The sequence below is a fragment of the Cyprinodon tularosa genome, unplaced genomic scaffold (assembly GCF_016077235.1).
Source record: "Cyprinodon tularosa strain WSP-4 unplaced genomic scaffold, ASM1607723v1 ctg51, whole genome shotgun sequence".
Lineage (NCBI taxonomy): Eukaryota > Metazoa > Chordata > Actinopteri > Cyprinodontiformes > Cyprinodontidae > Cyprinodon > Cyprinodon tularosa.
In genome coordinates, this window is record NW_024039241.1 from 1,622,183 (window position 1) to 1,910,540 (window position 288,358).

Here is a 288,358-nt window from a genome sequence, read left to right on the forward strand (position 1 = left end):
GTTACAATAACAGTTTTTTGCAGTGTGCGTCTATCAGTTCTGCAAACCTATTTGTGTTTAAAAACGTTTGGGGGTAAATGTATTTTTATAATAGTGAGAATTTAGTGAAAAGGCGACGTGAATTATGTAAGATTTGAAATAAAAACAAATAGAAAACATGAAAATATCACTTTGAGTATAGAATTATCACCCCATGTACCTTGTTGCTGAAAATAAAATCTCAGATTTAAAAATCTATGACAGGTTATACATAATTTGAACTCTAAGTTTAATAACAACTACCTGAAAATAATGCTAAATAAATTTTGCCCCCTTCAGAAAAGTGCCAAAGTACTTCTTAGTACCTTCCTACCATAGTTTCTACTGACAGTTTTACACCAAAAATCTTTGGAGCATTGTGAGTTTTCAATTCTAATTTGTTTAACTTTACTGCACGATTACTGCAAGACTATGCACTGCAAAAACAAGTTAGAAATAAGTCGATATTTCTTAAATTAAGTGCATTAACCATCAATTTGAGCAGGCAAATAGAAGTTTTTATACTCTTAAAATAAGATCCTATTAAGACAACATGCACTTGAAATAAGAACATGCATTTTGTTTTTTCTTATTTTAAATGTCAATTGTCTTTTTCCATTGGCTAAGTGTCTCCAATTCAAGAAAAATGCACTTATCTTAAGAAAACATTACTTATTTAGATTTAAATTTTTTCCAGCTTAGAAGTACACATAATACACACAAATACTCAGTGACAACAAACCCTATCAGGAAATGAAACTGAAGACATGCAACTCAAAGTCTGAATTGGTACATCGTACAGATGAAGAAAGAAATGGCATTTTATTGTAGATAAAGCACCAGCCTGGTAAACTCAGCATCTTCTCATGAAACCTTTCAGCCCTAATAAAGTTGTTTTTGTTCTCTCATGCGCTGATTTCCATTCCTTTCAGGGTTACTTTGATTGTTTGTGTTCACATATTAAAACAAACACAAAACCTCAGGCCCCAAGGACCATGGAAATAAAGTTTTGGCAGACGATAATTCAACTGGGAGAACTGGGGGGGGGAACACATTATTTATTTTCCAGACTCATGTATGGATGATATATAAGCATTGACTTTGCTGTTAAAAATGTGGATGGAAAGTCATTCCAGCAGTCAGGGAGCCGGGAGGGGAGAAGAAAGGCTGTTTGCCGCAGGGACAACAAGCTGCTAGAAATTTGTAAATCAAATGAGTTGCTAAAATAGAGAATATTGTTTGTGCACTCACAAGGAATTCTGATTGCACATTATTACTGTGCCTGCTGTAAAACACAAGTTATCAAGGCCTTTTTATTTTAGTGACCCTCTAAAAGTATACATTAAGCACGCCTAATAAGATTTTGTCCCATTTATATTTACGGTCAAACTTTATTGAGGGAAGGGATTTAAAATAATTAGTGTTTTTTGCAAAAGAAAAAAAAACAGGTTTCATTTCAATTCAGTTATTTATATACGTAGTGCCACTTAACAATACATGTCATCTCAACACACTTTACAGAGACAATTCAGTCTGATCAGTTTCTGTCTAAAGAAACCATCTGACTTCATTGAGTCATTAACTTACGGGACACGATCCCCCTGGATGAACATCTAGCCTCAGTAGATACTTGCTTACATTTTGTTGTTGACTTTAAAGCAGTTCCTGACACCCAGCATGCATGCGGCAACAGTGGGGAAGAAAAACTCCCTTTTAATAGGAAGAAACCTACCTATTAGTGTGAGCTGCCATCTGCTGAGGTTGACTAGGGGCTCTAGGAGACAGAAGCATACATACAAAAGGAACACTGAGGCACTGATCTATAAAAAAACTTTCTAAGTTAGAAAAGGTAACAAGTAAGTAGATGAGCTCTGAACCAATTGTCATGTAAACAGGTTGAAAGAGAGCTACACTCACCGGCCACTTTATTAGGTACCCCATGCTAGTAACGGGTTGGACCCCCTTTTGCCTTCAGAACTGCCTCAATTCTTCGTGGCATAGATTCAACAAGGTAGTGGAAGCATTCCTCAGGGAGTTTGGTCCACATTGACATGATGGCATCACACAGTTGCCGAAGATTTGTCGGCTGCAGATCCATGATGCGAATCTCCCGTTCCACCACATCCCAAAGATCCTCTATTGGATTGAGATCTGGTGACTGTGGAGGCCATTTGAGTACAGTGAACTCATTGTCATGTTCGAGAAACCAGTCTGAGATGATTCCAGCTTTATGACATGGCGCATTATCCTGCTGAAAGTAGCCATCAGAAGTTGGGTACATTGTGGTCATAAAGGGATGGACATGGTCAGCAACAATACTCAGGTAGGCTGTGGTGTTACAACGATGCTCAATTGGTACCAAGGGGCCCAAAGAGTGCCAAGAAAATATTCCCCACACCATGACACCACCACCACCAGCCTGAACCGTTGATACAAGGCAGGATGGATCCATGCTTTCATGTTGTAGACGGCAAATTCTGACCCTACCATCCGAATGTCGCAGCAGAAATCGAGACTCATCAGACCAGGCAACGTTTTTCCAATCTTCTATTGTCCAATTTCAATGAGCTTGTGCAAATTGTAGCCTCAGTTTCCTGTTCTTAGCTGAAAGGAGTGGCACCCGGTGTGGTCTTCTGCTGCTGTAGCCCATCTGCCTCAAAGTTCGACGTACTGTGCGTTCAGAGATGCTCTTCTGCCCACCTTGGTTGTAACGGGTGGTTATTTGAGTCACCATTGCCCTTCTATCAGCTCGAACCAGTCTGGCCATTCTCCTCTGACCTCTGGCATCAACAAGGCATTTCCGCCCACAGAACTGCCGCTCACTGGATGTTTTTTCTTTTTCGGACCATTCTCTGTAAACCCTAGAGATGGTTGTGCGTGAAAATCCCAGTAGATCAGCAGTTTCTGAAATACTCCGACCAGCCCTTCTGGCACCAACAAACATGCCACATTCAAAGTCACTCAAATCACCTTTCTTCCCCATACTGATGCTCGGTTTGAACTGCAGGAGATTGTCTTGACCATGTCTACATGCCTAAATGCACTGAGTTGCCGCAATGTGATTGGCTGCTTAGAAATTAAGTGTTAACGAGAAGTTGGACAGGTGTACCTAATAAAGTGGCCGGTGAGTGTATATAATAGCTAATTCTAGTAAAGAAACAGGACTAAACATCTAGAAAGGGGCCAAACTCTATCATATTTGGCCAAAGGTGTTGATGGCAGGAGCCCAGCTGATATTTCTCCCGAGGATCGTGATACAGACAAACAGGAACAGATAAGGTGAACCATTTCAAATCCTTTCTTTGTTATAGTTATTTTATAACTAAGTTGGTACCCATTTTTAACTACCCAACAAATCCTTATATGAAATGAATGGGTGTTTTGAAAATATCATCTTAAAACTTAACAATATTGCCTGCTGCTGTAGCTTTCATACCACATTATCAAAAATAAGCCTTTTTTATATCTTGCTAGACTTTGTCACTACAGCTTAAAACCTAGTTTTAGGGTTGATAGCTCTGATTTCAGAACAAAATGTGACACATGACTGTAAGATTTTCCTCTAAAATTAGTTAAGAGTATATTTCTGTTTCCTCAACAGTCAACCTGATTTACCAGGAGACGTAGGAACATACCCAATCTGACTCAAAAGAAACATCAATGTAAATCACTTAGATAAAACACCTAAGTAGTTTACAGAGTAATTACGCACATCATTTTGTGACTTATAAAAAGCCTCCAATCACAGTTAGGACAGCCTAAATAGCCTACAACCTATTTGTTTTGCACAAATTAATCCATCTTGTTTGTATGTTGTCTGCAAATAAATTTACTTAATTGCTTTTCATTAGCATGTAGCGTTTTAGATGAGCGCTGTCTGAGCCTCAGAGAGCCCACTTCATGTAGTGTTATGTGGATCCCACTGAGGGGAGTAGTTTAGTAAAAGTAGGTTACACAGAGTACCTGCTTTCAGAGGAAACTTTGCTTCATTTGGGTCAGGTTTCGGTCAAGAACGGACAAAGAGAGCTTTCATAAAGCTCAATGGGTTTTAGCTGGATTTCAAATGGTTTGCAGCCCCTAAAAGGTTTTCATTGCCCCATTTATAAATACATCCATCTTCCTTTCACATCTTCCCAAATTCTCCATCACTGCTGAAAAATAATATCCCTATGGGATGATGCTGCATTGTCAGAATTTGTGTTAGCGAGTTTCCCACAAATAGGATTCTGCATGCAGGCTGACAAGTTCACTTGTAGTCTCATCTGACTGGCATCTTCTTGTTTTTGTTGTGTCCTATAGACGGCTAGTATCAAAAATATACATTCTAAAGATTTCTTTTAAATGTGTTTTGTTGCCTTTCTACTGGGCAAAAAAATACAGTATAGGTTTGTGCAGTTTGTGCAGTGCTTAACCAAATATGATCTTAACAAATTCTTTCATCGTGTTTAGTTGGAAGGTCATGTTTTGCACGTTTTCACTAATGCCAGGCTCTTCTTTCAGATGACAGACTCAAAAGAGTTCCACCATGTATTGAAAGATTTAATGTTTATAACCCCAAAGTTACAGGCTTACTAATCTTTAACGAACCTTAGAGACCTTCGCAAAATAGCTTTATTTATAACGCAATTGCTTCCCTGTCTTTAAATCCCTAATGTTGACAGTGCCCACTGGTTTTCAGTATGAGGAAGAAGGCAGGTCATTTTTTGGTCATATTTTGCTTTCTTCCCAATGTGCTGGAGAAATGCCATAGAGCATTGCGTTTGTGAAAATTTGCAACATTGACTCTCATTTTCTAAATTTCCTGATGGAGTGGTTTGCATTTATGACTTCATTACAGGAAATCTGTGACACTAATTTCATGATACAAATAATACAGTGTAATAACTGAATCAGCACAGTTTTATTTACTGTCAGCGCTAAATTAAACTATCTTCATTTTGTTTTACAGCGGAATGTGCCTCATTTGAACTTCTACCACTGTTCTCTTGCAGCGTCATTCCCTATTTTTTTTTCTACAGTTGTTTTCTAAAATAGAAAAATCCATTTTCTGCCCTTCAGTTTTTTCCCCTTGTGGATCCTACACAGCAGGCTCTCTCCTTTAAATTCCCCCACTTAAAACCAGGACACGTCCCTGTTTCTGCTATTTGCTGTGAACTGTTCCGTATTTAGATCCTTTCCTATGATTAAATATGAACTATTCAGGTTGATGTGCACACCTAATAAAAGTAATACAAAGAGCCTCACAATTCAGCTTCTATTGCAGTAGTATAATCTGATACTGAAAAATGCAGAATGCTGTGCCTCAAATTTTAATACATTAATTCAGTGAAGGCAAAAATTTGAAGTTTATACTTTTACAGACCCATTTTTGTCAGAGCATAACACAGTATGATAAAGGCAGAATGCATGACTAATCCTTCTGTTTAACACAATTTCTCTAGATTTTTCACTTTTCTTTTTCTCAGTTCTGTTCAACTCTCTCCACAGCCTTTCTATTGAATCTAGGTCAGGAGACTTAAATGACCATCAGAGCGAGTCATTTTCTGTCCGGTAAATCGTCTTGTGTTAATCTGGACACATATTTGGGACCTTTACCCTGCTGAAAGAGACAGTGCCAGTACATCATCAGATCTACTTTTCTAAAGCAACAGTGGGTTATATATATTTTGCTTGAGTATGCTGAGATTTTTTGATAATTCCTCTTTGTACAGTTTTTGATTCATCTGGAGTCCTACATTTAAGCTTATGCTCACTTCTTTTTAGTTAAAGTCACAGAGTTTCATATGATTGAAGTTTCAGAGGGGATATTACTGTGGAAAATGGCAAATTGTCTGTTGAGCCACTGATTTGTTGAATTTGCCTTGTTTTCTGTTTTCGATCATTTTCTTACTCATCGATCTGTTGACTCAAAAAATAAATATAAATGACTCATATGAGTCATTTATATTTATTTATTTATTTATTTTTTCTGTTTGATTATAGCCAGATTCTGAAAAACAAATAGGGAAGATCAGTCAGTTCTGGTATATGTAAATTTCTTGCATATTGTTATAATATTTAACCCTTAATTAACCCTTAATTGGAAAATTGCCAAAGAGTTTGATTTCAGTCATATTTAAAAATGAAACACCTTTTATCCCTTCATGTCCTGTAACATCTCATGTTGGATCAAAATTACTGCCCAGAAAGAGAGGATGTCAAGAATTTAAATGTTATGTTTCTTATGCTGATGAAGGTTCTCAGTCATCCAGGTCATAGTCATTTCGTAAAAAATTCAAAAAATATCCACTGGACTTGGTTTTCAAGATTTGAAGACGTTTCGCCACCTCTCCAGGAAGCTTTCTCAATTCAAATTATGTTTCTTGATCATTTAATTGAATACAAATCTATCTATCTATCTATCTATCTATCTATCTATCTATCTATCTATCTATCTATCTATCTATCTATCTATCTATCTATCTATCTATCTATCTATCTATCTATCTATCTATCTATCTATCTATCTATCTATCTATCTATCTATCTATCTATCTATCTATCTATCTAAAAATGAATCTTTTTAGTGTTTTTCATTGTGTTGGGGTTGTTTAATATGTATGAAAACTGAAATTATTAGTGTAATAGTGTAAATGAACAAAATCTAATGGCTGTTTTTCAAGGAAGTTTGAGTGGTCCGAAATATTTATTTTGAAAAGGAATAAACTTACTCTAGACGTCAAGTAGAATTTATTTGTACTTTCCCTTTAAGTCTTTTAGGTTTCGATCTTTTTAAACAACTGCCATTGGCTCTGTTCCGTCATGAAACGCTATTTTGACGACGGACAAGCCGTTCGGGTTTGAGGCTCGGTGGATGGTCGTTTGGTGCATGGCGCGTGTTTTGAAGCTGCTTATGGAGAAATGTCTTGGGCCGTGAGTAGTGAGGAAACAGGAAGCGATTCTTGTGGGATGGAAGAGGGAAATAGTGACAATGAAGGTTGGAAAATAGCAACATCAAAAAATGAGAAAAAGCGGAAAAAACAGAGATCAGTTCAAGGGGAATCTAGTTCAGAACAATCCAGTGATGATCATTCCATACATTCCACAGCACAACAAAATGAATTCAAAGTCATATTCAAAGTCGTTAATCAGGCAGACTCTTTTACAAATTGGAATCCGGTTCACTTAACAAAAACCATCAATAAACTTGTCGGAGAAGTCAAAGGTGCCAGAATTCTGTACAGTGGAGACCTGCTAATTAACTGCAGAGACAGCGCCCAGCAAGGCAAAGCAATACGTATCAACAAAATTGACGGGATAAGAGTTCAGTGCAGCCTAATGGAGAACAAAAAGATCAGCAGGGGAGTCATTGGAGGAGTTCCTCTAAAAATTTCTGAAAAAGAGATTCTGGAAAACATAAGCGGTGCAAAAGTAAAAGAAGTAAAACGGTTAAAAACAACAAGAAACGGAGAAAGATCTGACAGTTTATCTGTGCTAATTAAATTCGAAGAAGAGCAATTACCAAGCAAAGTATTCATCGGTTACATAAGCTATAATGTCAAAATCTACAATCCTCCACCATTGAGATGTTTCAAATGCCAAAAATTCGGTCACGTTGCAGCAGTTTGTAAAGGGAAACAGAGGTGTGGAAGGTGTGCAGGAGAACATGAGTACGGAAAATGTGGAAAAGAAGCTAAAATAAAATGCTGTAATTGTGGTGGAGAACATACTGCTGCCTATCGCGGCTGTGAAGCAAGCAAAAGGTCTGAGGAAATTAAAAAAATGAAATTTGAGCTCGGAATAACCTACGCTGAAGCTGCAAAAAGGATCCCATCTCAGTCAGAAAAACCCAAACCTACAGTTCAACACACAGCAAATTCCAAACCTCTAGAGAAATCTCCAAAAATTAATGAAGACTCACTTATTGTTAAAAAGACAAATTTTGTTCTTTTCATGGTAGAAGTAATTAATTGTACTGCACAGACAACAAAAAAAACGGAAAAAATCAAAATAATAGTGAAGGCTGCAGAAAAATATCTGGACATTAAAGATTTGAACTGGGAGATGGTTGGAAGTATGATGGGAGGACCGATGGGACCATCAGAAACTGGCAGAGTTAAGATGACCTAGAGTAAATTAAAATTATATGGGCAAATGTGATTTAGTATTATGTTGGTTTAAGTTACACAGGTTTTTTTTTTTTTTTTTTTTTTTTTTTTTTTTTTTTTTTTTTTTTTGGGGGGGGGTGAATCGTTTCCTGTTATCTTGCTTTACTCCATATCAGTTGGTGGCGGTAATGCACAATTCACAAGTCTGCCAACCGCCATAAAATCCCATAAGAAGAAGAAGAAGAAGACAAGCCGTTCGTCCAATCATCGTTCAATTTCTATGACGCTTTAGTGACGCTACGGAAGTAAATACTTTTTGCTATTTCCTTCCTTTCGAGTGCTGCTGAGTTTTAAGAGGTACAGTGTGTGTATATTCGTGGCATTTTAAGGAAGTTTGAGTAGCTTAACGGATAAATGTGGTTTACTTATAGTGGTGTTTAAAAACAAAGTGGTATTCTTAAGATTTATCAGTGTTGGCTAAGAAGCAAAGCTAACAGATGGTTGTTAGGATAATCTGTTGATGGAAATATGTCTGTTTCTCCTCATTCTCTGAATACCGGGTGTGTTTAATGGAAATCCGTCTGTCGTCAGGTGTCGCCATGTCAAAGCAACCGCTCGGAAAGACGTTGCTGAGGAACGTCATCCGACACACAGATGCTCACAATAAGGTGTGTATGGCTCCTGGGTTTGTTTAAGGAAGAGAGGAAGAAGAAAAACACAGTATAAAATATCTATAAGCAATTCTGCTTTTGCTGACAGTTTTAGGGTAAATCAAATAGAAGCAATTGGATGTTGGATTTATTTAATTTTTATAAAGAAATGTATATTTGCAGTAGTAATCAAACTGGTAGAAAGTCTTTCACCCTCCCATCTGTGTAATGTGCTTTAGCAAAACAATAAACTTTGTCTAGCCCCTTATTTTGCATGAGCATGTTATTAATATCAGGAGATGTTTAAAAATTTAAATCTGAAAAGACTTTGTTTAGAGGAATATTAAAACTTAACTAGTAGGCATGTGACAAAAAACATTCAATATTACTTAAAATGACTAAGACTTACATTATAAGAATAAGGGGCCCAAGAGCTTTAAAATGATACCAAGATTATTGTTTTAAGCTAAATATTAATGCAGTTATCAGAATTTGAAATAACAAAATCGAGGGGCTAATTAGGCCTTTGTCTTAATATTAAAGCTATAGGACTATCCTTAAAAACTTTTCACCAGTTATTGCTTTTAACTTCAGAAATAATGATCATAGCTCATTGAAATTTTCAGGACTTATAAGTTGTATAATTTACTTTCTCAATTCTAAATGAAAAGTAAAAAACATGATTTTTTTAAATAATTCAGCAATTGTAATAACTTATCGCCATCTACCGACATAGTAGAATATGCAAAATATGCAGTATAAGAGATTAAAATCTATTTCCATAACCTTTTGTGAATTAACCTTATTAATTATATATCTGCAAAGTTAATCTGAACTTCTCCAATGAAGTAATTCATGCTAATTAACAATTAAAAGATCAATTTTCAGGGGGTTCAATTTTCTTAGGAAAACATTTGATTTGATTTGTACAGTAAAATAAGCGATGACACTATTTTAGTAATCTGAAATGTTTTTTGCAGAATCAAGGAAACCATGTGCGAATTGTCAAATCATGCTCAAACTTCACATAAATAAACTATAGTAAAATATATGGTCTTAAAGGAGTATATGCTATTAAAGAAGAAGTTACTAACCTTTGATTAGGTTTGAATGGCCAAAGTTGAGGTAAAAGTTGGATGATCGATAACAGTGCTTGTAGCAATCGGACAACAGAATTTTGAAAACGAGGTTGCACAGGGAGATGCTGTCTACGTCACTGAATATCGAGCACTACAATGCATCTGCAAAATAAGCGAGTTAGCGATTTCACAAGTCTGAACACCACTAACCGCGATGTACAGTGTGGCTTCACTAGCAGTGGTCAACAGTGGCTTCAGCGAGAGCCACTGATCTTGTACCTATAACTAGGGCCCAGTGCCCTCTACTGCTAAGTGATACTGTAAGCTAATATGCTAATGCTAATGCACCTTTTTCCTCCCTGTTTGCACCTTCTGCAACTTCTATGCCAATATGTGACGAGTGAATTTCTCCGCTGTGAGATCAATAAAGCTCATCTAATCTAATCTAACGTATTGTAACTGCTTCTAATAGAATAAAAAACATCTCTGCTTCAACACACCTTAATCAAATAATTATGTCATTACTAGTGTTGTGCTAATACCATTTGTTGGCCTCGATACTGATACCCAATACCTGGCTGTGCAGTATCGGCCGTTACCATACCGATACCATCTGTTTGAAATTGATGTGTGTGTTTATATGAAGAATTGCATGCAAGCAAGCTGCTGCCTACCTTTGTGAAGGAGGAAAAAGACTAATACAAAATGAATCCAGTGGAAGTTTTTATTGCCTACCTGGAATTAGTGGCAATAGTTTAATCTTTTGGCTCTCAAAATATCGCCAATACCGATACCACCATTTTAGTGCAATATCGGGGCCCTGCCCGATACTGGTATGGATATCTATACAACACTAGTCATTACTAGGACTTTGTAGAATCTATCTTCATGCTGAGGATGTAATCTATCCAATGTTTTCGGGTTTGACCAATAAGACAAAAGTAAGGACACCAGCACTTGATGGTTAAAGTTTTGCTTTTACACTGCAAACGTGTGGAAGAAGGTGTTAAGCTTAGAAGAGACTAAAACAAAACTCCATGTGTGCCCATCTCACAGCTGATGTGAAAAACATGGTGAAACAAATGAACGCTGTGCTTATTGCGGGAGATCTGACAAAGAAACTTCAACCACTCGACATCGGTGTAAACCGGATGCAGCAGGTGGAGCAGAAGCAGCGAGTTTACATGCAAAGTCAATGGTTGACGCTCGTATAGGCGCAGCAAAAGGTCCCGCAGCGCGTTTTGAGCAGCAGGCGCAGCGCGTCGGGAGCGTTTAAGCATCTGACGCGCTTGACGCGCTGCTGCTGCTGGAGATGGAAAAATTGAAGTTTTGCTGCTGGACCGCAAATATAGCTGCAAGGCAGAGAAAGGATAGTGTAGCTCCGCCCAACGCACGTCAGACACACTTTTGCACCGCGCAGGCAGAGCAGCAAAGCTGCTTCAGCCGCGCATCAGAACTAACTGGTACAATCTAAGGATGATGACTTTGATGGGTTCGATTAATACTTTGTAATAAATACATGAATAAAGCACAATCATACTCAGTTTTGCTCCCGCTCTATTTTTCTACCTGAAAACTTAATTCAACAGCAGCCTCTGGGCCGGGTTGCCTCGGGGTTCACCGCGGCGGCTGGCAGGTGTTTTTCATCTGAATAATCTAAAGGATTATAAAAGGATAATAGGATAATAAAAGCGAACATATTCTGTCGGCAGGTTTCAGGATTTTAAGTTAATTTATGCGAAAATAAACTGTTTCAGAGGAGTGATCACAGCGCTCTGTCATCAGCGATGTGTCTGCCTCACGGCCAGCTCCCAGGTTTGATTAATACTTTGTAATAAATACACCTTGCAGCTATATTTGCTGTGATCAGTGGGAATAAAGTAGTTTTAATATGTTTTTAAGTGAGAAAGTCCACCTGAAAACTTAATCATTGCAGTCAGTTCATCCAGATTATCATCCTGCACTCAGACCCCCACATACCAGCGGTGCGCTGACAGTAGGAATCCCTTCAACAGCAGCCTCTGGCCGGCCGCGAGGAGGCAGGCGCCAGGATAATTAAAGCAAACATATTCTGCCGGCAGATTTCTGCATTTTAAGTTCATTTATGCGCCAATAACCTGTTTCAGAGGAGTGATCACAGCGCACTGTCATCAGAGCAATGTGTCTGTCGCACAGCCAGCTCCCAGGTTTGATTAATACTTTGTAATAAATACATGAATATAGCACAATCATACTCAGTTTTGGGCCCGCTCTTTTTTTAAATATGCAGTAGAGGTATTTAAACGTAGCAGAGGACATGTACCTATATATAAAAAACACACCCTATAGTCCTGTGCGCCTTACTGTATGTGTGTGTTAAATACAAAAATGGCACACATAACTGAGACTGTGCCTTTTAGTACGGTGCGCCTTATGGTCGTGAAAATACGGTACTCTTTTTAAATGTAATGGGACCAACAACAATTAATTACCCAGCCCTACTTCTGAACTATATACCCTTTTTTTCTTTTTCCTATTTTTATCTTTTGAAAGATACATTTATTGATGCTAATGACTGACTCTGAAGATTTTAAAATTGAGATTGAACTGCTGTATGATGCATATTCTTTACGAATGTTAAATACATACAGGTTACGTAAACCTGATGCCATCACCATCATGAGTGGGGGAAAAAAAACAGTCTGTCAAGAATGATCAATGTATTTGATGAATGCTTTTAAAAATGACGTTATTCTTAACAGAGACTCATCACAACCCACTTTATCCATGAGTTTGCCCAGAGCAGTGGAGAGCTCACAGCAGCTTTGCAAAAAGAGAAAACTTCTCAGAAATAATTTGATGCTGGCTGGAAGGTGGATGGCGCTCCTGTGTCACTTGTTCTGACAAGCTCTCATTTCCCAGCATGCAACTGCATATCATAGGAGAAGCTGCTTAGACAACATGCAGCAGCTGTGCCAGTCATTTTCACCTGGCACCAATCCGCACCTTCAGCTGAGCAAAATAACAGCTTACTACACAACAGAGTTATTTTTACTACAGTTCTTCGATGTTCATGTTATTTCAAGGAAAAGGGCTCAAACATTAATTGTATACTATTTGATGAAATTAAGGTCGGGGCAAAATCTGTTCCCAAACCCCTATATGAACATATTTTTTTTTTATCCTCAGTGTCAAAGTGTTGCGCTCGTCTTTAGAGCTCTAGATATGCCGTTATTGAAAAAAGAATCTTGAGGACTTCACCTTATTTATTTTTTATCTGCTGTTGACCTTGAAATCTCTTTTCAGTAGCAAAACAGTCCAAAGAATTGTCCTGTAATTGCAATGCTAAGCAGCTCACAGCAACAGAGGAATATCTTTGTGTTTAAATCTGCCCAAGTTTCTGTTGTCTCTCCACTGGACATAATACTGAATTTAACTTTTCAGTGGATTGAAAACCTCTGACCTCCTTTCAGCTGAGCTGAAATTGATAACATCTACATTAAAATTCTGAAGTGGTTTTATGTCTGAAATGTTTCTAAATGCATTGAATATATACAATTGGCAGCATCAAGGTTGTTAAATTTGATTAAACAAGAAAACAATAATCTGAGCTGGTGCATTCTATATTAAAATATTTAATACTAATACAAAATTAATCCAGTGGAACTTTTTATTGCCTAACTGGAATTGGTGGCAATAGTTTAATCTTTTGGCTCTCAAAATATCACCAATACCGATACCACCATTTTAGTGCAATATTTATATATTGTTTGTTTTAATAAACAGTACAACAAATGAATCCTACTTGTTATTTATACACTATTAATGAGGTTGCTCTTTCATAGGGAAATATTTTGAGCATGCCTGCTGTCATGTGTGATTTTAAATAAATGTTCCATGAATATACATACATATACATATTGTTTTACTCACTGCAGATCCAAGAGGAGACAGAGATGTGGAAGATGCGAGGCTGGGAGATCCAGATGTCAGACCACAAACAAAACACAGACACTGGGAGGTAGGTGTAGGAAATATGCCAGTGCGATTTAGCCATCTAAACAGAAGCTATAGCTTTAGAAGCTATTGTTTTGTTTTTAGTTTTTAAAAGGCCCCTATGCAATTTGATAATTGATTTTAGTATCATCTATCCATCCACCCTGAAAATATGTTTAATTACAGAAGGACTGACAGCTCAAAGTCATAGTTAAGTATGCAATATTGTTCTGAAAAAAGTTTAGAAATTGTATTTGGGAGCTTTTCTTTTTTTATTGTCAGTGCAATTAAATATATCAATAATAACTGCATCCCAGGGGACGTATGCATTGTGATCGAGTGCCGGATCAATCCAGAAACATGAGTGCTGGCAGAGAGCGAGTGTCGGAGCATGACGACAGAGACGCTCGCTACTGGACGCGCAAACTCTATGAATTTGAGGCCACTGATCCTGACAGGTACATGTAGACTTCATGACTAATATGTTTTGCAGCTTTTTGATTTCAAGGTTTCTTTTGATACGGTGTCAGAGTCGCTACAAAGGCACTCATCCTGTAAAGTATTGTGTTCCACTTCACAGATGGGGACATAGTGGCTTCAAGGAGCTTTATCCTGAGGAGTTTGACAGTGACAGGTAAGAAAAAAACATAGCAGCCTGCCAAAATAACTGTAGAAAGAAGATAAAGGGGCAATTATCGCTGTGTATAAAAACTGGTATTGTCAAAATCTTTACTTGGTAGAATATTTGAGAATTAGGTCACAGCTGCAAAGATCAGTTTGTTTGTTTTTTTATGGGCTATATTGACTTCTAGTTTTCTATTAAATCTAACTTGCTAATTCAGATTTTTATCTATTGCATTTTTTCATACATACACTGAGGAAAATACGTTTTTGAACACCCTGCTATTTTCCAAGTTCTCCTACTTAGAAATAATGGAAGGGTCTAAAATTGTCATTGCAGGTGCATGTCCACTGTAAGAGATGGTCTAAAAAAAAAGAAATGACAATGTATGATCCTTGAACTATTTATCATTATATCCCTGATTTCTACGTGGGAAAACTTACAAAATAGCAGGGGGTTCAAATACTTATATATCGATTTGAGCATCTAAGTGTATGTCCCTCTTATCTAATTTTGACACAAAAAAGTTTTTTGCCCAATAGTTTAAGCATGGTTTGCCAAAATCAATAAAAAGTTATCAGTTACGCTCATACTCCCACACAAACATAAAGGTAAACCCTCATGTTGAAGGTAAACCACCCATGGTATACTGTTGTAGTTCTTCACAATTACGCCAGAGAAAGACAAAGATTGATCAGTTTGCTTTGGCTGCATTAAGCTTAAAACGATGCACTTCTAGCCCAGCCTTATAACAGCTTGCTGCACCCAGCTGGTCAGCTTGCAGAAAAGCTTTACTTTGCCAGAAAAAGGTGAACCTGGTTTGCTTGGAGGATATTTATTCTTTTAAAATCTCTACATGTCTCCAGCAGTATTCATTGTAAGAGATCCTGCTGTTATTTTAAGACTTTGTATTTTAATGATCTGTAATTTTACAGTGATTGTATCCAAAAAATACATAACAAAAAACGTAGTTACACTTTCTAAAATATGACAAAGAATGTTTTGCTGTCTTATATTTCAATGTTTTTTAGATTTTCCTGTTTTTTTATATTCGGTCAAACCAAACCATTAAGAATAAAAAAAATAAGCTTCTTACAAGTATGATGACCAGTTTGTTGTGCTATGTTCATAGCAGTTGAGATGATATCTTTTCTAATCCTTTAAAATCAATCATTAAACAAAAGTTGCACTATTTGCACTAATTTTCCAAAGCAACAAATCTGATTTTACAGTAAAAAGTTGTGCAAAAGAATATTTGTTATTCTCTCTTTAAACTAAATATGAGGAATTATTACACAAGAAGATAATGTGAAGATCTCATTAGTTTTGTGTTTTGACAGCTTTAATAAACTTTCCTTTTTTTTAGTGACAGCAGTGCTACCATTAAGAAGACCGGGCACCGCAAAGTGAAGAAGTCCAAGTCTGACACAGAAGCGTGCCTGTCAAAACGATCCAAAAAATCCTCCCGAAAGAAGAAAAAGAAGAAGAAAGCCAAGGATGGAAAGAGAAAAAAAGATAATTCTTCTAGCAGCGACAGTGGTACAGACGACAGAAGTGACACAAAAGACAAGCGGAGAAAAAAAAAAAGAACCAAAAGTCAACGCAAAGACAAAAGTGTGAAAACTCAAAGAGATGAGGACAGAAACTCAGGAGACAGCCGTAGCCATGAAAAAAAGGAGGGAAGGACTAACGGTCGCAAAAAGCGAAAACGGGATTGCCTCAAGGATTCAGATTCAGGATTGGACTCCAAGAAGAAGAGAAGGAAAAACTGGAGGGCAGCAGGCGAGGAAAGCTCAGGTGGAAGTTCTACTGACTGAGATGTACAGCTAATAGCCACAGATGCCGCTGCAGATTATTGGTTCACCTTAGCTTCCGAGAGAGGTCTTCACTGACAGACTGGTGTTGTTGGTCCTTTCTGTGTTTGCTTTTAGAGGAAGTAATGCTTCCCCTCAGCAGCTCACACAGCAGGCTATGTGAAAACTAGTGGAGAGCTTTCCTACAGGAACCCTGGAAGCTGGAGCTGCATTGATCCAGGCTTTCCTCCTCAGACCTCAGTCCTAAAATGACCACTTTTAAATTTTTTTTATATTTAATAGATCCATCAAGTGTGATGGCTTTTGCATGTTTTTCTACCGTTTTCTTTAGGTTTATACATTTATTGTGAAAAGATTGCCATGCCTAGTTTTTAAATGACCTAGTCTGATTTTTGTAAAGAGAACTCCAGATGTGATGTTCCTTTTTAATCATACATTTTTGAAGTATGACAAAAAATTTTTTATTTACAAGTGTTTTAAAGAAACCCACGATAAGTGTAAAGAGACATCACTGTAATAAAAAAGAACAATAATAAAGTTAAAAAAAAAACATAGAAATTCAGTAAAAGCACAGCCTGTATATGTCTAAAACATTAAATGGAGTTGAAGGTGGTTTGGGAAGGTTTTATACCAAAGATGTCCGATTAAAGAGTATTTAGCAGATAAAGGGCAGAATGGCTGATAGCTTTACTGTAGTCTGAGTAATTAGAGCAGCAAAGGAGGTTTTGGTCATAATCGCAGATGTTGAACCAGCTCAGATGTTTGTAGTACGAAAGACAAACTGGAATATTAAATATAAAAGGATAAGAAGCTGACTGAAGTTTATTTTGTACCTATGAGAACTCTGCTTTATTGCTGTTTATTTTGAAGAATGCTAAAGAAGACCCATTGAAACAAAATATTTGGAGGTGGGTGGCATCCACATTGTTAGGGGTCGGTAATTCATTAATGTAAGAGTCCCTAAAGAAAGGAGGTAAATGAACAAAGACAACCTTAAAGAACACTGGTTGTGCTCTCATTTTTTCAGCACTTTTAAAGATGTGCTAAAAGTCTTAAAATAAGAGTATGTGGGGGTCTTGAAGGGAAAGGAATTATTATTCTAGGAGGGCAGTCTGCCTTAACCTGAAAAATTCAACCTTCTCATTTAGTAGATTTATTCAGAGACTGGCAATTAAGCAATTACCTTTACCAAACTAACCTATGCCAGGATTAGTTATTATTAAATGTTTTCATTAACATACATCTCTTCTGGCAGGGAGTCGAAACGTAAATGTACATATACATAAACAATAATTTATTTTCAAAAGCTATTTAAATTCACTTTAGAAAGTTTGTGAAAGCAGTGACATTTTTTTCACGGATGTTAACATGTGAAATAAGTCTATCTTATGCTTCTCAAAAATGGGGAAAATAACATGGTTTGTGGAAAGCACTGTGTGGGTTGGTAGCTTATAGGCCTTTATTTTCCCTTTAAATATCAAAAGGTACTTTGTACCTCTATGATTCGAACTTGTTTATTGTTTAAAAAACTGAATTGCTGCATAAGTGACATAATCATTACTCTTAATTCTAACAATTCCTCCGATTTTTAATTTACTGGAGAACGTTTTTTTTTTTTTTATAATTGCCATTTGAATTATTAGAACTGCACTGCTCTACTTTCATTAAAGAAATAGAAGTATCAGAGTTGGATGAAGGAGAGATGACAAATCAGCTCTTTGTTGATTGTGACCCAAATATAGCAAACTGATACTATCATGTGCAGAAAGGCTGGCTTTACTCAGTATTCAACTATAATTTACTAAAACAAATATTAATTCTTTTGAGAAGCGCCTCCCCCTGTTGAGCTCTTTAGAAAATAACTGGCACGGAACCGATCAGCAGAGATGTATTGACAGCAGATAATGATTAGATAATCAGTACTTCACACTTTAAATGATTTGAAATTACCTTCCGCCATTACCCTGTGACAGGCTCTGATAAGAGGTCTTGTGACTTAGCAATGAGAGGCAGTTTCCATCCAAAAGCCTTCAGGGTTCAAACACATCCTCATAATTTCACCTCAGCCAGAAAATGTATTGTTATTTATGATGCACAGAATAGGCCATAATAACCAGCCTCTGAGATCGAAGTGAATTCATAAATAAAATGTATATCAAGAAGCTCTAAAGAGCTGAAGTGATGAGCAGCCGGTTGTATTGCCTGTGAAGTGTTGCCGTCTAGGTAATATCTGGAAAAAAAGATATCACTATGTACAACCCTGAGAATATAGATTTTTTTTTCCACTTCTCTAACCTTAATAACATCCTCCTCTGTGTGAGCTGGTGCTAGTGGTAACATCCATGGCATTAGGTCATTTTTTTAGATAATCTAATGCCAATGGAAGTGTTTGTGAACCAGACTAAACTTGTGTTCACTGCAAAAGCCTGGGGCAGTTAAACAAAGTCTGTGTCAAAAGGCTAAATGTTCCCTCCAAGCAAAGAAAAGCTGTGAGGTTGGCATAGTTGTAGCTGACTGAATCCCTGAAATGGAAAAACAGCAAATGAGAGCAATCTGAATGAGAGCAAATACACTACAATAGATACTACAAAAGATGTTTTCCTTATAGCCAGAACTCAGAGCTTAGTATGTTTTACAGCTGCACACATAAAAAGGTAATTTACAGAATAAATTGGTCTTTGCTTTCCACATGCATGATTTCAGAAGCTATTGCTATATCAAGAATGCTGCTTTTGTCTATTACTATAATAGTCTCTCTCTTATTTATACTACTGTACAAGCACACTCTTCGCAAAATAGTACATATTCTATAGCTCAGGAAAGACGTTTTTTTACAAATCAAATTCTGAAAGGTGTAACAATCGTATATTTTAGCAATTACCTTGAGACTAATAGATAAAAATCAATCTTTATGTAATTTTATCCAAATTTGAAAATAGGTCTAATAAGGAGAGCAATAGTCATGGAAGCAACAGTCAGGTCCATAGGAACTGGAGAAAAACGACGTGGGGGGAAGACTGAGGGGGAGTAAAGTTCAATAAAATCCACATTCAAATCTTGGCTGTAGAAAATTTCGAAAATAACTCTAGTATGAGGAGAATACTTTGTTTAAACCCTGTACAATATGTTCCCATCAGCGGAATGGACAACTTAGTGTTTGGATTGAGGTCTATCAATTTTTTTCTCTAAATCTTTCAAATAAAAAAAAGGCATGAAACAACTCTGCATGTGTGAAGTGTTGCTCCACCTCATATCAGGCTGTGTTGCAGACAAACATCCCTTGGCTTAACTGTCAGTATTTTAGATATTTTCCGAGGAATACCAAGGTCCAAGATTTTAAATTCTCTAGTGGGCAAATATTTTGACTCTAACCACTAAGGAATTCACTTCCAGATCTATTTCCCAGACAAAAACAGTGGTTTGTGTGTAGAGCAAGAAAAATGACTTTATTTTGAGACATGTGTCTAGTTTTAAATAAAAAGACCTTGAAGAAATATATAAAAAAATAAATGTTTTAGGTCTAATTTTAATGTATGGTTAATAGGATCATGATTCTGCTTTCTAATTGGATTTTAAGAACTTAGCACAATCAGGTATGTAGTTTCCGCATAGCTGTTTGTTGACGGATCATCTTAGACAGATAGACAGAGTGGTTGGCACAGAAAATACTGGGCTTGTCAAACCCACATCAGTATGCATTAGACATTAAATTGGATCTTAAGTGAAAAAAAAAGTGATTGCTTTCTCACTGAGTTCAGGCCATTTTTGTATTTTACAGCCACTCAGAACTGCTGATGAAACACTTAGTTCCAGCCCTATACTGTCTGCTAGTTTGGCTGTCCAGGCCAATTCTTCAGGGCGGGTGAGATCTCTGTGTCCTCTTACCTAAGCAGATTTGGTGTTGAATAATGGTTACAGATCAGAACAGACAGAAATACATCTCCAGCTGGAAGGAACAGTCTGCTGCACAATTTCCAAATATCAGCTGTCAGTAAGTCAATCCTGAGATGGCCTGCAGTTTCAAAGTTTGTTTTAGGAAGTAAAAATTTAGAAATTCCATCCTAGACATTCAGTTGTCTTAAATGCAGAAATGAAAATGTAGGGCTGTTTAATATACAAAGCCTTATTAAAACTGGTTGCATGAGATAAGAAGAATAAAGGACGACCTGTTTCTTTGGCTCAGTCTACTCCTTTACTGTGGATATAAAGAGGACACTCAAAATTGTACACGAAACTTGCTTCAGATTTCTGCAAGACATTTTTTCTCTGCTATGCAAGTGGCCCAGTTTTTGTCTTAATCTGCACCGAGAAGCATCAGCCACACTGTTTTCTGCTGCAGCAAGCAAAAATAAAACTATAATTTCTTGCTGTCATTTTCTGATTTTCATCATTTACCAGTGATTGTAGATAAAAATGTGCAAGTCCTAAAATATGCAAATACAGTTCCAAAGGCTAATATTCATTCATGATGGGCATGAATGGCCTATCTTGTTCTAATATTTTAATGATTTATTTAATCCACTATTTATTTTAAGATTAAATTATCTAACAGAGAAGTGATTTCAAAAAATAATAACTGGATACAGATATTTGAAACTGCAGTTTTTGCTTGATACAATCAAAGTTCAAATAATGCCCCAAAGCTGGTACTAAAAACCACATACTCTTTTATAGCCATAAGCCCTCGTAATTCTGGGTGACAGCTACAAAAAGCTTCTCTTTTTCAAATCCATTTAAATGGGTTGATTTCCTGGCCCTCATATGGATTTTAGACTTTAAATCCTTTTAGTCCTTAAATTCTCAGTATATTGTAGGTCGGAGCTTTCCGGACGCTTAATATAAGTCTGCTTTATCCTTTCTCAAACCTGTTTAAGTGTGCATCCTGTTAAAACAGTCAGTTATGCCGTGATACAACTGTTCTGCTGTTGGTGTAAGAGAATTTGGAGGCATTTTGAGAGGAAATTGGCTCTTAGAAGTAAAAAACGATTAAAATGTCAGCTCTGTACTGTAATAAAAACGAAGCTTTGCTAAACGATTCCAGAGTTATTTTAGCCTTTCATGTGGCAAATTAATCAGATACAACCCTTAAGTGTGTCCACATACTTTAAATAATACTTTGTTGAAGCACATGTAATTTCATTTTCAGCATTCAGTGTTCAGTACCACTTAACAATAGCAATCATTTATAAATGGTAAAGGGGCCATTTATTAATGATTAACAGATAGTTTATTAATGTTTGATATTAATTTATAAACTGCATTTTAAACATTTATTATATGTAAATTCATCACATTGCCCTGTCATGTTAGTTTAGCCCTAACCTTACGACCTGAACCTAGTATTTATTTTTCATCTAGCTTGCCTTGTAATGCTGGAATTACCCTTATCTTAACATCAATGGGCTTAATACCTTAATAAATTATCTATTTGGTTTATTTGCATATTATAAATTAATCAAACTTATTAAACTATTTATAAATCATTAATAAATTCTCTCTTTACCATTTATAAATGATGAATATGATGGTTATTGTAATGTGTAATCCAGTCTTCTTTGTGACTCACATCCAATTGATTTCAGTGAGTTGGACTAACCACCTGATTCATCAACTTTCTAAGGAATATTTTAGTGGAATTTGCTCATTTGAATCCTCTGTCTAGGGTGAATCCTTCCACAGAGGAACTAAATAATATCGCTGTAAAGTCGGGACAAAGAGAGCAATATAATCCAACACATTTTATAGAACACACTGGCATAAATAAGTACAATAGGTAAGGAAAATAGATGTAAATTTTCACATCTGGATAACTTACTTAAATCCATGACCCACTGCGGACTAGCCCCACCTAAGAAATATAAATGCTCAAATGAAAACAAAATTTTCTCCAGCAGATTTTTGCATGTGGGTGTGCAAGCCTATGCAACAGACAGAGATGGCAAAAGTACTCACTTTCCGTACTTGAGTAAAAGTACAGATACTTGTGTTAAAAAATACTCTGGTAAAAATGGGAAGTACTGATTAAACTTCTTTACTCAAGTAAAAGTAACAAAGTACAGGCTTGTAAATTTACTTAAAGTATAAAAGTAAAAGTAGAAACCACTTTCTTCATGCCGTTGCCTACATTTTAAATGGATGTCTGCCAATAGGACTAGATCTCCGTTGTGTTCATTTTCAATCATCTCGTCGTCCATGCTACTATGCTAACGCCACCGCCACCAAGCTGCAATGATTTGCCGCGAATGAATACCGCCGAATCTATAGATTCATCTTGTTGTGGTGCGTCAAATGCAACGTAGATTCCCATCCAATTAGATTGAATTTGGTATTGATGACGTGAAAAATAATAACGGTAACTCCATTGAAATGATTCAAAACTAAAGTAACGAGCCAATTTTTTAAAATGTAAGGAGTAGAAAGTACAGATATTTGTGTAAAAATGTAAGGAGTAGAAGTAAAAAGTCGCCATAAAAATAAGTAGTAAAGTAAAGTAAAAATATCAGAAAAATCTACTTGAGTACAGTAACGAAGTATTTGTACTTCGTTACTCCCAATCTCTGGCAACAGAGTAATTGTACCCTTTGACAATTTTTTCTCTACCTGCAGATTTGTTTACTTATCATTTGACTGGTAACGTTTATAAAGGATTGTTTGGATCTATGCTTGTCTTGGTATATATTCTTTATGTCATAAAAAAAACTATATTTTACAGGATGGTGTAAGCTTCTCAGAGCCATTGGATTGACTTTGTGGGTATCTGAAAATATCACTGGAGTTTGATGGTATTCATTTTGAAGCAGGGAAGTCTTTCTTAGTTGGCACCCACCAGTCGAAAGCAACTTGTTTGTTCATGATCCCTCTTAATATTTTTTTTTCATCCAATACATCTTTTAGTCAGATATTAGAAACTTGAATACACAAGGACTTTCAAGTCTATTTAAATCTTGATTTGGAATTAATAAATCAAAGGGACTATTTGCTTCTGTTTATCTATCTTTACTACGGAAATATAATGAATTCAAGCTTTTTGACTTAATTGTTCCATATAAAAATAATCTAATCTGTCAACATTGGAAAAAGATCATTACAGATATATAATTAAAAGGCTTAAATAAGGATGCAATTCATACCTTTATGAGAGTGTGTAACCCTTTGCCTGGAAAAATGCAACTACTTACTACTTTATAACATTTAGTTTTGTATTTCAGGTTAATTCATTATGTTGTATGATTATATTATAGTCATACCTAAAGTAATGATGATAAAGTCACTAGTTATTTTTAAAATTTATATACTTGCTGACAGGCTGCTTAGTTAACTTTGCTGATTTTAAATGCTTAACCCTTGTATTTAAGGACTTAACTTTAAGCTTTCCTCATAAACCAGACCTTTAGAGTTGTATGGTACTTTCTGCTAATTATTAATCATACTAATGAATTCTATAGGGAAGTGCCTAATTAGAACAAAAATGGAGGCTTTTACTCCCCCCCCTGTGGTGACAATCAGCTCTCACATCATTGTGTAATATCTGGCTTCATTTGGATTCAGCAGCGTCCAGTTGGTTTGTCCCTCGCCGTCACACATCCCACTCCACTCCATTGGTGCTGTGATACTTTCACATAAGCCTTAAAAATAGCACTGAAAAATGAAATATTTATGATTTCCATTTGAATGTCCCTCTCTCGCTACAGTGGACACTGGAGCAGCACAAGATATAAAAAGAAAAAAACCCATCACAAATACAGTTACCCACACAAAAAATTTTTATTCCCTTCTTGAGGGGATAAATGGTTCAAACTTGGACATACTAAATACTGAGTGGTGTAATGACACAGGTTTTTAATGTAAAAACTTGCAGCCAACACCCAAATGCTTTGTAAAAAGTCATGTGACATATGACTTATTTACTTTACATAGTTAGTACACATACATCGATGTTTTAATATACTTATATATGTCTTTTTTTTTTTTGTCGTCTTTTATCTAGACCAGCCAGATACAGTACCAATGAATATACAGTCACATCTGGAACAATACCTATTCAACATAGCACAGTCTGGCTCCCATGGCAGGTTTTAACATCACCCTTTTTATCCACTTACATTAGAAATCAGCTTTCAAAAATTCAGCTTTTTTTGTTATTAATATTGTATAGACTGGTTTTGATACTTGTCCTTGTATCTCGTGTCTTCTGTGCAAAAGTTTTTTTTCTTTGAAAAAAAAAAAATATGATTGACATAACAGGGTACCTGGCTGTTCACTTTACAAGTTACTGCTTGATGAAGATTTTTTTTTTTTTCCTTTTATCTTTTTGTAACAATTAAACAGTCACATCCAAATGCCACACTCCCACCCCCCCCCCTTGGTGTGCCACAGAAAACAGTGAAAACCGAAAAGGAAAAATAACACTTCCCACCGTGATCAGAGTGGGCGACGATGACGGAAAGGAAGGTTTTTGACTACAGTGAGCAGCATCCTCCATTCATACATTTATAGAATAAGGCACCGCTGCAAAACAAACAAACAAAAAACAGAAGAGAAATGGCCCAAATAAACCTCTCTGGGAGCACGATGGGGAAGCAGAATGATGGGAGGCTGTTCTTCTCCAGCAACTCACAGGAAGTCAGCATGAGTATAGAAATGTGCTTGTTTTTATTCATTGTGCTGTATGGCATGTAGACGTTTTGCGTTTTTACATGAACGTTCGTGCCTTTTGAAGCTTTTTTTAATTTTTTGCTACACTGCTTTCCTTAGACGGTGCTCTCTAGCATCCACTCAGTGCTGCTGAATGTAACTCTCCTGTTGGCAAGGGGCGATGATTCCATGTCGAGTTGGTTGGTGGACCTATGCCACCTCGTCCTCGCTCTGCGCGGGTAACTGTGACTCTGAAATATGGAATAATCCCCACCATCAAAAGAGAATCTGTGCCTAGTTCGTGCCAGCTCATTGGGGAGTAACCCTACACTGGCCAGAGCACTTTTCTTGTCCTTAAGCCTGGGAGCCTCTTTAGTGCCCGCATTAGAGCCTATGAGACAGAGGGACATGGTGGAGCCTGTGAGGCTACTGTCTGTCTGCGTCTCCTCAGATGGCGGCCCAGAGCGCTGAGCGTCCATGCTGCTCCTTCTCTTCATCTTATCCACATTTGGAGGCAACTCCACCTCAAGGACAGCAGTAGAGGCAGCCAGATCCTCCTTCTTCTCGCTGTCCACCATGAGCACCAGAGCCATGCACTCTTTTGGGGCTGGATCATCACACTGATCCTCTTCGGATGGCTGCTTGGAAGCTGATCGCTGCAGCCGCTGCTGACTGCCATTTGTTTGCGAGTGCGTGGTGGAGCTTACCATAGCCTTGCCCTCAACAGGGCTACTATAGGCCTTGTAGCGGATCATTAAGATAATAATGAACACCAGAACCGAAGCAACAATGATGCCACCAATAATAATGATCATGGTGCCTCCCAGAAACTGGCTGGGCTCAAACCGGCACTGGCTGACCTCATTGGCTGTGTGGAACTGCACACAGCCAACAACACGAATGGCAGTCAGCGACGTGATGCCGTCGTCATACACGGCCAGGACACAAAGGTCATACTCCCGTCCTGCAGCCAGATCGTTGATGAGGAAGTTTTTGCTGGTAGATGGTATCATTCTGCAGAGAGGAGAAACGGAGCAATGGTTAAAATGTAAAGGTCTAATAAAAAAACAAACCTAAACACCCCCACACACTTTTTTTTTACTAAGTTGCTTTAAAGGAAAAGAACAGATAAGACTAAATGGTTTTTGGTGAACAGTTTTTAGATACTTCTTGGCAAATGGTCTAAGCTGAGTCAGGCAGAAGGAAGCATGCGTGTGAAGAGCTATTATCAAATCTTGCCAATAAATGGATTGATATCTGGACTTTGAGTCATTCTGACCAAATGCTATGTCAACCTTAACTGTATTTCACTGTAACTCTACTGTTCCTGTCACACTAGAAGGAATACCTCTACCCCTTTTGAAGTCTCCAAAACATTTTCCTCTTACTTTGCCATGAATTTATCTCCATCTGACTAGCTTCAGCATTTATGTTTGAGAACAGCGTCACTGACACAAAATGTTGTCATTACAATGTTTTAATGAGCTTATGATTGTTTTTAGGATGAGGTCAGCATTTTGTCTTGGATAGTAGTTTGTATCGACCAAAATAATCGGTTTTCAATATATATGACCACAGTGTTCTTTGAAATGGAGGCTTTCTTGTGAAAATAGCTATCTTCTTTCCACATTTTATTAAGGCCAGATTTGCATTGAAAAAAAAAACTTAGGTTGTTATTCACATCTGGGCTGCATCTCCGATGCTTTCTTTGACCACTCTGTCTGTCAGTTTAGATGGAAACAGGAAGTATTGGACAAAACAGTTTTTATCCAATTGACAAGTTTGGGCAACTTTGGGTTAGTCAATCACAAAAGTATGCGATTGTAACTCAATGAGATGTGAAAAAGTTCAAGGGTAATGAATGTGCTGACATGGTACTTCATAAGACGTTATAACATATATTCCTCTTTTAGACAAATTTATAATATTGAAGCAGAGGTGATAAAACAAAGAATAAAACATCTATTGTCTCCTCGGAACAGCTGCAGGCTGTTGGACAACTGAAGCGTGCTGTGAAGACGGCGTTTCGTTGTGTGATTACCTTCGGTCAAGTGTAAGATTACACCAAATACGCAGGAGAAAGGCATTGTCTCCAGGTCAACACTGGTGTTGATATAATTAGAAGCTTGTTCCTTTTCCCTAAAGGGGGACTTTGATGGTTATCAGAAACTAAATGCTATTAAATTTTTCTGTTTCATCCTATCTTCTAACAAGTTCAACTGTAAATACTTTTTTTTATCTGTGCTTCAACATTAGCGCTGTATCCACATTTACACTACAGAAGAAATAATGATAGTATAATAAAATCCTATTGTTCCATAATGGGGTTGTTCTGCAAAGTGATTTTATTTGTATAAATGTTCATTAACGCTTGTTAATATAGTGCTAAGCAAAAGTATTTACAACCCTTGAACTTTTTTACATTTTGTCATGTTAGAACTTAAAACTTGTTTTACAAGTTTTATTAAGATTTTTTTGCATAGATCCAGAATAAGTAGAGCATAATAGTCCAGTTAAGAGAAAATGTTCCACATTTTTTCCTCTAAAACTATCATTATATTAAAATATTATTCAGTCTTTTTAAATCTAATGCACCTAAATAAAATCTAAGGCAACCAGCTCCCCTCAGAAGTACCTAATAATAAAAACAGTGGTGGCAGCAGCATTCTCTTGGAAGTTCTTTTTTTTTTTTATCAGCAGGAAAAATGAAATCAATAAAAGTTTATTGGAAGATGAATGGAATTTAAAACAGGTCAGTTCTTTTTGGAGGTTAACCTTCAAGCAAGACAAATATCTTTAATATACAGCAGAACTTAATGCTTAATGGTTTCCTGGGGTCTCAAACCCTGGTCCTCAAGATCTACTTTCCTGCAGATTTTATATGTATCCCTGCTCCAAAAAAGCTGCATAAAATGAATGGCTCTTCACCAGGCCTTTGCCAAACTTAATGTAATGCAGAAGAGGAGCAGAAACGCATCTAAAATCTTTTACCAGGGTTGCAGACCCCTGGTTTAGATCAATTCCTGCTCATCTCTTAGAGTCAAAGTCCAGACTGCCATTCAATAGTAAATGTGTGGAAAAACTTGGAAATTGATATTTATAGGGTTTTTCTCACTTAAATAGTCTCAATTTTTAATGGAGAAAAGACAGAGGCACATGTTCTTGGAACTAGTGGAGCACTACTTTCCATTGATCCTGCACACCTAACATTATATTTTAAGTTGGTTTTAAGATGGACAGTTATTTTATATGTGATAGTCACATAAAGGCTAAACTGTCATTGCATAAAGTGTTGTTTTATCAGTTAAAGAAAAGTAGCACAAAAATAAAATCTGTTCTTTCGTGGCAGCAGTTGGAAACAGTAATCTCTGCCTTACTTTCTTCACAGCTGGATTACTGTAACTCCCTTTATCTTGGAGTCAGCTAGTCTTTATTTGGACATATGTAACCGATGCAAAATGCTGCTCCTCTTATAAAGGGCATATGTAAAAGAGAACACACCACCCCAGCACTGGCTTCTCTTGATAGCCTATCCATGTATATTACAGTTCAGTTTAAAATACTTTTGTCTTTAGGGTTTTAAATGGCCTTAAAATGGCCCCCACCACAGCAGAGCTTATTCATTGTTATGTTCCTGCTTTGCAACTCAGGTCCACTGACCAGCTGCTCCTGGTCGTCCCCATTTCTAAGCGGAGACAAGAGGGACATAGTCTTCTCGGCCAGACAGGCCACTACACAGCCTGTTTTTAAAACCCAAAGAAGTACTAATTTAATCCAAATGAGACTGAATGTTATTTTTTATTTTATATTTTCTTTTATCCTCTTTTATGGTAGTTGATTTTATCTGTTTTATTGCCTTGTCTTATTGCTTTTTTTTCTACTGACATTGTTTACTACTTAGTTTTATAATCTTAATATGATGCTTTCTTGTTTTTTGCTTATCTTTGACATACAGCACTTTGTTAATGCTTTGGCAGGTGTTAGTGCGCTTTATATATAAAGTTGTTGATTATGATGTTATAATTCAAGCAATTCAAGTAAAACAGCTGGCAGGGATTTATATTAAATGGCAAATGAGATAAACCTAGAAGTGCCAAATCATATTCATGGTATGAGCAAGTTTATTCATTAATAGAATTGAGATCTAGTGGAAGCTGATTCCAGAGTCGGGCTGTGACCACAGAAAAGGTGAGGTCATCCCGGAGATAATGCTCGTCAGGAACAATGAGTAAGAGCTGAATATTTGATCCCTATGAGCTGCTACTCTGAGGTTGTAATGGGACACACTGTAAACAAGATTAAAGGGTAAAAACATTCATGCACATCACTGTATATGGGGTATCTGTTCTGCTGTTTAAACTCAGAAAGCAAATTATTGTAGTTTTCACAACAATAAGTAACCTTTTGGGCATGAAACAAACTAAAATGCCAAAGTGAAAACACATTTGTCACATTAAACCTTATTGTTCCTCCTAAGGCTAGTTTGTCCATGTATTTGTTTTACCCTGTTCTTATGTTGATTCTGCTTTTAATTTGCAAAAGTCAAAGGTTCTGAATCTTCCAAAACCCAAAAATATATATTACACAGTTTTCTAAGTCCCTTCTGTGCTGCAGCCAATTACTTCCTGCACTTTCTAATAGTACAGTTACATGGAGTGAAATACTGTGTTTTAGTTGCTGTCATATTATATTCTAATGATGTTGATTGAGGCTATTTAGTTCTTTAGGGCACTTGGACTTGTAATGCAATTTATGTTTGCAACAATCTACTAATGCTAATGTGTGCTATAAACTGAAGCAATTTGATACCACTTGAGTTTCCTTTTTTATTACCAGCCTATACAGATTTACTATTTATCAGGAGTTGAGTTGATTTTTGCAGTACTTCTTCTCTGTATATTTGTGTTGAACTTACAGAAATTGTGTTAAATAATCTAGGGGATTCAAACATCATATCTCCCTAATCCTTTATTGTCGCACTATTTTCTCTCATTGTTGATCCCCCCTTCACCTTGGCTTACCTGTACACCAAAGTATCATCTGCTGTGCTGTTGTACTGAATCTGGTACATCCTGATCCCTGGGATGTGGCGTTCGGACGGCCAGCGGATCATGGCCGAGGAAGAGGTCAGCTCTGTCACCAGCACCCTTCTGTCCTGCTTGTCGTAGCCTTTTGTGTCATTGCCGGCTTTAGAGGAGGTGGTGATATCAGAAAGGCCGGGGTCCTCACGCATGTGACCTGTGTTGTTAACAAACAAGGGTAACGGGATCATGCTGATCTCAACAGCAGCTGTGGCAATACCAGCAGCATTAGACGCCACACAGTTAAATGACCCACTGTCCTTCAGCGTGGTGATGAGAATATCAAGGGTGCCATTATCATACAGGATAGTGCGGGAGTTGTTATGCACCAGCTTGCCATCTGGTGACCTCCAGTGAATGTCTGGGTCTGGATCCCCCATGGCTTTGCACTTTAAAGTCACACCTTGCCCTTCCATCACATAGGGCTTAGAGGCATAAGACTTGGTGATTAGCGGGGGCTCACAAATAAACTCCTCCTCTTGTATAGACCAGAAATATTTGTCCATGAGGTGTTCTGGCGAGGCACAGGTCTCTAAATCGTCTTCCCGCGTCAGTCTACGAAGCCACAGCAGCTCGCAGTTGCAATGTAGAGGATTCCCACCAAAGCTCACAGCCAGGGAGGCCGAGCTGGAGCCCTTGGCATCTGAAAGGACCTGAGCATGCTGGAACAAGCTGTCTGGCGGCAGCTTCTGTAGGCGGTTAGAGGTCATGTCCAGGCGGACCAGCTTAGTGAGCAGAGTGAAAGTCCCTGCTTCAATGTGGTCAATCAGGTTGTGGTCCAAGGTGAGTGTGTTAATATTGGTCATTCTGGCTATGGCTTCCCAGGGAAGGCTGCGCAGGTTGTTGTTTGAAAGATCCAGATCCTCAATGGTAAAAACAAATGCATCAAATGAGGTTGGGGCCACTTGGTGGATCTGGTTGTTTCCCAGAATAAGGTGCCGCAGGTTGGAAAGGCCTTTGAAATGATCACTCTTTATGACGCTGAGCCGATTCCCATCCATGTGGAGTGCCCTTAGGGAGCGCAGGCCTAGAAAGGCATGAGGGACGATCTGGCTGATTGTGTTGCGAGATAAGGTGAGATGGACCAAGCTTGTCATATTAAGAAAGTCTTTCTTACGGATGATAGTGATGAAGTTGTCTGTTAGTCGCAGCTCAACGGTCTTGCGGTCAATGGTGGGGGGCACAAATAGCAACCCAGTCTTTGCACAAAGCAGAGTCAGAGTGGGAGAGAGATGCTGGCAGATGCAGCGACCAGGGCAGCTGTAGCCTTTAGCCAGAGCTGCACACAGCAGCACGCACAGAACCAGCCGGTCCATTGGTGATTATCTTCCAGGCGCTGGGTGAGAAGCAGAGACAGAAAAAGTGATGGTGAGTATAAAGAAAAAAAAAGAGATCTTAGAATTAATAAATAGCATCATAGCCTTCACAAGAGCCTGCTGTAAACATCCAGAGTCTGACAAAGATTGCTGAGACTGCCAGGGAACCATCAATCACAAAATGAAATAGAGCTTAGCTGAAATAATGGCACCTGAGATGATGAAAGGCTGTGCCTGAACTGTAAGAAGCCTATGTCTGTGCAAGCCTTTTTAACGGAAATAACAGATTGTTTTTTTAGGCTGCATCACCACCATCTCATATAATAGCTTGAATGATCACAGTGCCTATAATAGGTAACCAAAACATCATCTAACAAAGTGTATTTGTTTCTCCCCCAGTCTGGATTTCACATCAGGGTGAAATTTTTAAATCAAATAGGCACCTGTCAAATGGAGCCGGAGGATTTCTATAATCTTTTCATTTTCAGCTGCTGCAAAAAAATTAGACAGCAACCTGTCATGTAAATCATAGCAACAAAAAGAAATGTTGAAAATAAAGAGAATATTTCTTGATTTGAAACTGTCTCTTGGAAGACTTATTTGATGATTACTGGGTATAAAGAACATTCTAATTCTCTGATTCCAATTTAAAGGTATTGATTGGAGCCTCTGCAAGAACACGCCTCTAGTAACAGGGATAAAAAAGTGATCTTCAGCTGTAACATGGAACATGGAATATAACCAGAAATGTGCCAAAGCCATTTTACAATTTTTTTTAGCCTCTTTGACATCGACCTTTATTGCTAATGGCTTATGGTTGTTATTATGTGAGCCAATTAATATTAATTAAGTGGAGAGATTCAAACTTACTTTTTCTGTCAAGGTTTACAGACTGACATATAGGCCTCTTCAGCCTGCCACTTTATCTAATCTCACAAGGGTTTTTCTTGTCGTCCATGTGTAGAGTGTCAGTCAAAAGCCAGGTTCAGAGTAATTATTCTAATTACATGAAGAATAGTTGGCAATAGGCATGGGGTGGTTAACGGTTTTATGGTATACACTGCCTTGAAAAAGTCAGTTTCAAAACCGATGAAGTTTTCTATCATGTGTTATAAGCATTAGTCTTTTCATAAATTTCAGAGAAATCATCAGAGTGCGCTGAGCTGGTGAGGAGCTGTAGCATCCTGACCACTTCCCCAGCACACCCCTGTGTAGCTTTTAGCTCTATGGATTGGATGATGACTAAAGAAGTCCAGTGTCTGAAACTTTTCTCTCTAAATTGGTCCTTTTAGAGAGGCAACGCTTCACTATAACTTTTATTAAAGTCAGCAATAGGGGAATACCTTGGATAATGAAAGAAGATGGCTCGAAGGATGTAGGCTACCTACGTGCATTCGGCTAGTGGCAGCAAAAAGAAGCATTACAGCTAATATGCATTACCCAGCGCTATTCGCTTACATTTTTGCAGTGTTAAAAAGAAAAAGCTACCTTTACAATCAATCATAATCACATATTTAGCATCCTTAACATTATCACATTATAAACTTTGGAGTTCTGTGTGGGGACATGTTCTGTTAAGTCACACTACTGTAAAGCAGTAGGCCAGGAAGGATGAAAACATTTTATGTTGAAATCTCATCTTTTGCCGAAGGTTCCAAGGACCAGTGCTGGTCATTTATGCCTCTTGTCCTTAATAAATTATCAGGACAGCTTTGTATAAATACATTTTTAACAACAGGTTGGGAAAAAACTAATTTATCTTGACAAAAAGGCTTATGAACAAACATGGCAAAGTATTAAAGAAGAAGACTGACTGGGAGTTGAATTAGCAGTAGATTTGCCATTAATTGACTCATCTCATTTTCATTCTGAGATTCTTTCCTCTTCCAAATAAATATATGCAGGATTTTTCAAAACTATATAGGGTTCAGTTATAATTATTCCTCTTGCACAATAAATTGCACCAGCAACCCTGCAAGAATAACTGTGGGAAGAAAATAGATGTCTGAATAGAAATCCTGCTACTTCCTAAAACAGTACAAACCTTACCCAGTAATGCTAACCCCCGACTCCATATGTCCTGCATAGCAGTCAAAGCAATATTATTAAAAAATCCTACCATCCAATCAGAGCTCTCATTAAAAACTGGATTTCTATGATATCACAATCTGAGACCAGATTGATGCACAAGTTCAGCCTGCTGGGAGAGTTTTATCAAAGACCGTTGATCAGATTTACTCAGATCTGACAGCACTGCTTCAACTTCTTCCCCATCGCTCCTGACCATTAAGCTGTGTTAACAAGAAACAGTGAAACCAGACCTTTGCATTGTCTATGTGTGAACTTTTCTCTTAACCTTTTCTGACTCTGCATATTAAGATGTAACTTTCCTAAAATAGACAGGTTGAGTACAACATGCACACACAGTCATTTTCTGCAATCAGTTACAAATAATGTGAGGTTGAGCCTCCTGCTTGTGCAAAAAAACACACAGTAAGTATCGGATGATTCATGACCTAACCCCCCCAGAACAGATTTATTTGCAATTTAATGCTGGTAGCAGAGTGTGACTGAGCAGGAGAGAGTAAGTGACTGCAGAACACCTCATCCTCTCTGTGCATCAGATTCCCTTTATAAGAGCTAGTTAAAAGCTAGTTATACTCCTGATATTTTAGTGACCTTGCTTCAGTATAGTTCGTATTCTGAGGCTAACTAGGACACAAATCTTGTGATTTCTCTCGGGACCATTTGTGCTTGGGTACTTTCTGCCAGACCATCAGGGATACTTGACTGATCTTAGAATCTGTGGGAGAGGGGGGGAAACTTTGTTGCTACAGCAACTCTCATGCAAAATGTAGGTCTTTGAATTGCATTAGGATGAAAATGAGCACTCAAAAAGCAAAGCTTTAGTTCTAATGGGTGAAAAGCTGTCGTGACTTTGACGTGAATGGATGCATAGATGGCCAAATGAATTAAATGAAAAGGGCAGCTTCACTTCACATTTGGGTTTATTGCTTAATGTTAATGGTTTTCACTTAATCCAATAACTGCAAAAACAGGATATCACGCAAAAGGATCAGGAGTCTGGGTTATTCTTTGTGTCCACCCATGCAGGCGAACACCATCTTATAAATAAATTGGCTGATATGCAGTTTTTATGTTGTATTTCCATTGTTTTAGTGCATTGACATCAATTTATCATTTTCAAAACTGTTATGCTACACCCACCAACTTGTACAATAGGATTTAAGGTGACACAGCTACAGTTAGTAGCATATAACTGTAAAGTATAAGAAAAATATTTATCAACCAAGGATGGGGGAGTTGAGTTTTTTTTTTCTTTGTTTGTTTTAAGAAACTTTTTTAGCTAATTCCTGTAATATTAAGAATGCAACAGTACTTTACTATATATAATTATTCCCAGAAAGGATGTTTTATTCAGGCAGATGTTTAAACCCCAACTAGGTCAACTTACAGCCAAATATCCCACTAACCCAATTATTTGTCTGTTCTTAAAAAAAAGTTTCTGCAAAGCTTAAACTATAAAACTGTTTTGTTTAGTTTGTTGCTTTGCAAACCATATAAACTTTGAATATGCAAGGTATTGATTCATGTTGTGAACCAATTGATAAAGCTAAATACATGGCAACTATGCAAACACATCTCTTAGAGGCTACCAAAGGTTTGAGTCTGGGACGGAGGCTCCCTTTTCTACAGGTGAATGATCAAACATACAGGCAGAAGTAGAATGGTATGATTTTGATCCATGTGTTAGAGTCACACAACCCCATTCAAGACCTAACTTTAGTTAAGAAAAAGTCTTGACCCAACATTTTCTTTAGTCTTTACAAGTGGTAAGGTAGAAGTAACATTTTAAACATCTCAGTCTATTTCTTAGGCCCTTTCTTTGTTATGGTATTATTGAACTGCAGAATCAAATATTCTCAGACATCTGATCAAACCTGTGAAAGCTTGACCTTACTATAACACCATGACCTTAGGGTAAATAACAGTTGCAATGTTAAGCGCTGGAAAAACTCCACCAATGTAAAAATTGGCTTTTTTAAAGTTAACGCTAACTGCTACAGTTACAGGTAGCAGTTAAAATGACCATAACTAGATCAAGTTTTATTTAAATATGTTAATTGAAAGTTATATCCACAATTACAAGTTATATAGCACCATTGATTGACATTGATTTTTAATCCACCCCACCTCTGCTGCCTCAGCCCAGTGTACTGGATACCTCTGCCCTATCATATTCTCTGTGCCTTTGAATTGAGATTAAGCTTTTTGATTTAGAAACTGTCTACAGTATTTGTCATTAAAGCATAGCCTGCCCAATTCAGAGTTACACATGTAATTTCAAAGCAATAATAAAGACAATTTAATGAAATCATACAAACAGATATACGTTTTCTATCAAAGGGCTGTTCCTTTTTTTGTCTAGAGCAAAAGTAATCAAACATGGGAGGAAAGTCATGTTATTTTGATATAAATAAAAACAAAAATGCATGAAAAAAACTTTTTAAACAAGCATTTGTATTTAGGGGGATAGTGTGTTGCTTTATTAGAAAATATGCTGATAAAATATGTTTTGAACAAAGTCTATGAGTATGTAACTTTGCAAAGCACCACACATCAACACCATTAATCATGTTTTAAAAAAAGAAAAAAATTATTTTACATGTAAAGCCATTATGTTTACGTAACTTTGAAATTACAGGATCACGGAATACAGTCATCTGTTAGCTGAGTGATCCTTTGATCTGTCAGAGTAGCAGAGTGCAGAGAACGATGCTGCAGTGGCTTTAGGCTCTGCAAAGTCAGATGACCTCCCGGAGATAATTGATGTTTGCTTCATGGACACCGGTAATGTTCTGAGAAGTTGTAATTACTCGCTGCTGGAGCTTCCTGTCTCAGGCGGCGTACATCGCAAGCATGTTTGTTTTGTTTGCAGTTTGGGTGCTTTGTGTTGCTCTTAGAAGTAAAATGAAACATATGGCAACATAGCGCAACCTTCCTAAGTTTACTGAGAAAGTACAGTCATTTTAACAATTTATATGGTGGCATATGCCAAACACCCACAAGCATACAGTGCAGTAAAATAAACAGCTACAGATTACAGACTTTTGGAAGCAAAAAGGCTTCTCGTACGACATGTAAAATCTGCAAAGTACTAAATGTTATGGGGAGAACATGCATAATTTAGACAAAGCACAGCTAGTGGGCTTTTTATTTATTTTTTGCTTATAAATGTAAACAAATGAACAGTAATATCAAACGAATTTTAAGTTGCATTCTGATTTCTTTTTTTTATTATGTAGTCACAGCCAAGACCTATTTTTAGGAGGAAATCTGTTCCTAGACCTGAAAAATAATGTTCACATGCACTCCTGATGGAATTCCCCTGACCTTGAGCTGTATTCCTTGGGAAAAAAAAAAAACATGTCCCTCTTTAGAGGTAAAAAAAAAAAAAAAAAAAACATTTTAAAGATACCCTAAAGACCCAGCTAAGGGTGTTTCTTCAAAGAAATGCCTCAGTTGGGTTTAGCATTATACTTATGTTAATACAAAGGGCATTTCTATTCTGTTCTATTCTATTCTATCCCATTCTGTTCTACTCAAAAAAGCAGATAGATTTTAGAGGCCAGAAACTTCTTTTGTCCTTCAGTATCCTCAGATCCTCCTTTTTAAGGACGTGCACTGAGGGAAAAGCCAAAGCGAAAACTCTAAAAAAGACCTTCAAAAAGACATGGGAACCATAGACAACTATAAAATATTACAACTAAGTCTGGCTCCTGGGAGCATAAAGACATTAGAGATATTTAGCTTGCACAGTATTATGCACCCATGTGCACAATACTGTCCCAGCCTGAAATAGTTATAGCTTTAGGGCCTTTCTTCTACTAGCCTCATTATGTTCTGATTAGCCTACAGTGGATGGGTTGGAAAACCTTAGGAACTATTTATGAAAATGTTACATGGTACTTTAAAGTATATACAAAAAAAAGTTGAACAGGGAGAACATATGTCCCCTTATATGTATTGCATAAAGACCTTTCAAATTAGTCAAATAAAATAATCCATTCTCCAGAACTTGTATTAAATAAATTTTAATTACAACGTTAGAATTAGAGCTCTATAATAATTCACAAGAATGGTCCTTACTTAAAAATCTTTACTGACACTTCCAAAAAAAAAAAAATGTCAGAAATAAGCAGCCAGTCAGAGCAGGAGGAATTTATTTAAAACTTTATGACCTTTAAAATTCATGCAACTGTGATATGTGAATTTGATCCTAATCTTTCAAGAAAGCGATCCTCTTATAATTCTCTTCAGTACATAAACATTTAACGTCTGTCTGATTTTGTAAAAAATCTCAAGGTTGACTGTGTGGAAGCTAAGCAGGTGTTTTTTTGAACAATGTTGAGTCATAACTCTTCTGTGTGAACAGTTTGTATTAGTGGGTGGAAAAACAAACATATAAAATACCTTCATTAAAATACTGGAGGGAGAATGAAAAAAAACAAAAAAAAACAGGACCCTTGTGCATTTATGATGATGATAATGCCTTTTCTAGTGATCCCTCCAGAGGGAAAGTAATTAAGCTTCAGAAGGTCAGATACGTCTTTTGTTTTTGTTTTCCTCTTTGCTACATAAGTAATTACTTATGCACTACGTTGAGAGTGTGGCCTTGGTACATGTTTTTTTTTTTTTTTTTTTTAAACTATGTAGATAATTAATATATGAGAATTGACTGGAACATAGACTTTTATAAGCCCAAACCACAAAAACATAAAGGTTGACAACTAGAGATTATCTCTTTGTAAAGCTTGGCCCTTTCAATGTTGATTTTAATTCATTTTGATATTTTTTTTAAAAACCATATTATAATAATATGTATGAATAGCATTTAAACAATTTATCTGACTGGGTATTTACTCATTGTATTTTTATTTTATTTGTATTTAACCTTTATTGTACCAGGAAGTCCCTTGAAATAAAATCTCTTTTTCGAGGGAGACCTGGCCAAGAGGCAGCAGTACTGTAAGACATACTGTATATATATATATATATATATATATATATATATATATATATATATATATATATATATATATATATATATATATATATATATATATATATATATATATATATATATATATATATATTGTAAACAGTCTTTAGCATATTATATTAACTCAGCACACTTTTACCAGTTTTAATTAGATAGCAGCATGCTCTTGTGCAGCCTTCTCTAAAAGTATGACGTTTCTTACCTTAACCATAAGATTTCTGAAGGACAGCCGCCATTTGAACTGGCATGTTCAGTGACAGAAGATGAAAACCCAAAAGGATAAGACAGAGAGGCTGTAATGTATTCATTCATCCTTTTATCTTCCTGCATCTTGCTCTCTCCGTATTTCACCTGAATAACCTACAGAGGCGTCTCAGGATATCATAGAATTTAGGTTTCCCTTGAAATAGCTTACAACATCTCCGTTTCTTAAGACTTCACTGTCGAAACATCACTGGACTGAATATAGTTCATTTTTCTCTGCTGTATCTATATACTATATTAATGTGTGTGTGGGGGGATCACATATTTATGAAAAATAGCCAAGAAATGTTGCTGTTAAATATCTACAACTCTAGAAAAAAGCGATATAGATCCACAAACTAATTTGGGAATAATGACTTACTGTAAAAGACCTGCTAAAGCCCTGAGTCAAGTTAGAAATTAAAATGTAATATAATTATGCCATTATTAATTTATTCTCATCATGAAATTATCACTGTGATTTATGCAAACCCACACCTCACAAAGTCCCAGCCTTTCAACCATGCTGTGAGTCACATATAAAGCTACAGCATACACTTTATACTGCTACCATTTCCCATTGACACATGTATATTAACTGAGAATGTATTTTTCTTTGCTCCAACCCATATGGAATATGTATTTTAAAGGGAATTACCTTCTGAGCTTAGATTTTCAGGAGAAAAAGTGTTCATATAAAGCTGGCTTTACTAAAATTTAACTCTCTAATATCAGCTACAGCTAGGTGCTAAAGATTCTATCAAAGAAAAAAGAGATTTTATCTGAGTCAATGTTTTAGGAAAGTTTGGATGTTTTTTTTTAGAAATTTCTCTAAAAAACCTAAACCAGAATGTTAGCTTGTGTGCGATCAATGCATATTTGGTATTTTAGGAAACAAAACTCAATATGGTTCCTGTCAGAAGTTTAAATACTCTCACCATAATGATAATTTAAGGAGATGTTTGAGATGTTTTCTATCATGCTTTTTTTCGTGTAGGGTCCTGAAATATAAGTAAATACCCCCTCAAATACCTTAATGTATTCGATTTACAAAAAAAAAAAAAAAAAAAAAAAAAATCAATTTGGAGGATGCATTGAAACCTTCTTATTTTTCAGCAAGCTGTTTAATTGGCAGCAGTGTTAAGTAACTAAGCTTAGTTACAGGCGCAACAAAAAAAAAAAAAGCTATGCATTTGCATCACATCAGCTGTTATCTAATTGGTTCTAAACTGTTTCCACTGACTGTCTTAGTCCCTCCTTTGAAGTCAGGCTCTACCAGCTCCTTTCCAGACCAATACGCCGTGCTCAGTGTGTAAGTCAGTCTGCATGGCCAGAGCTTAAAGCTTACTTCAAAAGTATATCTGCTCATTCAGGACCTATGTTCAGTTCAATCTATATTATCCTGTCTGAATTTTTTATTTCGAACAAAATGAGTCTGATTCAGTATTCCTTTAAATTATCTCTACCAACACAGTAAGCAAAAGAGGAAAATTCACCACTTGTTTTGAATTAAACAGTTTTTAAGAACAAATTTGTTAAAGTTTGTATATATTTTTAAGTTATTATTTCTTATGCCTGCAAATTTAACTCAATTTTGCGGCCCTTAAGATTTTTGTGAAATACTTCTAATAAAATATAACCATATGTTGCAAACTGCAGAAAGATGTGTAATTTAGATGAAACTGATAAAAGGATATTTACCAAAAATGTATGCAGTGTAATTCATTCATCAAGCTTTTATATTTAATTTGGACCCAGTGTTGATTAACTGCATTATTATTTTAAACTTGTACAACAAAAACCATAGTTCACCACAAAGAGAAAACATAAAAAAAGAACTTATGACAAATTGATATGACACTTATTTCCATATGACTGAATATAAACCTCACTGATGCTGCACTGCTCTAAAGACTAAATTGGCCTTCAAAATGAATTGCATTACATTAAGTTTTATATTCAAGACTGCATTCCATGAGTCTGCATAAAAACAGCTTTTGAAAAGAGTTCATAAAAGTTTCAGTAACACATACAGTATGAAAAGAGGCCTTTTTATTGTATTTCATCAATCCCCAAAACTAGAATATTTATTTTTTCTTTACAAAAATGCTAATTTATCTTTTTCTTATGCAGATCATAAATATGCTAGTACATTAGGCTAGGACAAAAGACACTACCCACGCATATACTCAAGAGAAAACGGCATATGCATGCACACAAACAAACAACATACTACACAACAATAGAGTGAGTTGTCAAGAGGAAAGATAAGAGAGGTGAATAAATTAACATTACACGTGCCTTTTTCAGACATGCTTTCCAAACTTAACTGGTGCTGCAGGATAGCTTCTGTATCTAAAAACATGTTCTTAATGCTTCAGTTAGTCACAACAGGGATTTGTTAGCTAATAAAAGCAGAATAATCTTGAAACATTAAGCTGCTAGAGTACAAATGCCTAAAAATAAGGAAACACAGCAGGAGTCAAACAGGAACTGAAAGTTGCTGTCTCTATTTATCACTTTGAAACTGCTTTTTACCGCTGCTGCCTTCAAAATGGATAGCAGCTAGAGTTACAAATTAGGGAAGACATTCACCTGGAGGCACCACGGCTCATCTTTGAAACTTTAAAAAAAGAAAAACTAAAAAAAATAAAGAAACACAGCAGTTTAGGTGTCAATCTTTACTTCAAAATTCACTGGAGGATGAAATAGTTTTTTTTTACCCTATAAGTTGCATCTTGAGGTATATCCATGTTAAAACTTTGGAAATTTAAATTGGTCATACAAACTAGAAGTCACATATGATCAACAGATCAGGCACTTTCTTTAAGAAAAAAACTCCCCAATAAGACAAGTCCACAATCAAATAAAGGTCAAGTTTAAGCTTGTTTTCTTTTAACTGGTCCAACTGGGATGCTAATTAGATTCTGATTGCACCACCGGTGAAAAAATGTTTTGCTTTGTAAAACAAAAAAGGGAAGCTTCAGAGAAAGTATAGTCATGTTAAAAGGTAGGGTGTCTTTTCTTTTTCTGTTATCATTTTATACGACCATTGTACTATATATATTTAAAACTGCAAGGATAAATGGGCTGTTGTTGTCTTTGTGTTTCTGGTTTTTGCCTTCAGCATTTGTGGTTGACCAGGATGGATGTTGGAAATTGCTGCCATTGCTCAGAAACTCATTATCTGTAGGTGGGCCTATTCATGTATCTACTTTCTATAAGGTACCCCAGCTGTATAAAATCAGGCATACACTGTATGATTTTTGCCCTTTTTGGGCCGATTTTCCAGTCCTGCAAGAATTTTTTGATCAGGGGAACTTTCAGCCTGATCGTGCGTTGTGTTATGTACAGGGGGTTACAAGGGGAGATGAGCCTCTGACGACCACCTCCCAATCCGGAATCATAAGGTAGGGAGAAAGTTAAACGTTTAAAATTCAGTTGGCCGTTGTGGGCAAATCGCTCAGTGGGCATTCGCAAACAAGGATTCTTCTTCCTCACAGATGAAAACACAGAAGCATGGTGGGGTTGCGAGTGAAATGGAGTTCTTTCAGTAAAATTGACAGACCGTGGTACAGTATCATGTTTGCTAAGCCATGTCTTTGTCCAAATATGTTGTTACCTTTTCTTTTCAGGGCTTTCAGCACAAAATTGCACAAATTGCCAAGGCAGTGTGTTTCTCTCTTGTGAGCTTCATATTCCTCTTCTACATGTTGGATAGACGAGTCCGAGTAGCGGCATCTCACTCCGGAGCTGAGTCCGACTGGGTCTTTAGACGTACAGTGTGAGCAGGTAGATTGCGTCAGAGCGTCGGGTCGCACACTGTGAGAACAAATTTTGTGAGCTATAAACTTTTAAACCCTGCAGTTTCGTCATACAGTGTGTGCTGTATCTGCGTGCGACAATTGAAAAAATCGTATAATGTATGCCCGGCTTAAGTGGAGCTGGTTAGGATTAGTTGACTATAACTCTGGGACAAGAACTCGCGACTGGTAAACTGCTCCTCTTCCTCAAGGTTCTGTATGCCTGGCCTGCCCTCAGCACCTCAAAAAAAAACTCTACCTGACCCTATGGATCCAACCTATTCAAGAAACCTCTGCTTTCACAACCTCGGAATCCATTCACGCCTCCCTGGTGATACATCTACACCTACTACAAAAGTCAATTTGAGTTCCTCTTTCCAAAGTTATTTCCTCTCATCCACAAAGCTCCTGGTTTCACAGTTTCTGTGTGCATTTACCGGATCCAGTCATCTTTGTACATTTCTCAACACTGTTCAATAAACTTCCTTCACTGGTTCTGGCTGACTGTGAGTTTGCTGCATGTGGGTCAAAAGCATAAACAAGATCATGGTAAAAAAAAAAAAACACAGAAAGAAAAAAAAAAACATGTTAAGCAGATAGTTTTCCAGGGTGTATACTCACTTTAAAAATGCGGGAAAAAAAATGTATTTCAAGACCCTTTCACCTCTGAATGTGGCATATTTTATCCAGATTAACCAAAATATTTCACCTTCAGAATTTTCTGGTTTATAACTGTTATGTTTTAATAATAAAACAAAACAAAAAACTTTGATAGAAATCCTACTTCCACATAGAGAAAAGTGACCCAAAACTATGAAATTTTGACCTTAAGATTACACTTTAAGAGTATTATTAATTTTGATATAATTAACCCTGTACCGTGCCTACAGGTGACATGTTTACTCCACAAAAATTAACTGAATTGGGGTGATTTATTCCTTTTCCTAACCCATTCACTGAATAATGTACTGCAACCCTTAAAGCAAGTTTGGGAAATTACTAATTTATTTTTTTACATCACAAAAGCTGGAAAGTTTAACAAGGATGTAAACAATTTAGAGACGTGATGTTCATTCAGTAAAGTATATCAGTCTTTATCTAATTCCTCACGTTTTGATGGCTGCTTCATTTTAAAAATGCAAGGACATTGTTGCATATTTTGAAATAAAAAACTGAACGACTCTGACAAACAATGTGTCATATTTTCTCTACCTCAGAAAAACTTCTGCCTATAGCCGACCTACCGCAAGGGCATTTTCTTGACATAACACTGCCACTCAGGAAGCTATAAATGCCAATTAGAACTCGTGGCAGTGAACAACTAGTTGCCCTTGTGTGACTCTTGTCAGGGAGCAGGCATAATTATTGACAGGCGGAGATCATCAGGTGTCAGTTCATCCTCAACCAGTTGATGCCTAAACTGAGGCTGTGTGGCCCTGGGGATTTCTGGTCACATCTCATCAAGGTGAGGTAGGAAGTGTTTCAGCAAACAGGAGGAGTATTTGCATATTATAATTATTTCTGCATGCAAACAGTCTTCTCAATTAGATCCCACAAAGCACCGTGGCTCAATAAACTTTAATTGTTAAATTCTCTTAGAATAAGAAAGACATAATTCATCTCATGTCCATTGTGCACTGTACCTTTACACACTAGATGTTGGTAGAACCTTTAGATAATTTTATTATAGTATATAAATAATACCATCATATAATTTCAGTACATTAACATTACCCATAGTGGTCTACAGGCCTAATGGCATCCTTAAAGATGCAAAGGCAGTTCTGATGATCAATGACTTGGAAAAGCTGTTCCTTCTATTAATCTCTAAAAAGGGAATGAATAAATAATATTTCAGTGGGGAAAAAGTGCAGGACATTCCTGCACCAAGCATCTTAGCTGGTCTTACATTCCCAGCTGTAACATATAGTGAATATATAGGATAGCAAACTTTTCAATTGCATTGCTTAAAAGAATATATATATATATATATATATATATATATATATATATATATATATATATATATATATATATATATATATATATATATATATATATATATATATATATATATATATATATATATATATATATATATATATATATATATATATATATATATATATACATACGGTATATATATTGTCTTTAGCTCAAAGGCAGCTAAAGGTACGGCTCTTGTAAAAATCTTTCACTTCAAATATCTCTTTAAGAAAAGCAAAATATTTTAACAGCATAATCGAGCATTTAAACACAGGCACCCTTTTATCTAGAGACATTTCTGTCCACCAACTGGATTTAGGACAGGTTGTTTGAGGGATCAATGGTTCAAAACCAGGACACAAATAATTTTGTCTAACAGTAAAACATAAGACAGTAAATTATAGCAGGAAATGTTTTTGTGTGCCTAATTCTTAGTTCGGACAATAATAGGAAACTTTAGCTTAGTGTGAATGTAACCGACAAGATGAAAAATAGGGACTGGGGTTTATCCATCAGTTACAGTAGAAAGCATGATGAGGGAGGGAAAATGATCTGAAAGCTGACAGGAAGAAAGCTGCAGCACATTTTCCTGTAAGATTATGTAAATTATAGTCTTTAGGTAATCTTTACGAGAGCTACCAATATCTCTGGAACACTGTGCACTATAATTAATTTAAATAGTTTCTCTAAACAGAGGAGATTACTGCAGTGGAAACAATGGGCTTATAGCATAAGAAATCAAGTAAAAAAAAGAAGCAGAATCTTTAGTAAAAGGTTTAGTATTTCATTATGAAATTACAACTATGTTGAATTGGGGTTGGAATAAAGTTTATTTACATAAAACTCTGCACTAAATATGTTGTTTTGTAATATAAAAGATAGCTAACAAAAGTCTTTCTACGAAGTACAGAGTGTAATGAAGAGATTTAGTCTTATGTGACTGTTAAACTTAACATATGTGTTAGCTTAAAAGCAAAATTCATAAGAGAAATAAAAACTGTTATTGTGCTAATTATTAAGGTTAGATTAAAAAAAGTTCTTTGGTGGTACTTAATAAGAAAGAGTCTATATACACTTTTAAGTTGTTTCTCCACTTTTTTCTGCTTTTTCCCTCCCTTATTCCCTGCTTCTTCCAGAATGTGCCAGCTGACAGGATATATATCCTTGTTCAGTCAGTGGCAGAGGTTGGAAGAAGAAAATCCCTGAGTCGCATTAAACGTATATCCCAGGGTTACAGAAAAACATGAATTATTAATTAGATGCATCAAGAAACTCAGATCAAATTTAATAAGTAGAGATATTTTAACATTTCTCAAAAAACACTTTTTATCTAAATGTTGAGTATTTTTCCCCAGTGAATATAATCACCAAATGTTGTATTTGTCACATTTTAGAAACTGAACTTATAAACAAGCTTCTGATTTGGCAAAAAATAATCCTTGATTTTTTATACAATGTTAAAGCATTTCTTCACAAAAGGCATTTACAAATAATCATTCCATATAATGCTTCCAACAAATGTCAGACCACTTGAATAATCAAAGGTAAAACATTGTTGATTTAGTCCAATGATATGCAAATAATCTGACTTTATGTGAGGTGATTGTTACTTGTTTATTCACATCCCTCTTCTAACATCTCCAGACTGAATGCTGATTACTGTATATCACCTGTATCTTTCATTGAAATACCCACACTAATCACAGGGACTTGTAATTAAATTACCCAATGCGGTTTGTTCCAGTTGATGTGATTTACGCACAACTTGCATCTATAAACAAGGAGACGGGGGGATAAAAAACAAAAAGAAAAACCTTTTCTCTCCTACCACTTGCTGTTGTGATTTGTGGAATAAACTGGACAAAGCTTTGCTCTCTGATTTACAAAGGCCACTTGCCAACATCACATTTGCTTGTTCTTTGTGAGAGGTTTAAGAGTGCTTCATGCTCAAAGAGGAGCCTGTCCTTTTCTGAGATCCACGTGTCAGATTGAAAAACCACTGTAGTGCTGAAGCCAGTCTATGTTGACTGATAACAGCTTAGGTGGAAAGATTTAACTCTGCCTTTCATAAAAAAATTACAATAAATATAAAAATCACATTTAAATAAACGTATTAAAATAACGCAGGTAAAACTGCTAAAGTAAAAGTTATGGCTGCTTGTGTTGTCACATAATATATTTCTGCATTACAACAGAAGTGCCTTCTGGGGATTTTTATGTATTTTCAGAAAACAATAATCATCACCGAAAACATTGTTTTCATGATATCACAGTATTACACCATCATTGCATTATTACCATTTCATGCTTTGTGACATATTTAATCTATTGTTGTTTCAGGTCTGTTATGAATGCTTGCAGCCCGAAGCCAAACACAGATGTATTCATAAATCCTATCTAAAATGGAACAGCGTCATCTGAGCTTTCCTTCAGAGATTGAGGTTGAAAATATTCAGAGGATGGAGGATTTAGACGAGGATTTGGAGGCTGCAATCAACACTGTGTTTCTTTATGTTCTTTTCTATTCATATATTGAACATTGCTAGTGATAGATGTATTGATGGTTAGGCACATCCAACTACAATAAACACATACCGTGTTAATTAATTAATAAAAATGGCTATTTAAAAAATGTTGGTATTATGTAAAAAAAATATGATTTTCCCTAAACATAAAGACTGTTTGTACCCCCGTCTCTAAATGCTTGTTGACAAGAACTTTGTTTAGTGTTCATATTGCTATGGAGTCTTTTTGACAAGTAATCTTTGCATTATTGCTTTAATTTAGCCTCATTGATGGGTTTTAAGCGCAGCTACTTCACAATTTTCTGCAACAGAGCACAGTGTGGTTCCATGAACAATGGAATGAACAATGGAAGTCATCCAGGTCCTGGAGCCATAAATCAGCCACAAGTCTTTTCTCGTGTTAATTTTAAATTGAATACATTTTTTGTTTACCCACCACTACTGAATCAAATTATCATTCAAAAACCAAATAATGTATTTACTCTAGTGATCTTTGTTTTTTGGATATCTGAATCATTTGACAATGTGAAGGGGCCAAAATGTTACCAATGCAATGTTTATTTATAATAAAGTTTACTTATTACAAGTATCAGATGTATTTATTCCATCTGGCCTCCACTGCTATTAACAAGAGTTTATTACCACTCTGAGCTCAAAAGATCTAAGGATTTGGGAAATACATTGCACTTTTATTTGTGTTAATGGCACTAATGCTTAATGGTACTGCGTGATCGCATTAATGCATTCCAGTTTTAACTTTAACAGCTCTACTCAAAACTTAAAGCTTTTAATTATAAACAAAAGCTGTCTAAAGATAACATTCTTAATTTATTTGTTTACTTAAACAGAAAGAAACCGAAGGCTGTTTTCTAAGATGTACTAAATGCATTTCTAATTGGGAGCCATGAATTCGTATACAAGGTGGGACACTAAATGCATCAAGTTTGGTGGCTAATTTCTAATCAGTGGTTTTATCTTTTACTTTAAGATAAAACATTTATCTGTTATATATAATAAATATTTTGAACTTTCCTTTTATAAGCCATGGGTAAATGTTTATCAGGGGGAAAGATAAAGTCAGATGTGTCAAAGAGGTTATAGTAAAACAAAGCTCTGTTAATATTTTTAAAGACAAAATATTTATATTTTAATATCTTTAGCAACTCCTACTAGTTATCAATGTGTAACCTGTTAGGTAAAAGAAGTAAAAGACAGTAAATAAAATTAAAAAGTAAAAAGAGTTTTTTGAAATACTTCCACTATTTTAATATTAATTATTATTAAAAAATGACAGAGGGTTCATTTAAAAACAGGGGATGAAACAAAAAACTTACTTTACAACATTTGGCCTTCCTTTTTTTTTTTTCTGTTTTTTGTTTCATTTTCTGTAATGGTTTGGATGTTAACAGTGAAAATCCAGTATCTCCAAAGAAAATACTTTTTTTAAATTTTTGTATAAATAGCTGGTTGAACTTCATTAAAATACTTTACAAATATGAAAAGGGCTAACTTGAGTTTCTTCTTTCCTTTTTTTTTAATGCCTTCAGTAACACCTTCTACATTCAAATGTCATATTGTTAGCACTGTTAGAGCTACAGTATAAGGTGTTTACTGAGTGGAAGAATATAAAATCTGCTAGTTTTTAACAAAGGGAAAGCTGGTTAGCACCAGCCACGCTCAAATTGGCAAACTCCTGTCCTCACTCCCTGTTTTAGTGGATTTCTACTAGATTCTTCCATGCATGCTTGATACTGTATTTGTTATGGTTGTAGTTTTTTTCTTTTTTTCCAAATAAACCCTTGTCATGATTTAAACAACCATGATAAAACTGAGCAGTAGTTTCATCATGATTAATACATCCGACAATATAGTCCCACAGTCACAGGGTGAGCAATGGAGACCATGGACAGGATGCCACTTTATCACAGAGCTAAAAGGAGTCAATAACAATATGTATGATAGTAAAAATTTTTTTAAATATTTTTTCTGTTAAAGATGCTAGAGGGATTAATTTTTGAAGATTGTTTAACATTACATACTTTCCTGACAACTTGCCATATAGTGTAAACCTAAGCAAATGAATGTTAATATATGTACAAAATCTGGCAATTATGTGGTGTGTTGTAAACTAATAGTCACAAACTGGAGTTATTTTAAGGTGTGACAAATCCAATGTGGAATTTGCAATGGCTTTCTTGATCAGTTTCAAATACAAATGGATCTTACACTGATGTATTTTAAGCTACTGACTGCTTAAAACAGCTTTATACCCCCCCCTACAACAAAAAAGAAAAATGCAGACTAATCTTTTCTTTAAAAGAAACTGCTAAATAATTTCCCACAATATCTAAACAAGCAGAAATAACCTGCTAATACTTTAATAAAGGCAAAAGCTGCAAGCAAACAATAACAGAAGAGCCAATCAATCTGGGGATATCTATCTTGCATAATTCCCATTTTCATGCTCACTAAACTAACAACTCGCAGCAACATTAAAATGGTAATTCACAAACTCAAGTATTTTAGTCTCTTCTATTTTTAGTTTATGCATGATCTGATCACTTTGTTAGATATTGTCCAGTCTTATGTCCTCCTCATTTTACTTACTCACTTGCTACTGTGTTATTTTTGTTCATTTGTTCATTAGCAGAGCTCCCATAGATTTTGTAGACAGTTTGAATGAATATTCTCCAATGCATCAGGGGGTTTTGGTGCCATTATGTGCTTACATGTTACAGAGGACTTTGCACTATTTTCCAATACTTCTTCCAAGGCTCCTACAGCCCTATCCTTGGGTCCTGTGTACCCTGCTGTATATGTTCCTAATGTGATTCAGTGCAAAAGCAAACTCTAGCAATTGGCTGATTTACACATCAGAGAGGACATTTATTTAGTGGATCAACTAAAACATTTTATGCTAAAAAAACAAACAAAATGCACTTTATTAATTTTATAAAAATGCTTTTATAAAAATGTTCTTCAACATAGAGCTATCATTAATATAAACAGTTTTGGTAGTGAAGCTGCTTTCTGACTAGTTTATTTTTTAGCAGCTATTCATAAAATAAATTATGTAGATTGATGACTAACATCTTCAAAAGCTACTGAATTTTACACCAGCAGTCAGGATTTCTGCATGATAATTTCAGTTCCTGGCTTACTCTGGCTGAGTGTTGATATTTGTAGCTTTATAAGAAAAAAAAAAACAGAAATCTAACCACTGAATGGATGACTATTAATCTTATACAAGCAGCACCTACCCTCCATATATTATATATTATTTAATCACCATTGCACTGAAAACCAGAGGGTAGATGGGCTCTGAAGAGTCGTAGGAGATGTTTTCTGTGGAATATCTAGTACACCATGTATACCCAGTTTTGCTTGATTGTGCTTTTTGTACAAAACTTTAGTAATAGTGTGGTATATTGAGATCCTTTTGGTCCCATGGGGAAAACTAGCTTGCTAATCGAGGGCTAATTCGTCAAGTAATTTGATGGAAAGACCAATCATGCCATAGTCCAGGCTGTCAGTAACCTTGCACTGCAAGCTGGATTGTCAAGAGATCTGAGTTTTCATTCCATCTTGAAAGACTCCCGCTAATGCATCCGTCTCATAACAACCAGTGGGTCGGACCAATGACATGCCAGCAGTGTTTTTTGGGGTGGGACATGTCGGAATGACGACAGTCAGAAGGGCATTGCTAGGGTTTTACAAACCCTAGCAATGCCCTTCTGACTACGCGTCAGGACTCACCTGTCAATACCACAATTGACTCGGTTTCAGCTGAAATGGCAACAATTTCTCATTTAAAAAAGGAGCACACACCTCTTTTAAACAACCAAAAATTTCAGTAAACACTCAGTTGTCCCACCTATCATTCCTGGGGCACGTCTGAAATGTCACGATTTGCCGCTAATATGCTACGCATATTATGGAAGGCGGATACTAGCTGGCACCTCACCCAATCAGCTCGAAGTATTGTACTAAACGTCTCTCCTTTTCATGGCCAGACTGAACAGCAGCCATCCCAGATTGATAATGTAAACTTAACTTAGTTCTGCACATATCAATCTGGCTACTGCCAGGTTAGGCTGTCAATGCTTCCATTCAACAAATTTATGATACCCGCTTTGCAATGTTGGGCTGTTTCTGCATTCCTGTCAAACGTTGATTACAGGAGGGGAGAAGCGAACACTTCTATGTAGCTATCACACCATCAAGGAAAAATCCCAAGCCTTGCTGTATTCAACAAAGAGTAGGTATGAAGAACAGGAAAAAACGCATAGACAGCTACTTGTATCATTTTTCCATAGCCACAAAACAACCCTTTAAAACACCTTCAATCTTCAGAGTCTTAGTGTATTTGGCTGAGTGATCAGTCAGAGATATTTATTTTATGTGTTTTTTTTTTTTTTTCTGCCTGCATTCATTCTCTGGCACGCAAGGTTGAAATCATCCTACACTATAGAACATGCAGCAGGGCATTGGGTTCTCAACAGAAAAACCTATCACCTGCACCCTTGTTCTGATAAGTCAAAGGAAATTGCGATGATTGACCTTCCCACAGCAAGACAGAAGCTAATGGAGTGCCTTCAAAGGATGCAGCCCCTGAATCATGACACACTCTTAATCCAGTGAGATGTTTGTTTTATTATATCACTCTCTTTCAATTTAATTAGCCACTATTAAATTGCCAAAGCTGTACGCTATGCCTTAACTAACAGATGGAGAGACTAACATAATTTGATACAACAAAGGAAATATTTTAGTTTGTGAACCTATATGACGCGAAAAATGTCTTGGCATAGGTGGCAAAGCTGAACATCTATTGAAAAAGGTATGACATCACTAAATGGAATTAATAAAACATAAAAAAAACACTTTGTTTTATTTCTCTTCTAAGAAACATAGACCACTTTTAGGTACAGGCTAGCAGAAAAACAAAACAAAAAAACAATTGTTCCATAAAATAAATGAATAAAGTACTTACGATAACTTAAATAACTTTACAGGACTTACTTTTATAGGAACTTAAGGCGGCAATTGTTGTGCTAGGCACCAAAAGTCTTGCAAAGAGAATCAAATATAATATCTCTGGAATAAATTGTAGACTGAGAGAATGCATACCATGTGATCCAGTTAGGTTTGATTCTCTGACTCTGTGGCTTCTTTTTCTCACTCATTCATTTCCTCTGCACCATTTCTTTCTCTCCTACCAATTCTGAAATCTTCCCCTTTTTACCACTTACACCAATATAATTTTTTCCTCATCTTAACTAATTTCTTCAGCAGCTTCACTTTTAATGATATCCTTTGCCTGTGACCCTCCTGGTTTTTCTATAATTTTTCCTTCCTGAGATCTATGTCTTTCCTCAATTCTCATCTCTCACTTTTTGTATCTAAAGAAAATAGAAATGTTTCCACCATTAAAATTCCTTTGCAATGTGACCTCGCTTTCGGAAAAAACGCCTATTTATTATGCCAAAAACTTTATAGAAATATTAACCCTGAAATTTTTTATCATGTTCGAACAGGTCACAGAGGAAGTTATAGTTTTTTTTGTATTTTTTTCATTGTAGCCAATTTATTATTTTATTTATTTTTGTCAAACTGATGCTTAAACTGAAGGCTATAAGGGACTTTTGGGCAGACAAGTTACTATTTTAACAACATAAAAGTAGTGGGTGGAACAGGGGGTGGGGGTAAAGACCTTCACAGTAGGGGGACAGTTGCTCCCCCTAGCCCCCCTGTAGATCCACCCTTGAACTAAAAATATCAAAATCACCATGGAGCTCCATGCATTTCTGTGCTCTTCCAAATCAGACCCTCAAGATTAAATGACCTCATTTATCATTTTCAAATAACACGGGCTTTCTCCTTCCTGACCAGGGTATCATTTAATTAACAAAACAATTGAGATTTATTACTAACAGGTTCCACACGAATAAATCTTCAGTATAAGCTTGATTCAATAATGGGAATTCATACACCTATAATTGATACAGAGGACTGTGTTCCAAAATCTTGAAAGCCCATGCCTTTGGGTGTATATTACAGCCATAGAGAAAGCTACAATATATATAAGTAGACGCAACAAAGCTTTAGGTTCCAATTTTTGTAAAGCTGTTTTAAGCAGAATATCAAATATACAGTAAACTGAAGACATTAGTATAAAGTACATTAAAATCTTTCAGTGACATTTCATAACCGTTCTCATCAAGTTTGAATCTGTGTGCTATTGACTTTTAGAAAAAGGATTGAGTCACATCACTGGCCTTCAGTCATTATAACCCTGCACTTATCTATGCACAGAAAGAGAACCATTAAAAATTCTTTGTTTGCTTTCATTAAGCATGATTACTTGCATCTTTATGTATGTACCAGTATGTTTCAATCTTTGCACCATCCTAACCTTGATATTTCCTTAGACTATTTCGATTTTTTTTTATAATCAACAAAATAAGAGCTGAATGGTTGTACTTCATTGTCTCAAATAAACTCTGCAGAGAAATTAAACTGTGAACCTCTTCATCTTTTGGTTTTGACACTAACTCAATAAAAGAAATATGAGCAGTAGATTGACAGCAACATTTAAAGTAAAAATATGAATCATTTTCAGCCCATTGCTTCCCCAAGCCCTCCTGAAGGTCACTTCAGAGGCCTACATGAGTACTTTTGATATTTTGTGAGTTTTTTCTGTAGATTTTTGTAGAGTACTTTTAAATGTTTGTTTTTTTTTTGTTCCATATGAAAGCTCAATATCATTATATAATTAATATTTATTTTACTCTATTGATTCTCTATTTAGTCATTTATTTTTCTTATACCAATATCATTCTATGTATTTAATAACCCCTCCAACCTTTCTGTAGTCCTTAGAACAACTGTTACTGTGCTCCCTCATGATCAGTTTGACCCCACGAAATTAAGTGGAGCCTCAGATCGAGGGAGATTATCAGTGGTCTTATATGTCTTCAATTTTCTTCTTGGTGTCCTTAGACAGCTCTTTTGTCTTGGTCATGGTTGAGTTTGGCGTGTGAGTGTTTCAGGCTGTGGACAGGAGTCTTTTATACAGATAACGGGTTCAAACAAGTGCCAACAATACAGGTAACGAGTGGAGGACAGAAGAGCTGCTTAAAGAAGAAGTTACAGATCTGTGAGAGCCAGAAATCTCGCTGGTTTGTGGGTGACCAAATACTTATTTTCCACTATAATGTACAAATAAATTCTTTAAAAATCCTACAATGTGATTTCCTGTATTGTTTTTCTAATTTTGTCTCTCATAGTTGAAGTGTACCTATGATGAAAATTACAGACTATTATCATCATATGAAGTAGGAGAACTTGCACAATCAGTGGCTGACTAAATACTTTTTGGCCCCACTGTAACTCCTGCATTTCTTTTTGCCTATTCACCAAGGAGTTGAAAGCAATCCTAACATATTTTAGTTGATACTGACATACTTGATACTGATGGCATAACAAAAATTACTGTATTTTTTATAGTAGTACATTGATGTTAGGGGGTGTTGTTTCAACCATGTTCAACTGATACTAAAGCCTAAATGTAGACTCATACCATCACACCTCCTCTAAAAGCCTGAACCACTCAAATACGTCAGTATGGACCCATAATTTAATTACATTTATGAAAAAGTTTTGGCAAATTTTACCATTAATTTTAGATCTGTTATTTCTGATCATTTTTGTTTTTTTCATATATTATATATCCTCTAAAATATTTTTAAAGTTTTTTTTTTTAACCGCTGTTTGTTTTTGCATTCAGAGATGGTATTCTGCATGTCTTGTTTGTAAAAATCGTTATAAAAGATTATTTGGGCTTCTGTTTTATTTCGGTCCTGAACCTTGACAACAAAAAGACATTTCCTTGCACAAAACTGCCACTCTCTTGACACTTTCTGTTTTTCTGATCATTCTCCGTAAATCTGAGAATTGGTCATGCATGAAAATCCCAGTAGATGAGTACTTTTCTGAAATACACAGATCTGCGTGTCTGGCACAAGCATCCAAAGTCCCTTAAAAGTCCTTTAAATCCCCTTCCTGTTGATTCTGATGATAATTTTAACCTTCAGTAGGCTCTCTTTTCTCATATTAACCAAATACATTTGAAATCACATCTTTATTTGCTCAGTTTGTGCATATCTCAGAGGTGAGAGAACTCCAACACTGTTGGAATCAGAACAGATGAGATGTGTCTTATCATGTGGCCCAGTTAAATCCTAATATGACATTTCTGGCTCCAATTAGATTTCGCAAGAAAATGGGGTCAATTTATCTAATCCATGACGTATCAATATAACTGGCAATTATGGGAATGCAATGTTTGGAGTAACCAAAGATAAGCTTGTGCTACACTTGGCGAGTCCCTAATCACAAACATATCAGTCCTATTATTTGAGAGTGAATGACATATTTAGCTGACTTTCACTCCCTCTCTCGCATCACTCACATAATTATCTTTTATCAATTTTCCTTTTTTCAGTGGCTTTGCTCAAAATTAATATGGATGAATGCTGCATAGGGCAGTTTCCTTCAATAATGAAAAGGCCACAATTACACCACATAAATTAGCTGCTTAGTAGAACTGCTGATGTTTTACTAACTTTATGGTGTAAATGAAATTATATAAAACGTAGCTGGAATTAGAGCTCAGACTTTAGCTACTGTCAGAGATTCAATTTAACTTTACAAGTGTGATCTAATATAAAGGGCTTTTGATGGAAACAATTGTTAAGGATTAAAGGCATTAAATACTGCACATGTAGTGACTTTGCCACCAGCTACAGGAAGTTTATTACATGCCACTGTTGATTTAGCTTTTCTATAAATAATGAGTTCCCAACCTATTTGATTGAGGTTGCTTTATCAGCAGCTGCACTTTATTTTCTGCCTTTAGTTAATTAGTGAATTTGATACATTAGCCGGCAAACAAAATTGGAGTCCAAAAGCTATCAAGCTGGAAACAAATTAAGCCTAAAAAAGGAGGACATTAGAAAGCATTCTGTGGTACACAGCTGAAAGGGTTTTCTGGGGGGGACAGTTCGTGGGAAATGAGACTTTATTTCTAAGTTACATAAGAGGAAGTTTTTTCCCCCTTTCATTATGTTTTTTAATCACACAGTCTTTCTGAGTCAAAAGCTAAAACAAATTCAGTTCAGAAGATGAGGCAAGCAAATCTGCCTCGAATTTTAATGATCTTAATTAGATTTTATGATAATGTTTCAGTTTTGAGCTGCAAGTCTTAAAAAAGGCAGTTCTGAATTTTGGTTCCTCTGCTCTTAAGACCATATTTAAGAAACAGACCAGCCATATGTAAATTCTTCAGAACCTCCTAATGGCCAATCCCTGCATTCAAAAGTTGAATTCTACATAGAGGAATCCTGAGGTTGTGAGTTCCATACCCACTCCCAAAGAATGCCACTATGGGTCTCTGAGCAAGACCATTAAACCCCACAATGGCAGCCCACTGCTCCCCAAGGAGATGGGTTAAATGTAGAGGTGAATTTCTCCAATGTGAGTTCAATAAAGTTCAATTATAACCAAACTCAAAATCAGTCTCTGTCCAGCTTTTGTCAAGTTTTGGGTTGCATGGAAAAAATCTAAAAGTAGATGAGCCACCTGGCATTACTTAGAGAGGCTAATACATTTAATGACATTAACCGTGAACCCACACAACTACAACCTACTTTGACTGGGGGAGCAGAGCGCTCTCTTTGGTAATTAGTAAGAGAAAAACTGAATTTGTGCATTAAAAACAACATGCCTTTAACAGATTGTTATTGCACTGACTCAAAGTTTCACACAAGCAAATTTCTCAGATAAATATTTTGGCAATGCGAGCACTGCAACTTGGCTTTCCATACTACATTGTTAAGTCAAAATCGTTTCAGAGCAACCAGTTGTAAACACACAAGTGAAAAGGCAGTGGGGATGTATTCTAAAGAGGTAGTAAGCACCAGCGCATCATGTAAGAAAGTGCAGACTTACAGAAATGTTGTTTCTTAGTTTTTTGTTATCTGGGACAAAACAGTTTTGAGGAAAGACATTCGTCTAGTAACATTTAGATTTAGGCTGTAACATAACTAAATGTGGAAAAACTGCAGCGCTGTGAATACTTTCTTGATGCACCGCTCTGGGCCACGAAACATGCTTCTTAGTAGGCTGACATTTCCGTATGCTATAAACATTAATGTAAGCAGTATAAAATGCTTGGAATATACAACTATACTTACAATGAACCATACTCTTTTTTTTTTTTTTTACCAACATCCTTAAATGTAATATGTTTTTCGGTTATAGTATCTCTTTTCTTAATAACATCAGTGCATCTATATTTGAGCAAGTAGTGATTGTTATGGTCTGGAAGAAAAATAAAGACTTAGAAAAATCCAATTGTAAAACTTTCAATATCAATACCGAGTGAGGATGATTGTTTCTAATCATACATCTGTATATTTTACTTCATGTACTAACACAAACCATAATCATAGACAGCAGGACAACCTGCATGATCCTATTATTTCACTTTAATACAGCTCTGCCCATGCCACTTGTCCATAATAGTACACCCATGCAGGCTCATTGTGCTGCCAGGACCACTTATAAGATCCCTGCCTCATGTGCAGCTCCTCCACCTCCTCACTCTCTCCTGCCTATGAGCCAATGCAAATTACAGTAACAACTTGGACGTGAGCATAATCTCAAGTGGTGCGAGCTGGGCTCCACTGTGAGGCATGCAGGCAGATGGAGGCAGAGACTTTGCCAGGTCTCTTTAGGGGTTCCCACTCTTTCTACAGGATGGTAGACAATGAGAAACTGTGGCTCAGAACCAGCTATCGTCTGCTACTATCATGTGGTCTGCTTCCATATGCGATATAGGCTTGTAAGTGATATGCATGGAAGAGGGACCCTGTATGGCATTGCACAGAGAAATGCACAGATGGACACAGATACTAGCAGTGTTACATCATGAGCCACTTACTGTGCTGAGCAGAGGGTAGAAACCTGAGGACAGATGTACAGATGTTCAGGATTTTGTTGAAAGTGAGACCATTCCGTTTGCACCTTTATGCAGATATGGTGGGAGATTACAAATAGTTAAAAATAAGCAGATTATTTCCAATTTTAAAGAACTGCAATTGTGTTTTCCAAAAATGTCAAAGTTATTCAAACTGTTGTCATTTCCAGATTTGGCACATATAGCTGCAGAAAAATGTAAAGAATGTTTGTTAAATGCTCCAAAGTAATTTTACTCTTTATTGTAGCAACATATTTCTCAATATTTGTCCAAGATCTAAGCTTCAAATCCAGTTTTTTCATGCAACTAGGAAAGAAACTCCAAATTAAGAAATCGCTGTCTTTTAACAAAATCACAGTGATTACAATTGATGTTTGCATGCTGTCAATGCTCTGTTGAAGCCCCTTTTGCCAAAAACACACATCGCTTAATATTTTATAATATTTCCAAGGTTGGAGAATACAGAGAGATAACTGATGCTTTCTCTTTATATAATATTTCTATCTTGATCAGATCACTGGTCTCAAACTCCACTCCCCGAGGGCGAGTGTGCTGCAACGTTTGGATATGTTTCTGCTTCATCACACCTGACTCAAATAATCAGATCATAAGCAGGGGTCTGGAGAAATGGACTGTATGCTTAATTTATTCAGGGGCATGGATGAATCTTAAGTCACAGAAGATTGGATCATTCGGGGTCAAGGGTCCTTTTCTGTGCTCTTTTAGCTAGTACCATACGAGGATAAGAGGCAGGATGGAGAAGACAAAAAGCAATAACTTTGAAGATTACAAATGTGTATATATGTATGTATGGAAATATGGATGGATAGATGGATGTTTGGGTGGATGGATCTTGCAAATTATATCAAAGCGTTATCTCCTGGTATAGAGTAGAGGTCATGATGCCATGGCTTTGAAAGGCAAAGCCAGCCCTCAGAGCCTCCACCATCTCTTATAGATGATTTATGTTTGTTTAATGCCAAACCCATCATCACTATTCGTATCATTTGAACAAAGTGCATATTTCCAGTTAAAATCTAAGTACTTTACCTTTGAGCAAAGTCTATGTTTAGGTGTGGGATGTAAGAACACACATCCCAAACAACTTATTGGCATAAATATACAAAATAAATGGTATCTAACATTAATTACCTTTGGTCAATTAAAGATGGCATATTTCTCTATGGTTTGTTATCAATATTCATATTTATTCTACCTCCCTTACCATACTTCTCAATTTACACTGTTTAAGAACTAATAAGGATCCACATCCAGCCTATTGGGAAAGGTTCATTTCATATTCAGACCCAAAGGAAACACAAACTGAGGTATGCATAATGAGAAGTTGAAAATAATGTTTTTTTATTCTAAAGAAATTGTTAAGTTGTCTAACACTCTGCCAATGGTACTTTGCTGATAAACATGATTTCTAAAAATCTGATTCAACTTTAGAATAATTATCATATTACATTATAATATTACAGTTAAAGCTGTGATTTTTCAAATGATGTTATTGTGAGAGATTTATAATTTTATTTAATCCATTTTAAATATATTTAAGAGGAATCCCAACATTATTTATCTGAATGTTAGTGAGACTTTTATGCAAAAATACCCAAAATGAACTTTAGCATGCTTCTGTCTCATTTCCTAAATTTCTATTGCTGAGTTCACCTTCTGCAAGGTCTGAGAGACCAGAAATGTTCCTGTTCTGCAGTTTGCTATGACCCTCAGATTTCTGCAGGGGGCTATAAAGAAATATACAAAAGTGAATAAGTACAGAACTATCACTGCTTTTGCCTTTTTAGCTAGAGATCTTTTTTTTTTTTTGTATTTCAGCCCTGCAGTGCAAGTTTAAATCAAACTATTACCTATCTTTTGTTCAGAATGAATAAACCTCTAGGAATCTGGCATGTCTACATGAATCACTTATTTCTTTTTATTCAGTCTTTTTTGTTGTTTTTTGTTCAAGGATGGAGGCCTGTTTATGCTCTCAAACATTTACTGTGCTATTCTTGGCAATGAACATAAATGGATTTTTAAACTCAGTTATGGGGCCTTGTAACTAATGAGGATACTTATGGGATAAAGTTGCACCTCCATGAGTCATTAGGCAGGACTTATGTTTAATGTGCAAACCATAGTTTCCAAAGACAGACACAAGTAAAAAGAGGTACAAACAATGTCCCCTATCTCCCCTGTGTGCCCTCATATTACAAAGATTGTAAAGAAATATGACTTGTGAAATCAATGAACGGTGAATCAGCTCTCTGTCAAGAAATGGATGGTTAAGTGATTCAGTGTTCAATGTGTTTGCCAACCCTGAGAGCATCTGCACAAATAAAAAGATATTTGGCTGAGAGTGAAAAGCGGAGAGTGCTCCAAGACGGTGAGCACAACTCCCCTGGAGCTAGGCGTCTGTTGTATCTGTGCTTTTCGCGCTTGCAGGTGTGTCTCATTTACCAAATTTCCATTTAGATTTCACAAAGATGTTTTTCTAAGAGGCGGAATAACGCCTGGGTGTGTAGCTTAATTTCTTTGGATGATTAGAGGCACGGTAACAAGTATCAGGTGCAGAGATGATATCTTCTTCAAAAGCCTCAAGATATCCCTGAGCTTCTACTCCACACCCACTGTCAGAGATCTAGGTATTTGGTATTCCAGGAAAGACTTGACTGCAAGATTCAGATTGGTTTGACAAGAGACGCAGACCTAAAGTCACGAGACAGAGGTGGGGAGGAGAAGACGGATGTGCACTTGAATTTTAAGATAACACCTTGACCCCAATCCTTGCTCTTATTAAAAATAACATTCAGAGTATGCATACAGAACAGCGTTTTCACAGTTTTTAGGAGCATAAATCTGCATGAGGAAAGATAAGCGGGTGGAGAAGCTGTTCCCTGGCCCTCTTATTGCCCTCAAACTTGACAAGTAGGATTAAGAGACACTTAAAAGAGCAGCTGGGCAAATGCCCAAAGAAAACATATGTGCACGCAAGCAGATATGCTTTTTTTTTCTGGAAAGGCCCAATATAACTTATTTAAAAGAACAGTTAATGATGAGAATGAATGTTTTTGGGACACATAAACAGCAGGACGTCAATATATGCAGAGTTATGCGGCGTGCTGTAGATGCTGCTCGTTAGGCATACAATGAGGAGAAGAAGAGGGGAAGGTAGTTATGTTCAATGCTGTTACACAAAGTGGGTAATTAGCTATGCCCTGGGTTCCCCTTTGAACCAGAAGAGACCTAGTGGCAGCCATGATATATTTGTTTTGTTCTCAGTATTGTGCAAATCCAACCCAGACCACTTATACCCCAGAAGTTCTGACCACAGAGGGTCAGGGGTACACACAACATCACATCCAAACTCCTTTAACCATTTCCCCAGGGGGGGAATCAGGAACTTTTACCAAAACTCTGCACTCAGCAATGCAAAATTAGTGGAAACAAATTGGATATAATAGAACACTGACGCATTGGAAAATTACATTTTCATGTTGCAAAAACCTGGTCTAAGTGTACAACACAGATGACATCAAGATAGTTTTAGTTATTCGCTTACTGTTGTCTGAAGGGACTTTAAAGAACATTAACTCTATTCTATTATGCAACAAAATTTCATTTGTTATTGTTAAGTTAAAGTGCTGCCACATTCCTTTTCTTCTCCAGAACATTATATAGCCTATCTTACTATAGATACAGTACATTCAGTTACACAGCAACTTAAGATGGGAGCCCATTAAAATTACGTATGGGCTGGATGAGCAGAAATACCTAGTTTAGGGTGAATAATGCAATGGAGAAAAGCTTGTCAGTCATTTAACAGGTTGGATGCTGTATTTAGCGGTGCAGGATTATTCTAGGACTGTAACCAGATCTCAGCTAATGTGAAGGCTGTCCCTTTGAAACACTACCTTCCTGTTGTCACAATGTGACTTACCGTATTTTCACGACTATAAGGCGCACTTAAACGTCTTTTTTTTCCCTCAAAATGTGCGGTGCGCCCTATGGTGCGGTGCGCCTTATGTGTGTTGTAACTGCGACTTTTGAGACCACCTCATTGAGGAGATGATGAAAGAGTGGCTGAATGTAAGGAGACCAGGTGTTTTTTTTCCACCCCTCACCATCGCTGTTAATATGTAACTCCATGCGTGCCCATCTCACAGCTGATGTGAAAAACATGGGGAAACAAATTAACGCTGTGCTCGCTGTTCAACCGCTCAACATCGGTGTGAACCGGACCCAGCAGGTGCAGCAGAAGCAGCGAGTTTACATGCAAAGTCAATGGTTGACGCGCATATAGGTGCAGCAAAAGGTCCTGCAGCGCGTTTTGGTGCAGCACGTTTAAGCATCTGACGCACCGCCAACGCGCTGCTGCTGCTCAGATGGAAAAATTTAAGTTTTGCTGCTGGACGCGCCGCATCAACCAATCAGAGAAGCTGATCTGGGAGCTGGCTGGGAGACAGACACAGTGCTCTGATGACATATGATATTAACGCAAATGAAAAAGGCTGGATGAATGAGAAGATGATGAAAGGCAGGTGTATGTGAGGAGACCAGGTGCTTTTTTCCACGCATCACCATCGCTGCGTGCCCATCTCACAGCCGATGTGAAAAAAAGATGAATCAAATGAACGCTGTGCTCGCCGTTATCCCGGGGGTCTGACAAAGGAACTTCAACCGCTTGACATCGGTGTGGAGCGGCCGTTCACAGTAAGGCTGCGAGCGGCGTGGGAGCGATGGATGACAGACTGAGACCACAGTTTCATGATAAATGGAAGGCAGCGCCTTGCAAGTTACGCCACCGTTTGCGGATGGATTGTAGATGGACTGTGTCTGCTGGCTCTGTTGTTCAAGCTTTCGCAAAAGCCGGCATTATTTCTGAGGAGCTGCGCTGCACGGAAAGTGACTCTGACAGCGAAGAAGGGGAAACTGGCATGTCTGATTTAGCGCAGCTGTTTTATTCAGAGGAATGCTGAGGATAACAGAGGATGATGACTTGATGGGTTTGATTAATACTTTGTAATAAATACATGAATAAAGCACAATCATACTCAGGTTTGCTCCCGCTCTATTTTTCAACCTGAAAACTTAATTCAACAGCAGCGGGCGCGTCTCCTCCTCTTCAGCGCGGTGGCTGGCAGGTGTTTTTTCATCTAAATAATCTAAATCTTGCAGCTATATTTGCTGTGATCAGTTGGAATAAAGTAGTTTTAATATGTTTTTAAGTGAGAAAGGCCACCTGAAAACTTAATAATTGCAGTCAGTTCATCCAGATTATCTATTTCTGTCGGAGGCGCTCAGACCCCCACATACCAGCGGTGCACCGACAGTAGAAATCCTTTCGTTCACCGCGGCTGCTGGCAGGTGTTTTTCATCTAAATAATTTTAGCTGCAGGCACCAGGATACCGGTAATAAAAGCGAACATATTCCGTCGGCAGGTTTCAGGATTTTAAGTTAATTTAGGAGTGATCACAGCGCTGTGTCATCTGCGATGTGTCTGACTCACGGCCAGCTGCCAGGTTTGATTAATACTTTGTAATAAATACATGAATAAAGCACAGTCATACTCAGTTTTGGGCCCACTGTATTTTTAAATACGCAGTAGAGGTATTTAAAGGTAGTAGAGGACATGTACCTGTATATAAAAAACGCGCCCTATAGTCCGGTGCGCCTTATGTGTGTGTTAAATACAGAAATGGGACACATAACTGAGAGTGCGCCTTTTAGTCCGGTGCGCCTTATGGTCGTGAAAATACGGTAGTCTAATGAATTAGCTATTACTATGGGCTCCTGATGTGAAGATGCTTGTTTTGTATGTGTTTGGAATTCTTATTTAGATTGAAAAAGAACTAATTGGCTAATAATCCTGGCTGGCAACCCTTAGTCTTTCAAGGAACGTCAAGTCATTTATGTGGTAGAATGATAGGAACAAAATAGAAAGAAGAGAAATGTGACCAGGTAACAGATACGCTTTGCAAGTTCTGGGGAAATACCTTTTCTCTAATCATTAACTGCTTAGGATCAAAATGTACATCTACTTTGGTGTTTCAAATTAAACCTAAGTCAAGGACAATTTCAAAGCTTGGATTGTGTTTCATAAACAGTATTAAAAAAAAACGACCTGCAGTTAATCATCTGTGAAACAGTTTCTCTAAATAAAAAAAGGCCTCTTTTCTCAAAATATGTTGCTAAAAAAATCTTCCAATATCAATCAAAATCATGCATTTTCTAGTGTACGTTTTTTTTTTAAACCTCAGATATTGTAATAATAGCATTTTTAATCTGCAATCTTGAAAGTGATGTAAAGTGTAATAATAATCTTCATAATGTATGAAAGATTGTCATGTTTTTGCCCATTCGGTCTGTATATAGTCTGCTTACAATCACATATTGCTGGAATTTGTTTGTTTACTTGCAAGAAAATCCTTTAGTCTGTACATGTTAAAATCTCTCAGTGAAAATACAAATCTTTTAAAGCCACTATCTATTACTACAAATCAGGTTGCTGGCAAGCTGAGTAGACGTCATTAGCAACTATTATATTGAAAGTCCAAAGATTTAGGGATTGCTTTGTTGCTGTTAAACTGCATGTTTCATGTTTGAGCTTTTGCATTCTTCTTCCTGCTCTTAGGAATACTTAAAAGGGCCAAGCTCTCCAATAAATCTTAAAACAATAGATATAATTTGGACATAATAACTGTTTCAAGGACAAATTATTATATATAATATATATAACTATGACCATGGTTATTAATCTCTAAATTAATAAAATAAATAAGTGCTTCGGCTTTATCTAAACCATTTTCCAGGGATGATCATTAATAAACTAGAGCTGATTTTATAACAATAGTTTTGTTAACAAATTTGATCTAAAATGGATATTTAGTTTGTACTCCACCTCTTATCAAATTCTTTGAGATAGCCACCAACCTAATCACAGCCATTTGGCTATGAGAAAGATCTGACCTGGGCTGAACTGAAAATTTACTGATTGGTAGAAATTTATTTTTTTAGTTCAAGTAGGTATATTAAGCTCTATGTATAATTTTCACATTGTTTGGATTAGAAAATAATTCAACAGTGAATTCATAATTTCTCCACCAATACTTGTTTTCTAAATGTCCTGAAGATATAAATTTAATAATGATTCAATAGAATAGTTAAAATAATTTAATAAAACCCCAAACTAAAAAAATGTAAGTATATGAGAAGCTCTCTGCGGAACTGTATACAAGCAAAAACATACAGAAGATGCCTGTTTTACATAAAAGCACAAATAAAACTATCCTATTTATTCTGTTTTAGAGATGCATATTGTCTAAACAACTGATTGCAGTTTAAGCAAGAAACACTGAAAAATAACAATTACATTTAATTAGCCAGATGTAATCCTCCCACCTCCCTTATGCACATTACTGTACCTTGTTATATTCCAGAATAAACACCTGTTCATTCTGCATATGTTCTTAATCAGCTATTCATATATTATTTTTTTCTATAATGTCTCTCAAAGTAAATATTTTCTGTCTTAAACTGCTGAATATAATTGGACACCTTTGTTAGGTTGCAATAACAATAACTCGATCCATACTTTTTGCAACTGTACTTTTGCTTACTCTCAGTGGTAGGTTCCCATACTGCCCCACAGAACCCTGGGACTAACATCAGCTGACCCACCACTGCTGTCACAGCATTTTCAGGATATTTGTCAGATACTGTGGCTCACTCTGGGTGCAAAACTACTTAGTGATAATATGCCGATATTCAGACAATAACTTACCAAATATCAAGCCCTGGTCTCCATCACACATTCAGCATCAGCCTCCTGATTAAGCAGCTGTCAGGATGAAGCCAAGGACTTGAATTCTTGAAAAAATAAACCTAAAGGACAGCAAAAACAAACAACAGAATGTGATATTAGACCTCTGTGTTCAACACAAATACCTCAGATCTGACCTTTTATTTACAGGAATTACTGTAATCAGTTTCAAGGCCCTTCAAAACTGTTAGATTTAGAGTTAACACAGCAGCTAGTGTCACACAGATGGTGATTATAATATCTATAAAACAAGTATGTCATTCCTTGGCAAAGTTTTTCTTATATGAATGAGCAAACTGTTTAAAATAGCAGTGCGTCATAAATGTAAATACTGAATAATGCTTGAAGCATTTTATGTCACTTTACATGCATTTAGAAAAAAACTGAATCTGAATGGATGGCCTTCTAGGTTTTGAATAACCTCCATGCAGGCAGAGCCACTGTTAGAGCAGAAGAGCCAACATTGTTTCTTCCCCACCTGCCATAAAAAGACAACCTTTCAGAGATTATAAATCGGAGGTGGTTCTGAAACTTAAATTCTTCTATTCTTTTGCCAATCAAATTAACACTATGTTGCAGAATTTAAAAATCTAGGCTATGAAAAACCCTTTTTAAACTCTTGAAGGAGAATGAAATCACTCTTTAGCCTGATTTTTAACACATTTACATAATGCATAGAACATTTAAGTAATTCCTTGGCTTTTGGCCTTTAATAATTAGTGAAGAAGTTAGCATTTTATGATTTCACTAGTTTTTGTTAGGGTTAGTAAATTGACATTAGTGAAACTACAAATAAATAAAATACACCTTTTTATGTAATTATTACCTCCTAGTGCTAATCTTTAATTCTTAGTTAAAACTTGTTTAGAAGTAGCTTTTCTAAATCCATTTATAGACTTGTAGATATTTCTTGTCTTAGGTTGTGATGTATATATTGCTTTTTTTATGCAGTTTTCTTTTTTTAGGACTTGTAATTAGCCAATTATACTTGGTTGATGATTATTGATAGTTATCGATTCCTAAAGTTAATGAAGACTAATGGAAAGCAGCAAGTAAAAGGAAACTACAGCCTCCTTCTGTGATAATCTTCTGTCATTTGTTGCTTATATTGATTAATATTTATTCATTTAATAATCCCCCCTTATCAAGTGTAGCTTTTTAAAATGGCATTAAATTAGTATTACCTGAGAACTGAACAAAAACCTTTCTGCTTACTTATATTTAATAGGAGCATTACATCATAATGATCAATTCATTTCAGATAGTATTTTTAATGCGAGTTTAATTTAATATGAGTATTAACATATTTAATTCAAAACATCAGCATTAAACTTTTAAGTAAGAAGGCATATGTGAACAAACCACCGCTCTTTGTTTTTGATTATTTAGTAGGACTTTCTATATACATTCAAACAGTATTTAGGCAAAGCAGGCAACGTTCCTTAACAAACCAAAAACACTGTCATGCATTCATAATCTCATTGACTGAGCTCGCTCTGTTTTTTTACTTGGCAGCTTGGGGCACGATATGAACGCTGATCGGATTATGAAACAGGAAAAGAAACATAAGCAGCAGCAGAGGCAGCAGAAAAACACAAGCAAAGATACCACAGCTATGAATGTCTGTCGTTAATATTTCACTGCATCATTGTTGCAAAAAGAGAACAAATGATTAATATGTGTATATATATGTATATATATATATGTATATACACTATATTGCCAAAAGTATTTGCTCACCTGCCTTGACTCACATATGAGCTTAAGTGACATCCCGTTCCTAATCCATAGGGTTCAATATGACGTCGGTCCACCCTTTGCAGCTAGAACAGCTTCAACTCTTCTGGGAAGGCTGTCCACAAGGTTTAGGAGTGTGTTTATGGGAATTTTTGACCATTCTTCCAGAAGCGCATTTGTGAGGTCGCACACTGATGTTGGACGAGAAGGCCTGGCTCTCAGTCTCCGCTCTAATTCATCCCAAAGGTGTTCTATCGGGTTGAGGTCAGGACTCTGTGCAGGCCAGTCAAGTTCATCCACACCAGACTCTGTCATCCATGTCTTTATGGACCTTGCTTTGTGCACTGGTGCACAGTCATGTTGGAAGAGGAAGGGGCCAGCTCCAAACTGTTCCCACAAAGTTGGGAGCATGGAATTGTCCAAAATGTCTTGGTATGCTGAAGCATTCAGAGTTCCTTTCACTGGAACTAAGGGGCCAAGCCCAGCTCCTGAAAAACAACCCCACACCATAATCCCCCCTCCACCAAACTTTACACTTGGCACAATGCAGTCAGACAAGTACCGTTCTCCTGGCAACCGCCAAACCCAGACCCGTCCATCAGATTGCCAGATGGAGAAGCGCGATTCGTCACTCCAGAGAACGCGTCTCCACTGCTCTAGAGTCCAGTGGCGGCGTGCTTTACACCACCGCATCCGACGCTTTGCATTGCACTTGGTGATGTATGGCTTGGATGCAGCTGCTCGACCATGGAAACCCATTCCATGAAGCTCTCTGCGCACTGTTCTTGAGCTAATCTGAAGGCCACATGAAGTTTGGAGGTCTGTAGTGATTGACTCTGCAGAAAGTTGGCGACCTCTTCGCACTATGCGCGTCAGCATCCGCTTACCCCGCTCCGTCAGTTTACGTGGCCTACCACTTCGTGGCTGAGTTGCTGTCGTTCCCAAACACTTCCATTTTCTTATAATACAGCTGACAGTTGACTGTGGAATATTTAGGAGCGAGGAAATTTCACGACTGGATTTGTTGCACAGGTGGCATCCTATCACAGTTCCACGCTGGAATTCACTGAGCTCCTGAGAGCGACCCATTCTTTCACAAATGTTTGTAAAAACAGTCTGCATGCCTAGGTGCTTGAATTTATACACCTGTGGCCATGGAAGTGATTGGAACACCTGATTCCAATAATTTGGATGGGTGAGCAAATACTTTTGGCAATATAGTGTATATATATATATATATATATATATATATATATATATATATATATATACATATATATATATATATATATATATATATATATATATATATATATATATATATACATATATATATATATATATATATATATATATATATATACATATATATATATATATATATATATATATATATATATATATATATATATATATATATATATATATATATATATATATATCATCTGTTCTGTGTTCCACTCATGATGAGATTTGTGCCAAAAAAAAAAAAAAAAAAAAAATCTGATTATGTTTCTTGACAATTACTGTATGCTTTAATGTGATAGTATTGCTAGGAGATACAAATACCGATAAAATTGGGGAAAATCTCTCCAGGAGGTTATTTTCAGTGCAGCATTCCTCCTTCCTTTTTTGTCTTTTATCACATCCAGAGGAAGGTGACTGCCAAGGTTGGTTTCTCACTTGTTCCAAAACTACAAAACATTTGGTGTGACGTGTCATAGCTCTACTTGCATCGCAAAAGCATGCAATCCAAGAGAGATTACTATATCACTCATACTTTTCTTCAGTCTTGGGGCATGAAAATACAGAATTCTGCACTCAGGTTAAAGCATTACTATACAGTTCATATTCTGAGTGAGACTTTGTCACTTTCAGTTATTCATATGGTCAATAAAGTATTTATAACATGAACCCTTTGTTTTATTAATACATACTCTCAATCCACTTCCAATTCCACTTCAATTTTGGCTGGACTTATGTCAAAGTTGAGGAAATAAAAGCAATAAAGGAAAATGAGTGGGGGTTTATGGTGTTAAAAAATTTAGAGGTTCAACTTTTTCCTCTGATGTCAGAAGATGCTAGTTCTGTTTTATGAGTTACATTTTTCCAAAAACTGTAAAACAATCCACTCTCTACAGCTCGGCAGCCAAACCATTTGACCTCTCTTTCTTTCTGTCTCCCCGCAGGTTTTGGAGGTACAATGATCCATATTTGTGCAGGACAAAGACAGTTGTTAGGAAAACAGTCATTCTGTCAGCTCTTACTCAATGAGCGAACAGCAGCGACTGAGACTTTGGTGTTTGGCTGCATTCTGTTGCAGAGAAGAACGACTGTGGGAGGCATCGAATAAGAAAGGAAAGAAGTAAATCCAGCATGCCAGCTGGGCTAGAGGAACAATGAGCATATTGCTTCCAAAATAGCCTGAAATCCATCTTAACTATCAATGTGTTTATAAAGAGGATAAGATGTTCAGAAAGTTTTTCTAGTTATATAGAACCCCTTCCTCGAACAATATTTTTTTTTAAACATCTGGGGTAAAGGTGGAAATATATGATAAGGCAATGAAAGAGAGTTGTTTGAATTGGTAGTTTTAATAGAAAAGGTAATGATCTATTTTTCACACACAAAAACATTGCACCTTATAGATTTAAAGAATCAGAAAAAAGTAAAGGACAAACAGAGATGGAGCAAAACCTGTGTATTTTTTTAAAAAAAAAGGTGATTTTCATGTTCTACTTAACGTGAGAGTTAAAGTCATGAAGAAACCACTCGATTCTCTAAGACAGATTTTAACTCACCCTGTTTTTACCATCAAATCTCAGCTGGCTGATTTTTAATGGGTAAATCTTACCTTTTTAGCAGTAGCATATGCAGTATAAAAATATGTAACAAAATATAAAAAAGACTTTGACCGTAGCAATGTGTTCATGTCCCAGTTAGTAACAGCTTTGCTAAACCAGTCAGAGCAAGAGAACCTTGCAACAAGACAATGGAGCAATTATCAAAAATTACTTCCTTTAAATCTAACTTCATATAAACGATGATGATAAAAAATTATTTCTTATTTTTCTGTTCTAAAAATGGCAACAGGCATGGTAACAATATTCGAAAAAGTTAATTAAGTATATAAATATATCTATATACTTGATATATACTTAATAAACTTTGTCAGCTCAATAAAGTTGTATTAAATTTTATTGTATTCTATGTATATATAAATTTAGAACTTGATCCTTAACTGTTTTCTGTTTTGCTGGTTAGGAGGAGGATCCAACTAAGCATGCCGAGTTTTACGGTCATCAGTATAGCAGATTTCTGATTGGAGAAATAAAATTTGTATCTCCAGTCTCCACTACCTGCGGTCCAAGTGGACCTTCACACCTTCTCTATGTCTTTTGGTGTGAGTGTGTCTAAGAATAACAGGAAGGAAGAATTATGAATGAATGGAGTGAGTTTTTGTTTTTCAGTTAAAAATCAAACTTTTGTGTCACGTTGGACTCAGCAGCTGGATGACTGCTGTACAGCTGCAGTCCACAGTCTCCTCTTCTCTAACCTTCTAAATCCTAAATAATAGATCAACCAGTTTTTTTTATGAGAAATAACTAAGAATATACCCATTTTAGGGTGATCGCCATCCACTGAAAATAAGCGCTGACTTTATTCAACCAGAAATAAGCAACAAAATTAGTGTGGTGGTGGAAATAAATTGGAAATGTTTGTAAATCTGTTTGTGATTGTTAAATACACTTTAAAATGTAAGAAAATGTACTCAACCAAAATAATTGCAAATTGCAAATCTTTGCTTTATTGGGTAAAGTATCTTTTTTTTTTTTTTACACTGCACATAGGACAAACCACTTGTTGATACCACTGAAAGATTGAACTGTTTCATAAACATGGGCTTATAGCCATTCTAAGCAGATCCATAATATCTGCTGATAATAATATCCATAACATCCTCCTTTTGGTTTCCTCTTCTTAGTGGCTCTGGTCATTACTGTAACTCCCATGTCAAGAATTTGATAAATGGGCTGCTTTTACATAAGATCAAGGGCACCGTATGGGAAGGTATTAATTATAGCACCGCACATGTTCATGTTTTTTACAGCAGTGTACCTACAACCAAATACTAATTCCATAAATAATAGGGATTCAAGAGAGCAATACCCCAAAACACCGAACTAATGGGATATATGTCACTAGGTGCAGGCTTAATGTGTTAACATAAATTAGATTTATCCCGTTCAGTCTCATCTCTCACAATAATCTGAAGATTTAACCACGAAATTCGGGTAATTATTTCACATGAACAATTGTTTTTACCTGAGCTCCCATTACGACCGAACCATGATAAAATAGTTTGAAGGAAAATGGCTTGTAGAAATAGAATAATTAGTTTTTTATTAGGTCCTACACACATTTACCTTTAGGGGTCAAGCAAAAATGAATTGACCGTATGTGTGTGTTTTTCCCAGATGATCGATACTCATGGATCTGTTGATGGTGGAAGAAAAGGTTACCAGGAAAACAACAGGAGCTAAATGAAGCACATTGAATTGTCATAAGATCCCTTTTTCAGTGCTAATTAGGGCTGGTTGTGTTATGCTCAGAGGCCCACTGAACCACCTGTAATTCTCCTTCAGCTGGAATTTATATTTCACCTTATTTTACTCCAAAAGTTTAAGAAAAGAGACAAGAAAAGTATTGCATATTTCGATAGTAAAATATACATCTCATAAAAAGCATATAAACATGCTCCGTAGCAACTCTATTACAGAAGCATAAATATAGATGGTCTAAAAATCCCTAACCCTCATCTAAATGGTGACAAATCTGGAACAAATCCAGCTTTTTTTGTGGGAAATACAATAATACTACTGTAGCAGTTCCTTTATGTGAGAGGCTATTTCAAAGAATGAATAGCGAGGTCTGCCAGGAATTGCAGTGCTTTATCTGTTTTCAAACTTCACAATTGCATATAACACAACACAAAAAGGGAGTTACAAGTGATATCAGATTGGGGAAAAAGAAAACAAGATTGTGAATCTCTCCAGGGATCCTTTTTCATAATGTTCCTGACATATATAATAACAATTTAAGGCTGACAATAGGAAACACAAACACAACAATTTCTCTCAACTTATACAGTTAGATGTAAACTGCAGCATTTTGGATATATATAACCTAAACAAACATGATTAAAAGGAGAATTTGTTTTTCCGCTTATCTGTTCCCTGCCAGCACTTGTAGTTTTTCTAATCAGATTATGTATAAATTCATTTACTATGTTAACAATTAGCAAATGATTGGGTCCACTGTTATGTGTTTAATTGATTGTTTGAATTGATTGTTTTTGGACTGGATTCTACTTCCTTAATGTGTTACATAGTTGTGATGGATTATGGCTCTGATGTATGTTGACATGCTCAAACAAATCTCATTATTATACGGTAACAACTAATGAGCTAAAGTTAGCACACATAACAGTAATAATCTCATCTGCTTCCTTCACTTTTTAGGCAAAGTTTTTTTTTCTTAAAACACGATTTTAACTAAATTCTAACCTTGCTAAAACTGTTACTTTTTTATTCTTGAATACCTCATTAAGTTTGCTTTAGCCTATATTTACAATCACATTCAAAAACAAATTGATGAGTGGATCTTTCTTCTGTTCATACCTTAGCACTGACAAGTTCTGTGTTTCTGTTTTACCTTGGTTTGTATTTCTATCAGTTAAGTTATTTTATTCTATAAAAAGTTTTTTATTTTTTAGAATTCCATTTTTGGAGTCATTCTGTTGTGTATTTTTCTGCACATATTAATCTAATAAATTATTTTCAACAACTTTTTGAAGTTGTTTCCATCTTTTCAGCGATAGTATAGCATTTTTGAATGTGTAAGACCAAAAATACCTGGAATATCACCTGGAAGAGGCTTTATTATCTTGCTTAGTGAGCAGCAGCCAATAATATATAAGGGTATCTATGGAAGAAGCCCTTGTCTCACCTCCTTGAATTAATTGGATGTGTAGTTTAAATTTATTTATAGTGTGCTTCTGCGCAGGAACATTAAAAAAATTTACCCAAATCACTAAATAATAATATTCTCTTCTTAAAATGAAAAAAAATATATATTTAATTGAGGATATGTAATATATAATGTATTTATTTCCAGTTTTGATAAATTATTGGCACATTCAAATAAGTATTTCATCAATTTTCTATTTATTGTATTGTGGCATCCGTCGCCCTCCATACCAGGCAGCCTCCAAAACACATTTTGTTTCAAAAGAGAGATGGTATAGTTACATGTTTTAAGTATAATTATATCACAGGGTAACACAATAAAAAAAAAAAAAACATTTTTAAATCTTATACATTCAAACAAAAATGAAATTAATGTGCATTTATATGAAAAAAACTCAGTAAATAAAGAAATAAAGAGACGTTTAAGACGTTTCAGAAAATGTCCTTAATTGTTAAAAAAGCCATCTATAAATAGAGTGGCCAATATTTTTATGCTAATTGTGTTCTTTTTAAGCTGAGAAATGGTTTGTAGAGAATAAAATAAGTAGAAAAAAAAATAATGCAAACATGATCCTTGCTTGATTATTAAAGAATATTGAACGTGACTACATGCAGGTTCCACCGAATTAGCGCATGGCCTCATTTCAGTGTCGACACTGATCATTTTGTGAGCTCATAATGAGAAAAGACAGTGCTGTTATACTAAATGAAGGTTTTATGACTACCTCTGCCCCATTGAGCTTTAACCTGAAAATGCAAATGGGTTTCATGAAAACCAAGTGATTTCACGCTTTACTGGATGCTGCTACATATGCATATGGTCTTAAGTTGCAGTAAAATGCATTAAAGTTAGCAAGGGAAAATTACATCAATCTATAGCTTTTCATCTAGCAAGCTTTTATTTATATTTAATGCACTTATATATCTAACTGTCAGTGGTTTCAGGGGGTGTGTGGAACTGTCTATGGAATCTTTAAATAACCAAGAATAGTGGTACTTTTCTCTACATAGCTGTGCAGTATAATTCCATCACTATTTACAGTACACTGAAAAAGACATGGCCTTCTCTTCACAAATTTAAGCATGAAGATTACAAGGGCTTAGTACCTCAATATTAGCATATCCTGCTCAATACAAGCCTTTAAGCAGGGTAAAGAAAAAGTAACAGCTGCCTTCAGCTGTGTGACATTTTGTACAATTAATTGAATACTAAAAGAGAATATCCAAAAATAACACATTTACCTAATAATCTATGTCTTCATGGTAGAAGGATTGATGAAAAGGAGTTAAAACAAAACTCTTGGGATTATCCTAATTGTTCTTATTACATCAAAAAAGAATGAGGGTAAAACCATTTTACACAGCCCTTACAGCAAGTCCAATTTACAAAATGAACGTGACTGTAAACAAGACTTGAGACAAACGAATCATGGCTCGCAAGATATTTTTCCTTATTTACCTTCAGCAAATAATGTCAGTGTTGTGCCAAGGACTGTCAGTGCTGTCATTTTGATAGGTTGTTGGAGGTGGTGGCGCAGCAGTCATCAACAACAGAGTTTTGAAACAAAGAAAAACAGCTTCCTTTACCTTCCATCCCTTCAGAGAGGTGACACATGGTCATCTGTAATTTGTGTTATGTTTTCAGATTCAATGCCAAGGATCAGAATAGCACCAGGATTTATGCAAGTGGACCAAACCACTTCCAATATATTAACAAAGACATGCAAGATGGTCTTGCTTCAGCAGCCATGTACCATCAATGTTCGTATCTTTATTTCACCCTTAAACTGATTAAGTTCTCTTATGTGCAGTTAATTTTGTCACTTAAAGCATGTGAAACAAGCTTTACTCAGAATATTCATCAATTACTAAAGCACTATACATTATGCATCTTGGAAAAAGTCTTGATCTTACAACATATCCTGCAGTTCAGAGACGTAAAAATTTGATATTATTACTCATGTTGCTAAAAGTATTCACTCACTTGCCTTGCCTTACATATTAGCTAAAGTGACAAGCTAATTCTAATCCATAGGGGTTCAATATGTCGTTGCTCTACCATATGGAGCTAGAACAGCTTTAGCTCTTCTGGGAAGCCTGTCCTCATGGTTTAGAAGTGTGTTTATGGAAATTTTTGACCGTTCTAACAACAGTGCATGTGTGAGGTCATACACTCATGCTGGACGAGAAGGCGTCTCTTTGAGTCTCCACTCTTATTCATCCGAAAGGTGTTCTATCAGGTTGAGGTTAGGACCCTGTGCAATGTCTTTATAGGCCTTGCTTTCTGTACTGCTGCACAGTCATTTTGGAAGAGAAAGGGGCCAGCTCCAAACTTTACCTACGAATTTGGGATGATTGAAATGTCCAAAATCTGTTGGTTTGCTGCAGCGTTCTGAGTTCCTTTCATTCTAACTAAGGAGTCAAGCCCAGCTCCTGAAAAACAAACCCCAAACCATAATCCTCCTTCCACCAAACTTTACACTTGGCCCAATGCAGTTCTGTGCTCCTGGAAACACAGACTCGCCCATTAGATTTCCAGATGGAAAAGCAAAATTCTTCATTCAAGACAACACATCTCCACTGCACTACAATACAGTCTAGCAGTGGTATGCTTTACACCACTGCATCTGATGCTTTGCATTACACTTGGTCATGTGTGGCTTGGATGCAGCTGCTGGACCATAGAAACCGAGATAAAACTTTCTGTTCGACAGCTAGGCCACATGAAGTTTGGAGGTCTTTAGTGATTGACTCTACAGAAAGTTGCTGATCTCTTTGCACTATGTGCTTCTGAAGCCACCGACCTCGCTCCATCAGATTACATGGCCTACAACTTCATGGATGAGTTGCTGTAATTCCCAAACACTATTATTTTCTTATGATACAGCTGACTGTGGAATATATAAGACAGAACAATTTCATGGCTGGATTGGTTACACAGGTGGCATCCTATCTGTTGCCATGAAAGTGACTGGAACACATGATTCCAATAATAATGTTGATGGGCAAATAGTTTTGGCAATATAATGTATTAAAGGGAAATTTGGAGAGCGAACAATAAAAAAAAGCCAATGCTGGAGATTAAACGGCAGAGCCAGATATAGAGGTAACTTGAGATTTTTTATTCTGTATCTGAAGAAAAATTAGCTTTCTATTCTATATTGTTCTACATCCATTGTGAACTTGGGCTTTCCTTGTTAAGATGTCAGATAAATAAGTGGAAATAGATTTACCAGCCCTTGCAATTTAAAATAATTAAACAATGTCATCACTATGACATTGTTTAAACACAACAAAATGCAACCCTTGTACCATATTCCTGAAATGATTACTCTAATCATAAATTAATGGGAGTCACTGAAAATGTTGTAGTTAGTGCTCTTACTTTGTGACTTGTACCCGGTCTTTCTAAATTGCCCCTGTGTGAGGGGCACAGCTGTTTAACCTGTGTGTCTCTGTCTTGCCCTATGTCAGACTGTGATCTCTCCACAGTGTTCTCTACCTATTGCCAAATGGTAACTGCAGAAAGGCATCATCCCACCCAGTGACCCTGCATAGATAAATGAGTGTAGACATTGGATTGGATAACTGGAGGGAAATTCAGCTGATATGAGGTCATGAGGGTCTGATATACTTTAATTAATAAAAACATTGTTTTAATGTAATACACTTGCTTTGTTAAAAGTATAAAAAACCAATGTGATAACCGTTGTTCCAGCAGATTAAATGCTATAACTTTAACAAACAACAAAATCAACAAACAGTAGCAAAGGCAGGATTTATACATGCTTATAGTTCAAGTGTTTTCTCTGAAAAATCTAACTTATGACAGTTTGGTTTTTCATACCGTTGCACAGCCCTCTGTTAGCAGGTTAATTAGCTGACCTATCTGCTTTTGCAATTAGCCTGCAATTGCCTGTTTTAATAAGACTTTGCTGATGTGTCTGTAAAGCAACCACCTAACTGCGGTTTTAAAAGTAAAAGTAAAGAGACATTTATATACATGTTGTTAGTCTTTCCTATGAGGTTTGGCTCAAATATTAAGCCTCGGAGCCACCAGTCACAAAACATAAAGTATTGAAAATATGTAATCATGTGTACTTAAAAGTGAGATACTGACAACACCTCAAATAGTCCCCGATTTCAACAGCTAAGTCAAAGGCAGTGTGTGGACCTCGAGCTTTTGCAGAGCCAAGGGAAGACTTTTAAGTACTTCACTGAATCTTGAATTCTCTGTCACCTTTTGCTTCAACTGTATCCTTCAAAAGAAAAGCTGTCAGTCCAAGGTACACTGTCAAGCCTGTACATTCCCTTGCAGATGACAGCCTTTTTATCTCTACTCTCATATGACAGTGTTTCATCAGATGAAATGTTTTGCATGTTTTCATTCCATAAAAAAAACTATTTATAAATGCTAACACCTAAATTTGCCAACAAACAACAACAAACAAATTATTAACTTGAATCTCAGTATGTTTTAACTGGTTTTAACAGCTTCATAGATTTGAACATTGAGACTTATGTACTTAACACACTGGCTAGCAGGAAATGACACCACAGCCAGGGGCAGCAATATCAGCATGTCTATAAATAAGAAGAACCAACCCAGTATGTTTAGCCCGGCTGTCCCACCGCCCCAGGCCTAGCACAAGATATCAGCCGCCACAGCGTAGGAGCAAGACATACCCCACTGGCCCATCCACCCAACTGCTACTGCAGGCCAGCACAGAGCCCTAAAACTGGGCATGTTTGAAAGTTAGGGGCAAACTCGTGTGTAGCAATGTCTGAAGTCATTATGGCAGGAGACATACTGTAGATGCAACAACAAACAGGAGAGAGAGATATTCCATGTCCGTGTCAGCATGTTTGGAATAACAGAAACTGAAACAGTAAAGATACATTTTCAATCAAGTAATGGTAATTTGGGGAAAATTCCCTCCAATGCTCCTCATCTTGCATCACGATGGATTATTCCATTAAACCATTGCAGACAGTGGTGTGTCCCCCAAGTAGTTTTTCAGGTGTGCTGTTTGGTGGCACCAGATTCCTTTTAGAGGTGAAAGGGTAAATAGATGATGTTTTGCCTGTATATAGTGTATATATATATATATATATATATATATATATATATATATATATATATATATATATATATATATATATATATATATATATATATATATATATGTGTGTGTGTGTTACAGAGCTCATACCTGCCATTTGTGTCCAGTGCGGTTGCGTCTAACTCAATTTACTATTTAAATAGAGCAGTTTACTTTGCGGTTGTTATCAGTTCCACATGCTATCTTAGTTGGTCACCAACAATACACCAACAATTACTTGTTATTGTTCAAGTAATTTAGCCCTACCTATTAGAGATGTTAGTGGATCAGGACATATGGCATCTCAAATAGGGTTCAAACATTTACGTTTAATTTTTGGAACTGAACTGCTGACAGTTTAACTTTTTTTGTTACTTTTTTTATGCAAATACTTAATCATTGAGAAATGTTTGAAAATAAATGACTATCATTTTTATTTTCCTTACCATCTCCATTACACTACTATTTTCTACTGGCTGTACATTTGTTTTTGATTTGATGCACTTAGGCACATTTATCCCTATATGTATTATTGATGCAGATGGGGGAGATGGTGTTGGAACAAGGTCTTTGGGATCTATCCAGCTCAGATGGATAGCTGTTTTTCCCCAAGACTTTTAGTGACTCTTTTTGGTGCATTTGCAAGTTGTAAACATATGTATACTGCTGCTGAGGCTGAGCTAGCCATCTATAATGGATTTAATGGAGTAGTGCAGGGTGGAACAAGTCACCTCCAGTGAGGTACTGGGAGTTTATGAAATGTTAAAATGGGACCTCTTAAAATCGACTCTGCTTTAGGATGAATAATATCCAGAGCTTAGTGTGAAAAATGCGATTTCTGTATTTCTGGCTTTTAGACATTTTATAGAGCAACAATCCTTTTAAATGCATGTCGCATTCTGCTCACAATTGCTGTGTCTAACTATCTAATAGCCTGACTGAATAATTCAAATATTTAATGATACCAAAAGCTACAGCTTTGTCTTAATAATATCATTATTATTTTTGCTTACATTGAAAGCTGCTTCCCGAAACTCCTTCTTTCTAACAATCAAAGATGTTTAACTGAATTTCCTTGAGTTGCCCTTATTTATGTTTGTGATTCTGATTTCAGTCTCAGTGAAGCAGTCGACAACACATAACAGGTCATCCAGCAATAAACAAGAGGAAGTGTTGACATTTGTTGTGAAAAGGAACTTAGGCCACAGTTGTTGCTTTTGAAAAGGATGAGAGCACAACTTACTGGTAACTACCTGCTGCAGCAGCAAGAAGTATATCCTTTTGTCTGCATGGTTTAAACAGCTTTTGATCAGCATTTGAAATGTTTACAATACTACCCTGACAGTAATTGAATAATTGTAGTATAACAGTTTGATCAGTGTTTAATATCTTTAATGTACAGGACTTGTTTTTTTACCTAGTAAAATTGAAGGAATGGTATATTCGCTCGACTGCCTCCCTCTTCAATTTTTCAGACCACATTTTCACTGTGCTTCAAGTAAGACTCAGTGTGCAAAGAGCTTTTTTATTTGCTTTTGCTGAAATAGGGTGGCATGAATTTTTGCTGTAATTCCATAATTGTACTTGATACACGCAAACAGATCTATAGTGTCAGTGTCATAGCTGCTGAGGTACTTCACTTTAGAGAAATATATATAAGACAGATCCGTATCTGTAATAAAATCCTACAAGTTTTTCACTACTATTTATGAACTTTTTACCAGAAATTTGGACACTAAACCACCTAAACCCAAATATCCAAGCTTTGCATTAGAACTTTAGGTAAATGGTTGTATTACTAGATAAATAAATAAAAATATGAGTCTTGAATCAATTAGATTTTGATTCATACAGTTCTAAATCGATTAATTTTGATTGGATCTGTTTTTACAATAATGAAAGTGGTTCAACTGTGTTTAAATAAAACACTCATGTATTAAATTTTTCCCTGTCATATTAAACACAAGGTGCAAACTTGTAAATCAGACAGTTTAAACTTGAGATGTGAACAAAACTGTCTCAAAAGTCCAAACTTGTTTGTGAAAAGTGAAAAAGTGAAGCCTCACTCGAGCAGGCAGACGTGACAGCAGGGACACAGCAGACATGCATGAGCTGCATTATCTCCACTGCACAAACCATATGTGCAGCGTTGTCTGTAACAACTACAGGGTGTTTTCTGGTCAGCCCCGCTTTGTTAATGTCTTCAGTCAACTTATTGGTATGTAAGGGCACTTGAGGACAAATAATGTAAGTGTGAATAATTTATTTCAAAACATGCATGTTTTAAAAAGTGCTTTTTGTTTTAAATTTCTTTAAAGAGACATCTGACAAATATCAAAATATTGTTTCAAAGTAAATGGTGATAAAGACACTACTGATGAATAAATCTTCAAATATACCAAGGTAGCTAAAAAAACAGACTATTCACATCTTTCTTGAGACAAATATGCACAGATCATGCAAAAGTAAAACTCATTATACGGTTTTAGCTGCCTTATGGCCCCAAAAATAGACTCAATAATAAATATAGATAAGCTCTACAATGTATCAACTTCACCTAATATCATTAACTTGGTACTTTCTTCGTCCGCTTGGATCTGATCCCCTACCATTTCCGCAGTCTTTAAGGCTTCAGCGTCTGGAACTCTCTGGGCGACGTTCGCCATGTGCTGTTGGCAGCTGTTCGGCTGGATTCTACCCCCTCCTCTGGGCACGGACTGAATTCTAAGACCAGGTTAGTGACTCACACGTTTGTAATCATCCTTTGTCAGATTTACGCTATATATGTACGTTATATATTTAACCTCTGCAGAGGTTCCGGCCTTAGATGTCCCTGCAGTTACTACAGATCCTTTGTTTTTAATAAACGCTTTTGATAAATCAGTCTGTCTGTTTGCCTTGAATTCTGGGTCCTCTGTTCTGAGCCTTGACACAGTTTTATTGTCTCCTGAGGGAAATTTGGTTTGCAGGAGAATAGAAACTTTTAAAAACTAGAAAACTCTAGAAACACTCTGAGAGCGCAGACTTCCGCCTAGCAGCAAATTTCCCCCCATAATGTGACTTAAACCTATAGCTAAAACTCACACATCTGCTTCATTACAACATTTTAATGAATTGTTCCTTGACATGATGCCCGACTCTGGTAAAAAGTTTGTTAAACACTGTTCATAGCTTTTCAAGTAATTCTGTAAACAGATGGACAGACAAATAAACACAAAAACTCTACTAAACTCCTACCATCTTTGACGGAGGTAGAAAAAAATAACATAACATCACATAATTTCAAGAAAACCACATAAACAAGCAGCATTGAATCACGAATAGATGGTTTAAACTTAAATTCCGGTTACGGGTTGAGCTCAAAATAGGTTGACCTAAAATATGAAAACTATGCTTAAGAGCCAGGTCTATCGTCTTGTTAACTCAGTTGGTGCAAAAAGGTTCCATATTTTTTAAATGAACCAGAACTGTCCTGCTAAAGCTGAGAAAATTTTTGGTTGAGGTGCAGCTTATTATTATATTCAGGACATATGAAAATTCTTGGTGATATATGACCTCTTGTCTGATGTGTTTATATAGATAATTCTAAATGAATCATTTGCATTCAACCAAACATAAATGTGATATTCATAGCATGTATGTAAATATCTGACTGATGCTGAGGTCTAAGCTAAGTTCACAGCCTGAGATATTACAGAAGAGACTGTGACTGTAGAGCTTTCTCTACTTGAAAAAAAAGTCAGAGTGTAATGCCTTGGAGTGATGATGAGCAAAATATGTGCACGGTGCAGTGAACCATCTCGTATGTGTCACCTGCTGTTATAGTAGCCGCGATTAATTGAAGTCAACATGTATGGTTCTTGAAGTTTAAACACTCAAGTTTTTTTTGTATACCCGAAGAAAGGTCACCTCTTTCTAATTTATTTGCCAAAAGGAGAGCATGCAGGGGAGCAAGCAGAGGAAAGAGATTTAATCAGTGTTGCTCCGATGCCGACACCTGGTTCTGCCTTGCTGAGCAGCCAGCTTCATAACAGAACGCACAACCAAATGTGGCCAACAGAGCATGTCTAATGATCTATGACGCTGACAAGGAAAACACAAATCATAATACAGCGACAAGTTTCTTTGACAAATATTTCGTTGATTGAGTTACTTTCAAAGAATACAGAAGACTGGGTGGCTTTTTTTTTTTTTTCCAAAAAGAGGCTCATTTGGATTCAGGAAGAAGAATATCAGAGTCGGAGAGGATCAAGTAGTGAAAGCAATAAGGGGAGTTATCGATCAATTTATTTGAACACACTTTCATGGTAACAGGGAGTGAATCTTGCCTCATTTGGTGCTTGTAATTCACATAATGTCTGCAGGAACTTGGCTAAAGACTAAGCTGACAATGCATCTTTCAGATTATTCCCTAGCCCACAGTTAGACATTCCTGCTATTGATGTTAATTAAAGACTCAAAGTACTTCATGACTGACATGTTAACATTTTGAAATATACAGAAAATGCATTTAATACCATTAAAATAGTCTTGATTCTCTTCCCATTTGCTTTTTACTAGCTATTCTTTATAGAGATTTTTCACAACAAATGTCATCTTGAAGAACCCTAAAAGAAAACAAGTCCTATTTAAAATTAGTCTCAGACCAAATCAGTACAATGCACTCCTGTAGCAGATTTGTTTACATTTACACACTTTTCAGGTTGATTCTATTATGAAAAAAAAAATGCATTGCAAGACTATTCTTTAATTTCTAAGTATTATATTTTCCTAGTACCCTCCAAAGAACCAGTTTATTAATACAACAACAACAATGTTTTCCTCCTGTGTATAAACACACCTGTTTGACAGATCTAGAATATTTTTTATCGTATGTCTTCTTTCATAATCTTTTTCTCCTCTTAGTTAGTTGACTTGAATATATAGCACTTTCGGAAAATGTAAAGTTTACTCAACATTTATTTTGACTACTGACATTATTTTGTTGAAGCCTCTATTCACCCACTACTTTCTCCCCACACAGACTTTACCACTTTATAACAATATCACCACACTCTCCATCCTTTGCTACCCTCATAATTAGTACAGCACTTACTATACAAGGGATTTTCTTGCCTAAAAGCAAATCTTTCCCCACGCCATGTGTTACTCTTTGGTTCCTGGTGGTGCATTTCCTATCCAAAAGCATTGGTAATATTAAACCAGAATAGTGATTTTTAAAATAGTTTGCACAAAAGTAGTCACAGGATCAAAATAAAAAGCCTATAAAGACAAAAGCAATTATATCCAACGTGACACAACATATAAAAAATTGTAAAGTCAGCCTTATTTTCTCAGAGAATCTGCTGTCACCCACCATTTTCCCCTGTCATGAACATCCATCTGGCTGGATTGAGTGAGCCCTCAAACAGTATTGGCAGCTAGACGTGCAGATGTGAGCATTAAATCTTAAAATAAAGCCTCACAGAGAAAGCATCAAGCTTCGTCTCTTTTCTTGGCAGTCACTGCAGGCAACCTCACATCAGCATGATTGAAGGAACAAGCGGTGAAGAAAAATGACATGCTGCGCCGCCTGGGTGGGGGAGGGAGATGCCCTTCATGGATTACAGTACGGCAAATCGAGTTATTATCTATGACCACTACATGCTGTTACTCCTCTCTCACCTCAAGCCTTGTTTTGACTTGCACACTGAAGAAGAGGGAGCCATATTTCACATTGCTATTTACAAACAGCTGTAATAATCCTCAATGTTCCTACCCCTTCACATTCGTTTTGATGCTCCTCAGTTTTTACGATAAGGGACTTTGCAGTACCCTGTGCAGGCAGAGGGTAATGAATAAATTAAGAAGTAGAATGATGGTAGAGTCTCACTTAGAGGTCACATGTATCTCGCTGCCATTTAAAAAAAAAAAGACATACTGCCAAGGAACACGGCAGAAGAATGCATCGAGTCTGCTGAAAAGGAGCGGCAGTAAAAGTGGAGCCATTGGGGAGAATCATAATTATTCATGGCTCCCTTTTGCTGTGCAAAGCAACAAACATAAGAAACAAAATGTCAATTATGAATTTCTACTGTGCCAAGTCTTAGTATAACGTTTCAGCGCTAAAAGAATCATTGTTGGTTTTTGATGAATCGGATATGATTGGTCAACGAATTGATCCACTGTTGTAATGCAGCATGCAGTTTGTACTTAAAGGGATAGTTCGGTATTTTTGACATGAATCTGTATGGCATCCCCATCAACAGCGACATGCAATCACACTGACTTACCCCTGGCAGCGTCCTGTGAGCAGAGTTATCGTCCAGTTTTGGTCAAGCCGAAAGTAGTCCTGCAGGTTTTTAGGAACAGCGAAATAAAACTTTTCTCTTCCCAAAACATTATGTGTTCAAAAGAGTGATATTTTCGCATCCCAAAAACTTTGTAGTGGAAAAAGTCACACGTCGTTATCAATTGGTCCTATTTTCTCTCTGTTCGTATCAGTGCGCGCCGTCATTCAGACAGCGAGCCCAACAACAGCCATGTCTCCCTCCGCCGCGCGGACTAATCTTTATTTGTATTTAGGCAGCCAAACCTGATGTTTCAAGCAATGAGGATGGGGGTTATAATGTGATAGGTGATAATTATTAACAGCATAGTAATGACACAACAAAACCATATCTATAATGCACCTCATGGTGCTACAAACCAAAGTAAAAGAAAATAAAACATACCCAAGCTTGGTGTGCAGTTATGTTTAGTTAAATCAAGGGAGAAAAAAAAGTCTTCTCATATTCTATTTTTTATAAATATGCCATTATTTAGGGGCAGTCATTTTTTTTTTGTCTTGCGTTTGGTTCAATTGTATAAAATTTGTCTGTTGTCCCACTGCATTACTTTAAGCTAGCCATCTTCTTTTATTATTATTCTACTATTGTTATCAGAATCAGAAACAAGTTTTTTGCCAAGTAGGTTTGCCCTTACAAGGAATTTGAATTGGTGTAGATGGTGCAGACAAATTAGATATATATACACACAGAATGCAGAATCCATAGCTATATACAATATAAAATCTTTGAAATTTCAAAATGTATTTCCATGTACAAACAGACTGTGTCTATCCTCTAGTTTTATATGAATGCCTCCTTTGTGCCAACAACAACCGCAGATATTTTGCAGCTTTTTGCACCTGACTTTGAAACATCACCAATCTTGTTTCACAAGACAGCAGTTTTCACCCTGCCAGCAAGCAGCACATGTTCATTTCCAGTCCTCTGAATGAGGCTTACAGAAAGTCTTTTAAAATGTAAGTCAAATGATTGGCGGGTTTGATTGGTTTCTGACTTCAGCAGGCACCAACAGGAGCTTAAAAATGTCAGAGGCGGACCCAGTGTCCTAACAGCCGATCCCAGGTGCATTCTGGTCCAGTATATTCTGTATATTTATTTTAAAGGTAAAGCGGAGGATTTTTGCAATTTTTTTAAAAGACCTGCCCTCTCCACTTTAAAGGTATAGTGGAGGATTTTCCTGAATTTTTGAAAAGACCTTCCCTCTCCACTTGATAAAAAATGCACAAGCCTGTACCCGATCCCGAGAGGAAACACCTATTAAACTTGGTCAGGAGCGCATACAAGACCATTTCTCCTCGTTCACCCTCTTCTTAAAAGTTGCTGTTTGGATTGCTCATACAAGCTTACTTAACAAAAGATTTGAAATTTCTTCACTATGTCAGCCTCACCACCGGTAAGTGAAAATGGGAACGAGCACGTAGAATAGCCTTACTTATATCACCAGAATGATTGACAATTAATAGGACCACTTACAGTATTTTGATGATTTTACTGTTTGAGCTATTCTATTTCATTTCATCTCATCCTGTATTAACCTTGTTTATTCTTTCTGTTATTTTTACTAGACTCTTGTGAAAGTATTCCTTTGTAGGTGCCAAGAACCGAATGTTTTTCATGTGTATAACTCGAGGTTGCTGTCTGCATGAAGAAATGTATGTGTATCATTATATCACGCTGCAACTTACTCCCCACACATTTCTTAAGAGTTACAGCGTTTTCTATTGTAACTAGGGACTAACATTTTACATGAAAGAATTAAAAAGACAGCAGAGGTGCTCCAGAGAGCGGAAAGAGATTTCAACTGAGGACTCTCTGCCAGGTCTTTCCCCGCGGTAATAAGAATAACGTCTCTTGTCCTTCTTCCCCATGTTATTTATGAAGTGTTTGGCTGTGGAAACCTAACATCCACCCGCAAAAAGAAAATCTTCCACTACACATTTAAAAAAAATGCACATTCACAACCCTATACCCGCTCCAGAGAGGGTAACGCCTATTAAACACGGACAAGAGCGTGCACAAGCCCATTTCCCATCGTGATCCCTCTGTTTAAAAGTTGATGGTCTCATAGCTCATACAAGCTTACTGCGTCTGAATGTTCGCTTTAACCCCTAAATCCTTCAATCACAATATAGAGCGGGAACTATATAGTGGACTTTATAACAACCTCAGTTATCTTATCGTTCGGACAAATGATTACTAGTTTTTGCTCCCTGTTGGTCACGTAACTCCTCCTCAACTGAGCGGTGCTTGCGCCCTCTCTGTTATGAGTCGCTGCTGTCTATGACGAAAGCGGAGTGCTGTGACAGGCAAGCTCTCTGTGCAAAACATTACTCGATATATTTGCCTCTTCTGAGGCCTCTCTTTTGTTCTCATACACTTTGTAGACATTTTCTATTATGACCCTCAGCCATTTTCAAAGAACCTCGGTGAGAAAAGTGAGCTTCAAGGACTGTCTGAAACTGTGGCTCAACACACATATACGCCTGAAAGTGCGCATGCACAGAAAAAGATAGCTAACTGGGGAAGAGCACGTAGGACGACATAAACATATCATCACATAAACATATCATCAGAATGATTGACGATTAAGGGGGCCACTTATTCAGATGATCCACATAAAAGATCGTCCTCTATACCTTTAACCAAGGGAAAAAGTAAACAATGAAAGTTAAATCAATAATAAAAAAAAGAAGTATTATAAAACATGAGCAAGTTGGCCTTCTCTATTTAGTTTATGTATTATTATTGTTATCAGTGGTGCAGTGGGTAGCACTGCAGCCTTGCAGCAAGAAGATCTGGGTTCAATTCCCAGCCCAGCTCTTTCTGCATGGAGTTTGCATGTTCTCCCTGAGCATGTGTGGGTGGTCTCTGGGTACTTCGGCTTCCTCCCACAGCCCAAAAACATGACTGTTACCTAACAGGAGAATTTTAGAGAAAATTCTTCTTCAGTGGGACAGTGTGCATGAATGGTCCTTTGTCCTGTTTGTCTCTGTGTTACCCTGCGATGGACTGCCGACCTGTCCAGGGTGTACCCCGACTATCGCCTGTAGACAGCTGGAGATAGGCACCAGCACCCCTTGCAACCCCCTTTAGGATAAGCATGACAGAAAATGGATGGATTATTATTATGATTATTAATTATATAATCATTGTGGTTTTAATGTGACCAGGTTAGAGTAATGCCAAAGGTGTGAATAGTTCTGCAAGGCACCTTAGAGATATAAAGTTATTAGAACCATTTAAATTTTTTAGAGCAACTAAACATATTCAGGGAGCAGACAAAATATTATGGGGAGAATTTACTTAACTCAAAAAAATATCTGATATTCATTTAACTTAGCACATTGCCTGAAATTGCCTATAGTGCATGCTGTGAAATGTGAAAGGACCATGGTGCACAGGAATTTCCCAGATGGGATTGGTGAGTCATGTCATGCTGAAGCCCTTTTCACACATCAGTTATTGACTTAAAAGGAACGTCCTTGTGAACCCAATGGGGTTCCTCTTTGGTAATTCACAGAGACCAAACAGGGGCGGGTCAAAGCAATGTCAATGTGGACTTGCCCACAAGAAGACACTGCTAAGGAAAGAGTTTTCACAATGGCAAAATGATTGGTTACAGAGGTTGACTGTGCATGGTGTCACCCCCTGCTAGTCTTGCTACCTTGTAATGTACTTGTATTGGCAATGTATCATACAAAAAAAATCCCTTCTCTTTATTCTTCAAAAGAGCACCAATTCACAAAGAAAAGGTCCTTACAATTTTAGAGGAAATGTATGTCAATTATTAAGATATCCCAGTCATATATAGAGAGCCACTTACTATTACTAATGTGTTATAAATGTTAAGCTGAATCATTTACAGTGAATATAAAATTTGTCATGTTTCCTCGAAGAAGTTTAATATAGTCTTCCTCCATTAAAACTTTATAAAAATGTTTCTTGCGAAATTATGACAATAATACAATTTAATATTTGGCAGCATATAAACATCTGCCAAAGTACCAGGAGAAGTGGATGATACTAGGATTATAATTTGATGCGACGCAAACCATTGAGGTACTCAGATCAAGCCCATTTTGAGGCTCCCTGAAAGAACATTCGAACAAACAAAACTGATAAGTCCTTTGTTTTTTAAACAATCCCCATGCACGTGAGCACTTTATTTTTTTATGAACTAAGATACTTCTAAAAATAAAACATTTTAAAGAACTCATGCTTATTTTTCCATCTGCATAGTTTTTAGGAAAAACTACAGATTTGCTGGAAATCTTATACATACCCTCCCATTAAAGAAAATGATAAATCCACATTAAGGAAAAAAAAAAAATCAAATAACACAAAACTGAAAAAGTAATAATAAATACAATTTTACTAAATGATCATTTAGAAAAATTATAATTTAACAAATTCATTCTAAAAACCTACTCTCACTGAAAAATTAAACTGTTGCTCATAAAGGGTGAACCAGAATACCTGTCAACTGGTGCAGAAGTCTTACTGAACATTTATCAAAAATACCTTCCATAAAATTAATATTTATTGCTTGTCAATTTATTTTTACTGGCAGCTGATTTTTTTAAATGTATTTAATTGAGGGTATGTAAACTTATAACTGTATATAGAAAACATTTTGATCTATGATTAAATCATTGGTTTTATCTAATATATTCAGTGTTTTATAGAATATGCTCATATAGAATATTGGTATTGGTCATATTGAGTATTGATATTGGTGACAAGAATAAAAATGCTCAATACTGGTTAATAACTGTCACTAAAATTACTCAACAACTCTGTTCTTCACACAGTGAATATGACTAGAATAGGTTGAATTGTCTTTTGAATGTTTTCTATAAATGTTTTTTTTTCATAATTGAGATAAAAGATTGTACCAGGAGCAGCCTAGATTGGTTACTCATCATTAAAAACAATCTGAGATTATGAAGTACAAATACTTCATAATCTCAGATTATGAAGGCTTGTAAATATAGCTGCTGAACTATTGAAAACGTATAATCATATTTCTTTTTCCTTTTTAGAAACACACATTTTTTGCAAACAACATTGTAGTCTTATTTTTGCTTAGATATTACTGAAAGTGATGTTTCATTTTTGTATTTACAGGTTCAGTCATGTGATTTCAAGAACCTAACTGCAGAATACCCCAATGAGTGAATTGAAATCAGATCAAATGTGACTTAATATTAACCTCGTCCTCTCTAAAAACTAATGTTTAGTTTTCATTATTATTTCACAAGACAGCAGCTCCCTTCTTTCTGTACATAGCTACATAATAACTTGTATTCTGCTTCGTATAATGCACTGCATTATATGGACCAGAGGTATACATCTCAGCAATCTCAGACTGTTTGTACACTTTTTTAAGCTTTATCTTCTCGGTGATTAGCAGACATCTCACACAGTGCTGAGCTTTTCATTAGCCATTAAAAGCATAAATACCTTTAAGACTTAATACAAACTTTAAATGTCTGAGAGTGAATGTGTTTTTCAGCACTTTAAAGTTTCCCAAGTCTCAGACACTAAGCCTAACACGAACAAGGTGGATTAAATGAAAGACAGTTGCCCATTTAAATGACATTGGGGATGTAAACAACTTCTCCATTTGCGTCAGAGAACAAAAACAAAGAAAGACTTTAGGGAAAGCTACCTAAAAGTTTCTTTACATTAATGTGACTTTGGTAGCTCAATAGTTTGTACACAGTTGAATAATCACACATTGTCGGCAATGACTGAAAGGAGCTCATACCCCTTCAGCTAAGAGCCTTTTCTGTTTGGTAGCGTTTCTCTTTTCCTCATCACTTCCCTCCATCTATGCGTCAGTTGGTGTCATTTGTGATTTCTTCAGAGCTGACCATTTTCTTTATTCTTTACCATGTAAAAGCAGATCCACTGAGTAAAAGCCATAATAACATGCTGCACAACAAAACAATAATAGCCTTATGTCTAGCAGTGTGTAGAGATGGAACAGCCGGGAAACAAAGCTCCTTTTCAACAATTCACATATATATTAGTAAAACTTAACAAAAGCCATAACTTTACATCAAATAATCAACTGCACAAAAATAAACTTGTTTATTTTATGAATTTTCCCATATTTGCTGTATTTTGAGGAAAAAAATGTCTTAGCCACCTTTAAATTATCCATATGCATCCGAAAAAATGTTAAACAGACTTCCAAAATTAAATCTCTTTCCAGAAGACTTACAAGAATGAGTAAAATTTTCTTGGACAACAATCCAAATTATGTTCCTGTGTTAGCTTTTAATGCCGCTGTGGCATTAAAAGGGCAATTTGTTGTCTATCTATATTGATTTAGCTTCTTTACGGAGAACCTCTTGACTGCATACTATCAGTGCAGATTTAATCGTAATCTGTGTTTCAAGCATACAGTTGTGCATAAATGGATATGAGCCATATGTTAAAAGTCCATGGCACAAGATTCAAGAAGCAATGGATGTATTTATCATGTTTGTTTGGCTCTTTAATTCCAAACAATCACAAGGTTTCACTCAAGGAGTAAAAACAATCTCATAGATGTTGTTTATTGATATTGTGGCCCCTGTTGACGTTACAATTCATAAACAGCTAAAAATGCATTTAATTTAGTCCCGCTTATTTAAGTGGGGCATGTAGATTAGGCTGTATTTTCTACTTCTGTGGGTGTAAACCATGTTAGGAGATACTTAGTGCTTCAAGATGTAAATAAGATCAGCAAACATCTTGTTCTCATGGCTTGTAGTTAATCTAATCAATTTAATCTCTGCGAATATTTTTATAACTCACCCTTGTTACAGATGGAAGTATAGATTATTCCTGACTTAGTAAAATTTGGTGCTGTTGGATTAATGTTAAAGCCACAAGCATATTTTAAAATGTGTACCCTGTAAGATATAGGTGAAAAGCTCTAGTTCGACAGTAGTTGTATTTTTTTAGTAAAGAAAATTGTTCCCTAAGTTCTTCGAACATCTATTCCGTTTCACAGAGCAGGTTTAACAAACTCAAATCCTCAATTCTGAATTTAACTAGCTTAAGCTTGGAAACTCTGAGTTATTGGTTTCACAGCAGCTGTTAGTGAGTTAGTTAATCAACTCACTAAGGAGGTCCACTCAGAGGACTGCCTCTTCCAAGGACCCAGTCTACCTGAACTGGGTCTGTGAAAATAAGGAGGCCGGAAGAGTTTTGGCTATGGATTCAAACAGGTCCAGCATTCTCCAGCTTCCAATGCCCATACTCTCTGTCGCCTAGCAACCGTAACAGTTGACACACAAGCAGGCAAAGAATGGATACCAAACTTCTTACGACTGTTCTCATTTCTTTTCTGGCTTCAGCAGCAGTACCATTGTACAGATTTATAGTCCCCACACTGCACAGATATTGGAGTCTGTGGTTAAATGTCAGCCAAACCCATTTGCACAGTAATAGATAAAACCTTTAAAAAAAACAAACATTAACAAACATTAACTGCACATATCTGACCCTAACCCTAACCATTTAAAACAAAAATTTTCTTTCTTAATTTAAGATGGAATTATTTACATACTTGTATTATATTAAACAGCACTTACAATATTCTTCACTGTTATGCACCATTTACCTTTTTCCTCACACACACTCACACGTAAGGAGAATTTAGAGAAGCCGATTAACCTAACAGTCATGTTTTTGGACTGTGGGAGGATGCCAGGCCGGGAATCGAACCTTCTTGCTGTAAGGCAAAAGTGCTACCTATTGCTCCACTGAGCAGCCCAGGAAGTGACTAGGTACATCTATTTGGTTACATTTACCAGAGTAATTTTAAAAATGTAAATTTAAAAAATGACTTTTAAGAAACATTTACACATTGTTGTACTTTTTGCTTTAATTTAAAATATGATAGAATATCACTAATCTTTCTTGGGTAACATTTCTGGATATTTCAATATTATTGTGAGTAACTTTACTTAATGAAAACAGGCTTTTCAAATATGCATCATTCAGAGACACATTTTCTTAGTTTTTGTCAAGGCTTATTGGTTAAATCTTTTTTCCATCTGCCGAGCCCGTTATGCCATTTGGAGGTTGAGTGAAAATACAGTAAACAGTATACAGTTCATTTAACCTGTTATTAATACTGCTAATATTGATTTTTTGTTAGTTTTATAACTCAAAAAATATTAAATCACTTCTAAATATCATGGATAGTAAGTAGATCAATTAGTACCTTAGTAGTCTGATAGCTTTTTTTTTTTTACATCTACTTTTTCACTCATACTTGATTAATTCCTTAAAGGTTACTTTATACTTTTACCTGAGTAAAACAAGGATGAAGTAGCGCTCTGTTTACTTAAGTACCATTTTTGGGTACTCTACCCATCTTTTTTCAGAACTGTAATAATATATTTACATTTATATTACAATTTACATTGTGCAGCAGAAACTAAATTTCAGAACGTAAAAAAAAAAAAATTTACAACTAACAATCAAGTCTTATGTACCTAGAAATGCCTACACATTTTAAGTGGCCATTTTGACATTTATGAGCTTGACTGATTATGTATTTATGTGATTATGTTTCCTTATATTCAATATAATACAAATGATGACCAGAAACAATAGAAATATGGATATATGAAATTCATTTCTAGATATCCATAAAGCTTATTCTAGATGTGAAGAATTTTATTTTGTTTGATATGGTAATTTCTACATGGAAAAAATGCATTTAATTCGGATATCAGAAAAACATACTCAATCAAACTAAAACATATGACAATGGCTTGCCATATATGTTAGAACCCGACAACATTATGGGGGAAACTACTTTACTGGATGAATGGATCAATGTGTAATATTTCAGCGCAATCTACAGGGGAAAAGCACAGCTGTCAGCAGCTGAAGATAAAGTATAAAAACATTGTTCAAAAAGGTAGAACCTGTGCATCATTTCATGGGGTTCCTCCTCATTTTGATCCTGTCTCACATTACACAGTAAATACTAAGTTACTGTTTGAATGTGCAGGTGCTTTGTATAATGTTTTTATGTTCTCTCAATTCATCAAGTTCTGTTAAATCCCTGCTAAAAAAGTCTGTATTACGCTGGAAATGTGAGAATAGATAAGGTTGTGGATGTTCATGATGGATTGTGAGTTGAAATCATAGAATAGTCACTTTTTACTCATGTTTCTGACAGTATATTGATTAGTTTGACCTATACCTTGTACATTTGTTGGGTTAGGGATTTTTGGTAAAGGTACAGAGTGTCAAATTTAACATACAACATACATTAATCAACATCATTTTCCTATGCAGCACCATGGTCGTGGCACAGTATTCAAAACTCCCTGCAATTACAGACTCTTATTCCGCTACAGCATTTTAAATCACTATTGAAAACCGCTTGCACAGAGAATTGTAACTGTTATTCTAAAGTCTAGTTTATGATTGATTTTATTATGTTGTTTTTATGTGTTTTTATATGTCTTATTGTACTGCTGCCTCTTGGCCAGGTCTCCCTCGAAAAAGAGATTTTATCTCAAGGGACTTCCTGGTAAAATAAAGGTAAAATAAAAAATAAATAAATACAAATTTCAGCTAAATGGTTAGTTACTGTATAAGCAATTGTTCTGCCTTTAAAAAAAATCTGTAATCATTTAGGTTTTGAGTTTTTTGTTTTCCCCTTCATAGCCATCTCTCTTTCTTACAAGACAGAACATATTTTTTCGTAGGGGCTCACAAATAGATATAGGTGTCCTTTGGCATCAAAAGAAGTTGGCAGGTGTTGTAGGCTTCTCATACTCTGTTTTCTTCAGATCAAGCATAGGGAACTCATCACAATCTATAAAGTCTGAGAGTCTTCTGCTTGCCTGATTGAGAATCTTCACCACCAAATCTATAAAGACATGAAACAAAGTTTTTTTTTTTTTTTTTAGAGCAGGAGGAAAAATAATCTTCACTTAATTCTTCTGAGCAAAACAGCACATTTTCATGCCTCTTCTGCTTTTACTGTCAGTAAAAGTCTATTGTAGATAGGAAAGGAGCTCGGCTGAACTAAACAGCCTTTAACCTTCTGAACGTCATTACACAACAGTAACGCATGTTAACGGTGCCAGTAAATTTGGGATTACAGCCCTCCTTCCAAAACTTTGTTCTGTTATTGCTAATTTGATTTATTGAGAAAGCAACCTGTAGAGCATTTGACAAGAATTAACATCTGTATTAGACATGGTGTGGCTTTTGTTTTTAAAATAGCTAAATAGACATGAAGTCCAAACTGTGCCTGTAAACCTCACCCTAATAAGGCAGGGGGAGGCTCCATATTTTGCTCAAGGTGCCCCTTTTTTTCATTTGAGCATCAGCCCTCCAAAATGTTGATGCAAGCAGATGCACATTCAAAAGTTAATGTTTTTTGCACTTACATAAACTCTGATTCAAAGAAATGTTGTTATCCTTCAGTATAACTTTATTTAATCAGGTTTGTAAATGTAAAAGCGCAAACATCAGAGCATGTCTAACTCGAACTGAAGGAAAATTGATTGCAGAAGAAGCTTTAGTCTGGGTTTGCTAAACTCCATTTGCATTTATCAGTCAGATATTCACATGAGTAATGCTGTAGGAAGCTCTGGATCCTTTAAATACTCAGACTTATCTTTGCAAAATAATTACGTTTTGGTCGTTAATAAAAATTGGACATCATCTGTTATATGCAAGTTTGATGATATGATAATGAAGTCAAAACTGCTGTGAGGAGGCTGTTCATTTCAAATTTGTTATTTATTGTGAAAACGATTTATCTTTATTGAGCAGAGATCCAAGTGGATTAAAATCCCATTTCCTGCCCGTGTTTGGAATCAAACATTCAGTAGCCTTGGTGTGAGGTAGCAAGTCTAGCTGGATGGAATAAGAGGAATATTTGGTCACCTCTTCATCATAAAAAGGCACTCAGAGGGATCAGTTTTTCACCTTTGTCCCTTTTTCACTGGACTGCTACCTCTGATAAAGTGCCTGAATCCACGCTCTTTAATAATGATATATGAGAGTAAATCCGAGGAGGGTGGCAGGTCAAAGGGGCTGCGGTGAGGGAGGAGAGATGACTCAAAGAGGTGGACAACAAAACTAATTTAAAATCTTGTAATGGAACACTGCTCTAAAAATGTCAGAACAAGTAAAGGAACACTGAGCTGGTAAACCGATCATACAATTGACTTTTGACACCCATTTTCAAACATGTTTACTTGTAATTGAACAAGTCAAAACTCAAACTACTACCAGGACAAAGAATCGAAGAAATTTTAGAGTAGACTGAATTTACAACACATCTGTTTATCTAGAAGTGGACAGTTTTGTCTTTTGGAGGGAGGGGGGTTTTTATAGGTTCTTATATGTATTACAGAATTATTATTTCATTCGTAGATCAGAGGAGGCTGTTCCAGAGGCAAACACAAAAAACTAGAGAGAGCAGGAGCAGTCAGAGCTACATGACTTATGTCATCCCAAGTGTGGCATAATTTTGCTATTATTAAATTTTTCTTTTTGCCTTTTTATGTATTTTTTTATTTCCCTTCTATATGCTAAATAAATATTTAATAACTTCAAGAGATGGTATATCATAGCTAATTAGCAAATGCTAAAATAATGTTTCAAACAATACCTAAATTAACTACTTATAATCCATTGTTTATGCAGTACTTGGCTTAAGGCGGATACAGTCTTTCAGGACAACACCAGATGTTTTCATAACCTTGGAATATTTCCATTAAGCCTTTGTCAAATATAGGGGAAAGCAAACTTGAATGAACAGTTTAATAGCATCCCAGAGCAACCACACTAATTAAATGTCACAGTATTTATTTATTGTTAATTTGTTTTGCTGCAGCCTTAGGTTTTTTCAATTCAAATTTCTGTTTAATGTTTTGGAAAGCCGCTTTATTTATCTGGAAGCCACTAGATACAGTATTAGTTATGAGGATCCCACAAGTGGCTTTTAAGTCGTGAGCAAAATTTCGAGTGTTTTCAAGACAAACCGTGAAACAAGGTTTCCAGTGATTAGATTAATGATTGCATAACACTAAAGGTAAAATTATTAAGATCTTGGTTCAATGGCATGAATCATACAACGGTCAGAAATTAATGCAGACAGAAAATGTGAAGCTAAACACAACTCTGTAATGTTAGACAAGTCTATTTATCATTTTCTTTAGGCATATCTTTAAAGGAACCTGTCTTTTGATAACAGTCTCATAGATAAAATTATTAACATTTTTAACATTTGAATCATAAATAAGTATTAAGGAATGGACCTCTACAGTGTTTAAAGCGGTAAGCTAAATCCCCACTAAGGCTATGTTCACACTGCAGCCTGAAGTGACCAAAATCCAATTTTTTTTTGCCCATATGTGACCTGGATCTGATCTTTTAATGACAGTCTGAACAACACAGATCCGATTTTTTCCAATCCGACCCAGGCCACTTAGCTGTGTGGTCCTGAATCCGATACCAGTCTGATCTTTTCAAATGTGACCTCTGTCTGAACGTCCAGGTCACATTCATCTGACCTGAACACCATTTAGTAACTGACATAGGTCACTATTCTGGGTTTTGCTACATAGAAGCGGCAAGAAAAACAACAACCATGGCGGACGATGATGCAGAGAGCAGTATTTTTTTTAGCCATCTTGAAAAGATTGAAGTTTTAAGGTTTAGATGCGCTCCAGCACTACATCCATGTTTACCTCTGTAAACACCAAGCACGCTGGCTTGTGACGTCATTGCGTCGTCTACTGCTCATGCAGGACACTTAAGCTGTATCGATAGAGTTTACATAGGAGATCAGATACAAGTCGCATATATCTGGAAATGTGGACGTCAACGCAAAAAAAAAAAAAAAAAAAAAAAAATCGTATTTCACAAAAAAATCGGAATTGAGCATCTAGGCCTGTAGTGTAAACGTAGCCTAATCATTTTAAACTTATGAGTTATTTAGAACAGAGTGTTTCCCCATGAAGAGTTGCCCTCATTTCTAAACTTTTCAAACACAGGGATATTTTCAACATTCCCAATAGCTGAACATTTGGTTTTCTTTTTGAAATTTATCAAAAATCAAAGCTTCATATTACGGATTATAATAAGTTAGAAATACAAAAGCAAGTACTAAAGGATTACCTAGGAGGGTATAATTGATTGTAAGTAAATTCATTCTTAGAAAATATGGGGTACTGCTTTATTTCAAATTACTATATAATTACCTTGTAATAAAAACTGCAAGGCAATTATAACCAAATGTTATTACTTTAAGTAAATAGCTTCATTGAAATGTATTTATAGTTCACCAATGAGCTATTTAGTATTTATCAGCAAAGTATTTTACAACTTCTATACTGTATGTCACTGCTAGGTGATGGTAAAAAAGGCACCATAAAAGTAGTATAAGTAGTAGTATAAGCTAAAAGATCTTAAACTCAAAAAATCTAAATAGAATGGATTTGGTCTCTACTTTTCAAAGCTGAACAGGAAGAGCGAAACAAGGTCATGATCAATTGTTGTAACAGACAGAAATCCAAATAGATCATCACAAAGTTATTTTTACACACGAACATTTGAAATATACAGTAGTTGTACCTTTTGAGTGTTGTCTTTGTTTTTGTTTTTTTTTGCAGTTGTCATTTAGACAAGCTCTTCATAGCAGAAGAGTTTGTGGTACAGATGTGCTCTGAAAGCTGGAGACATAAATGAGGTGTTATATGGTAATGGATAGCTTGAGTGCACCGGATACAGGCCGTGATGCAAGACCCATGACAATCAGTGTTTATTTCTTTACACTCCATCAAGAATGGGGTATGAGGCTGACTGATTTCTGTGTGTGTTGATCATCTACAGACAGATGAGAGTACAGTACATCCAAGATAGAAAAAAGTAATTGGAAAGAAAGCAACACAACATTAACTGAACAAATAACGCAAATCACCTTTTTACCAATCTCTGGAATATTTTCAGGATTTAGGCAGTTCATAGAAAATCATTTTAGATAACGGATGCATCAATCCTCAACCCAAAGTTTGCAATATGCTAACTTTTAGGGTGATAAGTGAGTAAAATCCTCACTGTATGAAAAATGGATTTCATTTGGATGATAACAAATAAAACATCACATAAAGATCAGACATAATTTGTTATGTATAAATGGGAATAACATTATGCTCCATCTTTTTGTTAAAACTTCTGCCTCTATTAGAGAAGCTTTAGCATAGTTTACAATTTAGATAAAACCTTACACGGAAACAGCTAGGGAATACTGCGGTAAAAAAGTCTATTATATTAATTAGAAGCTTTTACACCATCATCCTCCAACATAGCTTCTAGTTCTATGTTGATGCTTCCTTTCATTTTATTGCAAATACAGTAAAAAATTTGCACTTGACAGTAATAGGTCAGAAACACTAATTCAAAATGGTGTGTTTGTGCAAATACATTTTTAAGTAAATTGATTGCATGAAATACAGTGCAATAATCAGTTTATATATATAGATATATATATCTATATATATATCTATATATATATATATAGAGGAGCTAGAAAAGATGTGGAAAGTAAGAGCAGAAGTGGTGCCAGTGGTAATTGGAGCACTGGCACCAAGAGCGCAGTCCTAGGAACAGCTAAGATACTGGACCTGAGCTTGAGGGTGACACATACCACCCCACGAGGGGTGAGAAATGTTTATATATATATATATATATATATATATATATATATATATATATATATATATATATATATATATATATATATATATATATATATATATATATATATATATATATTTCTTAAGTTCTATGATGTATTTTTCATTATATAAATATGCATAAGTATCAGCTGTGACAATTATGGCCACCATAGCCCCCCTGACTACTCTGCAGCAATACATCCCCAAACTCACACCAACTTGCTAAACACTGCGTTTTTAACCATCTATCAAAATCAGCATTAACTTCATCTTCAGTTTCATAGTTCCTCTTTGGGATCAGACCATATAGGCTAACCTTGGGTCCCAGCATGCATCAGTGTGCCTGTGCCGCCCACATCCTTGTCATTGTTTAAACCACTGTCCCTTTCTTGGACAGCTTTTTATAGATACTGACCAATGCAGCATGGCAACAGCCCACATAAGCTGCAGCATTGAAAATGCTCTGACCTACTCATCTATCATCACATGTTAACCATTGTAAACGTCTATGGTACTCTTAGATTTGCCTGTTAATACGGCTCCTGGCATATCAACTTTGGTAGTTGTAACATGTAATAGATCTGATAAAATCTATAGTTACTAAAGTAATACGTATTTTAATAAGATCACAGCAAAGAAAACTTAGAATAACCAATTGACCTGAAATGAAGGGGATGCAGGAGAAATTTATAAGCACAACCAGCATTCTTTTACCTTGAGGGAACAGTGTAAACCACAGTAGCTTAATGCAATGTATTTAACACTTAAATTACACAGCAATCTCATTATAAAAATGGTTATTCTTTATTGATGAACAACAAGGATTTAAAAGAAAAAAAATTATAAATCAGAATGTTTAATGATAAAAGTTGAAAAAGCAAGAGAGTTAAAACTCTTAAAAACATATAAGAACAGCAAAACAATGTCTGAATCTCTACTAATTTGATAATGATATCCAAGAAGGTTTTTAAGGTGTCGAATGAAGGTTTCAATGTGGCACAGGGTGGTGCAGGGATTAAGTATATGAACATGTACAGTCATAGAACTGAGTCCCAGCCAGGTGACCTTTGCTGCATGTTTTTCTTCTTTTCAATTTCAATTCCTGCATGCCTGCTATCAAAAATAAAGGTTACAAATGCACAAAAATATAATCTAAAAGAATGAAGGCTTCAAGATTTTTTTTCATGTAAAAAAATTAGATGGGGTATAGAGAGCAGAGTTTGAAAGTGGTTGCTTTTTATGTTATCTTTTACTATCTAACTTTTCTTCTCTTTGACTGAGGTGTGTCCAGCGAGAAGCTGAAGAATGGAATGTCCCTTTGGGATTATTTAAGTCTGTCTGTCCCAACATCCGGTCTGTTCGCCTGCCCACCAGTAATTTTGTGACCTTTACCACAATGATCTGCTAATTCAAATCAGGCTTTTATTTTCTATGTTATGTTAGGGCCTTATTTCGAAAGCTTGGTGTAATGGTGTGTCTGAAAGCTAGACTTGTGTAAATAATTAATCTAGAAACTTTTTCCATTGCCTACATCACACAGTTTATTAACATCATAACCGTTAGTGCTCATAACCGTGAAGTGCTCTGTTAAGAACATAAGGAACAATCAGATCTCTGATACAAGATCGAGCTTGGTTATTTAGGGCTCCTAAATACAGTAACATTAGAGAATTACGCATATCATGCCATTTATGATGATATGGAAAAAGTCCCTGAAAGGCAATTGAATAAATCACAATGGCCAGAATTACAAAAAAACTGCCCCCATTGCCCCTAAGAATGGAAAAGTTACGGAATCTCATGTCAAATCAGGTTTGCCTGTTTGAATAAAAAGTAGAAACATGTCCCATCTTCTGAGATCAACAGTAAAAGGTGTGAAGTAAAATGTGTTGTTTCCTATGCTGCTGGAGAAAGGGGGCTTCTTTTAGGCAGTTGTGAATGGAAATACATACCTTTGCAAGAAAACAAAACAGTTATTTGTTATTTCTAAATCTAATATGGTATTTTATATCACAGAGAATATTCTGGCAATCAGAAAAGAACACAACCCTTCAAAATCTTGTCATACACTTTGGAGCCATCGATAAACGAGAAAAAAATAGATGTACTGAAGGAAGATTTTATTCATCTTCTGTATAAAGAAGGAGATCTTTAGTATATTAAAATGCTTCGAAATGGACTTTTGCCCTTTTTTTTTTTTTTTTTTTGTGGAGATAATACTTGTAATACTAGTAAAACGTTCTTGCCGCTTCACCTGAGCTTATCAATAATGTGCTTTATCATTATAAATGTTTTTGGGCATAAAGGACAACCTTCAAGGAAGATGTTTTTTGTTTTATCAGTTTAATGGGCTTGTTCTGTGAACCATCAACCATCTGCCTTTATCCTAAAGAAAGAACATAGAGGAACAACAACCATGATGCGGCTGCCTCACTCAGTTCCACCTCTGACATAGGTAATAAGAAATTGGCTCAGAGAAGTATTTTAACACAAAAGCCCTCCCTGCCAACTTCTGCAGGAGAAGGGGAAACCCACGATATCATCCTTCACCAAAACCCCAACCCATATCGACCCCCCATTAAACTCATCCCCAAACACACGTACACAGAGAAAGGGTTCCCGCTTAACTCCACAAATATGGACATCTCGGGTCTACCTCCCTCCCAAATCCTAAACTAGATAGATATCTTCATTAAACCGCTGTCACCCATGAACCCAAACTAAACCACACAAAACTCCACCCCTTTCCCACTGAGCCAAGGTTTTTCATTAGCTGATTCTCCTGAATATATGAAAGAAGTGTTTAATATTACAACCCATCCATCTTCTAATCGACCTCCTTCAAACCAAGACCCTCGTACCGATTCTGTTTGATACGTTTTGGACCTCAGTGGTTATCACCTCAGCTTTGCATATCAATATTTGCTTTTTGCCAAAACAGATGGAAACATGGATGACTTTTTAAGAATACAAATAAAGCAGTATTAAAGCATCCACCACATGAAAAGTGGTAGCGAAGGACCCAAGCTAGCTCAGGACTGATTAGGCACTTTATGTGGTTCTGGACAGTGTGATATTATTTATTATAATGGTATGAATCTGGCATAAAAAAAAACACGTCTGCACTACATTTAGTGGCACTGTGAAGGTCGAAATTAGATGTGTGGTAGAAGTTGTGGTAGAAAATGCTGTGTTTGGCCTTTTATGCTGAACTTTCAGGGGTCTTGACATTAGACATGCAAAGGCAACCTAGAAAATACTTTTTATAGATGTGTCTTTGGGCATTGGGTTGTTTCATTTTCTATTTTAAGAATAGGTCAAAGTATGCATTTGATAAAAACTGTTTTGTGTAATAACTGTTTTACTTGTAATGTTTTGGGGCATTTGTTTGGAATTGAAGCATTGAAGCATGAAACATTGTGTGAGTCAAGGCCATTGACCAAGTTCACAATTAATTGCTTCAAACATAAAACTACTTTTTTTTATTGTAGACTTAAGTGTCTTCTCTGAGATTATGCATATGTATAATTTGTCCAAAACTATTCTAAGCTGTAATTTCTGAAGACCCAAATGCAAGCACGAGGCAGGCAATGCTTTGTTCAGGTGAATCTAAATAACCAAAATCCAAATGCACAGAGGAAACAGGATAAAAAGAGCTGTCCTGATGAGTATAGATAGTGTGGAGAGTGACTGGAGGATGAAAAACAGGTGAGTGAATGCACCGATGCTTGACTGCTAGGATGAAACAGAGCAGATGAGGGTGCCTGATATGACAGGAACAAACACGGGGAACAATATATCAACAAAAGAAGAGAGGACTAAGAAACGGCAAAGAGCTAAACCATTGACACAGGAAGGAGGAAAAATCACTTAAGACTAGTACATTGTAAAATAACTGCTAAACCTCTAATTACACATAAACTAGGACCAAAAAGCCGAGAATACCACACTCCTTCATATGCTTATACACTGTTTAAGGTTTTGCAGAGCCTTGAACTATGACTTGTTAATTTTCTTCTTATTATTTAACTTTATTTTACAGGAATAAGATTTGTAATTTTTTTAACTGTGTAAAATCCCAGTCAGCAGACTCATGGCAACCAAAAAGCACTCTTAAATTGGAGGACAAAAGGACTTTCGCTTTTTTTTATTTCTTTTTATATGTTTTGTCACCTATCCAGGAGTCTTTGTCAATTCTGTCAGCTTATTTAAAAACAGTTAAAGAAGCCCTTCTGTAAGTTAAAGTAAGATATTTTTGTTTTGTTTTTTTAGAAATCTTAAAATAAAAATTACCACACTGTTGCTCTTTCAGATATTTACCAGACTGTTGCTATCGGGTGGCGTTTTTGAAAGTCTTACAAATATTCAATGTAAAAGGTCAACATTGAAAGAAAATGAACATTGAAATTTCAGACTAAGAAGACTATGTCCTTATAAAAAGATAATTATGTAAACTTGTCATCAGGAATAACCACTTTTTTTCCTTTTTCTGAGAAGTGATCAAAATCAGAATAGTTGTATTTTCTTACCCGTCCTGGAGTAGCACTCCAGGACAGGTGAGCTAGAGTTTCGGTATACCCCATCTAAGGGGACGCGGTGTCTGTGTCTTACTGCCTTGAAATGTGCTGCCTTAAATTGCTTATGCAGGAATTTTACCAAAAGTAACACAAATGAAATTGCGGTTCAAGCTGAGTTTCTGTCATCTGAGAGTTCATTAGTGTGGTGGAGCAGCTATTATTAAAGTGCAAACAAAGCAACCTGCTGACAACCTGCTATTGTTTTTTTTAGCACATTAAAGATGTTTGCATGTTCTATAGCAACCTAATAAATAATTACTTCAATTAACTTAAACAGAGATTAAATATTCCCTTTCTATTCAGGGAAAAAATGCAATGAATTCCCGTAGTTATCCATGACCCATAACAACATATTCTCATGATTCATTCTCAAGGTGCTATAAACATGAGTGTATTAAGACATCTGTTGAGTGCATGCTTGGTTCATGTTCATGCAGCCCAGGGTCTTTTCTGCTCATGATCAGAGGGTCTGTTTTCCATAGTGAGATAGGGAATTAAATTTGCAGGAACAGAGGATGCTGGGATTGCTGCAGGGTGGCAAAGCAGTGGCTCTGATAATGGCGCTGACTCCCATTCAGCAGCCTATACGGCAACCAGCCATGGCACCAAGCCAAGCCAGCCTCTGTGAGAGGATAGCTAAAAGAGTCTCCATGCATAAACCTTCTCTTTCTCTCCGATGTGTGCAAGTTTAAAGCTGCATGTGACAGCGACGAGGAGAAAAATGAAATGTTGTGCTTCAGAATTGCTCTGCAGCTCCATTAGAGTTAAAACATGGAAGAAAGGGCACTACAAATAGTGGAAAGTGTAGGCATTGCTTTTTTTCAGATTGTGCTTGCATGATGAATAGAATATGCAAACTCTGAGCAATCGATTATGTCAGTGTGATAACATGCTTTCAGCACATTGGGAGTAAAGTCCTTCTGTACTGCTTTGCAAAAAAAAACAAAAAAATGTGCTAGTGTTCATAGTCTAAAAGCAGGTTTTCTTATAAATTTATATACTTTAGAATCAGAAGAACTCACTCAAAACCTCGCCAGTGGTGGATACGCCTCACCCCCTTCACTTCAGGGCAGTCTGTAGAGAGAAATAAGAGGTCAGACTTAATCTGGTAGCACAGATTATATTTGGGGCTACGGCAGCAGTTCTAATAATGTAGGAATCAAATTAGTTTAGTCCGGAATTATATCTATGATTCAATCCCAGACTTTACATATATCATTTCATGCCCTCAAATAAAATTTAAAAGCAGAAAAATATATTTGTCCTTTGTCAATAAAGAGTAAATTTTCTGATTTATATGCATTGCTTATATTTTTGTTCAGTAGCATAATTAACCCTAGATCACTAGATGCTTTATTTAGCTTGGGGCTAGATTATCCCCAAACAAATAGTTTCTGCTAGAAAAAAGAGGTGCAACAAAGAAATGTAATGAAATATTGATATAAACTGAATGTCAATTATGTAAGTTTTGTTTTGAATGAAATATTGTTTAAATTCTGCCAAGTAGTCTAATTACAAACTTTCATCTTTCTTCATAATGTGGACTTAAAGGAAGAAATTACACATACAAAAAATAAATGAATATTTGATAATTGTCGGAACATACAGGCTATAAAGAATGTAATTCATGTGCAATAAACTGCAAACTTGCAATTAACTCATGCTCTGTGTTTTAAGTTAAATACATCAAAACAAGAAAAAAACATTTGAGGTAGAACTAAAAAATAGATATATTGGCTTTGATTCGGTCTCATTTTTCTTACCATATTCACTTTGTAAATAGTTCATTAGATCATTAATAAAGGGAGTAATAGCAACTGCTCTCATTCTGTCAGTCTGTCAAAATTGCAAACCAACCACTCAATCACTCAGTAAAACAGCATGAAACACATCATGCAAACTTCAAAGTAACATTTTTATATCCAGGTTTAGTTTCAATAAAAGAAAAGAAAAGTGGGAAAATAGATCTTTTAAAGAACACCTGCATTTATAGCTCAAAATTAGGCCACATGTACAGCCTCATATGATACTTGTACCTTATCTGTTCACAACGTTATGAAAGATAAGTAAAATACCTTAAAAATCATAATTTGCTGGATTTTCATATTTTCACTGTGAAAAACTGATAAAATATTGATACCTTAATTGAGGAACAACAATCTAGTAAAGAAAATTTTTCCCACATCTGGCTTTAAATACACTGAAATCCAAGAGGCAACAGCACCACATATGAGAGGAGAGGGAAAGGCATCAGGTCTTTCCAAATCGCTGTTCCACCTGAGTGAGGAGCAGGCCCAAGAAAATGAGCGATTAACTGTCTATGGGCCGGATTTATCAAGATCCAATTTTGCGTGCAGTAATTTGCGCTCGCAAAGTGGAATTTTGCGCGAGGGGCTGAACCATGGTTTGAGGGTGATTTAACAAGAGCGATTGCGTAACTGGTGTCAGGTGCAAAACTGTTGGAGACGCCCTATTTAAATGATGGTTTTGCGCGTTTTGTGGTTTGCGGCAAAGTAGTTTGTAGTTTGTGCAAACTAGTGCATTAAGAAATTTTAATCTTACAGTGACACCACCCCCTCCAAAAAAAGAAATATATATATATATATATATATATATATATATATATATATATATATATATATATATATATATATATATATATATATATATATATATATATAAAAAAACTTTGGCAACCTTTATTCCCTAAGGTGGTATGTGGCTGAATTTCTACTTCACCGCAGTAAGAAAAAAACAAACAAACAAACAAAAAAAAAACAGGTGTTTTGTATCGGCCTGTAGAAAAATGCACATACCAAATGGCTCACAAGAAGTGACTGTGGATAAGATGACTGCATTGGCATGTTGCTCCACAGGCGCAGGGTGTCGGGGTTCTCCGGTAGGGCGTCAGGGCTACATGGCATTTAGAACGTCGGACAGCACTTCTGAAAAACGAGATTGGGAGATCCCAGCTCTCGCTGCAACCGTACGCTGGAATGACCCAGATGCAAAAAAGTGCAATGTTGCAAGGAGTTTCGTGATATCTGGTATTGCGTGGGTCCTCCTTGTGGCTGGCTCCAAATCCATTCGGAGTTCCCCCAACAGCTCCAAAATGGCAATGCTGGATAAACGATATGTTTTGATGATCGTTTCCTCGTTCATTCCAAAAATATTCACACGGAGTGAAAAAATGCGTTCTCTGCGTCTCCTTGCTTCATTTCCATGTCTCCTTCTTGCGACAATAACCTCTGCCATGTGTGCGCAATTACGCATTCAGACCATTTGCACCTTCTTTTGAAACATGTTAAATATAGAGTCAGATACCGTTAGCAAAATTGCTTTCAGGTTAGATAAATCACTTTGCGAGTGCTAAATTAATATATTTACATGTTCTCCTCCCACAAGACGCACTTTTGCGTGTAAACGCCCCATATTGCATATTCATTGGAGAAAAAGTACTAAATGGATAAGAGGCGCTATTTAGCACGTTTTAAAGACCAAATCCTTTTAGCACGCTGTTGATAGATCAGTTTGTACATTTTTTAGCGTGCGCAGTGAAATAGCTCACGTTTTTATACACGCAAACCTTTGATAGATCCGGCCCAAAGTGTACAAAATGTGCATGTATGGATTTGCATAAAGAACAGAACCAGTCTATTTATAAAAAAAATAAATAAATCCGAAAACTTACATTAATGGGAAATAATTTGATCTGTGGAAAACAGGCTGCTAGTTGATTTGGCACAGAAACAAAAAAAACCCAAAATGGTCATAATTTGTAAGAATCAAGATTTGTATCAATGTTCCTCTTAACATCGACCTTATTTTATGTAGTCAACTCCTTTTTGCATACCCAAAACGAAAAAGCAAATAAGTCCAAATTACGTGTGATACATCATTTGAAAGCTAACATCCTCTAGTTTCTGAAATTATAAATCAAAACAAGGTGGCTAAAACACAAGCCTAAACTGTATCAGTCCAAACATGAGTCAAACTTGTCTTTTTTCTTCTCGAAAATAATAGGTCTTTTTTGAATACCAGTAACAAAGACATGCTTGAGAACAGGCACATGGCATTGTTTTTCATGTAGTCTGCATTATGTCAACAAGAACTGCAGAATATTTAAGACTTCTAGGTATAACAGTTCTAGAGATTTGGAACTTTTAACTTCATCAGCGTCTCCTAACCTCTTTAAAATATGCCAAATTATTCCAAATTGTGCTTATTGCTTTTACACAACAATTTTACCCTGAAAATCACACTGAGGCATTTTGATGGCCACAAAATATTTGTGAAGCAAATATTCTTTTCATTTTTCTAACCTTCCATCTACTGTAATTATCTAACAGTTTGCAATGATCCAGGATTGGATCTGCCTCTAAGCCTTTATGCATGGCTCTATATCTGGTCTGCATTAATCAAATTAGCAATTTTTAGCCTCATTTTAAAGGAAATTTAATTGGCCAGAGAGCCAAGCATTGTGTGTGGCCATAACACATAGCAGTTGGACTTACTGAGGAATACTATGTGGGGAGTAATGCTTAAAGTCAGCAGCTGAGAGGGAGCGCTTTGACGCTTTGAGGGCGTTAAATCTCAAAATAGGGCAGCCTACAATTTTGTTTTTAGGCTGCAAGGAGAGGAAAAGCATATCCAGATACATCTATGTTTACCTATGGTAATTAGGAAGACGTTAGCCTTACCTTTAAGGATTGAACTTTACTGAAAAAAAACAGACTTTATGTGGCGATTTTTTCATCATGGAATGTTTTTATTAAGAATATGCTGGATTACATCTGTGGTATAAACAACTGATGATTGGATTTATAATATGACTTCTGGACACCGTAAAAGGTATATTGTTGCAGCTCCTTTGATTTACCATGCCTATGTATCTGTGTTAATTGTGCTTTGGTGCTCGCAGTGTCAATAAAATGAACTTGGTGGTTGAATTGTGAAGAATCTAATCTGTCTAGCAATGTGCTAACATGTCTAAATTGGAAACATTTAACAGGTGTTATTTTCAAATGTACTGCTGTGTTTAATGTAAAAACACAAAATGGAGCGCCGGCGACCAGATGGATGTAATGAAAATTATTGACAAAGAATGCTGGATACAAACTAAACCATTCTTTTTTTTTTTAAGGCTGTGCACAAATTTCCTGATAGTATAAATTACTGAAGGTATTAGATACTGTAATGCACAAAGAATGAGGTGGCAGATCACCTTTTTGGGAGTTGCCCAGCTTTTTCATCAAGTAATAGTGAGTCAAGAAACACAGTAGTGCCTGCTACCTTAGTCAGACACAAAAATAAAACTTCACACCTGGGATGCTGTGAAGATGCACCAACGCAGGTGTAGAAGCCAGCCCTCCAGTTTTCTGTCAGCTAGTGTTTCCTTTTGGTATTTTATCTTAATAAAATATTCTGCAATTTGTCATGTGTGAGCTGACAGCCCCCTCACCTCTGCATCACAACAACCCAAGCATGATACAGAGAAAGCTGCCTCTCTGAGCCAGTCTAAATGAATTTGTTTGTATTAGTTTAGTTTTGCATGCAGGAAGCAGAGTGTTGTGCATTCAAGCGCATTTCTGCTCCACCCCTCTGATCCAACATGATAAGTGACAGAGGTGTGAAAAGAGACAAATCATCTTTTTTTTTTGCAAGGCTTTACCTTGACACAAGCTGTTCTACATGCCTTTTTTTGTTTGTCTAGCACAGCAGAGACATGCCTAAAAGCAACAATAAAAATATGGTTCTCCCAAAAACCTTAAATATTTAGATAACTGTAGTAACTCCGATGGGCAAATTATCTTTTTTTATCTATTAATTTATTAAAAAAAAATTTTTACCTCCAGAGAAACAAACACTTTTTGTTAGATATTATAAGTCAATTAAGCACAGGCCAGCTGGATCTAGAGGAATCATTATAAAGTGTTTTAAATATGCATGTGTAGGCTGGTGTTGATTACATTAGTTACTGTTTTCATCACCCAGAAAATATAGCAATCATATACAAACAATCAAAGCAAAAGAATTACTTTCAGTCCAAAACTGGAGCATAAATATGCAGTTTTTTTATTTAATTCAATTTTAAATACACAAAAAAAAAGCAATGTGTGACTCATGTTTTTGGTATGCTAAATAAGTAGAATGCACTTAAAGAATATAAAATTAAACAACCTGACTGGTGTTAAAATGCCAAGCAAATGCTGAGTATCATAACAAACTATGATGTGGAATAATCTGATTTTTTTTTTTCTTCACAATATCTGTCTATATAGTAAAAATGTAATAATGATCCTACATTTTTTTTTAGGACAACTATATCATATATGAAATATCAATATGTTGACCTTTTATATCCATACTGTATTTCACTTTAACACACCAGGAAGCAGGTTTGGGCAAGCTGGTTTTGTTGAGTAATATAGATCAAATCTTTTTTTATCCTTAAACAGATTGCCCTCAAAATCTTGGTGTTCAGCTGATAAGAGGTTATGGATGCAAACTCATACATATCAGCGTTAGAAACAACCCAACTTACAATAATCTAATTAATTGGAAATGAAAGAATTTCTGATTTCTGGCTTGCAGCATTTCTTGTATTCCTGTTGCACTGTTGAGCTAAACAATTTTGCCGAAATCCCAAAGTGTGATTATTTCAAACCAATATTGCAATTGCTATTTTATTTCAATTTTCCTTTGCACTAACCACAAGCTTGTAGATGTTTTATTTAAGGGTTTCAGTTTTTTCATGACCTTAAAAATCTGCTTGTCCAGAGTCCATACTTGCAAGACTGTACTGTAACCTTTGTGTGAAAAAGCGCTAACCTCTACTCACATGCACGGATCTGCATGCTAGCTGCAACTCTCTCTACCTTTCTCTGTGGTGGCAAAACCACTTTGAGTGCATAACCGCCAACTAAGGCACTGCGTTGAAAAATTACATGTATTTCTCTTGTTAAATGTAGCTTGACCAAAATTGAGTGTGATTTGAAAATTACATTTTGTTAAATTACAATTATATTGCAAATCAGATTCATTGCCCAGTCATATTTCATGGATATAAAAAAGTAAATGATAGGGACAAGCCATTATAGCATGTGACCAGAGATTATACATTTCATCAGGCAAAGTTTGTATGCAAATTCAACAACATCAAATACTATCTAGGCCAGTGAACGCAGCTGTTTAACATCATTACCTTATCAGAGACATGAAGTAATCATAAGAAGGGATGGACTTTGAGCTGGAAGGATAGGACTTTAATTATAGAGTGGGCCAGAATGATGGAAGAGTGGCTGTGTATTTGGACAAAAACCTGATATAAAGTAATCAATAAAATGCAAAATGTGAATAATGGCCCGGACAGGAATAAAATTGGTCTGGTTAGCTGTATCTACAGAATGCTAGGTTCCTTACAGTATATGGATTTTGATGTGTGCAAAAACAACACTAAAAAACAACTACTGAGAAATTTCGGTGAGAATGTGAGAAGCAGCATTCTGGATACAGCTGCAGCTGCCTGACTAACTTTTTAGGCATACATTGCTGCAGTAATCAGTTATGCTAAAGATGAATGCATGAATTATTTTTAAGGTTCTGCTGAGACATAAGCCCTTTCATTCTAGAGATTTAGAGGTGATAAAAGCCTGACTTTTTTTTTTTTTTACCATCTTTATATGCCTTTAAAGGTTCAGGTCTGTGTAATCATTAGATAAAGATTACAGTATGAGCATCATTGGTGGTTTCTGACTGTATTATCTGGAGCTCAGTACTAACTTTTGAATGCTTTTCTTTTGTTCCAAAATCTATTATTCCATCTTCATTTTCATTCAGCTGAAGACAATGTTGGTACATCCAGGTGTTGAGTTCTTTCCTTGTCCAAGTGGATCATCAAAATATTTGCCAATCATTCTGGTGAATTGTTTACGTAAGGCAGTCCTACATGCTCATCCCCATCTTCACTTACTGTACTTGTCGAGTCTGATATAGTGGAAAAATTGCATATCTTCTTTTGGAAAGTAAGCTTGTACGAGCAATGCAAACAGCAACTTTTAAACATGCACAAGGAGAAATGGGCTCATGCATGCTCTCACATACGTTTAATAGGCATTCCTTCTCTGGAGCGGGTACAGGGTTGTGCATTTATTTTTAAAAGTGGAGAGGTCTGGTCTGTTCAAAAAAATTGTCAAAATCCCCCACTATACCTTTAACATCTGAGTTAGGGAGAGCTTGAACAGTAGATATTAAATATATAGAGGTCCATAGACTTACCTTTGGGGGATGTACAATGTGATTTTTATGGTCTCTGATGAAAAGTCATCTGGTAACACAAAGAGGGTGTTTAGCTGTTGAAGCACAGCTTTTTCAATTTTATTAATGATGGAAATGTTTTAGATGGGCCTGCAGTTCAGCAGTAGCAGCTTCTCAGAGTTGCAGTTTTTCAACAGTGGTTTGATAATTGGTTTTTTAGAGGAGGAAAAGCTGACAAAAGGGTGGCCTTTTTTATTTGAGTTAAATCATATATCTATGACAGGTAGAGCTTTCTTAAGGAAGAATGTGGGTAAAACATTGAGACACAAGAGGTAAGAGCTTAGTTGATGCACAATATTTTCTGTCTTTTTTGTGGTATAGTTGGTGAAATTGAGAAATTTTGTGAAGATCAGCTCTAGTAAGAAACAACTTTGGTCTTGGACATAATATGGATGTACAGGCTGGCCTAATCATATGGGTTTTCTTGTTGCAGGCCTTGATAGAGTGGAATTCAGATGCTACAGTCACAGTAGGGTTTATTAGTCTACCATGGCTAATAAAAATTTGCATTGTTAATCTTTGCTAATGATCTAAAAGAAAAAGATTCTCTTGCATTTTTCCCTTATGAGTTATATCTGTAAATTCTCTCTTTATAGATGTTATAGTACACTTGGAGTTCAGACTTTTTACATTTCCATTTAGATTTTCTACATACCCTTTTTTTATCTATTTTTTAAGCACAGCATTCACCATTGACACTTTTCCCAGATACAACCTTTACTTTAATTGGAGCAATTCAATCAATGATGTCTGAGATTTTGTAATAAATGTTATCTACCAATTCATTAACTGAGTCATAGGGCAAAGTAGTGAAGGAGAAGTGAATCTAGTTAAGTGTTTCAGTATCATCATCCTCAAAGATTGTCTCTTGGCTGAGTCATTGGAAATCATGCTTTTGTAAATAATAAGTGGTCATATAGGGCAGCATCAGTTACTGAAAGGACTGTTAGGGATAACCAAGTCTAAAATATGTTGCTGTTTGAAATAATTGAACTTTACTGATCTCACATTGGAGAAATTTACCTCTGCATTTAACCCATCCCCTTGGGGAGCAGTGGACTGCCAGCGTGGGGCGCCAGGGGAGCAATGTGGGATCAAGGGTCTTGCTCTGAGACCCAGAGTGGCAGTCTTTTGGAGTGGGGCTCAAACTCAGAACCTCAGGATTCCAAGCTCTATGCCCTAATCTAGTGGTTAGGGCATAGAGCTGTTTAATATTTTAAATATGCTGTTTAATATGTTAAGTGAAGCCAATGTTTCTTAGCAGCTCACATAGTTCTATTGCACTGGCCTGTAAATATTCAAGAACATGGTTCAAACTGGACTCTTTATCTGGAGAGTCACATATTCCAAAGATTAACATGCCTGAAGCTGAACAAGGTCAACAGCTCTCTAGAAGCCTTCATAGCAAATTTCACTGGTCTGTGAAAAACCAAGCAGTCCAGTACACTTGCCCGTTTTTAAATGTATTTACAATCTTAGACGGGTGAGATGACTGATAACTTTAGCAGTTAGCTTGGAGTAGCAAATGCACATTGTGTTAGTTACAAAACACGGACGTTTTGCTTACAACTGACTCCAGCTGACTTTAAACCGATAGTCATATAATTAAGCTTGTTCACACAAATATTCCATTCTTCTCAACGATTTACTATAGTGGCCAATAACTGATATTGTGAATAAGAGGTTGTCTACAAATGTTTTTAAAAATATTCAAGACATATTTTAACTTTTTTCAAGTAACTGTATTTTCCTTGACTTTACTTAGAGTAACGCTGCATTAAAGCAATGAGAAAAGAATACGTAAAGCATTGCTTAAATGATTTCTTGAATCCTCTTTAAATGCAGAACTGTTCTAAGGACCCATGTATTTTCTACCTGCTGGAAAAGTGGGGACAAACACACGGAAATAACAGCTACTGAGCTTTTAGGGGGAAAGAATGAAGCTGCTTTCTACTTCTTTATCCCTGGGTAATAATAACAACTTAAGAGAAACACTGTTTCCCCTCCGTCAAATCTAATTACCAAAACAGCAATCTTGATTAGAATCTCAACAGTCTGTTTTATCAGTAGCAGCCACTGCTTTGCAGTATATTTGTCCAAACAAGCCATATTTACCAACCTCTTTCCTAAGTGCAAACATGGCAAGCCTAAAGAAAGGACCCCGACACTGAGAGCATCCTTCAGAGTTTGTTCTGCAGGCATTGATCAAACGAAATGGGCTTCTTCATTGCCTTTATCGTCTGTGACTCACTGAGTGTTGCCCTAAAACAAAGTAATAGCAACATTTGAAATCAAATCTAACATTTCAAATTTCTTTTCTTCAGCATGCTGGTGCATGGTGCATGATAGCTTGATGTTATGGCTGACCTACAGTAGCGATGTAAGAAACAAAGTTTTATGGATGCTACTCTTCACTGAAATGCCCTTTCTATGTCCTTATCCTCTGAAGAACTCAGCTCTCAGAAATAGATTAATGCACACTAGACCAACTCTCTTACTCCAGAGCTTTTCATGTTGCTTTTGCTACGTATTGTGAATGCATGCTAACTGCTGCTACACCTACCCATCAAGCTCCCACACATGAAGCACTTGCATATACACTCAAAGGGAGGGAAAAGAGGATGATAGTAGGAGGGTTTCTAGTTCGCATTTAGGCTATGGCTGTTTTTTTTCTCCTGTTTTTTTAGGTTACAATCACTGTAATAGGATGTGCACTCAAATACAAAAGCAGTTTTGTTTTAAAACAGCTTTTAAAGATCAAATGTCACAAAAACCCACACACTGTCTCTTGCTAGTTCTTTACAGTACCTCTGCCACAAATGGTGTGCAGCTCTGAATGCATCTTCCATTATAGTTTTATAAAAACAGAACTCTCTAAATATAAATATGAATTTATACCTTATAACTATATTAAACTAATATGGTAGTTTTTTGACTGATAAACATGCACAAATTTTGAAAACATTTGGTATTGGTAATTACAAAAGATTTAAGCTGTAGAATTTTGGTTCAAGACGATAAGCTTGGAGCATCTCAGCCGTCTTCAGCCCACATCATTATAGACACTGCTGGTCTTACAAGATGAAAAATTCCAATGTTTGCACATGTGCCCAGTTGGAAAAAAAACAACAACAGATTAATAGGAAGAATTTTAAACTCAATGATATTATTTTAGGACACTGGAGACTAATTACCAATATTGGTTTCTTTAAACAGTGCTGAAGGAAGATGCTGTTTTACACCTGCACCACCTCTCTCCTTACCATGCAAGCAAGATGAATTGTTACAAAATTTGTGAAATCACAAACTTCCTAAAATAATGTACATCTTGCCATAAGCCAACACATATGTTAGCCTTGATACACAAATGTTTCGGACCAAAGAAATGCAGTGACCTGTATGATGTCAACGTGTCAACCACAGGCAGAAGGAAGAAGCAAAACAAACATGGCTGTGCCAGTTTTAGCTAAAACACCCTCTGTGTCCTTTTGAAAAATAAGCAAAAGGATGCGTTTTTTTGCCTTTATGGATGAGAAGATTATTGCGCATTCCTCCTGACCAAATTTGGTAACAATTTGTTTTATCAGTTAACTTTGCCAGTTGTGAAATCAAGAAAGCTACTAGTGCTGCTGGGACTGGCTAAAAAGTTGACATAGTAGGCAGATACCCAATCAGCTGAAAGAATTTACTGAATGTTCCTCCCTTTTGCAAACACACTATACATGAGGCTTCCCAGATTGGTTCCCTATATAATTAAAATTGAACTACATCAATCTGGTTTATGCAATGTTAGTCCTTTTCAAAACACTCCAAGAAACTCATCCCAGGGACACGTCATACAACTCTGACCATGCTAGGGACAAAATGCTTCTACTGACAGATCCTATCCTCTTTTGCCCGGATTCTTTCTCCCAGTAGATTCCACTGGGGAAATAATCTAAATGGCAAGCCAAAAATATTAATTCCTTGACTCTTGCTCAAGTTAAATGGGCCTACTGGCTATTTCAGAAACATATTCTGCAAAAAGACTTTCTGCAGCTTTTCTGTGGGTAGCAGACTGGAACCATGTAGCATTCAAAAGAAACAAGGTCCCTCGCTATGTCACTTGAACACAGACCCATCCAGCACAGCCTTGGCTAAGTTTTCCTGAACAACAGAGATGCCTCAGCTGTCCTTACCTGTCCGATCACGTCATCATTTTATTGATTATGGTTTTCAATTATTTTATTTTATTCCTATTTGTATAAAAATAAGTTTACTTTAGTCTGACTAGTATTACTTGAGCTAATGTTTGACTTGAAATGAATATTTTTTGTTAACAAATACTTATATTATCAGTAGGAGTTGTTGTGAATTTATTCCATATACTTCCAGAATTAACAGTTTGACCATGATTTAAGATTGATTAATTTGTTTTCCTAACACATAGCCAGCTGTTCACAGAACGACATATGACAGTGGGAAAGTTATTTGATTAAATAAAAAGTTACAGCAGCATTTCATTGCACAACATTCTTTTGCCTTCCTGCAGGAGGGCATTGAAAATAACTTTAACCTATTTACGCATCGTCCTTTCTTTTAAATGGTGAAAGAAGTTGTGACTAATTAAACAAATAAATAACTACTTCATATGAAATTTACCCTGTTGTATATACAAATTTATGTCCAGCTAATCCCAGCCTGCCTCACGTTATTCTGTTGAAAATTCATCAGCACAAATAATCAGGCACTATAAATTTACACAAAAAGAAAAATGTTATGGTACACCTCCTTTAATGAAAGAAACTCCCACAATGATCACATAAATAACTTGAATCTGATAAAAGTAGTAATAAATACAATTCCATGAAAATGAACAAATGAAAGCCAGACACTACTTTTTAACCACGAATTAAAAGAATTTAGAACATAAATTAAGGAAATAAGCATTAATTTAGTCACATTCGTGTCATTTCTGTGACCATTGTAAGAGTAGTAGTAGTAGTAGTCTGCTACCCAGCCAAAGCATACAAAGTGGTTGTGCTGTGTCTGACTTCAATTCAGATGACCCCGATTCAACACACCTCCAGCGCCTTCTTCACCATCGTAGCTAAAGCTTCATTAGAGTGTCATTCCTCCCAGACTCTTACTGCGTTCCCTGTCTCATCTCAACCGGCCTGGCAGAAAACCGTCATGTTGAGCCTGGTTCTGCCAGAGGTGTTAGGTTTTATACGTAAAATATTTCTAGATCTCATATAATCTAGCCAGATTATTATTAGAATAATATGCATATTTATATAGCTGCTGAGTTTCAGTGACAAATATGTTTTTTGCTACAGCATTTACAGAGCCGGCATGGAAACCGGCATTTCTCTTCAACAGCCTTCCTCAAGGACAAACATCTATTTGTTCAGAGTTTCAGGATGACTTCAGAGCACAGGATGGGGCAGCTATTTGGGAAACTGGGAGCTTTTATGTATTTTTTTTTCTACCTCCATGAATAACTGAATAAACAGTTTATTTTGTTCTTTCTATGTGTTTTTATTCATAGTTCCCAAAGAAGGTTGTAGAGGGACATGACAGGTTAAAAATGTCTACTGAACATGTAGAGCTTAAACATGGAGGAAAAGGGAGTTTGTTGGTAATATATTGGATTTATTTCAATGTCAAATCAATACTGATGGTAGAGCCAGTTTCCTACTACAACATTTGTAAAAAAGAAATAGTGAGAGCCAGGAAGTTGCATATCTAAAACTCTATCTTCAGTTAAACGTATGACTTTTCCTTCATTGGTAATTTCTCTAGAGATTTGCAGTGCAGAGACACTGTTTAATTATACAAGTCGGAATATCTGTCTAAGCATCTTTGCAAGCAAATTTCCTGATAACACCAATTTCAACAGTTAACGCTGCCTTAAACAACAAACATTATCTGTGAACACTTTACAATCCCAGCCTACTGATTGCTGATCTGTAACTATATAACCAGACATGAGTATAGGATATATTTGGCCTTACTTACATGATAAAAAAGAGCCACAATGTTTTAGATTCAAGTCGAAAATACTTCTTAAGGATACAGTAGCTTTGATTGCTGCTCCAGTTAGAACATTGAAGAACACTTAACTAGCAAAACAAATATAAAGGTTGCAAGACCATGAACATGTTATTCTTGTGGTCATAAAAATGCTTCTACTCTATGTTAAAATCAGAGGCTTTTAGTCATGCCACTCAAACATTTTGATGTTTGTTGTCTCAGCAGGCTAGCCTCAATCTCCCATTGTAAAACATTTTTTTTCTTTTGATATAGCGGAGAGTTATGCTGAGGCAGTTCCATTTAATGCCAGGGTTACCATTAGGCAAAACTAAACAGTTGGCTGGGACCCAACTTCCTGAGAGACCCATACAAATCTCATACAACTATGGTTGATACATTTGTACTTATTTGTGCACATTAGTAATATTTTTCATTAAAGTCCTTTATTACTGCCTTTTGCCCTTAGACTTCCTGAGATATACACCGGATCCACCGCAACCCTGACAGAATAAGACGGAGGAAATGGGTGAATGGATCCTTTAACTAAAATGCTATCAGAAGGCTTATTGCATTAGGTGGGTCTCAAGACATCCTTCAGTCTCCAAGACATTGGTACAAAACCGCACACTTCCAGAATCCAGGAGGATAGCACCAAAGCATATAACAACAAACAAAATGAAGAAGGCGAAATGTGAAGAGAAAAAAAAAGAAAAGAGGGATGAAAATAAGATACCACACTGGCACTGAAAGTAGGAGAAAAAAAGAAGGAAAGCAGAAAGCTGCCCTCAAAGTTATGAAAAGTGTCCACCTTCATCACTTCAGCAGCAGCAGTAACAACACCCAACTGGAGCATAACAATAATGTTAACACCTGTTGGAGAGGTCTGCGTCATTTGGTGATGCACAAGTAGTGAGTATAATAACTGTTGAATGGGAAGTTTGTTCTTTCATACTAATATGTATTTATTATCCCATTGAAGACAAAAAAGCTCACGGGTAATTTTTGGAAAAAAGCTTAATTTTGTGCTATTGATGATGAAGAATTAACCATTTAGGCTTTTCATGTTGAATTTCCAGGAAAATTTCAGGCTTTAGGGATACCTTCTAGAAATCCCAAATTGGTTTTACAGGTTATTTTGCAATTTTTTCAGTCCTTTATATGTTAGATTGTGCATTATTTTATCAACAACTACTTACTCTGGATTAAAATGATTCTTGTTAGAGTTATAGCTTTGAATTATCATTGTTTAAACATCCTGTGCTATTGTTTACTGCTGTAAATGTTTAAGGTTGATCTAATTTTAAATGATTTTATCTATGTTTTGTGACAATAAATCCTGTTTTTTTTTAGATGTGTCATGGCTTGCCGAAAAACAATTTTTTAAAGCCTTTGGGCTTAAGCTTTTACCCAAAAAAAGAAGGCTTTTTCAGTCAATCATAAATATCGATATTTAATTATTTTGGGCTTCTAGGTGTACTGATGGAATAGTTTGAAAAGTTATTACACAATTCGGTAAATATAGAGCTCCTAAAGATAATACTTTTTTGGGGAGAAAATAAAAAGACTAGAAAAAAAGAAAAAGAGAGAAACCATGGACAAAAAAAACAGACAGAAAGATAAATGGAAAAAAAGAGGAAAATAAGTAAAAAATTATAAAAGAAACAGAAAAAATACAGACTAAGGGAAAGAAAAAAAATAATAATAAAAGAAAAAAGCCAGGAGAAAAGGAAGAAAACAAAAGGTGAAGAAGGAAAGGAGTAAAATGAAAGAAGCAAAAAGGGTAAGGGACATGGTAGATAATGGAATAGAAGACAGGGACGAAATGCATAACAAAGAATGCATGTGTGCCCCCCTAAAATTATTCTGCATGATTCACCTTTTCCTTTGTGTGTTGTCCTCAAGTGGTCTAATGAAATATCTGTCAAATATTTCGATATTTAATTTGACAAAATTGATATTAATTTAAAAATATGCCAAATATATCTTCAATTTAAAAATCTATATTTATAAGCAAGCATTCATTTCATTGTTTTACTATTATACTGTATAACACTTAAACCCCCAGCCAAAAATGTTTGCACTGCATCACTATTAAGATCTAATCTGGTATGTCTACTATCTGTTTTTTTCTTTTTAAGAAGAATTTTGCCTCAGGAAGCCTAGCTACACAAATCAAGTTAAAAAAATAAATGCCCTAACATCACTGCCTTAATAAAAATAATGGTTTAAACAACACATTTTGTTTGTGGGCCTTCGTCATCCCTGTCTGCTGATCTATGATCAATTGGCTACATTCTAGCAAATGTTTGGTATCAGCAAAGCTTAAAAGCAGGAGCTAAACACACTTATTAATCCTAGGCTTATTAACACTACTGTTGTTGGAAATTACTTTTAAGAATTCAGAGAAAACGATTGATTTTAAAATTGGCTCTATACAACTAATTGACCCACTACTCTACAGTATATATCCCTAACAGATGACATATAATCAAAGAGAGACAATTTAAGGGGAAATATAGCTCATGTTATTCCTAATTAATCAAACTTGTAAAAAATTGGTTTCAGTGTTTATATAATGCTTTTAGGAGTAAAAAGAATGAAAACTTCCAAACCCATATGCTGGAGGGATTTTATAAAAAAAACAAAAGTTATAGATTTATAGGTGAAGCTTACAAAAAACAATGACATATGACAATCTCCACACATGTTAAAACTTACTTATTCATAAATAACGGAATTAACACAGAAGTTTGATACTTATTCAGAACACTGGACATCAAACCAGTTGGATAATTATTTTAACCAGAATCTGAGCATATCTTGCATTGTTTTGTTTTAAACACATCAGTGTGTAAAACAGGGAGACATGATTAAGCTTTTAAATTGTGTGTTTTTATTTTATTTTCCACTTTAATATTTATGCTGTCTTTGGGAAGCACTTTCTGTTTTCTATCTGCGAGGACTGCTACATAAATTGTTTACCTAACCTCTGTTTATCTAAACTAAAATTAGCATCTGCTTTAATCCGATGCATGCTCAATTGAGTGCTTGGCTTTTCCTCACATCATCGGTATCTTCCAAATTTCCTCAGACAATCCTGGAACACAGATTCAAAGATAGCATATGGTCCTCTTAGCATGCCCACAGTTGGCACACTGACCATAACATGCCCCCTCAGGGCAGCTAGTGTGACCTCTAGAGATGAGATAGTTTTAGAAAAAAGCGACAACCAAAGGCAAAGCACAAGCTAGTGCTGCAGAGAACTGGAACACTTCAGAACACAGAGATAAAACTGAGGGAGTAAAATAATCTAGAAAAATAATGAGTACATTTTAAATTTTTAAGTCTTTTCCATCAGTAATCAGCTGTGACTCCTTGGTTAACAATGGAAAGATCCGTGAGGTAAAGACAGTGACACTAAGCATTAATACAAGTTGCCTAAGAGCATCACATCAAATAAGGGATGCTCTAATTATTCCTCTGGTTAAGTAGCTATTTTTATTGAGGGAAAAAAGAGCCGAAGCAAGATTTAAAAGTTACTTCTGAGCTAGAGATATAAGTCATTGAACCAAAGAGAGGCAGGCATTGAGACATCTGCTATAAAAAAAAATACAGTATACAGAAAACAAAAAAAATGTGTTAAAGTAGCCAAAGAGGTCAAGCTGGTTATTCATGAAAAAAATACACACAAGGCAAGGATCAGAGTTCCCCTCAATTCTTGATGAGTCAGGGAAGATAGTCTCTGCTGCTAATGATCTGATGCCCTGGTTGTAAGCTCTTTCCCGTGTGCAAACTGCAGTCTCTGATGATGTCCACACAGCTATTTATACACTCAGGCATGCTCAGCACATTTACCAGCACCGCATAAATATCAGAAGGTATGAGTGGTGCTACACAAGAGGAGATGGGTTAGCTTTCCCACATCCTCATCTCGCTTTCTATTGCTCACCCAGGAATGCATCACTTTTGACTTGTGTCGTTTTTGCCTGTACCTCAGTGCCAAAAATTGTCTCTCAAAGTGGTAAAATATGAAAAATGCATTCAATAATGCCGACAATAAATTTGTGAGTAGAATAATAAAGTTGCTGCTTATAGGAGTTGGTGCTTTTATATATATATATATATATATATATATATATATATATATATATATATATATATATATATATATATATATATATATATATATATATATATATATATAGTAGTGAAAGGCAGTAGTGATAGATATGGCAATTACAAGCGACAGCAACATCAAGAAGAAGGAACATAAGCTAGAAAAGATGTGGAAAGTTAGAGCAGCAGTGGTGCCAGTGGTAACTGGAGCAAACCAGAGGTCTCTGTCCAGAAGAGTGCAGTCCTAAGAACAGCTAAGATACTGTGCAGAACCCTCAAATTCCCGAGGACCCGAGCTTGAGGATGACACATACCACCCCACGAGGGGTGAGAAAATAGTTATTTTATATATATATATATATATATATATATATATATATATATATATATATATATATATATATATATATATAGGGTTAGATTTAGGGTTAGGGCATAGAAAGGGTTGAAAATGGTTAAAATTCAATGGAAGTCAATGGGAGTCAACACGTGGTCCTCACTACTTATAGCAGAACAAACGTGTGTGAGGATGAATTTACATTCTCTTTATCCTAAAGACCATTAGCTACACTGAATCCTATTTAGGGATATCAAATTTGTTTAAGAGCCTACCAGTGCATGATTAGTAAATGAACAGACTTTTAAAAGATATTTTATATACTTATGTGCCTCCAAGGCCTACCTTTTGCTGACCAACTTATAGGATCTTAACCAAACAATATCCTCCGCATTACAAGATCAGAGTAGTTTTCTTTTTTGTGTAAGTATAACTGGGGATTACATCATAAATGAAAGCAAATGAAGGTGGAATTTATTATATCACATCATAAGCTATTTGCATTGGCATAAGCTTCTGTAACAGCAGATCATGTCTGTGTTCATCCGGTTTAAAATAATCAGACTGTCTCCTAATTGGCTGCGAGGGCAATCCAGTCTGGCTGCTCACGTGAGTAAACTATTCCTGTGCAAGGGATGCCAAGACCCAAATCACAAATATATTGCACGGCAAATGTAATTATACAGCAACCCTCGCACCCATTCTGTTTAAAATCTGTGTGACAGCCTGAGATTTAGTATTCCTTTCATGTAAATAACCATTCTGGGGATTTTTCACTACATGATTATATTACAAATATAGCATGTTTTGGAGCATTTCCCAACATCCCTCCAGAACATACTAAGCATTTTTTCAGTTTACAAAATATAAATCAATAAAGCAATCGTCTACATGATTTCTGCTTTTGCTCTTAGTGCCATAGTAATGAATTTAAACATGTTTATCAGTTTTATAAAGCCAAAGCTATATGCTTTTTTTTTTTTTTTTTTAGATCTTGGCATATGTAAAGGCCTTTTTTTTTTGCTTTTTAGACTCAAAAGATTTCCAGACAGCTCAGCAGGTTTTCTACTCTTAGCTTGAACCTGCTGCTGTGCTAATTCAATCCAATTCAGTTTATTTATATAGCGCCAATTCACAACACATCTCAAGGCACTTTACAGAGAGAATTCAACCAGATTAGACAGTCAAATTGTTTCAAAGTTTTCTATCTATCTCATTGACTCAAAGGCAATCCAACACACTAAGCATGCTTGTGTCAGTGTATTTAATGTTTCAAGATAGCCACACATGTTTAGTTAATTCTGCATTTTCATTGCGAATGTATATATAAAACATATGCTTAAAATGAAGAGGAAAAGATTCCCCAGATTTTTTCACCTGGCCATCATCTAAAATGTTTTAATTGGTAATACCTGTATAAATACCTGTTGGGGAGCGTCAAGGCAACACTGTACATGAAATCTAAGCCCCCTATTGATAGCTTTTCTTTTTCGTTCTATAGCATGTCATCAAAATGTGGACTTTGCTGTCCTTAAAACATTAGTTTTGTTCTTGAGATAAAGGTATTGCAGCTCTTTGCTGGCTCGTTGTTAACCAGTGCGCTTAATGAAAGATGCACAAATCAAGATTTTCCATTGAATATTTACACTCTAAAGCTCTGACCTGTTTTTTTAAGTTATTCTTGGAGACTTATAAGCATTTAAAGTGTACATTATATTGCTTTTATTAATTACAGTATTTATGGTGATAAAACTAGGCTACTTCTTAACCATTTTATGAGACCAAAGTTTACACTATGTTTTTGTATGGGATCCTTTTAATCTAAATAACAGCTCTGTCCAGTTAAATAATTCCTTCAAAAAGCCTTTGAAGCTTTCCTAATGGAGCATTTGTCACAAGAGATTAAGGGGTATAGAGGGCAAAAGCAACGTAACCTTTTTTTTCAGGAAGTGGTTTAGTCCGAGTAGAAAGTTTTTATCCTGAATAAGCTTATTCAACTTTGTTATATTTTTGTTTTTAAGCAGGTGATATCAACAGACTAATTCAAATCAGAGTGAAGTCAGTTCAGAGTTCAGGGTGAGCGTAAGCATAATAAGAAGCCATTATGAATGGAAAGCAGAAAATATGATCCACCATGACAACAGGGGATATAACAAGCCTTAGAGTGTGCATTTCTTGCTATGACATATATGTGTGTATGTTTAGTTATGGAGAATGAGTCTAGGTGTTACCCAGCAGACACAAAATGACATAGCAGTAAATCAAGATAAAATATAAAAATAATTATTTATCAGGCAAGGTCCAGTAATCACTATTGTTATGTTTAACCTTCCCTAACTTCAATTCAATTCAATTTATTTATATAGCGCCAATTTATAATGCATGTCATCTCAAGGAACTTTACAGACACAATTCAATCAGATGATACAGTCAAATTGATTCAAAGTTGACTCGAAGGTAATCCCTCACACCAAGTATGCTTGTAGCGACAGTGGAGAGAAAAATTCTGTTTTAATAGAAATAAACTTCCAGCAGAACCAGGCTCAGTGTGAGCGGCCATCTGCCAAGGCCGACTGGGGTTCAAGGAGACAAAAGCAGACATAGAAAAGGAAGCAGAGATACGAAAGGCAACTGCCAACCAGCTCCACAGGTGGCCCTGTCCAGGAAGGACACAGCCTGGGAGACAAGCTCCAAGCCAGCTCCCATGTGAGATGATTAATTCAATTAACAGAATTATATGGGCCTCCATTTCCTTTTTAGAAGAAAATTTTCTGACCCTAAGCTTCCTGTGAAAAAACTGCAACAACAAGGGGTGTTCAAAAAATATATAGAAACACAATTCTATCTTTTATGGAGGAACATCAAAAGTGTAAGTTGTTGTGGTTTCTCATGGTGTGTGGTGCTATTTAATTTGTTATGGTGCATTGCTAAAATCAAACTTGGTGGGCGGACACTAAGTGTTGCTTTGCGCGATCTGCTGTTCTGCTGTTCTATGAACAGATTTGATAGGAGCAGTACCAGATTAATAATGAGTAGAACTTAACCTAAGTGCTACACATTATCAATCTGACTTGCCAGGTTACAAATTATTGTCCTCACTGATGCGTTCAGTTCTATGAAAAAAGCTGTGGCAGGGATGGTAATTTAAGCACAGAAAGGTGAACTTCAATGGCTGTCTGAACACGTAGCTCACCACAGATATACGCCCAAAAGTGTGCATGTGCAGAAAGAGATAGCTAACTGCGGACTAGCACATAGGACCGCCATATCACCAGGATGATTGACAATTAGGAGAACCACTTATTTAGATGATCCAACCGGAAATAAAAGATTGTCCTCTATACCTTTAATCTGCAAATGTTTCTGATAACTGAACAAAACTTAAGCTGTTAAATAATTAAGAAATACAAGTGGATTGCTTCACTTCCAATCTGGATTTAAACCATTGATTCCCGCACAAGACATATCCCTAATATTTTGCATTCAGCATAAAAGTGCAGCTCAAAGATCTTCCCTCGTTCTTCACATGGGTGATCCGTGGCTAAAATTTTATTCAGATAAATACTTGACTCTAGTGAATACGTAACGCTATGGATACAGAATAAAACATGCAAATAACCGCATGAAGCATAATGAGGTTTGCTCTCTAATATCTGTTGGCTACTCAAGTACAAGAGACGGCATTTGCTCCTGTCAGATCAGCAACAGACTCAGGATGATTTCAAGAAGTCCTGCTACCAACTAGAGTTGGTTCACTAAGTAACTTGTTAAGTGTTATTTGCAATTTGCTTTTCAGAAACAAAAAATCCTGGGTATCCAGGGTTTTATCCATTAGCTAATTCTGAGCACTCACTCATACCATTTTAGGAACCATTCTCCTGGCATCTGTTTTTTTTCTGACTCTCTCTCTGTTTTGTCATGCAATGGTAAAAAACAAACAAAAAAACAATAACACAAAGATGGGGGTGTGAAGATTAAATCATACTGGCTAATAGAAAGACTTAAAGGAGAAGTTCGGTTTTTAACACTTTTAGCCCATTTTCTGTAGTGTCCAGGATGAAATCGAATGATCGACACCAAAATTTTGACAATTGGTCCTGTCTCTGCTTTTTGGCTCATTTAAAATCCACCCCTGGCTGCTTTAGAATGGCTTTCATAGAGCATGTCCGATAATGTCCTTAAAACAACCTTAAACTTTCTTTTTTTTAAATATGCTACTCACCGTGTCGTCAGCGCTGTTCAATGACGTTCCAAAAAAAGTTTCGTAAAGAAAAAACGTTCCTGTAGTGTTTTATTTAGCATTTTGTAAATCCCATTGAGTTCTGTTGGAATAGTCAATATTCCCCTGCCACCGGAAACGGAAATGGGGCCTGTTTACACAGTTGTAGTCTTTTCGCTTCACTCTGTGTACTCCGACGTCGAGGTGCTAACGTCTCTGTTAAACACTTTAAAAAACTCTGAAAATGGAATACGAAAGGTGGATTCTTGATTCTCGACGTCGGAGTACACAGAGTGAAGCGAAAAGACTACAACTGTGTAAACAGGCCCCATTTCCGTTTCCGGTGGCAGGGGGATATTGACTATTCCAACAGAACTCAATGGGATTTACAAAATGCTAAATAAAACACTACAGGAACGTTTTTTCTTTACGAAACTTTTTTTGGAACGTCATTGAACAGCGCTGACGACCCGGTGAGTAGCATATTTAAAAAAAAGAACGTTTAAGGTTGTTTTAAGGACATTATCGGACATGCTCTATGGAAGCCATTCTAAAGCAGCCAGGGGTGGATTCTAAATGAGCCAAAAAGCAGAGACAGGACCAATTGTCAAAATGTTGGTGTCGATCATTCGATTTCATCCTAGACACTACAGAAAATGGGCTAAAAGTGTTAAAAACCGAACTTCTCCTTTAAGGGGGTATAAGGTCAGCAACAAAAATATAGGATCAGACAGTAATATATCGAGGACCACTTCTGGTATATTCAACTATAAACGCTCAATGAATTGTCATTTCCTGTTATTCTACTGTACTGATAACCTTTTTAAAAGATAACCAGCTTTACAAAAAAGAAAAAACAAAGATTTAATTTACATTTTTTTTATTAAAAACAATATATGGAATATTGAAATTGTAGCAAGCTGGGCTGGGCAAGTGCCCAAGACTATCTTCACATCATGCATATTGAGTAGGATGGTAAAGGAAAAAGAAAAAAAGAAAAAACTCTTAAAAGCTCTGTGTTGCACAAGTGAAGCATATCTGTGCATTAGATTACAAGATTACAAGAAAAATATGTATTTGGATTAAGGCTTTTGAATTAGGTATTTCACAATTCCTTTTTTTAAAGGCAAGATTTTAACAGTCCAAACAGACATCCAATGTACCAGATGGAAAGACGCAGTTTGGCTGTTGGGTGAACAGCAACATAAGTGGTGGGCCATGTTCTCACTCAGTGACTCCACCCTTCTTGCAGGAGAACTTTGTGTTGACTGACAGCAAGTTGGCGTTGTGCCAATCACAAGCTAGGATACGGGTTTGTATCATTTTGCAAAAGCCAGAAGGAGGCAGATGGGACAGCCAGGTAGACGTGGATTTTGTTTCTGTTATGGTTCTTTTACTCTACTGCAGGAATTTGTTCTTTAGTTTTTTTATTAAATAAAAAATATACAATCAGAAAAGAACTGCATAAGACTTCTAACACAAACATTAAATGCAATTGTTTAATTAGAATGCAAAACACTCATATTTGCCAACTGACGCTAAACTGAGAGGACACAGAGGATCAAATAGAGAGGGTGCCAACAGAGCCAGTTCTTTTAGAAGCGAGCCAAAAGAGCCAAACTTTCATTGCCAAGAAACATATAATTGTGATGAACATTCATCAAAATAAACAAAGTAAACTTCACTCAACATGCCTTTAAATAGAGTAACATTTTCCTTATTGTCATTGTCACTATGGAAACTTAACAACATCCCAAGAATAAAAATCAAATGTGAAAGTTTATCACAGAGAATTTACCTTTTTAAGTCTAAAGACACACTCACTTGCTGCATAGTGTACAGTGTGCACTGGATCTTCAGCACCAACATGTCAAATTTGTTTTTGAGAATGAATGCCCTTCCACTTGAATTTCTGAATATATTTGAGCTCAATTCAGTTTATTTATACAGCAGCAATTCATAACAAATGTCACCTCAAATAGTCTTGCATGAAATCAAAAATGTAAAACTCTAAATAGACAAAAAGAACAGGACCGTGCATCACAAGCTCAAGACAAAACAACATTTGTAGCGTCAGAAAATAATCCCCTCAAGCAGCTTCGCTTCCATTTTTTCTTCCAGAGGGGTGTGATTAAAAAGCTAAATCTTTCTGCCAACTTTGGTTGACTCAGGAAGTCATTTCACTGATCACACGTACCATTTAGTGTTAAATGTTCCCATTCCATGAAAAAAAACTCTGGTGAGACTGCCTGCAGCACTGTCTGAGTTCAGAATGAAAAGTCAAAATGTCTCCTTTTATTCCTGCAGCAGAGACAAAGATAACGGCAATATAAAGATGTTTTTCTAAAAAGCTGTTATTGCCCTACAGCTATTTTGCACTTACTGAAAAAAGCAAAGAATACTGGAATGTTTTAATTTTTGAAAAAAATCAAATACAAATATGCAAGTTATCTTTGCAATAATACAGATTTTTCCATTGTATATCTTCATGTTAATAGTCCAGGTAAAACTTCCACCCATCCATTTTCCGTCATGCTTATCCAGAGCGGGGTCGCCAGGGGTGCAGAAAGACCCCGGGGTGGGAATTGACCCGGAACCTTCTTGCTGCAAAGCGCAGTGCTACCCACTGTGCCACTGAGCACAGGTAAAACTTATCTAAAATAAAATGAGCTAATTTTTTTGGTTATCATATTAGGTGTACAGTAATAAAGATGGATAAACAAATTTCTATTTTAAGCTCCTAGAGCTCCATATTCCAATGTTTAAAACATTGGGTTTTAAAACAATATAAGCATCAGGATCTATAAACTGCAGAGTCCAAGCTCCACAATAAAGCAGTTGTAAGATGAGAAACAATGAAACTTTAATGAGCTCCACGAAAGAGCTGGGATGCAGCAGCACCAAATATTGATGCTAGATATAAAAGCAATGTCCTGAAATATGTTGTCTTTTGACTCCTTTTTGTTTATTGCAGCACTTCAAATATTTAATGTTATAAAAGCAACAAGAACACAAAACAAATTTAACCTGTAACACAAGAAATAATGCTAAAAAAAAAACCCTCATAAGCTACTCTTGTAAATTACCCTCATAATTTACAAGAGTAGCTCAGGACTTTGAAGAGAGGTTCTGATAAAAGGTTTTAGATACAACAGATCACTTTTCACGGTGTCTTCATTAATCTACATTAGTAGTACTTGGAAGCTGAAGGTAAGTCAAGAAAATGTCATGACCACTTCTACCATCTTAAAAAAAAACTACAATGAAGAAATAAAAAAGCAAAAAAAATACCAAAAACAAAAAGTTGTTTAATTCAAAGTTGTTTAATGAACCACTAAATCTTTCACCCAAAGTCACATTTCTTTTGAATTGTTATTTATAGAGAAGCCATTGGATATTTGTACAGGAAATTGGGGTGATGATAATCTAAGAGTAAATACTAGAAAGTAATGAAGATAATTTTTCTATGTAAGTGAAATAGCATTCACCTTAACCACTGTTAGAACTTTATATTTATATTAGACCAACTGAAAATGCAGTGAATATTCCATTCTCTTTACATGGGTCACAGAGGAAGGTTTTTGTTAGTGCACCGCCTCCGACCTCCATTTCCTGTGCAAATAATCAATGGCTTCTCTGTGAATAAAGGACCTAAACAAAGCTGACTTTGGTTTTAATGTTCTCATTTGTATTCAGCCCGGGTGAGTATATATTTTGTATTACCATGTTTCACTGGCTATAAGGAGCTGCCAACTCTTTAAGGAAAAATGTGTACGAGCTTTGCTTATAGATATGCTGAATGTATTGGTTATTCTTCTTTGCATATCAGATTAAATTGGGGATCTCTGCAAAAATATTTTTTTTTAGTGATGCCAAAGAAATATTGACGGTTCCTTGTAACCTTTTAATAAGCTTTCATTGCTTCAAATTGTTTTTCCTGCAGGAAGGAGAACCTCCATCCATCCAAAGTTTGGTGTGCCCTCTAGCAGGTTTTCTTCCGGGGCCATTATGAATTTATCTCCATTTTAAACAGCAGCTGAAGAAAACATACCAGCAGTATGCATTATTTCTTGTCTGTCATACAGTGATTTTATGGATATCTTTCAACGCAAGTTTTTTTCTTGCTACTACTTCTGTTTCATAGCACAGCTAAGAGAAGTTCTGTCAAAAGAGTTTATTGACCTCCCCGCTGCCTTTCTTTTTTACCAGACTTTTTAATTAAGATGGATGGATATGTCATGGTGGATTTGAATTTGTGCCATACTCTTCAACATTCTCAGTCACTTTGCTCAAAGAAATATGATTTGCATAAACCATTAATGTTTTGGAGATTAGATTGTGTGTTCAAGATCGTGCTTTCCTTTGGTCTTAGCTCAACCCCAACCCATCAAGATTCATACAAAATCAAGCTAAAATGGGGTCTACTTTGGGTGAGACATTGTCTTGTCACAGTCTTTTAACCGAATCATGTGATATATATCCTAAAATGTGTGTAATTTCTTATATTTTTCTCTCAGACATGGTTAGCAAGACTCCTATAATGTTGCCTAGTCATGCTGACAGAACTGCATATTTAAAATGTTGTTTAATTTGAACGTGGGCACGGAATGTGCACACAGCAGCATTATTTGTTTATCCCTCGAGATTTGCTTGAAGGGCAATCTTTTTTTGTGTATGCCGTCTGCATTCTATATTACCACTTTGGGGTAAATAGAAAAACCCAACCTGACAAAGCATTTTATCACTTTCATTTAAAGAGTGTCTATGATAGCTGTCAAAGCCAAATTGGCTATAATAACTTTAAATTCAGTGATCAACATGAGAAAGCCTAAAATAATACCAAAGCCAATCCATTTATGTCAGCATATTGACATCCTTGCCGATACTGAAAGGGATTATGTCTCTTAAGTCTGCATGTTTTGCATGCCTCAAGAAGTGTTCCACTTGGATGGAGGCAGATTTTGGCATGCCAGTTAGCACCATCTGACTTCTTCTTTTGCAGATAATCCCATGAAAAAGACAACTCTTTAATGTTTAACATCCCTAACACAGCGTTTTTAATTGCTTAGAAAGAGAATTAGCCATCATGGATGTGTGATCCTGTTTGGCACATCACAGAAGAAATATTCTATGTCTACAAAAGAGGGACATGAATCAGATCTATCAAAAATGAAGAAAAATGGTATCTCAGAAGCAATTTGGTTCTTCGATAGACACACAGTGGTGGAGATAAAATAGCTCAGATTAGCTTCAGAGTTGATGTGTTCATTGTATGTAGAGTTAAATAGAGATGCTTCACAGGTTCTTTCTTGGTTTTTGCTTTAAAAAATAGCTTCAGATTTCCATTAAGATAAATAGAACAAGTGCTGACAGAAAGGTCACGAAAGGACCTGCTGTAGAAAACAATGGAAAGAAGCATTTGATTAACAGTACATAAATATAATCCCTAGTAACTCCCTTTAAATGTTGCCATTTATAGATTTTTCGAGAAAGGGTCAATGAAATTTGAGCCTTTAACCTGATCTGAATCTTTCTTGGGATTTATGATGAGAGGAAGGGAGGGCTCAGGTCTTCTTTTATATGCTAAGTCTTCTCATAAAATGTAAAGTCAAGTCCAGTTAGGACATCTGTGCCTAAAGAAAAAAATTAGTGAGGGAGATGGGAACACTATGGGCATGAGTCTGCATGAGAAAATGATATTACAGGCGAAATGCTCTCAGCATGTCCAACAGATTCTTAGGAGGGGGTAGTAAAAAGCAGCAAAATTATACTTCAGCTGATACCAATCAGAATATACTGGTAGAGGGAGTTTGATTTCACATAGAGGTCTTTGAAAAGAGAAAAGGCAAGTTTGTCTGTATAAAGTACCAAATTTCAGAAGTATTTTAAAGTCTATTCTATGGGACACAGGGAGCAGTGTAAAGACAGAATAAAGATGGCAGTTTTCAATGTTTTAGTGAGGACCAGGTCAGTGGCATTCTGGATCAACTGAAACTCTCTGATTGAGAAAGCTTTCAAAAATATTAATTAAGCTTTAACTCTTTGTTTTATCTCAATGTTAATATAAAACAGTATTAACTAATGATTTAATTGGTTAAATGTTTGGAAAATGTGAAAACCAAGAGCCAGTTCAAAGACTTTTTATATTAGTAACTACTAATAATAATAACAATTTAATGTGCATCTAAGTATTTTTTTTATCCCTGTTTTTGTTTATGCCACATTAGTTACTTACAACATTTACTCTGAAGAAAAAAAATGCTATCCTTGTTACAAGGTTGGTTATCTCCAAGTATGATGGTTTCAGTTCATAAAATAACAGCTGTAACACATACAACTTTCTAGAACATTTAGAATATTAAATAAATTTTTTTTTTTTTTTTTTTTTTTTTTTTTTACAAAACTTCAAGTGTAGAACTAAAATAAATAAATAAATATAAAGTGCTGGAACTTTCACAATAATTTCTACGCCATGTGGACTAAAGTTTGTATACTGTAAGAGGTAAGGGATATTTATCAATCCACACAATATCTTTATATTAAGATTTTTATATGCTTTTGTATTACCTCTTGTACTCAAAAATTGAATTTTCCAAGTTCCAAACTGAACTCATAGATAAATGGGAAATCCCACTAAAATTCGTAATGGTTGGTAGTGTTGAGGTACCAGTTTTAATTTGTTACCAACCTTGAAATACAATATATCTCATCGAATCGGCAAAATGCAAACAAGAACGTGGAAAAAAAGGACAGCAAGAACAATAACATCAACTATGGACAATGTCACCCATCCAATGCATGGAGCTATTACAGAACTACAGAGCTCCTTGAGTAAAAGACTATTATAGCCTAGGTGCACATAGGAGAACCATCACAGATTCTTACTCCGAGCAGCTCTTAGGCTGTTAAATCTTTAAGGTTCCCAACAAGCCAATGAAATTTAAACAACTATTTTCTTAGTTGAACAGTTTTATCAGTTTTAAGTGTTTTTGTAAATCATTGTCTACATTTGCACCATTTTATCTGCTGTTTGCAAACTTTTTACCTGCTTCATATGTCTTTTCCTCATACAAGCTGTTATCTACAGTTTTTTCATCATATCTATATGGACTGCTGTTCTCTTTTTATATTGATAAATTTTCATTTAATTTGAAAATGCCATTTCCTTTAAAACTGCAAGGTTTTCTTCTTTAATGGTATGTTTTTTACTACAATTCTTTTTTCATGATTTACTGTACAGGTCTTTTTAGGTTTCAAGGGGGGTCAGTGAATTCTGTGAATAATAAAAGCACTTCTTTGAAATGCATTGCTATTGTTAAAATAACAAGACACTTTAGTTCTTTTGATTTTTTCTTCATAAGTTATAAGAGTGTGTTCAATTATTAATATAAATAGTTAATCTCTCGAACGCACAGATTTAAGGTGAACATTTATAATGCAGTATATTACAAGATAGTAAAATTTTAAAAGACTCTAATTGGAATCCAATCTAATTGAAGTGCTACTGAGCTATAGTCGATCCATTGTATAATAAAAATCAGAGTTGCATTGTCTTTTCTTAAAAATGCAGTTTATATTTAGTGTGGTGCTTTCTATATTGTGAAATTGTCAGGCAATATCTGTTTTAGATAAACAGACTGCTGTCGTTATTTGATGACACATCATTGGCACAAATAGAAAGACAGCTGAAGAGCTCACTAAACAGAATTGGAGACATTATGAGAGCTGAATTTAGAAAAAGGTGCTAAATATGACTGTCATTCAGAATGTAGAAGAAGATGTTTAAAATATCTTAACACATATATGAGACATGCCAATATAAAGACAACCCATTTGCCTAGTGTATGTATATTAAAATGCTGTGTTAAAGCCAGTGGTGTCAAAAGTACAAACATTTGTTACTTAAGTAGAATTATAGATACTGCAGTTTAAAAACACTCTGGTAAAAGTATCAACTTGACCTCTTTACTCAAGTAAAAGTGAAAAAGTATATGCTCCAGCCTAGTGGTAAGGGCCCCACTCCCACAGACTGCAACTCTGGGTCCCTGAGCAAAGACCCATAACCCCATACTGCTCCCCAGGCACGAACACAATGGCAGTCACTGCTCCCCAAGTGGATATGTTAATGGTTTCACTTCGTTGCTCTGTATTGTCACAGTGTAATGACAATAAAAGCTGGAAAAACAAAAAAAATATTAATTTCCTTAGCTTATTTTATTCTTATATCTAATTTGTACTTACAATCTTATTTTTCCCTTTTATGTAAACAGTTGCACTGCAAAAAAAAAAATGTAAGTAATTCTGATTCTGATTCATGAATCCCTCTGGCAGAATTAGAATGGGCCATTTTAATCTAGATTAATTCTAAGATTACAGTGAGATTAATCTAGATAAAAAGAATTATCTATTCCAATCCCTAATAAATATATATATAAATTGTTAGGAATTTTCTTTTAAGTGGGTTATGCTTTCAAACGTCAATTGAATAAATAAAAAACAGATTTTCAAAAAGGCAACCATGTATCATGAAAAGGATCTTTATGGTGACTAAATAAAACCGTTAATGTAAAATAAATTGGTGTCTAATAATTTCGATATTTATAGGTTAAAATATTAATAACTAATGTTAACAAAAGCATGGTATTGGTTTAAAGAAGATTTTAAATGGCACATTAGCATAAGGTTGCACACACTGTTAGTATGTATATAATGTTTTAGTTGGATGCCATTTAAAATCCCTATAGAGCTATCAACAATGAGTGGATTACTCAATACTTGTACTGTAAATGTAAACTACTCTGCAGGTTCACAAAGCAACATGTTTAAATCAGTTGTTTTTTTCTGACATAAAACCTTAAAAGATCACTGCTAGTCTTTTAGTGCAAGTCATTGCTGCTTAGCCAAATGTCGCTCTGTTTTCCTCTATTTTTGAGTGGAGTATAAACTATATCAAATCCAATCCATTTAAGCACTAACATTGTCTGTAATTTAGAGCCAGAGCTTTGCAAAAACATGTAATTATTAAAGCAATAAAACAAACAATCAAAAAACGAATATTGTCTGTGAATCCAATCCGATCTAATAGCAAAATTAGATGAAGTCAGATACAATTATATACAGTCTAATGTACTTTTAATCATTGCATATAATCCAGATCAATGATTTATGTAAATAATGTAATACCAAGAAAACAAGGTTTCAGGAGGCACAGTCAGTTCTATCAATAAAAAAAAGGAACCACTGCCATTAACAAGATGACACCTATAACAAAACTAGACTCCATATGATCTGTTATGCTCACCTGGAGATTTTCCAAGAGCTAAATTTAATTGTTCTATTGGCCCTGTTAGGGAGAGTTGGCCTGGAGGTTAGAGCAGTGCATCTGTGCTCTGAGAAGGTTGCAGGTACCCTATTTGATCCCCACAGCTTGCACTCTGGGTCCCTGAGCAACACCCTTAACCCCATACTTATCCCTGGGTGCTGTACAATGACTAGAGCACATTGTATCTCATTCTAAAAGAAGAGAGCTATTTCTGTAAGTCTGTTAAAAGAGTTATCTACAGTAATGAATAAAGCAACCTTACGGACAATTTTTTTTTTACCAGAAATTGGTCAGCAATACAATCTTATATAGTGTAAAATTCATCATCTCTATTAGTAAGATTTTCTTGATATTTTAAAGATATGTTTTCCTTTTCTTCGAATTAAATACATAGCCTACATGAAAAGTATATAGTCTTAATGGAATATAAACTTTATAAGTCTAAAACATTAAAAGTTATGCACAAGATAAAAAAGACCTTAAAAAGGTTAACAGGATAATTCAGCATTTTTTTTTTTGTAGAGTTATGATTTTACAACCTGATACATTTGACCTTAACCTGGTATAAGAAAATCTTTTGAGAACCTTTAGCCAAATGTTCCTTGGGAATATATTAATTTATCTCAATCTCTTAGATCACATCCCTGCAACTTCTGTAGTCATGGATCAAGGTTCCTCTTTAACACCGAAACCTGATGCAAAAATAAAAACAAATCCCTCCGACTTGCAGTACTTAAAGGGGGTTTTTGCATCCATATATATATATATATATATATATATATATATATATATATATATATATATATATATATATATATATATATATATATATATATATATATATATATATATATATATATATATAGAAAAAAGGCTTCAGGACTATAGTGCAGAAAACAAGTGAATAGTGAATAAACAGATGCATAAAATTGAGGACCATTTATGCATCTGGAAAAAAAGGCAGGAAAGAGACCTACAGTAGCTGTACGCTGAACCAATGAACAAAGGCTGCATTCTATGATGAATAAAACCATAAAGATTTTGTCAAAAGAAAGGTATTCAGGCATATTCTTAACAAATCCATTATAATGACCAACATAAAATGTCTCTTATTTGCCACTGTTTTTACTTGTGTTCTTTCCAGAGTATTTTGGCTAAAATCATCAAAGCCACAAAGCCAATGTGTCACCTTGAACCACAGTGAGACAGGGATCGGGATGCAGAGCTAAACATGTGAATTTTGAGTGTTAATAAATCTGAAAACACAAGGTGACTGAGAAATGAAAAAGCTCACATGTCTTCTTGTTGCTGCACAAAGATGAGAAAGGAATGAGTTTTTGTTTTGCCAAGGTCAGTTTCTCCTGCACTGATTTCATTATGTAGCAGAAAAGAGCAGCGTAACAAGCTTGCTTAATAGCCGTTTTCTCCATCTTGGGTGGGAGCAAAAATAACACCCAAGATTAAATTTCCTCTTCTGTGTAAAAAAAAACATGATAGCAGGATGAACCCTTACAGCATCTATCCCAATTAGGCAATTTGAGCTGTGATTGACAGCATTCATTATTTATGTCAGGATCTTCCACATGTTCAAACACACATTAATTATCATGGTTTGTCACTTGTGCCTTATGTTGCTCAAGGCCTCTTGACCACACTGGCACATTATAAGAAGTGTACGCACCAAACTGCTTGTCACTAATGGGTGGTCTTTAATATTTGAGCTGGAGAGAGGAGGTCTACTATGAAACCAAAGCCTTATTTATCCCCTATGAAAGTAATTGATGAAGAAGACTTCAGCAGATGCCTGCAGAGTCTAAAGCTGAATTTAAGATTGGTGTCACTGGAGTTAATCCCATTACAGGGCCAAATAGAAGCCAGGATGGAAGGAGAGGATATGTATGTCGAGAAAATGGGATCAGGGTCTGAATTTTAGTCAACCAAGCTTACATAGAGGTGAAATTACAGTTTAGAGGATTAAACTCTGGCAAGTCATGGTGATAACCTGGACCATGCCGCTGTAGAGGTTACCCATACAGCCTCAAAGCTTGACAAATACATTGGGGGGTCTCTGTGTTTTCCAAACGAATCATGTGAGGCTTAAGCATAAATCCATTTAGCAATCATGGTCACTAGATAAAGCCCTTGGATACCCAGTAGATCCATCTGGGAATGACAGATGACGGAGGACTTTGACTCGTACAGCCACACCGTGTTTTGACTCACAGATGGGAAAGCCAGCTCAGGCAGGATTTGTCACCATAATGGGAAGGCGTCTGGATACAAGGGGCCCCATGTGTACGCGTGTGCTCCTTCTTCTGTATGCAAAGTCTTCGAGGGTGTGTGCGAGCACGTACGTACATGTGTGGTGAGACCATGGTGTTGACTCTCAGCGGAAAAAGGGTGGGTGGAGGAGAGGTGCTTTGACAAGTGTGTGATGCATGTTACTGTGACGGCAGCAGCCGTGAGAGAGGAATTAGGCTGTCGGAGGCTGATAACTTAGAAAAAAGAATTTCACAGCAACCCTTGTTACCTGACTTTAAAAGCAGTTTGACAAGTTATCCAAGACAGAGATACAATTAGCTCTACAGTAAGACACTGTGATGTTTGTCCTCATCTAATTCTGAAAAGTTCAGACATGTAAAAGGTTATATTTTCGATGAACTAAATTGCCAGGAATAACATGATTTAAACATTTTGCAGGCTCACACAAAACAAAACGATGTAAACCTCTTTCAGGGTTACAGACACATATTCCATTAAATCTAAAAGTACTCCTGCGAACTCCGGGTTTTATCTGCTATACGTCCACTTCTCTCAAATACCTGCACGAATAAATCATTTTTAGTCATTATACTGCATTTTCCCTGTGGTTTAGTATTTATGAGGTAAAATACACCATATAGTACACAGCTGGACACTTTACTGGGTGGTTTGTTTCAGCGCATACAATTACCATCCTACCATGATCCTACCTAATTAGTGAGAAAAACAAGCTTAATGTAATCTGTCAGTTTTATGAATCACCATGAAAATTTACATGAATTTTTTTTTTATAAAGGCAATGCCATGGACACCCAGAAGATTAAAAAAACTGGAAACAAAGATTTATGAGGAAATTACATTGTGTCTGTTTTTCCTTTTTCTTTTGTGCTCTCTAAATCTTTCAAGCAGATTAGAAAAAAATGTCAAAACCTTCTACCTCACTCTTCAATTTCATTACATATGGCAGTACATGTGAGCCATGGTGTGGCTCCGCCAGGCCCTTGCAGCTGATTGCAGCTTTTGAAGTCAATTAGAGTGTCTTTGCCTGGTGCACTATGGTGCATTTTTAAAGATAACTATTATAACTATTTTAACTCACTTACCCCTGATAGATCCATAGAAAATAAAAGTTTGGTGATTATATAATAGTATGCATATAAGATGATATTAATACTGGCCAAATAAACACTTCATTGTTCTATTTAAGCCAACAAGTACACTACTGTAACACAATGGTGCCATCCTGACGTGATGCAAGTCCAACTGTGCAGAGTTGCCCCTCTCTGAAAATGCGTTTGTTTTAATATGGACCAAACAAAAGCTGTAAGTTCCAGTGAAAACAAGGTGCCAATGATGCTGAATCACTAAACTCTACACTCTACTATGCTATTCTGCTTTAAAAAAAAAAGCTTTGAGGTTTCCCGTTGACACTTTTAGTTACTGAGGGCATACGTGGCTGGTTCTTAAGCAAAATAATTCAGTAACATTTTCCTTAGCCCTTTATTTGATTTCTTGATTTCCAGTCAATCTAAAACACTCAGTCATTGTATTTCTGCATATACTGTAACATTGTATCTGAAACACCTCTTATGTAGATTCAACTGTAAATCAACTAAGTGCACTTCCATCAACTCTTGACACATATAAAACGTGTATTTATTTCAGTGACTCCCCTGTTTTGCTACTAGGAATATTGAAAATGTAAATCACGTTTATCAGTCCCTACTGAATGTCTGCAAAACCTAAAAAGACATAGTATTATGCATTAGTATAACATTTTATCGGTGCTCTAGATATCTAGAGAAAAGTCTGACTCCATTGCTCACTTTGTTGTTATCTCTATAGGCTCATATAAGAAAATTTAATGACGGACCTAATCTTACAGGATTCGAAAAAGGAGAGCAATTTTGCATGCACAAAATATATTCTGCACCCATGATAAGGCTTATTTGAGAGGCCTTAAAAGAATTTCAAGCCATGTAGTCCCAATGTTCATAAAGTTTGAAAAACAAACACAATAATACAACATATATTGAATATTGTATTTTAAATTAATAGCCTGTCTCAAAATGCCAGAAACAGAAGATAAAAAAATGCCAAAAGCTATATATAAAAGATTTTCTTTGTTCGTTGAACTAAAATTTTCTATTACTGTTTCTGACATTCCAAATATGTGTACCTCCTCTGTAGCCACAATGACCCCAAAAAATCTCTGTGAATTGGCACCTGGATTTCAAAAATAGTAAATCAAAGCAAAAACTACAACCATGGTGGAGCTTCAAATTTATATTATAACGTTGCGGATAGTAAATATTTAAGAATATATGCCTCCAGGTATCTCAAAAAAATTGTGCACACACACATATTGTCTTCTGAATTGCAAATCCCTCTGCATGGTCTTTATAGATCTACTTTTCAGCTTTGGAGTTTTAAGTCCAAACCTTTAGAACATCAGGCCCTTTATGTTCTTAAATCTTTATTCAAGTATGTTATCTGGTTACCTGCTACACGCTATTGCTGGCAATTATTAAGAAGGTAATCAGATCTTGCAGCAATGTATATATATATATATATATATATATATATATATATATATATATATATATATATATATATATATATATATATATATAAAATACTAAATTACTGCAATGATCTTTAAAAAAAAGGTTGAACGAGGTCTGCAATGTTATTTTTAGTATTTCTAAAATCTGCATCTATGTTACAGTGACTTATTTGGAAGTAATTAAGGAGGTAGCTCTTGAATTGCAGTGTTAATCTTATTTTATATTATTACATTGTGGATACCTAGCAGAAGACAAGAAATGCCTACAGACTGACTAACAAAAAACAAAAATAATGTTGTGTAATCTAGTATTTTAACAGATAATTTGCATCATGGCATTGGTGCTGAGGTAAAGAGCTACTTCATGTAGTAAAACCCTGAAATGGATCATTCTACACTAAATAGAGATTCTTAAAGACAAAGTTTGAGATCTATGAAGCAATTATCCTATTTTAATTATCCTATTGTCATACCTTTTATGTACTGTTGCCACTTTAGGATAAGCTAATAATGATCATGTATCTGACAAAAGTACTGAATATATATACTAGTAAATACTTCACAACATTTTTTTTTACACTAACATCAGATCATTTAAGAATAGATAGTTATTGATTAGGCCTTTTCTCAAATTTTGAAACTAAAAAAGCTGATTGTTAGATCTTCCTAAAATATTGCTAAGAAGCTTATTTAATCTAAAAATTAATTTTGTGCATCATCATGTGTAATGAGCTCCATGTTAAATTACACCCTTGGTCTGAAGTGTCAAATTTTTTGATTAATGGAGTGTAAAATTAAGGTTTAAAACTTCAAAGCATTATTAATTCAGCACCATATAGTCACCAGGAATAATATCTGCATGAACAAAAGGCTTCAGAGTTCACAAGCAAATATAAAATCCAATTGATATACACTAGCCACAAAATAATGAGCATGTAAGGAAGTTATATGTGTGGCTATAATGACATACAGATAATCCATATAGTTGTTATGAATTCCTAATTAATCGGTTCTTGCAATCAGTACAAGTAATCCAGAGTCTTAAGATGGTCTCTAGCTTTAAGGCCTGAAGAATAACGTTAAAAAATTAGACTTTTAAGATCTAAGCTGATCACAGGAGCTTAGTATCTACAGTCAACATGAATGTTTGTAGTTCACCAACTTACAGATGCTTTCAACACCAATTCAAAGCTAAATAAGCTTAGTGGTGTTGATACAAGTCTTTAGAGAGCCACAGCAGGGACTTTCTGAATGCTGGTCTGCACAAAATACTATTAAGTGAGGATAAACAAGAGCTGGTTTCGCTGCATTTTTAATGCACGGCGTTGTAAAGCAGGAATAATGCAATGAGGCAGGTTGTAAAATAAAATGCACACAGGTTGGATCTACTCATACAACTGCATCTTACACCGAAGATTAAAAATAAAAAATAAAAGAACTAATTATAATTAAATGGATCTATCTTGTTTTAAGTGACAAAGTGGTTATGTGCGTATTAAAGAAATCATTTTTCATTTTTCGTACATGTATAACAAGATACGAAATGCAGTAATTGCTCTCTATCTCGCTCCTGTCTAACAGCTCAAATTGAGGCTCGGCAGTTTCATTAAAGAATCTCTTTCATTTAAAAATATCTTAAAGTGGTCCAAGACTTGTAAACCGTTTTCTCTAAACAAACTTAACAAAAAAAAGATGAATCAAAGGTACTCAATTACAATAAAGTGCATTTACAGTACAATGCAGCAAAACATGTTCTGTAGACGCATGTCTAGGATGTCCAGACCAGCATCTACCCTGTAAAAAAACGTTAAGATAAGACACATTGGTTTCCACACTGGATAGTTAATTACATGAAGGGTAATAAAATCTGTGTAATGTCTTGTCTTACACTTTTAATAACCTGTAGTGCATCTTTAAAAGTAATGTCCAAAATTATGCAATGTTTTATTTCCATATTTCTTCTGTTCATTTTGAACAATCAAAAATGTGGCTTATAAACTGTATTAATTTAGTCTATGATAATTGTATGGAGACAAAATGTACAAGAAAAACTGCTCACCTTCTTTGTAAACCTAATGCTTGGTTTTTACCTTATAATGTGTATGACTAACATTACAGCTGCTCCATTTCCAGCTGTACCCCAAACCAAAATTAAATACAAGCACACAACAGAATCAGGTCACAACAGGTCACGTGATGCAAAAGGACAGACAGGGATCTGCAGAGCCAAAACCAGTGTCTGAACATTGTCAAATGTGAAAACAAACCATTCACATTCGAAATATGTATTTGTTACATTAAACAAAAATCACAAAGACCCTAGTGTTTAGCCTCGCAAAACTCAACAATTGAGCAACTGGAGCCCCATTAAATATCCCTTAATTCACAACACATATCATCTCAAGGCACTTTACAGAGACAATGCAACCAGATCATACAGTCAAATTGAGTCAGAGTTTTCTATCTAAGGAAAACTACACTATATTGCCAAAAGTATTTGCTCACCTGCCTTGACTCACATATGAGCTTAAGTGACATCCCGTTCCTAATCCATAGGGTTCAATATGACGTCGGTCCACCCTTTGCAGCTAGAACAGCTTCAACTCTTCTGGGAAGGCTGTCCACAAGGTTTAGGAGTGTGTTTATGGGAATTTTTGACCATTCTTCCAGAAGCGCATTTGTGAGGTCGCACACTGATGTTGGACGAGAAGGCCTGGCTCTCAGTCTCCGCTCTAATTCATCCCAAAGGTGTTCTATCGGGTTGAGGTCAGGACTCTGTGCAGGCCAGTCAAGTTCATCCACACCAGACTCTGTCATCCATGTCTTTATGGACCTTGCTTTGTGCACTGGTGCACAGTCATGTTGGAAGAGGAAGGGGCCAGCTCCAAACTGTTCCCACAAAGTTGGGAGCATGGAATTGTCCAAAATGTCTTGGTATGCTGAAGCATTCAGAGTTCCTTTCACTGGAACTAAGGGGCCAAGCCCAGCTCCTGAAAAACAACCCCACACCATAATCCCCCCTCCACCAAACTTTACACTTGGCACAATGCAGTCAGACAAGTACCGTTCTCCTGGCAACCGCCAAACCCAGACCCGTCCATCAGATTGCCAGATGGAGAAGCGCGATTCGTCACTCCAGAGAACGCGTCTCCACTGCTCTAGAGTCCAGTGGCGGCGTGCTTTACACCACCGCATCCGACGCTTTGCATTGCACTTGGTGATGTATGGCTTGGATGCAGCTGCTCGACCATGGAAACCCATTCCATGAAGCTCTCTGCGCACTGTTCTTGAGCTAATCTGAAGGCCACATGAAGTTTGGAGGTCTGTAGTGATTGACTCTGCAGAAAGTTGGCGACCTCTTCGCACTATGCGCGTCAGCATCCGCTGACCCCGCTCCGTCAGTTTACGTGGCCTACCACTTCGTGGCTGAGTTGCTGTCGTTCCCAAACACTTCCATTTTCTTATAATACAGCTGACAGTTGACTGTGGAATATTTAGGAGCGAGGAAATTTCACGACTGGATTTGTTGCACAGGTGGCATCCTATCACAGTTCCACGCTGGAATTCACTGAGCTCCTGAGAGCGACCCATTCTTTCACAAATGTTTGTAAAAACAGTCTGCATGCCTAGGTGCTTGAATTTATACACCTGTGGCCATGGAAGTGATTGGAACACCTGATTCCAATAATTTGGATGGGTGAGCAAATACTTTTGGCAATATAGTGTATTTGATTGCATCCATTCATTGACTCGAAAGCAATCCCTCACACTGAGCATGCTTGAAGCAACAGTGGAAATGAAAAGCTCCCTTTTAACAGGAAGAAACCTCCAGTAGAACCAGGCTTAATGTGAACGCCCATCTGCTGAGGCAAAAAAAATTACAAGTAACAGCAATTGGTTATTAAAACATTCTCATATTTATGTCATCCCTTATGGCAGTTAACCTGAATTTAAAGAGGAACTAAATGCAAGCTGGGAAATATACTTATTAGGGCTGGGCGATATAGAAAAAAAGCTTATCGATAAAAAAAAATGCATATTGATCGATATCGATAATTATTGAAAACATTTGAAACCATATTTTATGTGCAGCTCTGCCTGGACTTTTTATAATATTGCTAAATGATTTAATTTTAATAAAAAACACAAACACAGACATCGAATTAAATCTTTATTTAACCAACTTTTTTAACCATAACAGAATTGTTTTAAAGAAAAATAACTTAAGATACCTGAGTTATGTTATTAAATACTGACAAAGAATAAACTAAAGTGACCAGAAAAGTGACCAAAATAAATATAACAAATAAATAAATGCCTCCCCACCGCCGCCGCCCCCGTTTCCTGCTTTAACCTGAGTTATTACTTTGAAGTTTCTGGCCCCTCAGCATTTTTATCTCAATTGTTAGAACTACGTGGGAAACTGCCCAGAACTGAAAATATATATATATATTTTCCCGAAATTCCCGAAGATTCCTCGGAGGAGAGCCGCGCCGGGGCCTACACAGCTCGTACTCCTGCGGGTGTGAGCGGCTGAGATGATAAAAAAAAAAAAAGTTGGTTGTGTTATCAGACTTGGTTTTCACTGGTTCCCTACACATTTTACAGATGACTGTGGTTTGTTTTTGGTCCGACTTGCCATGACCGAAATACTGCCAGACTGCCGAACTACAAATACCCTTCTTTGGAACAATTTCCTCCACCTCTCCTTGCTGCGACATCTTCATGTGCTCTGTGTTGTGGTTTGAGAGGGCGGCACTTGGTGACGGCGTGCCTGGGTTCGCGATTGTGATTGGTTGGGAGGAAGCAGTGACTAGCATAAACCTACATGCTAGGTTACAATGAGAAGGAAGGAAAACTGCGTTTCTTTTTTATCGAACTTTTATCGACCCTCTTTTTTCTATTGCGCCACACGGCTATCGATCGATATATATCGTTATTGAATTATCGCCCAGCCCTAATACTTATAAAACAAATAACAGGTCATGTAATAAAAAAACAACACACAGAATCCTTGCAGCTAGGAATATTAAATAATAAGCTAGTTTATCAGTCTAAAGTTTACTGTGCATCTTGATTTCCCCCCCAAAAAATTATCTTTACAAACAGCCAATTTATACTTGTACTCATACTGGTACTCATCATTTTCCACTTATCCAGGACCTGGTCGAGGGGTTTGACACTCAGTAGAGGTAGCCAGACTTCCCACTCCGGAGACACCTCCGCTGGGGAAAGCCGTAGGCATTCCAGGACAGGCCGAGAGACAGTCCCTTCAATGCGTCCTGGACTGTCCTCATAGCCTCTTCTCAGTGGGATGTGTCTAGAATACACATCTAGACCCCTGGATGCCTCATCAAGGAGCCATCCAAGGACCATCCAAGCCGCCCCAGCTGACTTCTCTCGATGACGAGGGAAAGGAGCCTACTTCTCAGTCCTCCCTAAATGACAAAACTCCTCACCCTATCTTAAGGGAGTGCCCGGACTCTCTGGAGGAAGCTAATATCAGCCACTTTTATCCAAGATAAAGGGGAGAAACGTAAACAAAATGGTAACTCGAGAGCTTTACCTTTTGGCCCATTCTAAAATATATGTTGACTGCCCAATAAGTTGGATTAAAAGAGATGCCATTAAAAGCTTTATTTTTAGACAGAATATAAACCATTGCAGATGGTGTGACCTGACTAAATTTTGTCATCCTCTTAGCATGGGGCTTCAAGGAAATGATGACAGCAACACAGAACTATTGGCTTGGATATGTGAGTGTTACAGCCAATGACTCACTTGTTACATTTTTGGATATAAAAATCCTTTCTTTTCCATGTGAGCTCAAGCCAGCAAGAGACATTATGTTCATAAGGTTTTTCACAAACTCACTCTTGCAGGCACATTTTCTATGTCTCTATATCTCTGGCTAAGTATACACAACAGGCAAATGCAACTGAAATCCCATCTTTTTCCTATAATGCGACTCATATCAGACTTTTTCAAGGTGTTCTGAATAGACAATTTCCAATCTTTTCAACCGTAAAAAAAAATCTGGTTTAATCTGGTTCATATTAGTAGTAAATCAGTTACGTATCAGATTAGTTTTCAAAATATTTGCAATGGTCATGCTGCTTTTTATCCGACATTTACGTCATTGCCCTTGAGGCCATTACACAGACTTCTCTGCAACAGTAGCAGTCACTGATTGTTCCTCTAAAGGCCATTGTTAATAGTCAGGCAATGTTTTTTTCTTATCTTTCTTCATTTTGTATGGAGTGGTCATTACTCCCATTAATCAAGAGTTTATTAATAACACAGTGACACCGTCAACTGCTTTTTCCTGCTTTTTCAAGACTCTTTACTTGAACCCACTAGTGAAACTGACATTCATTGTTACTTCAGTAAACCATGAACTGCTGTGTGATGTCCACATACTTTTGGGGATGCAGGACCCTTTTGACGAACAACCACAACATAAAGATCAGATTTCAGAAATTCATAATTGGGCATAAAAACCTGCTATGTGAGCATAAATCAACCTGTTCAGTTTGTGGAGGGACTGTGGCATTTAATGAGCCAACAACTTGTGATAGGGTACAGATATAGCATGCAGAGAGAAGGCAACCTGCTCTGTGCTGAGCTTCCCCCCCTTCACAATTCCCAGGTTGAAAAGAGGACAGCATTAGAGTTGTCTGCTGACATTACTGTGGGTCTTGAAAAGATGGGGAGGCTTAGGAACCTTTCTGATAACTAATGTGAGGGAGGAAGAATTTTTCCTTCTGACTCACCAATGAGGCCCTCTTTTTTGGAAAAGAAACCTTTGTCCAGGCGTTCTTCCTTTGCTTTGCAGAAAACGCAGTTCAGTATTTCCTAAGGACTGGTTTTTAAGGTAGAGGAAGAATTGTTAACCCAGCATACATATATTGGGGCTGTGAGGAAACCAGATCATCAGGAGAAACCTTTAACAACAGGCAATCCTGTTGACCACAATAGAGGGTATGCTGGCCAGAAAATACTTAATTTGGACAAAAAATATTGTAATTACATACTAACCATATAATTAAACTGGATATCACTGATAGTAAATAAAGAAATAAAAAATAAAAAATTGGCAAAGCATTTCTGAATTACAGTATTTATAAGTTACCACCCAAAAACATTACACATTTTTCAGTGTATCAAATACTCTCAGGTCATCTGACTCAAACCTATTCTGCATACCCAAAACCAGAACCTAACATTTAGATAAGTTTTAATTGTCAATACATACAATAGTCTAATCCAAATTATGCATGTATAGATATAAATATAATAAAAAAATACATCCTGATTTGAGCAAAATATGGAGTTTGAAAAATGTTACACTTTTCTAACAGTTGAATTCCTTAATGAAATACAAAGACAAATGCAATAGTGAACAGAGTTGTCTCAGGCAGTGTTGTGCATTGTCCCTACTGGCTTGCAGGTTGAAATATTGCTCTATCCTTTTTTTAATCATTGCAACAAGGACAAATGTATCTTTTTTTAAGTTTTCTAGTTCTATTAATGGTTTTAGCTGAGAAGTCAAAGGACCATCTCCAACTACACTAAACAAAATCTTTGATATATAAGGTAAAAGTCGCATCTCTGAAAAGCTGCATTTTACACCCCCTATAGGAGTATTGCTAAATGAGTTATGCAATCGGTTATCAGTTTGTTATACTTGTGTTGCTGTGTAAGGACAAGAAAGCCCAAAATATAGCTATAGCTGCACAATAACCATGCTTACCTAATAAGTGAAATGTTGCTAGTTTTTTTTATAGATTTTTACAGGTACAAGAAATAATACAGTAGAAAATTCAAAGTGCAATTATGGCAGGAAGACCGCGCAATAAAATTTGTACACATGAGAGTGCCTTTTTGTTAAAAAAACAATGGGACTATGTCTTCAAAGATATATATTATGCTACATTTTTGCAGGGAACACATTTTCTCTCCTCGTTCAAACCGCTTATAAGACTTGATGGCTCAAAAACCACAGCAAATTTACTCACAGGTGAGTTTTGGTTTTATACAAATTATATTTAATATCAGTCATATTCTGTACTATGATGAAAAGACAACATTGTTTGTTTATATGCATCAACACTACTGTGTAAGACTGTCCTTTGAAATGTTAAATGGCAAACCTTATAGATAAGGCTGAAGGAATGGAAAGAAAGCAATTTTCCTTGAAATTCAGTTTATAATTCTTTGTAACATCTGTTAGATAACCTTTGTTTCGTTTGGTGTGCAAACCAAACTGTTCTGAAGAAATTCCCTTGATACTCAAAGCCAGTGCAGGCTATAAACAATTTCTAACATAAATGTCGATGAGAAGGAATTAAGCTAACAAGGAGGGCCTTTTATCTAAAACCATTATAAAGAGGCAAGGATTTGCAAATGTTATTCTGACTGTGCATTTCTAATCTATTATTAACGCTGTAAAATGTATTCCACTGAATGTCAAACACCAAAGGCCCTTGATACGAATTTCCCTGTGAAAATTATCTCTTGTTAAAGTGATTTGCTTTTAAATAAAGGTTATAAAGATTGTGTCAACATTAACGCAAAGTCCTCAGTTTTAAACCAAGTATAAGAAAATACATTTAATAAATAGTCATGAGTTAAAAAAAACATTAACACTCTTTTAGAACTGAATGAGTTGCATCTTTAAAAAGGGTAATGAACATTCAGGACCAATTTTTGCTAGTCCTTAATGTACAACAGACTACCCTCATTTGATGTACACTAAACATAGTTGAAAATTTCTCTTTTGTTTTTTACTTTTTTTTTATTTTCAGCCATTTGTTGTGACAACTTACTTCATATATTACTGCAAAATGCTTAAGGGTTTTTTTTCTTTAGCTTTCATAGTAAAATAATATTTCAAATGAAAGAAAAAATACTTCTGAGCTAATCTAATTTGTAAAACTATATAGAAATTCTCTGCCTGCCTGCTTAACTGTTTGTCTCTGTCTTCATTCATTAATCCTGGCTATGCTTTACAAAATGATGCGCTTTGAAGGAAAAGTCATGCTCCTTAAAATATTCAAGTTTTTCTTCCCCAAACAGATAGATAAAAAAAAAAAATACTATCAAAAAACATCATGAAAACAGAACAACAGTTTAAAAAAAACTATTATAGACCAAGATCAGAGGTTACCTACAGCATCTCTAGGAAATAATTTCCATCTACATTTAGGCACTCCATATGGTGCTTTTAGGAAGAAACTGTTGGGTCAGAGTAGCAAGCAAAGCTTGAAACAGTCTTCTTTGTGAAACATGAAGTGATCTGAGCAGATTACAAAAAATTTGGAGGTAATTACTTTGCTACAGTAAATGGTCATGCCCAGTCAATGATAGTATGATTTGAATGGACCCACTACTAAATAAATCATGATTATTTCCCTAGAAAGCAGTCCATACACATTTTTTACATTGTGACCTTCTAATACATGGAAAACAGCCAGCTTTGAGCATATTGTGCATTTTGGTTGATTTATTCTATTGCTATCCCCAAAGGCATGCATCCCATTTCACGACAATACCTACAGGGTGTCATGATTGGCTCTCTAAGGTGACCCAATAATGCAGAACACCACTAGACGGAAACAGGTTGAAAGGTTTAACAGAGTTTATTCAAATCAAGCACAATGAAACGAGTTCTGGTTCTGGTCCTGGGAGACAGGTACACCGGAGTCTGTGAGGAGGACAGGTTAGTTAGCGGAGCACTTAGAAACTTGTCTTTAGGATTGTTTCTGGCTTGTACCTTGAGGGTCCTTGAAAGAGGCTTGGAGAGGAAGGCTGTTGGAACTGGAGAAGGTTTGGTAGCAGAGTCCGCAAGCTGTTTCAGCGTCTCGCTTCTCAGGAGGGAGCAGACCTTGGGTTAGTGTTTCCAGCTCTTGGTCCAGAGCTTCATAGAAGACCAGAGGGAGTCTTCAGGTTTGGCTCAGAGGGCAGGCTCGGCAGGTTAAGCTCTTCCAGAGCTTCGCGGGAGAAAACTGGTTTCCTGGAAAGACAGAGATAACGTTAGAATCCAGCTTGGATTCAAAAGTCAACAAAGGTTCTCAGAGGTTCTAGGCTTAGGTGCTAACCAACTGGATCAACACTGCGGCGTTGAGGCAAGGTCTGAGGACAGCTTAAGTAGTGGGTCCTCCTGATGATGGTAACGAGCAGCAGCTGTGCAGAGGGCTCTGCTCGGAGGATCCACGGCGGACTCTGCTGGAGAAGAGAGGTACTTCTCCAGCTTCCAACACAGGGTCATAGAAAATACTAATTCTCACAAAATTATTGCCTTAACTCAGCTGTAGATACAATAAAAGTCATTTGAAAAAAATCATAAACCTTCCAAAAAACTGAAATACATTTTTGTTTTGCTTTTCATCGCTAATGCTTAGTTCTGGTTCTATTTGATTTAATAAATGTTGATCATAAAAAAAAAAAATCAAGATGTGGATGAAAATATTCTTTTGAGGCTGTCTTTCAGAATAACTTTGAATGTGTGGTGAATACAGTTCTTCTTTAAAGGAACTAAAGAAGAATGAAAGCTGGCATCTGTCTGACAGGAAATCAGAATTTGGGCCTCGTCCAAAAGTGGGTCTGGGAAAATAAAATATGTGAAGAGGAATGATGCCTCTCTTACTGCTACTGCGACACATTCCAGAGTAGCTGCTGCACATGTAAATAACGCTCTATCCACAATGCACTGTCTGTCTGAGGAAGGGAAAGTGTGGGTGTACAGTAGCTCAAATGGATAGATTCTCTCATTCGAAGCTTTTAGCCACCTTATGAAACTAACCTGTTTTTTTTCTCTCTGCGAAGATGAGTAATGTGCTATTTTTCCAGAAGAACAGATTTAGGATTCTTATTTCCATGTTTTATAAGATTACTGTTCTTGCTTGATTACTGTTCTTGAAATGTATTGCCCCTAAACTTGTTCCCATTTTGTCTCATCAAAGATACATTTTTAATTTGTCCTAATGGTATTTTATTACTAGACCAGTAAAATGTGAACTCAAAGTCGGGTAGGGTTTAGAGCACATCACATTTATCTGTAAGAATGATCCAATCAGTATTGAAATAAAAATCCATTTTAAAATTTGATAGGAAAAACAAATCCCAATAAGGAATGCATTTTGTGCAATCAGATTGATCTTGAGCTATTTTGTAAAGAACAATGCACAAACATTGTAGTTGCCAGCCCTGCAATCTTTCATATCAGTTTCAAATAAAATATATTCAAGGAGATATTTTTAATTTGACCAAATGCAAAAGAGTTGTAGGACTATGAATACTTTAGCAGGGAAGTGTACAAACATATTGTTCTGTCGTTCTCCAACCTTTTTGAAATGTGTAATGAATAATAAATAACAATGCATCTTTGGTAGTTTCTTAAACATTTACTTCTGACAGAGGTATTTTAAAAGATCCATTTTGGTTTTCCTTGAGAAAGATAGCATATTGTCACATATACCACTGATCTCACCATAGTGCTTTCACAGTCCTAATGAACTCATAATTGCATAACTATTGATGACCATGTGTGCCTTGTGTTGCCATAACAAGCACTATGCACAGCAAGAAATCATTTGTTTCTTAACTATTGCTAAATTAACCGATTTCTCTAGTTTAATTACGTTGGTATGGCACACTTACAGTGACAGACTCTTCTTTGATAAAAAGAAACAAGACTAGAAACGACCTAATGGGGGAAAAAATACATTTTCAAAGAGCTGAAGGTTTAAAACCTGCAATGCGCTTTTCATTAGTGACAAACAGGACTAGAAGGGTGCAATAGACAACAAAAGGAAGAGTAGACAATCAACATAAATATCCTACAATGGGGTCTGAAGGGAATGCAGCAGCAGGCACTGGACTGTCAGCTAAGGGTCTGATTAATGACAGCTCCATAGTCCGGAGGTGGTGTTTATTCGCAGTCATACAGCTCTTCACTCGGCCTTAGGCATCACAAAAGTAGATTACTCCTCTGCAGATTCACTCATTATAAATCAAACAGCTGACATTACTTCCAGGAATTATCCCTCCTCTGTCTGCACCTCAGCTGAACATTTTGTGAAATAAATATATTAAACGATCTACAAGACAAATAGGATTAACTTTTTACATTAATAGCTGGAAGAGAGATTATCCTTTTCATTTCAATAACTGACTCTGTCCTACCTTCAAAATGAATGGGAGGAGATGCAAAAGGAAGACAGTACAGGTAAATAGGGTCTTTTTTATGATAATAGCAATATACTTTAATAATACAAATTTTCTGATTATTTTTTCTTTACAGGTAAAGCAAATAGAATTCCCCATCAATACCAATTCACAAACTGAATCTATGCACTGAAAAAAATCATATCACATCAATCAACAAATATATCCTTAATCTTGACAGATTATAGCTGGTTAATTAATACTTGCCTTATGGCAACAGAACCATTAACTGCACCTACATATAAAGCCCATATACTGTATACAGTATCATTGAAGTGGCTGAGTCACATACTGTATGACTTTAAGAATTTCTACATTAGCTCACTCTGGTCGCATACAAAGACTTTGTACCTCAGTTTTGGCACCCTGTTGGCTTACAACATTCTATTTCTTTTTTACGCTTCGTCTTTGCTTAATTTGAACCTAAGGGTTTGCATATATTCACCTCAAAAAGCCAAACTGCACCTGCACATAATGCGTGAAGAATGAAGTAAAGCAGCAAAGCAACCCTCAGCAGAGGTGTCATATATGGAAGGTCCAAGATTGAATGTAAAAAAAAAAGCACAAAAAATATGTGATCCAAACAGGGATAAAAGACGACTAATGCTCATCGATACAATATGAATTTTGCTGTTTACTAAAGCAGAAACCAAACATAGAAAAGCTGCCAGTTTATGGATGTGTAAGAATTTTCAGCAGATGGAAATGGTGTACAACAATGTTTATATCTGATCACGCTTAATACAGAAATTATTTTCAGATTCAAAAACGACTAAGAAAACACCGTCAGAATAAACTATTTGGATATTGCAAGTTTTTTTGTTTTTTAAGGGAAAAAATGGCAAAAAAGATTCATATGAAATACTTGCAAACAGTAAAACTATACAAAGTGTTTTTAGTTTATATGTGATAGAAATGAGCTAAAACAAAACTGCATATGGACAATTCCGGCAGTTATTCAGAATAAATAACACTTTGCAAATTAAACTTTAAACCCTTGGTTTGTATCTGTAGGATAGGTTTGATCAAAGAAACCCAGATTCAATGGCCATGGCTCATTTTTGTTAAATGTTCACAAATGATGCACTCTACATCTCCTTTACAAGTTTAAACTACACACAGGGTGTTTGGTTCCAATGGGCCTGCTGCTAATTAAAGTGTGGTAGTTGTTGGTCCTCTGTCCTCCAGTCTAGCCCTGCTGATAGTTGCCATGTATGTGTGAGCATGTGTGTACAAGGATGTGCTTGTGTGTAAGATAAGTGTGAGTTCGCCTCTCAGCCCCCGCTGTTTCTGCACAAGGTTCCAAAATTACCACACAACTCAAGCACCAAATGTTTTCACATTCCTGCACATTTACCCTCTGTCTTGCAGAAATCATTCCTTATTTTTCTCCTTTTAAGTCTCAGGCACAAATGAGCAGAACTAATAAAAATCACTTAGTTACCGGTAGTTTGGATTCTTATCACAACCAATCATGAGGACTAAATTATTTTCTGCTTAAAAAGGCTTAAAATTTATTTTAGGAGAGGAAAATTTTTGATGATAATGCAGAGGATAACGTTGCTGAATAAAAAATGAAAATCTGAAAGTGAATTTATATAATACAATGACAATGAAGTTCAGCTACATAGCTCCAAACACAGCCCAAGAGAACCAGCCTGTGAGCTTTTAGCCACGAAACATGCCGGTCTATGTGAGTTTTTATACCAGATTTTCTCAATTACACAATGGGTTGCACTTATTTAGAAGGCTGGGGGACCTTTTGAGACGTGAAAGTAGTTGGACTAAAGTCATATAAATCTCCCTCCTCATAGGTTGTTTGACTTTTTACTGAAGAAAACAAAACTCATCAACGGAAATCCAATTTATTAATAACCAATGGAGGCCTGGATTCGTAGTCACACTTAAAATTAAAGTGGAAACACTTACAATAGGCTTTTTCAAATTTGATGTACTGTCCTTAAAATGAAGTCAAAATGAGGTTCAGTACTGTGAACCTCGGTCAGAAAGCATAGGTAGTCAAAAGTGGTTTGTGGTCCCCAGCTGCAGAACCACTCCTTTATTGAATGTGTATTGCTAAATGCCAATAATTTCCACCTATTGTCTATGCCTATTGCACAACAGCATGTGGAATTGATTGTCAATCAGCGTTACTTCCAAAGTGGACACTTTGATTTCACAGAAGTTTTAATCAATTGAAGCTATATTGTGTTTTTTATGTGTTCCATGTATTTTTTTTTTAGCAGTGTACATTTTTATAATCTATATATTTCCCATTTGTAAAATAAATCCTATTTTTAAGACAAACTGAGGTTTAGAAATGTTTAGAGTAACGAGGTATTGCAATTTACAGACAGACAGATAGATAAACGAACATGAGGCGTTAAAGCTGAAGTCCTTAAATAATATTGGTTATGATTTGTAAAGCAACAATAAAAACTAGTGACAGAAACAGCAGATACAAGGGAAAATTAACATGCCGTGTTTTGACAACCAATTTTAAGAAGCAGCCTATCTGTTATCTGTAAGATTTAAAATGTTGTTATTAAACACCCCCCCCCCCCCCCCACCACCCCCACCCCGCCCCAACACACGCAGCCTATACATTAGTATGGCATCTGCAGCATAATCATTTGTTTTTCTGTGCAGCAGTCTATGTTGATACTGACATCTCTAACTGGTTTTATAGAGCGGTCTCAAATTTGCCTGTGACAAACTGAAAGACATCTTAAAAAGAAAAGACTGTCTTTTTAAAATATAGTGCATTTAGATAGCTCAGACCTATTGGTGGGGGTTTTGCTTATTGATTTGAATTTATACTAAAAGTAAATATAATCATTTTCATTTTGAAAGATTAAACTAATTATGCACAAATTCAGATATTACTAGCAGTGCTGAGCTGCAAACAGCAAAGCATAGTATTTGCCTACAGTTGTATAGTACATATCTGTACTTTCTTATTTTTTGTAATAAAAGCTTACGTTGTGTAAATTCTAGTAGCTAAATGTCTTAATTTAACTTTTGAGGCACTGTGAGTCTTTGCTGATATTTAAATCCATGTTGCCTTCTCAAAATTGTCTCATTGTGTTGTTCGACATTAGCAGAGCTCATTGGCATTCTTTCTGAAATGGCCCCACTACAAAGGCTTCCCGCAGCTTTCTAACAAATCTATTGTTAAATGCCTGAAATGTTTGGCTGATGCCAATGAGAGCTTTATGAATGGAAATGAAAGAAAGTATAAGGAGGAAACCCAGGATATTATTAGTTGTGTGATATGATTTTATGCATAAAACAATGGACATAACATTGTAATTTGGTATTTTTGGCAGTGTGGGCTTGTGCAAACTCCTGCTAGAAAATGAAATTAGCCTATCCAGAAAGCGTCTTAAAGACAGGCACATTATGCGCTGTAAATGTTTCTTGCTAGATAGTTGTACTATAGATTTAGAAATAAACACAGTAGAACAAAAGCAACAAATGACATCCATCCATCCATCCATTATCTGACACGCTTGTCACAAGTGGGGTCGCGAGGGGTGCTGGTGCCCATCTCCAGCAGTCAACGGGCAAGAGACGTGGTACACCCTGGACAGGTCGCCAGTCCATCGCAGGGCAACACAGACACACACAGGACAAACAACCATTCATGCACACACTCACACCTAAGGACAATTTAGAGAAGCCAATTAACCTAACAGTCATGTTTTTGGACTGTGGGAGGAAGCCGGAGTACCCGAAGAGAACCCACGCATGCTCAGGGAGAACATTCAAACTCCATGCAGAAAGACCCCAGGCCGGGAATTGAACCCAGAACCTTTTGCTGCAAAGAAGCAGTGCTCAACAAATGACATGTCTTGCAAAATTACAGTGAAAGGTTCCTTTGGAATCTTAAAAAGTTTGGAATTTGTGACACTTGACACTTTTGTTCAGTCTCTGAACAACAGCAAAGCTGTCTTTTCCTTGAAAACAAGAATTTGCGACTGGGCACTAGTTCAAGAAGGATGCAAATAATGATTATATTGCAAATAGATTAATCTGTTGATTATTTTTTTTAATAATCTATTAATAATCAGATAACCAAAGATTCCTGAAAGGAGACTTTTTACTAAATTAAAACAGGTGAAACTCCAACTTTTCTACTGGAGGAGCTCTGAATGGAGCATATTGACAGACAAACCTTTTTTTTTTTATTGTACATACAAAATATTTATATAGATTTTTACAATCTTGGTATAATTGCTGCTCTATGTGGGGTGCTCTTTCAGTTAAAGGCATGTTTTAGAGTCTCTATACTCCAGTTAACGATTAATAGATTACTAAAACAGATGACGATTATTTCAATAATTGATTAATCGCAATTAATCTGATTAATTGTTTCAAACCTACAATAATCTTTAGCTGTCTTAAACCCAGGTAGCATTTTTGAGTCCTGTTCAATCATGGGTTAAATGCAAATAATATAACAGTTGTAGCTTACTGTATGTACTGTCCCAATAACTCAAGGCCAATGGGCATCGTTTTTGAAGTCAGGCTTCAATAAAAATCCAGTTTTATTGAAGCTTCAAGTTTCACAAGATGTCCTAGACCAACTTTGGATTTTTTGCTGGGGCACAACAGACACTCCAGAGCTGGTCTGTAATGTGGCCATCATATAAGCAATTTATCTTTTATTTTTCTCCTGGAACTCCGAATTTCTAATTCAATCCAGTGTGCATACTGTATACTATACAGTGCAACTTCAGAACACATGTCATCTCAAAGTGCTTTACAGAAACAATTTTGTTTTGTGTTAGCTGATAGCTATGGGCATAAAATTTAACACATTTTTGAAACACAGTTCTTTGCTCTGTGTGTGATGAGATTACTTCAGTTTCACTTTCTTATTTTACAGCTAAAATAACTGTTTTTTCTTATTTAATTGTACTTCACCAATATGCACAAGTACAATTAAATGAATGCACCTTGAAGACATATTTAAGACAACTTAAGTCATTCTTCATGTCACCGCCTCCTCCCACTCCCTCAGATCTTCTCCCCAATCCATCTCTCTTTTGATTTTTTTCCCCCCTCAGTACCTTTGGAAGCAGAGCTTTCTCTCACTCTGATCCCAAATTTTGGATCTCTCCCCCATCAGACATCTGTAATATTCACACTGTTTACCGTTTTAAAACCAGACTCAAAACCAACCTCTTCGAAACCATTAATTCTCTTTAATTTACCTTTTATTGGTCATTTGTTATTTGTATATCTTTATCGTTTTCATCTTTGTTTGTATAGTGACATGGAGTGTTTCTGAAAGGAGCTTATAAATAAAATGTACTATTATCATTATATAAAATTTAATATTAAAAATGACTTTTGATTGTGTGCAGAAAATGTCTCTACCCCCTTTATCTGTCAGATTGGCAGAAGCTCAAAACCCAGAACAAAAGCCAAGGTGGTGAATGTATTTTTCATGCAATTCTTCCCGCTCCTGCTTGCCCTCCCTTTGACATGCACCACTCAGACGCACTGACAGTTCTCTTTGCTCTTCTTAACTCATGAAACTTTAAGTGTCTGTTTGTTGTGAGTCAGAGAGATTTAAGGACGTAAATGGTTGTTGTTACTCTTTCCAAACTGTAATCCTTTATCTTTGATTTACCTCATTTGTCTTTCAATCTATCATAGCCTTTAAAAAAAGAGTATCTTCCTCTTTTTAATTAGTTTTTATCAAAAAGTATATTTTCTAAATAAAAATGAAATTAGCATGCACTGCAGTGGTTTGTGGTCTTTCACATATGAAAGTGGAAAGTCAAACAGCCGAACTCCAAGCTCGTACTCCAGCCAATTTTCCAGCAAGCTACAGCTTGGAATTTCTCCCTTTCACCTGGCACTGAAATCTGCCTTTGTGTTCTGACACAAATACATTTTGTTCCCAGTCCAATGTTTTTCATGAGCAGCAGGCCTGTGTAATATTAAATGGAAATTTTTGTCCTCATGTTGGCGCTTTTAAGTTGGCCAACACTTGATGAAGCTGGCCCTAATGTGAGGAACTTAAATCATAAATGCATTAAATAGTTTGAAATTAGTAACTGAGAAAGTAAGCTATCACAGTCTAGCTTTTTGGTATTGATCTGCATGACAAGACATGATACAAATAATCCTCAAACCAAAGAGGCCACAAGAGAGTGTTAAAACAATTGAAGGATCAGGCTTTCCCTTTCGTAGACTGACTGACACAGGAGGAACCATATAGCTTGCAACGTTTATAAAACATTTTATACGATCTATATTAAAAGAACATATGCCCAAAGGCCAAACATAAAGAAAAAGTGTGTGCAGGTACATTACCATTCATTGTTCCTAAAAAATCACATGCTCACCTCAACATTTTGAGGTTCTGAGTTTGAGCCCCACTCCCACAGACTGCCACTCTGGGTGACTAAGCAATATCCTTAACATCAAATTGCTCCCCGGGAGCCACGCGATGGCAGCCCACTGCTCCCATGGGGATGGGTTAAATGCAGAGGTAGATTTCTCCAATGTGAGATCAATAGAGTTCATTTGCTGCTCTCTACAAGCCCATATTCAACCATAATTGGCCAAGGTAAATAAGCCAGGTGAGCAATGTTTTCATGATTAGAATAGGTCAACCATGGAGAAAAAACAAACACAATTTCACCAAAGCATAATTTATTGTGTTATTGAGTGAGGTGGAGAGTTGAAAAAATATCACTTTTGGTAGCCACGACAGAAACATGAAAATGCCATTAACAACGACAGGAATAAATGTCCTTAGAACTAGATATCTCAGACCTATGGATAATTTCACAGAATTGTTTTGGGTCTAAAAATTTTCTTCAGGCAGAGATATTATTTGCTGATTATTTTACATGCATACGTATAGGCTAATTTGGCTTGGCAAGAACAGCTAATTAAGTTAGTGTAAGGGATTGCCTTCGAGTCAGTGAGTCGATGCAATGAACTGGTTTTCCTTAGATAAAAATCTTTGAATCAATTTTACTGTATGATCTGGGTGAATTGTAAAGTGCCTTGAGATCACATGTGTTGTGAATTGGTGCTATATAAATAAATTGAATTGAACTGGATTAACCAGATACCCCAAAGTGGTTAAAACCTGTCACTGAAAAAAAAGGAAAATCTTAATAAGGCATATAGATTTAACATAGGAAAACATTTTGGCAACTCACAAACTTCCATTTAAGCTCTCTCTATCCCTTTAGAGTCTCATTTATAATGGGATCTTTACCTTCTAGGTTTAAAGGGGTTCATTGGAGCTAGGTTTTCTGGTTCACACATATTTTCTAGGAAATACTTAGGACCCTTTCCTTGAAGCAATTTCTGTGGTTTCTTTGGGTGGCTTTGATAGTTAGTGTGCTTGAATGTGTTGTCTGGTTGAAAATCCAAAGGAAATGAATTAATTCAGAATTCTGCCCAAAGGGCACAAAGTTTTACTTAATGTAGACACACATAACTTACTCACCATGTGCATTTTGAAGGTTTTACGCATGTGGATTTATTACCACATAGCCCCAACATAACACACACATTAGTAAATACTTTCTCTCTGTGTGCTTGTGGCTTGCTTTCTACATACTAGTACCTTTGCTTCTACTCTTGTGTTATTTGGGTTAGTCACTGCCTCAGCAATTAATTTTCAGATTACACCACAAAGCATTCAGCATACAGTAAGGTTCAAACAAATGATTGCCAGGGTAAGCATCATCATTTAAATCTACTTCTAATTAACTACCTGACCAGGCACAGTTAAAGTATCAAAATGAAAGGAAAATATGTTTCACTTGTTTTATGTCTTCCTTCAACAACAGAGAAAATAGGTTTGATGGTTTCCAATCAGTTATTTGCAAAGAACACCAAGGTACATGGTATAGTAGTAGCCATTCAACATTTTCTCTCTTTCCTTGATGGCCAGTCCTTGGCTGGTTCCCTACAATTCCTTAATAGACATCAATCTTTGCACAAAAATAATTTTTTCCGTCATAATTTGTGGACATTAAGATCTAAAGAGAAATATTTTCTCCTGGTCTGACCCTGTAATTCAGTGAAAGGGCGGAGTAAGAGTAAAAAAATTAGCACAACCAGGAGAAGGACAGTGGCTGGAAGTTGGATGGGATTTCGTTGGGAGCTGCAGAGAAGTGGGCTGCCGTTCGGCTGGCGTCTGACTGGGAAGGGACATTTTGAATGGCTGCTACTGTAGATTATCAACTCAGGGAAGGGAAGAAGGTACATACAGTATCTGATCAATTCTTACAGATGTGTTAGGCTTGCTCAGGAACATATGTCATGATCTGTGTGTTTCAAAACACTGTGCTTCAGCTGAGCTGGGGTCTCCCTTCAGCAGTGTTGAGTAGGGGTTAATATTGCCATGTGTGTTTTGATACAACACCCCCCACGATATTTGGGTCGCGATACAATATAACCATGATATTTTACCCAGCTACCAAAATGAAATGTGTAGATAAAAAAATCAAGGGCTGTATATGTTCATCAGAATCCAATGTTTGGGGTTTGAGTCAGCCCGCGTCTTCTTCTTTGACTACCTCAACTACAGAAACTGAGCCGCACTACACAGCAAAATGGCTCCCCATTGCTATCTACCAGAGTGGCGTTGCAGATGTAGCCCATATTCCATCAATGCTTTAGATGTTTTATTATTTTTTTTATTGATATTAGGAACTGAAAGATTTAAATTATATTGGGCAGCCGAAAATCACAATCTATCGCTAAAATATTTTTTTCCTACAGCCCTAGTGGTCAGCCAGAAAAATAGACTAAACCGAGCTCTTTGCTTTTGTCACTTATAATATGATGCCAGAGTTGTAAGGCAGGCTGGGGAATTGGCACTGCAGACTGGGAGCTATGGTTACCATTTGTTATGTGGAGTTTATTGGACAATATCTGTCATTCCCTATAGCTATGACTAGGTGTGGGAAACGAAAACTGTTCAGGACCGGTGGATGGATGGATGGATGGATGGATGGATGGATGGATGGATGGATGGATGGATGGATGGATGGATGGATGGATGGATGGATGGATGGATGGATGGATGGATGGTCTATAAAAAAAACTTTAATTTACAGGTTGGTTAAAATTTCAAAAGCATTTAAAAGTTTCTTAACTTTTTTTGTGTATCTTCATTCATGCTAGACATGCATAAATTAAAAACAAAATAATTCAGCAGAAATTTTTCTGTGCAAATGCTGACACCATTAAAGACATCCTTCCATTTGTTCAACATTGCACAACATAAAGATGCAAAATTGAAAACTTATGACTTGGTGTTAATAGACAACCAATGCCAGTTACCTCCTTGACACCCAACTATGAGTATTTTTTTTTGTGCTGCCACTTTTTGGTGATCAGGTAAGGGATTCCTGACATGATGGCAGCTTGAGATGAGTCTTGAGTCTTTCCAGAGATGTTGCCCCACTTTCTTTTTACACCCCTATGGGAATGGTCTTCACTCTTCCCTCTTTGCCTGGCTGAATACAAGAGAGCCGTGTGCAGTGAAACAACTGCACTAAATACAGCCCTGCTGTTACCATAGAAACCAACTCTGGTGCATCCCTGACTAGTCCCACTGTATCTCATTTTGCAATTGACCCAGAAAAACACTAGGAGGTTGATGTTTAGTTTCTTCGCAGTCAAGATTTCAAAAGCAGAGGAGATATAACAGGTAGAAACTAAAAGCTCTCTGGCGGGATAATGGATAAGTGAAAACCAAATGCCTCCTAATGGAGACCAAAGGGAGGGTTGATGCATGGGTGTGAAAAGGATAGAGACGTATACATGTGAGAGCAAGTGATGAAGCCAAAGACGCTTCAGGGAGAGTGGATTTACACTGACAACAAAATCGAATACCGCTGCAAGGCAGGCAATAGTTAAACTGAACCGGACAGCACATGATCACACTTGAAATAAATCAGCTTCAACTCCTGCTGGCACCTTTCGGAAGACACAGAACAAAGTGACAGAGATTTTTTTTTTCTTTTTAAGAAATTGTTTGGCACTGCCATTTTTAAAGTTACATAAGCCAAGGTGCTGCATTGCATCAAATAAGGTTGATCTCAACACAGAGTCAGCCATACCTGCTTTAAAATATGTTAGCAAAAAACATAAAAAAAAAAATATGTTAGCACACTACAAAATGAACTCATCCCTTAACTACTCTATCATACTTTTCTGTGTTTCTGGGATACGGGCCTATAATGTCCAGGGATCTCAAAAAGTTACCTCATTTTTGCAGTGCTCTCTTTCCCACTGAGACATTATTAGTGTATGAGAGGTCATTGAGAACCCGCCAAACTGTAGTCATGATTCATTCTACTAAACACTATTAAGTATCTGTATTCTCACCCCCTGTTTAGAACAAAAATCAGCATTGTTGAAGTACCTTTTTCATAACTTTAACTAAAGGGGATACATTTTGCCAAACCCAATATACATTAACAAATACATATTTTTTAAGTAATTATAATAACCTTCCCATTTCAGGTTATTTTCCATCTTTTTTGACAAATTTTTGTAGATACTTAAAGTTTTGATATTAGACATAGACAGATGATACTAAATCAAGACTCCAAGACTAAGCAATCATTTACATGAATAGCATATTTGAGATCATTCCAGGTAATCTCAATCAGTTTTAGGCAGAGGTTTTGACTGGGCAACTCTAAAAGCTTTATATACCTATTCTTTCTTTTTTTCTGTAAATTAAGTGGCAGACTTAAACTACATTTTGTTTATTGCCCTGCTAAATTACTCTCAGTATGACTGAACATAACATAATGAATCTGAGAGAATTTATGGTTTGCTAAATTAGAGCTTTGTCCTTTTTTTTTTTTTTTTTTTTAGAAAAATGCCTTTACAATAATCCTGCAACAATCATTCTCTGACTGCAGTTATGGTCTTTTGTTAATGCTGTTGTACTTAACACAAAATATAATAGTGGACACACTTTCAGAAAAGTTCCACATTTGTTCTGTTATCAGTCAACATATTTTAATCTTTATTTCCTCTTTTTGGTCAGTGGTGGTTTTCATCTTTGAACATCTATTTCAGGCATCTATTTTCCAGCATTAGCTCTCATGTAATCAATTGGAGTCTCAGAACCTGAGAAATGGCTTTGTAACCCTTTCTTGAGCGATAAATGCCAATAAATGTGTGTCTCATACATACACTATATTGCCAAAAGTATTTGCTCACCCATCCAAATTATTGGAATCAGGTGTTCCAATCACTTCCATGGCCACAGGTGTATAAATTCAAGCACCTAGGCATGCAGACTGTTTTTACAAACATTTGTGAAAGAATGGGTCGCTCTCAGGAGCTCAGTGAATTCCAGCGTGGAACTGTGATAGGATGCCACCTGTGCAACAAATCCAGTCGTGAAATTTCCTCGCTCCTAAATATTCCACAGTCAACTGTCAGCTGTATTATAAGAAAATGGAAGTGTTTGGGAACGACAGCAACTCAGCCACGAAGTGGTAGGCCACGTAAACTGACGGAGCGGGGTCAGCGGATGCTGACGCGCATAGTGCGAAGAGGTCGCCAACTTTCTGCAGAGTCAATCACTACAGACCTCCAAACTTCATGTGGCCTTCAGATTAGCTCAAGAACAGTGCGCAGAGAGCTTCATGGAATGGGTTTCCATGGTCGAGCAGCTGCATCCAAGCCATACATCACCAAGTGCAATGCAAAGCGTCGGATGCGGTGGTGTAAAGCACGCCGCCACTGGACTCTAGAGCAGTGGAGACGCGTTCTCTGGAGTGACGAATCGCGCTTCTCCATCTGGCAATCTGATGGACGGGTCTGGGTTTGGCGGTTGCCAGGAGAACGGTACTTGTCTGACTGCATTGTGCCAAGTGTAAAGTTTGGTGGAGGGGGGATTATGGTGTGGGGTTGTTTTTCAGGAGCTGGGCTTGGCCCCTTAGTTCCAGTGAAAGGAACTCTGAATGCTTCAGCATACCAAGACATTTTGGACAATTCCATGCTCCCAACTTTGTGGGAACAGTTTGGAGCTGGCCCCTTCCTCTTCCAACATGACTGTGCACCAGTGCAAAAAGCAAGGTCCATAAAGACATGGATGACAGAGTCTGGTGTGGATGAACTTGACTGGCCTGCACAGAGTCCTGACCTCAACCCGATAGAACACCTTTGGGATGAATTAGAGCGGAGACTGAGAGCCAGGCCTTCTCGTCCAACATCAGTGTGCGACCTCACAAATGCGCTTCTGGAAGAATGGTCAAAAATTCCCATAAACACACTCCTAAACCTTGTGGACAGCCTTCCCAGAAGAGTTGAAGCTGTTCTAGCTGCAAAGGGTGGACCGACGTCATATTGAACCCTATGGATTAGGAACGGGATGTCACTTAAGCTCATATGTGAGTCAAGGCAGGTGAGCAAATACTTTTGGCAATATAGTGTATTTGAATTTCAGTAGATGTTCTGTCATGATATGTGGCTTTTTCATCTTTTTGCCAACTTCATTTTGTCATACTGGTTATATTTATAGGATACATACTCACTAGTATTCAAACCTGAGTTTTGCTGGTTAAAGTTAAACATGTGATTACATCATTAATTTGTTTATTAACAAGAGGAATGTTTTATATATCAATTTATTTACTCCACAATTGTGTTTAGCACTAGATAAAAGCCTTCAACTGATCCAAAATGCTGCAGCCAGAGAAATCATATCTCTCCTATCCTGTCTTCTCTTCATCGGCTTCCTGTTAAATCCAGAATAGAATTTAAAATCCTCCTTCTCAAATATAAAGTCTTAAATGGCCAAGCTCCATCTTACATCAGAGATATGACTGTTCCTTATGTTCCTAACGGAGCACTTTGCTCTCAATCTCTAGGTTTACTGGTGGTTCCTAGAATTTCTAAAGGAAGAATGGGAGGCAGATCTTTTAGTTAATTTGGCTCCTCTCCTGTGGAACCATCTACCAGTTTTAGCCCATGAGGCAGACACCCTGTCTACTTTTCAGGCAAGGGTTAAAATTTCCTTTTTGATAAAGCTTATACCGGTAGTTAAAAAAGAGTGATGTGTGCTTAGTCGCTGGGTAAGAAGAGAGGGAGGTGGAGGTAGAGCGTTAACAACCAAATCCAGTGGAAGAGAATCTCCTCCTTGTCTGTACCTTGGCCACATTGTGGTTCTACCTTTCTTATACCTCATCCAAAACACTTCTGTTATCCTGAGTTATTTTCTGCATTTGTGCTGCTATAGACTTAGACTGCTGGAGGACATAGGCACCTCTTTTCATGATTCTGTTTCATTCTGTTTCTATTCTTCCATTCTGCAGTATTTGTTAGTTCAATCTCTAATGTTATACTCTCTTCGCTTTTTCTCATCATAGTAGCTTCATCTGGTATGTTCCTGTTTGGCTGTGACACCATCCTGGGGAGAAACATCAGCTGTGCTGCTGCCATCAACACCTTTGGTTATAGATGTTGGACCTTGGCCTGTTTTTCAGTGCAATCAACTAGTTTTCCTTAGATAGAAAACTCATTTTAGCTATAGCTCTCACAAATTTCAATAGTGAAGTCCTCTCGAAATCTTGAATAATTGTTGTTGATTGCAGGGATGTCTAATACTGTAGGTCCCACTGATTTTGCTTGTAAAGTGGGGATACTGGTGCTGGGCTAACCGCACCGTGTCATCACTGCTGGAAGATGTCAGGAGTGAGGTCTTACTATATTTGTGCAAAAATGGCTGATTGTGACGAAAACATTTTTCATTTTTTTACTGATTAAGATTAAATTAATTGAATCAACGCAAACGTATTAGTTTTAGGTATAGATAATGATCCATTGCTCATTCCTTGCTGACCGCACTTTTCCTTTAAACCAGCTTTTCTATGAACAATGGTTAAAATTTTCAGTCTTAAGAATTAAACATACTACAAAAATAAACTACAACCTGCATCTGCTTCTATGTGCAATCTAACAAAGCTCAAATTCCTGCCTCCAGCATGGCAGCGACTCCCAGCTGACCTATAAATACTTTGCATTTCAAGAGAACTGCTGCTGGTACAATACAGATTTTTTGTTTGTGGCTGCAGGTTATTCTGCATCCACAGAACAATGATAGCAAGGGAGGTTTACTATATAAACGGAACTTATAAAGTCAGATGAAATAAAAACAAAATTTCAATAAGGTAGCTTAAAAAGACATATGGGGAAATTCTGGATCCATTTCTCATGATAAATGTTTAGGATGGAAAACAATAACAAGCTGGTATTATTGAGAAAAATAGCTGCACAGTGTTAAAAAAGAGGGTTGGTAAAGCCTTCGTTTTATACAAGTATTCACTGTGTTTGTGATATTGGAAGTTTATATGAATTTTTGGAGTTTGTAAATCTTTTGAGCTGCTTTGAGGATATCATGTCAACACGACAATTTGGGTGAAACTACGCCAAAGGTTAGTTGATTTTTTCCCCTTTTAATTTATAATTTCCAACAAGACAATAAGACATGTTTCATTTTTTGTATAAATGCTCAGCAAGATTAAACATTTTAAAAACTGAAAGTGTAAACATGCACCTTTATAAAGGTCTTGAAAGCATATGGTTGAAAACTGCAAACCATATTGTTAATAGTTTAGTCCCTCTGATTATAATATATATTATTTGGCTGTTGAAAACAATTCTAATGGATAAAAAACACAGACAAACACTTCATTAGCTAAGAGTAGTCCATCTAATGTGAGCTATAGTCTTGCAACTCAAGCTGAAGCTTGAATAATTAGCTGATTATACTTTCCTTAACCTATTAAGAAATGAAACCAAAGGAGGAAACTTAACAGGTGTTTATATTACATTTTTGTTGAAGTCTATCTTCCAAATTCAAAATTAAAATGAATGGAAAATAAAAGTGATTCTATATATTGTTTTTGTCTAAGTAGCATGGCATTCTAAAACCTTCTCATTTTCCATTCAGAGTACTATTATTCTGAGCAAATCTCAAATTGGCTCATTCTGGAAATCAATATTTATTTTTTACTGAGGAACAATTCTGTTATCTCTTCTTAAGCATGCACACCAAAATAATACCTTCTCAACGCTCTCCGCAGTTGATACAATATGAGTATCCTTTCTCTGGGTTTCTTGGGCCATAGTCATTGTTGGGGAAAATAAGACTTCTCATTCACCTACGTTTTCAAAGGCACTAAAGGGATTTAAACCCCTGATGCTCTAACCTTTTGCTGCCCACAATTCTATTATCTCTATTCTGCAAAAAGGAAAATGACTAGCATCATGAACATTGCCAGATTCCTCACTAGCTGTTATACTTTGAATTGGCTACTCCTTTGTTGCTGTAATAGTCAAGCAAACATTTAGCAGCTTTTAAAAGCCACCAAACAAGCTTATAATTAGACAAATGCAATTACAAATTAAGCTAATTTTCTTTCAGTAGTTAGCTTTTTTTTATTGAACAGCAATGCACCACAGTGCTGCACAATTTGTTTTTCTTTAACAGTAGATTGAATGCTGCAGCCATAGATTTTACCCTCCACAATGGGGGCCAGGTCGTTTCTCTGCACTTACGACCTGACAGGATCACATTACACTGCAGGAACTCTTTAGCTAAGTGTGCGTACCATAGCCTGAGACGATCACTGTCTGTGCAAGCAGCACTGTTCAACCGAAAAGCTCACACGTAGGAGAAATGTCATGACTAGAAGAACTAACAACATTAGAGCAGTGCAGAGGGGGAAATAAGATAAAAAAAAAAAAAAAAAAAAAAAAAAAAAAACGAATACAAGCCCAATGTTGAGTGGTTGAAAAACAAAAGGTCTGCATTAAAAATGTGTAGTCAAGCAGAAGGACAACAGTAGGGTATGAAGAGTTTCAACCCACAAAAACAAGGTTTGAATCAGTATGAACAAGTATACATTTGATAGAAATAATGGCTTAAAAAAAATCATTGTGAAATTAACTGCGTTTTGCTTTAATACCATGATTTTTTTTCATTATATTCTCCACAAAAATGGTCACAGACAATTTTCAATTTGTTATTTGCCAAATAATTAGAAAACATTCTGATTCATGGTCTGAAAATCACTAAATTAACCCACAACGGTAACAAATATATTAGTAATATTGATCAGTTTAATTTTTTTTTTGTTTAATCATTTCAAATCCCAACCTATCGAAATCTTGATCACAGAATTATGATGAAAAAAAAACACAAAGAGACCTGTCTATATTAAAAGCCATGGTTAACGCTGACTGCATGAGACTGGTGCTGGCAAAACGAATAAAGCAGAGTGCCATTAACATAAATACATTTATTCATCTCTTTTAATGTAGTGTCGAGTAGGATATATAAGATCCCCTCAGGGCTCCAGAGTAACCTTTCAACTAGAAGGACCTGGTTTCTCTCTGCACAATAAGATAGAATGCAGATAACAGAAGTCTAAGGGACATAGTGCTCTCGATTACAATATCTGGCAGAGTAGCAGAGCGAGAGAAAGATGAAAAAAGATTGATCAATGTGTCATCCTTTACATTAAAATAAAAATGAAAACTTTAAAATGCCCCATTCTCAAATATGGAGCTGTTTTATAACCATATAAATCCTGACTTCTCATCAGCAATTAGTAAAAAATACTGTATAATTAAATTGAAATTTCATTTATTATCTCCTCAATATAACATTTCTTTTTTAGGAATAGAAGCATACTCTTTAAAATTTTCCACCTTGATTCAAGTTTGGAAATAAATGAAAATGCCACTTTTATCTCTCCATCAATGAATTGTGGGGGATCTAATTTGTGGTATTAAATATGTATTTGTGTTGTATTTATTATCACACTAATATATATCCTTACGTGAATAGCTTTCTGAATATAACATGAATAGGAAGTTCTTTTAAGGACTTCTCCAGATCATATCATACACTTAGTTGCTTTATTCAATGAAAAAAACAAAAAACAAATGGATAGTGAATTATGTAAAACTAAAAATATTTGCATGTGATTAAGAGTGGACATTGATTAGGTTCAATTTGTGTGGCTAGTCACTCAATCCTAATATCTGTAAACCTAGTTAATAATGCTGACTTTGATATTTCTAGTTTTCTTTTGTCTGGACTCAAATGTTAGTAATATTGCTCATTTATATCCAGCTGACAAGACAGAAGCAATTTATACAGTTTTACAGTATAAATTATTTATTTTATACCTAAATTCACATCATTTAAAGCAATTAAATCCTCAAAAAATCCTAACTGATAAGAGTAAAACAAAATGCTCGGAAAATGTCGAAAGACTAAAAGCGGACTGAAATCATGAATTACTAATCAATTTAGCAATTCGTAATTTTATCCTTCTTTATTACAGTTAGAGTTTCTGGATTTCTTTGTCACCATTTGCAATTTACCAGCTGACTAAGAAAAACCTGATCTGACAACATGCATATTGTGATTATACAGTACATGTTAATTGAGGATAAGATGAAAGCTGCTCATTGTTGGCTGCTGATATATACCATATGGACTCACAGCAGATATAATTAGCATGGGTGATTAACTGGCCAGGTTAAGCGTCTTGCACCATGAAGGCCCCTGTGAATCTATCTACTTCTTGCTATCAAATGGCCAGTTCAGGAGATAACGTTATCTCCATAACCAGTGGCGCAGCTTTAGTTGTGACACATCCACCGTCTTTGGTGACAATTTGTGGTTATGTGGCTGAACGTGAGAATACAATGAGAGATGAGCCAATGTCACCTTAAAGTTCAGTGCGAGTGTTATGTTCCAACACAACCAAGGCTGGTGCAACAAACAATTATTGGGAAAATCAATCTGTCGATTTAAGTTCTGGACAGACCATATTGACAGATGAGAGCAAGTTTTTTTTTATCTTAAATGCAAAATCTTTACTTTTTTTTTTTTTTACAATTTTGGTATAATTGCTGCTCAAGGTGGGTCCCTCTATGAGCTAAAGACATGTTTTAAAGTCTCTACTCTCCAGCTAATTATCAATTGATTATTAATTTAGTCGACTATTCTTTCATTGTTGCCATTACTGATATCTTCCAGAGGAAGAAAAAAAAAAACACAAAATGCCCTTGCTAAGGAAGTTGGCTATTGAGCCAACTATTAACTATCCAAAGTTTTATTGAAGCGTTTGGTGGAAGGAAAATATGTATTAGTTAATTTCATGCTTCCGTCTATTGGCCAGCCTTATGGAGATGCTGCTTTAATTTCCCACCAGGGCTGGGGATATATCTACAACCAGTACCTGGTTTAATCACCATGGATTGACCCTGTTCGACTGAGTAGGAAACCTATTGAAGTTCACTGTTAAAACAAACTAGCACTTACATTATAAACACTTTATTAGTGATCCAGAATAACCGCTGATCAACTAGTAAGCACATATACTGGTCCCTACCTCAACATAAGTTTTGAGTTGCCCAATATATCCATCTAAAAAAAAATTATTTGCTTCCCATCCATGCTTGAAAAAAAATCACAAAATTCAATAATGAATAAAAAATAAATAAATATGAGATTTAAAAAATTAAATTACTGATAAAATCTGTTTTTTGGTGGCATTTTATTCCTTGAGCTGTACCTTTATAATGAGGCATGTGATGACTGAATAGCTGCTACACTGATTGGCCTTTTATAGCATTTATATTTCAAGTATGATGAAAAATGATTGCTCTATAGAACACTGCTGTCAAACAACAGAGTGGACAGAGTGTACTGCAGGTAAAGCTGAGAGGTCAAAGCACTGCCAGTGGCCCAATTCATTTTCCGAGGACACATTGACAATATTACAGAGTAATTCTGGCCAGAAAAGAAGGAAGCTTTTACCTTTATATTTTGTGAGGGTCCTTAAGGGGAAATTGCTGTTTTTATGTCTCTCTATAAGTTTTAAGGAAGGTGGAGCTCCACAGCAAAGTAAAACTCAAACTCATTCATTTTTAACAGCGTGCTCATTAATTGATTCCTTGTTTTTAACCTAAAAGACAGAGACCATGCTGTCCGTTTTTGCTGTTAAAGAATGCGGTTTTAACCTGCGCTTTTCTCTCTTTTTGTGTACCAACTCTTAGAGTACATTTAAGTGTGTCGGCCTCAGTGATGAATCCTTGAAATGCAACCTGTTCTGAGAAACAGCAGGGTGGTGAATATATAACAGCATGATGATCCATTATCTGAATGTCAGGCAGTAAGTGTGCAATGACAGACATACCTTTTGACTGTGGTACACTGCATGGAGAGGACTCTTTCGACAGACTTGAGTGATCCAAAGCATAATTTAATAAGCTACCATAATAACTCTGTGTTTTCATAAGGGACACTCACTGCAACTCTACCTTTGAACCTTTGCTCTCTCAGAATGATTCGGTGACAAATTATGTTAAAATTTTCTGAGACAAGTGAGAAATGGTTGAAAAAAAGCCAACCTCTTACATCCGCTTATCCAAGACTCCACAGATTCTCCAGGATCATTGCCAGTTTATTATGGACTGCTACCAGTAAAGGGATTTTGTGTACAAAACAGAAAGATATTGAAAAAAAAAAGAATAAAAAAGACCTACAAATTTTCTGCACAAACTCACCATGTGAATGCCGTAGTCGTGGTAGTTAGTGCCAAATATTTACTAATTCTGTGTTGTAAGATAGCTGTAAGGACCATATCTCCACACAGAAGAAAAAAACACTCCTGAGGAATGGTTTGTTTTATAAAGGCATGAACTGACACTCAATTTTAATTTCTATACATCAAAAAATTCAAAGTAAAGTTTCCAATGATGAGAGGTCATGGTACAAAATGGTCTTTTAACTGATTAGATTCTTATGTCAGGGTAAGTATAGCAACATGAAAAAGAAAGAAAAGAAAATGCTAAATTCTATGAAAGACATTCCTTTTTAAGTACAGTAAGCTATTTTTCTTCTTTGCCTTTCTTTTTTTTATGCTGTTGAATTATGAAAATTAGGTGCTGATATTTTGCTGCAAAGATGATTTAAGCAACTGACTTCAGGCACTGGATGATACTGCATGAAATAGCATTTCTGACTGAGAAAAGGCAAGAGTGTGGAGGAGGATCAAGAAGAAAAAAAAGTACATAGGTTCACAGCTGTACACTGTTTCCCCATAATGACTGTCTCTCTGCATGGCAATAAAGCTTGAATAGCACAAAGTAAAAATTGTGAGCTGTTCACTTTCCAAATAGTTAGCCCTTACATTGCAAATAGGCCAAATTAGAATTAATGACCATAGATTGTTGGTAATGATCACCAGCAGATGGAGTTTGCCCAGCTGTCAGGCATCTGTGTGAAGTTATATGTATTCATTTTTTTCTTAAATATTTAGTTCAGTGCAGGATCAGAAAACTCTGCCCACCAACACCCCAACCTACCCCTCCACCCCCCTCAAAGGCATCTATACAGTAGTAAGACCTGCCTGTATCTGTTAATGCAGTTGTAACACACTGAGAAAGTGTTTGCTAAAATAATTAAAAAGGATAAAGAATTTCTGTGCCTCATTGCTATTGTAATATAGTTCAGATGAAAACTTTTGAAAGAGTTTTAGCTCATGTTATTTTTATTTGCATATCCAATTAAGTCTGCATAAAACTGCTTTTTTATATATATATATATATATATATATATATATATATATATATATATATATATATATATATATATATATATATATATATATTTTTTTTTTTTTTTTTTTTTTTTTTTTTTTTTTTCATGTATGGTTCGTGCCTGGCTGATTTTTTTTTTTTTTTTTTTTTCGTTTTTCAGAGAGCTTATGGCTGTTCATTACAGCTTTACAGTTCGGAGATGCCTCTATCCGAATTTGGATATATTTTTTTCCTCTAGAAAGACATTCAAGAAAATAGGGTAAGAAGAGCTGATGAAGTAATAAAGGAAAATCTGAACATCTGCAAAGCCAAGACATCTCAGAATCTCATTTGGTGTAGGTGGTGAAATAAAATCCAAGCTCCGCAAGAGCAAAATTGGTTATTCTGCAATAAAATTACATAGTAAGCCACTGGTTTAAAGCACTCAGTATTCTCTACTTTATATGTTATATACTGCTAGAAGCACAGCAGTTCTTTTTAATCAAGAGAAAAAATTCAACTCTAATGACAATCATTACATTTACCCTGCTCATATATTTTAAATTAAGAGTCTGACTCGGTTTTTCTATATTGCTGAGTCTTGTTTATACAAGATGAGAAGAAGTAATCTTGCAGCAATATTTTACATGTCATGCACATACAGTGTTCCTGCACACACAGGGATGACTGAAATTCTCAACTAAATCCCTGTGGCCTTTTGTGCTGTAAAAAGACACGTCCTTGGCACGGGTAAGACAGAAACAAGAGTTCTGTTTTTAATACTTAATTTTAAAGTCACTGCTGGTGAGTTGACCATTCCTGCATACCAATTTGCACAAATGTCGTCCTTGAGAAGCATTTGATTAATAATGAATACAGTATGACTTTACACCCATGGATAGAGCCAAACTGAAGAATGGTGAACTGCAATAGAGAATTAGAAAATCAGCCGTGCTCATTTTCTACTTTTACAGTATGGAGGATTTGTAATAATTAAGATAACAAATGATGTAGTAAATGAGTACCATTTTCCATACTTAACTGAGTCTGCAAAATCAGTGGCGTCTGACCATGTAGTCAGTGTAGAAGCTACTTTGGACTTCAAGGAAAAATGATGTCACTTACACTAAAATAATTATGAAACTATTGGCTAACACACTGACACCTTATTGTCAATGATTGAAAAAGCCAAATCTTTAGAGATTTTTTGCTGACACGTTATCAGCAGTGTTAGATTTCTCACATGACTTGCTATTCTAACAACATCTGTCATTTGTACGCCTCTGTGGACATTTTTGTAAAGCCTGCTTCGAAGGGTATATAACTGTATATAACTCTGCTCTCAATCCTTATCTGTGCAAAAAAGATTATACATATCTATCATGATATTAATAGATATGCTCTCATTTTGATATGTGAATCAAAGAATCTGCTCTCAGATTTTTTTATTGTTTTGGACACATTAACAACTAGTGTTGTCACTGTTAGATGCACTGCTGCAATGTTTAGCTACATATCTAGTAAGATTTACATTCACCAGATTAATAGCTGCACAAACAGCATTTGAATGATCCTAAATTAAATACACGTAGTATTTTTCACATTCTTTGAAGCTGCTGTCTTTAAACGTTTCTGGCAAAATTTCATTAAAGGAACAAATTTAGCAATGTTTCTGGTATTATTTCAGAGCATTACAGGAGGTCTTGGATAATTGACAAAGAAATTAAAAACACATTTATTTGTCTGTTTATGTTACCACATATGCCAATATTTTAAATGGATCTCCAGGTACAACACACTAGCAGGAATGCTAAAAGTGGTGTTTTATTTCCACAACACCAGACCAGGTGGAATGTTTTTTTTTTCTTAAACTCAATGTGTGCATGCATACAAAATGTCCCTGCTCTGAAAGGCACAGCAAGAAAATCAGCATTTAGAAAGGATAGAAGAAAAGGTTAAAGTGTTGGTGGGTTTAAAATATAAAACCACCACTGTAGGTTTTTTAACTGGTCCACATCTGTTGTGCTGTGTATTTTAATTTTAGAGTCCATTTATTTTCCAAATGTTCCAGGGTGTCCCCAAATAATTAATTTTGTTGGGACCACTTTACAATAAGCCTCCCCTTATAGATTGCTAGTAACTACTTAACAGATATGTTATCAATTAATCTGTAAACACTTTGTAACTCATTAATAAATAGCCATTGTTTAGTTAGATTAGTTGTTTACATACCAATAAACTTTCTTATCCATCTGTGATTTAAGTCTAATTGTAAAGTAGTATAATCTCAGTTTTCTTGCCTACATGACAATGGACACCATGGTGTTTTGAACCATTCCACTCTTTAATTATTTTTGAAATTGGAGGAAACATTTGCTATTGTAGTGTGCACACACAGTAGAACTGCAAGAAAATGTTTCTGCTATAACCAAGAAAGATCATGTACAGAGGGCCTTAAAGACCTTAAAGGCTCTGATATGAAAGCACGTTCTGCTCTTCTGCTTCTTAAAGGGAAACGCCTTTTTTTTTTAACATTGGCTTTTAGTGGCATTGGGAACAACTCACTGACGTGTCTACCCGGGTCAAACGACTCAGCAAGCAGCCCACGTTAAAACCGCCTTGGCTTTGATCGGCATGCTGTGGGAACACCAGACCCAGGTTGACCCAATAATTTACATTATATTATTAGGCGCAACATACAGAAGTCAACACATCGTGCCAGTCATTTCTAACAAAAATAGTGCAGCACTGGAAAGAGGGATACGGACATAGAAAAAGAGCAAGACAATACAGCACACTTACTAAGCCCTGGCTTCCTTACATGTACATCTTTTATCTTCCTGATTTTTGTTGCACTCGTGACATCATCAACGCTAACCCAGAGTGATGGTATCACCAGACACACAGCGAGAGGGGGGCAGACGCATCGCAGTTTGCCAGCCAGGGGTCAGACCCAACTTTTATTGCAAATCGGTTAGGGTGTCAATTGCAGATTGTTACCTGGCCAACCCGTGTTTGAAAAACCTGTGTTAACCTGGTAATTTCAGGGGGGAAGAGGCTTTAGAGTAATCCATACCGGCTTCCATCATGAGTCTTCTGCAAAAAAACTGCACTTGGGCATTCACGATCAATACATTTTTTTAATGAACAGTGAACTTAAACTAAACTAAACAGGAACTTGAAAAAGCAAAATGGAAAAAGTGAAATATCGATCATGTTTGAACTTAAAAAAATACCCAGTATGGAACGACAAGACTATGCATAGTCAGAGTTTCTTCGCAGCCAGTGTGATAGATAAAAAAGGTGAACGTAAGCTTTATGACGCGTCATTTGGAACATTTTTCACTCAACGTCTCTCTGAGTACTTCTGCACTTAAAAAAGTTACATGCAGTTATAAGACAGATTGGGTGTTAATGATATTTAGTGATAACAAAACAGCAAAAAAATATATCAAACAAGCCCTAATGCTGAAACAAAGATAACAGTAAAATACTTGATTATTTTTGTTTTGCTTCTGACTGTTTCAAGTTTATTATGCATTAAAATACCCTTTTTTGTTCTAAATAGTACTTATGGGAAATGTTGGTAGGCCACATTTTTGTCACTTAAAAGAAATGGAGCAATTTTTAGCAACTTTGCATGCTGCTTCTCTACATCACAGAGACAGTGGTGACATGGCCCAATAACTCTAATTGTAGAGAGGTCCTACTTCTCCATCTCTTGGAAATAGAAAGGTTTGCTATGCTTATTCTGTTTAATTGGAGTAGTGAACAAATTAGAAAAGTAATTGTGCTAGAAAACCAAATTGTAACACCACAATTTTAGTAGAGAGAAGTAAGGCTATGAGTAAGCACCTTGCAGGTATTTGACAGGAAACAATGGAAATAGAGCACTATGCAGAGGACAAAGCCAGATCTGAGGAATTGGGCCTGCCAATGATTCCCCCTTGTGTGCAACCAAAAGACTCACAGGTCATGTTGATTTACTGACAAAACAAGGTCCCTTTTCTGTGTGACTCAGTGCTGGCGAAGAACACACAGCTCTAACAGGATATTTCAGTCTTTGCCAGTGCTCATTTCTCAGAGGTAATGGTTTGGAAAATCTGGAAATCTTTAAAAAGTAACTGCAGCTACCAGGCCATTATATATTCTTGACTTTACACTTAACACCATAACAGCTGAGACCAATCTGACACAGAGGGTCACAAACGTACTCTTTTCTTGTTACTGAACAGTCTCCCTAAAAGCAAGTAAAATCATAAATACTTTATATGCTGTAACTATGTTTGCATGTATTATCTGCTCATGGCATGTTTAGAAAATCCTTAGCAGCACCATCAAATGTAGACAGTCAAGAGCAGTGGGTGTTAGTTCATACGCAGGACCATGTCTTTGTACTCTCAGCTACAGAAAACTCCTTGATGTGATGACCAGACTCAAGCAAACCACCTACAGATTCTCAAAATACCTAATATCAGTAAGCCACAAAAACATGTGGTCAAACAGTCAGTGCACAGGACTTACCCCACTAAGCTGGCTTATACTTTAGCTCATAGCACTCCTAAGCTTCTTAAAAAGTAAGCTTAAACTGAGCTAATTATTCACAGAAAATCCCAGGCTCTGGGAATAAAACCAAGAAAGAATATTGGGATTTTTTTTTTACTGGAACATTTAGAAGCATTTTAATTACCTGTTTCATAATTCATGTAGGGAGAGAAAGAGTATGCATGCCTTATTAATTATAACTACCTTCTATTTCCCCAACGGGTGTTCGTCAACCTCGGTTTTCAGTTTCTGCCTTTGCTAACAAAGCATTAATTGTCAAAGCTATGATATCTTGATTTTTCTTTTGTCAGATGGCGTTCCTTTCATGTCTTCTAAGTCAAAGCAGGCATCTATCCCAAAAGATTTGAAAACTGAATCATCCTGCTGATTGTTATCTTAGTGTGTTTTTTATTCACGTTTGGTTCAGTTTTGTTCATTATGACATGTTACGCCTATTTCATTGTACTTTTGAGTTTTAATTTTTGCTGTCACTGTTATATGAATCAGAATAGAGGGAATTTAACAGTTTATATTCTGAATATAATGTTTGAAATAGTGTATTCATAAAAACATCCTAACATTTATAAAACAAATGAAATAAAGGATGCAGAAGAGTGAATTTTGGGCAAAGCATTTGCTACATGGTAGAGCTCAAACAAAGACAAGGATGCAAAGCTGATGCTGACTTGCCATTACTTGTAAGTACCACATGTGCTAACTTCTGTAAGTTTTACTACTGTGCCATTAGAAATGTCATTTTTTTAGCATGCCACTTTAAGACCTGGAAAGGCTAAACCGCATCACTAGAGGCAGACTTATTTGTATAAAAGTAACAGCTTGCAATGAAAATGCTGTTGTACACTTATTTACATTTGATAATGTACAATACTACCTCTTTAGATTGACAGCAGTGTAGGTTTGGGTTAAGCAGTTTGCAGACGGGTGTCAGTGTTATGAGAGTGCTTTTTTTAGAAGGGCCTGTAGGGGGAGCATGACTCGAAAAGTACTTAAGTGCTCCTTTAAGACTGCAGTTAACATTATTGCTAACACAGACTCTTTCCTTTCACTTAACCTTCCATTAACATGTATCAAGTTCAAATCAGAAAATAAGCACCATTAAATTATGCATTGTTAGAGAAAGAACCTCACCACAGTCATATTCAAAATCCTCCTTCAAGCCAAGTCCTCAAACAACCCCACCTCTCTCCCAGTACATGTAGGTTTATATACATTTTATAAACATAAGTAGCATGCTCTCTGAAGCACTTTATCACCCGCAACACTAAGAAACCTTAGAAACCTAAGAAAAATAAGAAACTACAATTGGAGCCCATCCAAAAAAATTACTGTTCCATAAAATAAACCCAATTCTTTAATTAGATTCTACATCAGCCCGATTCAGCTTATTTATATGTAGACTTTCTATCAGTAACAAGACATCATGGAAAAAAAGGAGTTTATAGAGAGTTTTTTTTTTTTTTTTTTAGATAACATGCAAAATTATTCTAAATTGTATGAAAAAGGTGTCATGTACAGTCTAAAAAAGGTTCCGCCTTTCTGTGGCACATGGCTGGGTATAAAAGCAAATATAATTTGAAAAGATTATATTTGTTTCTTGAAAGCAGAGGGAGGGAATGATGTATGAACCAAACATAAATAATTCAGCTTATATGGGGAGAAAAACATTTAAAACATAAAATTTTAAGTTTCATATCATTTCCAAACAATTTACAGCTTTCACTCAGAATTAAACTGTAAGCAGCAGTACTTGTGATAGAGTTTACGCTACATAGCTCTCTGTGTTGAAATATGAGTACCTACAAGAAATGCTTGATGTTCCGGCATGAATATGAAAATGTTATGAATCAAGATAACTTTGAACTGGTTCATTCAGTCATTAGAGGAAACTACATTTAGCAAGAAGAAGTCCTATAGCAGATGGTGAAGGCCTCAAAGCTCATTTAGACAGCCTTAATTCAGATCTATAACAAGCCCTCCAAGACATTCAAAACACCTGTCTGTGAAATAACCTGAATCTGTGAAGTCAAAACTAGTAAGAAAACTTGACACAACTTTATTTCAAACATCCTTTTTTTTATTTTGTCTGCCAAAAGAATACAAAATGGAGGTTTGGTCAACCTGACAGAGCTTTGCCATGTCAAGATCTATAGAATACACATTCAAAAGCAAAAGAAAAAAAAAAGCTTTTAGGTGCCTGTAATGGGGTTCTTTGTTCACCTGTAATCCAGCCGCAGCCGTTTTCAGATGTTGGTGGTTTATTGTGCTTGATGCTCCCGACGGGTGCACAGCAAAATGTGGAAGGATTCCAAGGCCAAACTATACATATTTATATGTGGAAAACAAACAGAGCAAACATTTTTGCAGTGTCTGTAGTTGAATCCTCCCACAGTTGCCAGCAATGCAACAAAATGGCTGGCTTCATTCAAGCGGGCATCCATAAAAAGACAAAGCCCCTCCCCTCAGGCTCAATTTTCCTTGAAAACCACTCATAAATTAGTTTCATCAGTACATCTTTACCTGCACATAATCAGCATAAATATAGAAAAAGCAAACATCACACATTTCCATTCTTTTCCACAGGATTGTCAGATTAATAGAAACACAAACCAAAAGTGAACATTTTTTAAATAATAAAAACAAACATCTTGGCAGATCAGACAGTCAGATGAGGATGACATCACTTCTGCCAGCTGACAAACCAGGCCTTTTAACAGCAGACTGGGTGTTGCCTCAAGTTTTAACTCAACAATGGTGCCAACAAACAGGAGATGTGTTAAGTCACCACAGCACACAAACACAGCAAACCTAGCCGGAATATTAAGTGTACACTAGGTAACCACACAGAACTTTGGTTTCAAAGTCTTTGAATGGCAACTCAGTCCTTACATAACAGTCACAATGCAGTATCTAAGTTTTGGATCCCTTCTAGCTTTGCAGGTTTGCACAATAAAGGGCTGGTTATACTCCAGCAGCAGTGTGTCGCAGTGAGCTTGTTGCAGATATTTTAGATTTATTCTAGTCTGCGCTATGTTATTCCACACCACAACGCAAGAGGGACAATCACGAACTAGCCGTGGGTCTAGAAACTGCAGAGGTAGCGAGGAAGTGGGGACAAGTTTGTCCGAAAACGGAGGGACAATGAGGGCGAAAAAGAGCGGGGATCCAGGTGGAAAAAGTTCTCGCGCACCTCGCTCTTCAAGCTGGTCCAACTTCATGAGTTGTTTTCCTCAATAACGGTCATACAAACAAAACAAGCCGGTAAGGTACCACACAGGAAATACGCATAGTATAAAGCAGATGTAGATTTAACCAATCAGTGCCTCCTGTCTGCTGCACTGTCTGCTGTCGCCTACAATTTTGGAGAGATGCAGGAGAGTGTCTGCAGCAGTGGCAGAGGCACATTTGCATTCACTGCGACACACAGGCAGACAACCTGGTTTCTGAGTATAATTCAGCCTTAACAAATAAAGCTGCTATAAACCTGCTGCACTTTAAGAAATGAAAATGTCATGAAAAATGACATTTCAATGAAAGTTGCCTAAGTCTAAGTTTAAAGGGAGATTGTATACTGCATTATTATAGCCACTGTAAGAGATATATATCCTTTTATTTCATATGCAAATTAAGTCATAATATACAAATAGTTACAATGATTATAAGGTTAAAGTAGTAAAATTCTTAAAATAAGGCTAAAATACTACTAAAATAATGTTGTATTATAAGAATAAAGAATTGGCCCATTTTTATGTAAAAAAGACGAAGCAGTCTTTCCCCAGTGTTAAAATGCTGGGCTCAGACTGAGGCTGCTGTGTGGTTAAGTTGAAACTTGATAATTCTATCAAAGCCCTTTTGTCATCAAATCACTTTTTTTTCTTTATTTATATAACCCCTTTATTCTCACATTATTAAGGTTTTATTCTAGTAATATTATTGCTTATTTTTGTGACATGTCTTTTTTCTTGTAATATAGTTTTTTTCAGTAATTAAAAACAAATGTCTTAATGAGACCCCAATACTCGAATGATAGTTTATTATTTCTGCTATTACAGACAGAATATTAGCCAAAAATCTAGAAAAAATACTGTAAGCAAAACTGCTAACCAGATAATGGTTTTCAGTGTTTTCTAATTTTGCTTAGACTTTCCATTTTATAGAATTTCTCTTAGACATTTAACAAGAATCTATATTTCTAATTTGCAGTATTTCCCAATAGATTCGTGTTTGAAAAGAAATTCGATTTTCTAAAAAAAATAAATAAGCAACATTAAGATGAAACAAAAGAGAATATTTATAGATTATTAAAAGAAAATGTAACTGTCCAGAGACTGGTCAATAATATCTAAGCAAAACAGGTTGTCGTGACCCTGCCTCTGTAGAAAAGGGTAGATAGTATGACAGGAATTCTTCAGAAAAGAAAAAATCTCTACAAGCATGGACTGGCGGTAACTGCCTTTTCCACAACTGAGTGAAGTGATGACAAAAGATGTTCTGCAAATACAAACTATTTTCAAAATTTAAAACAACAAAGTGTTTTAATGCAGAACTATAGCTGCAATAGGTACTCATATCTGGCCTAAATACGCTTTCTTCCTGATAACATTTGAGACGCCATGTACTCCTCTAAAAGTGAGACATTTGTTCTTGCTTCACAAACAAAATGAGTCGTGTACTGACACATGCAAAAATACAATAAAAAACTCAGCCAGTTTTTGGTCAGATTACTTATTTTCTTGACCTGATTGAAATTATAAGATGTAAAGCAAAACTGCTGTAAAGGCTTCAAAATAATCCAATAAGTGTCAAAATACACTGATGCTACAATTTTTATTTCTGTTTATTTATGCTTAAATTTGTGTTACGTTTTTATTTATTTCAGCATTAATTTAAGTTTTGTGGGTTTTTTAAGCATTTAACACATTTCAAGCAGAGGTAAGCAGAGGTAATAATGATTAGAGCTATTAATCTAAAGTAGCCATTTCGTATTATTAACATTGATCATTTCTTGTGAGTCTGGATCTCTGCCTTTTCTATGCTACTTCTTACTATAAACATGAGCTACTGGATCTTTGGTTCTGGAGCCCCTGAGCTAATCTGGTTTTGTTAGAGCCTTTGGCCATTGCTGAACAGCATGTCTAATGCTCTGTCTACAAATCCCCAACACATTACTTTTAATAAAAGAAAGTGAGAAAAGCAGCTCATAGGTTTCTTACTGGCCCCTGTCCTTTATAAACATGTGTCAACATACTGAGCTGTCTGACAAACACTACAGTACAGTGAAGCAGACGTTTGCCCTTGTGTTTTTATACATTGTTTTTAAACTCCTTGGTTTTGAGAAACCTAGTTGACTTTCTATGAGCACAAAGGAAGGGTCGGTCACATTTCTACACATTGCTCAGCCAGCTGCTCTCGTGGGAATACGTCTTTGGTTGGTAATACTGCTCTGTGCTTCCCTACTGCAGAAATGACCTCTAGCTAGAAGATTTCCTCCCTAAGGGGTAGCATTTCCTACGCTGTTTGTTCACCAATGCATTCAGATTTCATGTACGGTGTTTGTTTCACCATATTCTCACGTCAATGCAATTCTATACACTCATGCATCTTAAACACATTTACTTAAATATTTATTTAAAGATAAAGAATTATTTATTTGAGCAATTTCATTCAAGAAGTGAAACTCAGTTGATCAACAGATTTTTTTTTAAGATTTCTTTTAATCTTTTTCTAAAGATCATGATTCTAAGATCTTAGAAAACTTAACAGATTATGAGATTTTGTAGAAACATTTCAAGGTCACCACTTCCATGGGGGAACTACTGAGTTGACAGTTGTCCAACAGACAACTGTCAACTCAGACACATTATAAAAAAGCACAACAATAAAAGCTAATTGCTTAAGAGGCACATGATGCTGCAACAATTTGTATTAATAGGAAGTTAAGTAGAAGGGAAAAGTGTTGAAGACAAACGGGACAACCACAACTTTGAAAGGATCAGACATACACCACAGATCAAAGGTAATTTTTTAATCAAGGAGACAAACATGCTGCAAGCAAACATGCAAATGTACAAAGATCCCTAATCTTATCCTTCAAATGAAGAGCTATGCTGTGCAAAAAAAAGGGTTTAAAATCACTTTTTTTTTTCATTTTATCAAAAATGACAACAGAATATAAAAATTCTCTGCCCTTTCCTGATAGATTTGTTGTCCAAAAGGACAGTTTAAGGTCATGCAGTAAAAACAGCCACTCACCTAGGAATACACAAAAAATCTAAAGATCTAACAAAAGATTGCCACTCTTTCAGCCAGTCTCCCCTCCACTTTTTTTTTTTTTTTCGCCTATACTACCTTTTTTGTGCCCAGAGAACAGCATTAACTTTTTCTTGGTTGCTCCTGGTCTTCTCATAAAAAGAAGAAAAAATCATTAAGCTATTGCTCAATGATAGCAATATAGCTATTGCTATCATTGCTATCTTTTCAGAAGAAATCGGCTGTTTATTTCGAGTCAATTTCCGCTCGATGCCGACTTTACCTGAGCAGTAGACTCTATTTCCCTTTCCTATTTTTATTCATTTATCTTTAAAACAACTACACTACAACCTTGTGACTCTCTATTTTTGTCAAAAATACATCACATGGCTATTATCTTCCATCCAATCATAATTAAAAAGAAAATTTCTATATCATTCTACATTTTAGTATCTACACAGCAACATGTTTTTTATATGAAAAAAAAACTATTTCAATGTTAGATGTGTGATTTGCAGCCCATCAAGGTAATTAGACTTAGACTTATACAATTTTATTGTCATTTTGTATACACAGATTTTATTCAAAATCAAATTTCCTTTTGTACAGCTCTCATGACATTTCTATTTCTTAAAGTGCAGCAGTGATCAAATGTAACAGTGTGGGGGAAAATAAACATGGTGCAAAAATAACACATTGACATGGAAGTTAAGAGCTTTTAATATATATGGTGCAATTGTGGAGTGTTTTGGTTTGCTGTTGTCAGTTTGATGCAGAGTGTGTGACATGATTTAGAGTTTTTTCAACAGTTTAGCTGTCTGATGGCAGTGGGGAAGAAGCTGTTTCTGAATCTGCTGGACCTGCATTGGATGCTGAGAAGTCTCTTACTAGAGGGCAGCAGGGAGAACAGTCCATGGTGGGGGTGTAAGGGGTCATTAATAATGTAATGAGCTTGGGATGCGCAGCGCTGGGATGAAATGTCTTTTATGGAGGGAAGAGGAGCCCCAATGATCTTCTCTGTTGTTCTCACTCCTCCTCTCAACTTCTACCACTCTGCAACGCTGCAGCCTCCACACAACACAGTGAGACAGCTGATCAGAACCCTCTCTATGGTGCTTCTGTAGAAGGTCGTGAGGACGGGTGGATGCAGCTGGGCTCTCCTCATCCTCCACAGGAAGTAAATGCACTTTTATTTTGAGGTGGCATTTACATTCCAGGTGAGGGTGTCTGTAATGTGCACCCCCAGGAATTTGGTGCTACTGACCAGCTCTACAGCTGAGCTGCAGATGAGCAATGAAGCGTGATTATGCCGGTTCTTCCTGAAGTCAACGATTATCTCCTTCATCTTCTCCATGTTCAGAATCAGGCTGTTGTCTCTGCACCAGTCCAGCAGCTGCTCCACCTCCTCTCTGTAGTCCTGGTCGTTGTCGTCTCTGATGAGGCACACCACCGTAGTCTCATCTGTTGTGTGATTATGCGTGAACCTGTGGACGCAGTCATCTGGCATCAGGGTAAACATCAAGACACAGCCCTGAGGAGAGCCTGCACTTATTGTGATGACATCAGAGGTGTTCTGTTTGACCCGGACTGACTGAGGTCTGTTTGTGAGGAAATCTAACAGCCAATGCAGAAGAGTACATTGAAGTTTGTGAGTAGTCTGTGAGGATACCAGCCAGCTGACCTGCACACTCCTTGTACACACGCCCAGGTATGTTATCGGGGCCTGGGGCCTTCCTTGGGTTGACTCTCCTCAGAGTTTTCCTCACTTCAACTATGTTAAGGTTGAGGGCCTCCTCCCCCTGGTGTGGAATGGCTTTCACTGCTGTTTAGTGCTGTTTAGTGCTCCAAACCTTCCAAAAAAGTTGTGTGTTTCATTTAGGAAGTCAGCATTTGATGCATCTACTGGGGGGAGGATGTGTTGTAGTCAGCAATCGTCTGTATACCTTGCCACATCCTCCTGGTATTGCTGGCATAATGGAAGAGATCCTGGACCTTCCAGCTGTGGTTCTTTTCGCTGATCTGATGGCATGGTTCAAGTTGGCATGCGCTGTCCTTAGTGCACCTCAATCACCAGACTTTAAAGCTGAGTTCTGTGCTTTTAGCGATTTCTGAACCTCCCCATTCATTCAGGGTCATTGGTTTGCTCTGGTGGTGATTCTTTGTGATGCTGAAGTCCTCAACACATTGATGGCATACTCATCTATATTTATTCTGTTGTCATAGGTTGCCACAGATTTGAACATACTCCAGTCAGCAAATTCAAAACAATCTTGGATTCTCTCCATGGCCCGATCACATCACTGTCTGACTCCTTTCACTGTCAGTTTAGCCTTGATTAGATGGGGTCTGTATGCAGGAATTAGCATGACATAGAGGTGATCTGATGACCTGCATTGGGGGCGGGGAGCTGCTCTGAATGCATCTTTGATTTTAGAGTAGGCCAAATGTTAGGACACAGATTAGACCAGAGCCATGCTGAGAATGATGTTATCTACCCATGTGGACCATTTTGGTGTTTGTTTTGTACAATACTCATTGTACGCCTTCAAGCCTCTGCAATGCATGTCTAATTTAAACAGACAGTTAGTACCTTGCTAATGTTTCTGAAATTGTCTTTCATTTTTGCAGTAGTTTCTCCTCTGTACTACTCAAAACAAAATCTCTTAAGTTATCATTACAGTAACAATCCAACATAACAGCTGATGCCATAAAGGCTTTTATACAACAGATAACTAGCTGGATTAAATCTTCTTCCTCTCATCGCTAAAATATCCCAGAAGGAACATATTTTTAGCAACAGACTGTTCACCAGCAGTAGGTTATTATAACATTACATCTTTTTTTCATTCTGTAAAATCAAAAAATACATTCATTTATTCATATAAAATGCATTCACATACAATTTATAAGCTAACAATGTATATTTTACTACACAAGTGCAGAACAACTGTGTAACCTTTGATCAATGGATAGGTCGTCCTTAAATTATTACTTTAAATTACCATTTGATTTTAAAAACGACCTTTTTGTCAACTATTACACCCTAAATCTAACTATTGTTTCTTTGTAGAATAGGTGTACCATTTGGTCTGAAAGGCAATAAGGTGATTTCTGCAACCATACCACCTAAACACAAGTTCCAATTTTTTTAATCATCAATACTAACAAACATCGGCTTTAAAACACATTTTGTAGAGTGTAGTGTTTTGATTTTTCAAAATGCTTTTTCCCCACTGCTGTTACAATCAATGTGTTTTCGAGGTTAAACAGAGAAAGACATGATTGTGATATGTAAGAAAGCATTTCTGTTGGATTTAAGCGCAGCATATCACGATTACATGACACACACACTGTATCCAGCTGAGCCACCAGGATGTCACAAAAAGGATTGTAGGATGTGTGCAACCATGGCAACCCAGCAAATAAGAACTATGAGTATTATCACTGAGCACACAATAGAAAGGAAACCAAAATGCTCAAGCCACCAGGCCACACAAGTAAAATGAGAGCAATGCTACAGTAAAAAGACTGAAAAGTAATCAAAAACCCTCAGCTCAAAGTTTATCAATCCAGGTTTTTCGAAGGAAAAAAAATATTTCACAGCTAACCAGCAGTTTTGGGCTGTTGTTAAAGCAAGTTCTAATTAAATGAAGATATAAATTTGCAACTTCTTGGGGCAAATGTTTTGACGGTCACAGGAAAAATCCCCTAAAACCCTTAAATGTGCAGCAGGTTTTAACGTTTAATGTGATGACGCCTCATCCCCAAAGCAATTTGAGTGACAGCCAGCTGTCAGGGGGATGTCGCTTGCTCAGGCTGTGTAATCTTAAAATTACTGACATGTCACAACGCAAACGGGTTTACAGCTGCAGAGATATTTGCTGGGAACTCTTTAATTTCATGTTTGACTGTGATGCTGAAAGGCTACGTTGTCGAGCATGATTTAACATGAGCATACGTCTTACATCTAATGACAGGAGATGTGATTTAATAGGATGAAGCTGTCAGCAAAACGATGGCAGAATGAGATTTCTGCATTTTTATTATGGTTAGCATGTGCAAAAGGATCATGTTTCATACAGCATTTAAATCTTAGTTTCTGAAGTAAAAAAGAAAATTCTTGTCATGCTTTCTTCAACATTTCTCATAGCCTTGGTGTAGAGAAGTCAGAATTGTGTTTGCAGCTCTGATTCAGAACTATATAAATAAAACTGCCCCTTTTAGGTGAAAGGCTCTGAAAAAACAATGAAAATAGCTGTGCTAAAAATCACAAAGATGATGGTAACAATTAAAGAAGCTTAAATAAAACTTAATTTGAATCAGTATCAAGGAGTTCTAAGTGTGTTTTAGCTTTAAAATGTACTAAAAGTATTGAAAAAAAAAGTGGATTACATAGCGACAGAAAAAACAATAACTGTAAATATGATGACATATTAACCTATTTACACCACACTGGGTTTTCAATCTGAAATCCACCTGTACAATCAAGCTGAGGAAGAAATTGTACATGAACCGTAATACCCTTTTGTCTTTTAGACATGAAAAGATCTAAAAAAAAAAAAAAGTATAAATTTTATTTGTCCTTTATGTTTTCCACCATTGTGTTGCTCAAAAAAAAAAAATAAAAGAACGCTTTTTTTTTTTTTAAACCATCTTCCGATTTTCAACTAGATGATAGAGTTCTCATTCTGCTCTCACCATAGCATTTTCAGAATATTTTATTAAGTGTAATTTTAACCCTAAGCAGGGAGGAAAATTTTGGTTTTGAAACATGTACATTTACAGCAAATCTAAATAGAATTTCTATATAATTAGATGAGTAAAAAGGAAAGAAAAACAAACAAAAAACATCTTTTGAAGGTTTTTGCTTTGCCTTGCCTTTTTGCTGCAAAAAAAAATAATAATAATAAAATAAAAAAATCCATGACACTTAAATTGTGAAGTCAAAAGTCAAAAATGAGTGTAGGCCAAAGGGAAGAAAAATGTAAACAGAACAAACTGAAAAACCTTTGCTGAACTGACACCAAGGTTCAGCAGATTATTTGCTTTACAGAACAAAGTTCGTTGAGCACAAATAGAGCCAGGTTCATGTTGGGGGCAAATGTCTCCCTTTTTAATATCAAAATAATTTGTGGTATTTTTAGTACATAAAGAGAAAAACAGAAAAAAAATTCCAATATGTCCATTTGGAATAAAGCATTCTTACAATCAGAAATGAAGCATTAAGAAACACCTCTGTAATATAGAATTTAATATTTAAATTACAACTTTGGGTACATACTGTATAAAAAAATATTTTATTTTTTTTACTGCAGACACTTGACTTGTTTAATAATGGGTTTCATGTTAAAACTGAACAAATGTTAAAATTTACATTTTTTTTAATTTGTATAAAAAAATGTATTGTTCTTTAAAATATAAAAATTAGTAATTTGTGTTATTAAATATATACAACTAACAAAATTTAAACATCACTTTAGGTAGTATGGTGAAAAAGCATGTGTAGTCTAATTATACCGGAGTAAAGATACGAGAGCTTAACTGCTGAATGTCTTATCACAGCTTCTCTATCAACTTCTCCTCCTGAACCACAGGATCAAAGCGGTATCCATCCACTTTTAACAGGCTCATGCAATGTACTCTGCCAGTTAGAGGATTTCCCAGGCATTATCTCCATTTTATCCTGTACAGGGGCTTTATTTTCTCTGAGACTCACATCAAACACAAAGAAGCACCAAATCCTTTAGCAAAACAAGCAATCTTAAAAAGAGAAAGGTATTTAACATTTCTCACTATCAAAACACACAATATTCGAAAAGTTCCATTGGATTTTAGTTCCATTATGACAAATCCTAAGGAAGGGGACAGAGAAAAAGAAAAGCTAGCTGAGGTTTCTAATGGTAATTCCTGTGATAAAGTTTTTGAGAGATATAAGGAAGTGATGCAAACTTAGTGTCACCTTAGATTTTCACACTTTCCTACTTGTGTGACTCCATGATGTTTGTATATCATGAAGTTATATTTAATACCAAAAGGTGAGAACAGATTGCTTGAAAAAAATATTTGAACATATTAGTAATACATGTCACATTGCATGTAATCAGTAAAGAATTTGTGAGGCTGAAAATGTAACTGAATACTTACAACTACCGACACACAATTAAATAATTTTGATATTCTTTGTAAAACTGTACCACATTAATTCCTAAACTAACTTAGACCAATGAAATAAAGGTTAGGAGAATGCAAATTTAATCCCTAATTTCACTAATTTCATCAGTCTCAAAGAGGTAAAATGAAGCGTGTTTCTCTGCTTTAATGCGGGTATTCCAAAAATCTCATCTTACATAAATGCTGCCAGGGAGAAAACAGGTTGAAATATGAGCTCCCTTTTTTAAATGATTGATTTCTTTTTAACTCCATCCATCTAGTCATGAATCCTGACCTGCTTCCCCAGCTCTGTTTTTGGATGTCCTAACATAGCCAATCTTGCTCACCATAAACGAGGCTCTTTAGACAACATCCAACACCCCAACAGAACTCCATTCACTGTTCATTTATCAAGTTTGTCCGCCAAAAAAAAAATTCACTTTGCAGTCCTATCTAATGAGCTCAGATCAGAGGAGCATGTCTAGGAGCATCATCAATAACTTTGAGAGGCTATTCAAAGATAATCACTCTTTAGCAAGGTTATCTCAGCATTGGAGAGTTGATTGCTTACTTGCCCCATACTGATATAAATATCAAACCATAAAGCTTTTAATGAGCTTCACATCTCAGTGCACAAGAGGCAGACAGCTGGCCTTCTGATGTTTCCTCTGACAGGTTTCATTGCATCTTGATATTTGACAGTTGAGGATTGAAACTGTTAATGTCACTGCTGTGACAACGCCAAGAGTTACTTGACCAGTCTGGCCAGTTTACATTCCAAGTAAGTCAATGTCTTCCACATGCTTTCAGTGAAGACTATTAAGGATGGTCCACCACAAGAGATCCGGTCAGGAAAATGACAAAAAAAATTGAAATTATTTTGATATTTCAGTGGTGATTTGTCCTATGAACTCTGGTCTTCCTGAGAGAGAATAAAAAAAACGATTTAAAAAGTTAGTCGTTAAAGTCCAGGGGCAATGCTGAAGGCACTGCAGCCCCCTAGAGAGACATTTTAAAACAGAGACATTCTGACTGGAATATTGCTGATGATTAGAAAAGTCTTTGTCCTACATAGATATTTTGCATTTATTACATTTGGCAGACTAACATAAAACCAAAGGGTTTGTTTTGAGTTAACCTAATTGAACAGAGAGTGAAAGGAGTGTTAAAATAACAAGTTTCAACTGATTTAGGTGATGTGAATCATAAACAGTGGCACTTCATTAGTATGTTATCTTCGGATTAAAAAGAATGGAATAAATTGTTGATTTAGCTTTTTTTTCGGGGGTGGGCGGTTGTCAGATAGATAGAAATTTAATTAATGAAACTGACATAACAAAAACTAGACTATGATGGATAATGACATATTTTTTTATTCAGCGCTACATTTACTTAGAAAGTAACCACAAATGGAGGCACTGCTGCTTTGAAAGCAGCTTTGTTTTATTTTCATTTTAAATACTGTTTGTACCAATGGTTCTTTAGTTCTTAGGGGTTTTTTTAGCTATGGTTTAAGCTGTAATTTTCCTTTTTTTCTATTGGAGTAGTTTCTTTTACCTGCAACCGCTTGACTTGCTCTGGATAACGGATTGCTGTTTCACCAAATGAATCTAAGTAAATGATTCATTATATATAGTCATAATAAAAAAGTCATTATACTTGTTTGAACTGATCTTGCACCAAATATAATTTCATATTGCTAGATAGGAGTAAACTTTTTTTTTCATAGAATACATTTTTTTTTGTGAATAATGCCTTGCACATTCTGACCACCTTAACTTTTTAACACAGTAGGATTTTTAAACCTTTGATTCTGATTTTGGTCTGGCCTTTGGTTGGATCTTTTTAACACAAGAATAATATGCTGCATTTAAAAAGCATAATGCTGATATCACCATGCAATAACATTCGAAGGTTGCATTCAGCTAAGAATTAATCTGACCAGGTGCTCATCTGCAGAGATGGCAAAAGTACTCACTTTCCGTACTTGAGTAAAAGTACAGATACTTGTGTTAAAAAATACTCTGGTAAAAGTGGAAGTACTGATTAAACTTCTTTACTCAAGTAAAAGTAACAAAGTACAGGCTTGTAAATTTACTTAAAGTATAAAAGTAAAAGTAGAAACCACTTTTTTCATGCCGTTGCCTACATTTTAAATGGATGTCTGCCAATAGGACTAGATCTCCGTTGTGTTCATTTTCAATCATCTCGTCGTCCATGCTACTATGCTAACGCCACCGCCACCAAGCTGCAATGATTTGCCGTGAATGAATACCGCCGAATCTGTCGATTCATCTTGTAGTGGTGCGTCAAATGCAACGTAGATTCCCATCCAATTAGATTGAATTTGGTATTTGTGAGATAACGGCTCGACAGCTCCCGTCTCACGTCAGAGGAGGTGTAAGCAGATGACTTGCAAAAAGGTGGTAAGAACCAGCTGACAACAAAATGCGAGTTCAAAAGCGTGTAGCGGTTTATTTACTGGTGCAACGGTGAAGACAAAACCGGCCATTACAGGCAATACAAAACACTGACAGCCTCACAGCAAGCTGACTTTAAATATAGTCTCTCTAAGCAGACCTTCAAAAGCAGTTTCTCCAACCAGTCTCTCCAAGCAGCCCCCCTAAGCCATTGGGAGTGTGCCCCTTAAATAGACCCACCAATAATCAGCCAATTGGGACAGCCCAACTAAACAGGAAGGCAAATCCCCAATAAAGCACAGTTAACATTGTAGAAAAATAAAAACAGACAATAGCATCATTCATACAAAAACATACATATTTATGAAATAATTTAACCATACTAACATTACCATTTCACCAACTTATTACCATGCAAACAATTATTACATACATTGAAATCCTACTTAATACCCCTGCCCCCTCTTTTCCAATGCCCTGGGACAATAGATAAGAGACTGGCTCCGATGCGGTACGTGTTTCCACACGGACCAGTATGCTGACGGGCTAAGGGAAGATTTGACTGGGAAGTTTTATTGCCGACTACGGAATGTATATTAAAGCTGTCGCAGTGGGTACCTTCAGAGTTTGCTACGCTGGTGAGTAAGTAAAGTGTTGAATGAAAGGTGACGTTGTAATTTCAGAACTAGTGAGAATTACCGCCATGACGGCCGGTCTGTGGTGCATGCTGGGAAATGTAGTGAAGGATGTGACGCTGTGTGTGATAGACGGCGGCTACACTTTGGGAACAGAGGGGGAAAACGGCTCCGTTTTAACTCCATTTAAATGATTCAAAACTAAAGTAACGAGCCAATTTTTTAAAATGTAAGGAGTAGAAAGTACAGATATTTGTGTAAAAATGTAAGGAGTAGAAGTAAAAAGTCGCCATAAAAATAAGTAGTAAAGTAAAGTAAAAATATCAGAAAAATCTACTTGAGTACAGTAACGAAGTATTTGTACTTCGTTACTTCCCATCTCTGCTCATCTGACAACAAACCCTCTGCTACATGTTTACAACACATTCATTCGGATATTCTGGGTATATTGGTTTCTTCTCAGTTAAATGTAATTTCCCTGCCTGGCAGACTATTTTGGGTAGATGGCCATGTATAGGCCATAATAAGGTTGCGGTTGTTTTATTATCTTACTGTTTTTAGATGATGGATTGAGCAGTACTCTGAGCAACGTCTGGAGCTTTGAATGTTGTTTGTTTTTAACTAACCCAACTTTAATCTTCCCCATATTTTATCTCTAAGCCTCTCTGATGTGTTTCTTGGTCCTCTTGATGGTGTTTTTCTTTAAACAGCCCTTGAAGCCTTTAAAAACTATAATAACCTTAAATTAAAAGAGGTGAAATATAATCCAAGCCTTTTATTTTGAAAAATGTTAAAAGACATTTATTTTACTTTTCAGATTATTTGTAATTATTAATGATGACAGGGATATACTTTTAAGGGGTTTCAAAAAGGCAGATCCATCTTTTACTTTGTGTTTTATTTATTTTAATTCATAACCATTTGCTACTTTTTGATAATTAATAAAAAATCACATAAATTGAAATACACTGAAATTTGTCTCTTTAACTAGACAAAATGTGGGAAAAATTCAAAGGATAAAAATATCTTCCAACAACACAACAGTGCACCAACTTTTTGCATTTTACACTTAATATTATATATTATTTTCTGTTACAATGTTTTTCTATAAATATTTCCTTTCTAGAGACTCAAAGGTCTCTATCAGACCCCTGAGGTCAGTATAGGGCTATTTTTGGCCAAAGCTGCATTGTTGCTTGCCGGTAGCTGCGCAAGAAATAAAGTGCACTTGATCCACTTCACATGGCTCTACTGGAGGAATACTGAAAAGCCATACATTGTTTTTATATAGTCAGCGCCTTACAGACAGAAAGAATCCTTCTAAAAAAAGGTTTTGACAAAAATCCTCTTTTGAAGCTTTGTTTCAACTTTTCCTATAAAGCAGAAACAGTATTTTTTTTTCTTACAGTTTTGGCCTCAGTCATATAGAAAATATGTCAACAAATGAGTCGAAGTCATAAAACAATGAAGCTTTTAATGCAATTTAACACCTATATATAAGCACACTGACATTTCTTTACTTTTCTACCTTAAAAAGGAAAACTGTTAACCGTTTGTTAACTAATTGGTGTAGAAAATGTGCTAACTTTAAAAATAACTAGCAGACAGTGATATCTGGGACAGAATTTTGAGGGTAAACAAAGCACTAATGCAGGCCTGCTCTGGGATCTGATTGCACTAACAGTAACAAAGCTCAGTAGTTTAACATCACAACAGTTAAAAACTCTTATAAAACTCTTAGGTCTCCACACAGAGCAAATTTATGATAATAGTTGAAAAGATATTTTGTTTTACCCTCACAATGAACCAATCATAACATTTCATAAAACAGCCCCAACAAATATTTAGAAAAATATTAGATTTTTCTAAATATCGCAGTAGCTACAAGGACACAATCAAATTCTTTGGAAATTTCTACTGCAGTTGTTAAGATGATGTTAGGTTCTAAGAAATTATTAAAGGATTAACTTAAAATAATGTTTGCGCTTAACAGGCAGCATGTGAAAATGATATACTGGATGGTATGTAAATAAGCCCCTCATGTAGGGTTCTTGAATTAATATTTACTTTTGTGAGGTCAAAATATTTGCCACAAATACGGTTGGGCATCATATGAGTCTGAATGATTCTGGTTCCGATTCCTTGTTTTTGACTCATGTTCCTATGGATTAATGATTCTGATTCTTTTAAGACACAGGATCATAAAAGTTTAATTACTTGACTAACTGGAGTTCTGTCTAAAACTCTCAATGAAATTTGATTCCTTTAACATCCAACATTGTGTGAATGTTACTGTAGACTATGGCTGTGTTGTAACTAATACAACATCATATCATATCATTTTCTTATTGTTAACCTAGGGCTGGGCGATAATTCAATAACGATATATATCGATCGATAGACGTGTGGCGCAATAGAAAAAAAGAGGGTCGATAAAAGTTCGATAAAAAAGAAACGCATTTTGCCTTCCTTCTCATTGTAGCCTAGCATGTAGGTTTATGCTAGTCACTGCTTCCTCCCAACCAATCACAATCGCGGACCCAGGCACGCCGTCACAAAGCGCCGCCCTCTCAAACCACAACACAGAGCACATGAAGATGCAGCAAGGAGAGGCGGAGGAAATTGTTTCAAAGAAGGGTTTTTGTAGTTCGGCAGTCTGGCAGTATTTCGGTCATGGCAAGTCGGACCAAAAACAAACCACAGTCATCTGGAAAATGTGTCGGGAACCAGTGAAAACGAAGTCTGATAAGACAACCAACTTTTTTTTTTTTTATCACCTCAGCCGCTCACAGCCGCAGGAGTACGAGCTGTGTAGGCCCCGACGCGGCTCTCCTCCGAGGAATCTTCGGGAAATATATATATATTTTCAGTTCTGGGCAGTTTCCCACGTAGTTCTAACAATTGAGATAAAAATGCCGAGGGGCCAGAAACTTCAAAGTAATAACTCAGGTTAAAGCAGGAAACGGGGGCGGCGGCGGCGGTGGGGGGGCATTTATTTATTTGTTATATTTATTTTGGTCACTTTTCTGGTCACTTCAGTTTATTCTTTGTCAGTATTTAATAACATAACTCAGGTCTCTTAAGTTATTTTTCTTTAAAACAATTCTGTTATGGTTAAAAAAGTTGGTTAAATAAAGATTTAATTCGAAGTCTGTGTTTGTGTTTTTTATTAAAATTAAATCATTTAGCAATATTATAAAAAGTCCAGGCAGAGCTGCACATAAAATATGGTTTTAAATCTTTTCAATAATTATCGATATCGATCAATATGCATTTTTTTTTATCGATAAGCTTTTTTTCTATATCGCCCAGCCCTATGTTAACCCCAGTAAAATATTAAAATATACTGGACTATGTTATCAGAGCCGTAATTATAAGATTTGTAGCACAAATGCATGAAAAAACTCCCAATATTTTTTCTTTCCCAGCGTAAGTTTTTCATTAACCCCCTAGATGTTCTTCTATCAGTATATTTGTATCAGTGTTTGCAGGTATCTCTGGCCACCATAAAACTACTAATGATGTAAAATGGCAAAAGAAATAAACTTATCTTCCCTGGAAAGTTACAGAGGTAGATAATTTTTAAGAGCAGTGATGTGAAATGGATGCAACAGAGGCATCAATGGGAAGCCCGACTTGTGCTTTCAGTGTAAGCCATTACTTGAAAGGATCTCCCAAAAACACTCCGGTCTTTTTTCTGTCTTCCCAGGCTTTTCTTTTCATAAACTTCCTATAAACTTTTTCTCTTATAACCCCGGCCCTTTCAAAGAACCGCGGTGAGAAAAAGACTGAGCATGTAGGATGGCCTTATGTAAACAAATCACCAGAATGATTGACAATAAAGAGGACCACTTATTTGGATGATCCACCTGGAAAAAGAAAATCCTCCACCATACCTGTAATTTGAAGTATTATGATTGTGACACACCCACACAAGTAATGCATAAATCTGAAGTAAAAGTAAAATTATTCACAATTCTAATTTTCTAAATAAAAACATAAAAAATAATCCAGGTATAGTTATTAAACAGCTCTATTACAGCTGTGCTGTAGAGAGAAAATTTATAGTTAAGCAGAATTATGAACGACCAACAAAAACACAGTAGAGAAAAGTCAAAAACATGTTTGACTTCATTCATTCATCCATTTATTTTCTCCCGCTTAGTCCTTCTCAGGGTCGCAGTGCCTATCTCCCGCGGTCTGGGCAAGAGGCGGGGTACACCATGGACAGGTCACCAGTCTGTTGCAGGGCAACGCAGAGACGCACAACCTTCCACACACACACTAAGGACAATTTGTAGAAGCCAATTAACCTAACAGTCATGTTTTTGGAACTGTGGGAGGACGCCGGAGTACCCCAAGAGAAGCCACACATGCACAGTTAAATGTGCATGTGCAGGGGCTGCACATGTGCGACTGTGCAGCCCCTGTTTAGCTTATAAAATAATATGCATAAAAAAGTATTGAATTTGTAAACTGGAAGGCTAGCTAAAGAGAGAACTAATCACAAAATCCGACAAGAGGGAGGTGGTAAATCTAAAGGTAAAGATTATCCCCAGCTCAGGTGAAACAATTTGTAAACAAGACAACTTTGATTTATAAACTCAAAAGGTCTGTTCTTAATGCATCAGTGGCAAACAGAAAGCCATGTTAAAAAAAAAGTTAGATGTTTACCATGAATTATGCAGGAGAGACCGCAATCCTGTAGTCATCTAGTCTAACTTCAAAACTTAAGTCTAACCTTAGAATCCAATACATTTTAAAAATTGGTAAACGAACTGTGCACATCACCGTGAAGACAACTATCTCATGGTGTAATGTTACATCCCTTTCCTTCAGAAGACGTAAGAAAGTTGGCCAGAGTTGATGGAAACAGAAATAGAGTTGGGTAAACACTACTACTACTACCACTACTACTTTATTTATTAATAATGCACTTTGGAACAACCATGGCTGTGATAAAGTGCTGCACATATAAAAGATAAAAACACAGCGTAATCTGAGAAAAACAACTGTAAAATACTTGAGACTCAGGAGATTTATGTTCCCTCTGGATAACTTGTGCTGTGAAATATAGCTAAAAAATTGGTAATGATATAAGGCTTTTATATATGTTGATATTAATAATTATCAGTTTGTTAATTGCTCACAAATTTGAAATGAAAAAGGTTATATTTAAATATCAACCCTAACCCTATTTAAACAATATAATTGACCGTTACAAAGAAGTCAGCCCTACCACCAACCTTAACGTGGCAGTGAGGGGTAGAAAGTATGAATCCTTTTCTCTGCCTATATCAGAATGCAGCGCGGTTCTGGATCTGAGTCCAGTGAAAATATTGACACTTTCCATCACCAAATTCTGCAATACTTCTGTTACCAAGCAAACTCTTCTACTTATTATAGGCAGTGGCGGCTGGTGAAAAATATTTTTGGTGGGGCTGATATACAGTAGCCTAGTGTATGTCTCCAACTAATCCAGAATAAGAATTCAAATAAACAATTGGACAATAAATACAATTTAACAGTAATGATTTAATTCACTATATAATAACAGTAACAGTGATGATTTTGGTCACTGTGATGGGGTTCTTTGGCCTCCAAGAATCCAGGCTCAGTCGGGTTACCGGTGTTCTTTTGGCAAACAGGTAGATAAATAAGGATCTCACCGAATTTGGTGGAAGCTGCACCTCGCTCGTTACGTTCGACATCGTCCCTCTAATTGTCTGCACCTGCGCATTGGGCGCAGAAGCCTGTTAAGGGGCAGTATACTTTATTGAGTCCAGGGAGGTAGACGAAACCAGAACAAACTGAAAAGTGCGGAAGCTGATGAATACTGACAAAGAGACAAAGTCCACTTTCTGCTGATACACAAACATGGAAATTTGTTCTACATGAAGGCAGATGTTACACCAAGCCAATGTCTGAATGACTGCTGCCATAATGCTGGGGAGGTGGTTAAGGAGGATAGAGAGGTAGCGACTGCAGGCTTTAACTGTACAGCTGGAGCAGGCTGGTAATGCAGCTGCAGTCGGCACAAAGTTCACCCATCAGCCCAGCAGGATGATAAAATAAAAAAAAATGAATGTTAATTCATTGCACCCTTTCTCCCAATCAATCTTCTTCACACATGCATACTTAAATACACAAAGAGGGGCACATACATGCCCTAGGTGTGCAAGTGGACTTAAGCATATAATGAGATTGGGAGAGGAGGTGGATCTGGTTCATTTTTCTCTTTCTTTTATTTTTTCAGTCTGTAATAACCTGCTCCTGCATGAAGCTGGCCCCGCTATTATCACTGAGATTTTCCATTGTGTAGGGGGCATGCAGGTGGAGATTATGTGACTCTTCATGACTCTATTTAACCGAATACAGTTGTTTTAAGCCACAACTCAGATTCCAAATCATTACATTTCTTGCTCTTAAGGGCTGGTTATACTCCCACAGCGGTGTGTCGCAGTGAGCTTGTCGCAGCAAAGACGCAGACATTTTTGATTTATGTTAAATTTTGAAGTGTGGTTTGCGCTATGTTATTCCACTCCACTACGCAAGAGGCACAATCACAAACTAGCCAGGTGGAAAAAGGGTCAAAGCATTCTTGCGCACCTCACTCTTCTAGCTGGTCCATATTCAAGAGTCGTTTTACGCAATGGCGTTCATACAAACAAAACAAGCCAGTAAGGTACGAAACAAAAAATACCCAATTTTTCATTACAAGCTCTTACTGCTGCAAGCCAACAAGCTAATAGGAGCCAGCATTACTTTTCATCCCTCCAGAGGCTACATGTTGAGCTCCCTCTACAGGTTTAGTGGGGGGCAGTTCAGTAGATGTCAGCGGCTTATAGCCTGGTGCGGCTTATATTCAGTACACTTCAACATTTGTTTTGTTTTTTTTACATTGTGGGTGCAGCTCTTAGCCCTATACTTCAGGAAATATGGTAAAATCTACATAAAGACCCTTTTTTTAGTTCATCTTGACACTATATCTCAATTCCACATTAATATGTTGAACAAAGATGAAGGAAGATGTGAGGAACACAAACATTCCAGCTGGAGCATTTTAAGAAATAATTGAAACAAGTTCCACTTACAGCAGTGATAAATTGCTATCTGTGCAGCATTTTTTAAGGCTGAACTTACAGTGAAATATCAGGAATGTTCTCCATATTTCTGATTTATAAAACTGCCGAAGTTAAAATGTAAGAACCCAATTAATCATGAGTTTTTAAACAAAGACTTCACCACATTTTAAGGATTGTGATGAAATGGAAATATGTTCTGCAGAAGAGGCAGCGCATTTTACATTCCATTCTCTGTCAAAATAAAAAGCTTCTCATTATGGCTACCGAACATAAAAGTATAAGTAGAAGGTTTCTGCTTTATTTGGATTAACATGCACCTATAGGCTACATAAATATATCATTAACATGGTTCTTGCTTTTTCAAAAATGCAAGACGGCATGTCTTTAGTAAAATAAAACTAAACAAACGTAGCAAATTAGAGAGGCAAAAAAGTATTCATTTGAATGGAATAGTTCATGTTTCTGTTGTCTTTCAGCCTTTAATAGCCCCCAGACATTAAGATACCCAACAAGGTTTTGCAGTCTGCTGAAGAGTACACTATATGACTTTCTGACAAACAAATCAATAAATGAGAACAGAGCCGTCTCTCATCACAGTGGTATGTTCGGGAGTAGTAATTCACAAAGGCATTATCTTTTTTGCTAATGCCTCATTCAAGATTGAGGAGTGCATTAAATGCACTACATTGAACCCTATGCTTCTTAGTTCAGAGCAGAAAGTTTTAATAGGACTAGTGAGACCTGTGGTAGTAAGCGCTGTACAATAATATATCGTTCTTATGCATTATTTAATGGGACTGTTGGGAAGATTGTGTTTGTGCACATTTCAAATTCTGTACAAGAGCGAACAGCTCTCTTAATTGGCTTGCTCGGGGGAGCTTAAGGGAAAGGCTGCGCCAGTAGAGGTTATTGATCAATATGACCAGATGCAGCAACTGAAAGCATGAGCTAAATCAATGTCACCTTCAGGTAAAAAGTAGAAGACCAGCAGATGAAATTTGGTGCATTTTGAGGTTTTTTAAAGCAGTTTTCCCTTGTTTACAAAATATAATATAACCCCAATGTTGAGTCAGAAGAAAGAAATTTAAGGCTGCCACATATGCTGGTCCGCTTTCCGCTTTTTTAGGATGACAGTTTTCCGTAGCAATTTTGTTTACTTTATTCAACAGGAACTGGGCAACCTGGAGTCCTCTGCAGGATATCATCAGGAAAAAGAAAAAGTAGTCTCCAAAGCAATCTGAACGGAATGTCTTTTTCCTGGTGGTTAAATGTTTTTCCTAAATGAACCTTGCTATTTAAAATAGGTCAAATATAGCATGCTTAATTATGGCTGATACTTAATGGAACTATTATAACAATTAATCATTCATACTCAGATAAGCATATTCATAGCTTTGTTTCCTCTGTATTGTAAAAAAGGAAAGTCAGATTTAAATTATCATGTTTAAATGGTTTCTAAGGGTTTGACTGGTTCTTCAGTTATCATTACAAGTTCTTACGCAAATCAAATTCATGACCAACTTAGATCAAGGTTTTACTTAAAAGGCACTTATTCATAAACACTGTTTATAATCTATATGCTAATCCAAGGTGCACAAAGGCTACAAAGGGCAATTTGCTGTAAGGCTGAAGTGGATAAGAAATTAATCCATTAATTTGAATGTAAAACTCATACAAAGCTGTGAGAGGGTAACCTTAAAAAGAAAACAAATTTAAAATGTCATCTAACCCAATGTCTAACCTGCAAGATCACACATAAACTTAAATAGAAGCTCTATTACAAAATAAAGTAGGCTATAAGCAACATATGTGACAGTTCTACCAGAACTATCTTGAGTTATTTGTAGATCTCAAAAGAGTGTAGTCTTCAATGATGTCAAACTTCAAAAAAATCAAAAAAGAAGTGAAGGAGATATGACTATTTGATTGTTGGCATTCTGCAAAGAGTGCGAACAGTGTGACAAACCTGAAAATCTTGTCACATTTACTCAACCAGCTGGGTGGTAATAAAACTGTTAATTTAGGTACCTTTGTATCGCATACCTCCCCCAACACCTCCTGCAACAATTAAAGTCCACAGAGGCCTCTGACTGCACTGTCATTGATTCTCATTAACTGACAGCACATTTTTTTCAACGTAAAAGATTATTTACAAAACTGCATTACAATACATATAAAGAAGTGGGCAGAGTGCACAGAAACTGGACTCAAGTAAGAATAATGCTTCTTAATTATATGTTTTATTAAGTAAGAGTAAAAAATACCCATACAAGCAATTATTAAAATAAGAATACAAAAAGGAAATTGGTAAAAATAAAAGGCACCAAACTAATAAATAACTCATCTTAACATCTGATATTTACATTAATGCTGAGCACTTAATTGGAGGTGCAATATGTTGAAAGACAGCAGTCTGAATAGGCATTCATCTAGAAGAGACTTGCAATACTGGACCATGAATCATTATGTACAGTATAGAGGGCTTTATTCTTACAGTACTTAAAGATGAGTTCCAATTCTGTTTTACACTCAACAATGTGGAATTTTATTCACTGTACCTTTTTAGTTTTGTCATTTTAATCCCTCTTACAATCCGTTGTCATCCATGATAGGATAACTACATCTCATGTGGAAGTATATGCACCATTAGGGCAAAATTAGTTATATATTTTTATTTCAGGTGTTTTCAGAGTAATATTTAATCAAAAGGGATTTTGGAAATAAATATTACAAAACCGTGAGACCAGAGCATACCTCTCAGTGATTTGCAAATAATTTAGTGCACTAGCAGAGTACATTTTACACAATATGGCTAAAAAACCTTACAAAGCATGGAGCACTTTGGGATTTATTTAAATCTTAAGCCTTTTTTTAATGCACTGCAGCAAGAGTAAAAATGAGCAGATCGAACAACCTTTCATCTGATTCAGATCATGTCAGAATTGCATCATGAAGCCAGAGTAGTGTACCTGTCGGCTTAACATAGAACAATAATACAATAAATTGTCTGGGTTGCCAATACTATCAGCGTTTTTCTCTTTATCTAATAATCCTTTTTTCTCTCTCTTTGGATTCATAATGAGTGATTATAAATATTCAGCTTTATAGTCAATTACCTGTATGAACAGGATTTGTTATTACATAAAATGTAAAACTGTCTGAACATGGAGTGTGGTAATTGTAAGGTTGATCTTCTTTGCTTTTCATCAAATGAATTAACTCCTGAACAAACCCCTCCACACCAGATAGACATGGAGTTTGTGAGGTTAAACAGCAATAATAGAAGAACTTATAGGAGTGGCATGCACATATGGGAGCCTTCAAAGAACATGCCACGGCGCAGCTGGTGGACCCTCTCTGATTGACTAGAGTTGCTGAGATAAGTTGCATGCTGCTTCCACATCCAGTGAAACCGAGGGGTCAGAGAGTCACGTGAAAAGCTTTGCTACTTTGGGATCACAACTGAATAACAGATTCTGGTCTACTGCGTCAGAATTCTGCTAAAAGTATACATGTGTAATAAATACTCAAATGAGCAGTATTGTTTAAGACTTTTGCATATAAAATACTATCAATGCACATTATAAATGTTCTATGAGTGTAGATGTAATATAATGAGGCCTCAAATATTTCCCAAGCATGAGTGGCCGCTCACACTGAGCCTGGTTCTGCTGGAGGTTTCTTCCTGTTAAAAGGGAGTTTTTCCTCTCCACTGTCGCTACAAGCATGCTTAGTGTGGGGGATTGTATTTGAGTCAATGAGTCAATGCAATCAACTGGTTTTCCTTAGATAGAAAACTTTGTATCAATTTGACTGTATGATCTGGTTGAACTGTAAAGTGCCTTGAGATGACATGTGTTGTGAATTTGGCGCTATATAAATAAACTGAATTGAATTGAATTGAATTGAATTGAGTTCAAACTCCTTTTCTGCGCTTGTGGTTTGCTTTTTATGCGTCTATAGATTGTCTCTTACTTGTGTGGACCTGTTTCTGTGTACTTAAGTCAGCTTTTGTCATTTTGAAGGTATTACCCACTGAAGTACTGTGATTAGCGCATGGAAGTCAAACTACACACACAGAGAGAAGAAACAAGCACTTGTGTCTGATATATATGGTACTCTATTTGCACATGCAACACATTAAACATGTGCCTTAGGAGTAGTTTATGAGCATCTGTAGGAAGTAAAGCTGCTCGTAAGAGCTTTTATTTCACGTGTTTTTTTCAGAATCTTGAAACAACATTGGTCTATAGCTAAAAAACCTTAAAGGAAAATATCCAGGTATCAGTTCATAGTACCAAGGCCCTAACCATAAGCTAAATACCACCTTGGTTGAGACATAAGACAAAAACCAAAGCACAGCATCAGTTAATGCTCTGGCACCCCTTGCCTCGTAAAACACCTGACTTCAATTTTGTTGAGATGCTATAGCAATGTAAAAAAGTTATTTCCAATAAAAATGAAAAAAAGTTTGATACCAGCTGTGTTGCCAACAGTAACACAAGAATTATTAGGTTTAGGAAGTAATATTTAATTCTACCTGGGAATAGGATAGTTTTGTCTGAACTACATGAAACTATAGATGAAACTATTAGATAGCTGCATTTTTTATTATTTATTTATTTGGGGATTTTTCCTCATATGAAAAATTTTCGATAACTTTTAAGGATGAAAGCAAATCAAAGACAGAGGTAATCTGTCAGACAGATATCAATGCATATTTAAATCTTTATTATGTTTAGGTGTGATTATAATCATAAATTTACCAGAAACAGACAATTAAAATGTTTAGAGCAGTAATTTGTATAAAACGTTGTGATTGCAGCAGCCCTAAGCTCAGCATTGTAACACCTCCTGCACAGTTCTATGGACAGAGTCAGTTCTCCAGCTTTAATCTCGATTTGAAACTACATTTCCCCCTTAGAGATGCATCCATTTTTAGAGATGCAATGCTTCCAGTAATGATTTTTGACATGCCCTTTTGAAGAGCCTTCGAAACTGCTAGAAAAACTTTTGAAGGCTTTCTCAAAACTTTCATCTTCTTGGGTTTCCCGTTATGTAAGAAAGAGCTGAAAAAATGATGTAAAGAACATTTTAGTTGTGAATCATCATATAAACATGTATTTTCTAATGATGCCTGCAAAAGCAAAAACTCAGGCATAGTAAGATTTTAGAAATTACACAAAGAGAGAGTTTCGATATGCTTCAAGGAAGTTCTAAAAAACTGCTTGTTATCACAGAAAGGGAAAATGGGGACCATCTCTAGTTGTATTGGCTTTAAAAGGGGAATTCTGGACAAACACTGAAAAAACCTTTGATTATCTCCTAAATCTAGTCACTATAACGAGGTAGGACCTGAACACTAAGAAGACTTTGGCACACAAAACTTGATTTGGGGTTTGGGTAGCTGCTGGTGGGCAGGAAGCACTCGTTAACTTCACCCTAAATTCTCTTACACTCACGTGACTGGAGAAGGTGGTGTCATAATTTATAGGGGAGTGTTGCCTAGTAGTTAGGGCATTATGCTTGGAATCCAGAGGTTCTGATTTCAAGCCCCACTCCTGTGTACTGAAACTCTGGGTCCCTGAGCAAGACCCTTAGCCCAACACTGCTCCCCAGGTGCTGCACAATGGCAGCCCAATGGTCCCCAAGGGGATGGGTCAAATGCAGACAGTTCATTTCGTTGTTCTGGACTTTTGACAGTGTACAATGGCCATAAAAAAGTTTTAAAAAAAGGCTAATTAATAAATACCAATGAAAATTCTACACTCAGATTGTGGACATTTACTAATGATTAACTCAAACAGTCCATAACTGGTTTAATCACAGTTTTTAAAAATATTTTGCTGTGAATCAATTTTGTTTAAAAAAATTAATTATGAATTATATTCTACAATTATAATTATTAATAATAGTCTTAATCATATGAAAAATTGCACAACAGTTTTTAACATCAGAAGTTCTTTTTATGTGCAACCTGGAGAGTAGTTTGTAAATGTTTTGCTGATCTCAGATATCTGCAGGGTTTTTTTCTCCAGTTAAAGGATGATTTTAAAGTTAGTGACTTCTTTCTTTACTAGATCACTATTTACGCTTACATGGACATAAGTTACAGGATAGTAATCATATTTGTTGGGATCTGAATGATTTAATCTGTCTGAGTGGGATGGCTGATGCTGATTGACATTCAGATATGCATGTAAACCCTTGTAAGGACCAAGTGACCTTGAATCATGAACACTGTGGTCATGTGTACCCCTCACTAATGTGTAAAATTTTTGCCTTGAGCGGCTAGATGTTCTGGCCAGATGCTCCATGAATATTCAGTCTGGGATGTTTGTACTGCACGTTTTTAGTCTAATTGGCTGTTTTATTCTGATTACATATTCCCGTGTAAATACTCCAATTAGGTTATTTCAACAGTAGTTTTTTAACATTAACATATTTCAATGTGAATGTAAAATTTTGTGCATGTAATGTCACTGCAATCTTCCCCAGAAGGAGGGATCGTTTCAAAGTCCCTATTAGTCCCTTCCATGGAATACTTTTACTCCTTTAGTACACCTGATCTGAAAGTGTCAATTCAGTGGAGTCGAGTTGAGTAGGAACTGATTACAAACCAGTTGGAGTAGGTCTTCTGGGTGACGCATTTTTGGATGTATTCAAATAAGAAAGGTAACATTAATTAGGCACTGCAGATCGAGGGGGATTGTGGCCAAACAACATTGTGTGCAATTCGGGAGTTCTAGTTTTAAATAACTTAGTTTAACAAAATTTTTATTGTCTTTTACCAGTAGACGTCATATGCTTTGAAATTATGATTGGAGCTTCATATGAGATAAGCTAAAATTAGCTCCACCGGTGAGGGAAAGATTGGCCTAAATTGGCTGTTATTGACATTTATAATCTACTGCATCTACTGTTAATCATTTTTATTTTTAAATCTGGTATTGTGTTTTAAAATTGTCTGTTGATGAAATGGATAGTTTTTGCACATGAGGACAGAATTCAACTCTTAGACAACAGCAGTTACCCTGAAAATGTTTTCTACTATTATTAGCCATATTCAGAAAAATAAAAACAGTGCAGCCTCAAGGGGTGGGATTTCCTGAAAAAGTAGCCAGTCAAAGACATTTTAACTTGTCAGTGATTACCACTGTCAAACTAACAGAAGTCACCAATGAGCAGAAACAGGACCACACGTGATTAGACAGAAGTAACGGGGGCATAAAAAATACATCATGAGTGCAAAAAGAAAGAGCATGCATTAATGGCTGTAAAATACCAGCGTCTGGAGGTAGAGAATCTGTTGCAAAATTTTCAAAATGCACATGGAGAATAGTGTGTGTTTGTAAAATAAACCTCTTGTATGAATATTCATTGCGCATGTGCCTTTTCAGCAGAATTCTGACATCGTGGACATCTTCTTTTTAATGCTTTTAAAAAAATATTTTGAAATTAGATCATATCGATTGAAATTAAAATATATTGTGATAAATATTAGCTAATTTACCAGTGTTGTAATTCCCTTTTTACTAACACTAAAAAGACTCCCATAGATTTGCTTGTAAAATGCAACCAAAAACCTCTAAATGTACTATTTGTTTGTTCTTACAGCTTCATTTTACACGTGACAGTAATCATGCAGCACAATCTTTTTATCTGCAGTTGTCGGAAAAATACAACAGCAGCTTAGCTGTGTCATTAAAAGAACACGTCAGGAAACACATTCATGCTTTTTGACAATAAATGACATTTTTTCTTATTCAGATATACTGCTCAGCCATGAGAGGCTGAAAGCCTCAGAGATGAAAGGAAACATGCTCGAATCATTATTTTCAAAGGTTACCAAGTCAAAATATGAATGTCAGGAAGATCCAAAACATGAGTAGGCACAAAGGGGATGTAGTCTGTGCACATTGATTTATGCAGTTTTAAATAGTACTTTATAGAGGTTTTGGGAAGTTTTGCTGATTTCTCTTATTTCTGTTGACGTTTTCTTATGAATCTATTGAAAGACCCGTTAAAAAATAATAAAATCTGTTGATCTATTTTTACTGTAGGGTCTGCTGCAGGAGAGAAACAGTCTCCTGAATGCACTATACAAAAATCTACCATTTAGTACCATTACCATTTAGTACCAGAACCATTTGCACAATTGAGACCTGCTCAATAAGATATCCATACTAAATGCCAATCCTATAAAATAATTCATTAAATGCACATCTTCTGTCTGTACATCATCTTGTCTGACTGTGGGTGACTGTTATATAAAAACTGTATTTTCTTTTCCTTCAAAGTGTATTAATAAAATGTACAGTTTTCTGAACAACACATAATACTTTTTTATTTTTAATGTTAAATATGAAAGAAAACTATATGTGAACCTATATTTCACATTTAGTGAAATATTGCATTGTTTCAACTTTTCCCTACAATTAAATTTTTGATTCTAAAAAGTCTAAAATGTGGAAGGTGTTTTTCCTCTTGAGTCCTGTCTGTTAATGACCATTCTTCCTCCAGTTTTCAGTGCTATTAGTGCACCTCAACTTTATTCCATTTAGATTTTAATATTCCTAGAGAGCAGATTTAGAAATTTTAGCCATCATTGCTTCAGTGGTTTGGTAGTGATTTCTTTGATCTTTTTGGACAAATGTGATAATGCAATTTCTTCAATGTTTTTTTTTTTTTTAAACATCTTTAGTACTTAAATACATTTTCTTACCCAGGGAGGAACATGTATCTCACTCTCCTTACATTTTCTCACTTAATTGCCGCTTATTTTCCCCTTGCCTTCCCCCAGCTTCATGTGTCTGCATACGAGGTTCAATATTCAGAAAATTAACTACTTTTTATAAGCTAAAGACACCACTTATTCTAAGTCTTTCATGGTTTGTATCACATTATACTCAGATCCTTTGTTGTTTATCTTCAAGTTAAGTAGGAACAGTGCAGAGACATAGTCCTAAAGTGAAATAATTCTAAGCTCTTGAAGAGCTCTTGAAGCCAAATCAAGCTTTTCTTCTCAGATCTTAACTGTATGGTATTATATACACTAGAATGATATTTTGCAATCTAAAAAATACTTGAGCCTTGGTCAGAATAGATAGCAATGATCTTAATTTGGAGAAATAATTTGGAGTTGACAAATTAGGGTCTCATTTCCGACTAATTTCAAAATCTATGGAACAGATCTGAGGATCAGGGTGTTGGCAGGGAGCCTTTCCAACCTTAAATGCAGGAAGTTCATCACTAAACATACAAGTTGAAATGTTATAAAATATTTCACAAATAATCATGTTTTCTATTGTTTACTGTCAGAAAATATATTTCTGTTGACTTAAAAAGATAAGGAACATTCATAAAGTGCAAAAAAATATATTTTTTTTCTATTGATAACACCTTGGCATTTTTACTATAGGAATTCAATTCAGTTGAATTAAAAATAATCTTAAGTGCCTCTTAATTTTCTTATCATCTTACATCTAAATCTTCTAAAGGTGATTTTAAGTTGTGATTACCAAAATATTTATATTACTTTAAATGTAATTTTTTTTATTTTATTTTTTTGCAACTGTTCATTGTGTATTACATCAGTTAAGGATCGTAGGATCATTTAGGTTTAACTGTGCATGTAGTAGTATTCAGTATCTGAATGAGTAGAAAACAATGTCTGTAAGGTGCCTTGAGATCACATAAGGTGTGAATTGAGGCTGTATAAAAGCACAAAATTAATTTTATTTAATTAGTGTTATAAATTTTATATGCTATATCAGTTATATAGTTAAAACCAGATAAAACCACTTTGCAAAAAAACATAAAAAAAAAAAAACATTTGCTTAAAAATGTAATATATTTATAGTATAAGGATATTCTTTACAGGCATTTTATTAATTAGGGTAAAATATACCAGTCATTTACATATTGTCGCATGCAGCAGCCCATGCTATTCTGGAGATAATCAACATGGGCAACAACAGTAAAGTTGCTTCAAACATATCTCTGCCAGAGTATTTATAATTTGAAAATGTTACCAAACTTTTGAAAGATTGAAGGAAGTTAGAAGAAAATACACAGCAGCACTCCTGTTACAGTTACCTGTGTTACTGGTGTTACAACACTTGTGTATTAAAGTTGTTTAATACTGCTTAAAAAAGTAGTATAAACATATGTTCTTGACCTATTTCTGTATTCTATTTATTGAAATGTATACATTACCAAGCTGTTTGGCACAACTTCTGTTAATCGTTGTGTATGCTCATGCTTAACTGTTTCCTTTTTTCGCTTTATTTATTTATCTGGGACCATGTATTAAAAGACAGAGATCTCACAGCAAATAACTACTGCACCATATTATACCTAAATGAAAGTGAAGAGCAGATACAGTAGCTAAATGGTTGTCAATGAAAGTAATTTTGAGGCAAGAAGTAACAGCTTCTTAAACCACTGTGTTGAGCTTTATAGACCTTGGAGTTAACAGCAGCAAGTTTATGAAGCTGCAGTCACTTTCTGTGCATTTTACCCCTATCTTTTCAACCTTTAAGTTTGTAAAGCAAATTCAACAGTTTTCTAGACTCTTCAGCTAAAATCTATGTTTCCCCATGCTTATATGTAACACTTACTTCATTCTGATTAATCTGTCATTACAAATAAAAGTGTAAATACAGGCAAAAGTAGAAGTGATATAATGGCTGGCTGCAAAACCACCTAAAGACAAGTTTCACAGGCATTTTCGGTTTATTTCTCCCACCAAGCTACTTATATCTATTTGAATAAGGTTAGCGTTTATCTCAGTTGGATAGCAATTGCTTAAAAATGGGTACATATTCATTCATTTTTCATAAACCTGGCATATTAATATCTCACAGTGTCCGAAATTAACACTCGCCAGTTGGCAAATGCGACTACATTTGGCGAGTTAATGCCAGAGCACCATTCGCCACAAGGTAAGTAAATGTTTGGACCACAGTTGTGCTTCAGTCACGTCCTTTCATCTTTTATTTCAGTTAGTCTTCCCTCTGTCCCTTGTTCCTCCGCTTTCTGTCCTTCACATGCCAATAGATAGATGCACGTAATGGGAACACAGCCCAAACACCACGTTATTTAACAACTCTGCCGCTAGGCAAACTGTGGCGGTATATAGTAGAAGCAAACAAACTTTCTTAAGGACAACATGCTGATGAGGCGGAGGGAGAGCAGGTATCTACAGCTCGACGGCAAAAAGAAAGTTTAATGAAAAGATGGCGCTTTTGGAAAGATTGTGTTTTCTTGCTTATTTATGATGATGACGCTAAGCTAATGAGCTGCTCAGTGTGCAGAAAATACGCAAAGGAGAACAGACACAATTAATTTGTCACTGGCTGTCCATCTATGAAACTGGAGAGCTCCGTGATCACAAACGCAGTAAATGCCATGTCCATGTCTCAGGTTCAATTGAAACAACCCAGAAACTGCTAATGGATAAATCAACACAAACGTGGAAAGATTAAAATATGGTTTTGCAACGTCCATGCCGGTGGAAGAAAGCTACGCTTTTATTTATGGATGATACAAAGTAGTTTGCTGTTTTTTGATTGATTTTAATTATGGCCAATTTATCAAATAAAAGTATCTTGCATTTACACTTTTTTAATTGCAATTGAATCAAATTGTAAATTACAGCTATATTTAATAAATTTACATTATATTTGATTGCATTTTGCATTCAACATAATGCCTTAGTGAAATAAGATGTTCCTTAAAAATATATGAGAGGGCATTATTGATGTGTTTTCTTCTAGCCGGTAAAAATATGGTTGAGTGGTAAAATATTTTATCTTCCGGTTCACTTAGCCGGTGAGTTAAAAATAAAATTTTCGGCACTGATTTTTCCCTCTGCTACTACATTAGACTGGGAGGATAATAGGTAAAAATGCCATATTGTAACAACCAGAAAAACATTTTCGTTGGTAGGTGGGAATAACAGAAAAACCTGAGAAGCTTGAACTTATCAATACTCATACACCAACATAGTCATCTGTGTTCTGATACAAAAATGCAGCATTTTGTTGAAGATTAAGGCAGACGTTCAACCAATCAGTGTCTGAATGATTCTTGCCATAATGCTGCAGTGGTGGTTACAGAAGATGGGGACTCCATTGGATGGAGATGCACCTGTACAGCAGGGTCCAACTGGTCAGCAGACACAGGGCTGCTATAATATTGCCACAGAGTTCACCCCATCACCCTAATGTGATTTGAAATAAAAATTAAATACATTTCACTGTTTATTCAAATTTCCTAACTAAACAGATCCCCTGTTTGTTAGATGAGTCAGAGACATTTTCTGAAAGGTGCTGAAGTTCATCGCCAAAATAAGTGGTGAGGAAGAGCATCTGGTTTATTTTTCTCCTTGTGTGATAACCTGCTGCTGCAGGGAAACTCTGGGATTGCACCTGCATGAAGCCTCTATTTTCAGTGAGTTTTATGTGGGTTAGAGGGCAGCTTAAGCAGGCAGAGTTGATGTGACTGTTTATCATTTTATTTAACACAATACAGAGTGGCTGTTTTCAGCCGTAACTCAGATCACAAACCGTTACATCTCCAATTTTCTCTTCCTTATGCCACTGACTGTTCTGTGCAAGAAACTCAGAGACAAACAAAAAAGGTTGATTGAAATATGCAAATCACACTTGAATTCATAGTAATTTAATGCACATTCTGTTCCAAGAATGCCGTCCTCTCAGGCCGCTAACTTATCAGGATTGTTAGAGCATATGTCATTGCAGTGCAGTCAGAATGAAAAATAGACTAATTGTTTAGCTATAGTCTTTTTCTTGATGGTGTTAACTGATAACGTTGATAAAAGGGGGTGTAAGGCAAGTTATTCTGTATGCAGTGGTAACCACAGGCCAAAGCAGAAATACCTTCTCTTACATTGGTGTTTATTACTGCAAAAGTGCAAGATCCTGGATGTGGTTTAAGAATATGGTGATAGATGACCTCAAACTTTTATCTTTATTTATGAGTCTTGATTCACTTGGGGTGGCTGCTGGTTGATACTGTAATCTATTTTACAGTCAACAGTAGATCTACATTAAGGCCACCCAGAAGGACTTTTTATGGGGTGATCTAGGACTCTCTATCCTTGCACATGTGTCTAAGTGAAATATGTATTTATTTTTTACTGTCATAATAAAGCCATATCTAACTGTAATAACAGCCACGTGCCACATAAATAATTATATCTACCATCACAGGCCCAATGCCAAAAGTATCATAAAAGCCATCTTTACAGAAAATAATGCTCTCAGTGTAAATGTCAAGCTTTTAACATGACTCACGGCAACAGGCTATTTTTATACAGCACATACAACAAAAGCTGTTCTATATGTTGTATTATAAAGTCTTTCATGCAGCAGAATACAGATCAATAGCCTCTGTTTCGGTTATTCTTTCATTCCTGCTGCGGCTGATAACCTTCTCCTAGTCCCGATTTTATAATGAGAACACATGACACCAGCACCACAGCAGCTGCTGTAACGCAATACAGCAGAATGACAAAGCACTGAGAACCCATTTATTGCATCTCATAGCTTGTATAAAGCAACTTAGAAAGTAAAAAAGTAAGTAAAAAACTACAAATATACATCCTCTTGCAGGCATGCCTTAGTAAGTGCTTTTATGAATTATTTTGATTAGGTAAGATCTTTTTCTTCTGCCTGGGTTAGCAGTGCTGAAGATGGAAGTGTCTGCAATAAAGTATGATGATGATAATGACCATCCTGTCTGATTTCATTAGACAAACACATGACAGCAAGTGCTTTGAGCTTCTGCTGTAACATCCTGCAACAACCTGACAAGCCAAAGACATGATTATCACCTCTTACTGCATCACACAGCTGGTTAAAAGAGCCAGAAAAAAAACACATAAATACATAAGAGTCCCACTGCTCACACTGCTAATTCAAATTACAAATCCAATAAGGCTCAAGGGTATCAACCTTCCTTTGAGGGAAAACTCATTAACCTCTGTTTTATGTCAAAACCTTTTTGATGCTGTGTAATTAGATTAAACTCGTACCAAAAGCACTTTTTTTTTAACAATAGAGTGCAACACAAATATTTTTAGCAATGTCCTGTGTATCCATCATAAAAAGTATGGTAAAACAGTGGTATACCAGGCTTGTATCACTTGTAAAAACGATGCATGTAGATAAAGCTGATTTGTATTTTTTTTCACAGCCCTGTTACAACTGCAGGAACTTTTGCTGTCTGTTACAATATAACCACACAGCTGCCCGGTACCTAGGAAGCTGTCCAATGGGGTCTTGGAAGGTATTGTGCAAATATAGCAGAGCTAAAGTTAAAGTTCCCTTAAATTCAAAGGAAGATACTGACATCTAACCTCAACTCAGTCTTAATTTACAACCTCTAAACCTCCATTCAGGGATTCTTTTTTTCTTCTTGATGCTTCTGTTTGGGAACCAAGAGGAATAAAGAGATACTTCGAGGGAATTACATTCTAAAAATAGGATACTTGGTCTGTACAGCAACCAGCTTTCCTCAAATAATAAAGATAAAGAAATTCCTGCTGCATTCACAGACACTACTTATCATTTTCAACATTGATAACATGACTATCATGAGGTGTATAAAACATTCATGTTTAATTTTATGACCAACCGCCTTATACTGTGTTGATAACCCATTTGGATGCCAATGTAGCTCTAACACTGTTAAGGCAGACTACCCTAGACACCTGAATCAGTAATATATGGAATTATTTTCAGGAACATTTTGACAATTACAAAACTGAAATTGTTTGGGATTTACTAGGAACAAGTATAACTTAGAAATAGTGAATCATGTCCAAGCATGAAAATGAACATTTGTTTTGTAACACAGATCATCACATTACCTGCTTGCCCTCAACCCACAGTGCATCCTGGTTACATTTTATCTCCAGGTAAACAAAACAAATGATCATAGCCATGCAGTTGGATTAAAACTAAATATTATGTGTAAAATCAGGTATTCAATTGATCTCCAGTTAAGGTCTGATGCTAATGAGACTATTAACTGGGCTTTCTGCAGTGAGCAGAGCTCAGCTGGTCCCTCTGACTGATCATCCCCTTAAGCAAATAACTGCAAAAGCACTTTCAGTCCGAACCAGCATCAACGTCCTCAGCACACCATGAGCGACAGTAGCCCATCAGATGGATCAGAGTACATGGGATGACATTTGCTCCCCATTTGCAATAAGGACCCTGTTATTGGTTGTCCACTCTCACATCCTTCAACTGCTGATGTTGATCACTATGACCACGACACCCCACAAAATCTACATGTTTCTGACTGAGACATGTAGCTGTGGCAATTTAGTCTTTGTAAAACTGTTAAATAAATATTGCAATTTTCTATTTCAATCAATCAAAATACAACATATATTGTTATATATATGCTACAAGAAATAAAAAATATTTATGCTGTTCTCCTGTCAGTGGTCGTAATGGTATGCCAGACTGTTGTATGTGTTGTTGCTGTATCCGTTCATCCAAGTCATCTAGACAGATATCTTCAACTCTGAAATGCCTCTCACTCACTTTGAGGATGCACAAACACATCACACTGGAGCCTTTTACACAAATCTGGCTGTATGCCACACACCAGTTAGCTCTAACAAGTTTTACTAATCGTCATCGTCCAGGCTCTGCAGATCTACGATGTGACCGTTCACTCTGGGCAATAAAAGGAAAATAATATCACTCCCGGTGCAGCACATTTCTACTTATGTGTCTGCTAATGTATATCTTTAATTAAAAAAAATGTAATGCATTTGCTGTCTTGCAGATATAGACACACCCAGGCCATTTTCCACCATCCATGTGCACCTCTGTCTGGAAATGTAGCTCATGGGTCACTGTTCACCATCTGATAGGGCTGCATTGGGCCCATCATGCATTGACAGTTAAACAGTTCTAGATAGATAGATTACATAGATTAGATTAGATTAGATTAGATCAGGATAGATAGATAGATAGATAGATAGATAGATAGATAGATAGATAGATAGATAGATAGATAGATAGATAGATAGATAGATAGATAGATAGATAGATAGATAGATTACATAGATTAGATTAGATCAGGATAGATAGATAGATAGATAGATAGATAGATAGATAGATAGATAGATAGATAGATAGATAGATAGATAGATAGATAGATAGATAGATAGATAGATAGATAGATAGATAGATAGATAGATAGATAGATAGATAGATAGATAGATAGATAGATAGATAGATAGATAGATAGATAGATAGATCTTTCATCCACACAACTGTGAGAGCTGCAAAACTCCATTTGACATTCCAGGACTTGCCAAAAGTGGAACTAATAGTTCTGATGCCAAAGGTTTGATGCCAGGGAACATGTTTTAACTGGTCACACACCATTCTCCTTTGATAATTTCACACCAATTCGCAGTTGGATCTTACAAATGACTGTATTACAAACATTTTAATAAACAACATCACCTTCCTATCAAGTTGCATTGTGCTGCAAAATAAACGGGAAGAAAGAAGCGCCTATACATCTCTCTCTATGTGTATATATTTTTTATACATACATCTGCAAGCTGTGAAGCGACATAAAACAGTTAGGGTATTTGATTACCTGTTAGGATGAGAAACCCCGCCTAAAATCCCAGTAGGATCCCGATTGAGTATTAAAGACTGAAGATGCAAAGATGAAATCCGCGAAATCCAAAGATGAAAAAAAAAAAAACCTCGGGATAGTCCGAGGTTGAAGAGCTGGAGATGCTTGGTCGCGCAAAGTCTCTCTGGATTGTTTTATAATACAAATATTCCAGAAAAAAAAAAAAGCAAGGCGGGTTACATTCTCTATAAACCTCAGACCCCTTATGTATTGCAGTGAAGATAGAAAGCGAGAGAAAGAGGAGATGGTGTCCGGATGGAGAACTGCAGCTCTTTTCGAAGCGAGTTATCCTGAAAAAGAGAAAGCCGTGTGCGTCAAACCGGAGCCTTAAAGAAAACTCTATTTAAACACTATAGTGTTCTGCTTCTGATCGCAGCCCTGCAAACCAACGCTCCTGTTTCAGCTCATATCCGGAGCGATTGCTTTCCATAAGTTCCCAATGTCTCAGAGGCGATGGAGGAATCCCACCCATGCAAAGACACAGAAACGCACGCAGTCTCCTCCAATAGTATGCGCAGTCATGCGCGCAATTAGTTTTCATACACGACTTGCTCCGTCCGCTTCTTCTTCGATTCCTCCGGGGGTGGGGGGGAATGTGGCAGGACTATTTTCTGTATCCCAGGAAAACAAAAATAAGCATCCACCTGCACAAATAGGGAGTCCGTTCTACTGAGCATCCGCGTCACGCCATGATGATGTCTGGATCGGCCAGAGGACGCTTCCTTGGTTATCGCAGGAAGCGACTGACAGCTCTCACAGACAGCGCAGCATTGCAGCAATGTGATGTCATTAGGGCTCCGTTCAAAGCGAACACATTGAGGGGGGTTTGTTGTTCTGTGGAGAGTTTTCAATGGGTTTATTAATTTAGAAGAAGAGAGAGAGGAGGAGAGGCATGCTGTGGGGTGTCTGTGATACTCCGGGTTGGGCTGGTGGCTCATGGTCCAACACAATATGATACTGCAACAACACACAGGAAGGGAGGAGGAGGAGGGAGGGGATCTGCATTTCAAATATAACATTTATTCCCACTACAGGCGCGATCTGGTCCACTGGTTCTTGCTCAGGTTCTAATGATATGCAACACATCTGGAAGGAATGGGATTCCCACACAGCATGGAAAAGTTGTAGATTTCATGTGCAGGTTTTTCATGTCTGGATATGTATGAAGGAAAACAAACAAACAAAAAAAAAGTACAGAGAAATATTTACATTAAGAGACTGTACTTTCTGTTGCTTTGTAAAAAGTGGGGTCCAAACAGCATTTGTTCACACATCTCTCAGTGAATCAAGTTATGTTATTTGTCCACTTTCCTTCCTTCCTTCCTTCCTTCCTTCCTTCCTTCCTTCCTTCCTTCCTTCCTTCCTTCCTTCCTTCCTTCCTTCCTTCCTTCCTTCCTTCCTTCCTTCCTTCCTTCCTTCCTTCCTTCCTTCCTTCCTTCCTTCCCTCTATCCATCCATCTTAATAATCCATCCATCCATTTTCCATATTATCCCAAGTGGGGTCGCAAGGGGTGCTGATACCTATCTCCAGCTGCCTACAGGCGGGATACACCCTGTCCTGAACAGGTCGCCAGTCCATCGCAGGGCAACACAGAGACAAACAGGACAAACAACCATTCACACACACCTAAGGGGACTTTTGAGAAGCCATTTAACCTAACAGTCATGTTTTTGGACTGTGGGAGGAAGCCAGAGTACCCAGAAAGAACCCATGCATGCTCAGAGAGAACATGCAAACTCCATGCAGAAAGACCCCGGGCCGGGAATCGAACCTTGAACCTTCTTTCTGTAAGGCAGCAGAGCTACCCACTGAGCAGCCTCATCTTAACAATGTAATACTTTATTTCTATAATAGTTAACTTTTGAATTATTCCTTCAAGAATTAATTATAAATTGAATGAGAGTTTAACACTTGTGACAGTACAGTACGTGACAGTACATTTTGACAAAATGTGCAGGTACTCTGGTTTAGATAACGAGAAACACAAACACCTTCCCCACCCACGCGTTTAAGGCTTGCTTCGCTGTCATTTTGTACAAAATCTCTTTGCCAACAGATATCAGACATCAAGCTGACTGAAAAAAATAAATACAAATATTTCCACAGTGAGCGAAACATAAACAAAAAAGCAGGAACGGGACACAATGGTTAAGCCTCTCAGAAAAGCAGAAGAAAGCCAGTGATAACCTGTTTGTAATCATAACACCAACATCTGCAGCATGCTCTCAGTGTCCTCCTTTGTGAATATTGATCCCCACTGCTTGCATGGATACCTCACAACATTGGACTACAAAAAGGAATTCTGCTGGACTTGACAAATCCTCTAAAAACAGATTGATTTGGCAGCAGGATTATTGGCAACGGTTACAGTTAAAGATACCTCATTTGAAAATGGAGGATGTGAGTTACATGGAATCATAGCATAAGATTTTCCACCTATAATTATGCTTGATCTAAATGTTTTACACATAAAAAAAGGAAAATGTAAGCTGCAATCAATTTATCACACCGAAACACTCCCAAATGTTCTGCTGTAATAATAGTAAAATGATTAAAAGTTAAGCAGCAATGAATAAAGTGGCTAATTTTAATAGCATATGCACACTTTATGGTCCTAAAGCGACACATTTAAGAACAGCAAAGCTTTACAGGAGATTTCCATTCTAGTTAGTGTTTTGAAATATGAAATTTTATTTTGGGCTCTAAGAGCTACAGGTTTCAAGCTGCCTTTTTTTTCGCCACAATATGCTGCATTTACAAATATCTGATGCTTTGCGATTCGCACAAGAGGAACAGTCTGCTGTAATTAAAGGCCACTTCAAAATGATTGGGCCAGCCCCCTTTCATTTTCAGACACAAATTCCCTAGACGACTCGTGCACTCACAAATAACACTTTTGATCAAAGCCTTTACCTCCTTAACTGTAACTCAACAAACATTCAGAGCATAATTATGTGTAAAGAGATCCCAACCACACGAATGTCAATTCTAAATGCACCACTCGAAGTGTTTTTTTTGTCTTTTGAACGACGCGCCATTGTGCAGCAGAAATGCAAGTTTCATTTTGAGATCAATCTGAGCCTGAATGAAGATGTGTGTTCATGAGGTGGTTGAGTGCATGAGACGCATGCAGCGAATACTGATGGAAATTGAAAAACAGCCATGAAGGAAGCCAATCTGCTATTTATATCGGGCAGCCTTCAACAGGGCTAAGCTCCATCTGACTGTAATGCACTCTAAAAGTGATTGATTAGTCTTTCATGGAGATATTGTCCATCTTAACAGTCTGCACTCCCTGAAGTGATAAAATTACTCCACTGTACTCTTTGAAAGCATAATAGCAGATTAGGTCAGTGTGATCCATCTGCTCTAATCAGGAAACCTGCAAGTCCATAAAACGCAAAACATGAAAGGGGGGATCAGGACTTAGTTCCAGTACACACCACCCAGCAGCTAATATCCACAGAGGTGTGTTTAATGACCTGGAACACATTACATGCTGAGGTTGCTTAATTTGTATCGAAGTGAAGTCATTGTGCATCTGTCTCAAAACGTCTTTTTTCTACTCAACTCAGATGTCCTTGCTGCTGTTTTAAGAAATTATCATTTGAATCAGTTTCCATTAATTACAACAAGAAATGTGCCCCTTTTTCCCCGGCCTGAACCAAGAAGACATTTGATGTCTCTGGCTTAGCATTTGAACCTGTGAGTGAATTGTCCCATGTGTATTCGTACCTTGAAATGGGATTAGAATTAGCACAGTGGCAGTGACAATAAAAAGCTGCCCACAGGAAGAGCAGCATCATTAGAGCACCAACAGAGCTGTGTAACGGATTAGAATGGCCTTATTTCAGTCACTGAATCACACTGTATGCGCTGCTCTCAGTCACAGTGCAAAGATGTTGTATTTAACATACTATACATGGCATTTGAGTGCAAGCTATTTACCCCAAAATCTAATTCTTAAAGGATCACTAGCAACCCGGAGGATCTGGATTTGCTGTCTTGAAACTGGGGAAAAGTCTTGCTCTTGTCTCAAGGTTCTAAAGTGCCATGACTTTTGACATCATACATATTATTTGATATTGTGTTACATTTCTTGCTTTTGTTATTTGAATACCTATATCTATTTATACCCATTTCCTTTTTTTTTGTAAATAAGAATTAAAATGTAGAAAATGATTTTAAAAAATGAACCTTTACAGATTTTTCACAGACATTAGCCAAAGGCAGAATCTCTCACCAAACATATTGTGTGGATATAATTCCCATATGCAGTTCAGTTTGTTCATAATTTATTTCTCCAACCACAATATGTTTATATATTTACAGCATAAGGTAAAAAGAAAAGTAATTCTCAACTGAAATAAAAATCAATATTCTTCATTTATAATGATTTAAGCTGCCATAAATGTATTTTTCACTCTTTTTTTTTTAACATACAATATGTTTTAAATGCTTTTATGCTTCATACATTCAGTATGTAAGGCTAATCTATTCTAAAAAAAAAAATTTCCACCTTATTTCTTAAGGACTTCTCACTGTGTCCTTGAATTGATGAGCTTAAAGATAAAAGATAGACAGATCATCTGGGGAGGTGTTAGATGCCAGCATGCTTGTCTTCAGCTCTACAAATGTACTTATCTTTGAGAGGAAATGCTTTAAGTCATCTGTGTTTCAGAACAATTTTTTTTATTTTGTATTAGATAACAAACAAGGGTAATTTTCTTAAACATGAAAGGTTAATGCATAGGGGCAGTAAGTGTTATTGAGGATCTGATATTTTCTCTTGTTAAAAACCGCTGAATGATACATTTAAAAAATAGGTTTTCATTTAAATGATTTTGGGTTAAGGCTTGTATAAAGAACTGATTTAAAAGGTCAGTTTCTTTCCCTTAAAATAAAATTTAAATCACCTTTTCTTGGTCCAATGGATACCCTCTCATTGGCAGTAAAATGAGCAGACATGGGATGTCTGGCCTCCTTTAAAAGGGGTTTTTTTACATGATTTTTTTGACACATTAGCTCTAATGGAGCCACTGCACTTAGTAATTCAGTATTTCAAAGAGCACTCTGTCTCACTTTCCACAAAAGCATGAAATCATCCATCATTTCTGTTGTTCTGTAGTTAATGAATTTTTCCTTGCCTGGAGTCTTACACATGTTTTAGATATTTTCTATATGCTCAATTAAGGCTATTGGTATTTTGAATGTTGCAAAATGTCTGCATGGTTTTTGTTTTTGGGCTATAAAGCTTTGAACAGTGGTTGGAAGCATTCATTGCTTTGCTTTTTATAAACCTTGTTAAGAGGTTGCAACAATGATTTTAGGGTTATATATATAAAAAAACTATTTTAGTTCTTAGTCTTTGTTGTGACTAACTGCATCCAGAAAGTATTCAAAATATTGCACTTTGTCATTTAGTTATGTGTACAGCCTTATTTCAATTAGTACGCATGCAATACCCACTTGTGTTTATGTAAAAAAAAAAAGATGTTTTTTGATATTTTTACAAATTTGTGAAAAATAAAATAAAAAAATATATGACATTTAATGTAATTTAACTGCCTTTACATTTGCTTGCACTGGTTATTCATGACACAACTGACATTGAAGTTCAGAGAGTAAACACCAAGCATTAGGTCAAAGGATTTGTCTGCAGATGTTCAGGAATATGTAGGCCTATCGGCACAAATGTTGGGATAGAGGGAAAAAAAATCTGTTGCTTTTAAAAGAACCAAATGATCACAGATGACTGGAAGACATTTGGAAATAACAGGAATCTTGAACTAACCAGTTAACCTCGGGTCTCTCTCTGAGAGCTCCAGCATTTCTCTCTGGAAGGAGAGGAATGTTCCAGAAGGAAAACCATCTCTGGAGTCATCCACCACCAAGGCCTGGATAGCAGAATGGCCAGACAAAAGCCCCTGCTTTTATAAAAGAAGCATGGCAGTTATTCTGGAGTTTGCCAAAAGACACTTGAAGGACTGACTACAGAATGAAAAATAAAATCCCCTGTTGTGATGAGACAAAGGTTGTACTCTTTGGTGTAAATGCCAGGCATCATGTTAGGAGGAAACTAGGCACTTCTTATCATCAGGCTAACCCCATCCCCACAGTGAAGCATGACGGGGATAGCACCATGCTATGGGGATGTTTTACAGCAGCAGGAACTGGCAGATTAGTCAGAATAAAGGAAAACATTACTGCAGCAATGTTCAGAGACATGTTCTCCCATGCTGTTAACATCTGTATAATCAATACATTTAAACAATAAACATTTCTTTTAATGAAAATTTGCATCATAGCCATAGATATCAGTGATTATAGCCTGCTACACACGTTTCAGCGCAGCGCGGTGCCAGGCAAACAAAGCGGTGGGTGTGTCTCGGACCATGGATCCCAAAGGGGGGGAAAAAAGTAAGATATACCTGATGAGAACAGAGGATTCAAAGAAGAATGGACCAAATCATATGCTTTCATTACCGATGTCTGGAGAGGTCGTTAAAAAATTAAAAGAATAATTTGGAAAGGCATTTACAGTGAAGGGATGCAAAATAAATATGCAGCCAATCACAAAGTTGCAAGTGAGAGAAAAAGTGCGATTGCAGAACTTCTTGATTAATTAGAGGTGCGCAAAGATAGATTTAAGAAGTGGATTGCATCTAAAAATTCCACTACCGCTTCTAGTTTTGTAGCAAGCATGTAAAACCATTTACAGATTGCACAGGTGGAACTCTGATGCAGGTATGTGAATTTTCTTCAATTCCTACCCCCCACCCACCACCCACAGCACACACAAAAAAAAAACCCATCAAAACTAAAATATCACCAAAGAACCCTGGTGATGGAGGATGTGGGATTTTGGGGTTAAAGAGCACTGCTCTGATGGATGTCAGTTCCTGCTTGGTTCCTCATGACTCAATCAACTCTTTCCAACAGAAAAACGTCTACCGTAAAAAGATCCCTTTATGGTGTTTCTATCACATCATCAGTGTAACAAAACCTAAACCGCACAGTGAAGCGGTGAGCTGTGAATTCCACGTGGTGAGAGCGTTCACTGCCCCTTCCTCACCTCATGCTACTATGTGATATGTGGTCCAGGATAAACATTTAATGATGAATACTTATTATACCCACGTAGTCTTTTTTTATAGAGGGCTAATAAACTTAGAGCCAGTTTTTCCTTATAGCATATATATATATATATATATATATATATATATATATATATATATATATATATATATATATATATATATATATATATATATATATATATATATATACGGGTTATGTAAGACTTTTACATTTTTGTGGGTCCAGACCGATTTGTTTTTTGTATTTTTGGTCCAATATGACTCTTTCAGCAGTTCAGGGTTGGCGAACCCTATGCATGTTTAATTTATTATGTATAATTATAGGAGAATGATGGGTATAGATAAAGTGTCTAAAGATTTCATCAAACACCCTAGTTATATTGTCATCTGGTCTTGTATGCCACTTGACTCCGAATAACCATGGCATATCATCACCTCTGATTAAACCAAAGTAAATGTTCGGAACCTCCCTCATGTATGATTGTTAAGACTGTTGGCTTGAGTGTGCACCTTTGTATGATTGAATAGTCACCCAGGAGGTTTAAGACAGAGAAGGCCTCCTGGAGCTGCTCCTGCCAGCACACCGGATTTCCATCTACCGTCACTGCTCACTGGGCTTAACGATTGCCAGGAGTTCCAGTCTCTGCCAGATTTTACTTCTGTAGTAATCTAGGCTGAACCGGCGCTAAGCGGCTGTAATTTCTTGAGAACTTGCTTCTGACTTCTCTCTTTCACAGTTTCACTCCATGCCAAGTTACCTGTGCTTTGGAGTTCAGAGTCATTTACTGACAGTCTGTGTGTTTGGATTCTGGTTCAGCTGGACTACATCATTACCTGCTTCTGACAACTGCTTGCTTGCCCTGCTGCACCATTCGGGTTAGCACACTGAGAGCCAGCATCATCGACTCCCACCTCTGCCAGACACCTTCATGAAAATAATGTTAAAATAAGTTCCAACTAATAGTCCAAACTCATTAAGTTCCCTCGTCTTTTACTTCCAGACGCATGCACACATTTAACATTTTTATCAAGCTAAGGCAGGATGGATACGTGGTTCCATGCTCGAACCTTCTCCTGCTTATCAGAACAGTTTCACATGCAGACAAAGGTAGGACTCTAGAATTCACAAGCTTTTAAACCCTATGTGCCCTTCTCCAGTTACATGGAAGCTCAGAACTCAGTGTCTCATCAGAAGTGCTATGTGTGTGTGGACAAAAATGGTCATATATGGTTTAAAAGTGAACCTAGGGAAATTTACCGAAGCCTAACCTAGCTGTGGACTATTTTCTCCCAAAGAAATGCAGAATGTTATGTCATAAACCTCACTCAATCAACTTAACTGTTGTTTCTCTCTTTAAGATTGCATGATGCTTTAATCATTCTGAACTTTATTTTGTCACTGTGTTTTACAGTAGTAAAGGCCTGATCCTCAGAAGGCATGCATGTTTTAAAACGGTTACAGAGCACATCTATGAATAATGTGAAAGTGATATGCATTTTGTAGTTCAGCAGACAATGTGTTTTCATACTGATGTGGATTAATTAATCTTCAGATCATAACATGGTGCTTCTTATTGAAAGGGTGCAACACAACAGGGATTTTTTCCCCTTAATTTAACTTTGAGATAGGCTATGAGGTAAACATACGAATATTATTGTCAGGGCTCAGCACGTTGCACCCAGCATTCAGGCAGACAGACTGAAGGGATTTATAAAAACCTTTTATTAATCGCTTGGAGTTCTTCGTCTCATTAGCTAGAACTAGATGGCTGGAATCTCAGTAGAGGTAGAAACACAGGTTAGTGACCATGTAACTCTGACAGGAACAATAGCAAGAATTTGAGTCACTAATCTGATGATCAATTTCAGTCTGAGTCCAGAGGAAGGAGTGGAATCCAGTCTGATGATTATCCACAGCATGCAACAGAAGCCGCCCAGAGGTTTCCAGGAGTAGAAGCCAAAAGGCAAACGAACAGAAGCCAGCTGACAAGGAAGAGCTGAAGTATCCAGAAGGAGAATCCAAAGCTGGTGTTGATGAGCAAGCAGAAGTCCAAGCCAAAAGATCAGAGATCAGAAGGTACCGAAGGGAAGTCCAAGCCAGGATCAGGAGACAGATCCAAGGTTGTTAGCAGGCAGAATTCAACGGCAGTCCGAAGACAGGTCAGGCAAACAGATCAGAACAAGGGCAGGCAAACTCAGTCCAGGAGCAGAAACTAGTCAGGATCAGGCAATCAGAATAAACATATTGGGGTATGCTAGTGAACTCTAACCTACAGCTTGAATAATCTGGTACTGATGGCTGGGACCAAGCTTTTTAAATAGGAACTGGAACAGGTGGATCTGATGAGTGATGATGAAAACTGGGCAGAGCTAGACAGGTGGATCAAGTAAACCAATAATCCAGTAATCAGTGCCAAGCTCATGACAATTATATTGTATCATTATTACCCTCATCTCCATGGCTTTGAACCACCTTTCGATAATGGCCACTCTTGGACTGCTGGTGAATCATGCAATCTGCTCGATTTAATGACCGGCATCAAAACGGTTAGCTCATTTTAATATTTGAATAGCAATCTTTGCAAAAAGCCTGCTTATTTTATGTGCTAAAAAATGTATGTGCAAGTTAACCCTTCTTATTTGGATTTAATGAAGATCAGTTCCTAAGTGTTTTACATAATTTAAAGAGAGGATCAGCAAAGCATTCATCCATGGAAAACACTGAACTGGTCAAAACACTGAAATGGTCCCTCCCCTGTTGGTCACTCTCCAAAAGGAGAGTGGATTTTTTAAGTAACTTTATCTGTGCGTAGTGAACTATTGTGAACATTTGGATGATTGGATTTTTTAGTTTGCTATTAAAGCAATGTGGTTTCTGTGTATTTTGAGTGGTTTTTAATTAATAAATATTTAATTTTAGACACTTAAACACTTTAGACACTGCTACTTAAATAGCTCTTCATCCACTCCAGGACCCATATCTGCTGTACAGTTTAAATTGCAGGTTAGTCTCAGCCATAAGAGTGACACTATTTCCTGAAGAGATGCAGCCACTTTTTGTTACAGTAGACTAGGGGCCTGATCCTTTAAGATTTTTTGTTTGAGCCAAAACAATAAGAAAAAACAATTAAGTGCGAATAGTGGATATGTTGTGTGTGTCTACAAAAATTGCTTGTGCGAATGATAAAGATGAGGCTGAAGGGGGTAAGTAAAAAAAAAAAAAGATAATTATAATTAATATTATTTATAATAAACTTCTCATTACTCACTCAGTGTCTGAGTGACATAAAACCCTTAAAACAGATAAAAGGATGGAAATATTGGACAACTGATAAGTTAGAAGAAGCTTGTTAGTAAAATTAAAAGGGTTAGCTTAAGCCCAAATCTGACAATTTTACACTCAGTTGCATGTGGCAATGTGAAAAGTTTCGTGCAGTATCAATATTCATTAAAATATGGCAATGTACACACACGCACACAAACACATTTTTTTTGGAAAAATATACAAAATATACAATTGGCTGTCAATCATGACTTAAACAATAAAATGGAAAAATTACAAGCTTGCATTTATTTTCATTCACCTGAGGGCCGGTATAGCTTTGATTATCATAATAAAAGCAACTGATACTATATGACACTTCCTATAACTGCTGATTCACAGCATGCATATACAGCATCTAGATAAAGCTAATTAACATCTATGACTGAACAGAATCGACTGTTTTGCTGTTTTTGATTTCTCTTTTTATTTAGATAGATTAATTGTAGATGTGTTTCTTCTTCAGTCAGATAGTGCTTTAGCAACCCACACAGATTTAAGTCAACCCGCTAATATGGATGTTGAGATATTTTCCTATGGGAGCTCAGCTCCCACATGACTCTAGGCCATGGTGTGAAGAAAGAGAGGCAACACACTGTGCTCGTGTTTTTTCCTCTAAGGGGAGGCATTCTGAGATAAAGCTTTTAAAGATCAACCAAAACCCATCTCAATTGTTCTGTCGGCAGTACAGATGTATGAATACTGGAAATAAGGTGCCTGACAATCTAACAAAGTGCCATGTGGAGAGCAATTTCACACCCAGTTTTTCTGAGAAGTGCTTTTGCGTTCCTAGCAGGAATAATTTGACAATAATCCTGTAGAAGTTGTTTTAAGTCCTAACAACCTGTTTTTACATCAGGTACCAATATGTTATTGAATTGATCCAAAATAATGTTTTCTGTAAAGTATGAGATGAAAAAATGGGAAATGCCATCTCAGGAAGAAAAAAATATTTATCTCAACAGCAGATTTTTTTCAAGGTACCATGGCAACAGATCATTCAAAGAATTTTGATGAGAACAGCAGGCGAAGGAAGGCTGATTACAAGGGAGACAATTTGTTACACCAATTGCAGGAGCAAAAGAGTCTGATTGCGTACACACAAGCATTGTTATTTATTCTTCACTTTGCACCAAAAGTGCAAAAACACAGTTTTTCCTGTTCCATCATGGTCCTTCAAATGAAGGATGAGTGAATGCAGTCTACAGCCTCAGTGTAGAGATGAAGGGTACTGTCAAGAGCTTGGCATAGAGAGACTTAAAAAAAACACCATTTCCAATCACACAGGAGGAAGTGGCAATCAACACAATGCTGCAGCTGCCTGTCTTTGGTGGCTATTCTCACCTTCCAATCTCACTCTCTGCTGCTCAGCAAACAGACCACTGTCCTGACAAACATAATCACTCGGAGCACAGATTTAGTGAGCATCTGTCAGTGGGAAATAATGTGAAAAAAAACTCAATTCTCTGCTGAATGCCGTTTTGTGCTGAATAGACAACTTTAAGCAGCACATTATTAGATGATAACTGCTCTGTTAAACCCCAGGTTCTCAGGAGAACAATATACTCAAACATAATTTGGACACATTACCTCAGTTGCAGAGAAATTTAAGACAGACCTTTGTTCCGCAGAAGTTTAACTAATTGTTCTAATGATGGATTTTAACTTCAAAATGTCTGTGGTGCTTTACGGTGCCATATTAAGACCACTTGAACTTTTGTCATTTTATTACTTTACAACCATTATATTAAATGTATTGCAATGGGGATTTTATGTCACAGAACTAAAACGTACCACATAATTGTCAGATAGAATGAAAATTTAAAAAAAGCTTTTGTAAAACTCTTTAAAGAGCATTCATTTTGGCAGGGTGGCAGTGGTGGCAGACACTTGGATCGAGGCAGACATTCAAGAAGTTCTAAGCCATTTTTTTTCATGATATATATATATATATATATATATATATATATATATATATATATATATATATATACGTATATATATATATATATATATATATATATATATATATATATATATATATATATATATATATATATATATATATATGTATATATATATACACATTATATACTGTATATTTATATAGTACAAGTATATATATATTATTCATAATGCACTCCACACAATTTGTTAAAAATGCTTCAAACAAAGTACAAAAATAAAAGATAAAAATCATTTAAATTATAGGATTCAATATCAGTCATAACCAGCCAGCCCACCCTGACCACAGACAGATTCCGGTAAGGAGCCAGGGCCAGGCATAGAAAAAGAATGAGCAACAACTACTTATATTTACTTCCAGAAGCTCCTCACAAGTCCCCTGATGCAAAATATTACAAAATGAGGTTGGTCCATGATAATTTGACACAACATCACTAAGCTTTGTGCAGATCCTGTAAAGGAACATTGCGCTTTGTGAATTCACAAACTCATGAAAATACATCTTGCCAGAAGTCAACAGATCCATTAGCTTTGAAAAAGAAATGTTTTGGACCAATGAAATGTAGTAATGTGGATGATGTCAATGCATCAACCGGAGGCAGAAGGCTGAAGTAAAACAAAAATGGCTGTGTTGGTTTTAGCTGTAATACCCTCTATTTCTTACTGAAAAAAGAGCAAAAGGATGTGATTTTCGCTGCTACGGCTACTGTGATTGGCTAATGGCTCAGGAGGATAGGCAGATGTCACTTGTTGATATACCCAGTTAGTCTGACGAATTGTACTCAATGTTCCTCCTTTTTTCCTCCCTCAATGTTCGTTGAATGCTTTCCACAGGAGCCTTACCAGATTGATTCTGTGTTGAATTTAACTGTAAGGTGGCGCAGTTTAAAGTGCTCTTACCTTTCAGTAAGAAGGTTCCGGGTTTGATTTCCAGTCCGGGGACTTTGTGCATGGAGTTCAAATGTTCTCCCAGTGCATGCATGAGTTCTCTCCAGGTACTCTGGCTTCTTCCTACAAGCTTTACCTGTTAGGTTAATTGGTTTCTTAGGCTTGAGTATGTGTGTGCATGGTGTTTGTCTCTCTCTGCCTGTCTAAGGTGTACCCTGCCTTACACCTATGGACTGCGTAAGAGTGAAAGTGGGAGAAAATGGATGGTATCAATCTGGTTTACATTTATTTTTAATATCCAAATATGTTCACATGCATACAGATTCTATCACTAATTTTCTCACTGTAACGAGGTCTTCATTGGTACAGTGAACAGAATGGTTGCTTGTGACATTGTACCAAACTTACAAATATGTAAAATGGAGATGTTTCAGGTTTGATGAATAGCCTTTACAGGTGGTAAGGAAACACATTTGCATATCCTCCTCCCTGTATTTTACACAGTTTGGTCGTTTGATCTGTATAATTATTAAGACTTACACTCAAAAAACTTTGCTTCAACTATTTTCCTTATTTTAGACACTTTATTTGATTTACACCTGCTATGAACAGTACATCAGCTTTCTCTGCACAAACGGTTTTGCGTGTGTTTTTATACACAAACCTTTTTTTTTTTAATCAGGCCCATGGTTTCAGGCCCATAGTCTTTAAAACTAATACACTCCAAACAAAAATAAGGTAACTTCAAAAAAAAAAAACAAGTTCTGTTCAAAGTTTAACAAACACTGAGATGGAAAATGTAAATACCCCTAAAAATATAACTTTTATACTCGCAAATCACATTCCAAAAATTAAATCACTATGGGCTTTGAAAGTCACCAGCCACTAATTAATTTGCAGTGTAAAAGCCATACTAACTGGCATTTTAAAAACAATTGAATAAAAGTAATAAAATCTGCTACATCCTAATGAGGTTTTGCAAAATATATACAAAACTCAACTGTGCTACTAATTGCTGTTAACAAGCAGCAGAGGACACCAAGCTCTGTCATATGCCACACATCATTCTGCCAAACTGCAAAAAGGGACTTATGAAAGCAAATTAGTCACACAGCATATAATGATATGCTGTGCTATTGTTGATAGAGTTACAGCAGAGGTAAATGTCAAGCAAGTGTCTGTAGTAAGGCATTTCTCATATGAATCGCAAGCAGATGCATCTGGAGGCTGTGCAGGCTTGTGTAGGTGACTTTCAAGGCCTCACACCAGGGTTTTATGCTGCAGAATAGAGGAGTTGTACGGATCAGTGGGTGTATGAAATGGAGGCTAGCAAGGCTGAGATAAAAGGAGTATGCTGGCAAACACAGAGGATGGGTGGCAGTGACTAAAGGCCCAACCTGAGCACAGCAGAGCCACAGAGCAACCAGCATCTCTTCCTCTCAGGGGCAACTGTGATGGAGTATGTTATCAGCGCAGGCAGGCAGGCTAAATCGCTGGTTGAGTAAAGGTTAGAGCTGCTGGTCTGTTTCTTTGCCTGCAATGGCAGGCAGGTGAATGTCAGAGCTGCTTGAATCACAGGGGGAACACACTGGGGCGTAAGGTGAATCAGTCCTGAGAAAGGCACAGATTTACACATTACTCGTGTTCGTTGGTGCAACACTTTATGAAGCTAACCACTTCATCGATGAACATTTAGTCACCCATGGAGACCTACACGTTCTGCTGAGAGCTGTGAATATATTCAGGTAGTTTACACTAAGATCCAGTTGTTCAAGTCTGATCATTAAGTCTGTTAAATTTAGCTATATTCACTCATCACCGGGAGAACCGTAAGAAGAGACAGTATTTATATATTTTCCTCAGCATTTATTAAAGTTAAAGGGCCTACTTTATAACACTTCCTACATTAAATGATGAACAATAGCAAAGCACAGTCGTTATCACTTATTTTGATATTCTTTCTGGCACTGTCAATATTTGCATTGCCATGAGCCTTTTTCTGCTTGTTGGCAAACACTTTTTTTTCTGCCACTACTTTACTGTACATAAGATGCCTTAAATCCTTACTGTATATAAGTCACCTTAAATCTCTTCTTTGATTTTTCCCATATATCTAGATGCACTGTACATACTTTATGCACCTTTTCCTCCTTTGTGCATCTTTTGTCTTTTATAAGAGCCAATGTCACAATTGAATTTCTCCATTGTAAATTAAATTAATTCTATCTTATCTAATCTTATTTCTACAACTTTTATTACCATGTAAAACATTGGCTATATGCCCCACAATTGCATAACCTTTTTTTTAGTTTTTTTTTTTTCTTTTTTTTTTTTTTTAATAAAATCAAGCCAAAATTTCCAATTATTATTCAAGTCTTGCAGGACAAGATCATGTTTAGTCATCTTTTAGTGTTTTAGGTTGATTTTGTATTTAACTGGCAGCCTGCAATTGTAGGATTATAGTGCAACAGTAACACAATTCTGGCATATATGCCTTCAGGCTCCTCTTCTTCTTGGTTTTATTGCTAGTTGCAGCAGGAGAAATAAAATTGTAAATACACAATGTTTTGTTTCCAACTGGCACAAAAACTAGATCTGGGACTTGGCTATAATTGAGACAATGCTGGATTCCAACAGTACATCTGCCCAGTATTGAAAGCAGTCTGTTTAAGGTTCCCTCCATGCAGCAATCCCCCAACACAAAAGATTTTGTGTGATATTTCGGGCTTCAAGCTTGCTGTTCTTCCTTTCAGGGCATCCTTTGTTTGCAAATTTTGCAAGATACGCAAGAAGTAAGTTTGGGAACAGATGTTCATTCTGTGTACTTGTCCTTTTAAATGGGACTAGAGAATGTGGTGAGTGCAACTGCACACTCTGGTTTCTCTACCGACAGGCCTTTATCCATTAATCCCTCAGTAGGACAAAAGTGCTTGAGGTTAAACAGATGTTGCTGCACTTTTCTCAGAAGAGTCAAGTGTATACACAGGAAGAGAGAAGGAGCCAAAGTGGGGCCTTCGGCACCTGCAGCTCCACAACTTCAATAGATAACACAAAGCATTTTCAACATTTCCGCCCCCAAAGCTCCTTCGCCCCATCATTCCTGCCCCTGTCATTTTAACTCGACTTTGATACAGCCTGTTTGCTGTGATTCCCTGTTAATTTCCCCAGTGGCTGATCATTCAATATTCAATGCTCTGTTTTTTTCTGCACCAACTGTGGATCAAGTGATTGAGGATGCCATCTCTGATCAATATTATGTGCTCAAAAGAATTCCTACTACCAAATCATTCAAACCACCCAAGATGCACAAAAAAAAACTGCTATTAACTTTTTTTTTTTTTATTTCTGTTGGCAGATGAACCAGATATGAAAAACAAATGTAAAAAAACAAACAGTTGCAGTTATAGACCATATGTATCAGGGGGGCTAGGGTTTAATGTTTTTTCATGGGGGGAGCATAACAAATTAATGAATCTTTAAAAAATGGTAAAAGTTAATTGCTTAATCTGGTAATAGACCAAAAAGCCACTTATGGCTCCGGAGCTGCAGGTTTCAGACCCCTAATCTAGCAAATAAGAGAAGAGTCTCACATTGGAGAAAAATTGTGAAATTACTGTATAAATATTTCACAACTTTTGGAACACAAATTGTTCAAGTACTCACAATTCTTAGAGTAAAAATATAAATTTTGAATTACTGAAGTCTGAAAGTTCAGAAATATTATATATATATATATATATATATATATATATATATATATATATATATATATATATATATATATATATATATATATATATATATATATATTATAACTGAGGCCAAACATCCCAAAATCAAAGGACAAATACATAGAACCAAAAACCAGACAACTTCATGGGAAAACTCACGTGAGGAGCCAGGAAAAAGACGAGGAACCAGCACTGACGAACTGCACAGGCATAGTATATATGGGAGACTAAACAAAGACAGGACTAATGAGCTGATTGGAAGCAGGTTGAATTATGCATCTATCTGTGTGCTTATTGTATTTAAATGTATTGAAGTAGCATTGGTTCTGATAATACAGTGCCTGTTGTGATCTCATTAATGTGGCTTCATTAATGCTACCATATTTTCAGTTTATATTATTACTGTTTTTGCAATAAGCATATCTCCATATAAATTGTTGTCATATACTGTAGGTTCACCGACTGTACTAATAATCTCTATGGGTATTACATATTAATGTCACAGTTTTAATTTTACTATGCAGCATCATCATTCAAAGGAAACTTCCAGCTGCAGGGTTGATCACAAATAATGAAAGCACTTGGAAATCTATATATACAAGCAGAAAGGCCATCTCTTCTTCTTGGTCTTTTTGTTGAAGCTTTGCAGAAACATGAACTAAACATGTGACACTTCATAAAAAAGGGTGCTTTAGGGTGCTGCTACCATTTATTCATAATGTAGTCTGAAGTAATAAGAGAATGCATGTGGTTTGATGATTTAAGGCTTATTCAAGGATAATATGGTCTAGGTAGTAAGAGTTTAGGATAAAGTGATACTGCACACACCTTCGTTAAGGTCTTTTAATATCGTATTATGTGCTGCAGAAGACTTTACAGAGCAGTCTAATCCCATAATCAATATAAGGTCTTGAAAGATAACCAATGTAAATATCTTGAACAAAGAAAGTTTGCAACAAAGTATTAAAAAAATATTGAAGCAGCCACGATCAAAGCTACCTAAGGGTGCTTCAGGTTTATCAAAAGGAAAGAAGTGTGCATCTCTTTTCCACCAGCTTTATTTTTCTCCACCTTCAGTTATTCTGTAGAATTATGCAAAGAGAGCCATTACTGGCTTGATTTAGACAAGCTGTGATCCATTTTAATGGGCTGTTTTTCTCAATGCATATGTTTAGCAATGACATATCTCTATGATGCACTGAATGTTCCTTCAAAAAAGAAAACAGCTCCATATGCCAAAGAAATTAAAGAGAGACATGGAGGTATTCATCATTTCTAAACCGAAAGTATTGTTAAATGCAGCAGATGTTACAGCAGTTAAAGAAAGGAGATGCACAGACAACGAGTTTTTAAACCAAAAATGCTGATTTTACATAATTTATGCCTCATTAATGTCTTATTGAGCCTTCTAGAGAAACAAACAACAATAAAAGAAAACATGAGCAAAACTGCAGATCTGGAAAGCACAGTGTGATTAGGGGCAAGGACTAATGCTTGTTAGTGCCTTTCCAGTATACATTAATTGGTAAAGGTTGTCAGTGTGAAGCATGAGGGGGAAGATCAATTGGTGTTTAATCCTGTTTGGGTTTAACTGCGCAGGGACTCTTTTGAGCAATTAACTCCAGGAAGGATGGTTGAGACACTGTGAAATCACTTAACACACCATGACAGTATAACCATTCAGAAATGCATCAATATAAGCAAAATGGAAGAGGATACATTGATTTGATAGACACAAACATTTAAAAAAATGTCTTTAGGTAAACAAGAGCCAGTCAAGAGTCCTACATAAATAGCATGTTTATGTTTTATAGTATATATATTTTCTTTAAAATTCTGGTGCAAATATGGTATTAATTACTATTACAAAAAAATTTCATGTGTCCTTGATGTTGATAAACAGATTGTACACATTCGCTCTCATATGACCATCAGATTAGAGTGTCAGTCTAACAAATGTATTTTCCTGTTGAAGAAATAGCAGCCTCAGCTTTTTCTGCAAAGGCTGCAAAAAGCCGTCCCTGCCTGTAAGAGGACAAAGCTCTCAAGGAAACTGGATCATTCCCATCTGCTGAAAGGAAATAATCAAGGTCAGTGTAACGGAAATGCATGTAAAGTGCCAACCTTTTTTTAACCACATTCTTTTGTAGAGGACTATCATGCGACATGACACTAAGGTAGATGTAATTTGTGAAGTTTTAACTATTAACTAGTTTCCTACTAATTATAAACATTGCATATTATGCAAAGACATTCTTTTACATCTGTGGCATGAATGCTATAGTCATTTTTGGCTTCACATTAAGTACTTAAACAGTTCATTTCTGGATGTGGGAGCTGGATATAAAGCTTTATAAGTTCAGCTGTAGAAGTTCACAGGTTTATATTCTTACAGCATTTTCAAACTACCACAAGGTCAGAGCTTCATTTATACATGAATAAACTATACATTGCAGAGAAACAACATGCTTTTAAAACCAAAGAACATGTTTCTGACCTAATTCAGATATGTGACCCTTTTATCTATAGAAAAGAGAGATCGTTTAAAGTGGTTGTTGTCTTGGCACTGATGCTACAGTACCTTTGGAAACTACATATGGATTCCCAACAGCTTTGAAATTTGTAGAGAAATCAAAGAATTTTGGAATTATTCTTTAACCTTTGTCATTCTCTCCATTCTCTCAAACTATTATGTTTAAATAGCTCTATATTTTGCTTAGTTTATTTTGAGAGCAGTTCATTTCCTGTCTTTTCTCTAATACAGTGATTTTGGAGTAGTATCTTTTCCAGGATATGTAGACTGACTGACACAGAGTGTTTTATAAAATAAGACCTATTTTGTCCTGTCTTTTAAAAAAATTGCACTTTCTATTGCTTTTTATACAAGTTGGCATGGTTTCTTTAAGTTTTCATGGAACATCTTACAGACTATGGTGAAAATAAGACTTGCAGATTGCAAAACAGCTTCTTCACAATGCATAAATTACCACCTGCTTCCATACTGTAGCAGCCACATATGAGGTGAAGTAAGACAAGCTTGCCTCTACTCGCTTTAAACGAGGAAAGGCCTCATTTAAAGCAACAATGAGAAACCTTTAGCTAAACCTGCCAATTCCAGGTTTAGTGCTACTGAAACCAACTATCAACCAACACTGCGCTGTCTCAAAAATTAATAGCTTCCCTTTGTGGTTTGCAATCTAATAGAAGGCCACTTTGAACCAGCAGACTGAGACATCATGGAATTATTTGTAAAGCCAAGGAAACATTCACCGCTCTAGATTATATCCTACACCCAAAATATGTCTAATGGGGTTAGTGGATATTTGTTTGGTTGGCTAAGAGCAAATTTCAGTTTAGTTAGCACTCATGTTTAAGGGGACCCAGACTGCCATAAAACGATGCTCTCAAGTTACATAGCAGAGATTTTGAGAAGAGCTGCCAACAGGGAGCATCAATATGTTTGTATATCAGTATGATTGCTAGTATTGCATATTGACCTGAAATGTTTGCGAAATATCTTAAATGAAGCCAATATTTAGGTCAAAAGCTACACAATATTGCTTCAAAATTAGTAAAACTCAGTTGAAGACATTTTAATCCACCAGGAAAGCAGTTGTTAAAGTTATGGAGAAGATAATATTAGTTAAGTTATACAACATTGTCTTAGTCTGTAGACCTATGACAGATCCCTGTTCAATGCATTATCTGAAAATGGAAAAGTAGGCCCAAGGTGTAACCCTACCAAGACATGACCATCTATCTAAATTGACCAGGAAAGCAAAGCATTAATCAGAGTAGCAGTCAAAAAAAAAAAAAAAAAAACTGTGGGGAGCTAGGAATTATTTGATAGGAAAAAAGCAAGTTCATGTAATCAGCCTTAATGAAAGAATGGCAGGAGGAAGACTTTTGTTGACAGAAAAACATAGCGTAAGCACTCTCTATAAAATTAGGGTTAAGGTTTGAATAATACTGCTTATTTACAACTTTTTTCTTTAAAAATTTCTGAGATCCTAACAAACAGCTGGGTTGAGAACAAAATGCATGCAGGGGAATATTATGTACATTTTTACTGCAAGAAAAGGAGCAGAATCCAAATTAATGCTCCAATTTCACAGTTTCATTTGTAGATAAAAAAAAAAAAAAAAAATTAGAACCAATTTTAGTTTTATTTGCATATATTACAAAGTAACACATTTGTTACTCTGTATTAGTCCATTAAAAAAATCTTAGGTACAGTAAAAGGAATTGTTTAGCCATCTAGATAAACCTAAATTTTACCATCGAAAGATATGTTGTTTTTTTTTCAATAAGTTAAGTCAACTGGATCAATAGATAAGAGACTCTCCTCAGTAGTTAAAAGAAAAAAGGTAAAAAGACAGAAAGGGATGATAAACTTATCTGAGCTGGCAATGTGCCAGACATTTTGAACAACACAAAAATAATCAGAGCTAGACATCTTGAAGCCAAATCCCAAGGTTATTTTTTTAATATACTTTCTGACTTATTTTACACTTCAGACATTCAGATATCAATTCTTAAACACAGGACATGATTTTTATCCATAATATTTCTGTTTTAAACAAAACACTGAGCCTCTACAGTATAGAAAAATTCAATGATGATTAAGCAATCTCATCCTGAGGCTTCGAGCTCAAGTGCTATTTTTTATGAGACATTTATCTTTAACGTACCTTCCAGTTAAGGTTTATCTAATGAGAAATTCAGTGGAGCAGAATAGGTGTACATTATGTTAAATCCACACAGTGTTACATCTTGTTCTCTTTGTACTGCAAGCCAATTGATTTTTTTCCCATACCTGAGATCAACAGGGGAAAAGCTTCAGCACCACCCGCAAATCTGAATCTTATCAAAAAATATGGGATTCTCTATTATCTACTTTTATGAGCTGAATATTGCTGGTCCAAAAGGTGTTTACTTCAAGGGACAAAATAGAGAACTGGGAAATTATAAGGGAAGGAAGAGGATCAAATACAGAGTAAAACAGACAGAATAATGCAAAATTATAAAGGGCAGTGTGTGGCTGAAATGTTAATAAGGTTGAAGGCTCTAACAGCTTCAAACAGTTTAGAAATCAATTCATGAAATCATGCATTACTAACATGCAGTGAAAACAAGATTTATGACACTGCAGTTATTTTATACATAGAGAGGAATTGTGTTTTGAAGGCGTTATCACACCATTCTAACAACAGTCCCCGCTACAGAAGTGGAAAGTGGGCTTTTTCTGTAACTATAATGATAGGAACAGTGCTAAGGTTTTTAAAAAAGCCCTCAGTAATGTCTGACACAATAGGTTTATACTTATCTCTCTTTACTTTGACATTTTTTGCTTGTACCAAGCTTTTCTTTTAAAAATGTAATCTAGTTCTTTACTCTCTTTCTTGCTTTGTCTTAATCCTTTGGGCTCCACACTTTCTTGCTCCAATAGTCACTTCTTCGCTGTTTTTTCCATTTCTTTCTGTTAGTATTACTGCATGTCCTACTTCTTGTTTTCTTGTATGCTGTGCAGTATCTGGAAATGATGTGTTTGAAAAATAGACAACAAGAATCCAGTACAAACTTGGACCTAAGTGGTAAATGATTTTACGGATAATTACTTACTGTATGCAAACTATTCAGCAAATATGTCCCATGGTAAGAGAATGATTAAACTTCAATAAACAAAGCAGAAACACATGTATTACTGTATCAATTTCCTAATGACAAATTCCCTATAAATTTAGTTTAAAACCTGTTTGATTTCCAGTTAAATTTGGACACAAAACTGGTTCATAACCTGGAGTTTTTTTATGCCGTATATCCCAGAATGATTTATTTTGTTCGAACTGCATGAGTTATCTTACATCAAACATACCTCTGGATATGATCACATATTTATCAAGGCCAGTTTGTCCAATTAATGTCAGTTCAATATGCACTTAATTTTGTTTTGTACTTTTAAACAAACAAGTTTCTGTACATGAATTTAATAGTTACCTTATAATTTACTTATTTTGTTGGATAAGTATTTAAGTCATTTCTAGATAAAACATATTGTAGCCTTAGTAGTACATTAGTCCATTAATAGGAATATAGGAGGTCTCCTAAAAGCCGGACAGGCAAAACAATGTCTGAGGACAAGGTGGGAGAACGTGGAGAAGGTGTGGTTGGCCATGACGCCTTTCTAGCTTACAGAAGCTTGACCAATGCCAGGTTAAAAACTTAATCACCTCATGGTGCATCTTTTACAGGAACCAGACTCTCTGAAACATGATCAAGTGCTAGAAGACCTTGCATTGATCCTGGAAGTGTTACAAATATGTTGATTGGGAATCCCACCAAAGACTTAAGTAGGAGAGACGGAAGACAGCATGTCCAAAACACAGTAAAAGCATTCTTAAATTCATAGTTTCTTAGAGGGTAACTAAGGTGTAAAAGCCTTTGTAGGGAGAAAAAAATGCAATACATGCAATAGTCTATATATGCCATTACCCAATACTTATGGCAGACCCACAGAAAACCTGAAAAAATAATTTGCACAAGAACTTTTAAAAAAATTAAAAAGAGAATCTGGCTCATTGGCATCAAATGTAAAGAGATGGAAAATGAAAACATTACACAGTGCTGTCATTATAGGTTATTACTGAGCCATTCAATGTTATGAGCTTTGTCAATATATTTTGCAATGGTTAGAGACGTCCCAGAGCATTATCTGCTTGAGTTGTCTCATCGCTGTCAGCACCATGCTACACAACCAAAATCCTGTCCTGCGGTAATCAGTACCATTTCGAGGTAACAGAGGAGTCGTATTACACACAATGGTGAAAGCATTGCACGGAATGATGAAACTTCTGCTTTTGCAAATATCACAGCCTCGAAAGGGACCACCATGCCAACTAACAACCTGAATTAAATAAATGTTTGTATACTCAACTTTTTACCCATTTTTAAATATGCATGGGGCTGTGCTTTGGGTGGCTACACAATAAAAATATATGAAATAAATCAATAAAGAAATCTTAATGCAGTGGTCATAACAGGATTTTTATTTGTAAAAGTCAAAATTGAAGGATTATGTTGATTTAAACTTCTTTTAGTTGATAATATCCATAAAAGGCATTAAGATTTGCTTCGTTATCTGGGTTTCTCATTCAGAAAGCTCCCTTGCTCACGGTTTCTGAGCAAGACCCTTAACCCCACACTGATCCCGGGGCGCCTCACAATGGCAACCTACTGCTCCTCAAGGGGATGGGTTAAATGCAGAGGTAAACTTCTCCAGTGTGACATCAATAAAGTTCAATTACTAATATTATTGAAAGTCTATGTAAGATTCATTAAGTTGTGGTATAACAGACAAATCTCACGTCCTATAATATATAAACTACAATATATAAATGTAACACATGTCCAAATAAAAGGGCATGAGACAGCAGGTTTGGGTGGATACAGAAATCTTAAGCAGAGATTGAAAAGAAGTTTGTTGTTTATGGCAATACATTTACCAAGGATATCACCTATTGATGAAAATGGCTACAAAACTTCTTAATGTTAGAGCAGCACGTTGGGTGCATCGTCTACAGATTTTATGTAAAAACCAAAAAAAAGAGAACAAGATTTTGAAGTGGAACAGAGAAGGATGCACACTGGCACACCTAAATAAAGTGCAGTGAAACCAATTCCCTTGGAGGTTACATTCAAATGAATTAGAGTGTATAGCATTTTCTCATCATACTGTAAAAACCAAGATATTGCTGTTAGACATCACAGGACTAAAAAGGAGAACATCATTTAGAGGAGCAACCAAAATCACTACTGAAGGAGCTGAAGAGACCTGTTGACAGACAACTGTCAGTTGTGCGCACAACTAATCTGGCTTTCATTGAAGGTTAACATGTAAAATATCACTGTTTAAAAAGCATTAAGAAGCTAACCTTGCCACAATCTTAAAGCTACAGTGTGTAATAATTACAGGGATATACAGTCAGAAATGTAATATATTATACATAACTATGTTATTTATCATCATCTACGAGCTCAGCCTCTTAACCTTAATATTTGCGTTGCCTTAGAATTTGTTATTTATAATTACATAGGAGCGGGTCTCGCTGCCATGGAGGCAGACATCTTTGCGCTACGGCAGCACAGAGCCAACAAACTAGCGATTGCGAGATCGCCCATTATGCTCGAAAGTAACTACGGCAAGTTGAGAGAGATGAACTGAGACGGTACTGAACACACAGACTAATGAAATACTATCTGTTAAATTATCTATGTAAACAAACCTCATCACTTGAGAAGGTAGGTGATGCGGACGTCGTGGAAGACATTTTGTCCCGTAACGCTCGCTGTACTGTTGGGGGGGAGAAGATGTTCATGTTGCTGCGGTCTGCAGTCTGGACGTTAGATGTCGCTGAAACGTACACACTGTAGCTTTAAGCTAAAGAGAAAATATATGGAACAAGGTGCTTTGGCGACATCAGACCAAAATGGAACTAGCCAATCCAATGCTAAGTGTAGCTGTGTATCTATTCAACGAATTGAAATGGACCTTGTGTTAGAACACTAACACCCCACACTCAGTATGCTCAGTATTTGTAAAACACAATATAAAATACCCTTATAAAACACAAAACACCATAAGAACATAGATTAGGAGATATAATACACATGTAGAATCAAAATATGTACATAGAGATTTAGCATGATGATGGCTGATGATCTGTCAGTGGGATGTTTGTGTGTGTATGAGATTTTAGACAAAAGTTTTACAATGCCAATAAAATCTAACAATCAAGTTCAATGTTTTGCAATATATTTGAAATCCCCTGAATTCGGATTTGAGTTCAGTATACATGCAAAGTGTAATCTAGAGGATTTCTATTCTTTAATTTAGGGAGCTAGATGTAAATAAAAATGTTATGTTGCACAAGTGTAGACAGGTGCCAAAAGTATTGGTTTCTTTTATAGGACATTTGACCGCTTTTTCTTTTGGGCCAAGGCTGCTGTCGCACACATCATATGGGAGGGCTGAGATTGTGGTATATTTTAAAAAATGTTTAGCTGTTGCTATTAAAATCACATCCATTTGAATGCAAGAACGCACGTTTTGCTTACAGTGTTTTTTAGGCGTTGTAAATGATCGGTATTGATGATAAATTTAGCAATTTGTTAACATCTCTGATAGACTTCCTTATGGTATATTAACTTTTTCACAGAGGACTAAGGGACTGGCCATGATCATAATGAACTCTAGAAGCCAAGTCTGTAACAGCAGTAGGGAAATATTATCAGTTTCATGAATCAATCAACTGTTAAATGAAGATGAGAATCTTTAGCTTGTGAAGATATCTACCTTTGAAAGGCCCCAGATTGCCTCACTGATAGTATAAAGAGGTTGTTTAGTAAATTAGTTCTCAAGCTTTTGCTTCAAACCCTGTTCCAACCTAACTCTGTAAAATGACATTAAATTACCTAATTATGATTAATTTTGTGGAAAGTAACTAAATTGAAAAAAGGAGACAAAAACCTAAGTAATTTCATAGACTAAATTTGTTTTTAGGGCAATGTGCAAATCCATTTTCTGTAGGATGCTTATAAAAGCAAGTTGAATCTGAGTAAGTGCACAAAACTCCAACTGTCCGTTCAAAATCTTTGCACCCCTTTCACCTGCTCAGGTTAGATGGAAGTGATGAGTTATCTCTGAGTCAAAAGCAGGAACTTCGACTAGGAGATTGCTGGTCCATCTGTAGCTACAGTATACAGTTCACCTGTGGTGTACCAGGGGTAGAGATAGACATTTTCATCATCAGAGGCTTAGCCCATGAAATATTTCATTATTATGAAGTTTTTTTTCTCATTGTTGATCCTGCCTCGGTCATCTTTGCCGCTCTGTGCTACCATAAGACAAATTTTTACTGTTTTTTCTAAGTTAAGAAATGTCTAAACCACATAAGAAGTCTCATAAACATGTATGTTTCTAAGGTTAAAGCAACAATGAAAGGTTAAAAACAAATGAAAGATAAACATCATGAAAAAGAGAACAAACATTTATCATACTGCACAATGACAAGGTACCAAAAATTGAGTGCCAAAATAGGGTTACTAAATCTCCAAAACACTTTACCTAAATGCTTTTCCATACATTTTTACCTCCAGAATGCACTTTAACTTTAAGATAAGCATATACATTTAAAGATATCTATGACCAAAACTAGAAAATTGTATATTTATGTTCTCTCCTTAAAGCTGTTAATCTCTGGTATAAAATCAAGCAAATATACAACTATTTCCTGCATACTGATATTTTCAAGTTTTTTTTCCAGAGGTCTTAACTGCATCTGTTGAGAAAGGGACATTTTTTGTTTTAACATGAGTCACAATTGTGTGTCTGGTTTGTTGTGCAGATAGCTAACCCTGACCTCAACCTTGCTGAAACACCTTTGGGATACACTCAAACATGAAAAATCTTTCCTCACCTGCTGCTCCAACTATAAGGCATTATCACAAAAACATCTCTAAAAAGAGTTCACAGATGCTTTTGACTCTTGATAGGAGCTAATCCCTACTGCCAGGTCCTCAGATGGTCAGGGGATTTAAGGCTATTGTATAAAACAGATTTTCTTAAAGTGGAAATACCAGTGCAGGTGTGCTTTTGACTGTTTAGTTCATTTTTCCTATTATGTATTTACTGATGTCATGCCACTGCAGTTTTAAAAGTAGTTGTATTGCAATTTGTATTCAGGCTCTTTACCTTTACTTCGATATAGATCAGATTAAAGTCATTTGAAGTCAGTTGCTCTCAGACGATTAGTAACAACCGGCAGACATATAAAGGATAAAGCTGTAGGGTAAGCAATGCTAGTTTATAAATCAATATCATAAGCACTCAACAGCTCTGACCTTTATTGATGAATGGCAAGAAAAGGACCATTGTTGAGAGAAAGCTATAAAAGGTTGTTTAGACTTTACAAAAGCCATATAGGGGAAATGTAAACATGTGAAAGAGGGTCTGATGAGACTACATTGAAAAGAAACACTGTTGGCATAATCAAAAATTCACTGGATACAATTTCTTAGCAGGGACAGAGAAGCTAGTCAGAGTGAATGAAAAGATGGTTACTCCTAAATACAGGGAATCCTGAAATAAAACCTTTAATCTGTAACGTCTTTAAGCTTGCCAAGACAATATGCATGAAAACGAACACGGGCCACAGTTATGTGTAAAAACTCAGAAAAACCTTATTTTCTTTTGCTTGCTGTTTCACAGTTATCTTTGACTTTACATTGGTCTATCATGTAAAAATGACAATAAAAAGATTTGTTGTAATGGAACAAAGATATATCCTCTGTCTTTCATCATTGTAATACTGCGGCTTAAAAACATATTATTTGGTTTTAAGTTTTATGAAAGATCAAAATTCCAGCTTGTAAGAGAGGATTTTTGGGGGCAAGTTGATCACATAATTACTTGTAATTTATATCTTCTTGCTTTTTAGAACTAAACATGAATTAAATGAGTATGCAGTGAGCTCTTGCTCATCTCTGATTTCATTACAGCTCAACCCTCATGACTGAAACACTCAAAAAAGATAAAAAGGAAGGAGCGGGAAACCTCACTCTAGCTACTAGGGGAAATGATTGTAATTCTAATTTATTTATTAAAAAAAATGGAACTGCTCAGAAATATTTTATTAGATTGAATTTTCAGGCCTAATGATTTCTTAGGAAAACTGAATTAATTGATCCCAGAAGCCGCCATTGGGACACTCTCTTCAACAGTTGAATTATGTGTCAAATGTAATCATATAATGTTAGATTTTAATAAACCTTTGAGGGAAAAACATCTCTTGGAACAGTTATTGAAAATGAATTGTTAAACAAAACATGGCCTTATAAATATCTACAAATTACACTCACAGATTCCAATCAAGACTCATGAGGAAAAGATTATAACCTCTTAAAATTGCTACACCAAAATCACCTAAAATGATTTTGAAGCCTGAAAAAAGCATACATTAAACCAGATACTATTCTTTAACACTTTGGAGGGTCTATCCTGACCAATAAAACTTTTCTAATGTTGAACAGTAGCCCTACTGTTGCAGTATGAGGCTGTACATTTGGAGGCACCATAGGACTGGACATGGATCTTAAAGGGTTATCTGTTTTCAGCTTACCTACTTTGTTCTGAGCTTGTTGTTCACATATGTTTGGGATCCTTATTTTTTTCAAATGTGTCAAATTTTTGTACATATTAAAACTGTCCATCTCAGACAACTATACCTGGAAAATAGTCTCTGTCCTGTCCGGTTTCTTTCTGCTTTAACCTGATGCCCCACAGGTTAAAACCTGTTATAATAGCCTTTCATTATGTTTTTTGTAATTATTTTTTGTTAGGCAGTGCTCCCAATCTGATCAGTGTCCTTTATGCCTGTGTTGTACAATTATGATTTATTTCTTGCCTAATGGTAAATATGTTATTTAATCAGATGGTGTTCGAACTGTCATACATTCTTCTGTGAACACGCATGCAACAGGCTCTTTGTTAAAACAACAAATCAAAGTTTGAATCAAGCTCAGATCATAGTCAAACGGATAACTTTGCACATATATACAGTAGTACACATTTACCACAACTTCCATTTTATCAACAGCATCATTCAGCTCCAAGCAAAAGATATTTCAATTTAAAACTCATCTAAACTAAGCCAGTACTGTATGTACAAAGAGAAAAGGGAAAAACATGGTTGAAATCCATAAACAACAAAATGATGCAATGATATCACAGTTCGGTATAAATTTTAGGTTTGAGAACCAATGTTATCTTGAAAAATTTGAAATGTGGTTAAATGAGCTTTTAAGAAATTGAGAGCAATTTGAATGTGTGTTTTAATTAGGAAACTCATAAGAGCTCATTTGTTAATTGATTCTTTGGTCAAAAATTGGTATTCAAAATGTGATGAGCATATGAGGAAACACATGAACGTTAACGTTATATTAGTGTTTAAAGCCATACTGTAGTGGCGTTGTTTTTGTTGTTATTGTTGTTGTTTTTTTTTACAGCTTTTTATTGTCATTACAATGTCACAAGTAGAGAGCAATGAAATGAACTCTCTACATTTAACTTATCCCCTTGGGGAGCAGTGGGCTGCCATTGGGCAGCACCCAGGGAGCAGGTGGTGTGAGGGACCGAGATGGTGGGTTATGGGTCTTTGATCAGGAAGCCAGAGTGGCAGTCTAGTTGGGCTCTGGATTCCAAGCGCAATGCCCTAAACAGTAGGCCAGCACTAAAAAAAATGATCAAAAATTGACAGCATAGCAAAGCATATAGCTATCGCTTTACCCAACGGTAAACACATAGTGAAGCAGGTGAAGTTGTGGACTGAGGGAGGCATGGAAAAACTCCAGGACAGTTTTGAATGTTCTGACTGGAAAATGTACAAATCTGCAGCAACCTATGACAACAAGATAAATATGGATGAGTATGCCATGAATGTGTCAACCTACACCAACAAATGAGTTGAGGACATCAGCACCACAAAGAACATCACCAACCGGGCCAACAATGACCCTGGATAAATGGGAAGGTTCGGAAATCGCTAAAAGTATGGCACTCAGCTTTCAAGTCTGGTGATAGGGAAGAGTAATGACAATATATATATATATATATATATATATATATATATATGTATATATATATATGTATATATATATATATATATATATATATATATATATATATATATATATATATATATATATATATATATATATATATGTATATATATATATGTATATATATATATATATATATATATATATATATATATATATATATATATATATATATATATATTCATATAGTTCAGCCGTTTATTATGCCATGATGCCATCTATTGCATTCTTTTTATTAAAAATATTCTGTTCATGTTCATAGACATGTCAACAGAACACCCTGGACAAGTTAATTAAATGCCAGGCCTGACTAAAGTCATTAGCAAGCTAAATAAAGGACTGGTTGCAAATGGGTAAATGGTTGAATGAATTGTAACTGAAAAATAGTTTGAGAAATACATTGTTTTTCCTTCTCCATTTCTGATTATATATTACTAGGGATATAAATACAATCCTGTAGAAAACAGATCTTAAAGTAATTCATAACCTGATCTTATTTTTTTCTGTTTAACAGGGCATTTAATACTTTAAATAAGTAATATTGAATTTGATTTTTACTTAAGAACAACAGCCTCACGCGTGCAGATTTGATAGCCACTTGTGGAACAAAATAACCAATAACACTCATTGTAAAAAGAGGAAAATGATACCAAGGCTCAGATCTGGGGTTTAACTGACAGTTCAGCCTTCAGAGAACAGCATGTCGATATTCATCTGCTGACTGGCTAAAAAACTGGCTCTGCTTTGTAGGTGACCTTCCAATGTCTATTTTGTCAAATAATGACTGTGATTATGAATATCTTTGGTTTACATATTCATTAACATCAGCATTTTTACAGACATTTATTGTACACAGGGTTACCGCACTGACAGAAAATCTGGCCAATCTCAACAGAAAGGTTGACGAATTGTCAGGTTTAACATCCTTGTTCTGAAAAAGTGTGTAGGTGCTGCTGCCCTATCAGAATGTGCTTCACTGCCTCCAGCTTCCCCTTGATTGCCTGACATTCTTTATCAACAGTCAAGTAATTCAGTTCCCTTGGCAACAGTTTCCTGCTGATCAAAAGAATCAGGTATTACCTTGAAAGTTTAACAGTGTGGTTGGCAGCTACAGTGTTTTCATATGCATGCAGCTGCACCATTATTTAATGGAAATAAACAATGGTTCAATTCTAAGATTTAAGCTTTTATTCCCTCTGTTCCCTTCTTACAATTTCCCGCATTCAAGTTGTTTCATTTTTCTGTTTGCTCATTTTCTTCATCTTTTATTATTAACTATATTGCTGAAGAGCTTCTACTCTGAGTTTCGTTTTACTTGGAGGATGGTTGCAAATGATTTAACAGTAATTTGATTTATGTTTCATGACGAATATGGCTTATAAATTAAACCATCACGAGCAGCCTGGTTTCATCACCTCAGACTTTAGGAAATCGTAATGATGAATCACAAAATGAAATTTAAATTGTACCATTAGCTCTCTGATATGCACTGACAGCACATCAGTTCTGAAGTGAATGAACAATATTATTTCTCCTTTGCAGGCACCAGGCTTTCTGCATATATGTGATTTCATATGGATATTCATGTACATACTGTATATCACTAATGTATAACCGCTGGTTATTGTCTGACCTTGAAAAAAAACATTTGCAGTCAGGGTAATGGAGGAAAGTTTTCTCTAGAGTAATGCAATCAGTGAAATTGCTCTTATGTTATAATGTCTGTAAGTTATGGCGATGTTGCTTCCAGCCATGTTTAAGCACCTGATAGGGACATCTGAGAAGAAGTTAGCATCAAAAACAGCTGATCTGTCATGTGAGTAAAAGTTCACTACATCAGAGCTAATCCAAAAAAAGTGTTTCCATCTCCCTTTTTGTGAATTACCCTTTTTCACAAAACTCAAAAACCAACCAAAGTGAGCATAAAACCTTTTTTTGTGAATTTTAGTTTATTAGCCTATTTGATGCGATATTTCACTGAATGACTGAATGTAATGTAATGTAATGTAAAGGGCTTTGGGGTCAGAAACACGGCATTCACTGAAAAAAGATAAAAACTTGAGACTTGCATTCAAGTAACAGCTACCCATTTATGAGACTTCTCTTGGACTCATCCTCTATAAACTTAACATTCAATATTTTACACTTGAACTTAAGATAATCTTTAAGCTGCACATGCCTGTAACAGTGATGACTGAATAATAAAAGGTCAAAGTGCCCTATTTTCTTATCATCTTTCATTTTTCAACTATATATATATACATATACAGTATAATATTTTAAAACTTTACAATTTTGATTTTTGTGAGCCTTTAGGAAAATTTAGCTTTGACCCAAACATTTCTTGAAAAGTCTTGCATGTGAATATAGGGCTGTCTGATAATCATGGGTCTGAAAGCTCATAATATTCAGTTATAAACTTGCTTTTCAGATTTATATCTGCAGAAGACATTCTAGACAATCTAAAGAATCTAAAACGAAATGATAATCCTTATTTCTAAAAAGTGCTCAATAACGGCAGAAACCATTCATAAATGTATCATACCAGTCATGTAAAACAATAATTATCCTCTAAATGAACCATTATCTTCAACATAACCACAGCATGTAAAGTGATTTACTCTGTCTGTAAATATAGGATGGATTTTCTGTCTAGTGTAAACAACTGCAAATGTGAGCCAGAGCTGGGTCACTATGAGGGCCACAATAAGTAAATGCCCTTGAAACACTTGAAATATGATTAATACTTCAGGAGAGGTTTGTCAAGACAGCATTGATTAGAGCTGCATTGGAAACGGTGACATGCACAACATGCTGAAACAAGCATCTTCTCAGCCCACAATGGCTATACTAATTTTTCATCCTGATCTGTTTCCTATAGGTACTAGCAACACCACCATGGACACACCTGATTTACTGCTACTTAAAAATCTAATTATACGTGTTAACAAATAAGATCCCTCATCCTAACATCTGTTAATGAGTGTCTAGAGTAAAACAATCTCTTAAGGATGGGGCAAACTTTCATTTGCACTTTTTTCATTTTTCAAGATGGCTCATTGATTATTATGAATGCAGTCAGTAGTCCTGCAGTTTGATTAGTAAAGCTAAGCCTCTGTTTTTCTCTATAAAGGAGATGCCATCTAGTCTTTTTCGAGACTGTTTGGAATGAGGCAGTTTTCTTAATCAAATCATGTGTGCTTTTATCAGAGGTAAAGCATCTATGGAACCTAAAATGAACATTAAGCCGACAATCCTTTCCAAATTCTTACTAATGAACTGTGGTAAATTTCTTAAGCACTCACGGGGGAAAGATGTGCTTTTGGTCCTGTGCATATAAAGGAAACAATTTATTTGCACAGAGGTATATATTACACCTGTGTAATACCAAGAAGCTATTTTTGAGATCTGACAATATTTATCCAACTTTTAATAAAAGGGTTTAATTGAAAAGACTGAATAAAGGAACATTTCTGCTTTAAACTAAGAGCAAACAAATAGAAAATAAATGGTCATTGAAATGTAACAAAAAAATTCATATACTTACAATCATTCTGCTGATTTCTTTTGTATTATAAAATAAAAAATGTGTATACATAGTTCCATGTGTGTTGCTTTTTACTTAATTTGCCCCATTGCATAAATCTTCACGGTATCAATCTGGCATAAGCAGAATTCCTATTGAAGTAGACAAATTGAGCTTAAAAGCCTCCTGGAGAATGTGTTTGCAGAAGGGAGGGAAATTCAGTACAATTCTTTAAGCTGATTGGGTACTTGCCTCCCATGCAGTGTTGTGTTTGTCAACAACGAGGATGACAAAATCAATTCATTGACGCCTTTTTTTTTTCAAGAAGATAAGAAAAAAACTGACAAGCTAAACATAGATTTTGACAGTGTTGTGGTCAAGACCAACTAACCCGAGACCAAGACAAGACCAAGACCAGAGTTTATCAAGACCGAAACAAGACCAATACTTTTAGGGTCCGAGACCAAGTCAAGACCAAGACCGAGGGAAGTCGGGACCGAGTCAAGACCAAGACCAGCGGCAGTATGTGACAATAAAATGTGAAACATGATCAAAATCACTAAAATTAATCTAAAAGACCCACATTCACATAAAAACTCCTAGATATTTAACACACAGAACTGGAATAAACACAAACATCTTTATTTAGTATTTCTGTGTAGTAATCACAGAATTTCAAACAATTGATCAAAATAGTATTTTCTCTGCCTTTTATGAACAGCACATACATTTATGTTGTTTTTAAATGTGCGATTTCAAAACAATGTGCAAATGTGTAAAACTGAAAAAATGCCAATCATTTCTCTTGTTTCTCTCTCCTATACAGATTAAAGCTATATTATATAACTTTTCTTAAATAAATATATATCTGTCTCCAAGTTGTGAAAATATGTTATGAGACAGATAATTTGCTGACATCTGCACAAATACAAACCCCACTGAAATACGTGCACAAAGGCCTGACTGACTTTTGTCAGTTCTAAGACCCTGTTGCTGGATCAGATGGTTTGTTTTGACTAAGCAGTGTATTTCTCTAGTTAGCACTGGGAACATGGAGAAAAGGCACAAGTGCTCAATATTTTTACAGCTTGTCGGTCTCATAACATACTGTCACAACATGTCGATAAAAGTTTGACGTAGTCCCTACCGTCTCTGATAGTGAAGCACTGCAGAACTTAAATTGCGCTGTATGCTTTTTTCTCAATGTTGCTTTACAAATATATTCTTTGTGATTTAAATAGCCGAATTTTATAACCGATGATTTGGATAACATCTTATCTCATTCTCAGGCAACCACTTGTGACCAAGCATCCAATAAAAAGAAGGATCTTAAAGAAACTGATAATATTCAGATGATTAGCGTTATTTCCACAGTTGTGGTCTTGACCGGTCTTGAAATAAAATGCAGAGTCCTCAGTGCCCGAGACCGAGACAAGACCGAGACCAAATGCGGTCAAGTCCGAGACGAGACCGAGACCATTGAAAAATGGTCTCAAGACCGGTGTCGAGACCAAGACCGATCTCGAGTACTACAACACTGGATTTTGATGACTAAAACATGATTAGTCAAAGGTTTGAATTTTAGTCAACAAGACGAGATGACACTAAATGAAAATTAGTGGGTCGTTGGTAAGACGTTTAAACTGTATCACCTTGGTGTAATCTGCTAAGCAGTATCATCCGTGCTGCTGCGTCCTGTTTGATCCACCTGCTGCGCAGCAATGCACATGCTGCAGGCGCATAGATGGATCATGGCAGCAGCGGCAGGGTCTGAGAAAATAACCCGGAATGGTCTAGTACTGAGCACTCAACTAAAAAACTCTCCTCTGACCTTCCATCTATGCTTGTGCAGAAATTCGTCTTTAGACTTCACGCTCCACACTGATGGTTCGCTCTTAGCAGTATGGCTCTTCCTGCTCTCGCTACTTAGTAAACTATATGGGGCTGATAATCCTCTGCCAAGTGTAAAAAACATCCCTTTACTAATTATATTTTATTTCCTCCAGCTCACAAGAGGCGATACTAATCATTCTTTAATTTTTACCAAACATAATCACTAAATTATATCCACATAAAATATTTGATTGCATTCTGTTTGTCTTGAAAAAAAAAGAGCCAGATGAAAAGGTACATAGATCTTTGAATATTTCTCTCTCATTGTTCTTGTTTCTATTTAAATATGATATATATGTTTCCTTGTATTGTCATTAAAACATTTTCTATATTTCCTTTGAATACATCAACATTTTAGTAGCATATTTATTATATTGAGGTCTGGATTGCCATGGTATTACGAGGCAATCATGTTGGTTCTTTCTGGGTTTTTTTTGGAGCAATGAAGATTTTATTGATCTGTGTGTAATGCATAATTCATAGAAGGAAGGAAGTGTTTGCTTTACGATGGAAAACTTGTATGTCAAAAACCATTCCTTTATTCTACCGTTTGTAAGCTTGTTTTTCTATAAAGTAGGGCAATAATTAATAAAAAAGTTTATTTGAATTCTTTAAATCAAATAATCGAAATTGTAATGGTAAACTTTTTTTCTGCAACATAAAACTGACTAAAACTAGACTAAAACCTTAAGTTTTAGTCGACACACTTCATATTGTGTCACAAACACATCTATTCTCTGATTTGTTATCTTGATGCAAACTGACACAAAACTTCAAATTTGTCAACTCCTGCAAGGTTCGACAAATGAAATTGCAGCTTTGCTCTCACCAAAAACCTGCCTTTCACCTTGCAGTCCTCCTGAGCGGCCCTCTACATAGGAATAACGTAAATTGTTCACTTTCGGGGCAAAAATTACAAACACACATTTAGGCATGACTCATAAGAAAAAAAATCTTAATTCATGACTCAAAAAGAGGAGCAGTATCTTTTATAGATGTACAGTAGGTTTTTTTAGATGTACATTTCATGTTTTATAAAAATCCCTGATGTGGCTAAATTAAACTATTTTACGAAGTAGAGGGGTTCCAATAGCAAGGCCATTGAGACCAAATTTAAATAAATAAGTTTCTACAAATCTCAGGTTTTAAGGAAGTTTTTTTTCCAGCGGTAGGGGTTATAGAAACAAAATACTGCCTTAATTTGTTTAGGTCCGGGAATACTGAGGTCTCTGAAAGCCACAGAGGCCTCCATGATTCATACTTGACAAACACCATAGAAATGTACAGTATATGGCTTAAACCATTTAGAGCTATATTGACCAAATTAATACTTTAAGATTTCTTAACCTTCAGAACGCTAGCACATTAATTTAAGAACTGGTGGTTTGTGGTACATTGTCCAAAGACGCATTGCCAATTACTTTAGATATCTGACAGTTTTAATTCTCTTTAAATAAAACGTTTTTAATTTACAAACCTATTTTTATGTTTCCGCAAATTATATTTATCTATTCAATTATTTTGATTATTTAAGATAATTTAATGTAGAAAAAAGAAAAAAACTGATTAAATAGAGGTTGTTTATTTTTTCACAACAAACAAGTTTGAGTTCTGAACAACTGTAGTTTCAAAAGAACAAGATATATTCTAAAATACACATATTATGTAAAAAGGTATGTACAGTATATACAAAAAAAAATTCCCTAAGCTAAAAATGACATTTGTTAATTATGAATAATTTCGTGAACGTCAGTAACAGATGCTGAAATGAATGCTGAGTTTCGTTCCATTTATCAGGGTCATTTGTTATCATTTATTGTTAGCATTTTTAACTTGGGTAGAAAATTCCTCAATTAAGTTATATCTTTGCACAAAAGTTCTAGATTATAGGCTTGGATTTTAAAAATATACTAAAACAATTGTTTATTTCTAAGTATGTATATATGATGTTGGGTGTTGCATTGTTTGAAACACTCCTAAATCTAAATAGATAAATTATACTTGACAGGCAGCAACCAGGAATGCACAGATTTTTCCTGACAATAAACCCAGGGATGAGTATGTGCTAGCAGAACAAATCAGACACATTCAGTGAAGGCATTTACTTTAACCGCCAACATACCGAGGCAGATAAAGCTAAGACTGTCTTCACTCTGGAGATCGACAGTAACACAGACAGTTGGGAACACTGAGGATGACAACTTAATGAAATGGACCTGACCACCTGATAACGCCAACCTTCAAAGGTTCAAGTGCCTCAGCTCTTTTAGGGTTATAACAATAGCATTACTATGAACCAGACTGTAGCTGCATATTCAGCATTTAAAACTACATTATATCTTTTTATTATTTTTCCCTTCATTTCATATTCATTTAATTTTATTTCTTCTTTTCACCATCCATAAAATGTAAATTAAATATTTGAAGCGGGCGTCATGGTTTAACACTCCAGTGCTTTGCAGCTGCCTGTCCAACAGCACATCATCTTGGTTATCACAGCAGACATTAATTCCCTAAATTTCAGGGTCTCAAACTCTGCAATGAACAAATGAAAAAAAGAATGATAAAAATGTCCTTTGGGGATGATGCTACATTCTTGAGTCTTGCTTCATTTACTTTTTAACTTGAATAAATCGAATGCTGGTCTGAATTTTATTGTACAGGATAAATGTCTGTTTGAACATCCAATGTCAGTGAACCACAGCCATGCTGACATTATTTTAGATCATTTATGTCGGATTTAATGGTTATAAAATGTGATAAATTACTTTGTTTTGACGTGTAAAAACTGAAATATATGTTTAGGAATCAAAAAGATCTTCAAGTAAACCACCTACTGTACATTATATGAAGAAAAACAGATAAAGCAATAATATTCATAAAATTGAATGAGATTTATTTATTTTGTTGCAGGCAACCTTGAGTATTGTAAGGCAAAAAATATCCTTCAAAATATGTGGCAAAGTCATATGTACTGGGGCAATTTTAAAACTGTGTATAGCACTTAAGACACCAAAGAATTCCCTCCGGTATTATGTGCAGTTCACCAGTCAGGCAGAGTGAGACACAAAGCAATACAATGCAGTCCTTTGCAAATCCATACACTGCAAGTTTTATATGGCAAAGGGACCTAAATGTTGAAATATGGAAAATCCTGAATGATGAAAGAAGAAAGTCTGTCAGAGGCTTGTTCTTTAAATTGGGCATGTCAAAATGACACTTGCAATGCTGGAGAGAAATTACAGCAACATTATATCCCAAGGGTCGCATGTTAAGAGAAGTTATTCCCAGCAATATTTAGGTGTTATTCTTTTTTATTTATTGATTAAAAAACAGTGACTTTTTAGGTCATTTTAAAGAAGTAGTGGGCATTTGTTTTTTGAGGTGTTTTCCCAAAATTTAAATTTTTGCATCACTGGGAATAATTTTGTATTTTAATCTAACTGTCCTTATGCTGCCCTAAGTGGTTGGATGGTGTCTTTTACAGTTGAATTGTCACATTGGTTCAATCTGTATATCCTGGAACATGTTTAGTCAATGAGCCAGACAGACTACATCAGGCCTAAGTCAGTCTAGTAAAGCTCAGAATCTATGCTGTAAAATAGAGGCGCTCAATAACAGCAGGAAGGCAGGATTTTACACCTGCACCAGAAATACCCTTTAAAAGACAGCACTGTTCTGAAACCATAGCAGTCAAGATTGTAGCCGCAATGAAGCAATGCTTTAATGAATCCCTTTAATACATGCTGGATATATTTGTAAAATTTCAACAACTGGCTGCTAAAAGAGTTTTTTCATAAAGAATAAAAGGCCGTGTAAAATAAATGTAAGTCAATGAAATGTCCTCAAAAGTCATGAAAAAAAGGTTGTGTGTAAAAAGAGAGAGAGAGGAAGATATTTCCATGTGAAACTATGTGTTTAACAAAACAGTATAGACTTTCTAATTAACTTGCCTTGGGAGCAAACAAACTTGGCTGCTTTAAAAATCAGATAATTGAATAACAGCTAAAAAATATTTTACCTGTTATTCAGGTAAAATAAAAGGTAAAATGTTATTTTACTTGTTATTTAAATCCACTTGGAATAAGCATGAGAGAAAATGAAAAACAGCACATGTCACTTTGGAAACTATGTTACCTCATCATGGTTGAAGAGGCGTTTTGTTTTGTAAGCACAGTCCAACAAAGGCACTTGTTTCATTAATACCAATGCTTTAGTGATGGAAAAAGTTTTGCCTTTCATTTTTCTTCCTCAACCTCCTCTTAGAAATAACCCTCTAAATGTATAAAATTACAAATAATGGGTGCTTTTATGCTATCTTGATCTTTGCTCAAATAACAGAGTAAATCATAAGGAAATGGCCATCTGCCAGTGATCTTCAGTGCACCCAAAAAAAAAAATCAATATTAAAAGCTTAAAATACAGCTTAACATAAGAACACCATGACATAATCTGGTTCTTTGCTAGAGCTCTGTAATCACCAGTTAAAATATTTCAAATAATAAAGAAAATGACAGATAATAGGTAATAAATGAAAAAAATGGTGGCATGGCTATTTTCATATCTGCTTCAGATAATGATGAGCTAGAATGTCCATTATAGAAAAATAAGTTTTCACAGTGGTCTGTCGGTCCAGCCTGGTGGGGTGATTCTAGGATTAGTCGATAATGAAGTTGTTTTTTTGTTTTTTTTTCTGGCTTATGATTCTTTAGGAAACACAATGATCAGCTACAATGTTTATGTGGGTTGCTAGTTTGAAATGACACCCACATCTATAGCAAGACATTCAGTCATAAAGCTGATCACAGCTGTGAAAGAGATAATCAACAGTATTCACGTCTTGTTAATGTTTTAACTCATGTTTTTGAAAATTGTTCTCTAATCCTAGTTAATTTATTTACTGCAATGGATGAGGCATAACCATAGCTAACATTCTTGCACAGTAATACCTTTTTTGAATAAATTAATTGGCTTACTGGAAAGATGTAGCCCATATGTCAAGACCCTTTGCTTTCTTGTTTCTTAAAAATTAATTTTATTTGCAGTTGTCACCACAGATCACGTTTTCACCTTACCAGAGGCTAGACTAATCTTTCAAGCTACAGAAGTGGGTTTACTGTAAATCTGTATTTTCCACTAACCTTTATGTGAAAGCCAGAAGATCCGTTCTAAAAATAATAAGGTTTTTAAGGACATTCTAAACACAAGACTCAAAATGCAAATGAGTGAGACAGAGGATTAATAGAAAATATTGAATATTCAAAGAACATATTTGATTATATCCTCATTGGTGCATTCAGGTTTCTGCCTCATATGGTAGCAATATCTATACAGTGAGGAAATTAAAAATTTGAACAATTTTTTTTGCAATTTCTTAAACTTAGAATTCATGGAGGGGTCTTAAGTTGTCATCGTAGGTGCATGTCCTCTGTGAGAGACATCTAAACAAAATCAAGAAATCACAATATATGATTGATAAACTATTCATTTATATGATACAGCTGTAAATAATTATTTGAACACCTTTCCATCAGCTAGAATTCTGACCCTCAAAGACCTGTTAATCTGCCTTCAAAATGTAAACCTCCACTCCATTTATTATCCTAAATTAGATGCACATTTTTGAGGTCATTAGCTCTATAAAGACACCCGTCCACCCCATACAATCAGTAAGAATCCAACTACGAACATGACCAAGACCAAAGAGCTGTCAAAGACACTAGAGACAAAATTGTAGACCTCCACAAGGCTGGAAAGGGGAAATGGCCAAGTAGCTTGGAGAAAAAAGGTCCACTGTTGGAGCAATCATTATAAAATGGAAGAGTTGAACATGGCTGTCATCTCATCTCGTGTGGTCTCAATGATCCAAAGAAAGATGAGAAATCAGCCCAGATCTACATGAGAGGAGCTGGTAAATGACCTGAAAAGACCTGAGATAACCTTTACCAATGATGTTTGCCAAACCATTTGAATGATCCAGAGGAGTCATGAGGTGAGATGAGACCAAAATAGAACTTTTTGGTCATAATTCCACTAACCATGTTTGGAAGAAGAAGAATGATGAGTACCATCGCAAGAACACCATCCCTACTGTGAAGCAAGGTGGTGTTAGCATCATGCTTTGTAGGTGTTTTCTGCATATGGGAGATGGAGAATTGAGAGATGGGTTGAGGCTGGGTCTTCCAACATGACAATGACCAAAAACACACAGCCAGGAAAACCAAGGAGTTGATTGATTGATTGATTGATTGATTGATTGATTGATTGATTGACTTTATTGATCTCACAGTGGAGAAATGTACTCATTACATCAGCTTAAACCCTAGTTAAAGAACAAGAATATGCCAAAGTAGGAAAAAGGTGCATGGGATATTTACTGTATATACATTCCATCCACATATGACAGGAGTGGCACTGTAAGAAGCATAGAGGTTCTGGCTCTTTGGAGGGAGCTCAAACTCTGTGTTTCTCAGCGATAGCACAGAAACCTGACTGATCTAGAGATGATCTGTGTAGAGGAGTGGGCCAAAATCCCTCCTGCATTGATTGCAAACCTGCAAAAAACTACAGGAAACATTTGAACTCTGTTCTTGCAAACAAAGGCTACTGTACCAAATATTAATATTGATTTAATAAAGCGTTAAAATTCTTATTGAACACCAAATAAATAAAAGCTGTGTCATACAAATAAATAATAAAATATCATATATTGGGATTTGTGGATTTTCTTTTTAGATTATGTCTCCCACAGTGGACATGCACCTATGGTGGCAATTTCAGACCTCTCCATGATTTCTAAGTGGGGGAACTTGCAAATAAAGGGGTGCTCAAATACTTCTTTTCCCTCACTGTATGAAATTAAGAAAAACATGTAAAATATCCAAAGCTTCAAATTCAAGAAACTGAACATAATGCAGCCAAAAAAGATGTTGCACAACGCATAGTGTTCACAGTCAAATGCAAAATGTAGTGCCCATCCAGGAAGAAGTGATAATATCTGTAGGTCAAGTAGGAGGTAATAGGATGAAAATATAAAGATCAAGAAGTCCAGTGAGAAGAAGAATGTGAAGGAAAATTATTGTCTTGTGGCCCTTTTTCATTTCTATCTACCCAGCACAGCTTGACTCAGCTCTACTTACGTTTTAGTGTTTTCCATCAGTGACCTACTTGGCTACATGTAAGGTTCCAAGCAAGACGAGTTGAGTTGAAAACTGAAAAAAAAAAAAAATCAATATTTAATGTTAATGAGGGTTAGTTTTATTAATGTGTGTATGCAACTGTGACATAATGTTATTGTTTTGATTAACTTAAAAAAAAAACATTTTTTTTATTACTTTTATGATAGTTGCCTGAAAAATGTTATCTTGGACAGTGAATGGCAGCTACAAACAGATTTTTTCCTGATTTGTGGTGGAGATGACTGATGCAGCAGCATGACTTACACAGAAACATGTTAAAAGGATACATTTAATGAAAATGTGAACACAAGATGCCAGGGATGAGAACAGAACCAATGAGAATAGACTCTCACCTAAGGACCAAAATATGGGATTAACATTTAAACCCTAACAGGTGGGATTGTGATGATCACTCATATTGATGGTGGTAGTGATTACATGAATTCTCACTTTCGTATAATAAATATATTAATACACAACTCACAAATGGAAATAGTGCACTCTCAAGTAATTATTAAAATATACTTTACTATTCAGTTCATTTATATTCAGTGGGTAGTTATATCAATATCACATTCACTATCACAGTTTGGTATGGGAAGTGTTCTGCCTCGGTCCGGAAGGCGTTGCAGAGGGTTGTGAAAACTGCCCAGTGCATCGCTGGGGCACCGCTCCCTACCATCAAGAACATCTACAAGAAGCGGTGTTTGAAAAAGGCCAGGAAAATTACCAAAGACTCCACTTACCCTGCACACACACTCTTCCCACTCCTGCCCTTTAGGAGGCGTTACAGAAGCCGACAGACAAGAACCACCAGACACAGCCGTCACGCTCCTGAACGCCTCCTGACACAAGCAATGGAAAATAATTGTTCTCGTTAATTTGATTTTGGACACAGTAACATCATCTGACCACCATAAGCTGAACTCGTCACATAACCCGACAACATCTGAAAATCTGGTTATATAAGAAAACAGGTTGAAAAAAATTGTGTTTTTAAAAAAGTTTTATTGCTAGCCGACCTGTATTCTACCATTTACCAGGAAAGTTGGTGGTGCATACTGACAGTGTTTGTTCTTATGGAACAAGGTTAAACCAACCTGACAGCTCTGTTCAAGTCAGTTTACTTCAATTCAGTTTATTTATATAGAGCCATTTCACAATACATCATTTTAAAGCACTTTAGAGAGTCAATCAGATCATACAGTCAGATCGGCAGAAAAAAAATCTCTATCCTGGTGTTAAAACAAACCGTTGCCGAGTCCACCTGTGAGTAATCATTTCATAGTATTAACAAAGCTGTTCCATGAAGATCTTAATGATTTGCTTAATAACACCAGGGAACAAAAGGCCTTGGTAAAAGACTGATCAGGAATATAGTTCTGGAGACATTTTAACCTTGGTTACATAATATTTATATATTGAAGACATGAGCTCAGTCCCCTTCCCTGAACAAGGAAATGCCCCTCGTCCAGAACAACTGAATCTGATACAAACTTAATGATATAGGACCTTTGACAAAGCTGATCAGAGGTGTTCTAAAGTAATTGTTTTTTAACAGTAATTAGTCATATCTTTACTTAGCTGAAAATTAAACTTATTTCATGCCTATGTATACTCTGGAAGAAAAGAGAAATCTTTTGTCCGACAAAAAATCTTCTCTTGTTGAAGCCCTGCTTTCAGAGCCCGCTGTTTTTTTTTTATAACAAATATAAGGAGTAACCCAAAAGTTCTCTATTTAAAGTGTGACAAACTGTGGTCAGAAAGGCCTTGTCATTACTCTTGATGTCTTAGGAACAGATTTCTCATTTTTTCTTGTGCAGCATGCAGAAGCATTGTGTTCCCTAAAATATTGCTAAAATCTTATTAGCCTGCATCTGTTTGTTAATATTTGGCCCATAAATAACTAAGTTATCAAATTTCCAATAAATTATCATAAAAATTTTGAAGCTATATAAATTCTTTGAATTCTTATATAAAAAAACGTGTGCCTATTTATAAACCAAAACAGGCTTCAGATGGACATTTATGAAGTGAAGGATAGATTTTGGGGACTTTTAGTTTCACTTTAGTTTTTAAGTGATAGATTTTTTAATATTTCAAACCTTAGCATAAAATGGTATGCAATGCAATGCAAAGTATATTTTTGTGAAATGTGAGCAAATGTTCCGCAACTCTATAAATAAAAATATCAGTATAGTTTTTGTATGCTGACTAAATGTTCAGCCGAAGTGAAGAACCTATACGTATATAAAGGTCAGTGTCATGACTGTAAACCCCAATAAAAGCAACACATACAGTTAGTAAGGCAAATAAATTGATTACATTTTTATAAAGAACTGATGTAAGAATAATCTTCAGTTCGATTAAACTGTTTGTATAATCATATTTCAATCACAATACGTTTTTTTACAATGTTAATTAGCTTTCAATGTTTATTACCTTAGCTATGTGTATCAGGTAAAAGTTGGCTACGTATGCCTATGAAAAAAAAGGTAATAATAATGATAATTTTTATGGTGATGCTCCTTGACTCAAGTTTAGGATCTAAAGGAATCTGGGAAAGAATCAAAGTTGGAGAGAGGAGATGCTGAACTGATCATGAAGTGGAGATCAAAGGGATAACACAAAAAAATCCCCCAAGAGGCTTGTTCCAGCTGTTGTATGTCAGAGCTGTAAACTCAGCACTGGTAATTTATTTGCTTGTGGCCTCAATTTGTCAAAAAGGATTGTGAATATGTGAGGGGTTTCCCTCATAATCGTGGACAAGCTACCAGCTAAGAGAGATGCCCAAACAGCAGCTGTGAAATCGTTCTAATACTAACACTACTTAAGGCAGAATAATCACTGCCAAGCAACTTAGACCCCCCTCCCTCTCTGTCAGATGCCTAAGGGTTTGGTGTGTCATGCCCAGTATAAATAGAAAACTGAATTTCCATTTGTCTGGTAAACAAGCTGGTAAAGCTGTCACCTCAGTTCACTTATTTTGAATCTTTTTCATAGATGAGAATATTGAAAGGCATCACGCCACTAAGAATCGTTTTATCTGATTGAGCTGTTGTTTTTCAATCTAAAATGCTCTGTTATGGTTATTTCTGCACTGTAAAACGAGTTACTGGCTGTATAAAATCCTAGTTTGTGAACAGAAATCACGTGTACAAAGACTTAAGTGATAAAGGTAACTATAATAAATAGTTCTGTAATTAAGTGTGAACTGCTTTAAATTAGTTATTTCAATTTAGAATAGAAAGTTTATGTTTGGAAACAGAATGCTACCAAAAGGTCAGGATTAATTACAAGGTTTCTGCACATTTTTCATTCCAAATGTAATGCATTCTCACACTTGAATTTCCTTTAGCACTTTAGGATTTTTACTCTAAGTGGAATTACTAAAAAATTTACCTTGAAATAGTTTCCAGTTCTGTGAGATATAAGACTTTTTTGTAAACATATGCTATCCAAGATGTCATGTAAAAGTTATCAAAGAGGTTAGGTAAAGGTTAATTTAATGACTGGTGCCCAAAAAATGTCTGTCACAGGGTAATACAAAGACAAAGACCTACAACCATGCACACACACTCACCTAAGGACCATTTAGAGCTGCCAATTAACCAGTCCTTAACAGTCATGTTTTTGGACTGTGGAAGGAAGTCGGAGTACCTGAAGAGAACCCACACATGCACAGGGAGAACATGCAAACTCCATGCAAAATCCGATGGAGGTATTGTTTCTCAGATAGCGTACACAAAGGAGGAAACATGATTAAGTATTAACAGTATTATTCCAGTCATGTTTAACAAATCATCGATACAACGCAAATTGCAGAGGAAGATTTCACCATCTATCAGGCCCCTACTATATGTCTTCTGCAATTTAGGGGAAGATCCACTGGAAAGGCACAACATACGGCTTCAACAATCCAGAGGAACAAAGGATGGCTATATTACTTCCATCTGACATAGAGTGGCTGCAGGAGGATGGACCTCCATGTTGCACAGACATCAGTGCTCCAACTAGAGTTTGGCCTGGTGCGAGCCAACAGAAGTGACAAAGACTCCTGGATGGGTATCGAAACGTCTTCAAAAAAGGGGCATCACATGTCACTCAGATGTGTATCTTTATGAGTGTTTTGCTGAGGATCTGCAGCTAAGTACAGTGAGGATATCAAAACCGCATCTTCCCTTAACAATGTTCAAGGTTAATATCATGGCTTATGGCATGTTCCTCTCCTAGTTTTACTTTTTCCTAAGTCAAACTCAACTTTGGTTTTGATCAGACTTGAGAAAAACTGAATTTTATCATTTGATTGTTAGCTATTCAAACGCATTGACAAGCTACTAAAAGACCTAGTAAAAACGGATACATCACAGCCTTAGGTTTGAGTTAGAGTTACAGGGAAATCCTTTAGAGGCAAAGAATACGCAGAATTTCAGAGTCAAAAAAGGCCTTATTTCATTTAACTGGTTTACCTGGTTTTCATGGGACAGCAGCAACTTCTCAGAGGTCAATGTCAAATATTCTTAATTGCTGTTTTGAGTTTACAGATGTCTACCTGGATGATGTGACCATTTACAGTGAGTAATGAAAGGAATATCTACAACATCTGAAGGTTGTGATGGCAAAGATCCAGAATGCTGGCTTGACTCTAAAAGCTGATTATTGTGCCTGCAGGCACAAAAAGAAGCAAATTATTTTATATCTTAGTGGCCACTGTAATGTAGGCTGCTGCCCCTCTGAAGGCGCATATGCCTCAGGGGTTATTCTCAATTCCTTATGCTAGGAGCGATCATTGTTTAAACAACACTTTACATAATATCCAAAAGTAAACAACTATTAAGGTGCTAAGTGCACACTAGATGGATGCTTATGTGTTATTTGTCATGATTTTTCTACCATTATATCACAAACCTTGTCTTAATTACCTGCAGCATATTTGTGTTTTAGTATATAAACATTAACCCCCTTATGTGCCTGGTCCTTGGCAAGAGTAACTTTATTATTTATTTTCAATCAAGGCTATTATATCTATTTAGCTTGTTCTGTGTCCTCCCATATTCTTCTCCTAACCTTGTAATTTATGTAATAATTACTGATTATTTTGTCCTGGCATATTAATCTCTGCTTCAGCTAATATGAATGTTTAAACAAAACATTAGAATTTATACTTTATAGTACTATTGTACGGGGAGGAAAAATTATGTCATTTATGCCGACATCTATATACATCTATTATAATTGGCAACCTAAGTATTATAATGTTTTAACAATGCTTTGCATAATTGATCAATATAAATCCTAACACCATGGACAAATGAAGCTTCTTCGTGAAAAATAAGGCTATGCGAGCAATTCGCAGACCCATTAAAAAAGGTCATTTTTGGGTTAAGTTAGTATTAAGGATTTATTCCTAATTTCTGGATTTCAGCAGCCCCTCTTGTGGAGGTTACCCAAAACTCCTGTTTTAAATTCAGTTGGAATGGTCACTAGGAGCTAATTTATCAAACTCCCATTTTACAAAACCCTGACACCCTCAAGCAATTTGTTCCACAAGTGGATGCTTCAAATGTTGGCCTTGGAGCAGTATTGGCTCAGGGAGAACATGGAGAAGAAACACCTGTCCTTTTCTTGAGAAAGAGGTTGTTTGACAGATACAAAAAGTAGTCCACAGTTTCTTGTTCTCCAGAGTAGGTATTATAGGGAGTGATGACTTGTAAAAAATATAATCTCTTAGGGAAAGAGTTTACTCTTCAAACTGATCACAAAGCTTTGAACTCCAAGCAGCATCAGAATACACCGAGGAGAAGCACCAAGGTCTGTCCTAAGCACTTTAAAATGGTTCTTAGATGCTATGGAATTTGTAGTGTATAATCTATTGTGCTTCTCTGTAGCCGGTAAATTGTTTGCTTTGGTGTTTGAGCTCTGTTACAGGTCAAACATCTCCCTGATGCTATGATTCTGTTGCAGCTTAGTTCACTGTGGGAATGGTTTGACGGTTTGACATTTTAAATGATTAAGAGAAGTAGAAATTATTTTGGTGTTATGTACATTACATGTTTGATTGTTAATGTTGACATTATTTATCTGATGTTATGTATTATTGAAAATTAATTTCTTTTTATTTTATTTTGTTTTTTAAATAACTGTTACATCTGTTCATTTCTATATGTGCTCACTTTTCTGTGTGGGTCAGCCAAAATACACATTCTTATGCTGAGATATGGTGGCCAGAGTGGCTCCACCATTACCTTATATGGTAATGCTGTAGGCTGTGAGAAGGCCTAGATGCTAAATATGGGCTTTGGGGGAGACACTTCCTGGCTGACTTTAAGAAAAAAATGGGAAAGATGGCAGAAGCTCATGAGGGCCTATTAGAGGTTAAGATATTCCACTGTAATTTGTGTTTGCATCAATGATTTTGTTAAACAGGACTGGAATAAATTCTGTTAATGCTTGTTTCATGTTTCAAACATGTTTCCTCCTTTGTGTACGCTATCGGAGAAACAATTTCTCCACGGCTCTGGACTGGGTAATAAAAGGGTCTTACAGCAGTATCTTATCCCATACTTTCTTTTCTCCCCCTGCAATATGATGGGGTAATTTAAATTGAGAAGCCAGTGCCTGGCTATATATGGGTGAATGGCGGAATATAGAGGGGTTGCTATTTTGGAAGCTGTGCTGTAATGGCTGGAAGATAAATGTACTTCTTCTGCTTCTCAGTCAAGTCAGAGTGATGACTCCTCCTTTCCACACCTCACCTCTCCGTGCAACACAACTATTCACCACAAAACACAAGTCAGCCTCTGAAAAAATATCACCACTACTGCTCTACTGTCAGATATAATTAGGGTTAAAGAAATAAGGACATCCCAGCCTTTTCTTCCCTGACTGCATTTTCAACTTACAATAGATAAAAATATAGTCAAATACTGAGTTAAAGAGCTTTCTGTGATTTAAAAGCAGAGAAATAGCTGAATCAATATTGAATTAAATTACATCATCATCTCGGTTCTTCTCCTTAGCAGTGAAGTTGATGAAGCAGCTAAATATGCTAGTAAACATAATCAGGCCATTTCTTCAGGTCATACTCCCAATCAATGAAACGCAAAGGTGCTTTTATGATTATATTATCCCATTTAAATTTCAAAGATTGATATTCTAAGCAATTCGTAATGCTCTGCAAGAGATAAGCTAGACAGAAATCTCAAACCTGTAATATTCTGCTTATACTTTAAAACAAAAACTACTTTTTACATAGATTCTGCACATGTGCTTGTATCGTACTTTTCTGAATGAGACTGGTGTTTTCTTGTGACTGGTTTATATTTTTCTGACCCGGTGTATTGTGAGTGTTATTTGTAGTGTAATTCAGTTAAGTATGAGTATAACCATAACATTGCTCTACATAAGTATACTGTATAAAACTTCCCAAAACTCTAGGTGAAAGGATAAAACGTATGCATATATTTTTTTGCAATAAACAGGATCATATAAGCCCTCAATCTACTATGATGAGAAAGCACTTCAACTGTAATTTCAAAGTATTAACACATATTTTACCTGAATTTGTGTATTTTTTCTAATATATTTAGTATTTTGACCCAAATCACAGTATAATCTAAATATTATTCTACACTCTGCTTAAACACACATACATGGTCCTAAACAGAGACACAGGCAAAACTGAAGTATGCTTTCAAATAATTTTACAATTACAAACTGTAAGCAATGACGCCAAAAAAAGAATAAAAAAATATAAAAAAAAATAGCTATAATGATCTCACCATCAGTCAGTAGTGACTTCTATCTATCTATTAAACCTTTTCCTTCGTATAACAGATTACCGGTAACAAAAGTAATCACTCACTGTTGCTGCAGGTAATCATTACAGACATGTTTGTTTTCTTTGGTAAAAGCTTCATCAATATGTCTAAAATATCTCCATTAATGTATGCATCAAGAAACCAAGGAACTGAAATGTTTTTTACATTCAGTTGACCAATCATATAATGTAAAAAGGAACTAATTTTATTCTGTTTGCTGAAGCAAAGCAGCATATTGTGCATTTTCTCCAAACACAAGAGTAATTTTTTATAGAAAATCAAATCTATTTCTCATTACAGCGGCACTGTGAAAAGACTCAATGTTGCATAACCATGGGACCATTGGCCTATTTTGAATAAAAGCTATTGTATGATATTTGATTGTAGCGGAAAATAATAAAAGAAAGAACTTTACAGAGAGTTTTATTCAGTTAAATGACATGGGGACACATAAGATAGAAATTAAAATTGTATTGGTCTTTCTTTCCACAAAAAAGAAAAACGACATATTGTTTTCATAACTTCGCACTCACAAGCTGTCTAAAGCTTGTATTGTGAAGTCTATAAAAACTTTATTAAAGATAAAATAGATTCTGACATTAAACAATATATTTTTACTTTAAAAAAGTATTCAGTCTTTGACATAAAATATTGGAATAAAACATTGAAGATGAAAGCAATGCATCTTTATTTACTAAAAAGTATCTTCCACACAAGCAATGTCTTGCAAAATTATTCATACCCATGCAGTGTTGTTTTTGTCAACAATGAGGATGACAAAAACAACACTGACAAGACGAGATCAGACTAAAAATTAGCGGGAGGTCGGTCAGACATATAAAATGCATCATCGTGCTGTAATCTGTTAGAGAAGTTAAGCAGTATTAGCCGTGATACTGCATCTTGCTTGGTCATGTGCTCCACCTGGCGTGCAGCGGTGCAGATTCTGCATGACCACAGATGGATCATGGCAACAGGGAAGTAAATAATCCAGAATGGTTCAGTACAGAGGGCTCAATTCACAAACTATGTTCTTCCAGCTGTGCTTGTGCAGAAATGCAATTCATAAAATAGTTTATTTAAATTCTACAAATCAAAGTTTTCTGCCCAACGGCAATAATGAACTGAAAAGCATCATTCTATATCCAGCAATTGTAGTATTTAGCAAGAGCTGTCATTCTGGTAAAGAATCTGGTTGTTATTTGAAATTGTAAGTATTAACTTTTTTTTGCAACATAAAACTGACTATAACTAGACTAAAACATTTTTCAGTTTTAGTCGACTAAAACCGACTAAAGCTATCACATATCATAATGACTAAAATTTGACTAGATTAACAATAGTTTTCGTCCTGAAGACTAAGACTAAGACTAAATCTAAGATGGCTGTCAAAAGCAACACTGTACCTATGGAACATTTTCCTATTACCTCAGGCAAGGAGGTTATGTTTATGGTGGAGTGATGCTATGTTCACAATGAATGCACTTCAAGCAGCAGAAGCAGCCGGTTTAGTTGATGCGCATCAAGGTGCATCAAATGGTTACGCAGCACTTCTAGAGTAGCATATTGAAACATTTGAGCAGTTGAAGTAGCACCTCAAGAGCTTCTGAGCATCTGAGGTGCATGACAGGCTTCACAAGTAGCAGATGCTGGACTTTTTTAAAACCCCCAGGAAATGACCTGGCCTGAGGCAGCTCTTGCTGGATTTCCAGTTACAGCATATGTAGGGGTCTGTGAGGCTCCATCAGCAAAATTAATCTTGATGAACTGACTGTGCAGATGATGTTTTGAGGTGTACTTTCTTGCCTAAAAATATATTAAAACTACCTTTTTAGCCACTTATCAAAGCAAATATATCAAAGCCCCTCTCTACCAGTGAACATAGGAGCAGCGGAGGCATCAGTCACATCTGCACACTTTAATGGCCGTGCGTAAGGAGCTTTAAAGATGCTCTTCAGGTCCATGAACAGAATAACTTGAAAAGTTATGAACGGATCTGAATTAAACTTTTAGCAATGGTGCACCTCAGTTTGTTGGACTGAAACAAATGATCATGATGATGATTATGATTTGGATTATTACCAATTTCGGTGATGATCCACGTTATAATCAGGATGTAGGATTTTTTGAAGGATTCTTAAACATTATTTGGCACAACAAGCAATTCCCCTCTAATTCAGAGAGTGGCAGCAGTTACAATTGACAGTTCAACATCGGACTCAAAAAAGTCCTGAAGTATTATACCGAAGAAAAAAACACAGGAAAGGTGAGCCATGCCACCATCAAAGTCTCCATCTGCTGATGACACAAGAAAGCAGAGTGAAGGAACAAAGTGAGAGAAGAACATCTTGGTGATGACCCTGATCTTGTGCGAGTTTTAGCTATAGGTGTATAAGTCACAATTTGGGGAAAATTGTTCTGCTTGATGGAAGTATGTGCTCTCCGAGTGCTTTTTTAGTGTAGTCATCCTACACCTAGAAACTTTATTTCATTATGATGTTATTTGTCATGATCTTGGCACAGATGACTGGCTTAATTACTAATTTCACTTACCTGTCTAACTCTGCCTGGTTTCTCTTCACTATCTATCTATCTATCTATCTATCTATCTATCTATCTATCTATCTATCTATCTATCTATCTATCTATCTATCTATCTATCTATCTATCTATCTTCACCTCTATTTAAGGTGCTTGCATCCAGTCATCAGGTCCAGATTATCCTTGTTCTCTCTAGCCAGTGGTGAGAGTGTTTTTAGAGTACCTTGGTGTTCAGTGGTTTTTAGACTCTTTCCTTAGGACCCAATTGCTGAGTTTCAATTCAGCGGCTGCATCCGCTGCAGCCAGATTCATCAACCAATTTCGTCATAGCATGGCATAGTGGCCTGTTCAGATTGGAAGACTCCTTTGTATGTGGCTGACATACGTAGCCTTCTTTTTGCCCATTTGGAAGGAAAGGTCCAGTGTATCCTATGTAGCCTTGGGTATTCAGTGATTAATTTCAACTCCAAGCAAGCCGGCTGCTCCATGCTTAGATGAAAAAGGGAAATGGCGATGAACAGTGGTAAAATATTGTTATTGCAGTTTAACATAATACAAGTATGTGAATAATTTCCTCTTAAATTAATGAAAATATTTAATTGTAGTGGTTAGTGATTCAGATATGTCGCTGGTAATGTTTGGTTTATCGAAAGGTTTAATCTTTCCTTTTTTGAATGGGTTTGGCAGATATCTAAGCACAGATTCCAATATCTCTGCAGTGTGTGAACTACAAATCTGATATCTGCGATAATGGTATTTTAAATTAGCACAGAACAGTAATGAGAATCTCAGCATCCATTTTTTCCCTGCTATGTGTGTCAACAGTCAAGTTGACTAGGCGACAGAGCTTAAGCAGTGAGGGGCGCTGACAGTTTGGGAAGGCCAGACCTGTTCAATTGTATTGTTGAACTATTCCGGCCTCCTGACTTTCAACGCCTTCAAAGGACCCAGCCTACCTGGGCTGGGTCCAGCCACAAAAATTGAACACAGCTACTGTCCTGCATGTTTTAGGCATCTCCCTGCCTCCACACACCTGACTTAAATAAATGGGTGATTAGCAGGCACTTGCAGCCCAAGGTGGCTGGAGTGCAATCATTTGATGCAGGTGTGCTGGAGCAGACATGCATCTAAAACATGCAGAATCGTAGGCCCCACGGACTAAGCTTGAAAACCATTGCTTTACAGTACTCTGCATCAGCCATTATCTGTGTTTCGTTTTGTAAGTTAGTTTAACAGCAGCAGGCCATAAAATGAAACATCTGACCCTCTCAGTGCCAGTCACTGACTCCAGTATTAAACTAAAGCTCTGTATACATGTGCATTTGTAGTTTCTCATGTTTTTTTTACTTCTCCAAATGGGAAATAGCTTCTAGGTCTCTTCACTCTAAATGCAGAATAAGATGACTGATTTTATGGAGCAATTTGCTTTGATCTTGCTGTGCTGTCCCCATTTTACAGGAAGCACCTGCCTCAAACGCATTTGAAAAGATTAGAAGTGAGCTTGTTATCTTTCCGCTCCACGTTTGTGTCTTTTTACAGGACTGGAATTTCAATACAGGGCCAGACATTGTAAAGCTGTTTCTGGAAGAACACAGACATTTGTCGTTTGCTACTGAAGCGTTGTTTAACCGCATCAATGATCTGCTCATGTCAATGGATTCAAATGAAGAGCACTGAGTGTTAAAGGATGTTTAAAGGCACACAGGTCAGCTGAAGTGTAAGTTGTACAGATTATCTATCCTTTATATCAATGTGAAGAACAAACAACTCCATCTCCATAATAATGAACAGATGGATTATTTTTGTACCGAAATGTCCTATTAAGCTTACAAAAATCATGGAAAAAACATCTCTCTGTACAAATGGACATCCGTTTCCCTTCAGAACTGGCTCATTCTTTTGTGGCATAGATTTAACAAAGTTTGGAAACATTACTAAGAAGGTTCAGTCAATATTGACTTCATGGTATAATGCAGTTTCACTTCTACTACACATACTACAGTCTGTTTAGGATTAAAATGAACTGGATCTGCATCGCTCTTTCTGTGTATGACTCTCTGTCTGGCTCACTTGTTTTTTTTTTTCTATTTAAGAACTGACCGGTTGTGCTTCTCAACCATTAAAATAGACCTGATTGATATTTGGATGATGTAAAGAAGCTGTTCATGAGCCCTTTAGAGTCTGTGAACATTAGTGCATTATATTAGCGATGGAGCAAAAGACGCATGGATGTGGGAAGGATGGGTGCAAGTTCAAAAACAAATGGCAAAAACACCAAAATATTTTCTGTTGAATTAATGAATTTTTGTTCAGCCATAATTATTGTCCAGTCTTGTGTCCCTTTTCCATACACCTGTTAAAGCTGAAATACCTCCTGAGCATGTCGTCAGGTTCTCCAGAACCCGATTAACTGATTCAGCTGTGTTGAAGCAGAGGTATATCAAAAAAGTGCAGGAAACTACACCTCGAGGACCTGAAGTGAGAAACCCTGATTTAGATTATATTTTAGCCCTCAGGCTCTGTCTCAACTGCACTCACTTGCACTAAACCTGTGCAGATGCAGGCATTAGAACAAACAACTTGTATAATGATGACATGTATTCATCTAATGTAAGGTGCTTCATCACTATAATTATATCATGATCTGATGTCAAAAATTTAATGTTAACCCTATTTTGAACAGATGTTGATATTTCCCAGCTTTTGGTGCCGCCCTTCCCTAAATATCTTGGAGTTTTTTAATACAGTTTCTCTCTTTCACATCATATACAGCCACTACATTATTTACAATCACCCTCATACCTGCTATTCCAAATAATAAAAAGACCAACTGAGGAAATCCTCTGCTTCTTTCAGAAAAAAAACATGGGTGGGGCAGAATTTTTTTTGAGTATGTGAATGAAAATATACTTTTTAAATTCCAATTAGTATTTAATTTTAATCATGTATTTAGAAAAGCATTGTTGTAGCACTGTCATTATTATTATTGTGACAGTATAAGTAAAGAGGAAAATAAGGAGAAAAAAAGTCAAACGGCTTTAAGAAGAACATAAAAAAACATCCATCACATTAGTCTCTCAGTTTCCTTGATCTGTGCCAGCCCACTACAGTGATGTTCATGACAACTTGCTAGCTACAGAGATTTGCTAAATACATAACACAGGCTATAGGCCCAGGCTTTGTAGATCTCATTAGATTTTCTCTACAAATTGTTGATTCAACAATTTATGCCAACGCTTATTCAAGTAGATGGAGATCAAAGAACCTTACTCTGCCTCCTCTTGCTCCAATCTATGAATTCATCAGATCAACAGCAAGATCTATGACAGAGGTATTCGGATTTACCCACTTAATCAGCAGGGTCACAGTTCATTCCTTCAGGGAATATATATATGCACAGAAAATTTGAAGTTGAATAGCAGCCTTTCAAAAATCTGCATGTTTTTACATGTTTACATGTAAAAAAAAAAAAAAAAAAAAGACAATTATGTTAGTGGAAAAGGCAGACTTGCATACAATTTTCTGATTCAGGGAATGGAAAAAAAATCATAGCTTAGTAACACGTAATATTTTCAGATGTTATTAGAGTAAACTTGTACATCCATCAGTTTATTCAGAAATGACCCCAGGTACAAATCGGTTTGGTTAACACAAGATACACTATATTGCCAAAAGTATTTGCTCACCTGCCTTGACTCACATATGAGCTTAAGTGACATCCCGTTCCTAATCCATAGGGTTCAATATGACGTCGGTCCACCCTTTGCAGCTAGAACAGCTTCAACTCTTCTGGGAAGGCTGTCCACAAGGTTTAGGAGTGTGTTTATGGGAATTTTTGACCATTCTTCCAGAAGCGCATTTGTGAGGTCGCACACTGATGTTGGACGAGAAGGCCTGGCTCTCAGTCTCCGCTCTAATTCATCCCAAAGGTGTTCTATCGGGTTGAGGTCAGGACTCTGTGCAGGCCAGTCAAGTTCATCCACACCAGACTCTGTCATCCATGTCTTTATGGACCTTGCTTTGTGCACTGGTGCACAGTCATGTTGGAAGAGGAAGGGGCCAGCTCCAAACTGTTCCCACAAAGTTGGGAGCATGGAATTGTCCAAAATGTCTTGGTATGCTGAAGCATTCAGAGTTCCTTTCACTGGAACTAAGGGGCCAAGCCCAGCTCCTGAAAAACAACCCCACACCATAATCCCCCCTCCACCAAACTTTACACTTGGCACAATGCAGTCAGACAAGTACCGTTCTCCTGGCAACCGCCAAACCCAGACCCGTCCATCAGATTGCCAGATGGAGAAGCGCGATTCGTCACTCCAGAGAACGCGTCTCCACTGCTCTAGAGTCCAGTGGCGGCGTGCTTTACACCACCGCATCCGACGCTTTGCATTGCACTTGGTGATGTATGGCTTGGATGCAGCTGCTCGACCATGGAAACCCATTCCATGAAGCTCTCTGCGCACTGTTCTTGAGCTAATCTGAAGGCCACATGAAGTTTGGAGGTCTGTAGTGATTGACTCTGCAGAAAGTTGGCGACCTCTTCGCACTATGCGCTTCAGCATCCGCTGACCCCGCTCCGTCAGTTTACGTGGCCTACCACTTCGTGGCTGAGTTGCTGTCGTTCCCAAACACTTCCATTTTCTTATAATACAGCTGACAGTTGACTGTGGAATATTTAGGAGCGAGGAAATTTCACGACTGGATTTGTTGCACAGGTGGCATCCTATCACAGTTCCACGCTGGAATTCACTGAGCTCCTGAGAGCGACCCATTCTTTCACAAATGTTTGTAAAAACAGTCTGCATGCCTAGGTGCTTGAATTTATACACCTGTGGCCATGGAAGTGATTGGAACACCTGATTCCAATAATTTGGATGGGTGAGCAAATACTTTTGGCAATATAGTGTATGTTGCAGTCACCCCAAAGGGAAAATAACATCCCCCAGTAAATGTAAATACTTTTATATAAAGCTTAAAGTTTCATGATTTTATTCAAAGATCTGACCCACATGCAAAAAACCAAACAGAGAGACTAGGGGAAGGTTTAACAGGTTTATTGAGAACTGGTAGGGAAGGGTCCAGTGCTGTTCTGAACACTGACGAACCTGGACTGAAAAGTAAAGGGGAAGTTCCAGTGGTTAGTTCAGGCTCAGTGGGAAAATTGAGCTTCAATTTGCAATCGGGAATAAAGACAACAGGACTCACTTTTCCAGAAAAGGTGTCTCTCTCTGAATCCAATCGGTGTGGGTTGTTCCAGTAATTGACTTGCTCGTTGGAGGGCGGACAGGGTTTACCCAGGTTGAGGTGTTTCTTAGAGAAACGGAGGAGCTGACTGCCACTTAGATTTCAAATGGTACTTGAATGGTTTCTTGTGGAGATGAATCCCCTGCTCAATGAGAAGCTCAAACAATCCTTTGGGGAAAGGTTGATCAGAACCTCCAGTTTGAATCCCCAGCTCAGTTTGAAACTCAGACGATCCTTCCAGGGGGAGAAGGTCCAAAACATCCAGTTTGCAGGGTGACTTCCTGTAGAGAGGCAAAGACAAAAACAACAAGGTTAAGGCTCAGGTGACAAAAACTCACTTTGACTCAGCAAAACTCATCTTGGCTAGAATACCCAAAACTGGCAAACACTCTGGCATCGAGGTAGTGGCAGTCAGCGGCTTAAGAGACCTCTGGTAATGAGGCAACCATCCGCAGGTGTATGAGAGGGACAACGAGAACCAGGCGCCACCTGGTGGTGGAGGGAAAACACAAAAACACAACCCACACAAACTGGATTCCTAACATAAAGTCTGCTCAAACATATTATGGCCATATTAGTAGATATTAAATGTATGTACCGTATTTTCACGACTATAAGGCGCACTTAAACGTCTTTTTTTTCCCTCAAAATGTGCGGTGCGCCCTATGGTGCGGTGCGCCCTATGTGTGTTGTAACTGCGACTTTTGAGACCACCTCATTGAGGAGATGATGAAAGAGTGGCTGAATGTAAGGAGACCAGGTGTTTTTTTTCCACTCATCACCATTAATCTGTGACTCCATGCGTGCCCATCTCACAGCTGATGTGAAAAACATGGGGAAACAAATTAACGCTGTGCTCGCTGTTCAACCGCTCGACATCGGTGTGAACCGGACCCAGCAGGTGCAGCAGAAGCAGCGAGTTTACATGCAAAGTCAATGGTTGACGCGCGTATAGGCGCAGCAAAAGGTCCCGCAGCGCGTCTTGGTGCAGCACGTCGGGAGCGTTTAAGCATCTGATGCACCGCCAACGCGCTGCTGCTGCTCAGATGGAAAAATTGAAGTTTTGCTGCTGGACGCGCCGCATCAACCAATCAGAGAAGCTGATCTGGGAGCTGGCAGCGAGACAGACAGCGCTCTGATGACATATGATATTAACGCAAATGAAAAGGCTGGGTGAACGCTGTGCTCGCCGTTATCCCGGGGGTCTGACAAAGGAACTTCCACCGCTCGACATCGGTTTGAAGCGGCCGTTCACAGTAAGGCTGCGAGCGGCGTGGGAGCGATGGATGACAGACTGAGACCACAGTTTCAGGATAAATGGAAGGCAGCGCCGGGCAAGTTACGCCACCGTTTGCGGATGGATTGTAGATGGACTGTGTCTGCTGGCTCTGTTGTTCAAGCTTTTGCAAAAGCCGGCATTATTTCTGAGGAGCTGCGCTGCACGGAAAGTGACTCTGAAAGCGAAGAAGGGGAAACTGGCATGTCGGATTTAGCGCAGCTGTTTTATTCAGAGGAATGCTGAGGATAACAGAGGATGATGACTTTGATGGGTTTGATTAATACTTTGTAATAAATACATGAATAAAGCACAATCATACTCAGGTTTGCTCCCGCTCTATTTTTCTCCCTGAAAGCTTAATTCAATGGCAGCCTCTGAGCGCGTCTCCTCCGCTTCACCGCGGTGGCTGGCAGGTGTTTTTTCATCTAAATAATCTAAATCTTGCAGCTATATTTGCTGTGATCAGTGGGAATAAATAAGTATAAATATGTTTTTAAGTGAGAAAGTCCACCTGAAAACTTAATAATTGCAGTCAGTTCATCCAGATTATCTATTTCTGTCGGAGGCGCTCAGACCCCCACATACCAGCGGTGCGCCGACAGGAGAAATCCTTTCGTTCACCGCGGCTGCTGGCAGGTGTTTTTCATCTAAATAATCTAAATCTTGCAGCTATATTTGCTGTGATCAGTGGGAATAAAGTAGGTTTAATATGTTTTTAAGTGAGAAAGTCCACCTGAAAACTTAATAATTGCAGTCAGTTCATCCAGATTATCTATTTCTGTCGGAGGCGCTCAGACCCCCACATACCAGCGGTGCGCTGACAGCAGAAATCTCTTCATCATCAGCCTGTAGGCTGGGCAGCCTGGGGTTCACCGCGGCTGCTGGCAGGTGTTTTTCATCTAAATAATTTTAGCTGCAGGCACCAGGATACCGGCAATAAAAGCGAACATATTCCGTCAGCAGGTTTCAGGATTTTAAGTTAATTTAGGAGTGATCACAGCGCTGTGTCATCTGCGATGTCTCTGTCTCACGGCCAGCTGCCAGGTTTGATTAATACTTTGTAATAAATACATGAATAAAGCACAGTCATACTCAGTTTTGCCCCCGCTGTATTTTTAAATACGCAGTAGAGGTATTTAAAGGTAGTAGAGGACTTGTACCTGTATATAAAAAACGCGCCCTATAGTCCGGTGCGCCTTATGTGTGTGTTAAATACAGAAATGGGACACATAACTGAGAGTGCGCCTTTTAGTCCGGTGCGCCTTATGGTCGTGAAAATACGGTATGTGCATTCTTGACAGCCTCACAACAATGACACATTTCTTGCAAATGTAATTTCCTACATTTTTGACATTAACAAAATGTTACAAAAGTGATGAATTCCTGTTTTGTATAATTCAAAACCATCTGTTGTCACGGTCTTGGCGCTGATGTTTGGCTTTTTCTTTTGCTACTGGTCACCTGTCCCATTGCCCTGGTAGCTGCTAAGACGGTTGTTTCCACCTGGTTCCACAGCTATTTATGTTGTTTCCCTGCCTTCAATCAGAGCCAGATTATTCGAGCTTTTGTGAGAGTAACTCTAGTGATCAAGTGAGTCTTGTTTGCTATTTTGATCCTGACCTGTTTTCTGCTTTGTATATCTAAGTTTTTGCCTTGTCCTTCTCTGCTCTGTCTGTTTTTGGCTTTTTACTATTTTCCCTCGTTACCAATCCTGGACTGTTTCACTGACCTTTGCTTGAATTCTCCTCACGGACACTGATGATCCCTCAGCGTCGGCTCGTGTCAGCTTATCTTCGGATTCTGGAAGCAGCCATGGCTACAAACGATGGACTGAACTTTAAATCAGGTCATATATCACTGCAATTCTGTTTTTGGTTATTAAAAGGGTCATAGAATGATTATATAGGGTATTTGGTGCTGATCCTTAAGGTCTCTGAATAGGGTGTGTAACATCGGATGGGCTGAAAATGGATATTTGCTGTTCTATATGCAAGCCTGGTTAAGAGTGAACCTACAGGTTTTCGTCCTTCTATGGTATGCTCATGAATATTAAGATGAATTCACCCGTTTTATGGTGGAAGTTTAGAATTGTGAGATTTGCAGAGAAAGGAGGTGTTGATGGGGTTTGAACTTCTCTGTACGTCCATTTCACCCACTGAACTATTGTTATTCACCTATGTCAATGTAAACTTGGTTTTGCATTGTATGAGTTCTTTAATAAATCCTGTTGCAGATTGTCCTGGTCTGTCTGTCTGTCTGAATATTGGGTCCTAGTTTCTAAGGTCTTTACAGAATAATCTGGCCAAATATGGACCTATCAGCGGTAAGACCTTGGTGCGAGGGCGTTAAATATAACATTTCTCTGCTTGCATCTGGAGTTGATGTGTTTCTCGCTCACCTGCGCAATCAGGCTTCAGCTGCCATGGTTACTTTTCTGCAGTGCCTGTGCACACGCCCCTGCCTGCTGTCTCTGCATGGCACAAGCCATGTCTGTCAACTCGTGAACTGTTTAGGGGTGAACTTGATCAGTGCCAGGCTTTCTTAACCCAATGCGAAATCCACTTAGAAACTGCAGCCCTCCGTCTGTCCGAGCCAAGGTGGCTTATCTAATCTCGCTGTTAGTGGCCAGGGCAAAGTTATGGGGATTGGCAGAATAACTCTTCTCTCTGCAAATCCTAAGGACTTTTCTGAGGAGTTAGTCTGCGTTGTTAGCCCCCTTCTGCCCAACAGAGAGGTTTCAATGGGATTATTGACTTTAAGGCGAAGAAATATGCCTGTTTCTGAGTACATTATAGGCTGCTGAGAGTCCGTGGAACGAGGAGGCTGTGATGGAGATCTTCACCACGGGACTCAGGGAGCTTTAAACCCGTGATTATCCACGTTCTCTGAAGGAACTGGAGGAGTTTGCAACTCGGATTGACCTTCACCTTCAGGAGCAATGCAAGGAGCGTGGTCATTGTGCCCCTTCTTCTCTTTGGCTCCTGAGGTCGATGTTAAGACATCTGAACCCCTTCACTCCTCCGGGCTGGAACCCATACAGCTGGGAGCTGCACGTCTCTCCAGGAACGAGGAGGATCATCACTTCAGGCTTCACCCCTGCTTCTACTGCGGTGGAGAGGGACATCCTTCAACCTGCTGTCCAGTAATAGGACAGGCTCAATAGGAGGTGAGAGGATCCTGCTGAGCCGAGCCAGACTATCTGCCTCCACACAATTTCTGCTCCTTTTGACTGGCATGTCGTTAGATTTTCTTGTTATTGACTCACCTCCTGTAATTTTAGGTTCAGCCTGGTTAACTAATCACAACCCATATATTGACTGACCAAGGGTTGAGGTTTTAGATTGGTCCATTCCAATTTCCAGTTCCTTTGAAATTGTTAATGATCGGTGTCTATAATAGAATCTAGTGATGGTGGACAAAGCCTCATGAGGCATTTGAGCGGTTTGACCAAATTGCTTCAATGATCCCCACAGTTCATTAAGCTTCATGTGAACATGTCACCACCTACTGGTGAAGTGCAGAACTGCAGTTAGTAATATAATAGGAATTTTTACAATTGTTTTTCTTGTTTTTTTCTTTTCCATATAAGTTCCTTTGAAATTGTTAATGATGGATCTGTATAATAACATCTTTTTTTTAAGATTTCATGTATTATATTAAAAATAAAATAAAAATGGACATTGTAAGTGTTCAGTTGATTCCCATTCAAGACTATGGTTAAATATTCTATATTATACGCTTAGAACTGTTATTAAGCACTCTATGAAATAATAAGCTCCAGAAACCACAGCAAAAGTTCAGTAAAAGTTGACTGTTCTGAATGATCACTTTTCCCTCCCCTCTCACTGTCTGGATACTGTCAAAGATCCTTACATTTTTCTGCTGTTGTGCAAGGAAGAACAGGAGCAGAACTGTCAGAGCCCTGAACAATGACCTCCTGAAGGCCACAAATGTGCATGTCTCTGCACAAACAGATAGAACCCAAATAAATGCCTCTCAACCACTGAGACTGCCTGTTCCCATTTGATCGATTTTAACCTGCCTGCTTCCAGTCATCAGCTAGATTATCTCTCGACCCATTGGTGAGAGCATTTCCGTGTTACCTTAGTGTTTCTGATTACCTGATCCTGTTATTCCTCTCAACCACTGAGCCTGCCTGTTCCAGTCTGATTTGTTTGCCTGACCTGTCTTTGGACTCTTGCTGGAGACTGCCTGTTTGCCTAACTTGGAGCTGCTTCCTGTCTCTGACTTGGATTTTTCTCTGGAACTTCTTCAGAATTTTGATCTCCTGGTTCTGAATCCTGAGCACATCCTCGACCCCAGCTTTGGCTTCGCCCTCTGGACATGATCTTCTGCTTTTTCTCTGTCCCCTGGGATTACAGCGTCTGGGACTTTATGAGCGGCACCCTCCATGTCTTGTTGTCAGGCAACCGACGGGAATCAACCTCCTTCTCTGGGCACGGACTGAACTATAAAAATAGGTTAATGACTCACATTCATAATCTTCCTCCACCAGATTTACGTTGACAGTAGCCTGTTTCCTTTCGGCAGAGTTTTCTGCCTTAGACACCCTACCAGCTGTTAACACAGATCCGTTTTTAAATAGACAACTTTTGAATTATCTGACTGTCTGTCTTGAATACTGGGTCCCCTGTTCTAAGCCTTGACATTTATATTTTGAGCAGTGTATATTAGTTTTTTTTTTTTTTTTATGTAGCGTTTTTTAATATACAATAATTGATCATTTACCATGATAACCGATGTGTTGATTCTTTTGTGAAACAGTTTCTGCGTATCTTGAAAATCCCGAGATGATCCCTTATCCTGGTTATGTGAAATAGAGCCTATGTTTACTCTACACAGTATGTATATATGTGGGTTATATTACATGCAATTCTTTTTAAGATCTGGCCCAAAGTAGGTTATTGTTAAATATTAAAACTCTGGGTGTAGTGCAAAAGAAAAAAAAAAGAAATAGGGGACCGAAACTACTGCAGTGGTAATGGAATGTCAATTATCACATTTGTTAAAGATGTTTACCTACAGACATGAAGTTCACTCAGTCATAACTAAAAAGAAAGATACTTTGATATTATATCTTATCAAGATCAAGACAGAAAAAGTATGACTCTAAAAACAGTTTTAATTTCTGTTTTTAAGAATATTGTAAAATAAAAACTAAAATATGGAGCAGTGAAGTAGCAATTTTATATATATGTAAAGAAAATCTGAATTATAAACATAAACCTGCACTCCTTTGGGATTTTATCATATTTTTATTTACATTTGAAATTAAAAATGTAAAGTTATAAACCTATAGCACAAGCACAAGTTATTGTTTTGTTGGTTCTCATATTGTACACACCAACATCTTTGAACATGAATGCAGTTTACAACAGTATATTGTCCAGCTTTACTCTGTTAGAGAAAGTGCATCTTCAGCACTCTTTTCTGCCCCTTAGCCTGGCCATTTATGAGAAATCATAAAATGGTTTTGCGAGCACTTGCCTACCCCAAATAATAGAAAATGCATGACATGGAATGAAAAAAAAAACTAATTTTAAAAAGCTATACATAACATGACATATAGGGCTTACAATACAGTAAATTGAAAAAAGCAAACTGTCATGAAAAGGGCTTTGAGAGGTATGGGGAGAAAAGGGAACAAAGATTATAAAAAAGCTCCCATGACATGACAAATGGTAGAGAAAGCACATAGACTGTTGCCTTTGGGTTACAAAAACCTTAACCAGAGTATAAAAGCAAAAAAAAAAAACATACTTTTTTTTCAACAGGAACTTTGATGACTTGAGATGTTGGTTGAAGGGGGTCCATGAAGCATCTCTTTGTATGCACAAAATACTGTTTAATTCCCAAGAGATACTAATTTGTGGGCACAAAATATTAATTTGTGGCAAATTAATATGCATAATATGTGCAAAGAATACTACTCTGTGCCTGTGGAGTACGTATTTGTACTCACAAGATCTATGGAAATTATAGCATGCAGTTGTGCAGGATTCAGTTGAGAATTATGGGGAGTGTTTGGGCTGTTACTTTGGCTTGCCCTTGAATAGTTAGGACAGGCGCAAGCAGATAGTCTTTTGTCACACAATAAAATCGGTGCCACCTTTCAATCACAATGAGAGCATATTTTCAGCCTTAAAACATTTGGGGGTTCAGCCTAACCCCCTTTTCTGTAATCCCTTCTTTAAAAAGTGCTCTTTAGAGACTGAAGTATGCATTTACCCCACCATATTTATCCTTAGTGCAGCACAGCAATGACTACATTTTATTCCAGAAACACCTGCTGAGTGGCCCATCACAGTTTTAACCGGTACTGGCACTAGAAAACCCAGTAAAAGTTCCCAAATAAAGCTTTTTCCAACCCATGGAAACCAATGAGACCCAGAGCTTTCAAGGGTGAGCCTTTTCTGTGGGTTCTGAGAATAATGACGACAAAGATTACAAACTGAAACAGTATGGAAGAGCAAGATAATAGAAACAAACTGATAAAAATCAGTAGCTGGATCGTGTTTAATGTTGCAGCACAACTAACCACACATGCCTACAGCGCCGCTGCAGATGAAAATAAACTTGAGGTTTGATAGAATAACTCTTTTAAATGATCTGCTACTCAGTTCAGTCATATTTGTGGCTAGAAATCAGGCAACAGGTCCTGGAGATTTTTTTTCAATTTCTATTTTAAATATGTTCACTCTAACAGAGAAGGTTTTTTTTTCCTCTTTCTCCTCTGCCTGCAATTTTTCAACATAGTGATCATATCTGCCATGTGCACTCTCTAACAACTGTAGCTGCCTTTAGGATGTGCACATTACTATCAAATGAGTAATAAGTGTACTAAGTAATAAGTGAATGCTTAAGAGGATCACACTGCTCTGAACAAAGTAACATATTTGCATCCCCTCTTCATTAAATTTTACTTTAAACTAAAACAGATAGTTCGAGATAGGCATGTCGATTGGACAGCAGCAATTTTGGACGGAGTGAGAGAAAGCAGCTCTGCTTTCTTGACATTTCAGAAAGGTGCTGGTTAAATATGTGTTTTTTACTTTTTTTTCCAAATGCAGTTTTTTTTTTTTTTTTACATTTTGTGGGACATCAGGACAGTAGTAAAAAATGTAGCAGTCCCACAGATATCAGGACATCTGATCATCCTACCTGGCTGTCAATATTTTATTTAAATGCCCCTGTGGGGATATTCGCCATCCCTGTGCAGCAGCGCTTAAGTTTTACTGAGGGTACACAGTGAAAAATTTTATCGACTAGCCTAACATAAGAGAAAACACTGGACAACATATTCTCCGTTGGCTGGCGCTCCTTAACTCCTGCTGAGTCCGCTGTTTATTCAATCACATAGAAACATGGGGGTAGTGCGTCATTACGTCACACAGTGATTGTATGCTGATAAACATGGCTTTGCCCAAATAACAAAAATATGCTTAAGAGCCCCTCACCTATGAGAATTTCTAAGACCGGCCTTTCATAATAACTTTGTAGATCATCCTAACCCTAAAATGAAACTTAATCAGACTGTCCCCTTCTATCATGTTGTTCCTATGTTCCTCTAAGACTTTCAGACATTGTACTGAGTACGAGGGTTATATTTTTGTATTTCATACACATTTCAGAAAGCTTCGACTGTATCAGTCGAACTCTAGTTCTTATGATATGCAGCACTATGGTGAATGACCTGTACCTACAAAGCGCCTTTACAAGTCAGGCCGCTCCAAAGAACTTTATGTTTTGTCATTCACCTGTATACACACATATGTGGTGGCAAACTTGATTATAGTGGTCCTTTGGCCACTATAAGTAGGAAACATGAGGGAAATAGGGACCTTCTTGTTGCAGGATTAGCTTCTGCATCCTACGCTGCTATAATATTTCTAGTTTTAATGGCTGCTCAGAGCCTACAAAGCATATTCTCTCTGGTTGTGTTTTTCACTGTTGAACATGTTCCAGGAATCATTGTTTCAAATGATCAGGAAGACCACTCTGGTTCAGATGAAGAAGATGGGGAGGAATAGATGCCAGATTAAGAAGCTGATTAATCCACACAAGAAGAAGAAATGCTTTAAGTTGTCAATAAATGGGACAGATGGACCCAATATTCAAGGCGAGTGAGACAATGGGAAGTTCCAAAACGTTTAATAACAAAAAAGACAAAACAAGAACATAAGCGGTTCAGAGCCATCCGAAGTGTCCCTGATGCAGCAGCCACAGTGAGCAGGCAGGAGACTCTTCCAGGTCAGAGTAACAGTTCAGAACCGAACAGTTCCGAGATCCAGGAGCCCGTAGCCCGACCAGGGGTTCCAATCTGAACAGGAACAGACAGATCCAGGGTTCCAAGAATCCTCAGACCGTGAAGGCAGGTTCAGAGTTCTATGAGTCCAGCAGTGTGGAGACAGGCAGGCTCAGTGGTTGAGGAACAGAGACAAGACATGGTACCGGAATTACTGCAGAACTTTAAACTTCACCTTGGAGCCAGGTTTACAGGAATTAAAACTGACCTCCGCCGCATTCTGCGCCAAAACTCTGAGGGCGCAGTGGAGAAGGACCAGAACCGCCAACCCGATCAAGAGACAGGAGAAAACCAATAAGCCCCCTAAATCCACTCCAAGAGTCAGGACATGAATCAGGAATTTAACTAACTCATGAGGAACAAACATTAATAACTGACACGAATACATCATATAAATAAACAAAGAATAATGATCGGCCCGATAGCTGGGCTGAACCAAATATATATACACAGCAGAGCGAGCAGGTGAATCAGTGAATCATCTCAATACAGAGATTTTTTTTTTACTTGACTCGAGTCAAGTTGTCCTGGAGAATGCTCCTGGAAGGGGCTCATTATGTGCAGATGCATTCCTCTCACAGGTGCAGCCTATTACCTTCCAATCAGGGAAGCAAGTTTCCCTTCACTTTCTGCCTGGGTCTCAATCAGTTTTGGTAACATCAAGCCATCTGCTGAGCCTGTATGTTCTCACTGGCAGAGGTGGTTAATCCAGAGCCATAAAGTAAAAAAAGCCTGTATAGAGATTAGAGATTAGTTTCAGTCCTTTGTTCTTCCAGCATCACACCACAGATTGGGGGCTAATCACCTGGTTAGATAAACGGGATGAAGTAAGCAGGATTCTCAATTCTGCAATTCATCTCAAGAACTCCACTTGACTGAGTGTCTCTTTCTTTCTTTCTTTCTTTCTTTCTTCTTTCTTTCTTTCTTTCTTTCTTTCTTTCTTTCTTTCTTTCTTTCTTTCTTTCTTTCTTTCTTTCTTTCTTTCTTTCTTTCTTTCTTTCTTTCTTTCTTTCTTTCTTTCTTTCTTTCTTTCTTTCTATCTATCTATCTATCTATCTATCTATCTATCTATCTATCTATCTATCTATATATATATATATATATATATATATATATATATATATATATATATATATATATATATATATATATATATATATATAAAGAGTGAAGAGTGTTGTATGATGCATGTGTGAAGTAACTTCAGCAATGTTAAAAGTTTAGGAGGAAAATTTTTTAAAAAGAGAGTGCAGTAAGGAAAGGTATCAGAATTGTAGCCTTCCCCTCATGAGTAATCAACCCAGATGAGAGTGCAAGTTTTAGCAAGGTTGCAGTTTTTATGGAGTCATTTTCGATGACAGCGGGCTGGACACCATAAGATTGTTGTACCAGGGAGTTCTCACACTTACCACTACTATTCATCGGGGACATGGGGAAAAACATTTCTGGGGGGTTATTTTCTTTATTAAAAAAAAAGAAAAGAGTAAGCAATAAAATTCTGCTTTTGATAGGCGCTTCATGAATCACCAGCCTCGAGAGCAATGCAGCACAGACATTGAAGGTAGTCCCGACCTTACTGTGTTCAGTCAGGTACCAATTTCTTTCTTCCTTGGTATTTTTTAATGCTTAACTGTACGCTTTGTTCTAAAACCCTGTTTTAAAACAATATAATATGCCAAAGGACGTTTTTCTTAGTCTCTACTCAAAAGTCAGTTCTAAGGCATATTAAATGTGATTATATTTAACAAAAAAAAAATACAGTTATTTACATTCTATACTTTTTTTAATA

At 36.4% G+C, this 288,358-nt stretch overlaps 2 protein-coding genes across 4 annotated transcripts; one reads left to right on the top strand and one right to left on the bottom strand.

Annotated features, from left to right (window-relative positions):
* The first annotated feature begins 8,379 nt into the window (after nucleotides 1–8,379).
* nkapd1 (NKAP domain containing 1) lies at nucleotides 8,380–17,243 on the top strand. Of its 3 annotated transcripts, none has more exons than XM_038303463.1 (6): nucleotides 8,380–8,462; nucleotides 8,697–8,773; nucleotides 13,752–13,834; nucleotides 14,127–14,267; nucleotides 14,390–14,443; nucleotides 15,798–17,243. In XM_038303463.1, the coding sequence occupies exons 2-6, from the start codon at nucleotides 8,705–8,707 to the stop codon at nucleotides 16,246–16,248; spliced, it is 798 nt and encodes a 265-aa protein (XP_038159391.1). In that variant the 5' UTR covers nucleotides 8,380–8,462; nucleotides 8,697–8,704; the 3' UTR covers nucleotides 16,249–17,243. The 3 variants fall into 3 exon arrangements, with proteins under 3 accessions (XP_038159391.1, XP_038159390.1, XP_038159392.1); XM_038303464.1 differs by lacking the exon at nucleotides 8,380–8,462 and adding an exon at nucleotides 13,996–14,019 and having other exon boundaries at nucleotides 8,748–8,773; XM_038303462.1 differs by lacking the exon at nucleotides 8,380–8,462 and having other exon boundaries at nucleotides 8,486–8,773.
* Nucleotides 17,244–23,990: 6,747 nt separating this feature from the next.
* lrfn1 (leucine rich repeat and fibronectin type III domain containing 1) lies at nucleotides 23,991–218,719 on the bottom strand. Its single transcript, XM_038303445.1, has 5 exons — nucleotides 218,040–218,719; nucleotides 105,301–105,352; nucleotides 65,746–65,846; nucleotides 29,901–31,296; nucleotides 23,991–25,893 (listed from the first exon to the last, which is right to left on the bottom strand). The coding sequence occupies exons 4-5, from the start codon at nucleotides 31,274–31,276 to the stop codon at nucleotides 24,996–24,998; spliced, it is 2,274 nt and encodes a 757-aa protein (XP_038159373.1). The 5' UTR covers nucleotides 31,277–31,296; nucleotides 65,746–65,846; nucleotides 105,301–105,352; nucleotides 218,040–218,719; the 3' UTR covers nucleotides 23,991–24,995.
* Nucleotides 218,720–288,358: the final 69,639 nt, after the last annotated feature.

Excerpts from the sequence above, each read along its gene's own strand:
- nkapd1 (XM_038303462.1), top strand. The coding sequence starts at position 8,675 with ATGGAAATCCGTCTGTCGTCAGGTGTCGCCATGTCAAAGCAACCGCTC. Across the intron at positions 8,774-13,751 it reads ACACAGATGCTCACAATAAG|ATCCAAGAGGAGACAGAGAT; the intron begins GTGTGTATGGCT and ends TACTCACTGCAG. Across the intron at positions 14,444-15,797 it reads GAGGAGTTTGACAGTGACAG|TGACAGCAGTGCTACCATTA; the intron begins GTAAGAAAAAAA and ends CCTTTTTTTTAG.
- lrfn1 (XM_038303445.1), bottom strand. The coding sequence starts at position 31,276 with ATGGACCGGCTGGTTCTGTGCGTGCTGCTGTGTGCAGCTCTGGCTAAA. Across the intron at positions 25,894-29,900 it reads GATGATACTTTGGTGTACAG|AATGATACCATCTACCAGCA; the intron begins GTAAGCCAAGGT and ends TCCTCTCTGCAG.